This window comes from Leopardus geoffroyi, chromosome B1, assembly GCF_018350155.1.
Source record: "Leopardus geoffroyi isolate Oge1 chromosome B1, O.geoffroyi_Oge1_pat1.0, whole genome shotgun sequence".
Lineage (NCBI taxonomy): Eukaryota > Metazoa > Chordata > Mammalia > Carnivora > Felidae > Leopardus > Leopardus geoffroyi.
Window position 1 is genome coordinate 81659551 of NC_059327.1, and position 288358 is coordinate 81947908.

A 288358-nucleotide genomic window follows, 5' to 3' on the forward strand; every position below is an offset into this window, starting at 1 on the left:
TCGTTACTGTGATGCACTGTCACTGCTTTGCATTGTTATTGTGATTCTTGCTCTACTTTTCACCATAAGATTGGCAGAGGCCACCCCGGCTGCCTGGGAGTGTGGTGAGAGGTTTCTGTTAGCACTTACCTTCCTTTTGTGGACAGGATGCTTCATTGGTATTGGTTGCTTCTAATCTGGACCCCTTCTGTAGACCTAGATTCCTCATCATGTGACCCATGTATTTGCACAACCAGGTCAGGCCAGAAAGTCGCTTGGACTTTTCTATACCATACCCACTTCTCATGCCAGGGAAAGATCCTGGGGACCTGTAGACACAATAAGACCACCTATTCCATCTGCCAACGGGAGAGTCGATACACTTGCTTTGACCCACAGTACTCCCCAACAGAGGAATGGCTAGAGGTCCGGAGTCACCCAAGACAGCTGGTGTAGGCCAACTAACTAACAAAACTCAAATTACTAATCCAAACCAGCCGGTATCTATATTCTTTGATGTAAGTACAGCCCTCGGTGACACATTGCTATATGGTTTGCCATCTGGAGGTCAGACATGGGAACAAGAGTAGCGACTCAATGGTAAATACATGTGTGAGGGGCCTGGTACGTGTGATTTCTGGCCCCAGACAACTTAATTCTTCTGTCCTTTTTGGAGCTGTGTCACATGGGCCACCTGGCAGACTAAAGACAAAACGACACTCCTCCAAAAGGGTGTGGGTGAGTCAAACTGCCAATCGGGAACCTGTAACCCAGTTAATTTCACCATCCTTGACCCAGGAGACTCAAAATGGAAAATGGACTGCCAGATTGGTATACTTATCTATGGGGGGGCACAGACCCAGGAACCGTGTTGTATTTTAAGAGAGTTACCATCACACGCAAGGCCACAACCCACCAGGTCTTTCATTCCTTTTATGAAGAAATGGAGAAGGGTCTGCCTCCTGTCTCTGTCACAGTGAAAAATCTGTTTCTAGCCGTAGCAGAGACTATAGCCAGACTCTAAAGGTCTCTTCTTGCTATGTGTGCAGGGGAACCAACATGGGGGATCAATGGCCATGGGAGGCCAGAGAATTAGATCCCCACAAACCTTGTAATGGAACCCCAGCTCTACTACCGGGGTTTGGCTCCTCAAAACCTCATTTATTGGAAAAAACTGCCTTGCCCGTTGGGGAAGCAAGTTCACCATCTCTGATGGAAGCTTAACATGCCTAGGGCAAATATTTTATAACTTGACCACCTGGGAAACCCAGTGGTGGGGGTCCCCACATCACCTTGAGCCAGATCCCCACCCCTTGTCTAACTTCTCTCATCTCTGAGAAAACTGGGACTGTGTCGACACAGCCATTGAATTGCAGGCCCCAGGTGAACTATACTGGATATGTGGAAGGACAGCCTATACAGTACTTCCCTCAGGCTGGTCAGGGTCATGTGTGCTGGGAACTATTCGTCCATCTTTCTTCCTGCTCCCACTTGCCAGAGGGGAACATTTGGGGGCCCACTTGTATGAGGACAGGGAGACTCAAAGGAAATCATATGCCCTACAAATTGACAATTGGAAGAACGCTGAATGGCCTCCCAAACGTATATTCCAGTATTATGGCCCTGCCACCTGGGCAGAGGATGGGTCCTGGGACTACCACACTTCCATTTACATGCTAAACTGCATATTCAGACTGCAAGCAGTTGTAGAAGTTATAACCAATGAAACTGCCAGAGCTCTGAACTTACTAGCCAAGCAGCAAACCAAAATGCACAGTGCCCATCTGTCAAAATCACTTGACCTTAAATTACTTTCTTGCTTCTGAGGGAGGAGTTTGTGGAAAGTTTAACCTAAGCAACGGCTGCCTACAGATAGGTGATGAAGGAAAAGTCATAGAGGAGATCACAGATCGAAGGAAAAAGGTCGCTCATGTCCCACTCCAGACTTGGAAAGTTTGGGACCCCTGGGAGTTATTTGGAGGATGGTTTTCAACCCTTGGGGGATTCAAAACCCTAATGGGTATTATCCTCTTGATTTTGGGAGCTTGCTTAATCCTACCTTGCCTAGTTCCCCTTGTTATATACTCAGTCTCTAGCCTCATTAAGGTAATGGTCAAAAGGAAAATGGCCATGCATGTGATAATGTTATGGAAATATAAACCCCTAAACCAAGATGATGCTCTCTGACTCAAAATAGGGGGTCCGAGCATCAAAGAGGGGAATGTGGTAGAGCCCTACCCTAAGGAATGAAGCCTCCTCAGAACAAAGGAAGACAATGTGGCCCAATCAGCTCCTATACAGGTATGCATAGCTCTGACTCTGTAATTTGGACTGTGTCCAGACTATATGTCACCATATATGGGAGACAAAGAAGTGCAAATTGCATAAAAGGCTACACCCTGCTATGCTCCAGGCTCTGTTTTTCAGGTATGAACCCACTGAGTTCTTGTCAGCACAATGAATAAAGCCACTTCCTGGAAAGAAAGGCTTGGTGTCCTGTCTCTCTGTGCAAGAATCCTGCTATAGTCTCTCACCCAGAAACTCCGTGCAAGGGTCTTTCTGATCCCTCTCTCTCATGGGAGTTCCTTTCCCTCCCTCTCCCTCAGGGTGGTGGACCCCTGTGGGAAGCCTCTGAATGGTCTCCTGTTGGGAGAGTCTTCTACTCTAACGCAATCCTGTTCTAGTGACCACCCCCCCCCCCAATAAACCCTGTGTGTTACTGCCTCACTTGGTCATCTTTTTCCTTGATCCCTTGAACTCCTCCAAAGACTAATTACAAAGTTAGTGGAAAAATTATCAAATGTTGTAAAAAGAAAAAAAATGTGAAATACAGCTAAAATACATGGATTATAATCTGAGACTACTAAGGAAAGAAAAGGTATGGAATATTACAAAGATTCAAAAGATGTCCTTTTGGGATAGGTGATCAAATATGTCTCAAACTCAAATAAATTGTTCCAATTTCTACCTATATTCAATGGGAATGGACCATGATCTTGGTTCTGTCATTTACTAGTATAAACTTGAACAAGTTTTTTTTTTATTTCTCTGAACATCTTGTTCTGTACCAATAAAATGGAAAAAATTGTGTTTATTATGAAATTATTGTGGATTATTGTAAATATTATTTGAGATAACAAATGTAAGTCACCGGCACATAACAAGTTTTTAATATCTGTTAGCTCTTCACCCTATATAGGATGTGAAGTGTTTTGGTTTTTTTTCTTTAAAAGGGTTCAAAGTGTTGGGGCACCTGGGTGGCTCAGTCGGTTAAGCATCTGACTTCAGCTCAGGTCATGATCTCATGGTTCATGAGTCTGAGCCCTGCATCAGGCTCTATGCTGACAGCTGGGAGCCTGGAGCCTGCTAGGGATTCTATGTCTCCCTCTCTTTCTGCCCCTCCCCCACTTGCATTCTGTCTCTGTCTCTCAAAAATGAATAAACATTAAAAAAAATTAAAAGGGTTCAAAGTGTTATTACATATACAATATATATGTAATATCTATACAAACAGGTACAGTATCTCCAGCAATAATTTACTGAAGAAAAAGCGAATGTTTCAAAAGGTAGAGATGATCCAAATCACTCCCTTATGGAAAAGGCTATCCTTATTGTTCCCATCCTTGCCTTAAAAGAAGTCTTTGTGCAAATAATCAAGTGAGTTGAAGAGCTTCCTTCCGGCTTTCAGCAGCACTTTGGTTTCATTTGGAAGACAATGTGGTCTAGTGGCTAGACAGAACAAAATCTTGGAGCCAGCTGATTCCAGTGCACAGTAGGGAAGACTAGCCGCCAAGTCACCAACACTGAGACCCTGGGCAGATCCCTTGACCTCCCAAGCACTAGTCAAACCCACAACAACAAAGTGAAATGGACTAGAGTCAGGTTTCCTTTTCCTGAGAGTAAAGCGTCTTTTAAAGGGGTCAAAGCAGCTTGAGAATTAAAAAAAAAAAAAAAAAAAAAGTAGCTTTCTGCAATGTGAACTCTGAGTGCAGTAGCAAAAAAATAAGAATACAGACATCATTGCTTCACATCAAAATCCAAATATCAGAATCGTGAAGATGGCAATTTCCCACATCCTTCATTGCTAGGTATTTGGTTTAAGCATCCATTATGCCAAGCAGAACCTTAAATTCTAATGTCTGAAGTGTTGATACAGAAAAATGAGTGTAATGGATTCCTTATACTCATGAAAGAACCTCCTTTCAATCCAAACTTTTACCATGTGTGGGAGAGAAGATAGTCTCTATTTTGCTTAGGACCTCACAGTGAACTTCAAAACATTTTTAAGATTTTTGTTCTAAAACGATCTAATCCCAGGCAAAGACCTGGTGAATATTTGCTGTAGGAAAAAGTAGGAAGATAGAACTTAATTAGAATATAGCCTGCATACTGAAAGAGGTCTCAAGATGTCCAGCTTCTATATTGATTTATCCTGCATTCTAGGCCCCAAATAACATTTGGTAAGACTTTAAATCCATCAAGCTGTCAAAACATACACAGACACATGCAATATCCAAGAATCTCCACAACACATGCCCAAGGATCTAATGCCATCTAAAGGAAGCTGAGGCAAATTGCAAAAGAAACCAAAAACCAAAAAACAAAAACTATTAAAACTTTTCACTTTGGATACAAACATAAATGAGATGTTCTTAGCTTAATATATTCCTGTATTGATTCCATATAGTACCTACTGAAGTCAATGAAGCTTTTGCCCAAAAATCCAGTGTAAGCAAAATAAAAATACAAATAACTAATCAGGAACAAAAAAATGTGTCTGTGTTTATGTGTGTTCAGCATTATAATAAATTGAATAAATATAGTTAAAGATACATTGGCGGGATGCCTGAGTGGCTCAATTGGTTGAGCGTCCTATTTGGGCTCAGGTAATGATCTCACCATTGATGAATTCGAGCCCCGCATTGGGCTCTGTGCTGCTGGCTCAGAGCCTGGAGCCTGTTTTGGATTCTGTCTCCCTCGCTCTCTGCCCCTCCCCTGCTCATACTCTGTCTCTTTCTCTCTCTCTCTCTCTCTCTTAAAAATAAATGAAACATTAAAAAATTAAAAGATACATTGGAAAAATTTTATTTTTCATTCAATAATGGTCAACCAAAATGTGGAAGCTACCCAAGTGTCCAATGACAGATGAATGGGTAAACCGAATATGGTGGATACTTGCAACAGAACATTATTCTGTTTGAAAAAGAAGAAAATTTTGACACATGCCACAACACAGATGAACTTTGAAGACATTACGCTAAGTGAAATGAACCAGTTACAAAAGGACAAATCTTGTATTATCCCATTTGTATGAGGTACCTGGAGTCATTAAATTCATAAGAGTAGAATGGGGGTTGCCAGCAGTTTCAGAGAAGGGAAAGAGGGAGTTAGCAATATGAGTAGAGTTTTAGTTTGGGAAGATGGAAAAGTTCTGGAAATAGATGATGGTGATGGCTGCACAATAATGTGCATAAATATATTTAATGCCACAGAATTGTACACTTTAAAATGGATAAAATGATAAATTATATGGCATGTATATTTTACCACAATAAAAAAATTCAATGCTGGTATGAGAGGCATAATACACTGTTGATAGAAGTAAAAAATTGATGCACTGTTTCTGGAAAATAATGTGACAACAGGTAGCAAGAAATTCTAAAATGTTCATATCCTTTAATTTATTATATTAGTTCTATGTCCAAGACTCCATCCAAAATATATATGCCAGAGATACATTCAAAGAATGATATACAAGGATGATCATCAAAGCCTGATTTATAATAGAGAAAAATAGGAAACAACTTACAATCCTAGGACAAGGGAATAGATAAATTATAGACAATCCATATAGATGGATGTGTTGCAATTTAATCATATTTATGAAGAACACTTAATAAAATGCAGAATTAAATGGAAAAAGAGGGATTCTTGTTTGATTTATTTTTGTTTGGGTATTTTACAAACATCCTATCATAAATAAGCATATCTCACCCTTAACTAGGAAAAAATGTATGCGTGTGTAAACAATTTGTGACTTGATGAAGGAGTTGAATTCATCCCCTATTTGAAATACATTGTGTTTAAGAATTTTTAAGGCTTTTGTTGAGATATAATTAGCCCTTTTATTTCAAAGAAAAAAACTATTTGAATGTTCAAATTTATTAAAAATTCACATCAGATCTACCACTATGAGAAGCTACTTTGAGTGAAATTATAATAGGCATTTAACAGATTAAATAAATTGTACTTAAAACCACTCTCTCTGTGGTGCCTGGCTGGCTCAGTCAGTGGAGCATATGATTCTTTAGTCTGAGAGTCGTGAGTTCAAGCCCCACGTTGGGAATAGAGCTTAATAAATAAACAAACAAACAAACCATGATCTCTCTTGAGCCCCCATTAGATTTCACTTGAACTTAAAAGCCATGATATAACTTAGATTAACAGAATGCTTATACTATTACAATAAATAAAATAAGCACTTGGCTCTATGTCAAAGGTAATGTTTTAAAATATTGATTGCTTTATTCAATTCAGTAAGTATTTACTAAGTACTATCTGGGTATTAGAGATACAGCAGTGAACAAAACAGACAAAAATCTCTGCTACACCAGAACTTACAATCTAGTGAGGAAGGGAAAAAACAAAATAAGAAAGTAAACTATGGAGTATGTTAGATTGTGATAAGTGCTGTAGAGAAAAACACAACAGAAAAGGAGAACAGACAGTGTTGGAGAGGAGTAAGCTGGGTCATGAGGGAAGATGACCTTTGAGGAGATATGAAGGAACTGAGGGAGCAAGCCATTCAAATGGATATCTGGGTAAAGCTGAAGGACATTCCAGGTACATGCAAAGGCCCTATGGCAAGAGAATGTGTTTGAGGAAGAACAGTTAGGAAGCCAGTGTATCTGGAACAGAATGAACAGGAAGGCAAAAAGGAGATCTGAGAGGTGGAGGGAGAGGAGCTCATATACGGCCTTCTGTAGAAGGTCCTTACAATGGTAAGGAGTTTGGCTTTTGTTCTACAAAAATGCCAGTGAAACCTGGAAACATAAATGTTTCTATTATTTTATTGTTTACAGATTGGTGGTGTCCTTGATAGCATTTGGTTTATGTTTCAGACTTTCTGGACACCCAAAATGAGATACGAAGTCACTGGAGGGGCAAATGGAGGACACACCTCTGCTCCATATGTCCACAGGTTAGCCCCACAATGTTCCCATAGATAAAGGCAAAGAAACCAGACAGTGACTAGAATTGTGCACATACTTTTTCAAGCCTCTGTTTGAAAACATCCCATTGGTCAAATCAAGTCACATGGCCAAGGCCAGTATAAAGTCCTGAGGCAGAGGGGTGCCTGGGTGGCTCAGCTGGTTAAGTGTCCGACTCTTGGTTTCAGTTTAGGCCATGATCTCACGGTTCGGGAGTTCAAGCCCCACATTGAGCTCTGCACTGACAGCATAGAGCCTGCTTTGGATTCTCTGTCTCCCTCTTTCTCTGCCCCTCCCCTGCTCATGCCCACTCACTCATGCGCGTGCGTTCTCTCTCTCAAAAACGAACAAACAAACAAACAAACAAACAAACATTTAAAGTCCTGAGGCAGAAAGTCCCATTCATAATGGGAAGGTGCTTCAGAGTTACAAGGGCATGGATATAGGAAGCTGTGAAGAAATGGGACCAATAATGGTTGGGAGGGAGCTGCTGCTGGTCTCTCTCTCTCTTCTGAGCCAGATGAAAGCCTGAGGACCTGTGCTAGAAAATATCAATGTTAGCATCTGAAATCCATAGTTCCTGTGGAAAGCGTGGTTCTCAAAGATAGACAAACCCCTGAGAGGAAGGTTAGTATTCTGGGTCTAGCAGCCAGTGGGAGGATGAATAAAAAGAATACTCAGAACATTTCCTCATTAAGAGGCAGCCCCAGGAAGAGAATTAAAAATATAATGGAAACTTCAAAAAAGTTCTGTGAACAGCATAAATGGACTAGGTATTTAGTATACTAATTCAAAGAAAAGATGTTTAGGAGCACCTGGGTGGCTCAGCTGGTTAAGCGACTGACTCTTAATCTCAGCTCAAGTCATGGCCTCATGGTTTGTGAGATGGAGCCCCACATCAGGCTCCGTGCCCGTAGTGCAGAGCCTGCTTGAGGTTCTCTCTCTCCCTCTCTCTCTGCCCCTTCCCTGCTCGTGTGCTCTCTCTCTCTGTTCTCAAAATAAATAAATAAGTTTAAAACAACAACAACAACAAGAATAAAGAAAACATGTTTAAAGTTGAGGCTGAAATTTCTGGCCTGAAAATCAAGTGATCTTAGAATAAAAATACAGAGAGATGGAAATCATTAGGGAAATGATAAGAGATTTGAAGGATAGGTCCAGAAGACCCAACATATGAATAACAGTCATGCCATAGAGGAATAAAAAGAAATAATTTAAAAAGAAATAATTAAACATAGCAGAAAGATATGCAGGCTAAAAAGGCTCACTGAATTCCAGATGGTTTTAATAAGAAAAGATACATTCCTAGGCATATTCTGGTAAACTTGAGACTCCAAGGAGATTGAGAAATCATAAAAGCTTTCAGTCAGAAAACAAAATTCACTTACAGAGAAAGACAGACTGCCGTCTGACTTCAAATCTGTAATGTTAGAAGCTAGAGATTAGTAGGATAACATCTACACATTACTGTAACAAGAACTGAAACTCTATGATACTTTGCATACATTAAAAAAAAAAACAGAAAATGACTTGGCCAACTAGGAAGGAAAGTTATAATTAGAAATTCAAGGGATATATCACCCCTGTATTCAATCTGAAAAAAAAAATACTTGAGAAATAACTATAACCAAATGATATGTAAGTCAGAACAGAGGCCTCAAGTTGGGTATTGAGCAAACAAGGCAAAATGACCATGCAGCGCATACATGTAGCTGCATTTATATTAGAAGACTCGTGGAAACAGAAGTCCCATTGCCCATGCATTCTGGTAGCAGTGCAAAGACATCTGCATGAATCAGTCCGTACAGAGGACCCCCAGCCCTTGAGCTATGAGGCTTTTAAGCTGCATGTATGAGAGTAACATGAGCTCCTCCAAGCACACCACTAGGTGTGGTCACAGCTGGGACACAATAGCAATGTGACAGGGCAGGAACTTGATGCTAGCTCTATCCTACGAGTTCAGAACTGCCCCCTCATCTCCTGATATAAAATAGGGAGTGAAGTTCTTGAAGCTATTTGATGTGCTAAGCTGTTGCATGACAGGATGGTAACATTCACCTTTGGGGGAGCAGGATTCCTTTCCCTGCTACAGTCAAGGTTAAGGAGCATTGGTCCAACAATTGTATTGGCCAGTGGCTTTATGCACTGAGCTGTAATCAGTTTCCATGGAACTTTGCAGAAAGCCAACTCTTTTTCTGGAAGAGCATCCTGAAAGGGGGGTCAATCCTATACAAGTTAACCTTCACCTCTCAGTGCCACCCCCACTGATTCTTAGCCACAAATTTGACCTCTATAGTTCATACCTTCTCTGTCAATGCTCTGTTTCAACCACTGGGGCAGTGAGGCTGGTCCATTGACTGTAGGTGTCACTAGAGGTGATTAGAAATGACCCAGTGTGAACCCCAGAGTGCAGATAAGGTGTACTCAAAGTAGGCAGAGGAGGCCATTTGGGAGAACAGCCTGGGCCTGAGAGGCACACATTGTCCAGTCTAAGATGCGAAGCAAGTCCAGCATCTGGCTGCAGTTCTGCAATTCAGATTCAAGGCTAAGTAGGACCCAGGACCTTGTTATCAAGCCTTTTCTAGTGACAGGGTATCCCAGGTCTGCTGGAGGGAGGAAGAGCCATCTTGCATGGCTTGATTACCAATCTCTCCTATGTATTATCTATCATTGCTTCTAGGCCCATAACTGGAGTCAGATGCCAGCTTGCCCCAGGAGGAGAATTACAAAGTCTGATCCAGGAGAAGACAGCTCTGTGCTAATAAAAAAAATAACCCAACAAAAGCTGGACTGGGGCACCTGGCTAAAGTCAGAAAAGCTTGACACTCATGATCTTGGGGTCATGAGTTTGAGCCCCATGCAGGGTATGGTGATTACTAAAACAAGAAAAAAAAATTTTAAGCTGGATTATTATGGACTCAGGTGTTTCAGAATAAAGTTTGTAGTCACCTAGTCAGGTAAAAAAAATCACAACAAATCATGGTGCTAGATGAAGACAAAAGGATTCTAGAATGGGAGGTAAAGGAAGTAATAATTATCACCCTCACCCTTGCAATAGTTACAGAAATAAGTAACATGGCAGCTATGCTCTTTTTTTTTTTATTTCTCAAGTTTAAATTTTAACATGGTAAATATCAATAGATATAATACACATTAGCAAAACTCCTTGAGGAACACAATAATTCTAAAGAGTGTAAATAGATCCTGAGATAGGCTCTTTTAAAAAAAAAATACACACGCACACATGTGCGTGCGTGCGTGCGTGTATGTGTGTGTGTGTGTGTGCGTGTGTATCTACCGAATGGTTCTTTTTGTTTCAGATTTTTCCCTTTATCATTCCTACTATGTTGAAAGAGAACCAGTAGTGCTTAACTTCACAATTGAGTTCATAGATGACCAAGACCAGGGTGAGGAGCCACATCCAGGGACGATTGCTTATCATCTGGAAAACCTTGAGATGGACACAGTGGCTGATAGGGTTTGCATCCCCCCTCCCCTGCTCCCTTGCTGGGAGGAAGATGTCAGTATCTTTGTTTGCAGGATGGATTGTTGCCTCATGTTAGGCAGAATCACAAAGTTGCTCTAAGGGTAGGAATGGTTGCAAGCAGGCCAGACCTCAAATCCACCGTCTGCCTGCCCTTCCTGTGCTCTAATCTGTAACAGAGGGAATTCAATCTCCCAGTTACTCTTCCCCTGGCTTCCAGGTAGGTTCAGCCAATGAAAGGCACTGGCAGAAGATTGGCATAAAGGAGGAGAGAAGGTATTATTCATAACTCAGCTCAGGCAGCACCTGTGGAAGTGGTTGTATCACATTCTTGGTGTCAGTTTCTGCCAGGCAGGCCATCCTGTCCCTGCTCCATGTGAACAGGTGCCCGATGCTAGTCTGTGTCCTGGACTTTATAGTAAATTTGCCTCTTCTGGTTGTCTTTCTGCTCCTGAGACAGTGGGAGCATCCTCTGTTGCTAGTCCCTGTGTTGCCTCAATGCCCTATGCTTACCTTCTTGGTTTCTGTCACTTGTTTGTGAACCATTTAGTTCTCTGAATTAAATCCCCTCTTGTGAGAGACCTTGAGTAGTTTCTGTTTTCTTGCCTGGACTTTGATGGAAACAAGATGTATATTTCATTATAAACTACCTCAAACTCTTGGGGAAGTAAGGAGTTGTAAAAATTGAAAGATATTGAGGCTCATGGCTGGCTCAGTCAGTAGAGCATGCAACTCTTGAACTCGGGGTTGTGAGTTTGAGCCCCATGTTGGGTGTGGAGATTACTTAAAAAATGAAAACATTTAAAATTTGTTTAAAAATTAAAATTAAAAGATATTAAAATCATCTAAATGCTTGAAATACAATTGCAATCATCTTTTAAATTCAGTTATTAATTTTATAAAATATAAAAAAGCTTTGTCTTTTTGTAAACTATAAAGCACTTTTAATATAAGACAGTGTTATTATTTATATAAATATTGCTGAGTATTTTTCTTGTAATGGGACAAAGTAATGATCTTTTAAACTTTAGTCTCTTGATGTACACACTAGATGTGGGTAATCTTTTGATGGATGAAATCCCACAAACCTACCCAAAGAAGTCAATTTCCTAAATTTTATATTTGACCAAGGCCTAAATCTATTCTTCCAGGCATTTTATTTTTTCTCCTTAAAATTGCATGTGAAGTTGCAAATAATCCAGAAGTTACTGATGTGTTTATATTTAAGTAATCATCATTGTTTGGCATAAAACATTTAAAGGCTTATGATCCTTTCAAATACCTTTATCCTTTGCAAACCAAAGTTGGATACTGCCAATGCTAAGTGAAACTTGAGCTACAAAAGACTGAAGTCCAAGTCAACCAAGAAATTTTAAATTTGCACAAGCCCAAAGGTAACTGATGTTTTCACATCTGGCTCCTGATATTAAGCCACCAAGGAAGAGTTTGTTTTGTTTGCTTGTTTCTGTTTGTTTTGTTTTTGACAGTTAATTCTACTCTTGTCAAGGTTCCTATTCAATCACAAATGATATTTAATGAGTTAGGATTCTGACCAGATGGCCTCAAGAGTACGCTACATTTGCATGTAAGAGTGTAGCCAACATATCTGGCCTCTATTCTGGAACGTTTTTTTACTGATCAGATGAGTTAACCTGTTGCCAAATAATGCCTATACTTTTTTTTTTAACTTATCTATTTTAGTGAGCTGATGTATAGCCAAAGATCTTTGAAAAATTCTAGTATACTGAAAGAAGAAAAGACGAACAGTATGGCAGAGTGATTAAACTCAAACCTTTGAGTCAGTAAGACTTGGTGTGGAGCCTGGCTGTGTTACACCAATGTCCTGCTCTGTAACATGAAGGTAAGAATAGTAGCTGTCTCGTGGAGTTGTGAATATTAAGCGAGAAATTTGGGAGAGGTGATGGACAAGGAAAAAAAATTAACTGAGAAAACACATGTGAAGAGTTGAGTATACTGCCTGGCACATAGCCTATGTTTAATTAGCTATTACCATTTCAATACGTTTTCCAGAACACTCTTTTTCCATGTTAGAAAATCTTTTTATACAAGGTAAAAGACAGAGATGATAAGACATTACTAAATATGAGTACAACCAATGAAACTTTTGTGGGTCAGTGAATAGTTCTGTGTGTGTGTATATATATATATGTACGTATATATATATATACGTACATATATATATATACACACATACATATATATGTATATATATATAACTGTAATATTAAACTATATATTTGGTTTTTAAATAGTACATTTACATGGGTCAAAATTCAAAATGTACTAAAAACTACACAGTGAAAACACTCCCTGCTCCCCCCTCCACCATCCAGTACCCAGGTCCGTTTCTCACGAGGCAACTAGTGTTAGTGCTTTCTGGTGAATCCGTCCAAAGATACATTATGCACATACGAACAAATAAATATGAATATAATCCCACTTTTTTACACAAATAGTAGCATACTACATACTTTGCTTATTACTACACTTGTTCTGTTTTGCTTCACAGTGTATATTTTACATATCATGACATATCAATATGGCTGCTGAGTATTCCACACTTTAATCAGTGTCCTATGAATAGAAATTTAGGTTGTTTCCAGACATTTGCTATTGCAAATAATGTTACAACACATAACCTCATGTATTCATTAGTTAGTATATATGTATATGCTATATATATCTGCAGAATAAATTCTGTATATCTGTAGGATAAATGCTTCCCAGAAGACATGCTGGGTCAAAGAGTATGTGTAATTGTAATTTTGATGATTATGTGCAAATCGTTCCCCCTAGAGGTTTTAGCCCATGGAGGTTATATGCCAACTAATAATGTATCTGGACATTTAAAAATTCATTTTTAGGGCTAGTACAGACCAAAGCTTCAGTCCCTGTGTTGATCTGAATATACTTTGAGCTTCACATCCTTTTTTTAGTGATAAGCTCCAGGCAGAAGGATATCTCAGAGAGATTTCTTTTTGTCTCCATGGTGACACTTACCTACTTAGAAGCCTCAAGTTATTGTTCCTAGGTTACAACAGCAAAAACTCTGGATTAAAACATTCTGCCCACTCCATGTTTTAAATAGGAAAGCGATAAGAAAAATTTACATAGGCAAACAGTGGTATACACACTACATCATGTTCCCAGGACTGTTTGATTTAGACATTTTCTTACTGTGTATTTGGGGGTGTATCTGCTCTCTGAAACTGTCTTTAGTTTTTCCCTCTGGCTTTTAAGAAAGAGTCTCTAATTTGTTTTCTTTACTAGCAAAACATGGAGAGAGGGTAAGGTGGGAATGGGACAGTTATGGGTTTGCACTTAATTTTCAGCCCCTCTAAGCAAAGAATTTTGCTATTTTCTTGCATGGCCCTTGATGACTTAAATGCATTTGAATTTCCTTTTGGCTATTAAGAGTTAAGATTATAATAAGCAGTATTTTCCAAGGACAGAAATGTGTTTACTTATCTAATTTTCTTTTTCATTTCTGTAGTAATCAGAAAAAAAGAATTCAACTGAGCTATTGGAAAACAGGGCAGAAGTAAACATATACACAATCCTCAGTGTTACTCATCTCAGGAAAAAAAGCCTCTCTACCTTTCAAAAACATAGAAAAGGGGGGCACCTAGCTGGCTCAGTTGGTGGAGCCTGTGACTCTTGATCTCAGGGTTGTGAATTTTCACATTGGAGCCTCATGTTGGGTGTAGAGATTACTTAAAAACAAAACAAAACAAAAAAACATTGGAGAGGTATTTACGTGCGTTCTATCACTTGGGGTCCACATGTGAAAATATGTTCATTTGCCAAAAGGATTTGATTGGCCTTGAATGTATTTGTTTGCAACACTGAACAGTCCATTTGTGAATATGTGCCCCTCTGCAGATTAACAGTCTTCTGCATGTGGGCCAAACCACGAGAAGGGATTTAAAATAAAAATCTTCTCGGGGCGCCTAGGTGGCGCAGTCGGTTGAGCATCCGACTTCAGCCAGGTCACGATCTCGCGGTCCGTGAGTTCAAACCCCGCGTCAGGCTCTGGGCTGATGGCTCAGAGCCTGGAGCATGTTTCCGATTCTGTGTCTCCCTCTCTCTCTGCCCCTCCCCCGTTCATGCTCTGTCTCTCTCTGTCCCCCCCCCAAAAAAAAATCTTCTAGGGGTGCCTGGGTGACTCAGTCGGTTGAGCGTCCGACTTCAGCTCAGGTCATGATCTCACATTTGTGGGTTCGGCCCCGCATCAGGCTCTGTGCTGACCGCTTGCTCAGAGCCTGGAGCCTGCTTCAAATTCTGTGTCTCCTTCTCTCTCGGCCCCTCTCCTGCTCACATTTTGTCTCACTCTGTTTTTCAAAAGTAAATAAATGTAAAAAATCTTCTAGAGGGTTTAAGCTTTTACTAGAATCTCCTTCATAGTGTTGATTCTAAATTCAATTTCAACATTAAGTGAAACCTAACTTAATTGGTCCAACTTTATGAAGCTCTTCAGAGTGAAGATTTTTATTTATCCTTGCTGTTTCTTTATTGGTACAAAATTAACCTTTGAATTCTGGAAAACTTGTAATTTCTGTTAGAACAGAGAGAAAAATAAAAGCAAAACTTACTATATTGTATGATAATAATGCAGATCAGTTGTTTACAATACTTGAGAACAAAAACTTGACTGATATAACAAATGTTTTGCTTTTCTTTTATCTGTTTTGACATCATAAATACAGCTACTAAAACATTATCTGACTACAATTAGTCAATACAGCCCCACACATCTTTTCAAGCTTCTTTCTGAGAACAGATGTAGAGCTGAAATGTGAACTAAGCAAATGAATTGCAATTACTTTAATTACATCAATAACAGTCCTTTTTAAAAAACCAGCAATAGCGGGACCTGGGTGGCTTAGTTGGTTGAGCTTCCGACTTTGGCTCAGGTCATGATCTCACGGTCCATGAGTTTGAGTCCCGTGTCAGGCTCGGTGCTGACAGTTCAGAGCCTGGAACCTGCTTTGGCTTCTGTGTCTCCCTCTCCTTCTCTGCTCCTCCCCTGCCCACACTCTGTCTCTCTCTCTTTCTCAAAAATAAATAAACATTAAAAAAGAAACAACAATAAAAACTCCAGCCAGTATATTTTTATGGATAATTGCTCAAAGTATCTTAGGAATAAAGGGAATTAACTGGGTCAACTAACAATAGCAACAACAACAAAAAAAACCCTTTAAAATTAAAATTTTGACTTGTGACCTAAAATCTAATAATCCCACACTCCAAGATGGGGTGAGCGTTGAGAAAATGCTTCTCTATGTCTCTTCTTAATGTATAAGCCTCATTTGATATAAAAACTGAAATAATTTCCTTTTAATTTTTCCAAACAAAATGTGAACAAAAAGAAGACAATTTGGTCAGGGGATATTATTTTTATTTATTTTTTAATATAATTTATTTTCAGATAGGCTAATATACAGTGTGTAAAGTGTGCTCTTGGTTTTGGGGGTAGATTCCCGTGGTTCATCACTTACATACAACACCCAACAAGTGCCCTCCTCAATGCCCATCACCCATTTTCCCCTCTCCCCCACCCCCCCCATCCACCCTCAGTTTGTTCTCTGTATTTAAGAGTCTCTATGGTTTGCCTCCCTCCTTCTGTTTGTAACTATTTTTTCCCTTTCCCTTCCCCCATGGTCTTCTGTTAAGTTTCTCAAAATGCACATATGAGTGAAAATATATGATATCTGTCCTTCTATAACTGGCTTGTTTCACTCAGCATAATACCTTCCAGTTCCATCCACGTTGCTGCAAATGGCATGATTTCATTTTTTCTCATTGCGAAGTAGTGTTCTTTTTATCCATTCATCAGTTGATGGGCATTTAGGCTCTTTCCATAATTTGGCTATTGTTGAAAGTACTGCTATAAACATTGGGGTACATGTGCCCCTATGAATCAGCACTCTTGTATCCCTTGGATAAATTCCTAGCAGTGCTATTGCTGGGTTGTAGGGTAGTTCTATTTTTAATTTTTTGAGGAAGCTCCACACTGTTTTTCAGAGCAGCTGCACGAATTTGCATTCCAACAGTGCAAGAGGGTTCCCGTTTCTTCACATCCTCGCCAGCATCTGTAGTTTCCTGAGTTGCTCATTTTAGCCACTCTGACCGGTGTGAGGTGATATCTCAGTGTGGTTTTGATTTGTGTTTTCCTGAAGATGAGTGACATTGAGCATCTTTTCGTGTGTCTGTTGGCCATCTGGATGTCTTCTTTGGAAAAGTATCTATTCGTGTCTTCTGCCCATTTCTTCACTGGATTATTTGTTTTTCAGGTATTGGGTTTGGTAAGTTCTTTATAGATTTTGGATACTAACCCTTTATCCTTTATGTCATTTGCAAATATCTTTTCCCATTTCATCAGTTGCCTTTTGGTTTTGTTGATTGCTTCCTTTGCAGTGCAGAAGCTTTTTATCTTCATGAAGTCCCAATAGTTCATTTTTGTTTTTAATTCCCTTGCTTTTGGAGATGTGTCGAGCAAGAAATTGCTATTGCTGAAGTCAAAGGGGTTGTTGCTTGCTTTCTCCTCTAGGGTTTTGATGTTTTTGTGTCTCACATTTAGGTCTTTAATCCATTTTGAGTTAATTTTTGTGAATGGTGTGAGAAAGTGGTCTAGTTTCAATCTTCTGCATGTTGCTGTACAGTTATCCCAGCACCATTTGCTGAAAAGACTGTCTTTATTCCATTGGATATTCTTTTCTGCTTTGTCAAAGATTAGTTGACCATACGTTTGTGGGTCCAGTTCTGGGTTCTCTATTCTGTTCCATTGGTCTATGTATCTGTTTTGCCTTTATGATTACAGCTTTGTAGTAGAGGCTAAAGTCTGGGATAGTGATGCCTCCCGCTCTGGTTTTCTTCAATATTACTTTGGCTATTTGGGGTCTTTTGTGGTTCCATACAAATTTTAGGATTGTTTGTTCTAGCTCTGAGAAGAATGCCAGTGCAATTTTGATTGGGATTGCACTGAAAATGTAGATTGTTTTGGGTAGTATTGACATTTTAACAATATTTTTCCAATCCTTGAGCATGCAATGTTTTTCCATTTTTTTGTGTGTTCTTCAATTTCCTTCATAAGTTTTCTATAGTTTTCAGCATACAGATCTTTTACATCTTTGGTTAGGTTTTTGCCTAGGTATTTTATGGTTCTTGGTGCAACTGTAAATGGGATCGATTTCTTGAGTTCTCTTTCTGTTGCCTCATTATTGGTGTATAGAAATGCAACTGATTTCTGTACATTCATTTTGTACCCTGTGACTTTGCTGAATTCATGTATCAGTTCTAGCAGTCTTTTGGTGGAGTCTTTCGGGTTTTCTCTGTAGAACATCATGTCGTCTGAGAAAAGTGAAAGTTTGACTTCTTCTTTGCCAATTTTGATGCCTTTTATTTCATTTTGTTGTCAGATTGCTGATGCTAGGACTTCCAACACTATGTTAAACAACAGCAGTGAGAGCGGACATCCCTGTCGTGTTCCTGATCTCAAGGGGCAAGCTCTCAGTTTTTCCCCATTGAGTATGATATAGGCTTTTCATATATGGCTTTTATGATGTTTGAGTCTATTCCTTCTATCCCAACTTTCTTGATGGTTTTTATTAAGAAAGGATGCTGTATTTTGTCAAATGCTTTTTCTGCATCTATTGACAGGATCATATGGTTCATATCCTTTCTTTTATTAATGTGCTGCATCACATTGATTGATTTGCAAATATTGAACCAACCCTGCAGCCCAGGAATGAATCCCACTTGATCATAATTCTTTTTATATGCAGTTGAGTTCAATTTGCTAGTATCTTGTTGAGAATTTTTGCATCCGTGTTCATCAGGGATATTGGACTGTAATTCTCCTTTTTTTGTAGGGTCCCTGTCTGGTTTGGGAAACAAGGTAATTCTGGCTTCATAGAATGAGTTTGGAAGTTTTCCTTCAGTTTCTATTTTTTGGAACAGCTTGAGAAAGATAGGTATTAACTCTGCTTTAAATGTCTGGTAGAGGGGCGCCTGGGTGGCGCAGTCGGTTAAGCGTCCGACTTCAGCCAGGTCACGATCTCGCGGTCCGGGAGTTTGAGCCCCGCGTCGGGCTCTGGGCTGATGGCTCAGAGCCTGGAGTCTGTTTCTGATTCTGTGTCTCCCTCTCTCTCTGCCCCTCCCCCGTTCATGCTCTGTCTCTCTCTGTCCCAAAAATAAATAAACGTTGAAAAAAAATTTTTTTTTAAAAAATAAAAAATAAAAAAATAAATGTCTGGTAGAATTCCCAGGACTCTCATTTGTTGGGAGATTTTTGGTAACTGATTCAATTTCTTCACTAGTTGTGGGTCTGTTCAAATTTTCTATTTCTTCCTGTTTGAATTTTGGTAGTGTGTGGGTGTCGAGGAATTTGTCCATTTCTTCCAGGCTGTCCAGTTTGTTGACATATAATTTTTCATAGTATTCCCTGATAATTGCTTGCATTTATGAGGGATTGGTTGTGATAAATCCATTTTCATTCGTGATTTTATTTATTTGGGTCCTCTCTATTTTCTTTTTGAGAAGTCTGGCTAGGGGGTTATCAATTTTGTTTGTTTTTTCAAAAAACCAACTCTTAGTTTCAATGATCTTTTCTACTGTTTTTTTGAATTCTATATTGGTTATTTCTGCTCTGATCTTTATTATTTCCCTTCTTCTGCTGGCTTTGGATTTCTTTGTTGTTCTGCTTCTAGTTCCTTTAGGTGTGCTGTTAGATTTTGTATTTGGGATTTTTCTTGTTTCTTGAGATAGGCCTGGATTGCAATGTATTTTCCTCTTAAGACTGCCTTTGCTGCACCCCAAATGGTTTGGATTGTTCTGTTTTCATTTTCACTTGTTTCCGTATATTTTTAAATTTCTTCTTTAATTGCCTGGTTGACCCATTTGTTCTTTAGTATGAAGTTCTTTAATCTCCATGCATTTGAAGGTTTTCCAAAGTTTTTCTGGTGGTTGATTTCAAGTTTCATAGCATTGTGATCTGAAAGTGTGCAGGGTATGATCTCAATTCTTTTATATTTATTGAGGGCTGTTTTGTGACCCAGTATCTGATCTATCTTGGAGAATGTTCTATGTGCACTCGAGAAGAATGTGCATTCTGCAGCTTTAGGACTAAAAGTTCTAAATGTATGTGTCAAATCCATCTGGTCCAGTGTATCATCAAGGGCCATTGTTTCTTTATTGATTTTCTGTCTAGATGATCTGTCCATTGCTATAAGTGGAGTATTAAAGTCCCCTTCAATTACCACATTCTTACCAATAAGATTGCTTATGTTTGTGATTAATTGTTTTATATATTTGGGTGCTCTGGTCAGGGGATATTAAGACAAAACCAACTACCAAGCCTACTTGTGTGTATCTGTTTTAAATTTTTCTCAGAAAAATAAAACTAGCTTTAAATGGTCATTGGTTGTATTTTAAGACTGTGTCCAGGGCTTCTATTCACTGCAAAATAGAGCAACATCAAAGCAAGTCAGACTGATAGAGCCATTCCTACCACTGGCTGCATCCCACTGTATGTATATCATTAACCAGGCAGATAAAAAGATCTATCTCCAAATTGAGTAGATTCAGAACTTCTAAAGAAAAAAATGTATTTATGTGCCCAATTTTTAGTAATGATTATTTGGTACCCTTGGACTCCACCTAATTATTCTTCCTAAACCATCTCCTATAGCTAAAGAGAAAAGTATATACAATATACCTCCGGAGGTCTTCCTTTTATTTTTTTATACTAAAACTATTGTTAGAAGCTATCATTATTTTTTTTTAAGGTTTTATTTTTTAAGCAATCTCTCCAACCAACGATGAGCTCTAAACTACAATCTTGATGTCAAGAGTCACATGCTCCACTGACTGGGCAAGCCAGGAGCTCCCAGAGGTCCTCCTTTTAAAACATAATGTATAAACATTACAGGTGAAGCAGCATAGCTTGGTGGATGATCCTTGGTGTCAGTTAAACTTTGATTCAAATTCTGTCACATTAATTTAACTTCAGTATTCTTATATTTAAAATTGAAATAATATTTCATAGTGTAATAATTAAATAATGTATATAAATCATAGTTCTCTAAATATACCAGAGCCTTAGTAAGTAAAGGCTATTGTTATTACAATATGCTATTTGAGTATTTCTTAGGCACCATTTACTGGAAGAGATAAACAAGACATCAAAAGGGAAACAGATAACCACATTTGTAGCCTCATATGATTTCCATCTGTCAGTTGATCAGCAAATCATGTTCCTGGCCCTGTAACTGTAATAGATGTGAAGATTACCATCTAACTGGTTAGAATGCTCTAACTCCAACAATTTTTTTCCTCTTTCCTCCTATTGTTGCTTCTCTCCACCCATACCGCCCCCACCCCCACCATATTGACTTCATTTTCTTAGACTAATGTTTTCTACAAAGCTGGAACTATAGTTACCACCAGGTCCAAGTTCACATCTCCTCAGGCTGACCAGACAGGAAATGACTTGCTCCTTTAACTTCCAAATAAAAAACATCCTAAAGAAAGTGTTCAACTGGCTAGACTTGAGTCCTGTGTCCAATCCTGTAACAGTGTGTGTTACAGGCAACTTCTAATAAAATCGTACATTTAGAAGAGTGGAAGTGAGTGGGAGAGAAGCAGACCCCCTACAAAAGAATAGCTGCCTTTTCCAAAATTAGAGGACACAGTACAGGACAGACAAAACAATTGATGTGCAACACTAAAACTGAAGTTTTAAAAGTGAGGTAAGTCTCTAATTGTCTAATTGAAGGAGGAATAGGATAGGACAAAGGCTAAAAACCTACACCAACATGAATCAACCTTTTAAAAACTTGACTTGCCCGTCTAATATACGTTTATGCTGTGATTCATTATTGGTCATAGAAGATGCTTGATATTTGCTCAGTTTTGTACTGGTAACAGATGGCATGAAGCAAAATATAGCAAATGAGTGTGTATCATCAGGGTCTAATCAGGAGAGATAAACAACATAGTAATTTGAATAGGGAAAGTTCATTATAAAGAATTATTAACCAGAGGTGCCTGGGTGATTCAGTTAGGCGTATGATTCTTGGTTTCAGCTCAGGTCATGATCTCATGGTATCTCATGGGTTCAAGCCCCATGTCAGGCTCCATGCTGGTGGAACCTGCTTGGGATTCTCTCCCACTCTCTCTCTGCCCTTCCCTGCCTGTGCTCTCTCTCTCTCTCTCTTAAAAATAAACTTTAAAAAAAGAATTATTAACTATAACAGGGGATTAGAGTAATGAGAGATTAACTAGTAAGAGGTAGAGAGAATGCTGAAGGATACGTGAGTAGCAGGTTTGGGGAGCAGCCGCCACCCACAGGAGTATCAAGGAAGTGGGGGGCTCATCAGTAATGACATCAAAACTTCTCTGGATATAGCATGGCCTCATCCCACTGGACCACAAAGTTTGCTAAGGTGCCACACTGGTGAAAGTTGCTGAAAATCTACTTCCTGGAGTGCTGTAAGAAGCTATTCATGGAGAAATACCTTGCCACCAGCACTTAGCTGCAAAGTCACCCAAGAGGCGCCATGAAAAGCTGCTAATGGGAAGGTGCCATATGCTATTGGTTCTGAGGGCTGCTGACCACTGCTGGAGCCTGAGGAGGGTAAAGCAACCAGGAAGAGAAGCCCCTTTCTCCTCGAGCATGTTCATAAAGCCCTCTACTGACAATTCCAAAGGAGGAAGGAGAAAGTCATTTATTCTAGAACAGGCAATGAAAGGTAGGTTTGGACCTGAGAGGCAATAAATTAGTAACTGGTACAAAGTATTTGTGAGATGTTCTTAAACATTCGTCTTGAAGAATAGCTTCCACCAGCCTTATTCTGCTGTACTTAAATACAACTTAACCAGAGGAGGACTGGGTCATGTAGTGTCCAGGAGGCTCTGCAAATTCTACAGGTGAAAAGAGACTACTTAAAAATTTAAAAGGAAGGGTTGAAAATATTGCCACTATAAGAGTTTGTATGGCACAGAATAGATAACTGAAGATGGAAATTTGGTAGTCTCTTACTTTGATCTGGGGAGTGGCATGGGATTATATTACTAGGTGACCATTAGCTGTTCAGATGTAGTAGAAATTACCTCTAAAGTTGATTTGTGTTTTTATAAAAATGTGCTACATACCCTAAGAAAAAGGAATTCAAATCTTTATTTTATTTTTTAATGTTTATTTATTTTGAGAGAGACAGAGAGAAAGAGAGAGCATGCATAAGCAGAGGAGAGACAGAGAGAGAGGGAGAGAGAGAGAATCCCAAGCAGGCTTCACTCGGTCAGCACAAAGCCTGACTTGGGGCTTGATCTTACAAACTGTGAGGTCATGACTTGAGCCAAAATCAAGTCAGATGCTTGGTTGAGTGAGCCACCTAGGTGTCCTCAAATGTTTATTTTAGATGGAAATTCATCCACTGGTATAGGCGGCTTTATAGGTGGTATGTAGGCAGGTTGAAAAATAAGTATGTCACATTCAAATTGAGATGAATTAAAATTTTTAATTGGGAAGATGATAAAGGTTGAACCAAGGAGCAAAACTTACCAATTTTTCTTCCTTTTTTTGTTCAGTCTTCCCTTTATAAAGGAAAAGGTGGATATCCCTACACTTAATAGCCAGAATTATATCAGAGTCCAGTGAGGAAAATTAAAAAAAAAGAAAAAAGAAAAAGACAAAAGAAAAAGAAAAACACTAGGTATTTTAACAGGGAGATTTTACAGTAAAGACTGGTTGTAGAACTGAAAAAAAAAAAAAAAAAAAAGATTGGAGCAAGAAGGTAACCCAGAGCTAACAGCAGAAGCAACAGCTACATCTGGGTCTGGGGAAATGAAAGGGAAAATCTCAGGATTACCGTTCAGCTCCTTGGAGGAAGCGACTCTGGAGCAGGGTTCAAGCCCCTGAGAAATGCTTGCTGCCTGGTTACCTCTGATGAGGCGATGAAGCTGGGGCTGCTAAGAGAAGCTAGGCCAACACAGTCAGAAACAGCAAAAAAATCAGGAAAGAAATCTCCTCCTTCCTCCTCCCACTTCTAATCTTGCTCTAGAATTGGCAGAATTTAACACTAGCTGGCAAAGGAGTATGGGAAATGTAAACAGCAAAGTCCCAGTGGCAGCGTCACTAGAAAAGCTATGAAAGGGTCAATATGGGATTGAGAGATGACAGGGAAATAATCAGTCCAGTGAGCTAGCTAAGGGGTGACATTTAAGAATTTTTTTCTTCCACTGCACCTGGATGGCTCAGTTGGTTGAGCATCCGACTTTGGCTCAGGTCACAGTCTCGTGGTTCGTGAGGTCAAGCCCCACGTAGGGCTTGGTGCTGTCACCATAGAGCCTGCTTCAGATCCTCTGCCCCCACCCTCTCAAAAAAAAGAAAAAAAATTAAAACAAGAGAATTTTTTCCTTCCTTTTTGTTTTGTCTTTTCATATTTGTGTAAGAGGAAAAATGGACATTACTACATGTCATGGTGAAGGAGAGATTATGACTTTTTCTTAGTTCTGCACCCTCATTACTCGGCTAAGCATCTGAGTGCCTCCTCAGACCTTGAGAAGACTTAAGCCATTGAGTGAAACCTCTGAGCGTCAGTGTGTGTAAGAGTCTGGAGTTTATCTTTGTTAAGGCTGGGGGCTGGCTGGCCAGTAAAGGCCTCACAGTAACCCTCAGTCCATTGGTCTAGCCCTTCTTGGGCACTAGGATTCTTCTTCTATGACATTGTCCTATCTCACCTCTCCCCACATGCTAAAAGGAATTCTTTTTAAATACAGTCACATGTATCAATGTCCTATTCTTTAATTTCTTTCACAACAGATCTTAATGCCTGGTTAAAACCCATGCTTAGATCAGTATCCTTATAGGTTAGTGATCAGTCTTCACACAGTTAAGGGAAATATCTTGTTCATTTTCTTCTCAGGAGCGGCAGAGGAAGTAGCTTCTTCCCTAGAATGTGTTTACTGTAAGGAGGGGAAATGTGGAAAGAAAACACACTAATGTATAAAGACATAAAGGTAGAATGCTCATACCTTGCTACTGGTGTTGTGGTGTGTGTGTGTGTGTGTGTGTGTGTGTGTGTGTGTGTGTGTTTGTTCTATTTTCCAGTTTTACATCTTAGTGGATCAGGCTTTTATAAAAAACGGATCATTAGAGGACTGAATCTCTTATTAGTAAAACTACAGATATTTATCCTAGAAGACTAATACCAGACAAGCTTATACTACCAAACTAAATAGTCGAAATATTTTAATTGTTTTGCTAATTGAGGAAAATGAAACCAACACTAATCGAATTGACTCAAAAGAGTAGATTGGGCACAAGAAAATGATACTCATTTTATAAAATTGAACCTTGTAGAAGACCTGAAGGCAAACAATAATAAAATACATTCATTTTTGGCTTGTAAAGTTTATTTTACATACTTATACTCCGTTTGATTTATTTTTTTTATAAAAGCTCTATTGAAGTGTCATTCACATGCCATAGAATTCACCCTTTTAAAGTGCACAATATCAGAGTCATAGGTATGTGCGACACTGGCCTTATCTAATTTTAGAACATTTTCATCTTCCCTCCAAAATCATACCTACCAGCACTCACTCCCCATTCTTTCCATCCTGCAGTCAGTAGCAACCATAAATCTACTTTCTGTCTCTACGGATTTGCCTATTCTGGACATTTCAGATGAATGGAATTACACATGTGGACTTCTATGACAGGTTTCCTTCACTTAGCATCCTGTTTTTTTTGTTTGTTTGTTTTTTTTTTTGTTTTTTTTTTCAACGTTTATTTATTTTTGGGACAGAGAGAGACAGAGCATGAACGGGGGAGGGGCAGAGAGAGAGGGAGACACAGAATCGGAAACAGGCTCCAGGCTCTGAGCCATCAGCCCAGAGCCTGACGCAGGGCTCGAACTCACAGACGGCGAGATCGTGACCTGGCTGAAGTCGGACGCTTAACCGACTGCGCCACCCAGGCGCCCCAGCATCCTGTTTTTAAGGTTCATTCATTTAGTGATATACATCAGTACTTTCGTTTTTATTAGTACAGGATATCGCACAAAAGGGTAATGCCATATTTTATTTACTCATCCACCATTTAATGGACATTTGGGTTGTTTCTATTTTGGGCTGTTAGGAATTATGTCATTATGAACATTAGTGTGTAAGTTTTTGTGTGGACAGAGCTTTTTAATTTTATTGAATATATACCTCTAGTAGAATTGCTAGGTTGTGTGGTAATTTCTGTTTTCCAGTCTCTTCAGCAGTGCATGAAGTTTCTAATTTCTCCACATCCTCACCAAAACTTTTTACTGTCTGTCTTTTTGATTGTAACTAACTATCCTAGTGGATGTGAAACAGCATCTCTTTGTGGTTTTGATTTACATATCCATAATGAATAATGAGCATCTTTTCATGTGCTTATTGGTCATTTATATATCTTTTTTAAACATTTTTTTTTTAATTTTTTTTTTCAACGTTTATTTTTGGGACAGAGAGAGACAGAGCATGAACGGGGGAGGGGCAGAGAGAGAGGGAGACACAGAATCGGAAACAGGCTCCAGGCTCTGAGCCATCAGCCCAGAGCCTGATGCGGGGCTCGAACTCACGGACCGCGAGATCGTGACCTGGCTGAAGTCGGACGCTTAACCGACTGCGCCACCCAGGCGCCCCTATATATCTTTTTTGAGAAACAAATAGGATTGTGTTGAATCTGTAGATCGATTTGTAGAGTATTACCATCTTAACAATGTTAAGTTTTCTGGTCCATGATCACGTTATATCTTTCGTTGCATTTATGTTTTCTTTAATTTCTTTTTACAATTTCTTTAAAAAAAATTTTTTTAATGTTTATTTATTTTTGAGAGAGAGAGACAGAGCGTGAGTGGGGGAGGAGCAGAGAGAGAGGGAGACACAGAATCCAAAGCAGGGTCCAGGCTCTGAGCTGTTAGCACAGAGCATGAAGTGGGGCTTGAACCCACGAACAGTGAGATCATGACCTGAGCTGAAGTTGGGTGCTTCACCAATTGAGCCACCCAGGCGCCCCTACAATTTCTTTTATGTAGGCTTTATGCACAATGTAGGGCTTGAACTCACGGCCCTGAGATCAAGACTTGCATGCTCTACCTAATGAGCCAGGCAGGTGCCCTATTCTTTCATTTCTTTTTTTTAAAAATTGTTAAGGGGTGCCTTGGTCAGTTAAGTGTCCAATTCTCGATTTCAGCTCAGGACACGATCTCATGGGTTGCATGTTGGGTTCTGTGCTGACAGCATGGAGCCTGCTTGGGGTCCTCTCCCTGCCCCTCCTCTGCTTGTGCATGCACACACACACACTCTCTCTCTGTCAAAATAAATGAATAAATAAACATTAAAAAAATTTTAACAACCTACTGAGATAGAACTCACAATAATATTACATAGTTTACCAACTTAAATTGTACAATTTCATCATTTTTGGTGCATTTAGAGTTGTGACACCTTTGCCACAGTTAATTTGAGAACATATTCATCATCCTCAAAAGAAACCCTGCATGCATTAGTACTTACTTCCCACTTTTTCCTAACCTCTCACTTATAGTCTGAGGCAAATACTTATCTACTTTCTGTCCTTATAGATTTACCTATTCTGGAGATTTCCTATAAATCATACAATATATAGCCTTTTGTGACTGACTTCTTTCATTTAACACAATGTGTTTTGGCATGTATTGTTACCTGCCTGCTTTTTATTGCCAAGTAGTATTCCATTTTATAGATATGACACATTTTACTTATTCATCCATCAGTTGATGATGGACATTTGGATTTCTTTCACTTTTTGGTTATTACAAATACTGTTGCTTTGAATATTCATGTGTAAATTTTGATACGGACATCTGTACCTCCTTTAATTCCTTTTAACAATGTTTGTAGTTTTGCATAAGTCTTGAACTTCTTTTGTTAATTTCTTATCAGGATTTTATTCTTTTTGATGTTGTAAATAGAATTCGTGTTTTTTTTTTTAACTTTTAACGTTTATTTTATTTTTGAGAGAAAGAGACAGAGCGTGAGGGGGAGAGGGACAGAGAGAGACAGGGGGAGAGGGACAGAGAGAGACAGAGGGAGAGGGAACCGAATCGGAAGCAGGCTCCTGTCTCCAAGCCGTCAGCACAGAGCCTGATGTGGGGCCCGAACTCACGAACCGCGAGATCATGACCTGAGCTGAAGTCGGATGCTCAACAAACTGAGCCACCCAGGCGCCCCTAGAATTGTTTTCTTAACGTCAATTTTACATTGTTTATTGGTAGAGTGTAGAATAAAATTGATTTTTAGATTTGGGGTGCCTGGGTGGCTCAGTCGGTTAAGCATCTGACTTTGGCTCAGGTCATGATCTCACGATTTGTGAGTTGAAGCCCTGCATCGGACTCTGCTGACAGGTTAGAGCCTGGAGCCTGCTTTGGATTCTGTGTCTCCCTCTCTCTCTGCTCCTCCTCCACTCATACTCTGTGTGTGTGTGTCTCTCTCTCTCAAAAATAGATAAACATTAAAACTTTTTAAATTGATTTTTGCATTGATCTTGTATCCTACAACCTTGCTGAACTTCTTTATTAAATCTGAAAGTTTTCTGGAGGATTCCATTTTATTTTTTCAAAGTGAAAATGTGTCTTTGGTATGTATCCCGTATATATACTTCCTCCATTTTTAAAAAAATCTTTTCTTTCCATTTGCAACTCTATTGTCCACTTTTGTTTAAATTCTTGCTTCTCTTATACTACCACTATATTTGTATATCATGTGAATTAGGTCACTTCAAAGATTTCCTGAACAAATCTTCAAATAATAGTATATTCACATGAACTGATTAACAAACATGGATCAATATATGAAAGTAATGAGGCAAACAGTTTCTCAAACTTAGAATGTTTATGAAGAATGATCTTTGTATATATCAATTTGTGATTGTCCATTGACACATGGTGGAAAGAAAGTACAGGGCATTTCTAAAGGATATTTCTAAAGGATAGATTGGATGCCTCAAGAAGACATGACAGATAAAGATGCAGAGTTGATTGGTATCAGAGAGTCTTCAGTAGGAGCCAAGATAGTGCAGAACTACTGGAGTCAAAATCAGGGAAATCTGGACTTATTTTGTGACCCACACCAAAAAAATCTCTGAAAATAAAAATACTTATTGTGTTGTTCCAAATTTGTTTTCAAATTATTACTTCAGACTTCAGCTTAAAGACAAGATGGAATAACAGGAACTTTATTTACTTTTCCTCCTAAAATGACCAAAAATCTAGACAAAACATATGAAACAATGTTTTTTTTTTAATTTTTTTTTCAACGTTTATTTATTTTTGGGACAGAGAGAGACAGAGCATGAACGGGGGAGGGGCCGAGAGAGAGGGAGACACAGAATCGGAAACAGGCTCCAGGCTCTGAGCCATCAGCCCAGAGCCCGACGCGGGGCTCGAACTCACGGACCGCGAGATCGTGACCTGGCTGAAGTCGGACGCTTAACCGACTGCGCCACCCAGGCGCCCCAGAAACAATGGTTTTTTAAGACACTGGAGATTGGACAACAAAAGACAGTAATCACTGAGAGATGGGAAACAGATGATGTGAATTCTATGATTCTCCTAGGTTAACATCTTGAGAGAGGTTTCAGGCCATGGTATAAGGAGAGGGAACTCAGGCAAAGCCCAGGGATTCTCTGAGTTGAGAAGATGGGGCAGGGTCTGGAAAGACCAAGGCTGCTACAATTCACTGGACAGGTTACAAAAGAGGAGAGGGCTACCCAAAGAAATAACTGTGGTCGATTTGTGGAGTCTCATCTTAACAATGCATGGATAGGAGGAAACCATCCAAGATCAAGGAAAGAACTATCCGAGATGATTAGAGAGAACAATGCCCAGTGTATACACAGGGCCTGGAATAGTTCTGTATCCCACCAGTCAGACTGGAAATCTTATAATTCTTGGGACATTGGGTACAAAACTCAGAAAGGTCTTGCCTTGTAGTAGGGATATGAAGCTAAATGCTCCTCTGATCCCATCTAACAAACCTTAAAGGACCCCTGATATTTGAACAAATATTCAACCAAAGAAGATACACAGATAACACAAAAGCATACTTAATGTTGCTCAACATCATTAGTCATTAGGGAAATTCATATTAAAATCACAATGAAGGGCACCTGGCTGGCTCAGTCAAAAGAGCATGTGACTCTTGATTTGGGGATCATAAGTTCTAGCCCCATACTGGGTATAGAGGTTACTAAAAAAAAAAAAAATAAACTTAAAAAAAAATCACAGTGAGATGCTACCACTTACCTATTAGAATGGGTAACGTTAAAATGTCTGACCATACCAAGTGTTGGTGAGAATGTGGAGAAAAAGGAATTCTTACATACTGCTGGTAGGAATGTAAAATGAAACAACCCTCTTGGAAAACAGTTTGGCGGTCTGATTCTGGCACCAGTTCTGATGTGTGGGGTTTTTTTTTCACATCACCAAGTAATTTTCTGACACCAGCTGGGTGTCCTATAGTCAACTGAATTCCTACACTACCTACATGAAGATAGCATCAATCCCAAAGGTTAAGGGCTCAGTCCTACGAGACTGTCTCCCACCTACCCACCCCACTTCTGACACAATCACAAGACCAGGTGTCACTGGTACTTCTGACCAACTGCTACAGATTGGAGGTTCTAAGGACTCTTCTCCCTGGGTTTGAGTAATTTTCTAGAGCTGCTCACAAAATTCAGGAAACATTTTAATTACTAGATTGCCAGTTTATTACAAAAGGTTGACTGAGGAACAGCCAGATGGAAGAGATGTGTAAGGCAAGGTGTTGGAAAAGAGGCATGAAGCATCCATGCTCCAAGCACTCCACTCTCTCTTCCCAAATCTACATGTGTTCACCAACCCAGAAGCCCCCCAAACACTCTCCCATGGAGAGTGTGAATCATTACCTGTGATTGATTAAATCATTAGCCGTTGGTGATTGAACTCAATCTTCAGCCTGTCTCACTTCCCCAGAGGTTTGGGTGGGACTAAAAGTTCCAACCCTCCATTGTGGTTGGTCCCTTTAAAAAGGGCCTTCCACGGGGCACTTGGGTGGCTCAGTCAGTTAAGCATCTGACTTCTAATCAGGTCATGATCTCACAGTTCATGAGTTCAAGCCCCGCATCAGGCTCTGTGCTGACAGCTGAAAGCTTGGAGCCTGCTTTGGATTCTATGTCTCCCTCTCTCTCTGCCCCACTCCGCTTGCACTCTGTCTCTCAAAAATAAATAAATATTAGAATTAAATAAATAAAATAAAGAGGGTTTTCCAAAAGCCATCTCATTAATGAAGGCACATTTATCACTCTTTTCAGGAAATTCCAAGGGTTTTAGCTCTGTGCTAAGTACTGAGAGAGACAAAGACCAAATGTATATTTCTTATTACAAATCACAATATGTCAGGCAATATTTTAGAAAGTTTATACACACACTTAACATATGACCCAGCTATACTCCTGAGTAATTTGCCTTGGGGAAATGAAGAGTTCATAGTAGCTTTCTTTTTAATTGTCCAAACTAGAAATAACCCAGTGTCTAACAGGTAAATGGATAAGCAATGTGTAGCGGGTCCAGACTATGAAATATTTATTACTCAGGAATAAAAAGAAATGAACTACTTATACATGAATGGATCAATCTCAAAGTAATTATGCTGGGTGAATGAAATCAGGCAAAAAAGAGTTCATATTGAAAGAGTTCCACTAGTATAAACCTCTAGAAAATGCAAACTAATATACAGTGACTCTTATAAGCTGATTAAATACCCCCCAAATGCATTTGTTGAAGTTCTAACCCTTACAACCTCAGGATATACCTGTATTTGGAGATAGGGTCTTTACAGAGGTAATTAAGTTAAAATGAAGTCACCAGAATGGGCCCTAATTTCATGTAACTGGTGTCCTAGAAGGAAATTTCTACTCTGATGGGTAGAGGGGAAAGTTCACCTTGAGAAGTCACAGTGAGAAGACAACTGTCTACAAAACCACAGGAAAAGGCCTCAAAAGAAATGAACTCTAAGGATACTTTGATCTCAGACTTCTAGCCTCCAGAACCGTGATAAAATAAACTACTGTTCTAGCCACCAGTCCATGGTATTTTATTATAGTAGGACTAGCCAACGAATGCAGTGACAGAGAGCAGATCAGTAGTTACATGGAGAGTTGAGGGCTGAGGAGGGACGGGGGGAAAGTGTTACAAAGGACAATAGGGGACTTAGAGAAGTAAGGGATATGTTTGCTGTCTTGACTGTGGTGATGATTTCATGGCTATATAAATGCAGTACGCCAAGAGTTACCAAATTGCAAGCTTTAAATATGTACAGTGTATTGTGTGTCAATTGCACACCCCAATAACGCTATTAATATTTATTTTTGCTTAACTTTTATACCACTCTTAAGAGAAGCATGGTCCACATCTATTTTGGTTTTGGTTACTATGGTACATTTTTGTATTTTTCATTAATAATGCCTTATTGTATATACTTACTTTAATTTTATTTATCTTTATTATTATTTTTATTTATTTTTTTATACTTACTTTAATTTTAAAATATTGATATTGCATTTTGCAACCATCTTAAGAAACATAATTTCATCATTAGATGTCTTTGTCTGATGGTATTATATATAAAATAATGAGTACGATATTCAGAATGGAGTCTTTAAGGGGCACCTGGGTGGCTTAGTCAGTTAAGTGTTCGACTTTGGCTCAGGTCATGATCTCACCGTTCCTGGGTTTGAGCCCCGAGTAGGGCTTTGTGCTGACTGCTCAGACCCTGGAGCGTGCTTCAGATTCTGTCTCCTTCTCTGTCTCTCTCCTCCCACCCCATCCCCCTCAGCAACCCCCCACCATGCCGTGTGTGTGTGTGTGTGTGTGTGTGTGTGTCTCTCTCTCTCAAAAATAAACATTAAAAAATTATTTTAAAAAAGATTAAAAATTTTAAAAAAACATGGAATCTTTAAGAATTGTTCATGATGATCTATAACACGAATTATGAGCTTGGGAGTTTAATTCCTACTCTCATGTTAATTTAAAAATCCATGATTTCCTTTTCTTGGGTGGTGTACATCTGTTCCACTGCCACTATAGCAATATTCAAATGTTCCCAGATCTGTTGGCCAATCTTCGAAATCACCTAGGGAGGCTGATAAAACAGATTCCTGCATCCCGTCCCCTGTTACTCTGGTTCAAGAAACCTGGAGTGAAGTTCAAAAGCCTTGTTTTTAACTTTTTTTATTAGAGAAAATTTCAGACACGTGTAAAACAGAAGTAATAGTATAATTAACACCCATGTACTTATCACCTAACTGCAACAATAATCATCTCATGGCCCAATCTTTGTTTCATTTATACCCATCCTCTCCCTTTAATTTCAGTGATCTCTGGTTTTGAGAAGTTCTCTGGGTGATCATGATTATAAAGACACATGGACACACACACACACACACACACATCATTAAAACACCCAATACTGTTCTAATTGTATGGGCATATTAAAATGTAAGCAATTTTCTCTTGTTGAACATTTAGATTATCTTCAATTTTTTGTTTCTAAAGAAGGATATGATGTATAACCTAACACATAATTTTGAACAAATATTTAGGCCTTAACTACAGTTTGCATAATTATACATTTCATTCTAAATATTTTCCTAATTGAGAGATTTATCGGGAATACATGAAGACATTTAATGAATATTTGTTGAATTATTAATCTAAATATGTAAAAACATTTTTAGTTGGGAAATACAAAGTAATCTTAAATTCTATAAACCTACAAAAGATTTATAATCCCACTGGGGTTCTAAAGTAAATTCCCTGCGGGGTGCTTGGGTGGCTCAGTCAGTTAAGCTACTGACTCTTGATTTTGGCTCAGGTCATGATCTCACGGTTTGAGAGTTTGAGTCCCGCATCAGGCTCTGTGCTGACAGTGCAGAGCCTGCTTGGGATTCTCTCACCCTCTCTCTCTGCCCTTCTCCCCTTGTACTTTCTCTCTCTTTCTCTCTCTCTGTCTCTCTCAAAATAAATAAATATTACAAAAAATAAAGTAGGGCCGCCTGTGTGGCTTAGTTGGTTAAGCATCCAACTTTGGCCAGGTCATGATCTTGCAGTTCATAAGTTCGAGCTCCACATCGGGCTCTGTGCTGGCAGTGCAGAGCCTGGAGCCCACTTCGAGTTCTGTATCTCCCTCTTTCTCTGCCCCTCCCCTGCTCACTCTCTGTCTCTCCATCTCTCTCTCAAAAATAAATAAACATTAAACAAAAATTAAAAAAAAATTAAATTCCCTGCAATGTGATTTTGTGAGTTTGCTTTGGTGAAGGTGGGAATTGAGAGGTGGTAGTGTAAGGAGGGGTAAAAAAGACTGGAAATATGTGGGTGTTTATATATAGAGATGACAGATTCTGACTACCTGCTTGTATAAGAGCCTCAGTCTACCGTGAAGTCTTTCCAGCTTGGTCATGGCCATGTGTTCACCTTGCAAGGAAGTAACAGCTGTGATAAGAAACTAAACCATAATTGGACTTCTCCAATTATACTGATAATAAGATTTCAGGACTACAGTTCAAGTACTGTGGTTTGGAATTCAGTTTGTTTCCTGAAGTACAGGTGGGTGTTCCCTCTCCTCTCCATTAGGTATTCATTTATATTGGGGCTGGGCAAAGGTCTAACGACATACACTTGCTTTGGTCTTACCAAGCAGTCAGGCAGTGAAGCAGTGTTGCAATTAGCTAAAATGGCCAGTGTGAGATGTTCCCTCATACTGGAGCCTGGGGTTTGGGACAGAAAGGACTGAGCTACCCTAACTCTTGGGATCTCTAAACAAACTTCTTGCAATATCTCTGTGAAGAGTTTGTAAATGAAACACACAAACCATAACATAAAATCTTTTTTTTCTCATTTCACTCTTTTTTTTTTTTTTAATTTGAGAGAGAGAGAGAGAGCATGAGCTGGGGAGAGGGCTGGGATGGGGGGGAAGGGTGGTGAGGAGAGAGAGACAGAGAGAGAGAGAGAGAGAGAATATTTTTTTTTAATATATGAAATTTATTGCCAAATTGGTTTCCATACAACACCCAGTGCTCATCCCCAAAGGTGCCCTCCTCAATACGCATCACCCACCCTCCCCTCCCTCCCACCCCCCATCAACCCTCAGTTTGTTCTCAGTTTTTGAGAGAGAGAGAATCTTAAGTGGGCTTCATGCTTAGTGCAGAACCTGATGACCTGAGCCCAAATCAAGAGTTGGTTGCTCAACCAACCGAGCCACCCAGGCACCCTCTTTTCTCATTTCATTCTATTATTACATAATAAATAAGGTTCCTTTTCTGAGTGATGATTCCATAAAATATAAATTGGGAAAGTATCTCCATCATATAAACCTTTTCTTACTTTGCCTGAGCATTAAACTATTTCATTCTCAGGGTTCCTGGGTAGCTCAGTCAGTTGAGAGATCAGCTCTTGATTTCAGCTTAGGTCATGATCTCAGGGTTCATGGGATTGAGCCCCCAGTCATGCTCTGTGCTGGCAGTGTGGAGCCTGCTTGGGATTCTCTCTCTCCCTTTCTCTCTGCCCCTCCCCCTTCTCACACTCTAAGGCTCTCTCAAAATAAAGATTTAAAAAATAAATTATCTCATTGTCTAAAAATTGGTTTTCAATCTATTTTGACTATACTTCTTTATTTTTTCTCATCTACTCCAGAGAATGAATGATGATCAAGCAAAAATAAGACATCTACCACGGTGATTTATCATTAAGTCATTTGATAAATGTTTGTCATGTTTTTTTGAGTACCTATTATATAAACTCAAATGCTTGGTATTAGAGCACTTGAGGCAACTGGTTTTAGGAGGAAGATGAATTTACTTTTAGAAATGTTGTATTTTAGGTTGAAATGCTTAGTATAGATTGGAGATAGGAGGTTAAAGTTTGGAAAAGAGAATAGGATTAAATAAAGTTGAAGCTGGAGCATGGGGGAAACCTCCATATTTAGAAAATAGGGGAGAGGAGGACAAAGAAAAGAAATCAGCAAAGGAGAAGTAGCCTAAATATTAAGATAGTTATATTCATAAAGGTAAGAAAAGTTTCATAAGAGGAGGTTGTTGGGGTGCCTGGATTGCTCAGTCAAATATCTGACTTCATCTCGGGCCATGATCTCATGGTTTATGGGTTTGAGCCTCACATTGGGCTCTGTGATGACAGCTCAGAGCCTGGAGCCTGCCTCAGATTCTGTGTCTCTCTCTCTTTCTGCCCCTCCCCTGCTCACACTCTGTCTCTATCTCTTAAAAATTAATAAATGTTAAAAAAGGAGGTTGTCATGGCACCTGGGGGGCTCAGCCAGTTAGGTGTCTGACTCTTAATCTCTGCTCAGGTCATGATCTCATGGTTTGTATGTTTAAGCCCCACATCAGGCTCTTTGCTGACAGTGTAGACTCTGCTTAGGATTCTCTCTCTGTCCCTCCCTTACTCTCTCTCTCTCTCTCTCTCTCTCAAAATAAATAAATAAATAAATAAATAAATAAATAAATAGGAGGTTGTCACAGTGTCAAAGGTAGCAGCTGAAAGAGAATGGGGATTGGTGATGAAGAAAGTCATTTGTTGAAATAATCTCGGAAAACCATTGGGGAAGTTCTTTTAACATTTAGGTTTCCAAAATTTTCAGGAAAAAAAAAATTTCTGAACTTCTTAGAAAAAAAATATGTTCTGTTCAACTCAGGAAGTAACTTTCTTTTTAATGTTTATTATCTTATTTTTGAGAGACAGAGAGAGAGAGACAGAGAGAGAGAGAGAGAGAGAGAGAGAAAACTAGTGGGGGAGGGGCAGAGAGAGAGAGACAGGGTCTGAAGCAGCCTCTGCACTGACAGCAGAGAGCCCAATGTGGGGCTCAAACCCACAAACTATGAAATCATGACCAGAGCCCAAGTCAGACGCTTAACCAACTGAGCCACCCAGGCACCCAGGAAGTAACTCATAAATACGTTTTATTTGGTCTCAAATGTTACTAGCTATTTCATATTGGAAGAAAAATATGCTAGAATACATAAATTAAGTAGTTGTAACAAGAACAACAAAAAATGGTTAAATAAGTTTATTTTTATCTCACAGAATGGTCTTAAAGACCATGGAGCAATTAGAGACTCTGGTTCCTTCACCTCCTTGCTCTGTCATCTCTTAGGGATCAATGTTTAGTTTTAGTTTTTTTTTTTTACGTTTATTTATTTTTGAGACACAGAGAGAGACAGACCCCGAGCGGGGGAGGAGCAGAGTGAGAGGGAGACACAGAATCCGAAGCAGGCTCCAGGCTCTGAGCTGTCTGCATGGAGCCCGATGTGGGGCTCAAACCCATGAACTGTGAGATCATGACCTGATCCAAAGTTGGACACTTAACTGACTGAGCCACCAAGGTGCCCCAATGCTGGCTTAGTTTTGCCCATGTTTTCAAAACAGCTCCTGGGACATAGGAAAGGCAGTAGAGGGCAGAAGGATTCATCTTTAATGAGATGACCTGGAAGTTAAATGCATCAATTCTGCTCACATTCCATTAGCCTAAAACAGTCACGTGGTCACATTTAGTTCCAAGGTAGGTTGAGAAATGTGGTAGGGTGAGAAAAGCTGAGTAGTCATGCATTCAGCTAATATTCAGGAGAAATAAAATTGGAAGTGGAACAGAGTAGTCATTAGCACATAGGGTCTGAAAGAGGTCTTTCTTCATAAGGTAAGTTTTTGTAGAATTCAATTACTTTTGCCCAAAAGATTCTTACTCCATTAATTTTATAAATTAAAAAAAAAATTCCCCTTACTGGCTAGTTTACTAGAGAACTAGTAAAACCATGAAGGATATTAAATTATTGTGATTATTTTCATGAATAATTGAAATACATTCTATGTTTACCTAGTAAAGAAAAACAATGGAATATTAGATTTGTATTTCTTATTGTATTAGATTTGTATTACTTATTGATTTCTGGGTAACAAATTATTCCAAAATTTAGGAGCTTACTACAATAAACATTATCTCACAGTTTTTTTTTAATTTTTATTTTTTTAATTTGAAAGAGAGAGAGAGAGAGCACGAGTGGGGAAGAGTAGCAGAGGGAGAGAGGGAGAGGATCCCAAGCAGGTTTCATGCTATTGATGCAAAGCCTGATGAGGGGCTCAATTTCACAACTGTGAGATCATGACCCAAGTCGAAATCAAGAGTCAGATGTTTAACTGACTGGGCCACCCAGGCACGCCATCTCACATAGTTTCTGAAGTTAGGAATCTTAGAATCTCAGAATTAAGAATCTCAGAGCTTAGCTGGATGGTTTTGGTTCAGGGTTTCTCATGAGGTTGCAGTTAAGATTTCAGCCAAGGCTGCGGTTATCTGAAAGCTTGACTAGATTGGAGAATTCACTTCAAAACTAACTCAGTGTCTCTTGGCAGAAGTCTCTAGTTCCTTACCAAGAGACCTTCTCTTCTAAGCCTGTTCAGGACCCATGGCAAACAGCTTCCACCAGAGTCACCTACAAGAGGAGTGCAAGAGAGCAACAAAACACATCTTATGACCTCTTAGAAGTGACATACCATCATTTTTGCTCTATTCTATTGATCATGTAGACCAACTTTGATACAGGGTGGGGAGATTATACAAGACTGTGAATATCAAAAGGCAGGGATCACTGGGGCCCATCTTAGAGCTGGCTACCACAGTACCTACCTTTTATTGGGGGAAAAAAAACCTCCACAGAATCTATTGTTTTTTGGTTTTTGGTTTTTATTTTATTTTATTTTATTTTTTTTTAGAAAGAGGAATTGTGAGGAGGGAGAAAGGGAGAGAGAGGAGGGAGACAGAGAGACTCTTAAGCAGGCTCTATGCTCATCACAGAGCCCAATGTGGGGCTCTATCCTATGACCCTGGGATCTTGACCTGAGCCGAAATCAAGAGTCAGATGCTCAACTTACTGAGCCACCCAGGCACCCTGAATCTATTGTTTTCTAAAATAAAAAACTTCCATCCAAAAGTTTGTACAATTATTTGTTCCAGTTTGTCAGTGCAAACAAACGAACTTGAGGCATTTACTGTGCACAAGAAAAAAAAAGTTGGCACATGTGCATAAGATGATTTGATTAGTTTCATTAAGCTCTCAGGAACATTCAGTCTTTGAGGTTTTATTTGATTAAAATGTCTGTTTAAAGAATTCTTCACTTCAGGGGGTGCCTGGGTGGCTCAGTTGTCAGAGCATGCCACTCTTGTTCTAAGGGTTGTGAGTTCAAGCCACTGTTAGGCATAGAGATCACTTAAAAACTAAAGATGAAAAGAGAAGAGGTCTTCACTTTAGCTGTTCATAAATGGCTTCCTCAGACCAAACATCTTCAATCAGATGTGGTTTCTTGAAAAGTTTCAGAAGTTACTGTTAAGAAGGTCCTTTGAAAGTGAGTTTCTGTAATTTTGGATCCAGTTTAAAGTCATAGGATCCTTTAGCCTTGTCTGAACAGTGAGCTATATTTGGGGATTTGGCATACAGAGGGTCTGTCTTGGATTAGGTCTCAAAATACCTAAAGGATTTCCTTAAACAGGCCCCGGGTCAGATACAACAGGTGTTTCACTTCTAATTTTGGAAAGAGAAGCAGCCAGTTGAGAGTGAGGCTGTTCTGCACTCATTCAGCAGGACTGAGAACAATAAGTAATTTTGCCCCGACATAAAATGTAGAAAAGACTGGAAATGTGTTATTCTTCTAATACTTCTGATAACAAACCACAGTTTTAGAAGACAACATAGAATTTTGATGAGTTCTGATAAAGGCTTCTGTTTTCTTAGTACTTGATAAATTTGTTTAAAATTAATGAAAGTGCACATTAGTGTCAGGTTCTATACTAGAATGCTTATTTAAATGGTCACGTACATTCTTATTTGGATTACACCACTGTCAGTGCATTAAATTTTTGTAATGGAAAATAAAGACGTTGTAGAATAAATGATCTATCTGGTTTCCCCTACTTTTCAAAATATTTCAAAGGAATTTGGGGGCTTTAGAAGATGGTGATATTGGGGCGCCTGGGTGGCGCAGTCGGTTAAGCGTCCGACTTCAGCCAGGTCACGATCTCGCGGTCCGTGAGTTCGAGCCCCGCGTCGGGCTCTGGGCTGATGGCTCAGAGCCTGGAGCCTGTTTCCGATTCTGTGTCTCCCTCTCTCTCTGACCCTCCCCCGTTCATGCTCTGCCTCTCTCTGTCCCCAAAATAAATAAACGTTGAAAAAAAAAATTAAAAAAAAAATAAATAAATGTGCTTACATATATATTTTTTAATAAAGTAATATCACCATCTTTTTTCTTTTTCAACGTTTATTTATTTTTGGGATAGAGAGAGGCAGAGCATGAACGGGGGAGGGTCAGAGAGAGAGGGAGACACAGAATCGGAAACAGGCTCCAGGCTCTGAGCCATCAGCCCAGAGCCCGACGCGGGGCTCGAACTCACGGACCGCGAGATCGTGACCTGGCTGAAGTCGGACGCTTAACCGACTGCGCCACCCAGGCGCCCCTGTAAGCACATTTAAATAAGATTAAAATATGTCTAGGCTTTAAAATAAAAATATGCTTGGGGTGCCTGGGTGGCTCAGTCGGTTGAGTGTCCAACTTCGGCTCAGGTCATGATATCAGGGTTGTGAGTTCGAGCCCACGTCGGGCTCTGTGCTGACAGCTCAGAGCCTGGAGTCTGCTTCAGATTCTGTGTCTCCCTCTGTCTCTGCCCCTCCCCCACTCACACTCTGTCTCTCTCTGTCTCTCAAAAATAAATAGATGTTAAAAAATATTTTAAAAAGTATGCTTGAAACACACCACCCCAAATGTAATTATTGTGCATATAAAAATGAGCAAAACTAGGGGCGCCTGGGTGGGTCAGTTGGTTGAGTGTCCGAGCTCAGGTCATGATCTCAAGGCTTGTGAGTTCCAGCACCACGTGGGGCTTTGTGCTGAGCGCTCAGAGCCTGGAGCCTGCTTCTGCTTCTGTGTCTCCCTCTGTCTCTGCCCCTAACCCACTCGCATTCTGTCTCTGTCTCTCTCAAAAATAAACAAACATTAAAAAAAAATAAAAATGAGCAAAACTTTGGGGTACCTCGCTGGCTCAGTTGGCAGGGTGTGCTTTTCTTAAAGTCAGGGTAGTGAGTTCAAGCCCCATATTGAGTGTGGAGCCAAAAAAAAAAAAAAAAAAAAAAAACGGTAAAAAAGAAAAATGAGTAAAGCTTTGTATTTGATTGACTTTTAAAAAAAATTAAAGCAATGTAATCATGACCATTTCAACTACAAAAGAAGGGTTGATAAATTTTTAAATGTGAGGTCCCTGGAAATATAAGTTTCTAATATGGCCTCATGATATTCAGCAATGTAATCTTAACATGACATACACAGTAGATTCCTCATAAATACATATTGAACATGAGATTAGATTCAGAAATTCTTATTGAAGGAATACTAAAATAAATATTAGAAAAGGTATCGTTTTCTTTTGGTACATCAGAAAATCTGTTGCTTATAAAATTAATACTATAGAATCTATTCATTTTAAGAATTCAATACTTAAGCTTTACAGTTTAGATATTACTTTACTTTGAATTCCTCTATGGGTTTAAAAAGCAAGACATGTTAAAAAAAAAACTTGCACCATGTTGTAAGTAGTAGTAAACTTGGTAATTATTTTTGAGTGAAATGAGAAATATATGCTATGTAAATATTTTTAAAGATAGGTTTAACTTCAATAGGTTTGACTTGAACCTGCATTTTTCTAAAACATTGCATTCCAAAGTATTTCTCTACAAAATGTGTAAAATTTAATATTGGGACAAGAAAATTCATTTAGGTCACAATAACTTGTTATTATACAACTAGAGATAAAAATCTTCAAACATTAACAATTCAAAATTCTAGAAGCTCCGAGGAAACCGAATACAGGCGTCATTAATGCTTACACCGAAAGTACTGAAGACAAATTTCTGAAACAGAATTTTCAGTAATTTGCGTTGGACTCTCACCATCTGGCCTGCCCTGCCCGTATCCGAGTTTGACTACATGTCTAAATCTAGAGTAACCCTACACTTTTCTCTTCTTCTCTTCCTTGTCCCCATAAGGCCTCAAGACTGGAGTAGAGTTTATGATTAACTGTGTATTTTGATAATTAGAACACCAAATGCGGTAGTATATTAGCACCGTGAAATTCTGGTGTCACAAAAACATATTGGATAAATTCTGGGTTCCAAAGCATAACGTATCATTCAGCTTCTAAGATTAAAAAGTTGAGTTGGAAGCCTCAAACACTGCTGGAACCCACGGCAAATCCAGTATGTTATCAAGCAATTACAAGATAGATTTTTGAAGAAAAAATACTTTTTCTGACCAGTGACATCACTTTGTGCTGCGGTGTGCAGTTACAAAGGCAGGGTGAACACACTCTGTGGCAAAGACATCATCTTGCCATAGGGCAGGAGCTGTAATCCTAATTTCTAAAAGGAATCGGCAGTCTACGGTTGATGGACAGCCTGTGTCGTTCCGCACAGTGCCAGTTCCGGGAGACCTCGCCAATTAGCTCTCTTTTCTGCTTAAGCCGTTAAAGCCACCTCCATGGAAACGCCAGAAGAGGACGGGGGGAGGGGAGCAGACAGGTGCGCCCTCTGTTTGGGAATACACAAAGGGCCGACCTAGCCGCCGCGGTGTCCCTGGCAACTCCACGCAAGCAGGGCGCGCGCACTTCTCGCGGGCCCGCGGCGCAGTAGGCAGCTGGGCGGGCGGGGCTGCGCGCGCAGGTCGCCCCGCATCGGCTCGCGGACACTCTCGGCCTGCTCGCGGACGCGGTGCCCGGGAAGCGCGAAGCCGGCTCCCGGCAGCGACGGCGCCCGCGCTGTAGGGACTTGTAGTCCGCGTGCCTCCCAGGCACCTCCCCGGGTAGGACGGTCCGCGCGTCCCCACCCTCCGCAAGCCGACTTCCTGCCGCTGCCAAAACTACACCTCCCGGCGTCCTCTCCGCTGTGGGGCCGAAAGTGAAAACAAATTCTGGGCTGCGAGGGTGCTGCCCTCCGCCGGGTGCCCCCACCCGCTCTCCGCCCCTCCGGCGCCCTCCTGCGAGGTGGGGAAAGGAAAGGCCGCGTCTTTCTCTTTTGGCTTCCTCGGCTCCTAGGGTGGGGAGCGCGCGGGGGACGCAGGCCTCGCTTCCCCTGAGCCGGCCCCGCGCACGCTGGGTGCCGGGGGTTTCCTCGCCTCACCCCGGTCGGGACGAGGAAACTTGTGGGGGTGGCGACCCCCGGCTGTTCTCCTGAGCCGGGCAGCGACTTCTCACGTTCGGGGTTTCTTTAATTTGCCCCCGTTGCCGCCGGGCGCGTGGTCCCTCGGGAGGCGGCCGCGTGCGCACAGCCATGCATTAGGCAGGGCTCCCCTATGCGCGCGGGGAGCGCCGCCCGCTGCCTCGGGCCGCCGCCGCCTGCCGCCGCCCGCGGAGCCCGAGCCCGAGCCGCCGCCCCTCCTAGGCCGGGGCGTCGAGGAGCCGGCGGCGGGGCCATGTGGGGCTAGCCCGCGCCGCGCCTGGCCTGCAGTAGGACCGGCAACATGGAGGCGGCCGTCGGCGCTTCCGACGGCGTGGACCAGGGCGGCGCGGGGCCCCGCGAGGACGCGACGCCGATGGACGCCTATCTGCGGAAACTGGGCTTGTATCGGAAACTGGTCGCCAAGGACGGGTCGTGCCTGTTCCGAGCCGTGGCGGAGCAGGTAATGGGGTGGGGGACGGGGAAGGCTGGGTGGGAAAGAGGCGGCGGGCAGCTTTGCGGGCCGCCCACGTCCGGAGCAGCGCGTGGCCCGGCTGTCGTCACAGCGGTTCATTGTAACGCCGGAATGGGACACTTTCCTGGGTCTGGAAGCTGTAAATCGAAACTTAAAAACACATAAATTAACTGGGTGTTGTCCCTCTTGGTGTAGAGATAATGAGGACAACCTGTGAGGCCTGTTGAGCGCCTTGTTCGGTAGATTGATTGCCGGGGACTTGGCGAAATGATATTTTTCCATTCTGTTCCGCATTCACCTTCTCTCGGCTTTATAAGCACAGCGTTCACACCAGTACACCGGTGTTTACTAGAGGAGGTGGTGCACCCGGCATAACTCGCTGAGCATTGTTTTTTCTCTACTGGACTTTGGAATGTGGGGGAGTCTAGTTCGTCGATGTCCGCTTGACTTCAGAACGGAAAAATGTAGTTTGGGAAAGTCAGCCTTTTAAAAATATAACTGTTTTAAAACAATTGTCTTGGAGTAGATTCCACCCTCTGTTAGACTCTGCAAGGTTTACTAAAAATAATTTTCTTCTTAAAAGGCTGTTTTGGTGTTGGATGTTCTCTAGGCTCTTGACCGAATTTCCCCTGCTAATGGTCAAAATCATTTTCTAACAGGAAAATTTTTTTCTTTTATAAGAGAGTTTTTTCCATGTTACATAACAGTGTGTAGTTGGTATGCAGTCACCAAAACCCATCCTATATTGAAAAATAGCTGTCGAAATAGTTGGACAAAAGTTTCACATTACTGCCCTGGTGTGTATTTCATACCTTTCACAGTTTGCTTTCCTTCAGCTTAAGAGCTTTCCTTCCTCTCTTCCCTTCCTGTGGAGTTTTTATGTTTCTGTTTTTCTCACCTTTTCTGAATGCTGAATAGTTTCCCAAAATTTCTACTTATGAATAAATGTTTTACTTAACATCTGTAGACTATTCTCATTTTTTTCAACTTCTGAGGGCCAGCTATGTTCCAGAGGCCCTTGTTTTCGCATCTGTATCATAAAATTTTTTTTTTTCTAACATTGATTTAACTACATAAGCTTTGTATTATGTTGCTGGCGTTGTCATTCAGACATTCTTTGTACAGCTCCCTAAATCCAGCTCTTTTTCAGTTCATTAGATTTCTCTCATTTTTAGAAATTTAGGATGTTTCAGTGTTGTGGGATATGTTCACACACTCCCACCCCAGTCTTTACTGTTAGTAAACAGTCTGTCCCATTTGTGAATTTTCTGGATCTCCATCTGCCTTCCTTCTTCTTCCTCACCCTCCTGTGGACTCCTCAGCACCTCCGGAAGCAGGGAAAAGGGGTGGAAGTGAATTCATCAGCCCTTATTTATACATAGTGTTAGCTCTAGCAAGAGATTGGTAAGGAAGGAGGTAGAAATGAATTGAAATAAGGGAAGTATGGTGCTTATTTGGCATTGGATTATCCAGATCCTAGTTTATATTGAAGTAGAAAACTGTGTGTAATTTCTATATTGTATGCCACAATTGGCAAACATGATTATACAGAAACCTCTCTTACTGAAGTGAGATCTCTATGTTTAGGTAGAAAGGGGCAAAAGCTAGTGTCAAGAACTCATTACTCCTGTCATAGAACACATTTTATTGTATCTTGTAATAGGATTTAAATTAGATATAAGGAAATACCCCCCTTTGATTATGTGATTATGATTTTTAGTATACTGAGCTTAGAAAGCTTAATACCATGAATTTTGGGGGAAGCTCATTTCTTCACTACACGAGGATTAAGGGTGTAGCCTTCATGGCTAAAGGCAGAGTGCATGTGTGTTGGGGTGGGAAGGGAAGTAACACCAAAGTCAGGCTTAAAGGGTGTGCTCTTTAAAAGTATGTACAAAAGATTTACTTTTTGGCCAACAGTTTTCCCAATAATATAAAAATAATTTATCATTTTTAAGAAGGAGCCAGAGTAAGTAATCTAATTGGCAGTCTTTGGGGGATAGGGTGGGGGAGAGACTTCAATTAGGAGTAGTCTTTCCTTCCAAATTACCTGATTTAGATAGGTCCTTCCCTTTTTACACTTCTGGACTTGGGCCTGCAGGAGGCCTGACCTGAATCAGCTCTGTGGCCATGGAGCTAAAAATAGGGCGCTCTTAGAGGATTTGCTAAAGCAGTATGTCTCGGCCTTTCCCAGTGTTTATCACTGTCTTGTCTCAAGTGAAGATTGGAAAGTCTCCTATTTTCTAGGTTGTGTGTGTGTGTGTATAATAATTAGCGGAGATATTTGTCTTAATATTTGCATTCTTCCTGAGTGTCCTTGAGCTTGCAGTTACACTTTTTTTTTTTCTATTTTGTTTTCTTTTGTCATTGTCTTTATGGTGGGATATTCTTTTACCAACTTTTGCTTAAATAATAATGCCAAAATCATACTGGCTTACAGCAACACACATTCAGTTCTCATCCCCAGACTTGCATATCAGCTGCACAAGCTCTGCTCCAGGCTGCAGGTTTGATTCGGGTCTGTTCATACATCCTCATTTGCAGTTACACTTTTTAAATAGTTGTCATTTAACCTTGTTTCTCTTGCAGTGCTTGACTTTGTAAAAGCTCCAGCACCCTACACCTTATGGAAGTTGCTGAGAATTTTGTTTCTGAGTGACAGGTTCAGATTTCATGTGCTAATAAAATCTTTGTTGAAAGAGGGGAAAAGACAGATTTGCTTGCCATTGTCTTTGATGGAAAATAAGTTTTATTCAGTTAATGTCTACTACCTGTTGCTAGGTAAATGGCTTTAAGACTGTCTTCGCTTGGCTAATGGTAGGAAGCCCTATCAGAGGACACTGGTTTACTCAGAGTAATAATACCTTGATTCTTACTAGTGTCTAAAATAGCTTTTGTGGAAGAAGTGTTTGCTAAATATCATTTGTTGAATTGGAAAAAAAAAATTGTGTGGTGGTTACTTTTATACATAAACATTTCTTCCAGAGCTGGAAGTTTTGAATATATAAGGAGGCTTTTTAATAGTTCCCAAGATAGCAATGTTAGGTGTACTCTGTTAAGCTGAAAACCAGCTAGTATGCTGAAAACAAACTCATTGCTAACCTCAGCTAGTGCATCTTCAGTGTATCTTAATGTAAAGACATAACTAGCTGTCCAGAGAGTTGTGCCTCTGGTTCTGTGAGTGAGTACAAATGAACCTTGGCTGTTATCAAAGAGACTTGTAAAATGTGCAGCTAGAGCCTCCATTTTGCTGAATTATCTGCTCACTCTGAATGAGAGGAAATCACTTATTTGGACTTGTAACTTTTATTTATTTATTTATTTATTTAAATGTTTTTATTTATTTTTGAGACAGAGTATGAACACGGGAGGGGCAGAGAGAGAGAAGGAGACACAGAATCCAAAGCAGGCTCCAGGCTCTGAGCTGTCAGCACAGAGCCGGATGCGGGGCTCGAACTCATGGACTGTGAGATCATGACCTGAGCTGAAGTCGGACACGCAACTGACTGAGCCACCCAGGCGCCCCAACTTTTCTTTTATTTAAATCCAAGTTAACATATAGTGTAAATAATGGTTTCAGGAGTAGAATTTAGTGATTCATCACTTACATTTAGTGCTCATCTCAACAAATGCCCTTATTAATGCCCATCACCCATTTAGTCCATCCCCTGACCCAACACCCCTCTAGCAACTCTGTTTGTTCTCTATCTGTGAGAGTCTTTTGTGGTTTGCTTCCCTCTCTGTTTTTATCTTATTTTTTTTTTCTTCTCTTCCCCTATATTCATCTGTTATGTTAAATTCCACTGACTGACTTATTTTGCTTAGCATAATAACTCTAGCTCCATCCACGTTGTTGCAAATAGCAAGATTTCATTCTTTTTGATCATTGAGTAATATTCCATTTGTGTGTGCATGTGTGTGTACATATGTATATACACACACATATATATATACACACCACATCTTCTTAATCCATTCATCAGTCAGTGGACATTTGGGCTCTTCCCATAAGTTGGCTATTGTTGATAGTGTTGCTATAAACATTGGGGTGCATGTGCCTCTTCGAATCAACATTTTTGTATTTTTTGGATAATACCTAGTAATGCAGTGTGAATACCTGGGTTGCAGGGTAGCCCTAGTTTTAATTTTTTGAGGAACCTCCAGACTGTTCTCCAGAGTGGCTGCACCAGTTTGCATCCCCACCAACAGTGTAAAAGTCTGCATCCTTTCCAACATCTGTTGTTTGCTGAGTGGACCTGTAATGCCCCCCCCCCTTTTTTTTTTTTTTTTTGGTTTAATTTTGAGAGAGAGAATCCCAAGCAGGCTCTGTGTTGTCATTGCAGAGCCCCCAGAGTGGATGCGGGGCTGGATCTGTTAACTCTTAAAGCTACTTTACATTAATATAAATTCGAAGAGCCTTATTAGTAGTTTGACATGTGGTTAATTAATTTTTGATATGTGGTTATTTTCAATGTTTCAGGGTTTTTGTTTGTTTTCTGCCTTGACCCTTTAAGGTACCAGGAACACCTTCATTTGAGACACCCATTAATAGAAAATAGTTGTAATCTTTTAAGCATGATAGTTAAAGTATTTGAGGCTAGCCAAGAGTTCTAAGCACTTAATAATACTAGTTTTTTCACACCAGAGCTTTAGCATTTTAGTAAGAAACAAAATGCCAGTAAGTTATCTTTTTGTTGAACTAATTGTTTAGCATAAGAATACAGAGACTACTATGTGAGAGAGTTTGGGTCATCTTTGTAGTGTGGCTTATTTCAGTTGGTGCTTTAAGATTTTGGTTTGGGCTGGGGCTCCTGGTTGGCTTGGTTGTAGAGCATGTGACTCTTGGTCTTGGGGTCTTGAGTTGGAGCCCCATGTTGTACGTGGAGCCTAGTTTAAAAAAAAATAATGAGGGGCACCTGGATGGCTCAGTTCGGTCCCACTTCAGCTCAGGTCATGATCTCACAGTCCGTGAGTTCGAGCCCCGCGTCAGGCTCTGTGCTGTCAGTTCAGAGCCTGGAGCCTGCTTCAGATTCTGTTACTCCCTCTTTCTCTGCCCCTCCCCCACTCATGCTCTGTCTCTGTGTCTCAAAGAACGAATAAACATTAAAAAAAAATTAGGAATAAAACGAAATATTTTGAGACAAAGAGCAAGTTTCAAGGCTGTTGGGGTGACAGCACATAGCAGCATGTTTGCATCCCGTGTGCTGCCCACTTGGATGTTTTTTCAAGAGTTGTGTAAGCCTGACAAGTAAGGATTTAAGAATGAGTACCTTAGTTTTTCTGAAGCCACAGTGGAACTAAATTTCTACATAAGGCAAGTAATTCAAAATTATTGGGAAAAAAGAAATCTAATTCCTACAGACTTAAAGCCTTAAAGAGGATTCTTGTTGAAGCTGCCTGTTCTCTTTTCCAACAAGCATAGGATGAAGGTAACCACTACTTTGCAGGGATTCTGTTAGCCATGCTTTGTGAAGAGCAGAGGTAGAAGAGGGCTGGTGAAGAGAAGAAATTTTCTAAGTTTACAAAGATTTCCTCACAAAAGTGACCTAAAGGAGAAATGGTAATAAGTGCTTTATAGAATGACTTAAGGAGTAGTATCGATCTTATATGTCATGTCATCTGTGGCTAGAGGAAGAGGTGGGAATGAATAAAGATGTAGAAATTACAGAAAGGCAAATGGAGAGAGACTGATTTTTATCGGTTTTGAGGTTATTTTGGGTGTGAAAGAAAGTGCTAGGTTGTAACTTAAATCCTCGTTTAACAAAATGCTTAGTAACGTGTTGCTTTTTCTTTTCAGGTATTGCATTCTCAGTCTCGCCATGTGGAAGTCAGAATGGCCTGTATTCACTATCTTCGAGAGAACAGAGAGAAATTTGAAGCGGTAATTTGTAATTTTAAACATGAAATGGTGTCTTGATTTGCATTTACATCTTAGCCTGTAGAAGTGATCTGGTGGGAACTTCACAGGCTGGCTCTTAATGCAGGTTATGAAGATAAACCCCTTAAAAAACTGCTTTATTGGATTTAAATCCAATTATATTGTGATATTTTTAGGTTGTTTTGTGGTTTTCATTTATTTAGACATTTACAAAGCTTCTATGATAAAGACACTGAGCTGTGGAAGATGGAAGCATGACTTGGACAGAATCCTTGCATGTTAAGAGGGAGCTTTGTCATGGTCAGGGAATTGTTTGTCATGGTTAACTAATAGTTTTCTGTGATTGGTAATCCTCTGTGAATTTAAAAAATTTCAGACTTGGAGCAAAAAAAATATGCTGAACTTAGCTAATACTGAGTCTTTGATTTTATCAGAGGCAGTTACAGATTTTTACTTTTTGGGATTCATCATTATGAATCACACATCACAACACTAATTATGTAAATAATGATTAATAATTGCTATAATGTTGTATAACAACTTACTGTAATTTTCTCGGTAGTATATAGTAGGCTGTGAAATAAGATGCCACAGTGGCCTGTTTTCATTTTATATTGAAAGCCTTAGTAGGATTTACTAGTTCTGGGTTTTATGACCTGGAATGATGTCATCTGATGACTTTTTAATATTTTTCCCCTTTGACTGCCAAAAAAACATTGACACCTTGTAAATAACTCAATTCTAAAACTTAATAGGTAAATAGCTCTTAATTTGTGTGTGTGTGTGTGTGTGTGTGTGTGTGTGTGTGTGTGTTTCTTTCAGTGTCTTAATTTGGATGTGCTTTTGGATTAGTGTTCCTGTATTCAGGAAAAATGTTACTACTGGTGACATTCTGAGTGTATTCTGGGTACCGTGTTATAAGAAAGACAGTGATATATTCCGGAAAGGAGAGTTACCCACTTGATCAGATTTGAGAACTTGTCTTACAAAAAGAAACTGGTGATGTGTGGAGGCTAGATAAAAGTATTAGGGTGTGATAGAAAACGGGGAGAGGTGAGGAGAGTGGAATGGTCTTTAAGTATTTTAAAGAAATTACAAGTTAATCATTATTATTGGCCTCAGAGTATAAAACACTGTTGACCACAAGTAGTGGAAATTGCTGTCATTGGTTGAGCACTTTCTATGTGCCAGGCATTGTTTAAATGCTTTGCATATATTTATTTAGCCTTTACAGTCTTAAGAGGTATGATCAGAAGTTGGAAGTTCCAATGGGGAAAGTTTTAATTTCCTTTTATAATAAGTACCTTCAAACAATTTCTATTGGCCAAAATTGGAAAATGCTGTCATGGGAAGGACGGTGGGGGATGTGTGCCTTGTTTACTGAAAATGTTTAGTCAGAGTCTAGATGTATACTTTCTGATTAGAAAGGAGAATCTCAGATTGGATGCAGGCTTGTGTCAGAACACCACTTAGGTCTCTTCTAACTTTAAATGGTTTTGTGGGTTTAATTTTTTCCCCTAAAGTATAAATAATTACCTAATACAGAAGAGTAGCCTCTGGTTGGTGGGATATTTAAAATATGTGGCTATTTTATTATAAGTATGTGTTAAAACTTAAGATACTTTTGGGGCATTTGACAGCATATGAACAATAAAAGAATTAATATCAGTCTCAAAAAAGGAAATGGGTGTTTAGAAGATTTTTATAGACTGGAGAGTGTATGTTTCTAAGTGTATTACTTTGTTAAATTAACTGGGACTATAATTTAAATAAAATTGAGTTTGGTATTTCAGATGAATGTCTTTGGGAGATTTCTCAATTAGTGTGATGGCTAACAAAAAACATAACAGCTTAAATAAACTTTCTATGTTAAAACATGAAGCAAATGAAAAACCTAGTTGGTTCAACAAAATATGTAGCATTATTAGTTCTCATCTCTGTTTTTAGTATGACTGACCTAAGAGTTGTATGCATATCTATATTAGTAAACTAATATTCTTAGCTAGTATATTGTCCTTCTTTAATTCTCCTCTCTGCATTGGCCATTACCAGAATAATCGCTAAGTGCTTGCTTTGTATATTTCTCTGTTCATAATGTCACCAGCAGTGACCTTGAATTGCCTTCTCCCTCAGTCTGCAAGTCCTTCCTGGGCTCAAGTCCCTCTATAAACAGGTGTCCAGTTGAGTTCCTCTCTCAGTCTGTTGTCCCCACCAGGTTTTCCTGTTCCTCCTGGCTAGTTGACTCCTGTCTTCCCAACACAGTGCCTCTTCACACCACATTGTGTCTGTGCCTGGCTGTATCCTGTCCAGGAGATCTTTTCTGATAATGTTTACTTTTCTGAATTCTTTTGTATCTTTACGGTCTTTACTTAATGATTTTTACGTATTTTAATAATTAGGTTGAATGTATATACCTGTATTACTGTTATCATTACTAACGTATCCAAGGTTCATGTAAGAACTCAGGAATTCACAATGAAAAGGTTTTTGTTTCGATGTATTTCTAATAGACTTATTTATTTATTTATTTTTGCAGTTTATAGAAGGGTCATTTGAAGAGTATTTAAAACGTTTGGAAAATCCACAGGTATGCAGTGATTCTGTAATATATGTTATGTTTTTTATATATTCAAATAATGTATTCAGAATTCATTAAAATGTAATCTTGTGTATGGAGCAGTTATAGTTGAGTACTTTAATAAACATTTCTTAGTTGCACATTTTATGCAGCATTTATGTGGAAGCCAGTTGGAGCTGTATACTGGATGTTGCCTCACTAAGGACAGAGTCATGCTATCTTTACCTTTGTCATAATGACATCTGAATGTAGTATAAAAGACCTATAATAACACTGGTGATGATTTTCAGGATGCCATGTTGGTACGGGTATTGGGCATGATCGACAGGTGCAAGATTTGATTGCTTCTTTAGGCCACTGAGAAGACAGATTCTTTTATGTAGTTCCATTTCCCATGATCAGCTTAAGAAGAAGGAAGAGACTGTTGAGAGTAAAAGGATGGCACTTCCCCAAATCCTACTGTCATGCTTTCTCAGTCATGTTGAAGTTAAAAAGAATTTTTTTTTCTGCTTACAAAACTATTCTCCCTGTAAAAATCCAAATACCATGAAATGCCACATAGAATGCCCTGTAGAATATTCCATCATCCTCAGAGGTAATCTCTATTGAGTTTAAAATGATATTAGCAAAGGAAGAAGCTAAGAAGAGGATTTAGGTAGGGAGGAAAAGGGATAATATAGGAACAGGGTGTTTGATTAACAATTGGTATCTCCATTTGGTTCTCTGACACTAGTTTGAGTCCTTGTTGAGTGCCAAGAATTGCCAGGCACTCTGGGAATGCAGAAGTAACAGGTTTGGGTGCTGTTCTCAGAAATTTCCCTGTAATAGGGAAAAATACCTAATGCAAGTGAGAAAGCACATGTATCATATGTATAGATGTGGGGCATCTGGGTGGCTCAGTTGGTTGAGCATCTGACTTTGGCTCAAGTCATGATCTGGTGATTCATGAGTTTCTCTGCTGTCAGTGCAGAGTCTGCTTCAGATCCTCTTTCCCCCTCTTTCTCTGCCCTTCTTCCGCTTCCAGGTGCACATGCTCTCTCTCTCTCAAAAATAAACAAAACATTAAAAAGTACAGAAATGATGCTATAGGCATTCAAGTTTTTATTTTTACTGAAGTAGACAAAACAAGAGGTAGTGGGTTGGCATTTGAAGTCTGAATAGATTGCTGGATGCAAAATGCCTAAGGTTAAGGGCATTTCTGGGTAGGGAAAATTGTGAGCAAGGCAGCTTTCAGAAAGCAGTTCAGTTTGTATGGAGCATGTGAAGGTAGGAGGTAGTGAGAAGTCAGAGGGCCATCTGTGGGGCTGATCACAGAAGAGCATTCAGTGCTAGGCTCAGTAGTTAGAAGCTTATGCTTTAGGCTAGCATTTCAAGAGTGTCAACCATAGACCATCTGCATTTGGAATTACCCGAGGTGGTTGTAAAAATACAGATTGCCTAGCCACTATTCCAGACCTGAATCAAAGTCTACGCCTGGGGGCCTGAGAATCTGGTGTTGGGAAACCTTTTAAGTTTTTTGAGGCAGGAAGTGAGTATGTTTTGTTCACTGTTGAGAACCAAGAATAGTGCCTGGCATCTTTGTGGCTGTCTGAATGGATGGATAGAATACGTGCAGAGATGGTTTGGGGGTAGATGAGACCACAGAGGTGGGAAGACAAATTGCATGTTTTTTAAAAAAAAATGTTGAATACATGGAAAAATGTACACAGTACATGAAGTGTCAAAAAAGAAGTAAGTATAGTATTGTTCCAGTTTTGGAGACAGTTACCTTCTGAAGGCCTTTTCTCTAGATCTAACTTCATTTTTAATTCAGTGATTTCAGTATTGAGTTCTATAGTCACAAATAACCATTTTCCTGAAGTTTTCATTTTTTCTTTTATTTTAAAGCTGCTTCTTCAAAAAAAAGCTTCGAAAGGATTTATTTATTTATTTTTTAATGTTTATTATTTTTGAGAGAGAGAGAGAGAGAGACCAAACAGGGAAGGGGCAGTGAGAGAGAGAGGCACAGAATCAGAAGCAGGCTCCAGGCTCTGAGCTGTCAGCACAGAGCCCAATGCGGGACTCGAACTCACAGACCGCAAGATCATGACCTGAACTGTAGTCGGCCGCCCAACCAACTGAGCCACCCTGGCGCCCCATCCTCGAAAAGATTTGTATATTTTATCGCTTTTGGAATTTTTTTTCATCATTACTTTTAATTTGAGGTGCCAGACTGATGATTAGTTTGTATATGTTGAATGAATGTTAAATCCATATTGCATTATATATAACATCTTAGGAAAGATAAACAGAACGTTGTTATCTTTATAGTCCTGTTACTGGTCATTTTTACTCCAATTACAGAAAATAAAGGACATGACAGGACCATTTATTAACTTTTTCCCTCCTTTTTTTTAAACGTTTACTTTGAGAAAGCGAGAAAGAGAGCAAGTTCAAGAGAGAGCATGAGGGACAGAGAGAGAAGAGAGAATCCCAAGCAGGCTCCATGCTGTTAGCATGGAGCTTGACATGGGTCTCCATCTCACGAACTGTGAGATCAAGACCTGCTTCAAAATCAAGAGTCAGACGCTTAACTGACTGAGCCACCCAGGCACCCTGTTCCTTTTTTTTTTTTCTTTTCTTTTTAAAGTAAGTTCTACACCCAACATGAGACTTGAACTGATGACCTGGAGATTGGGAGTTGCACGCTCTACTGACTGAGCCATCCAAGTGTCATGCCTCCCCCCCCCCGCCCATTTATTAACTTTTTACTCAAGAAAAATCCCACAATGTAATGTTAGGATAATTTTTGTGTAGCAATTTAGGCTATCAAGCTAAGAGGTTCTGAGAAAGAATGGACCAGATGAGAATGGAGAGAGGGGATAAAGGGAGGAAATGAGGTAGTGTGAACTGAACTGAGACTGATTTAGGAGTCTGTGTGAGAGGAGGGAGGGAAGTCACTGTGCTTTTGAGCTCGTGGGACAAGTGCCTCTTTCCCAAGGTGCTGGCTGGCCAGCTTTTTTATTTTTATGACACTTTGCTCTCCCCAGTCTGCTCAGGTTTCTTCCCCAGATGTTTTACAGGTACCTTCTGAACAGATGTTTGTGCTTCTTTATTAGAAAAAGATATTTATGTCTTTGTTTTTCTTTTTCCCTGATACTTAGGATGTATGAAATGAAGAGAAATACAGTTGATAAACTGTTATGTTTCGTCCAGTTCTCAGAGAAGGCATCTTTATGCTTTTGCTTAATAAACAAGTGAAACATTTTGAAAAATGCCTCAAACTTTTTGCAAGAATATGTTTTTGTCAGTTTTATGGAGGTAAAATTGACATACAGTGAAATTCACCAATTTTAAGTAGTGTATAATTTGATGAGATTTCACAGGTGTTGTGTAGCCACCACTACAGACACATATGGGACATTTCTGTCACTTCACAAAGTTCCCTATGTCCTTTTGCACTTAATCCCTTTTCCCCCACCTTCTGGCTCTTGTCAACCACTGACCTGTTTTGTAAGTTTTGCTTTTTCTAGACTATATAAATGGAATGGTACAGTTTGTAGTATCTAGTTTCTGTATCTGGCTCCTGTTACATTATGGAAGACGCCTTGACGTTCATCTGTTCATCCATGTTGTTGGATCTATCAGTAGTTTGTTCCTTTTTATTGATGAGTGTGGTCATTTGTTATACGGAGTACTGCAATTTGCACATCCATGTATTTGTCAGTTGATGGGATATTTGGGTTCTTTCCAGTTTTAGGCTGTTTCATGATTAAAGCTGCTAAGAACATTTGCTTATAATAGAAGTCTTTGTGTGGACATATATTTTCTTTTCTCTTGGATTAACACACAGGAGTGGAATTGCTGGGTCATATGGTAAATGTATGTTTAACTTAATGAGAAACTGAAAAACCTTTTTCAAAGTGGCTCTGCCGTTTTGCTTCCTCATTGGCAGTATACGAAAATTCCAGCTGCTCTACATCTTTGAACATTCACTCTTGTCAGCCTTTGAAATTGTAGCTGTTCTAGTGGTTGTGTATTTCTCTGATGTCGAACATCTTTTCATGTGCTTATTTGCCATCCATTTATCTTGGTGAAATGTCTGTTCGTAGATTTTGACCATCTTTTGTTAACGTTGCTGGTTTTATCAAATTGTAAGAGTTCTTTAACCTGGATAGAGCTCTGTAATTGGAAATGTATCTTTCAAATATTTTCTTCCAATTTCTGACTTTATCTTTTCATCTTCTTAATGGCATCCTTAGGAACAAAAGTTTTTTTTTAATGTTTTTATGTTTTTGAATACGGTTCATTATGGTTAAAACAGATTTTGCAGAAATGCTTTACTGTCACCCACAATAAGGAAGTATATTAAATATCATAAGAAGTGCTGAGTAGGGGCGCCTGGGTGGCGCAGTTGGTTAAGCGTCCGACTTCAGCTCAGGTCACGATCTCGCGGTCCGTGAGTTCGAGCCTCGTGTCGGGCTCTGGGCTGATGGCTCAGAGCCTGGAGCCTGCTTCAGATTCTGTGTCTCCCTCTCTCTCTGCCCCTCCCCTGTTCATGCTCTGTCTCTCTCTGTCTCAAAAATAAATAAACGTTAAAAAAAAAAAAAAAAAAAAAAAAGAAGTGCTGAGTAAATAAAATTATAGCCTTAAGGTAGAATACAATGGTAGAACATAGATACATTTTATAATTTAAAGTTGACCCTGGTTAGAGAAGACAGAATATTATGATAGCCATTGTTTACTTAACCAGACTACAACAGAATTTATTCTGAAGATTAAGTACTTATGAAATGGTACATTATTTGAGAGGTAGTATTTTGTTGACACTAGAATGTTCCATTTTTAGAAGTGATGGTAACATCTTTTGCATGAAGTAGATGTAGCTTGTGTTTGTGATTTAAGCAAACTGGTCTGAGTGAAGGATCTCCTCTACACCAGAGAGTGTCACTTGTAGCCGCTTATGAGAAGCTCTGATTGTTAGTGAGAGGCCTATTTTAAGAAGTCTATTTTAATATATGGCACCCGTTTCATTTTGAAAACCAGAGCCAACTTTTAAGAACTATTAAAATGAAAAATCTCTGGGGGGGGGAAGATTATCTTTGTTTGAGAGGAAAACAGTGTTTAAAATCTTATGTCAGATTTCTTTAAAGGAAAACGTGGCTGCATTCACTTATTGTAGCTCAGCTCATTATCTTTAGTGAGTCCTGGTTTTAAGTCTTTGCTAATTTCATAAGTGGTATAGAAACACATTCTCATGGTAAAAGATTTAATACAGAATGAAGAGTGAAAGTCCTTCATTTTCCTTGATCTTGAATTCCCTGTCTCCATTGTCAGTTTAGGATGTACCCTTCCAGTTCTCATACACATACACACACATATACTAAACATAGCAGTTTCTTTCTTTTACACAATAGGTGTTTGTTTGTTTGTTTGTTTGTATTGTTTTTAACCGTGACTTAGTTTTTATACTTCATAGTATAAAGTCAGTTCATATGTGTATACCTGACTGCATGGTGTTCCATACATTGTGTGGATGAACCATAAATTATTCGATTTCTCCTTTCCTACTAGTGGAATATTGGGCTTTCTTTAAAAAAAAATTTTTTTTTAAACTATTACAAATAGCTACAGTGAACATCCTTCTTTATACTTTTGTGAACATATGAAATACCTGTTTAGGATAGGTTTACAGAATTTGAATTGCTGGGTCAAAGAGTATATGGATATTTAAAATTTTGATATATACTGTCCATTTCCTTCTAAAAGGTTTAAAGACTTAAAAAAAAATGGCTCATTTAGGGCTGTAGAATTTTAAATCATTTCAGAAAGATTGCTAGGACACTGTTCTCTTTGTATTTTCAGTCACCCTGAAAACCTTCTCCTTTTTATCCTTTCTGATTCTTGAGTTCTGTTTTTACTCAACATCTCATTTTCTGGGCCCATACACGTTCCAAGCTGTCTTGGGTGCTAGGTTAGAGGACATAGTTCTTGTCAGCAGGTGCTCCATGTAGAGATGCCATTTTACGGTCTTATTACACCAATACGAACTATCCTTTTACCCTGTGTTACTAAGGATTTTTACAACAGAGACTTGGGCTGTTTTCTTAAGTAACTTTTTAGTTACATATGTAAAGTTTGTTTTATATAAATGTGTTCATAGTATTCATAAGACTAATATTAATGAGCTTTTCCAGCTTATTAGATATATCGTATAAAGGTACATATTAAGGTATTACATAGAGGCATATGTATTGTAAAAAGTATGAGATACCTAAGTGCCAACTTTTTTTCTTCAATGTAGGAATGGGTTGGACAAGTGGAAATAAGTGCCCTTTCTCTTATGTACAGGTAAACCTTATAGTAACATAAGTAAACAAAAATAAAGTCAGTGGGAAATTGGTATATTCCGTTGTACTAAAATAGTTGAAATAGCAAAGCTTGGTTGTGAAGCATCTTTTCTAAAGTTTTTTAAATTGTCTCAATAAGATTTTGACATTAAATATGTCAGTGTTTAGAAATTTTAATTCTCAAAATATTTTTGGAAAGAAATACATTTTTCCAGGCCTGTAAACGATACCACTTATCAACTTTATAGAGGAATGATTTCCTACTTTCTCAGGGCCAGTAGCATCAAATGGCCGCTAGTACTGAGGCAAAAAATCATGTTACTATATTATTACTTCTGTCTAGTAGAGGAGCAGGTGAACGCTTTATTTTTTTTCTTTTTGAAATTTCTGTATAAAATTTTGTCTTCACAGTTTTTGTAATTTTGAAGACTCCTTTTAGAATTATATTTAAAGATAACATATATGCAAATTATATTTGAAGTTTTATTTTTTAAAAAGATACTTTTATATAGGTACCTTAAAACTTATTCTATTACTATCTTTTATTTATTGCTCCATCTCCAGTGCCTGGAGCACATATGTGCCTTAGCACATATTAGGCTCTTGAATGAATGAATGAATGAATGAATGAATGAATGAATGAATAAATGAATACTTAAATCTCAAATGATGAAATACATTCCCTCAGAAGTAATTGCTAAATTTTATTTTCAGGAAAGATTTTATAATTTATCGGGAACCAAATGTTTCTCCTTCACAAGTAACTGAAAATAATTTTCCTGAAAAGGTAAGAATTTTTCTAAGTGTTTCTAAAGGATTTAAGTAAAAGAATCACTTGCCACCTTGACCTTGTAAGCTAAAATTTTAAAGTGACTTCTTGAAATGTTTTTTATGAAGTTTATGATAATTTTTAAAAGTTCCTGTTAGTCATTACTGATTCATATTTTGTATTTGATTTACCCCAGAAATCACAGTGGACAACTGTGTCCTAACATTTCACTAGAGGAAAAAACATTGCAATACTAGTGTATATGATTAACTAGACTGTTTTGCATCAGTATAAACATTAAGTAGTAAAATAACTTGTGAAAGTAGGTTCTGCCATTGCATCCAGAAATACTTGGATAATAGTGATTTATTTTTGATTATAAAGATAATTTACTGGCCTACATGTTAATATCTAGTCACAGACTGGAAACAACTGAAAATTTACGTGAGCCTAGAAAGAAAAAAAACCTCAATTGATTCATTATTAAAAGAACTTTGTTTTAATTACCTGTTTTGGAATCATCCAAGCCAAGTTGAAGTGTTTTGTCATCATGCTAATGGTGGTAAGGGGGAGGAGAATTGAGCGAAATGCTGCCGTTTTAAAAAGGACTTTGGAGTTTCTTGGCTCTGGATTTGGCCTTTCCAATCCAAGTTTTGGATCATGACATAATCTAATCAAAATCAGTGTGTATTTCTCCTTGTGTAAATAGTTGACTAGAAAGCATTTAAAACTGTAAAGCATCAGGGTGCCTGGGTGGCTGTCAGTTAAGTGTCTGACTTTGGCTCAGGTCATGATCTCCTGGCTTGTGAGTTTGAGCCCTGCATCAGGCCTGCTGCTATCAGTGCAGAGTCTGCTTCAGATCCTCTGTTTTCCTCTCTGTCTGCCCCTCCCCTACTCTTGCTTGCTCTCTCTCTCAAAAATAAATAAACATTAAAAGAAAAAAACTAAAACATCAGAAAAATTGAACTTTTGATTGTGCCTCTTAGAGGTAAGCATTTTAATACGGTTTTGGAGTATTTAATATTTCTTACAGTCTTTTAATGGTCTTTTTAAATAGTTGAAATCATGTTGTTTTCATGTATTACGTCCAGTTTTTGTATCCTATAAGCATTTCCCCATCATTAAGAACTTTTTAATTTAATGGCTGTGTAACATTTCAGCATTGGATGTACCATAATTGACCAACTTGGAGCTTTAGGTTGCTTCTAAAATGATCATCTTCTATTTGGAAATTATTTACTAGTAAGAGAAATTGGAGGTATAAGTTGCTATGTAAGTGTAATATATGAAGGGCTAAAAGATGTCTTTAATTTTTCCCTTTCAGGTATTACTGTGTTTTTCAAATGGAAATCATTATGATATTGTCTATCCCATCAAGTATAAAGAGAACTCTGCAATGTGTCAATGTAAGTATTACCCTTGTGCTTGTATGGGAAGTTATATTTGTAGGCTATCTAGTCAATGCAGACAAGTCAAAGAAAATATACTCTGTTTTGTTGTATAAAAAGATACACGAAGAATTTCAGGTTAGCAAAAATGTTAATATTTTATTAAAAACTTGTTTGACTAGGAAAAAATGGAGCTAGTAGCTTGAGTTCAACCTGTAAATATGAAGTTCTTTCTTTCTTGCAGTCTTTCATTTCAGTAATAAGGATTTGTATGCATTTTTAAAGTTGTTGTGTAGACCTTGAAAATCTAAGTGAACAAATCAAGCATTTGATTGTTTTGGCTCTAGAGCAAGCAGGGTTTCTTAACCTTGGCACTGTTGACATTTTGGGTCAGATAACTCTGTCGGAGCTGTTGTGTGCATTATGAGATGTTTAGTAGTGTCCTTGGCATATGCTGTGTAGAGAGTTCTCTTTCCCATTGCGACAAGCAAAGAAATCTGTCCAGATTTTGCCAGGTATTTCCTAGGAGGATAAAATCCCCTCTCCTTCCCCAGTGGAGAGTCACCGTTTTAGTAGTTTCTTTCTTCTTCTTACCTTTATTTCCTTTATCCATCTGTCTGATGAAGTGCACCTCACTCACACAGAGCAGCAATGCTGGGCCTGTAGCAGCTCTTTCCTCTGTTCTTAAGCTAGTCGTGACCAGTAAAGATATGTGTAGTGCAGTTTTTAAAATTGATCTGTTTGGAGATACGAAAGTCTATTTGTATCTTGGGCTGTGTGCTTCTCTTCCAGCTGGTTAAAATTTAAACATTTCAGCTTTAGGAAGGATAGCTCCTGGAGCCTACCTTACCTGTACTTGTCAGTGCCTGTGGTTTGAATGATAATCAGGGGCAGAAGAAAGGTGATCTGTGAGAAGGTGGTCTTTTTGGGGACTCATTTAAAGGGTGGGCACCTGTTGATGAATTTTTAATTTCATAAAGATCACTGCGATATAACCAAATGAGAGTCCTAAATGCCATGTGTAATTTGTTTTTAAGTATTTGGTAATAAATATTTCAATGGTTCCTGGAGGGTTTTTTTAAAAGCAAAAAAGTTGTCTGAATATAGTTCTTTCCTTCAGTGACTGCTGAGAATACCTTTATTTTTTGAGTCCCTTGTGAAATGTTTTCTATCCAGTATCTGAGTCGCTTAAGGTTGGGCACGTTGTGTGACATCTCATATTCTCAAGTTTCCTCACCTGTACAGTTAGAATAATAACACTTGACTGCTGGGCTATTAGATATGACCATACATAGAGGCTTCACACAGTGCATGGAATGTAGCCGTTGCTCAGTATGCATGTTTAGCTTTTATTGTCATGTTTGTTTTATACTTATGATACCCTTTTGTGTTGTTTTAAAAATGGCAGTATCTTATGTAATGATTTTGAATTAATAGCACAGAAATTCTAGTTGCTCTCTAGATAACTTCCTGATTAAATTGTGTTATTAATCATAAAGTGTGACAGGTGCATAGTTAGGATTTTAGAGGCCTGGGCAATGGACATTGTCAATTTTATGTTAAAACATAAAATTAGTGTTGCATAATATTTCTCTTATTAATTGCAGCTCTCCTTTATGAATTGCTGTATGAAAAGGTGTTTAAAACCGATGTTAGTAAAATTTTGATGGGGCTAGACACCTCTGAAGTAGCTGATGAAAACAACAGTGAAGTATCAGATTCAGAGGATGACAGTTACAAGTAAGAATGAATTTAAGTCCTAAAATGTCTTTATAGTGCCATACAAAGAAACAGTTCAACGAATGTTTCTGCATGGATTTGCCTCACATATAGAGATATTATGAATGGTATTCCTGAAATACAGCAACCTGCAGTCCCAGTTTCTTTTTTCCTGACACTGATTTTATCTAATTTCTATTACAGGATTGTTTTTGAAGTTGATGTTTTGGCTGCTAGGCTTTATTTCTACATAATCTAGATGTATATGTGTAGAATAGATTTATAGTGTGTGTAATGTAAACTTTTAAGGTTAATCAGGTAATTGTTTACGTATCCAGTGATGCAAAAGAGCCATTTTTTATTTCCTTGACTTTCTTTAGCATATTTAAAAAATATATTTATTTATTTATTTATTTTGAGAGAGAGAGCAGGGGAGGAGCAAAGAGAGGGAGAGAGAGAATCCAAAGTAGGCTCTGTGCTGTCAGTGTGGAGCCTGACATGGGGCTCGAATTCACAAACTGTGAGGTCATCCAGGACCTTAACTGACTGAGCCACCCAAACTCCCCTCCTTGACTTTCTTTTATTGTTTTTTTAACTTAGATTCTAACGCCTTTCTTTTTCTTTTTTGGATAATAAAGGTCCCAAGTTAGGGTATGAGTATGTGAACAGCTCTGAATAATACCTCTGTTTAGGTTGTAAACAAGCATCTTTTTTTTTTTTTTTTTTTTTAACATTTATTTATTTTTGAGAAGAGAGAGCATGAGCCAGGGAGGAGAGAGAAAGAGGGAGACACAGAATTTGAAACAGGCTCCAGGCTCTGAGCTGTCAGCACAGAGCCCGACGCGGGGCTTGAACTCAAGGACCACGAGATCATGACCTGAGCCGGAGTTGAATGCTTAACCCACTGAGCCACCCAGTGCCCTCTCCTTTTTTTTTATTAAAAGAAATTTTTTTTTTAACGTTTATTTATTTTTAAGAGAGAGAGAGCATTAGGGGGAGGAGAGAGAAAGAGGGGTGAACAAGCATCTTTTAACTTGGAGTCTCTGAGGTGTTTTTTTTTCCATGCAGGATGATGGGATATATTAGGGTAGTGATTAAAAGCTTGGGGCTGTGGACAGCCAAACCTGGTTTCAGTCCTGGCTTCCTGCCAACTAACTAGACCTCGGGCAAGTTACTTAAATTCACTAGCAGGTCCTAATTCTATAGCTATAAACTTAGGATATATTAGTATTTCCTTGAAGGAGGGAATTTGTAAGAATTAAATGAGATAATGTGTAAAGTGTATAGTGTAATTGCTAGATACCGTGTTCAACATTCATTAGTTTTTATCGACAATATTAAGACATTTACTGTGTATTTTATAAGAACCTGTTGTATTCAATTCCTAGTAGAGCTAAAAATATATTATTCCTAGTATGCGAGAGTATGAAGGTATCCTACTGGAAAAAGAGAAAAAAAAGGCGGTGCCGGGGGAGTGCCTGGGTGGCTCAGTCGGTTAAGTGGCTGACTCTTGATTTTGGCTCAGGTCGTGATCTCATGGTTCATGAGTTTGGGCCCCATATTGGGCTTTGTGCTCACAGCCTAGAACCTGCTTTGGCTCTCTCTGCCCCTCTCTTGCTCATGCTCACTCTCTGTCTCTCAAGAATAAATAGATGTTAAAAAAAAAAATCCTATTTGGTGTTATATACTGTAAAACTAGAGAAATAAATGAAATTATGACTTAGGATATCTAATTCTTCATTAAATACTTCTATATATCTTTTTTTTTTTCTTTTACATTTATTTATTTTGAGAGAGAGTGAGTATGTGCATGAGCAGGGGAGGGGCAGAGAGAGAGGGAGAGAGAAAATCTCGAGCAGGCTCCATGCTGTCAGTGCAGAGCCTGATACGGGGCTTGATCTCACAAATCCTGAGATCATGACCTGAGCCGAAATTAAAGAGTCGATGCTTAACCGACTGAGCCACCCAGGCACCCCTTAAAATATATCCCCTTTTATCTGAAATTCCAGGCATTTGTTGAATTATGTTTTTCTGATTCTTGTCGGAAAACTTGATTGACTACCATTTCTTTGTAAGAGGGAAATGATGTTAGAATCTGTGTCTGCTATGGTAAATTTAATTTTAGAATAGGCTAATTAACTTGAACAGATGGAAGTTCTGCTCTGTCATTTAATGTGACAGCTGTCTGATTAGGATGTGTCATTGAACATAGGGGAAGTTGAGGGAGAGAATGACTAGCTTGTTATAACTTATTGTTTGTGGTTGGTGTGGAGGGACTTAGGGACTTCAGCACATGCCCTTTGGTTGCTGCTAATAGTTTCAGCAACAGTTGGGTCTGATATGGCAGATGAATTAGATGAAGTATGGAGTTAAGGGTAGTATGTTGGAGTTTACAAGAAAAGGTGTGATTATTGTAATGCACAATGTTTTTATACTGTGCTAGTGTAGCCCTTGGAACATGGAAGCCTTTTTTAAATTAACTTTTTGTTGCCTTGCTAATACTTTTTTATTTGTATTATGTCTGACTTAAGGGGGACAAGGCTTCAATTAAAGAAGAATGCCACATAATTGTGGCATAGATTGGATTGGCATAGCTTGGTAATAAGGAGGAAAGACCAAGGATGTCACTATACTCTTGTGCCTGGATTCTTTTCACATTCGTATTGGTTAGTCCTGAAGTAGTGGAAATTGTTGGTGATTTTTTTTTTTAGTCTAGACTGAAGATGCTTGAGGTCTCTTAAATATTGCTGAGGGCATACATTTGGAGATTGTTCTGAAGACTAGAGATTGATTTACTAAGGAGGAAATGTAGGACAGAAGACTGTAAGTAGTTTCTCGTCTCATCTCATGTTTGACCTGCTGTCACTATATTCCAGCTTTGCCAGTCTCTTGGCCACCTTAGGGTCTTGCCACTCACTTGCTGTTCTCCTGAAACAGCTTGGAATACTGCTTGGAATACTAAATAGCCATATGATTTGCTGTCTCATCACCTTTAATTCTTTATTCAAAAAGGCATCTCAGCAAGTCATTTTTTATTATTTTTATTTAATTTTTATTATTTGAGCCTGTGTCAGAACTATCACTTCTGCTACCTGGCCCCCACCCCACCCCATAGATAGCACTTATCAGCATTTAACACACTGATTACTAAATTTAGTTTGTGTCTGCTCTCATTAGATTGCTGTGGAGTATTTTGTTTAATGGAGCCTCATCTGTATATTAAAAGGACATTTTTACCTTGAATGTTTTTATAAACTGAACTTTTCTATGCACCTAAATTTAACAGTTTTTTGTTTGTTTCTGTTTTTTTGATTGAGCCATACAATAAGACTTACTGAGGAGCACCGTGGTGACTCAGTTGGTTAAGCATCTGACTTTGGCCTCAGGTCATAATCTCACAGTTCGCATGGGCACGTAGGGTTCTGTGCTGACAGCTCAGAGCTTACATCCTGTTTCAGATTTTGTCTCCCTGCCTGTCCCTTGCTCGCTTGTGTGCTGTCTCTGTCTCTCTCTCAAAAATAAATATTTAAAAAAAAGAATTACTGATAAAAAACTTTTTGACTTATATACATACACACATATGTATGTATGTGTATAAATACACCTTTATACTGAGACTTTTTAGGAGCTCACTGGAATATAGCTTTAACTTTTTGGAACATAACTGTGACTTTGGAGATGTTTATATGAGGTTAGGATATGTTAATTGCATAAACATACTTTTGTACTTTTAATTAAGGTTATATTTCTTTCTTTGTAGGAGTAAAACTACCACCGCTAATGATGTGAATGGAGTTAAACCTTTGTCAAGTGATCAGGTATTTTTCTTAATGGTTTTAACTAGTTTTTCCATATAAGTACATGAATTTAGTCTTAATTTTTTTTAACACTTTCAGTGGAGTCAGGATCATCTGTGAGAAAAATTTTGGTGGCTTCCTAGTTTATTTTTTATTTTTTAATTAAAAATCTTTTTAAATTTAAATTGAAGTTGACAAAGTGTAACAAGGCTTCCTAATTTTGTAAGTTTTCTTCTTTATTTGATTTTACTCTTGTACGTATCTCAAAAGTGTTTTAAAAGCATTTCTGTGTTGATTGGACTTCCTCACTTTGTTTAGCACCCGAAAAACAATGGGAACTCTCCTAGCCTTCCTTTGTCAAGAAAGGTTCTTAAGTCACTTAATCCAGCAGTCTATAGAAATGTGGAATATGAAATTTGGCTGAAGTCTAAGCAAGGTGAGTTAAAAAAATCTGTGTATTTTACATAAATTTGCTTTGTGGCATTTGAAAATAAGTCAACTTGATATTCTGATATTGTTTACAGCTCAACAAAAACGTGATTATTCCATTGCTGCTGGCTTACAGTATGAAGTTGGAGATAAATGCCAAGTAAGTGATTATGTAGAGGAAGAAAAGATTTTACTTGAAATCTTATTTTATTCTAATAGGATCTAAGAAAACAGCTCAAGTTTGATGTGTTGTTAATTGGAGATTTTAGAAGATATTTTATCACATACACATTTTAATAGTTGTAAATATTTAGCTTTTTGATCCATTAGAATATGTTATAAAAATTGTGTGTATGTCGATGGTGTCCCATCACATGATCTTTAAGAACAATGTCAGTCTTTGATATTACTTGTTTGAAAGAAGCAGCAATAGCACTTTAGATTTTCAGATAGTTTCATTACAGTTGGCAAATTACCAAAATTGATTTGAACTTGACATTACAGGTCAGTTTTATGGAAGTCATCTGGGAAGATTTTGATAGATACATAATGGTTTTATGTTAGACTGAGAAAAGAGTGCATAGTAAGGAAGTTTTGGCATTGACTTTTTTTTTTAAATATAATTTATTGTCAAATTGACTTCCATACAATACCCAGTGCTCATCCCAGCAAGTGCCCTCCTCAGTGCCCATCACCCACTTTCCCCTCTCCCCCACCCCTCCATTAACCCTCAGTTCTGTGTATTTAAGAGTCTCTTTATGGTTTGCTTCCCTCCCTCTGTAACTCCCCCCCCTCCCCCCTTCTTTTCCCCCATGGTCTTCTGTTAAGTTTCTCAAGATCCACATATGAGTGAAAACATGCCATTTACTTTGAATAAACTATTGCTCTGGATTTAAGTAGCGGATTGGAAAAGGGGAAATTTGGATTATATCAGTTCTTAGAGTGATTTTGCAATCCTCACTGTGCATTTGATAATGTTCGAAGACAATTTTTGTAGTCCCACAACTGGGGAGGTGCTACTGACATCTACTGGGTAGAGGCCAGGGATACTGCCAAACATCCTACAGTGCACAGGGCATCCCCCCAAGCCCCCAACAAACGCTTGTCCAGTCTAGTGTCAGTAATGCCAAGGCTGGAGAAACTCTGGGTAATTTCCAAGGTTCCTTTACTGTTTTTGTTTATGAAAAAATACTAATTCCAAGACAGAAATAACCTATATACTATTTGGTGATAGAAATAACCAAATACTATTTGAAGATAATGTTCGTAAAAATATGGTTTTCATTGAAAAGTGTTGCCTTTTACAAACTACTTTAAAATAGCCATTGACAAACATTTTTCCTTGTAGAGGTAACACTCATTTCCTGTGTGGTAAAGTAGTTTGTAAAAAGCCAGTTGACCAGGATTACCAGCATCAAAGACCATCTATCTTAAGAAGTTGTAAAAGTGCTCTGATTCTGAGGTATTTGAAAGTGGAAGAAGAAGATATGATTCATTTAGGTTCTTCCTTACGGAGTTGTCAGAAATGTGGTATAATCACAGAACAGAATTGTGGAATTTTTTGTTACAGTGATTTGGAAAAAACCAAAAGAGTAAATCTAGGGTTTAGGGCTCCTCCTTCCCTTCTCACTCCTCCTTAACAGAGAAGAATGCTTATCTTATGCTGCATCACTAAAACTGTTACTCATTGTTTTAAATCATGCATATTTCCTTTGAGGTTGCAGTTGGTTTTAGTAAAATACATGCTGTTTGTAAAGTAGATGCTAAGCAGATACTTGCTTTTTTTTTTTTTAAGAGTATTTTGTTTCTATATCTACTAGACTATTTCAGGTAAAATTTAATTGAAATCTGGAAACTGATTGTTTTGCTATGACTCAAAGGTGCATTTATACTCAAGCATATAAGATGTAGTTTAAGTTTTTGGTACAAATTAACTTCAGAAAGATATGTTTTATTGTTAGAATCTTGAAGAGAGGAAGGCAAAGGGTCCTTTTGTGCTTAATGAATAATGAAACCTCAGCTTTAGGATTTTGATCTAGTTAAAAAAAAAAAAAGTTAAGTTGAAGCTGCTGTACATTGGGCTTTAGTGCAGTGATCAGCCCTGTTCATTGAGTGTCGTTTGACTATAGGAGGAAACTGAAAGGCTTTCTCTGGTCACAGATTGCTATTGGGTAATACAGTTGTATATTAGATAACATGGGATGGATCTATTTTTAGAGGGCAAAAAGGTCTCAGTTATACATTGTCAATATTGGAAAAGTAAGACAGTAGTAATTAAAATAATGCTCTCATTCATAGAGTGGTTGCTGTGTGCAAAGTTGCAGTTAGTGTCCATTCTGTATATCCTATGTGCCTCATTCCATCTCCATGAGTGATGTAGGTACTATTATTAGCTCCATTTTGCATGGGAGGACACTGAAGCATAAGTATCTTGCCAAAGGTCATATTGCTGGTAAGTACAAAAAAGATGGGCCTAGAATCCTGGTGTGTGCAGTGCTATAGTCCTTTGTTCAGAACCAGGACATGCTGCCTCTTGTTTGGAGCCTTGAATTGTGTCTTGCTTCTCCCTGAATTACTTGCAAAAACAGTTCATAAAATTTTGGAAGTGTACACAAAGAAAAATCTTTATTTTAGCTAGAGCTACAGAGGCCTGGGAGGTCAGAGAAATATTATTTATGGTGTACCCTTTTGAACTTGGTTTTGTTTTTAACAGTGTATAGTCGTCGTCTCTCTAATTGAAAATGATAAAAATTTAAAAGGTGATCATTAACGCAAAGGAAGCAGGTGACTGATTTCTTCTTTCTGGAATTGTTCAACAGGTTAGGTTGGATCACAATGGAAAGTTTTCTAATGCAGACCTTCAAGGGGTTCACTCTGAGAATGGGCCAGTTTTGGTCGAAGAACTTGGAAAGAAGTATGTACTACTCTTCAACTAAGACATTTACGGTCTCTTCCATTTAGCTTAAGTCATGAGGAATTCTAAATGGCCCTGTGTGTTTATAAACACAGTAAAAAATACTGCCTCTTAGTAGGAAATGGATTTGTTTAGATCTTATGAAACAGCAGTTTGAATTTAAATTTTGTGTTTTGTGTGTTAACATTTTAAAAACTTGTTTTGCTTACAGTTTCAAATGTGCCATTTGTCACAAAGGCAGTTTGGGAAATTGGCTATAAATTGTAACTGTAAAGTGGGGAGCATTGGAGGACAGGGGCCAATGTTCATTTCTAATTTTCATTTAACACTGCATTGCATGTAGTTAGTTTTCAGTAAATGTCATATGGAGTAGTGAAATACTGTGGCTGACTTGCTGCCGCAGTCTCACTTTACAGCACCTTTCGTTTCAGTTGCTGCTGTCTTTATTAGAAAAAAGGGTAATAAATCACACCTAAACTTTACTATGGAAAATTTCAAATACACAAATGTAAAGACAGTACAGTGAACCCCAGGGTGTTCAGCCTGTTTTGGCAACTGACAGCATTTGGTAATCTTTTCTAATCTGTTCTCCCTAACCGCCCCCTTTTTAAAAGTGAGAATGGGATGGAATATTTTAAAGCAAATCCCCGTCACCACACCATTTCTTATAGACACTTAACATGCTTATGTGTTTCTCTCACACAGTAAGGACTCCTTCCTCCCTACCTTAACTATAGCACTATCATCACATCTAACAGAATAAACAATCATTCCTTTTTAATCTGATCTTTTGCTTAGATTGTGATTAAAGCTTTTTAGTCTTTAGTTTTTTAGGTTGGAAAATATGCTTTTGATTTATGTCATCTTAGTTGACTAGAATTTAGGATTGCTAAATGCTTTGTACGTTAATTTTTAATCTAAGAAACTATAAAACTAAATTCTTCCATAAATTGAAAATATTTATGCAGAATACTTAAAAATTGATCTTCTTTCTAGGAATATTTTGTTATTATAAGTCTTTCTGGAGCTCCCGGTGGCTCATTTGGTTAAGCATTCGACTCCTTGATTTTGGCTCAGGTCATGATCTCATGATTCATGAGATTAAGCCCTGTGTTGGGTTTGTGCTGAAGCGCAGAGCCTGCTTGGGATTCTCTCTTTCCCTTCCTCTATGTGCGTGCAACTCTCTCTCTCTCTTGCTCTCAAAGTAAATAAACATTAAAAGAAAATAATAAGTCTTTTTCTTTCTTTTGAAGACACTCCCCGAAGAACCTCAAACCACCTCCTTCAGAAAGCTGGAACACCGTATCAGGGAAGAAGATGAGAAAACCTACTTCTGGACAGAATTTCCACTCTGGTTAGGATTATGTCCAATTAATCTTTCTTTGGAGGAGGGGTGATGGTACTTGGGCTTTTTAAAAATTATTATTATAGGAAAATGATGAGGTATTTTTGGCTTCTTGTCACAGACATGGATTACAGAGGGCCAAAGAATCAAAGCAAGCCAATAAAAGCTCCATCAGCACTACCTCCTCGACTCCAGCATCCTTCAGGAATAAGACCACATGCATTCTCTAGTCATTCTGCAGGGTCACAGTCTCAGAAACCCTCCAGTGAGCACAAAAATCTTAATAGGACACCCTCACAGATCATAAGGTAACCTCCTGAATGCAAGAGAAATATAAATTGAGAGGCATTTCTTCTATGTGCTAAATTACGTGAGTTTAAACATTTGCAACTTTTTGTTCATTTACTTGTCTATAGTATATTAAAAGTATTGTTGATAAAATACCATGTGAAGATTTTAGTTCTTTTAGATTTTTATTCTAATTTATTAGAATTACCTAATTCTCTTTAGATAAGTCTAAGTAATTTGAAGGTAAGGCATCTTTATTTTTGAATAACTTTTTTCAAATGACTTGGGAGACCTTATTGTAGCCAAATCTTACTCTTGCACTTAGTTGTTTTCTGGTAGCTTGTAATATGTTAAATGTTGAATTTCAAATTGTATTCCTATTCCTTGGGCGGGGATGTTCCCTTTATATACTCTTTATATAGGAACTTAACCAAAATGGTTGGTTTAGTTCTGATAAGGTTGGGTTGTTTGTGGTAATGTGTCTCATATTGAATGGGGCTACAAGTTTTGTAAGTAAATGTAATCATGAATATTAGCAATCTGACTGAATATCCAGAGACAGATGAACTTCAGGATCATAATTTTCCTGTGCAGTGGATTTTATTTTTTCCCTAATCTGCCTTTTTGTGGAGTAGTTTATAGTCCTTTGGAGGAACTTTGAGAGATGTGTCTTAAGTTGAGGCTGTCCTTTTCATGCAAACGTGGCCGTGTGTCTTGTGGATGCTGGAGCCTTCCTAGGTTGCTGTGACCAATGCCTTACCCATTCCAAACCTCCTATCCCCAGTTGCCTGAACAGAGCATCAGCTTATGTATCTAGCTCTGGTTTGAAGTTCCTTTATTTTTAGCTTTTGGGCATTCCCTTTTCTTGGGAATATACTGAACTTTTTGTCATTAAAGACAGCTTATGTAACATCTTCTAGACAGTTGTAGGTTCCTAGGCTGACATTATAAATACACTCTTAGTTTTCTGGGGCTATTATAGCAAGGTACCACAAACTGGGTGGCTTTAAGGATCATAATTTTTTTTTTAAATGTTTATTTTTGAGAGAGAGAGGGAGGGACTGGGGAAGAGGCAGAGAGGGAGACAGAATCCCAAGTAGGCTCCTTGCTGTGCACACAGAGCCCCATGTGGGGCTTGAACTCACGAACTGTGAGATCATCAGCTGAGCCATAGTCAGATGCCCAACTGACTGAGCCACGCAGGTGTCCCAACAACAGAAGTTTATTTTCAGTCTTGGAGGCTAGAAGTCTGAAATCAAGTTGTCAGTAGGTGTATGTTCTTTCTGAAGGCCCGGGGGGGGGGGGGTGGGGGGGTGGGGAATCTCTTTCATGTTCCTCTCTGTGGTGTTGCCTACAGTCCTTGGTGTTCCCTGGTTTATGGATGCATCACTCCTCTGCCTTTATCATCACATGCAGTTCTCCCTCTGTGTCTGTCTCTCTTCTAATAAGGACACCAGTCATTTTGCATTTAGAGCCCACCCTACCCTAGTATGACCTCATCTTAACTTGATTACTTCTTCATTGACTCTATTTTTAAGTAAAGTCATAATGCACAGGTACCAAGGTTTAGGATTTGAATTACAAAAGCACAGTTTAATCATAAAAAAACGCCACTACTTCAAGTCTCTAACATTTTTCTTTTTAGTTTAACAAACTATTAGGGGTAGGAAATTACATTGTTCAAAGTCCAAAACATTCAAAAGTTTATTTATTTGATAATTCTTCCTATTCCTATTTTCCCAGTGATCTAGTTTCCTTCTGCAGAGGCCATCCTGTGTTAGCAGATTCTTGTGTATCCCTGCAGGGATACTTTATGTATTTGTAAAAAGTAGGTATATATTCATAATCAACTTTCCAAAAGTTCTAATGAGAACAAATGATTACAAATCATTCAGAAGAGGGGTGCCTGGGTGGCTCAGTCGGTTAGGTGTCTGACTTTTGATTTTGGCTCAGGTGTGCTCAGGTCATGATCCTCATGGTCATGAGATCGAGCCCTGCATCCAGCTGTCAGTGCGAAGCCTGCTTGGGATTCTCTCTCTTTCTGCCCCGGCTGTGCCTGCATGCGTGTGCTCTCTCTCAAAATAAATAAGCGTTAACAAAGAATAAAAAACTCATTTAAAAAAAATCCTTGAAGATGTTACTTCATCCCTTAAGGTTAGTCATACACACACAGTCCTCAGAATTGCCCTCGGCAAGGAGTAGTCAGGGCCTTGAATTCTTGGCAAACCCAGCAATAATGTGTCAGGACATTCAGGGCTCCTCGTGGGTTATTGCTCCCCACAGACAGAATTGGAGCCATTAATCAAGTAGTTGTGGCTGAAGTTTGTTGTTTGGACATTAGACTCCATTAACATCCAATAGCTTCTTATTCAAAGCAGGCAAAGTGTTTAAGAGGACTAACTTATTTTGAATATTAACTTTGGAAACCAAAAAATATGAAGTAAATATAGGAATGTCATAGGCGGAATTGAGATTTTCCTTTAATAAAATTCTCACTTTTTTAGTAGACTTGAGAAGGATCATTTTTTTCCCCTTGAACACAGATACTCTTTAGTGTTTTAAATATTAAAGAAAATACACATACACAACTAAATAACTAATTGTATGATTTTATTTACTACAGATTGAATTTTTGTCCGGTGTGTTTCTCGTGTTGTATCCAATCTCTTAGGAACTGGTAGAATAACCAATTGTGAAATGTCTTTGTCTTACTAGGATCTTTTTTTTTTTTTTTTTTAATGTGTTAGCTGTATATTATAACACTTCATAGGAGAAGGCAGTGGGTGATTTATAGATACAAAGCTTCAAAGAATTTTTAACATTTGACTGATGACAGGAGCCTGTTGTATTTGCAGTTAGTATACCTTCTCCACTGTGGTTGTGAGTGTGAATTTTACTAGTATACTAACACAAATGTAGAGACTGCTGATGATTGAATACTCAATAATAATAATGATAATTCTGTATAATTAAAAAATCTAAAGTATGGAATTTTATAACTAATAGTCCAATTGATTTAAGCCCATTGGTTTATCTTGACTTTCTTATATTTAACACATTCGTTTTGAATTCTTTTATAGAATAAAAGAAGTTATAATTGTAATGTTGGATGTGAGACCTCACTTTTTCATTTCTTACTGATATTGGTCTCTCCCTTTGGAGATAATAAAATATAATAAAAACCTAGGATTGACATAGATGCTTTCATTGTGCAAGTGCTGAAAAGGAATAATGTCATTGCCGGATATCTCTAGCAAAATGCAAATAAGAAGGATTTGATTTTTGCTGTGTGGTGGGTGAGGGTGAGATGGACAGTTTTGGGTGATGGGACACAGTGTAATAAGGGTAGTGTTAGCTTTCCAGAGATGTGTGTAGCATGTGCTGAATCCTCTCTGGGATATGAGAAAGACTGGTTTAACTAAGATTATGAAGGTCCACATTTGCTCCTCTGCCTCCCAATTGGGATTGACATCTGCCCTATTGGAATTAGGGTGTGATTTTAAGTGGGACTATCCGAAGACATGAAAAGGCTATTCGTAATTTTGGACATAAAAAAAATGAGATGGTATCATTGTGTCCTCACTCTTTAAAGGAAGTTATATGTTTTTGTATTGTGACGGTGTGTTTTTCCTGTAGGTTTTGGATTTTCATTTTCCACTATTGTGGAACTATTTGACATGGTAGAAATAGTATTCATACTGCTTATAATAGTTATAAGCCATATAAACACATTAGAGTTATGTATAGGCTATTAAACTACTTGTGTATTTTTTGTCATCCTTCTTGGACCAGACTTCCAAATGAGGTGATGGTAGTCTTATTTGCAGTTAGTATCTAGTTTGGTGTATTTTAATTTTTATTCTTTTCAGCTTTCTATTTCTCTTCAGTATCATCCAAAAAGCGGGAGATGGTCCTGGTGTCTGCTTTGAATGTTTCCCTTAGTACAGAAAATGAGAGTGCTCTTGAGTTTTAAACTAATAACTTTCTCTTTTAAAAGTAAATTCTATGAAAGTATTAGAATATGGCATAAAGAGTGTATATAAGTGTTTAAATTTCTGCCCTGATGAAAAGAGAAAAAAAAAATCTCAATTATTTCTGTATCATTTAGAAGTGAGTTATATTTTTCTTTTTTTTTCCCTGTTGTTAGTCTTCTTGACTGTCATGTAGCGTGAGCTACAGGAATTTCCATTTACTGAACATTTATTAGGCCATCAAAAGTTCTGTAATATCATAGTGTAGCTAAGTTAGTCAAATACTGTATTGCAAAAAAGGTTATTTTATTTTAGGTACTCAAACATTTTGTCTTTTTTTTTTTTTTATGACAATGTTTTATTTGACAGAAAACCTGATCGTGAGAGAGCTGAGGATTTTGATCACACGAGTCGAGAATCTAACTATTTTGGCCTCTCCCCAGAAGAGCGCAGAGAGAAGCAAGCTATAGAAGAATCTCGTTTACTCTACGAGATTCAGAACAGAGACGAACAGGCTTTCCCAGCCCTTTCCGTATGTATAAAAAGAGATTTTAAAAGTTGTTTAGAAGTCTGTCCTTAATACAGTTTTTATATGAAACCATAGTTTCTAATGGTAGACTAGTTATTTTTAAACTGAAAGGTACCTTAAAGATCATTTAGTTGCCCTTCCTTTTTACATTATTCATGAAGAAGATGAGGTCTGAAGATATTACTAGTTGTTGGCAGAGTTGATGCAAGTAAATTGGTTAGCTCACTTCTAGTTTAGTATTTTCTCCTGAACCAAAACAGAATATATTTATTCTGTTAGTTATGCAATAGATGTTCACATTCAGTAAAAAAGATACATCTATAAGATCAGGAAACTCTTCAGTGTCCTTTACTAAATACACCAGGACCTAATATATCCAAGAAGAGTTGTCAGAGTGTTTGTTGGCTGTTGGGAGGTGCTGCTATATGTAACCCTGTGGCTTTGCCCTTGCTCTGTGTGTCAGATGCTGGGCTATGATGAATACCCCTCTGACGAAAGAAATGTTCTCTTACCCTTGGGTTTCTTCATTCTTTTGGGTGAGTCAGAAGGAAAAATAGTTCTCCTGGAACTATTGTTCATTGGCAGCTCTGTGAGGAGGGTTCATTGGCAGCATAGAGAGAAAGGTAACCAATTCAGTTTGGAAGTAGTGGTAGCCCTGTGCCTGTGGTCTTTTAAATATTGGTAAGTAGTACCAAGTGCTGTGTGATTCAGAATGGTGGTTGGGCACTTTTTTCTTAACAATGGATTAAACAAATGAAATAGAACGTTACAGGAGGCTACCAGGTATACCAGTGTAAAATATTAAAGCATCATACACTCCATTCTCTGTCCTCTGACCTCTGTGGAATCCTTTAGAAGTATCAGATGCTCAGTTGAAAACCACTAATCTGGAATAGCAGTTCAGTCTGGCACAGGGGTTGGAGCTTAGTTATTGGAAGATGTGCCCAAATCTGTGTGTGCATTAGGCGTGGTCTATATCTAAGTATATTTGTCTCCAATGTGATAGATGTTATTTTCCCATAACATAACATTTAGATAATAAAAAAAGTACAAATCATTTAAACTTGTACTCCTAGCTTTTTCTTTTCTTTTCTTTTTTTTTTTGTTGCTGTTGTTGTTGTTGTTAGTGAATGATAAAAATACAACTACTGTAAATGCGATGGAATAAATTGAAACTTTTTGGTTATTAAAATGGGTTGTCATACTCAACATTTTAAGACCTGTTGACCTGTCTTGGATTTGATAGTGACTCAGGTTTGTCTTCTAGAAAACTCCTGCCACAGAGGGCTGAGATCCTATTCTCAGCTGTGTGCAACATTTATTCACAAAGAGCTAGAGGAGGAAAGGACTTCAGTGATAGGTTAGCTTGGAAACCTGACTTACTCCAGTCCCTTTGTTTCACCGGTTAGAAGGTTGGCTCGCATGCAGAGCTTAAGTAATTTGCTGATGGTCAGCATTTTCAGTGGTAAGAATCCTAGTGTACTGTATCTGCTAATTTGCACTTGGGTATTTTTCCTTTCCCTCACAAAGGACTGTGGCCCTACAATAGCTGCTTTTGAAGGTTGGTATGAGGAGTGCTGTTCTTGGTGCAAAGAATGTAAGTGTAGGTTGCAAGGTGAAGGTTTGGTAAGGGTGACTTCCTGAAGGGGGGTTTCACTCCTAATTTAGGCCGATGGTCTGATTGCCTGGTATTTTTGGTTTATTAATAAGTCTGTTGCTGTATTAATTAAACATGAACCCGTGTCCTATTTTTTGTAGTTTTGGAAGTATAAAGACATAGGGCTATGAATATTGAGATTTCTGATCAGCTGTATGAAGTTAAGATTAATTACAAGACTTTTGTTCATATATTTGTGAGTAAATCTTTAAAACAAAGTGTTGGGTTTTTGTTCATTTTAAGAGCTCATCAGTCAGTCAGTCAGCTTCTCAGAGTAGCAACCCATGTGTCCAGAGAAAATCGTCACATGTAAGTGATAGAAAAGGAAGCAGGCGGAGAATGGATACCGAAGAACGGAAAGATAAAGGTATGTTATTTCATCATTTGAAAGCAGATGCTAGAGCTCTGTGCCTGGCTTAAAGTCATACATTGGGAAAGAACCCTTTTTAAATCATTAAACAGTATAATGTCATGTATCTCACTATTGCAGAGACACATTGACTCAAGCTAAAGCATGTTAAATGTTATTCTGAAAACTGCATTTTTCACTGACTAAACGCAGTTCAGATAGTCCTTTAGGCTCTGTCTTCATATTTTATTCTGTCCTCAGACCAGACCTGTCTAGTGGTTGATACTGTTTTCTTTTTTATCTTGGTCTGTTATAGACTCTGTCCATGGACATTCACACTTGGATAAAAAACCTGAGCCAAGCACATTGGAGGTAAATGTTTTAAATACTAATTGCATCTTTTCTTTCTCTCTTTTCCTTCTTAAACATCGTGGGTAGTATAGCAGGAAGAAGTAAAAGGAGAAGTTGGAGGTGATTTCATCATTTCATAACTAAGTGTTACAGAAGTAGAAAAGCAGAGGAAGAAAATTGGGAAAAGATGATAGTGCTTGAGGAGAATTCACTCACAAATTATAACCATTTCTTCAAGGCTACATGATGATCACCTATCTGAATTGGTGGAGAGTAGCTTTACTTTCCATTACTGTATATAGATTGAGATATTTAGAGATTTTTGAAATCACGTTCCCAGTAAAAACTGTCTAATAGTTTGATAGGATCAAGATGTGCAGGCCAAGTTATCTACCTGTTTAAGACCAGGAATAATTGAAAAAATACTTAGTCGTGAGAGGGTTAAGTCAGGTGCAGGTAGGGTGAACTGTAGAGACAACCATGATTATCATAGAATTTGGGTTTTTGACATAAAGTTTCGCTTTTGTTTTGCTTCTAAAGAATGTTAGTGATGAGAAATGTACAAGAGTTTCATCACCATCAAAGTCAAAGAAATTAGAATGCCCACCTGCAGAGCAAGTAAGTACATTGTTGAATTTGACATTGAATGCTTCATTCTGTGGGGTTTTTCTTCTTTTTTTAATGTTTATTTGAGAGAGAAAGAGCAAGTGGGGGAAGGGCAGAGAGAGGGAGAGAAAGAACCCCAAGCAGGCTGTATGCTGTCAGCGCAGAGTCCAGTGTGGGACTCAGTCCCATGACCATGGGGCTCGATCCCACAACCCTGGGATCCTGATCTGAGCCAAAATCAAGAGTTGGACACTTAACCGACTGAGTTAACAGGTGCCCCTGTTTTTAAATGATCATACAAAGAAGAAAGAAACCCAGGGGTGCCTGGATGGCTTAGTTGAGGATATGACTCTTGAATTTATTTAGCTCAGGTCATGATCTCATGGTTAGTGGGATCAAGCCCAGCATCAGGGCCCCTCTATTAGTTTGGAGCCTGCTTAGCATTCTCTCTTTCTCTTGCCCCTCTCCCCCATTCTCCCTCTTTCCCTCTCTCTTTCTCTCTCTCTCTTAAATAAATAATAAATTGGGAGGATTTACTCTGGCGTCATAATTTGGTGGGTACAGTTATGATTCATCTGTAATTCTTTTGTTGCTTAGTCTAGAATGTTCTGTTTCTGTGGACTTTTTTTTTTTTTTTTTTTGAGAGAGAAACCGAGAATCCCAAGCAGGCTGCTTGCTGTCCGTGCAGAGTCTGAGGTGGGGTTCAGATCTCATGACAGTGAGATCATGACCTGGGCTGAAATCAGTCAGGCACTTACGGGACTGAGCCACCTATGTGCCCCTTTAAAGATTTTATTTTGAAGTAATCTCTGCACACAGTGTGGGGCTTGAACTCACAACCTGAAGAGCTACATACTCTACTGATTGAGCCAGCCAGACATTCCTCTGTAGAATGTTATTTATTAAAAAAAATTTTTTTTAACATTTATTTTTTTAGAGATAGAGCATAGGGGCAGGGGTCAGAGAGAGGGAGACACAGAATCTGAAGTAGGCCCCAGGCTCTGAGCTGTCCGCACAGAGTGCGGCACAGGACTTGAACCCACTAACTGTGAGATCATGACCTGAGCTGAAATCAGGAGTCGGGTGTTTAAGCGAGCCTCCCAGGTGCCACCTGGAATGTTATTTTTATAATCACCATATTTTGGACATAGAAGCCTTACTTGTGAATTGATTTTGAATAAACAATATTTGGTGTCTTGTGTTATTTTTATGGTGGGTTGGGTTGGCTTGAAAATTAGATTTTTGAAGGGAAATTACAAATTACTGCAGTATTTTAAAACTTCCTAAAGAGTTCTCTGAATCTTTAACACTTTATAGAAGGGAGGGTCTCAGTCTAATATAGGAATAAAGTTCTTAGTCCTTCCTTGCCTCTCAGTTAACATTCTGCATGTTCGTTAGAAAGCATACAGTTTATGGTATATCTGTGTGTGAAGAGCAGTTCTAAATAACTCGTGAATTTCAAAATGATTTCAGTGATTTTTCTTTCTTTCCTGAAAAGCATTATTTAAGATGCTTTAGAGTTTGTTTATGTCTCTGCCAGTGTCTTCTGTGACTTTTGGTAGGCAATCCTTGGTTAGGATTAAATTTGTGTGGAAATTTTATCTACTGTGTTTTTCATTTCTGAGATCAGAAAAATCTATATAGAAGCTGTAGTTATGTAAAAGGCAGCTCAGAGTACATTTGGTGTTAAAATTAGTGTTAAGCAAAATGAACTTTTGTCTTTTTCCACCCCCTCTCTTGAAGAAGCCAGCAGAACATGTGTCTTTGTCAAATCCAGCTCCCCTTCTAGTTTCTCCAGAGGTACATCTAACTCCTGCGGTGCCTTCTTTACCAGCCACTGTGCCAGCCTGGCCAAGTGAACCTACAACTTTCGGACCAACAGGTTAGATAAGAATTAAAAAGTTCCTTGAACCAGCCAACGAAAGCTTTCCAAGTCAGAGACTTTAAGTTCTTTATTTTTAAACTTTTAAAATTATTATTAAAAATATTTTCTCAAGTAATCTTTTTTCAACATGGGGCTCGAACTCAGTGACCCCAAGATCAAGAGTTGCACACTCTGCTGACTGAGCCAACCAGGCACCCCAGAGACTTCAAATTCTTTTTTTTTTTTTTTTTTTTTTAAATTTTTTTTTTCAACGTTTATTTATTTTTGGGACAGAGAGAGACAGAGCATGAACGGGGGAGGGGCAGAGAGAGAGGGAGACACAGAATCGGAAACAGGCTCCAGGCTCTGAGCCATCAGCCCAGAGCCCGACGCGGGGCTCGAACTCACGGACCGTGAGATCGTGACCTGGCTGAAGTCGGACGCTTAACCGACTGCGCCACCCAGGCGCCCCCAGAGACTTCAAATTCTTGATAGCTTGACCTCAGAGCAGGGTTAGGCATGTGGAGCCTCACAGAGCTTTTTGTGATCCTCTGTTTTGCCCTGCTTCTAGCATGGGAGGACCAGTTTAATTTGGTATTCGACATGTACCCTCAGGATCTCAGGAGCAAAATATTTGAGCTGGTTGTCCCCACTAGTTGCTTCGATTGCTCAGCACTGACAATCACAGTTTGCATTTCCCATTGACCAGCACTTGATACTCCCCCTGCCCCAGCCATTGAACCTTTTGCCAGGCTGTGTGTCTTGCTCATGTTTGTAAGAGCTACTATTAGAGGACATTGACTCAAGGCTTGTTTCCTGGCCTCATTTCCTCCTGTGTGTCTCGGAGGGTCCTTAGTTGGTATAAAAGGTGCTTAATAAAAAGTAAAAGGTTAATAATATAATCAATTTAAACGCCTCTTTTTATCAGTTATGTTAGTTGTACAGCATTCTTTACCTTTTAGCTTAATGTAGACTTGTATTTTAGGGAGAAATATTTTCACCTTTTTATAGCTTGTGCTTCCTTTTTCTCTTTTGTAGGTGTCCCTGCTCAAATTCCTGTTTTGTCAGTGACACAGACTCTGACTACTGGACCTGATTCTGCTGTGTCCCAGGCTCATTTAACACCCTCTCCAGTTCCTGTGTCAATACAGGCAGTTAACCAGCCCTTGATGCCTTTGCCTCAGACGTTGAGCCTTTACCAGGACCCACTCTACCCTGGGTTTCCTTATAATGAAAAGGGAGATCGAGCCATTGCACCACCTTATTCACTGTGTCACACTGGGGAGGACCTGCCTAAAGGTGAGATCCTTTTCCTAGTTCAGAATGATTTTATTTATCAAATACTGATATGGGTTCAGCAGGAAATGTGAACAGGGGTCAGAGGTTATGTTACTTAGGAGGAACCCGAAGGGCTGACTGTAGGGAGAGAAGGATTTGGCCATGAGGCATTCACTTTGTTTCAGCTTGTGTTTGATTGGAATATGGTTTTTGTATATTTAGTAACTATCCCTCCTGTATGTCATTTTTTTCAAAAACAGCCTAAAACCATTTTGAGTTAAATTTTAATAATGTCACCAACTAGGTAACTAAGCATTACTGAGTTTTCTCATCACTGGACTGGGTTTTGAGACCACTCCTATTTTTCCATGAAAAAAATGAGAGGAATGAATATAACTATGTATTTTTTAAGAATTTCTTTTAAGTTTGCCTTTTTTAAAAGGAATTTTAGTTTGCAGAATTTTCTATCTGTAGAAAAATTGAAAGAGTAATGCAGTGACTTTATGCTCTTTACCTGGATTTTGTGGACAATTTTGTTTTATTAGTGGTTTGATGTTTGAGTCTATGGATAACTGGTTAATGTCGAATGAATACTTTCTAATGTTAATAATGAGTTAGGTTTATGTTGATTTTATTCTTATCCCCCAACATTTTTATTTCATAATTTTTAAAACCCCACGGAGAAGTTGAGAAACAAATACACTGAACACCTGAATTTCCTTCACACAAAATTTTTAATCAGATAAAAATCTCAATTTAAGCCATTTTAGGACTTAGATGTTAGCACAGACAAAGCATATTGAACCTGGAATTACCTTACAGTAACAGAACTTGATTTGGGTTATTACAGTTTTTACCTATGTTACAGGTTAGAGGAAACAATTTGAGTAGGCAAAATTGTCTTCAGAGCTATATTGTTTGAGGATAATGGGAAAAAAAACCCTTTTTGAATGTATGATTTTAGTAATTATTGTTATTTATTTTTAGATAAGAACATTCTTCGATTCTTCTTTAATCTTGGTGTAAAGGTATTTACATTTTATCATTTAAAAGTTGGTTTTAAGTTAATGCTGTTTTAAATTATCAGTATTTAAATAATCTTAACTCCTACCCTGTCAGTAAATAACAACCTAAGGTTTACTTTTAAGAACTAGGATTTTAAGAACTAGGATTCTTATTTTAAGAACTAGGATTTTCAGCACTGTATTGTGTGTTTTTGGTAGTGGTTGAGGCTCTAGAACTTGCTTGTTTTTGTTTTAACTGGAAATGGTTTAACCCTGTGAATATATTCAGGAAATAGTCCTCATCCCTGGGGCAGCCTAGTGAAAATGCCCTCATTGGGGAATTCAGTGGAAGATCTGGGTTTGAAATTCTGCTTCGTCACTTTTTAGCTGCCTGTCTCTGGGCAAGTCATTTAGTGTATCTTAGCTTTTTTCATTTGTGTTATGTGGATAATACTCTTCCATCTACCTCATTTGTTGAAAGGAAGAAGGAAAAACCTTGTAAAACTTCTCCTATGGGAGGTGGTGTGTTCACGAGCATAGCAGAGGTATCCTTTGGGAAGTAGTCAACCTAGAAATAACTTGCCTCAGAAAGAGAGGCTGGAGAACACTGTGTCCTGATGTGTTAGCTCCTGTCTTAGATTAATTTCTGTGGGTTTTAGACTATTAAAATATGAAATGAATTGCTGTACTGTAATCTACCGGTGAGTTCATACAAGGAGACTTAATTAATTTTATCGTCTACTGTATTCACTGCCTTGTTTTATATTTACCTAGTTAATGTTGGCTTTAGCTAATTGGTTAATTTGCCAATTAGCTGGTACATTTTTCTTCATGTTTGGTGGTTAGCTGGCCCTTTGCAGAGGAAGGATTTGGATTATTTTCAGTATTACCTTCTCTGACTTAATCCTTGCAGTTGGAATGCCCTTGGGTCTGGCTCCTAGACCTGTGGAGTCTTAACACTGGGGATCATCTACTTCTATACCAATATTTTTCTGGTAGGACAGAAAGGTCCAGACCCATTAACTAGTTGGCATGGGGTCACACAGTGAGTTAGTGGTGGAGCCAGAATACAAATGCAGGTCAAGCTAAACAACCAGCGATTGAGCTATTCAAAGATGGCAGCTCAAGTGCTTAATGGTGGTTGTTTCTGGGATCTAGTTACAGATCTGGGATGTAGTTATATCCAAAGGATGGAATTAATGATTATGATAATCTGTGGGTGAGTTCATTACATTGTCTCCTGTCACCTCAGTACCAGGAGTTTGGGTTCATTTCTAGATAGGAATAAAGAACGGAATCTTAGAGCAGTGATTGAATTTTGTAATTCCTTTTCATGTTCCATATCACAGTGATTATATGGTCTTGGTAGGCACGAGACATTTGATGCACTCACTCTAAACTTCTTTTCCCCTTTTTGTTTATGTTACTGTTTTTGTCTCTTAGGCGTATAGTTGTCCTATGTGGGCCCCACATTCTTACCTGTACCCTCTGCACCAGGCCTACCTGGCAGCCTGCAGGATGTACCCAAAGGTCTCTGTCCCTGTGTATCCTCCAAATCCTTGGTTCCAGGAAGCTCCTTCTGCTCAGAATGAAAGTGATTGTACCTGTACCGATGCACACTTTCCTATGCAGACTGAGGCCAGTGTTAATGGTCAGATGCCACAGGCAGAGATTGGACCACCAACATTTTCTTCACCTCTGGTCATCCCTCCATCTCAGGTGTCTGAAGGTCACGGACAGTTGTCTTACCAGCCTGATCTTGAATCTGAAAACTCTGGGCAGCTTCTTCATGCTGAATATGAAGAGTCACTAAGTGGCAAGAATATGTTCCCACAACCGTCCTTTGGACCTAGTCCATTCTTAGGCCCAGTTCCTATTGCACCTCCTTTCTTTCCTCATGTTTGGTATGGATACCCTTTTCAGGGATTTATAGAAAATCCAGTAATGCGGCAGAATATTGTTCTGCCCTCTGATGAGAAAGAATTGGATCTCCCCCTGGAAAATCTGGATCTGTCTAAAGAATGTGGTTCAGTTTCAGCAGTGGATGAGTTTCGGGAGGCTAGAGGCGAAGGCACACATTCTCTCCCTGAAGCTAGTATGAGTAAGCGTGAGGGCCGAGCGGAGCAGTCATCCCAGACACCTAAGGCAGATCTGGCATCGGCTACCATCCCTCCTGTAGCAGAGGAAAAGGCTCATCTTCCCACTCAGATTCTAAACCGAGAGAGAGAGACTGTGCCTGTTGAGCTTGAGCCTAAGAGGACCATTCCAAGTCTGAAGGAGAAGTCAGAAAAAGTGAAAGATCCTAAGATTGCTGCTGATGTGGTCAGTGGGGCCAACTCTGTGGCTAGCAGAGTGCAAAGACCAAAAGAAGAGAGTTCAGAAGATGAAAACGAAGTATCTAATATTCTGAGAAGTGGTAGATCCAAGCAGTTTTATAATCAGACTTATGGAGGCAGGAAGTACAAAAGTGATTGGGGCTCTTCTGGTAGAGGAGGTTATCAACATGCACGAGGTGAGGAGTCCTGGAAGGGGCAGCCAAGCAGAAGCCGAGATGAAGGTTATCAGTACCATCGAAATGTCCGAGGACGGCCTTATCGGGGGGATAGGAGGAGGTCTGGGATGGGAGATGGCCATCGGGGACAAAACACTTGATGGTCGCTGCTGTGGTATTTTAGAGCAGAAACCTCTTCTTAGGTGGAATGTTTCTGAAGGCTTTAACAAAATCATTAAATAAAAACCCACATTGGAACTATCTCCTCCCCTCCCCCTTCACCCTCACTCCCATCCTGGACAAGAGATTTTGGATATGCGTTCAAGGGGCAGGTGAATTCCTGGCATTGCCATTTTTCTTTGTTCAAAATCTGTTTATCAGGTAGCTGCCCCCATAAAAAGTAGAAAATAAGTTTGTTAAAGTATTTTTTATAAACAGCTTAATATAAAACTTAGATTTAGTGTTTGGTTTTTTTCCTTACATAAGTTTAATTTCAGATGTTGGAAATGTGTGCTTTATAGTGTTTACTAAAGTGACAAGAAAAATATACCATTTGACACACTATAGATTCCAAAACATAACATTGCACCAAATAGAAATGTATATTTTATTATGCAATGCCTTAGTCATAAACTGGGCTCAAATGATTCTTAGCCTAAAACACTGTTGTCTTTTGAAATGCTTCCAACCCAAAGGCCTTTCATCTCAATATCTGTCAAACTTGAATAATGTCTTCTCTTTAATATTACACATAAGGCAGCCTATTAACCTGTGTCTTAGAAATGTTGTATATAGTTCTTTTAATATTCATAGGGTATATTTTTGAATTTTGGTGAGTATTTGTTGAACTTGAGATCGCATACAAGACAGATGTTTAAGAAATAATAGGAAATCTAATGAAATGGCTGTTTCCACCCAGAATTCCTAGCACTGGTGTAAATATCATGGTGCCTACTTGAAAGAAATGTAGATGCTATGCATTTTGAAAATAATCTGCATCTGTTAAAACTGCAGAAGTTTTTTAATGCCACTTTAACACTAATGCACTGACAGATTTAAATATTTTGTGAGAAGAAATGTTAAAAAATTTTTAGCTTGACAGGTTTCTATGGAGTTACTGTGTTTTGTTTTTCTCTTTGCACCATTGGTTATGTGTATCACTTTACATTTGCATGTTCTACTTGTCACATGCCTGGGACTATTGTACAAAAAAAGGGTGATTGTGATTTCTAGTTCTTTTCTAGAGGATGCTGCTAGAAAATGGTTGCTTTGCATTGTATAGCTTATTACCCCTTCTGTAACATCTCTCTTCTGATCCTGCTTCTTTTTGGTCTTTGCAGTATTTATGGAAATTTCCTTTGCATGTTGCACTCTCTTCTCAGTTGGAGATTTAACTCTGAATCAACACAGTATTCATGCATCTGTGTTTATGTTTTCTTTTGGTCAGGAAGTTTGAGTGCTATGCAAATGATGTAGTAATTTCCCTTTGCATGCCATGTGTAATATACCTAGCCAAAAATAGATTTTTTTTTGAAACGGCAAATTACTTTTAAAAGCAAATACAATTCACTTGAATTTGACAAACTGAAGCAGATGAGTTCTCTGGGTTCTTTGATTACCCACAGGAATGTTTGGATGCCAGCTAGGCTCAGTTGAATCTCCACTGTACTGTAATAATGGTTATTTACCTCTGTGTTGTTTTAATTACCTAATGTCTGTGTAACTGCTGATTTGAGTAGTGATTAGTATTTAGATGTTTTGTGACATAGGATTTTAGAGAGCACTTTGGAAGATAACATTTTATTATGATGGTGCTAGGTAGAAATTTGTAAAGATGGATGGTCTTGTGGAAAAGAAAAAAAATTTGAGAGAACTTGTTGAAAGGAATTTCTGTTGTCATCTTCTAAGCTAGAACAATTGGGGAAAGTACTGCTGAAGCCATTTTTATCTTAGTTAACAGAAACAGTTGTTAATGGAATCAGATTATAGGGTCCTCCAGTTTCAGCTCATTATTTTTTATATGTCATATTAGCTTACCTGATAATTGTTATGAAAACACATTTAGATTATAATGACTAGATTTTAATGTTCAAAGACGTTTGATCTCAGGAGTCCAAAAGAAATTGCTCTTCCCAGTGTCTTTGATCTTCTGACTGAGATTTGATCGATTTCTTCTGGACACGTCTCAAAATTGGATAGGAAAGAATATCATTCATGTTTTTACTGTCCCTGTGTCTTACCTCAGTTAACAGAATATAGTTCCTGGAGGAAACACTGATTTGCTTCCTGTTTCCCATATCTTACCTCTAGGACATGACGGAAACAGTGCTGAACGAGAACTTTAGTAGCAGATTGTACTTTACTCAGTGACCTCTGGACTAAAAGGATTCTGACTTTTGATAGTTTTAAAATTACTAGTCTTTGCATGAAGGTCAGTTTTTATTTTCCCTTTAGTTTTGTTTTAAATGTATTAGTGCAGGGGATTTTGCCTTATACTGCGCTCAAATTAGGGCCAAGCAAGCTTTTGTCCTCCTTCATTTTAACTGAGTCATAAGGTATGTTGCTATGAGATACAACGTTCCTGTATAAGAGAAAAACAAAAGCTTAGAAGTGAGAATCATTTGTATTTTGAGTTAGAAATTATGGAACTTCACCATATTACGATTATACACATTTTGAAGAACAGATGTTTAGAATGACCAAAGCTCACCTGTTCATTTTAGTTAGTTGCTTTTGCTGAACTTGATTCCTGTCCCTTTCCTTTTAGCGTCGTGTATATTTCTCTTCCAGTCGTTTCCTCGTTTCCTCTCAGATACATCTTCGGCTCTTGTTCCACGCAGTCGGTGGCAGCAGGATGCCAGCATCTGTGCAGTCCTTGTCTTGTTTCCTGGTAACCCATATGTTCATTTTCATGGCTGACCTAAGCTCAGAACCTGCCTTGACCTGGCAGGAGTAGGTCTTCCCAAACCACGATGCTGACAACAGCTTATTTGATGCAAACTATGTATATTCTTGCAGTGTGTTTCCTTTGTGACTCAAGGTTGAATTAAAATGCCTGTGAACTGCAAACTTGCTAATGATTGACTTGGTGCAATAAAGTTCCTTTCTGACCATTTCTGGTTTAGAAAACATTCAGCCATCCTAGAAACTAGCAATATTTATTTATGCCTCATTTATATTTTACCTTTGGTTTTAGATGAGGTAACCTTAGTCTTTCACTTATGGGTACTAAGCAAGGTCCATTTTAGTGTAGCTGAAGAGAATGCATATTTGGCTACACGATTTCTGTTTACTGTATTTTGCTTCCTATTTAATGTCTAAATACTATTATGTTTTTGTTTAAAATCTTAGTAATGGCTCAGTTCCAATATGTCATTTTCAAAGAACTAAGGTTTTGCTACTAGTGTCAGCCATTTACTCTCCCGCTAATTGGGATTTCCCACTAAATGGGAATTTTTTTTCCCCCCTGAAATACAAGTTTTAGAAAATCTTAGGAGAGGGGTGGGTGCATGTCTTAATGCTGGGAAACAGCAACTTTGGGGTTGAGTTTACTTGAATGGATTAAAAATTGCATTGTTACAGAGCTAGAAGAAAATTTATGTATGAAAAATGATAATAGCCTTACACTGAGTACAAATAATACTTAAAAGCATGTGAAGATGTGATCATTTGTGATGTTACTTGTAAAAAAAAAAAGTATATATACATATCTTTTGAAGTGTTGAAAGGAAAATAGTACTTTATATTCTTTATCATACCACTTTTTGTAAGTGTTGGATATATTCCTGTTTATTTTTCTATGTTCTGTTTTGTAGCCTTAAGAAGTGTTTCAAACATATCTGAATGTATAAAATAAGAGTAAATGCCCTACATGGTGTGATGCTGCATTATATATAAAACTGTGTGCATATATTAAATTTTGTCTCTTGATTGTGCTTGTGATTCTTTGGTTCCAGGGTAAACCAAGTAATATAGCGTATAAATCTTAAGAGGAATTTTAGTAAACATCTAAAAATAAGAGATGGTTTCCATGCTTTTTATCCAGAAGATAATTCTAGTATGTGAAACCAAAAACCACGTGGGATTTATAATCTGTGGGGTAGGTACTGTTGTTTTCCCTACTTAATATATATAATAAAACGGAAATTTTAAAAAATAGGCCAACTAATTTGACTAAAGTCATGCAGCTAATAAGTGGTAGAATTTCCATTTGTACCTAGCTCTGAGTGGTTTTAGAACTAGTGCTCTGTCATTTTTTCCAGCATTCATTAAATGAAATGAGATGTGTAGACTAAGATACTTTACAGATTAAATGGGTTATTTTAAAGTTAGTATTCAATACAGGCATACCTTGTTTTACTGCACTTCATTTTATTGTGCTTCGCAGATACTGTTTTTTATAGGTAAGAGGTTTGTGGCAACCTTGCATTGAGCAAGTCTGTTGGTGCTGTTTTTCTAACACTTGATCACTCTGTCACGTTTTGATAATTCTCAATATTTCAAACTTTTTCATTTTATTTGTCATAGTGGTCTGTGATCAGTGATTATGATTTGCTGTAAGCTCAGATGATGGTTAGCAACTTTTAGCAATAAAATGTTTTAAAGTTATGTACATGGTTTTTAGACATGATGCTATTGCATACTTTAATAGACTATGGTGTAAACAGTTACAGGTACTGGGAAACAAACAAAAAAAACAACCTCTTTCACTCACTTGGACCCACAGTATTACTGAGGTGTGCCTGTAATATTTGTCTAATGAAGAAAGATAAAACTGTTTGAAAGTTTTATTTGAAAACAGGGTACCTGGATGGCTCAGTTGGTTTTGCATCCAACTTGATTTCAGCTCAGGTCATGGTCTCACCGATTCATGGGTTCAAGCCTTGCATCAGGCTCTGCGCTGACAGTGTGGAGCCTGCTTGGGATTCTATCTCTCCCTCTCTCTCTCAAAAGTAAATAAAAACATGAAAAAAAAATTAAGACCCAGCGGGTGTACATAAACACTCTGAAACCCCAAATTTCTTAGTATTTGTTTAACCTACTCACTATATGGACTTTGTCTAAATAATGGCTTTCCCAGGAAGGAGAGCCTGAAACAAAAGCTTCTTTCAGTAACAGGTGTTTGGTGGAAAGGTGAGCTGGGAACAGGGGCAGCAAGCTGGGAAGGATAAGTTGGTTAGGCATGTAGGCCTGACCTTGGGATTGCCCAGGCAGGTGAGTGAAGTATCACAGAACGTTGGAATGGAGGGAGAGAAGGAGAAACAAAGGGAAGCATTTATCTGTTAGCCGAGTGAGTGCCGTAGACTTTCCTCATGCTGGAGCATGAGGAAAGCAAGAAGGGTGTTACTCGTTGTTGGGTGGGGCACTTTCTGAATTTGGTCACTTGAAGTGGATGGATAAAAAGGTGGCAGCAGGTGACCAGAAGTGTTCTATACAGTTTCTCTTATTAAGTTGTCTATAATTAAAAGGACTTTTCACTTTTGAGTATTTTGTTGTATTTTTGCTTAATTTGGCTATTGGGTCCATGTTTGGGGAATAGTATGAGAAAGTAAACTACAATAGAAGTAAACAGCTTCCTTTCCTAAGCCTTAAATTTATAAGCTCTTCAAGTGTAAAGCTACGCTGGTTGTAAACATGTTAAGAGGCTTTTAGATTGTTCATTAGAGAAGTTGGAGCTTCAAAGTCCATCCTTTTTATGTACATAATATTTCTGTAACTAGATTTTAGTTTTCACATTCAGAAAAAAAATCGAGATCAAAAGATGCAAATACAGAAGATGAACAGTGTGATTCTCATGGCCTCCTATCTCTGAATATTTTACTTAACTGTTCACAATAAAAATTCTGGGTACTAATTTTTTTCTTTTAAATGAAAACCTTGGCTTTAGGCTAACCAACTTCAGATGGAGTAGAAAACCAGACTAACTGCTGTATGTATGTACCTACCTGTGTATGTACCTGTTACAAAGACTATGTAGCTTGTTGAATGTTTCCTGTGTATTACTTCCTAGACCAGAAGTTAGTTAAAAGTATTTGAATTATGTATACTTTTATAGGGTATATAGAATTATATAGGGTATATTCACAAAGTAGGGGCCAAAAGTGGAGGCCAGAAACCCAAGGTATGGACATAAAGTGACACTAAGCCTGCATTCCATGAAAAGGGATGGATGGACGTGGCTGACAGTTTCATTAGCTGTGAACTGTGTAGATACGGGAGAGACTGGGGCACGTGCAGGGTTGGGAACTGGAACTAACATTTGCATTAAAGCCAGGAGCACCCCAGCAAAAAAGGCAATCCTAAAGTAAGATAAGCCTAAAAGCCCCAAACACTGAGAATGTGTTGGCAGGCTAAGATGAAAAGTAGTTTCTAGCTGGTAATATATGTGGGTCGCCTAGCCAGAAATGAATGCAGAGCCTTCCATGAGACAGACCTCAGCCAAGGAGGCAAAGTTACTTTAACAGGAAGGTTGTTTGGACTTAACTGCTTAAATAAAGTTTTATTTCCCTTTCATGAGAAATCTCGAGGGAAGTGGTAGGTGGCAGTTGTACAGTTTTAATGTGAAGACTAGCATCCTTGTGGCTTTCTTGGCATTTCCCTGTGCCACTTTATGGTAACAAATCCACAAGAAGTATTACCAGATATGTATCTCCTTTTCTCAAGAAGTCAAGAGGGCTTCCAGAAACACTCCAAGAGACTTCTACTTTGAACTTACTGGCTAGAACTGGGTCAACATGGCCATGCCTAGCTCTAAGAGAGACCAGGAAAATGAAGAAGGACTTGTCATGATTGTCTTTGCTCATTTATGACCCACTGTCCGGTGCTGGGTACATACTACCCTATGAAACTGCAAGGAAGGAGGTGCTGGTGAGTACAAGGTTGGGAAGGAAAAGGGGAGTGTTTAGCGCACTAAACCTTGGGATTTTCACAGATAAAATACCACAACATCAATTCATTAACCAAAAGGCAAGGAAATAATCCCATCAAGAGTAAGAGGTAGCAGAAACAGTTAAGTGGACAGGATCTAAGTGGTTCAAAAATACTGAAAGACGACAGAATAAAAACTAAAAGCTGTTGAAGAACTGCTATCTTGGTAATTCTAGCTGCTGCCTTAACTGGTATTTGCTTTATCTCCTCAATCCCTAACGAGCACGTAAAAACCTGTAATGAAGGCGATGAGAATCCACTAAACCTGCCTGTATTCATCCTTTCCTCTCATTGCTTCATGCCCATGCTGATTTCTGTCTCACCTGACATTTATTCTGCTTCGCATTAGATTATCATTTGTCATTGTAGATGTTACTTTTTCTGGGAGCTACCTCCTTCACTTAGCCCTGACTCTCCAACCCAGAATGGTTTCTCTTCTGAACCAGAGTGTGCATTCGCCAAACACTGGGTTGTGAGCTTGACATAAATGTATCTAAATGTTAATGGATATGGATGAAATTATAAACTGAGTTGTTTATCTCTGGCCACGATGTAGAAGGCAAACTACATGCCAGATGTCAAACTATGCAATTATAAGCAAGAGATTCAGGACTGGGCTTCAAGATGCTATGGTCTAATATCAGGTAAACCTAAATTGCATAAATACACTGCTTTTGTTAATACTGCTGTACACTGGTTGAACATAATACAGATTCTCTCTTTATTGAAGGTTTAAAAACTTAAATGGTCTCTAAACAGTTGATACAGTATATGAAGTTCAAAAGGTAATGGCCATATGTGTATATATCCCCTTTCCTTTGCCTGTTCTTTAGCCAAGTTCGCATTCCCAAAGGCTTACTGTCTTGAGTATCCTTTTGGTATTTTAATATTTTATATATTTTCAATAAATGGTGTATTTATGAACTGTTGCACCATTTAGAGAGATTTTCCAATCAATGTTTCCAAATTTAATAGCTAACATCTGCATTGGTAGTGTATTCGAGTTGGTTTTTATAGAAAAACTTTTGTTAGCAACTGTAAGATCTTTTCTATTGCTATATAAAAGTTTAACATCTAAATCCGTATTTTAAAAATTTAATTTACACAAACAATATTACAGTTAATACATATTCTGTCGTCAGCAATACGTAGAAAGAACTGTGCTTATTTTATCACAAGTGTTTTCTTTAGGACAGAATACGGAATCAGTAAGTAAAAACAGCTTTTGTCTTATTTTATTCAATATACTTGAAATAATCATTCACAAATTTAACCTAGCCTTAAAAATAGGCACTACTTATTTAGTATAATCTCATTTATGTACAAAACAAACCCTTTACATATTCACACTTAGCTAAGTGCACAGAAAAAGCATAAAAGGATATATATTATTAAATGCAAACACTGGTAACCTCTGGGAAGGTAATGTGAGGAGAGGACATTTTATTAACATGTATTTCAGTAGGTTTGAATTTTTCACAACAAACATGTATTTATGGATTACTCATAAATTTTTAAAAGGCCTAAAGGGGACCAGTTAAATCACATTCTCTATTCATTGTCTGCATGTTAATTAACGCTTCTATGGTTTTAAGGAGCTCTAAAAGTTTGTTCAGTAATTTCTAATTTTCCTATTTTACCTGCCCCATTAATTCATTTCAGTAAACTCTTTTCCTCACTTGTAGTATAAGTTCCAGTTCAGTGCACTAGAAGTGTAATTGAGAGTGGTTTCACACCACATCCCACTGTTCAAACTCAGGAACTTGAGATGCAGTAAGTTTTTAGAGCTCTTGCTACATACTATCCAAAACTCCAAAGTCAAACCGATGTAGATAATGTCCTCTAGATCCAAACGTGGAGATGAGTATATTTGGTACCAAGAGATATTTTACAATGCTATCTGGGGACTCATTTGCATTAATGTCGCCTGTAATGTTGTCCTTGGCTGCCCATCAGAGACCTGTGGAAGTTTAAAATTACACAGATGCTTAGGCATCAACTCTAAATATTTTGAAGGAAGCAAATATTCTTTAAAATGCTTTTCCTAAATTTTGATCAATGATTACACAAATGTCTAAAGAATGACATTACTTGGGAGAATTATAGAATCTTATGGAATGCTGAAACTGAGTAATTCAGAGGAAAGTTAGGATTTTTTTCTGGCAGATGGGGGTGGTGTGTGGAAATGACTTTTGATACTAAAACACACCGAAAACAACGTTGTAAAGAATGCTAAGTTGGGAACATGGCCATTTTCCAACAGTGGGGTTTTGTAGTAATTTTACTTTGAAAGTCTAAACACACTGATAACATAGTGCAAAGACTGAAAACAAGTAACAAATATAATCCTGATGTTTATTTATCAAATTACATTAGTGGAGTCTTCGACCAGCTTTTAAAATAAGGGCAGTTTCATTATACTGGCATATTTGGCAAACTAGAAGTACGGAAAGCTTTTTCAAGATTTTTAAAAGGGAGCAACACTGGTCAGCATTTGGTACACGAATATGATAACACCTACTGAAATCTTCCCATACATCATGAAAACTTGGGAGGTAATTTGTATAGCTTGAAATGTCATTTTAGAATGTTATATACAAAAAGGGCCTTATCAAGAACAGAAAAGTGGCATTTTCTGTGTTCGTACTAATTTACAACACAACTGGCTTTTGATGTTACATTAAGTAAATTATACTTCAAGCTCCAGAGTATGTGGGGCATTAAAAACCTGATTCAAGTTGTATATGACAAAATTCCCAATAAATGTTTCTTTTAAGAAATGGCTTCTCAACATTCTCAGATTCAGTCTAGTCATCCAAGAAAAAGTAGTTTCCACTCTTCTTTTGTTCTACATCCTAAAAAATGAAACAGAAGCAACAAAAATCAACACCATTCTCCTATACGTAGGGGTAGTCTTTCACCCAGTCTTGTTTAGCAGTGTTTACAAGTGTCTATACAACCTCCTCTGCATGCACTGTCTGCTTCTGGACATTTGTGGGTCCACTAAATCAAAGGCAGGATTACTACTTCTGCTAATCATCCCTACAACCAGAACACTTCCCTTGGTCCATCCTCAAGCAAAGCCTCTTCATAGAACATGCCTTACGTATGCATGTAAAATTCTGCTTTATAAAATACTATTTCCAGCTGAACTCTTGAATTCCACTTTTATCATTCTGACTTTAAACTCCCAGTCCAAAAGGTAACATTGTCTAGTTTGAGAACTGCCTATTACACAGAACTCCTATAGAACTATTTTTTTCCCAGTTCAGTTTACAGACTGGTTTAAAACTGTAATTGTAATTTCCTTATCTTGGCTAGAAAGTAAGATAAATCATACCAAACAAAATACACAGTGAAGCCTAAAGGCATCAAGACACTGTTAGGTTTTTAAGAATACAGAATGTATATGTTGGCTTTGTCTCTGCTTTCCAAGAGGTCATAAACTTTAGTGGAAAAGCTAGAGTACAAATATGAAAATAAAATCTAGTAAATGGTAGTATTAAAAACAAGGGCTAGAGGGCCATGAAGCATAAGCAGCATTTTAAGCAGGCACTGCAGGAGGTATTTAAAAACACAGAAACGCTTTTTTAGAGGTCATTTGCTTTTTTTCCCCAAGTGACCAAGTAATAATTATCTTCTAAAAAAAAAAAAAAAACACGTTTCATAGTCTACATCAACTATAAGGAGCATAATCAATTATTTTATGTACACCAATGAAAAACGCTGCCAATTAAACTGACAAAATGTTTTTCCATTGTGTAGAATTTTATGCTCATTGAAGACGTTTGCTTGGATTCTTAAAATATTTTAATCAGGTGTTGCTCTCGTGCTCTTGAAAAATAGATAAGAGAAACCGGTCATTTGTAAAAACTCTGTATTAACAGTGAATTAGTGTAATCTTTCTGAAGATGTTAAAAAGGCAAGTAAACTCAACACAGGCAGTACAACAGTGGGTACAACTCGAGATAACAGATCTGAGTCCATGTAGCAATAGCAACTATATCAGAATTACTGCCTACCAGACTATTAAATGAGAAAAATATGAATCAAAATTAATGAAATGACAAAATTTTTTCATGAAAGTCTTCCAATTTGAAACATGCCTTTCAATGATTCATAATGAGAAATTAACCACGATTTAAGATAGTTTTTCTACATACCTTAATTGAATTGAGTTTGTTTATTCTTGGCCTATAGTTGTTTGGATCTCTTCTGAATGTAATTTCAAGCTGAGACAAAAACTTATTCATGCCAGCCAAAAGAGTTTGAGGACTAGAGGAAAAATAAGATCAACTGTGATTAAAATTCATCCCACCAAAGTTAACTACTTTTTGGGATTGAAGAGTATTAATATTAAGCATCACTGTTTTAATTCCTTAATCATATCTGGATAATAGTATATAATTATAGCATATTATAAATTAATTTTATGTTCAGAAGTGTCTTTCCTTGGAGTACTTAGTTTGGCTATAATATTTTGTGAAAAAAGACCCAGTTTGACCTGTGTTTCTAATCTGGAAAAAGAAACATTTAAGATGGAAGTTACTACTATAGAAAAACAAAAGATCATTAATTAGGAGATTACAGAATTTCAAATCTGACATTTATAGGAGATAAGAGAATTTAACAGAAAAGGTAAAGTTCACATCAGAAATCTGGCACTGGAGGGAGTATGTACAGCACAAGGGATTTTACTTGTATCTCCTTTTTCCATTTCTGTGCATCATTCATCTTTTTTTACCCAAATTAGTTCTTAAATCACACTAAATTGCATCATACTTGTGAAACACTTTAATAAGCATTTTTTGTAAATACAGATGATGGTTATTTAAATAAGCTTTACAGAGTCTATGAAATTGCCCTGTCAAAGAAATATGGAATTCCCAATTGATGAACAAATTAAAATGAAAAGAAATTCTGGGAAGAAGCTCAGTAAAGTACTTTTATTTTTTGGATGAATTATTCAAATAGCAACTCCTTTCCTCCCTAAAATCAGAGAACATAATGGAATCACACGAAATTGCTCTTTTTATAGGTAAAAAATGGCTGAATGTCAGTAATTTCATACGGTTCAACTTAACAGAGGGTTTTAGCACTAAGACATTCCTCATAAACTGATTTCAATGTGAGACTTCTCTAAATTACAAGAGCTCTAAATCAAGCCAATAAGGAAAAATTAGAGAAAAAAAGGAGAAAAGGTAAAATCATTTTGACCCTGCTATAGATCAATACCAGATATTTGGGGTCCACTGTGAGCATTACCACTAGCAGTGTAAGTTGGGCAAATCATATAACCTTGTTTCCTTAACTGCTGTATGCAAAAACATCTATGGTTTTCAGGGAATTACCTGCAAAATCAAAATCCTAGTATGTTTTGAAAATCCAAATAATGAAGCAGACAAAAGTTAACTTTCAAGAAAAGCTGAGCAGCCCAGAGCTCTGCATGCTTATTCCCTAGGGTCAGGAGTTCTAAACTATATAGTCTGAACACTTCCATCCAGTATTCAATATGAATAATCCTGGGAGTTACAGAATCATTCTTAGAATTTCTGGCTACTTCTTTAAAAATTAAAATGGTATGATTAATGTTTATAAGCTTCTTGGAAAATTCTGAATAATACTTTTCTAACAGAACTTATAATTAGGCTTGAATATTTCAGAAAACAGTTGTACCTGTTTGCGACTGTGTTCTTAGATGGAATACCATCAAAGACGATGACTCGATCTGCTAGATAGGTGGCCATAATGAAGTCGTGTTCCACAACAAAGGCTGTCTTCTTAGCATGGAGTATGAAACTAAAATACATGATTTTGAACATGTTTCCAGTTTTACATGATCAAATATTCAAATGTGTATTAAGCACCGTTGTATGCCAGTGCACATTAACTAAAAGTAATACTCTTAGTGGCAGGACATTACCGTTTGACAACTCGAGCTGCCATCAATCTTTGCTCAGAATCCAAATATGCAGATGGTTCATCAATTAAATAGACATCAGCCGGTTTGCCCAAACAAAGAGCTAAAGCTACTCGCTGCAGTTCACCACCAGATAACGTCTGCACCTATTTGGAGAAAAAAAGTTTAGCAAACCAGCAGAGACACCCAAAGCTTAAAATAATAACATAACAAGAATCAAAATACATACTTCTTGATCGATGATGTTTTCAATTTGCAGAGGCTTCATCACATCAGTCACAAACTGTGGATGAGTGTATGCATCTCTTATTTTTTCATGTAGTAACTGTCGAACACTTCCCTGTTTTTAGTGAAAAAAGTATTGGAATTTTCAGTACAGAACTCCTCTACGTATCTTCATCAAGTTAAGCTCCAGAGCAAAAGTATATCAATTTACCACCCACAGATATGATAGTATTATGCTTCTCCATCGTCTATGGCATGTCCTAAAATTATTAGAAACCCATCATGTCCAACAAGTAAAAACAATCTTAAAATCTTAGAGTAGTAAACAATGACTGTTTCAAGAAAGAAATCATTTGATAGGGCGCCTGGGTGTCCCAGTCAGGTAAACGTCTGATTCTTGGTTTTCGGCTCAGGTTATGATCTCACGGTTCGAGGGTTTCAGCTAAACCGTGCTAAAAGCACGGAGCCTGCTTGGGATTCTCTGTCTCCCTCTTTGCCCCTCCCCTGCTTGCTCTTGATCTCTAAATAAATAAATAGTAAAAAAAAGAAAAAGTTTAAAAAGTTTAAGGAATCATTTGAGAATAGGAATAATGCTCAAGGTCAGTGTGGGTATCAAGTACCCTTAGGCAATCAGCAAGATAAGACAAAATGCATAATAGGGATGATTTCTAAAGATGTCATGTGCTTGTTATTTTAGGAGAGGGCCGAGTCTGAGAACTTAAAAGCTAAGCTTATACAAAGTACCAACGATAAAAATTTTTTGAAGTATTTATTTTTGAGAGCGCGAGTGTGAGCAGGGGAGAGGCAGAGAGAAAGGGAGAGAGAATCCCAAGCAGGCTCTGTATCGTCAGTGTGGAGCCCAACGTGGGGCTCAAATTCACAAACCGTGAGACATGACCTGAGCCAAAATCAAGAGTTGGACAAAGCTACCCAGGTGCCCCCAATGATAAAACTCTTAGTGTAAATCTAAGCAATCTCAAATAGGCCTAACAAAGTGAAGGCTGAGGTCCTGAGTGCAAATACCATAGTTAAGAAGTTCACTACAATACTTGCATAACCAAAGGTTAACTTTGTTTTCAAGGTTCATATTTTAAAATTTATCAGTATTTTTTTTTTTTATGACCAAATAACATTCAATTTCATGGATATAGCACATTGTGTTTATCCATTTACAATTGATGGACATTGTGGTTGTTTTCCACTTTTTGGCTATTATGAATACATTTGTGTGCAAATTTTTGTGTTGAGATAGGTCTTCATTTCTCCTGGGTATGTATTTAGGAGTGGAAATGTTGGTTCATATGTAACTATGTTTAATCGTAAGAACTAAAAACAAACAAACAAAAAAATCCTAAGAACTGCCAGGTGTTTTTTTTTTTTAAAGTGGCTCTACCATTTTACATTCCCATCAGCAATGTATGGGGTTCCAATTTCTCCACATCTTCACCAAAACGTGTTACTGTCTTTTTAAGTCATCCTAGTGGGTGTGCAATATCTCACTGTAGTTTTGATTTGCATTTCCCTAATGACTAATGGTACTGAGCATCTTTTCAGGTGCTTATTTGGCCATCTGAATATTTTCTTTGAAAAAATGTCTATTCAGGGGTGCCTGGGTGGCTCAGTCGGTTGACTTTTTTTTTTTTTTTTTTGAGAGAGAGAGGGACAGGAGGAGAGAGAGACAGAGAGAACAGTGCAGAGCTGACACGGGGCTCGATCCCACGACCCTGGGATAATGACTTGAGCTGAAATCAAGAGTTGGATGCTCAACCAACTGAGCCATCTGGGCGCCCCAAGCTTTTAACTCTTTTTTTTTTTTTTTAAATGTTTATTTACTTTTGAGACAGAGGGCGAGTGAGAGAGGGGCAGAGAGAGAGGGAGACACAGGATCCGAAACTGGCTCCAGGCTCTAAGCTGGCAGGACAGAACCTGATGCAGGGCTCGAACCCACGAAGCGTGAGATCATGACCTGAGCCGAAGTCGGACACTCATCCGACTGAGCCACCCAGATGCCCCACCAAGCATTTGACTCTTGATCTCAGCTCAGGGATTGATCTCAGCTCAGGGATTGATTTTAGGATTGACTGCACTGGCTTCATGCTGAACGTGGAGCCTACTTTAAAAAAAAAAAAAAAAAAAAAAAGTCTATTCAAATCCTTTGTCTGTTTTTAAACTGAGTTGTAACAGTTCTTTATGTATATTCTGGATATGAGTCTGGATATGAGTATTATTAGATAAATGATTTGCAAATGTATTCGCCCATCTTGTAGGTGGCCTTTTATTTTCTTGCTAGTGTTATGTGGAAATGAATCAACGACTTATGTCTTAATTCTTTCTTTAGCCACTTTTGGTAAAACACAGAAATTTGGAGAAGAATTTTGATACAGTGAAAGATTAAAGCTATAGGTGTGTGTGTGTGCATAAACTTTCCTTTAATAACCAAATAACAGAATAGTAACTCACAGTTGATTTGGGACTGATTTTCTGTGGCTTATAACTGACATTGAGAACTGGTACTTCTCCTGCAAAATAATGCAAATAAAGAAGACACTGAAAATTACCCATATCTTCAAAGTTTCCTATGTGGGAAAGAGTAAAAACACAACGATGCAACAGTACCTCCTTCATCAGGCTTAAGTCTTCCAGCAAGCATTCTGATAAATGTGGTTTTACCAGTACCTGCCAACACAATATACATAACAAACAGACTTGTAAGATGCTTCATGTTTAAAGTAAAACATTATGTACGCTACTGGATTTTGAGAAATTAGTTTTAAAGGTATACACTGACACTACTCAATTCTGAAGCCTAAACAAACATACTTGAAACTTTCATGATATGCTTCTGAAGTATCATTCGAAACTAATTAGAGGAATATAGACTAATAAATCTTATTAGTAACCATTACAAGTTTTGGGCTACTTTTTAAAAGACTTTTTTAGGGGCGCCTGGGTGGCGCAGTCGGTTAAGCGTCCGACTTCAGCCAGGTCACGATCTCGCGGTCCGTGAGTTCGAGCCCCGCGTCGGGCTCTGGGCTGATGGCTCAGAGCCTGGAGCCTGTTTCCGATTCTGTGTCTCCCTCTCTCTCTGCCCCTCCCCCGTTCATGCTCTGTCTCTCTCTGTCCCAAAAATAAATAAACGTTGAAAAAAAAAAAATAAAAAAATAAAAGACTTTTTTAGCTTAAATACCAATACAATTTATTGTTAAGGAATGTAATATTGTTATGATTGATACCATCATGTGAAAGTCCATTTGCATAAAACGCAACCTGGTTCAAAATTCTTCCATTACCTAAAGACTAAAATACATGGCAAAATCATCGTAGAAAACTTCTCTTCTATAGACTTATAAGCTATAAATATACAATTCAAATCTTTTTTTTTTCAATCTTGAAAGCAATACCAGACATTTGGTACTCGAATTCAACTCATAGCCCTATTTATGACAGTAATCTAAAATTGAAAATTCAGGTAATAACAACTATTTACAAAGGTAGACTAGCCTGAATTTAAAATAATAAAAGCTCAAATGGAGGAATTCAAGAAAAAATCTTAAACTAGATTCCTTCTGAATTACCTTATTATTTTATCCTTTCCTTCCTCATCTGTTTCTAAGATGAATAAATCCCCTAATAACTTATACACAGAAAAACTAGCTTGGAAAAGTATCTTATTTTCACTAAAAGTTATGGAACAAAATATATGAAATATAAACTTGACTGGGTGGCAATGACATTAAGTCATACAATGTTATAAAATGTGAACTACACTGAGAAATGTATGGATTCAGTCTAGCTCCCACTTACAACTGAGTCAAAATTTTTCATGGAGTAGCTGAAACAAAGTAACTGGATAAACAGAACAGACTTCCAAATATCACAAAATAAGGAAAACTTACCATTCTCCCCCAGCATCACCATGATTTCAGAATCTGTAAACTCTCCAGCTACAATTGCTAGCTCAAACTCTCCCATTTTCTTCTTCATTCCAGGATATTTATACATACACATCTTTTTAACTTCTTCTTCATTTGCTGTCTCAGCCACTTTAAAAACAAGTGATGCATCTCTGAATCTCAAGTTTTCTGTTGGAACGTAGCCATCCAAAAAAATGTTTATGCCTGTTGGAAAGTCATTGACAAAAGATTAGTGAAGGTCATTTAAAGACTAATCTTTTCCACAGCAAGAAATTATCATATAAAACCCCAAATCCTAGGCTCTCCTGGGAGCAATCTAAGCACAGATTTCAAATATCTGTGAATTTGTGGTAACATGCAGTGACAACAGGGTGTCTTATGTATTTGATACAAGTTTAAAAAACTTAAGCATATATATACAAAGAATATCTTTTCACTAATGATGTGAATTTTATATAAGATTTTCTTCCCCATCAGGTTTTGTGCAAAAGAATACGGTGCCGTTTCTGTTTTTTTTAAATCAAAACTTGTGATTTTTCTCAAAAAATGACAAGTAAAAAATGGGAGTATTTTCATAGACATAAAATAATAGTCTGGAGAATAATTTTTTAAATAAAGAAGTTATGAATATGCATTTTCACATGAGATCTAGATACCATAAGCTGAAGTTCTAAAATACTGCATGTTTTCAGATTAATTTTACAGGTTTGCAACACATTTATAATAATGAACTTCATTTAACATTTTTTTGGCTTCACTGTACAAAAATATACACCATTATCTAAACATTTTTTAGTGACTGAAAGAAAACTAACATATTGTGCACGAGAATCCCTCCATATTAAAACTGTGAAGATGTGCAATGGCAGACACAGAAATAAAAAAGTGGATTACATGGGAAAAATGCAAAGATCTATTTTCAGTGATTCCTATATTTAAGATAAAAGAAAGATAGTAGCTCAAGTCTGGAAGGTCTTGAAAGAAAGCTTGAGGATGTTATTCATCTCATCTGGAACTCAGAGCCCTACCTGGGGGACTACAGCCTCCGCCTAGAACACAGGTGTTCAATATTTGCTGAAAGAATAAATTCATCCTGCCAAAATTAGTATTTTTTGATCATAAAACTCTTTAAAAATTATAAATGTGAGGTTAAAAAAATTAAAACCAAAAGTTAGAAAGGAACATAGACTTGACGGAAACCTTAGTAGCCACTGATTCCAAATGCCTTAATTTATCAGGTAAGGAAATGAAGACGCAGAAAATTGTGTGCAAAGAGACATTAAAAAACTAGCCTTTCCACTTCTACTGTAAAACTTGTCAATCTAAAACTGAGTCTAAGCTATAACTGTCTTTAGAGCTCAAAGAGAGCTTTCACGTTATGTATGACATTAATTTCAGTATATTAAAAGAAAGCAGAAAGAAGGAAAGTTTACTAGAATTGTTTTAACAAACGAGGCACATTAAAAGCTTCAGCAGGAACCATTTCTTAAATGGAATAGCTTTTAGGGGCACCTGGGTGGCTCAGTCAGTTAAGCATCCGACTCTTGGTTTTGGCTCAGGTCATGATCTCATGGTTTGTGAGATCGAGCCCGGCATCTGGCTCTGTACTGACAGTGAGGAGCCTGCTTGGGATTCTGTCTCTCCCTCTCTCTCTGCCCCTCCCTGGCTCGCTCTCTCTGAAAACAAAACAAACAACTTAAAAAAAAAAAAAAAAAAAGGCATAGCTTTTAGACAAGGCATTTATAACTACAATTGTGAAGAGTGAATGCCAGGAACCTACCTCATTATCAATGCAATTCTGGACCTATTACAAGGTATAGAATAGATAATAAATATTTGCTAATTGAGGAGAATAAAAAATTAATAACTTTCTGATATCATCTCTTAAGACTATTGGAAAGAAAATTAAGCAATCTCACAAATTTTTTCCTGAACATATGCATCTGTTTATCTCAAAGGTACAAGCAGATAAGTACTTACGTATCTCAAAAATTATTCTTGAAGAGATTGTTTTAAAAAGGAGCCTGCCTAACCTAGGCATCTACATACAAGACTACATGAATAATTATTCTTATAAAATAGGAATTTTTTCAAACTATGAACTAGGTAGTCTTTTTGTCAGTTGAAGGCACAGCTGAAAAGATGAAATATAAAGAAAAGGGGAGAAAGAAATCAGTGGTAGGAAATGGCAAAGAAATTAAAAAGAAAAAGGCATACTAGGTGGAGAATGCACTGATATTTGTTTCAGGAGCCACTTAGTGGTAGGTTAGTTTTTAGTTTTGCCTAACTTGCTTAGGTGGAGAAGAGACACGGAAAAGAGACACCAGAGAGTCCCTCTTTCCTGATAGTAGAAGGAATAAATGAAAATAGGCTTACTAAGCTATTTTATTAGGCTTTTAGTTATTCATTAAACTATGACACTATCTTGTTTTAATTTAATATACTTACTATCTTATTAGACTTCTAGACAGTCTTAAGTTCTACAAACTTAAGACACAGATTATAGAAAAATTTGAAAAATGGGAACAAGATGAGCACTAATTAAGAGTTTCACTACTGGTTTTGGCCTTTCAAAGATAAAGCTGAAGATGATAAATACTAGAAGTTGTAGAAGCCAAAATATAATAAAAACTTTTAAGATAGCAAACAGTGAAACTGATACAGCATTTCTACCCATTGCAATAGAAAATTCTCCAAAAAGAAAGTTTTGAATAACAAACAATGTACATAACCTTATATATACATTGTTGAGTGATTAACTTCCATTAAGACTGGAGTTTTGGATAAATATTAGAGCAACATGTAACTGCTGAATATCAACGATACATTTTCTAAGCATTAGAGTGAAATAATACAGCATTGTGGAAATAGTTTTTCAAGTTACCTTCTCTTACACTAAAAGGCATAGTGACAACACCGTAAGCACTTGGTACGCCATATAAACAGCAGATGAAGTCAGAGAGATAGTCTAATACACTTAGATCATGCTCCACCACAATGATATATCTGCAAATCAATACAGATTTTTATTTTTAAATGTAACATAACATATAAAATAAAATTATATTTAATTACAATTTAAACTCTTACACAGAACAGTATAAATTCCAGGAAAACAGATATGTTAAAAAAATTAAATGTAAAGACCATACTAAACCAAAGCCGTAAGACATTAAATAAGACTCTATCAGTCTTCCTATTTCAAATTGTTTTCCTAAACTAAAAGAAAAGTTAGTATGAAACAGTCTATGGAGACATGAAATAAGTGTGTTTTGCCAAAAAACCCCCACATTTTTAAATAAACTTTACAAAGACACAATTACAATAGATTTAAATCTGATGTAGCTTAAACTGTTTATTATGCTATTCATCTTGCACGTTAATAAGCCCTTACAGTTGTCCTGTCCCATCTGTTAGCTGTGGTAGGGGAATACAGAGAATATGACAGAATGCTTAACCTGAGAACTTCCAAGTTAGCTGGGGAAGACAAGGAATAGACATGAAACATTACCAAAAAACCCCGAAAAAACAAAAAAAAACTACACAGCTACGCATGTTCTCTAGATATAAAATCCAGTGAAGGCCAAGGAAATAGGTTAGTGTGTACTGGAGCACTCTGTAAGTGGGACAGTATCTGACGTGACTTTTGAAGTGGTAAGAAAAAAGTATTGCCGGCATACAAACTATCAGGCAAATAATGATCATGACACTTTTATGCAGCACTTTATTCCTATTCAAGTTAGTTCAAAATGTTAAAAAAAGCGATGTCCTACAGACACTTCAAATTCCAACTTATGTTTCCTGTACAAATAAAAATTCTCCATATTTACATTAATGCAATCATCATTCTCATAAAATAGGACTAACCTTATTCCTAATATACTGTTTAAATTGTCAAGTCTGTCAACTCTTTCTCAACGATGTCTTGTGCATTTATTTCATCCTTTTCTTTTTTCTAAATTCTAGTTCAGGCTCTCACATTTCTTTCAACATTTCCATAAACTTTTAACAAACCTCACTCTTTTCAGGTTCCCAGATATGGCTCTCAGTTGCAAATAAAACAAATTAATGTCCTAAGACTTTGTTTCAAAACTCTCCAAAACTTCAGCTATTATTTTTCCCCATGTACATATAAGGCACACTGAAAAATGGATCTTTCATTGTTTCCTGAATAATCCACTTTTCCACTTCTGTGTGTCTAAGAGTTATTCCTTCTCCTGAATGTTCTCCTGTCTAAATCCTCACCTGCTGAAATCTTACTCAATCCTTTAAGGTCCATCACAAATCCTACCTTCTGTAGGGTCCCCTTGATATTACGCAAATGAGCTTTCTTTCCCCAACTCTTGACCCCCTGTAACTCTGAACTGATATTTGGATTTTTATTTTTTATTATTTTTATTTATTTCTTATTTTTATTTATTATTGAGGACCTCGGCAACTTGTCCCTAAATTGTGTGAAGTCAGACTATATAATACATTTTAGCACCTCTATGATTTTTACTCTTGTGCTATGTACCAAAGAGATGTTTAATAAAGTTGTTGGGTAATGAAGATTTTGGACTTATGCTAATTGGCAATGGGGCAAAATGGTTAGGTTCTTAAATAACATTGTCCAGTAAAACTTTCTATGGTTATGAAAATATTCTCTATGTGCAGCATGTGGAATGTGGGTAGACTGATTGAAGGAATGAATTTTTAATTTCAATTAAAACAGTAACATGACTAGAAGGTATAGCACAGTTCTAGAATAAGAGAACGGTAAGAAAAAACATTTCGGAAAGATTAATCTGTCAAGAAGAAAGAACCACTGGCTTTTTTTAAGGAAACTCCCATAGCAATCTAAGTATCAGATAGTAAGAGGAATGAAAAAGAATATGGGGGCATGTTTAATTATGAAAAGAAAATATTAAGAGCAAATGTTTACTACCACATTGGTAGTAAGAAGCATCAATAAAAATGGCAAATCACCCAAGTGAGCCAGTACTCATCCTGCCTTGGTGTTTTTTTGGCAATGTTCCATTATCTGGACTGTCTACTTCTTACCATTAAAGCCTTCTAGACACCATGTAAGGCATCATAGTGTTAACCTAGTGGCTTTAAAAAAAATTTTTTTTTAAGTTTATTTAGAGAGAGAGCACAGAGCCCGTTGTGGGGCTTGAACCCACGAAACCGAAACCTGAGAGATCTGAGCTGAAACCAAGAGTCAGATGCTTAACCGACTGAGCCACCCAGGCGCCCATCTAGTGGCTTTTAATTTGCTTTGAAAAGAAGGAAAAAAACCATGTCATACATTCTGCTATCCCTACTTTTAAATGGAGCTTATGAAGAAGTCCAAAATGTAAGAAAGAATTAAGTGAGCCAGCCACTCTATTTCCTAACGGTTTGGAAAGAAACAAATCTGTAGCCTAATGAGAAATTTATGCTGTGAACTCCTACAATTAATTTTGGATTACAGTTGGTTTTTTTTTTTTTTGTTTGTTTTTACACATGGTTTTTAATTTAACTGAAGACGTTCTTAGAGGACAAATTCTAAAAAAATCTCATGCATTTAGTGTCCTTTCTCCAATCCATCCTCTATTTCTTGGTTTTGTTTTGTTTTTTTTTTTAAGGAAAGGATAGCCAATCTTTTTATAGCATTACAGACTGAACGCTGCCTTGACACATCACAGATTTTCAGAATCCAAAGAATGTGAAAATGTCTAAATAATTTTCTTTACTTTGTCAATCTAATTTGTTTTGACATGTTATCCACATTATAATTACAGTTACTGCCCTCTCAAAATAGAAAACTATAATGATTTGCCTGAACATTCGTATATTAAGATACATGTCATCTGGTTGTAAATTACGTATCTTTTTAGTTCTCCTTTTTATTATGGTTAGGACATTATTTGATATTTTAAAAAATTATGTGTGAAAGTAGGTATGAGCTATGACTTTCATAATAAATAAATATAAAAATATTTCATAAAAGGGCTAAGGTTGAAAACTACTGACTTGACTACTTGTATGTTCTTTTCTTTACCAGATTGATAAATCCTTGAATACCGGGACTGTATCTTATATTCTTATATACCTCAAAGAGCCTATCATAATACCCAGGCCTATGTATGATGTGAAAATTATAGCTACTATTTGGCTCAATTTAGATTATCTCTTTATCACTGATTCTAAGTTTCACTTCAAAGTATGTACGTGGATCATTTGCTCCTTGAATCTAGAGAATCAAATTTTTCAATTCTGAAAAATTCTCAGCCACAATCTTTTTCATGGCTTCATTTTTCAAACTCCTATTCAGATATATGTAAACAGTCCTTTTCATTCCATTCTCTAACCCTCCTTTCTGAACTCAATCTGAGTTCAATCTCATTCTCTGTTGTATTCTGGTAATTTGCACAGATCAACTTTTTGGGTTTCTAACACTTTTTTCTGTTATCCCTAATCTGTCTAATCTATGCAGTGAGGTTTTTTTTTTTTGTATTTTTTTAAACATTTACTCATTTTTGAGAGAAAGCACATGAGTGGGGGGAGAGACAGAGAGCAGGAGAGGCAGAGAGAGAGGGGTCAGAGAGGATCCAAAGTGGGCTCTGCACTGACAGCAGTGAGCCTGATGCAAGGCTCAAACTCACAAACCACAAGATCGTGACCTCAGTTGAAGTCCAATGCTCAAATGACTGAGCCACCCAGGAGCCCCAGTGAGTTTTTTTTTTTTTTTTAAAGATTTTATTTTTGGGGCACCTGGGTGGCTCAGTGAGTTGAGCGTCTGACTTTGGCTCAGTTTACAATCTCACCATTTGTGGGTTTGAGCCCCGCACTGGGCTCTGCTGACAGCTCAGAGCCTGGAGCCTGCCTTGGAATCTGTTTCTCTCTCAAAAATAAATAAACATTCAAAAATTTTTTTAAAGATTTTCTTTTTAAGTAATCTCTACACCCAACATGGGGCTGTAACTTACAACCCTGAGATACAGTTGCATGCTCCACCGACTGAGCCAGCCAGGTGCCTCTGTCCATTGAGTTTTTTATGTCACAGCTATACTTTCAATTTCTAAATCTGGGTTTTTTGAACATTTACCTATTGCCTTTTTCTGGTACCATATTCTTAGGGTTTTGTATCCTTTTTTATGTTTGTATTTTATTATTTTTTTTAAAGTTTATTTGAGAGTGTGAGAGACAGCGTGCACGTGCAGGAGGAGGGTTAGAGGCAGAGACAGAAGGAGAGAGAATTCTAAGCAGGCTCCGTGCTGTCAATGCAAAGCCTGACGTGGGGCTCAAACTCACAAACTGTGAGATTATGACTCGAGCGGAGATCAAGATTCAGACACTTAACCGACTGAGCCACTCAGGGGCACCTGTGGGGTGTATTTTAGATACAACTATTTTATAGTTTGAGAATGTCACGTGACCTCCTTGAAGGTCTAATCCTGTTGTCTGTTGTGTCTACTGCCTCCTTTGCAGATGCTTTCCTCTTAATCATTTATAGCCCTGGATTTTAGCTCATGAGTCTTTACTTGTAGGAATCCTGTGACCAGGGTTGAGGGCATATCCCTGCAAAGTGATTTTATATTTGCTTCTGCTAGGTACCATAGGACAGGACTAAAGATTCTGAGACCCTCTTTTTATGTTACTTTCTTACTGTGAAGAAGATTATCCCGATTATCTAAATTTCAATTCCACATTCTAGCCATATTCCAGTCTCTTCTTTGTAATTTATAGTTCTTTCTTTGGTTTTTGATCCCTAGGGATTTCTCTTGCATTCTGTAATAGCTGGAGATTAAATTAGTCATTAATGAGAGGCACAAAAAATACTACACAGAAAAAAATCCCATAGTTTTGCCATGTAGTAAATTTGTAACCTAGAACAAATAACTACCTTATCTGACCTTAATCTTCCTCATCTACAAAATGGGAATACTACCAAAGAGTCTAACACACAAGATTGCTATGAGGCTCAAATGAGAGAATGGATTTAAAAACTGAAAATTACAAAAGTATCCCATAACTACAGGGTGCTGTGATTACTTAACAGGTTATTAAGAAACTATGGAGTTCAGTAAGACCCTAAATAACCAGAGTTACTGTGGTGATCCTTATAATGTTGTAAATTTTGTGTGTGTTTGAGTGACATATTCATTTGAGAATCTGGTAAAAGCTAAGAATCTGCCTCCCAGAAATCCATACACAGATGCCAGAACTTTCAAATCATTCCAAAGTATTCCTACGCTCTCTGGAGACAGGCATTAAATAGCAGGTAGTAAATAAGTCTTGCATAAAGAACATCTGTTCTAGATAGAGGAAGGTAAATACCAGTGGTGGCTCTAAATAACTGATAGAAAACATACATACATATGACATTGATGGCCCCAGTGTTTAATCTTTAGAAATCTGTATAACTCCCCAAACAAAAGAAGACAGACATACCAATCTATACTCACCTATCTGGATTTATGAGAGATCGTATAGTGATAGCAGCCTTTAAACGCTGCTTGACATCTAGGTAACTAGAAGGTTCATCAAACATGAAACTATGAGAAAGAAAAGCAAACACAATGATTTGTAAGACAAATAGGATATAATTCTATCTTACATGATATTTTAAAGCTCTGTAATATAGTTTCTGATTTAACAACAACCATACTCTCTTACACCAATGAGGAGTCCACTGTGTAAGAGTAAGAACTTCTGTATTCTGTTCAAAAGTAGAAAGAAAAAAAATTGCAAAAGCAGGGCTGCATTATCAAGCCTGGGGAGAGACTCTCTGATTAAGCTAATGTACAAAGTGTTATTACCTCATGAAAAAATATTCTGATAAAGTCTGAAGTAATTCAGACAGCTTTGCTCTTGATTAAAGTCCATTTGCATTAAAGCAAATGAGTTTTTGAAAAGGAGGGCACTGCACAGAATTATAGAACACTTTGTGGAAAAGGGCTAGCCTGCACTGGATGTCAGAGTAGGAATGTAGAAAAAGGTGGGAGCAATATATCTGGGAAAAGAGAGGCATTAGAAGGTAGGAAGGAAACTCCTTCCCTTTTCTCTCTCACATGACATGCCACCCTGATTTAGGGTAATCTAAAAGACCTGTTTTACTTGAGGTATTTAAAAACCTTGCTGGCCTGGTTGGAGAGCTTAAGTTTAAAAAAATATCCTTTTATGTACAGAGTTTATGTAATATGCAACTGATCATATTAAACAGCACTGTAACCCATAAATTGTGAAGTACTTATCTAAATAAATGAGTTACTCTCCCCCTTTGGGAATAACAGGGAATGGCAATGGATGCATAAATGTTTCAACATCTTAGCTCAAAAGCAGAACCTTAGATACTATTTCTGTTAACTTCTCTCAAAAGCAATGCCTTAATAGTATTACAAATAAAAACTCTAAAATAAAGATTAAGATGTACAAAATTTGCAAAGCAACCTACATATCAGCCTTCTGTATGCAAACGACAGCACAAGCAAATCTCTGCAACTCTCCTCCTGAAAGATCTTCAACATTTCGTTCTTTTAGATGGGTTAAATCTACAAAGAATATAGAGGCATTGTGTTCAATGTTGTTAAGTTTTCTTTTACCTCTTCTAGGCAAAATGTATGTATCGCACATCATTCTGGGTATGAATGATATTTCAGTTGAAAACTGTTAATGTAAAAAGTGAATACAACAATTCCTAGAGATTTTCCCCTGTATTTCAGTAATCCATATGATAAGTATCTATCTTTATGAGTTAAGTTCAGGGCCTGTTAAAGCATGAACACAAAACAAACTCTTACCAAGCTGTTGACATACAATTGCTTGTGTCTTTGTTTCATCCTTTCGGTCCAAAATAGATCCCACTGTCCCCTATCATAATATATCAGAAATAGTTACTACTATTTTCCTTCAATATTAAAAAGTTACAAAGCAAAATAAGTTTAGTTTGATACATATTTTATACCTCCACAGATATCTAAAATACATAAATTCCTCCTAAAGAGCAACTGACCTTTGCAGCCTTGGGAATCTGGTCTACATACTGAGGTTTAATAATGGCTTTTAGGTCATCTTCTAGAATCTTGGTAAAGTAATTCTGCAATTCGGATCCACGGAAGTAAGTCAAAATTTCTTGCCAATCAGGTGGATCCTAGAAATACAATTATCTGAATTTAATAATACATAATAATGCAAAAAAGAGGACTATTACACAGTTGACTCCTGAACAACATGGGTGAATTTTTTTTGATAACTATAATAAAGTACCATAAATCTATTTTCTCTTCCTTATGACTTACTTAATATTGATAACATCTTCTTTTCTCTAGCTTGCTTTATCTTAAGACTATAGTATATAATACATGTACAAGATAGGTAACTGTTTATGTTACTGGTGTAAGGCTTCTGGTCAACCAAAGGGTATTAACAGTTAAGTTTTGGGGAGTCAAAACTCATACACAGATTTTCGACTGTGTGTGGAGGGGGAGTCATGACCCCTAACCCTCGCATTGTTCAAGGGTCAACTGTACATCCAAATAGAAGCCTTCTGGCTTTTAAAACTTCATTAACAGTTTAAGGAAGTTCATATTTATCAGTAGCATTAACAGATCTTAATTAAAAAGGAGTTTCATCTATATATTATTTCTCAGCATTAATGAATGATACTGAAAATAAGAACATTAAAAAAATTACATCCTTTCCTTCAAAGTCTCACAAAACTGACCTAAGTATTCATTTTCATGAAGTAGTATACATACATCATACTTTCCAAGGTTTGGCTTTTGCTTTCCTGCTAAAATTTTTAGAGCAGTTGACTTTCCAATTCCATTAGTTCCAACTAATCCTAAAACTTCACCTGGACGAGGGATAGGCAACCTGTCATTAAGTATACAAAAATGGATAAATAAATAAAACTAGGATTTAGGTAGAAAAAGCTACATAATACCATAATCATGTATTTTAATGCACTTGCACTCCACACACATCCATTAATAAGCTAAGAGATATATGCCAGATATTATTGGCTATTAGAAAAAAAAAAACAGCCAAAAGTAACTTAAACTGTTAATTGTTAGAAATGCATCCATGACCAATATTACTTTAAATTTTATTTTCAATTTTCATTCATGTCCATTCTAAAGTAATTCTCCTTTACATATAAAGCTCAGTTTTAATGTATAACCAAATGCTCTGATACAAAATTAAATAGCAGGTGCAACCTCACACTGTCTTTTTTTTTTTTTTTTTTGTCCTGCCATTTACTTACAAGGAGAATAGTGCCACATCAACCAGAAATACTCCACTTCATTCTCCCTGCTGCAGTAGGCTCTTTAAAGCTGGCAGGTTGAGAAATACCTTTTTATTAGTTAAATCTAGACTCTCAGATTCAGAATAACAGTGTTTAGCAGATTAAAAACCTCAAAGCACTCCTGTGATTTAACAATATATGTTGAAGTTCAGAGTAATAGTCTCTGTAGAGGAGATTAGTAAATAATGAAAATAGAAAACAAGTTCCTTAAAGTTATTTTGGGGATATGAGTATTATTAATAATAGTAATTCTCAACCTCACTTGTATATCAGAATCACTTGGGAGCTTTTTCAACTTATTGAGGTCTGGATTCAATATCTAGAGATATAATGTAATTCAACTGGGCTGAAACCTAGGCATTAGTTTTTAAAAAAAAAAACCCAAGTAATTCTATTGTTAGCCAGAATGAAACACTGACATATACAGTACGATTCTATACATTATAATTTTGCATTTCTCTTTAGTGGATGGTTAATACTTCTTCCCATTTTCATCTTTCTCTGAAAATTTCAAATGTATTTTACTCTTGATCCAAGTAGAATGTTGACTTGAAAATATACCTGTGAAGTTTGAAGGCATTGGCACAATATCGATGTGTTGTTTCTTTTTCCAAATTGCTTGGTAAATTGACAATTGATAAGGCGCCAAAGGGACATTTCTGTTATTTAAAGTAAAGAATTTTATGTTAATTTCTAGAAATGTACATATGACTAAAACGGATAGATTAAGAATTTTTTATAAACAATCTTCAAAATGGGGGAATTACGGGGTACCTGATTAATTCAGTCAGAAGAGCATGTGGCTCTTGTTCTCAGGGTTAAGCTCAAGCCCCACACTGGGTGTAGAGATTACCAAAAAAAACAAACAAAAAACAAACAAAAAACCCCAAGTGTGGGACTTCCACAAGATGTAAAATACTGCTTCATTTTCTTATCTACTTAAAAAATGAAAGTTAAATTCCTTGAAGGCAAGAATCATTTTAACTAATTTTGTATCTCCGTTAGTGACTGGCATATTTCTAGATTTTAATACTTAATGAAAAACCTTACAAAAATTGAGGGCTATTTGTGTGTGTGTTTTAACATTAGATACGGCTAAGAGGCAAGATAAAACATGTTTATTGAGTATATCATTCCATATTCAGTTGACGGATGCTTTCTCACTACCTTCTTCTTCCTGTCTTTGTATGCTTTTTTTTGTACTTTGTAAAGTCCTTTAAGGTCTTTATGTTTAGTGTTTAGTCAGATTTAAGGTTAAGTCCTTTCCAGACGGTACTTATTTCGGTCTATTTACATCCCACCAACAGCTAGCATAATATCTGCACAGAGCAAAGATTAATGTCTTTCCATTGTGGTTTTTAACCGTCCCATATGAAACAGATGCTTTATATTGCAACTGAGTAAATTCACATTAAAAAAAAGTTTACTTATAGAAAAACTCGAAGAAAAGTTCATTATCAATCAAATAAAAATCCAAGGAATAAGAATGGCAAGAACTGGAAGATCATTTAAGGGCATCAATATGACTACAAACATTGCTCAGACAACTATAAAGATACATTCAAAGAATATAACCTCAGATTAGATATCTGTTTAGCAGAACTGTTCAGAGTTGAGGGGATCGATTTAAAAATCTTTGTATGTAACAATTTCAGTGAATTCTCAGTAAGTTTTAAGAACACAGAAAATTAAAAAACAAAAATTCTTATATTCTAACAAAGTAATTACCACCTTCTAACCAAAACCATTATGTCTTTTAAAAAATATACATATATATATTTATTTTAATTTAGAGACAGAGAGTGTATAAGCAAGAGAGAGGGGCATTGACAGAAGGAAAGAGAATCTTTTTTTTTTTTAAAGTTTATTTATTTTGAGAGTGAGTGGGGGAAAGGCAGAGAGAGAGGGAGAGAGAGAGAATCCCAAGCAGGCTCCATACTGCCAGCGCAGAACCCAATGTGGGGCCTGAACTCGAGAACCATGAGATCATGACCTGAGTTGAAACCAAGAGTTGAAAACGCTTAACCGACTGAGCCACCCAGGCACCCTAAGACAGAGAATCTTAAGCAGGCTCCATGTGGGGCTTGGCCCTGCGACCCTGCGATCGTGACCTGAACTGATATCAAGAGTCAGATGTTTAACCAAGTGAGCCACCCAGGCACCCCCAAACTACTAATTCTGTATACAATATAGTTTTCTGCCAAGAGTTACCTCCATTTACAGAATTTTGTTATTCCACAAATGTACATAAAATGGTTATAGGCTGTAAGTAATATAAACATCTGTTTAGAATACTATTTCATGTACGCCGTGCACTATAAGTACCTTAGTGTTCAGAGGGTATCTATTATCCCCACCACAGATTCCTCATATCAGTATCCTTTCAGCCACTGAAGTGTATACCCCAAAATTTGAGATCTCATTTTTTTATATCAGTGAAGAAGAAAATAGGGTAGAATATATTGTTCAAAATCAGATCTCCAGCACCCCCAACACTGACAGGTACATAAGAGATTAGTAAATGTTTTCTGGAAGGAATGTTTCCTCCTTATATTTTCAAAACGAGGGAAAACACTTTCATACCAATGAAATTCTTTTGGATACTTAATTAAGGATTCAGAAACCAATGTAAAATACACATAAACCTTATGAGAATCAGTAACAGGGTAGTATCCATACTCTGGTAAAAGCCCCTTTTTAAAATAATTATCTACAAATATCTAAATTAGAAACATAATGCACTGGTTCTTAAATATTATTTATGAACTAAGTTTGGAAATCTATCATTTTAAAGTTGAAAGCCTTAACGAAACCATTCAATGCAACAAAAACTAATTGAGGTATTTTGAAAAATTATTGCGTTAAATTAAAAAAATTTTGGCTGAGTGCATTTCTGTTTAAAAGATGTGATTTAAAATTAAATACAGACTTGAAAAGACTGCAGGTAACATGACTCATACTTTTTGTATTTACGTTTCCAAAAGTACTTGTAAAGACATGCTCTAGAATGTCCTTCTCATAAAAGGGGGAAATAAAAAAGGATGAAAAAAGAAATTAATTTTGGTTGGAAACGGCTTTCCAAAGTTGAGTGTGGCAAGGATAACTTTTACATAGGGTGGCTTAATTAATTAAAAAAGCAACAATATTAGATTTTTGCTAGAATACCATTCTCCTAAATTTATATTCTTTATTCGCTGCTTTATATTTTGCCTCTTTAAAAATAGTTATAATGGGGATGCCTGGGTGGCTCAGTCGGTTGAGTGTCGGACTCTTGATTTCGGCTCAGGTTATAATCCAGGGTCATAGGATTGAGCCCCATGTTGAGCTCCGTGCTGGGCGTGAAGCCTGCTTGAGAGTCTCAGTCTCTCTCTCTCTCTCTCTCTCTCTCCTCCCTTCCTCCCTTCCTTCCCTCTCTGCTTGTGCTTTCTCTCTAAAAAAAATAAAAAATTAGAAAAACCAGTTATAACATATTCAGAATTTTCTGACTTCTTTTTCAGCTTGCAAATGTGATCCGATAAATTAAATATCACTTACCTTAATACAAATACCACAACCAATACAAAGGGTTTCAGAAATCCATGCTATTTTGCTCTGGGGTGTAACCTCTATGCATAATTTTCCTGGCAAAAGAAAAGATAGAATTAAGTCATTTTCCCTGCCATTCTAATTTTCTGAACATTGTTATTTAGGTAATTCTGGTTCCAAATCTCCATACAGAAGCTGATTTTCAAAAACAAAGAACACAGGAAGAAATACATTTGAGATAATATCCTAAAAAAACAGTGCTATGTGGGAATTAATTATAATTAATATATATTAATTTACTACTGGGGAAGAAAATATGCTTCCTAAAACAGTTTTATTTGTTATTTTTTAAAAAGTTTATTTATTCATTTAAGTAATCTCTACCCTTAACATGGGGCTTGAACTCAGGACCCTGAGAGCAAGAGTCACATGCTTTCTTGACTGAACCAGTCAGGTGCCCCTAAAACAGTTTTATTTTTAAGCTGAATGGCCTGAATATTTAATTCACAAAATATACCTTGGAAATGGCAATGTACACCAGAAAAAGGAATGTAATACGTTAGCTAAATCAGTAAAGCTCCAAAAAGGTATGTAGTCATCCAATATACACAAGAAATTAAACCTGGCATTACAGATATTAATAACAGAATTTCTAAATAGCACGGCAGACTATAATAGATGACATCTAAAGTTTAAGATTCAAAAGTACACCTCACTAGTACAGTTAAAGTAACAATTATAACATAGCCCTCAAAGACTACCAATAATTCTGAATTGTTTTAAATTAATTTTGAAAATTAATTAATTTTGGAAATATATAGTAAAACCTCATGAATTAGTCATTCTTATTAAGCTATTTATTCTTGCTTTTTAAAATGAGAATACTATCAAAACCAAAATATACTGGTAGTCCTCTCTCCAAGACTTAAATAATTATAGAACTTTTGTAGAACAGTAAGAATCTTAGTAACAAACTCTGCTTTTATAGCCAATGAACTTTAAAATATATTGGTAATACATTATTCTACCATTAGCAAAAATAGGACCGTTTAGTCACAAAGCAATAAAAAATTTAGAACAAAATCTGGTCTTATTTTTACAGTTTAAAGAAACTAAGTATATGCCTAGAGAACTACGAAGTCAATTTTTTAAAAACTTTTTCTTATCTTTAAATGATCCAAAGAACTGCTTACCCATTCGAACCACAGGGCAACTCTTTTTGCACTCCTGCCGACATTTCTTAGGTTTACATTTGTCATGGTTGACAATAGCAATTCTTGTTAATTTATCTGCCATAATTCTAAGTAAGAATATCCAGCTTTTCTATTAAAAGAAAAGTTAACAAAATTATGGCACAGTCAACGCAATTAGTTAAGAGAAATGAATCATAGGCATAAAAGTTGGAGAGAATATAAATTATCACTATATTCAGATATGATTATCTAGAACTACTAAAAAAAAACCTAGTGAAATCAATGAAATGACTTAGTCACGTTGAGAAAACAAAATTTTACATATATACTACTAATCAGAAGATTTATATAAAGAAAGAAAAAGCACACTGGTCACAAAAAAGGAAAGATCTAGGAATCATCTTACAAAATATATACATGTGAGAAAACTTTCAACTTAAAAACATAAAAGACTTCATCAAATTACACCCTGTCTCAGTTTTTACAATACAGAATAGTCAATATCAGACATTTCAACCTTCGCCCAAATTATACATTTAATCCAATTTCAAGGAAAAAACATTAAACCAGACAAGCCAAACCAAAAGCTCTTATGCAAAAAGAATGGCTTAGGAAAAGGAAAAAGAGCAAATGGAAAGGGGGAACCTAGATTTAACAGATGGAAAAAAATGATATAATGTCTCAGTAATTAATACTGATACCAGTGTATGAGTACAGTCCAATAAAACAGAATAGAAAGAGTTGATGTGAAAAAGTAATACATATAATAAACATGTTTACTCCCTCTCTCAAATTAAGTATTACTTCATGTCTTATCTATTAAGGATGTTAATAACAGAAAGAGGAAATTATTAAGGTTGTGACCCTGATGTTGACTAAGGGGAAAAGTTAAAAATTGCCATTTAAGAATCTGTAATATGGCCAAGATGACATTTATGCTAATAGCATTAAAATGAAAAGACTTGGGGCGCCTGGGTGGCGCAGTCGGTTAAGCGTCCGACTTCAGCCAGGTCACGATCTCGTGGTCTGTGAGTTCGAGCCCCGCGTCAGGCTCTGGGCTGATGGCTCAGAGCCTGGAGCCTGTTTCCGAATCTGTGTCTCCCTCTCTCTCTGCCCCTCCCCCGTTCATGCTCTGTCTCTCTCTGTCCCAAAAATAAATAAACGTTGAAAAAAAAAAAAAAAATGAAAAGACCAAGGAACCATGCATGTAGATTGTGCTCACTTTTAAAGCTTCTGTAAGTCTTGATATTTAACAGTACCATCAATTATGCAGCTAAGCTCAAAGTGAACTTAAAAATCTTCTACCATGTTGGGCTTAGTGACAGACATCAATTTTCTCAGAATGGTGATTAAAGTAAATAATTCTGAAAACTATCCTAAAACTCCAGGTTATTCCAGTATGTAATGGCAGAACCTGAAGCCAAAAGAATACCCATCAAAAAAGACATTCTGTTGGCCTTTTCTATCAAGGATTGTGTTAATTCTGATTTTGTTTTGACTGACTGCTTTCCCTTGTACACCTCTTTCTCACTCCGCAATGCCTTTAGGTTTGGAGTGGGATAAGAGATTATGCTCCATGCTCCTCCCAGACTATCTTATCTCTCCCTCCTCATTATAGTCAGCTTTTGCCTCTCAGGTCATCCAACTGCTTCCATTTACTAACCATCAGATCACTCCCTCCCATCCTCATTTCAGCCCTAGGCTAAATTTTACTTTTTTACAAATCCTCTCAGAACTCTTGATTTCAATATGTTCATAGATGATCTTCCTATTAACAGCCTGTTCTCTTAGTTCAGTAACCTCTCTCCTCCAGTGATCTTGTCTTTCATCCTCATTCCTTTGGTGAAACCTTTGACCTTATTTTTAATTTTTTAAAAATGTTTTTATTTATTTTTGAGGCAGAGAGAGACAGAGCATGAGCAGGGGAGGGGCAGAAAGAGGGGGAGACACAGAATCCAAAGCAGGCTCCAGGCCCTGAGCTGTCAGCACAGAGCCTGATGTGGAGCTCGAACTTACGGACTGTGAGATCATGACCTTAGCCGAAGTGAGATGCTCAACCAACTGAGCCACCCAGGTGCCCCGCTTTGACCTTATTATTACCAATGACTGCAATCCTTCTATAACCTTCTTTTCAAATACCCCATTCTTCAATTACTACTCCTGTCTTTTCAGTTTACCCCTCTCGTACCCAACAATCCAACAACCCTTTGAACTCCCCATTCCCTAGACCTACTATCATTATCTCTTAATTCTACCATATTACCACTGTTCCTCAGTTTTTCTAACTTCATGTCCCTCTGTACCCAGCTAAAATTCCACTGTTAATCATTTATATCCTAAACTATAATCCTAGTTACATACAACTCTTCACCTGCACATGTAAAGCTGAAAATGGGTAGACAAAAGCAAAGCCTTGCTGGTTAGTGTCATCTCAAGTGAACCAGCCAACCAGCAATCCCATATAAATTTCTACAGTGAAGTACACTTGCACACTAAAAGACATCTACTAAGGGGAATTTTCTAACAATTCTCTCCTGTACTTCAGATCATCAATTATTCCACTGGCTCATTTTCATCAGCATTCAAATAATCTATTATCTTCCCCCATTGCTTTATTTCTCGTTCTACTTATTTTTAATATTTATTTTGAGAGAGAGTATCCCAAGCAGGTTCCGCGTTGTCAGAGCAGAGTTCAATGAAGGGCTGGATCCCATGAACTGTGAGATCATGACTTGAGCCAAAATCAAGAATAGGTAGGATGCTTAACCAACTTAGCCATCCAGGCGCCCCCTCCTTCCTTTTATAGCAAGACTATTTGGAAGAGCTGTATAGCTATAGTCAGTGTTCCAAATGTCTGTGTATTTTCTCTGGAATTCATTTCAGACTTTAGTGCTCATCATTCCACCAGAATAGCTTGTCAGGTCCACCACTGTTCTACACATGGGTAAAACAAATAGTTAACAGTTCCTAATTTACTCGAACAACCTATTGCGTCTAACACAAAATATGACTTTTTCCTGCTATGCAGAAACCCTTTCTTAACTAGGTTCTGGGACATAGTACTGATCCAGTTTCCCTCCTATTTTCCTGGTCACTTTTCCTCATCTTCTAGGCTTCTAAAAGTTGAAGAGTGCTCTAATACTGTCACATTTTTTAAATTTATATTCATTCTCTAAGGTGTTTTATTCTAATCTCATGGCTTTAAATCCTATTTATATGCTGCTAAGTCCCAAATTTCTAGCTCTAGTCATGACACCTCTCCTAACGGTAAACTTGTTTATCTACCTGACTACCCAACATCTCTTCCTGAAGGTCTAATATACCATCTCCCAAACTGAACACCAGAAGTCCCAACCAAAATGTGCTTCTCTAGCAGTCCTGCCCATTCTGTTAAATGACAACTCCAGTCTTCCATTTACTTAAGCCCAAATCCTTGAAGTTATCTTTTACATGCCACAGCAGCAAATTCTGTACAATTTACCTTCATGAATCTGGCCACTTCTCTTCACTCTGGTTTAGGCCATCATTATTTCTTACCTGCATTACTCTAATAGCTCCCTATCAGGTCTCTCTGCTCTACTTTTACCTATTTCTACTCCAACCCTTGACAGTTCCTTCTCATGACAGAAGTAAGGGTGATCCTTTTATTTTTTTAATGTTTATTCATTTTTTGAGAGACAGAATGTGAGTGGGGGAGAGGAAGAGAGAGGGAGACACAAAATCCAAAGCAGGCTCCAGGTTCTGAGCTGTCAGCACAGAGCCCGATGCCGGGTTCAAGAACCAAACTGCCTGAGCCACCCAGGTGCCCCAGGGTGATCCTTTTGAAGTGTAAGCCATATCATGTCACTCTTCTGCTTAAGGTCCTGCAATGGCTTCTCTACTCATTCTGAGTAAAAGCCAAAGTCCTTAAAATAACAAATGAGGTACTGATTAGCTTATACTACTTTCTCATCTCAACTCCAACTACTCCAGCTCTTGTTCATTTTGATCCAACCACCTTGGCTTCTTGTGGTTCTTAGAGCACAAGTCAGACAGTTTTTGCTTCAGGGCCTTGACCTTTTCTATTCTCTCTGCCTGTAATGCTATTCCCCCTAGTGAGTTACAAGGCTCACTACCTCAAGTCTTTAATGTTTATTTCTCAGTGAGCCTTCTCTAGCTTATACTACCAAAAAATACACCCACTGTTTTGGTTTTTTCTTTCCTGATTTGCTTTATTTTTCTCTTTAGCTCTTTCTACTATACTGCACAATATATATTTCATATGTATGTGTATATATGGTTTATGTATGTATTTATCGTGTGTATACATGTATTTATATATTCTTTCTCTCTACACACAGACAGTACTTTTTCCTCCCCAAGTAAAAAGTACTCCATCACGAGGGCAGAGATTTCTTGTCTGTTCAGCCCAGTGGCTAAACCAGTGTCCAGTATATCATAAAAGCTCAAGTATTTCTGTTGAATAAATGAGAAAATTAATTTAAAAATAGTAAATAAGTTTTCCTATAGGTTATAGTGACTTCAGAAATATTGCAAATTACCAATATTTCATAGCAACAGCTATCCACTAAAGTATGTAGTGAGAAAAAAAAAAATCAACCAAAAGGAGACTAAGTATTTATGTAATAAACAGAATGGTAATGGTAACTTCTAGACCCATTACCCCTTTAAAAGCTGGTCTAGTTTTCATAAAGACTAGAAGAGAAAGAAATCAAATAACTTTTGAATTGCTTCAAAAAAAGCTTTCATTGTAAGTGACAACTCCCTGAAAACTGAAGATTCGTTAGTTATTAAAATAAAGCTGGGCACCATACAAATTATCCGATGAATGAATGTCATGAAGTTCATTTTAGAGGATAAATCTTTCATCACAAAATTGTTTACGTTCAACTTTATTTCTGTCAAACTACTTAAGTGTTTCATCTGATATTTCAAAAAACCTTTTTAAAAACTAAGTGAATGTGAGATGACTTTTATAGAAAAATAAAAACATATCAGAGATGACTAATAAGCAGATTTATGTAAGAAAGTAATAAGTTATAATGCATTAAGAATAAGGAATACAGAATCTTTGTATAAATGTTACTTGTGTAAACACTACTGATTAAATTCGTATATTATTTTCAAGAATTGGCAGGGGGGGGGGGAATCCCTACTTTCTTTTTCAATGAGAATGATACAGGCTGTAAGGCTTGGGTGGGGGAAGGTAGAGTTTAGTAACAGACTTCTGGAAACAAAGAGAAATGTGAAGATATTTCAGATCTGAATACAAACTTTTCAAAATAGGTACTCAAACAATGACCCTCAGTGTTATTCTTCCAGCTGGCAAGAAAAAAGGAAGTGAGGCATTATGAAAAGCATTTGTAGTCTAAGACCAAAATTATTATAACACCATGTGAAAGCACTTAAGAGATTGCTCTTAACAAATGATGCTTGGTATCACATAAAATATCCCAACTTATGGTTATTGCAGGTTATTAGTCTTATAAAACATGTAAGTTGGGAGTGGTGCACAACTCTGATTTCAGAATCCTACACTGAAGACATTTAGAAGGGACAACAAAATAATACTTTTTTCCCCCAGAAACCATATTAAATGTTCTCCTGAAAAAAATTTTTTATGGGGCTAACAAGGTTTTTAACGTGAAAAAAAAAATACCCTTTTTGATACAAATACAGATAAGAGCCCTTGGCTAATATTGACAAAGCATTGTTGTTAGGTAGCTGATATAGGATGAATATTCTCAGTATAGGAGACAAACGTACTGAGAAATGCAACGCAAATGCCACTATCATAAATGCCTAACTAGTAGTCTCTGTGGAAGAGAGGGTAAAACAAAACCCCCCAAAAAACCCTCCCACATCCCTCCCCACTGTTTTGACAGTTATTTCTCACTGTTACCGACTACCATACACAAAATAAGAGAAAATACATTTATGTAGTTTACGAGATGTGAGAATAGGCTTTGGACTTCGCGTCTACAAGGTACGAACCAATGCGCCCCTGATCTCATGCAATTTAAGACATAAGGGGAAAACAAGTAAGTCACCAAGAAGAAAGTACCAAGTGCTATAAAAGCGCACCAAAAAAGCTAAAGGCATTCAACTGGGAGGTTACTTGGGATAATCGAATACACGTTGCTCTATGAGAAAAGTAGAGCTACAGCTGGCCATCATTTCTATAAAGACGGCAAAATGCCATGACTCATTCCATAATCACCAGAAAAGCCGAGGAAGAAAAGGCCACGACTTCCTATAATCAAATACGCACATGTGCCAATAAGTCCATTTTACTGTGTCAGGGTAAGGATGGGGGGTGGGGGGAGGGAAACGACGATGCTTTGAGTTCTGAAGTTGCCTTCTTCTCTGTAACAGGGCAAGAGGAGTAGTAAAGGGGGAGTGGAGACGGTGGAGATTACATCTCTGAGATGGCATGTAAATCCATTCTCGTAGCCCCTGTCGGGGGGTGGCTGGCAACAGTGGCCAAGAGCCAGGTCAGCTGGAGGGGATGCGCGACGCACCTCTAAGCCCTCCGCAGCGTCCGCGCTTCGGCGGTTCCAGCTGTCCCTCCCGAACCGGCTGCCACGCGCCGCTGCCTCCTTCACTGCTGACACCAGAGGCCTCACCAAAGGCTCTCAGACAACGTCCCTACTGTCTTTAAATCGTGGGAGACCACAGCTAACGGCCAAACCCTCCCGGGCCATTCAGGTACCTGGAGAAAACGACTCCCTTGCGGAGGAGAGCGCAGAAGCCAAGTCAGTTCTTCCTTTCACTTCTCTCTCACACAGCGTGTTCTTACGGCCACCGGCCAAAATGGCGGTGCTCAACCACCGCCTCGCGCATGCCTTAGGGACGCAGTGCGCGCGCGCGACAGAGAGCGACAGGCGGAGCCCTGGCGAGAACTGACGTCATTGTCCTGCGACTCCAAATTAACGTCTGTGGGAAAGCCGGGCTGTCCTGAGTGGGAGTGGCACCGAGCTGCAGGGTATCTTAAAAAGGTGGGTTGCGGCAAGCCGGGTCTGCAAGCTCTAAGGGCGTGAGCTTCTCTCCTCCGCCCTGTCCTGGAGAATGGTTCTCTCGTAAGCAGATGCGTTCGCATCCCTATTCTCAATCCCCTTTTCCGCTCGCGATCTCAAGGCCGCTGGAGAGCCATTGCCCATTCTAGTATTTCTAGCAGAGGTATCTAGCAGAATCGACAGAGTGTGGTCCAGGTACTGCTGGCCGTGGCCTTCTCTCCTTGGCTTCAGTTTCTTCTGAACGGAGTGGCCAGGAAGCCAGGTTTTTCCGAGCTCCGCGTTTTTTCCACTTGGTGGCGTCCAGTATCAAAGCAGGCAGTTGGATTCTGCTCCTATGTAGAGTTGGGCTTTTTTTTTTTTTTTGACAATTTGACATTTTTGCATATTTGACAATGACTGGACATTCAGCTTGTAGTGACAGTCACAGGTTTACTTGTCTCATCCTAGACCTTACTTAAATTGCAGAAGGCAAATACTTTAGCTTAGTACTGCACCTATTCGTTCATCCATTTATTCGTTAAGTAAATTGCTAACTGAGCATTTAAGTCTCAGGCCTTTCTGGATTTTACAGTCTAGTGGCTCTACTATTATTTAATGAGTATCAAGAGCTGTGTTGAGATTAGGAAACAACTGAAATCTAAAAGGTGTCAAGGAGATGGTATACTGAAATATTGGGCCAAGTTTTTTTTTTTTTTTAAGTTTATTTATTTATGAGAGAGAGAGAGAGAGAGAGAGAATCCCAAGCAGGCTCCCTGTTGTCAGTGCAGAGCCTGACTCTGAAATAGAGTCAGTTGCTTAACTGACTGAGGCCACCCAGGCTCCCTGGGCCAGGTTTATAATAGCATATATAACAATGTTCAGTATCTGTAACTTTGCACTACATAAGCTGTTTTACATGTTCACTATCAGATATTTTTTTAAAAATATTTTTTAAATGTTTGTTTGTTTATTTATTTTTGAGAGAAAGAGAGAGAGAGAGAGAGCGAGCAAGTAGGGGAGGGGCACAGAGAGAGGGAGACAGAATCCCAAGCAGGCTCCGTGCTGGAACCCGTGAACTGTGAGATCATGATCTGAGCTGAAGCCAAAAGTCAGACGCTTAACCAACTGAGCCACCCAGGGGCCCCAGAGATTTTTTTTTTTTTTCATGTTTGCATAGACTTACCAAGATTAACAAAAGATGAGAAAGTTCCAGTAAATTTTTGGGTTTAGAATGGGTCAGTTATTCACTTCTACGCCTTGAAACCTTTTTTCTGACGTTATCTTCTATGGCAAGAGCACACATAAGTTAAACTTTTGACAACTAGTGGGGAGAAGTGATATTTCTCTGTTTCACTTAATGGACTATTTAAAATGGAGACCAATATCTCATTGTGGTTTTGTTTGCATTTCTCTGATGATTAGTGATGTTGAGTATCTTTTCATGTATCTGTTGTGAGATATCACCTTATATCTGTCAGAATGGGTAGAATCAAAAAGATAAGAAATAAGAAGTGTTAGCAATGATGCTGGAGAAAAAGGAACGCTTGTGCATTGTTGGAGGGAATGTGAATTGGTACAAACACTGTGGGAAACAGTATGGAAGTTCTTCAAAAAGTTATAAATAGAATTACTATATAATCCAGTAATTCCACTACTAGGTAATTTACCCAAAGAAAATAAAAACACTAGTTTGAAAGGATATATGCACCCCAGTGTTCACTGCAGTATTATTTACCATAGCCAAGATGTGGAAGCAACACAAATGTCCATCAGTGGATGAATGGATAAGGAAGATGTGGTATACACACACACACAGAGAGAGATAGATAAATAGATAGGTAGATACACACATATTATGAAATACTAGCCATAAAAAAAGAATGTGGTCTTGCCATTTGCAACCACATGGATGGACCTAGGGGGTATATGGCTAAATTAAATAAGTCTGAAATAAGAAAGAAATAAGAGAAATAAGAAATAAGAGAAAGACAAATATCATATGATTTCACTCGTGTGGAATTTAAGAAACAAAACAAGCAGAAAAAAATAAACAGATTGTTAAATTCAGAGAACAGGTTTCTAGAGGGGAGGTGGATGGGAGGATGGGTGAGACACATAAAGGGGATTAAGAGTAAACCTACAGTGATGAGCACAGAGAAATGTATAGAATTGTTGAATCATATGTTGTACACCTGGAACTAATATAACACTGTTTATTATATTTTAATAAAAAGTTATCAAAAACAAATTTACATTTGCTAAATAAAAAATGGAAACGAATATTTACATATTCCTGGAATAAGAATATTTCTAGATTTTTTTAAAAGTTTGTTTTTGACAGAGAGAGAGAGAGAGAGAGAGAGAGAGAGAGAGAAACAGACAGACAGATCGTGAACAGGGGAGGGGCAGAGAGAAAGGGAGACACAGAATGCAAAGCAGGCTCCAGACTCTGAGCTGTTACCATAGAGCCTGACGTAGGGCTCCAACTCACGGACTGCGAGTTCATGACCTGAGCCAAAGTCGGATGCCCAACCGACTGAGCCATCCAGGCGCCCCTGGAATACGAATATTTCAGTTTAACTTCTCTAAAGAAAAAAATTCATTTGAATTAAGAATTTTTACTCAGAGGGGTACCTGGCTGGCTTAGTCGGTGAAGCATGCGACTCTTGATCTTGGGGTTGTGAGTTTGAGCCCAGCGTTGGGTGTAGAGGTTACTTAAAAATAAAATCGTTTTTTTTGTTTTGTTTTGTTTTGTTTTTTTAATTTTTTTTTTTTCAACGTTTATTTATTTTTGGGACAGAGAGAGACAGAGCATGAACGGGGGAGGGGCAGAGAGAGAGGGAGACACAGAATCGGAAACAGGCTCCAGGCTCCGAGCCATCAGCCCAGAGCCTGACGCGGGGCTCGAACTCACGGACCGCAAGATCGTGACCTGGCTGAAGTCGGACGCTCAACCGACTGCGCCACCCAGGTGCCCCAAAAATAAAATCGTTTTAAAAAAAAAGAATTTTTATTCAGAGAGGTATAGAATTGTATAGCATTATGGAATTATAGATCAAGTCAACCCCTTTTAGAGGTAAGAAATAAAGCCCAGACCTGCCCGAAGTCTAAGCTAGTTAAAGGAGAGGCTGAAGTTGAAACTCTGATCCCATGCTCTTTTGACTATTATACTCTACTGTTTGCACATCTTGTAAATCATAATATATTTTAGAAACAAAAATTGAATTCCTAAGAAATTTTAATTATAGTGGTTGAGTTATGTTAACTTCATTTGAGAAATAGATGGTTAATATCAAGGGTAGTGATCCATTTTGCTACTAAATTTTAATTTTTACCTTTTGTAGAAAGAAGCTCAGGTCCTGGTATAATGTGGATATTCTTGTTTTCTTCGTAGAATATTTTAAAAATGACCACACCAAACAAGACACCTCCTGGTGCTGACCCTAAGCAGTTGGAAAGGACTGGAACAGTACGGGAAATTGGGTCACAAGCTGTTTGGTCACTCTCATCGTGCAAACCAGGTAAACAAAACAAAAGAAAAAACCAAAAAAGTTGTTTGTGATAACTATTTACAGTTTCCTTGTACACAGGACTGACTTTAATACTCTTTTTTGTTTAGATGGTTTATTTTAATTTTAAACTAAATTAAGTTTTCATTTGTTATATATTTCTTCCCATTTGTTTTACTAATTCCACTTTAAGTTAACGCAGGTTTCATAAGGTCTCTTCTTTATCCTCCTCTATCTCTGCAATGATTTAATTATTTGGTGAGCATTTTTTGTTGGTTATCTCTCTAGATGGGATAGGTGGGTGATACGTTTTTTGAGTCATTGCATGTTCCTAGATAACTTTATTTTACTCTTTTTTTTTAAAGAGTTTATATTTTATTGTTTTAAGTTTATTTATTTATTTTTGAGAGAGAGCACATGAGTGGGGTGGGCAGAGAGAAAAAATCCAAAGCAGGCTCTGCCCTGTCAGCACAGAGCCTGATGAAGAGCTCAAACTCACAAACTGTTGAGATCATGACCTGAGCTGAAATCAAGAGTCAGATGTTCAACTGAGTGAGCCATCCAGGCACCCCTTTTTCTTTTAAAAAAGTTTTATTTTTTGATTTTTTATTTTACTCTTGATTGGGGTAGAATTTTTGGGTCGTGGTCCTCTTCTCAAAAATTTGAGGTACTATATCATTATTTCCTTTTTGTTGCAAATAAGAAAGCTTATGCTTGTCTCTCTTTTTTTCTAAGTAACTTGTTCTTTCTTTCTGGAAGCATTTAAACTTTTTTTTTTTTTTAACATTCATTTATTTTTGAGAGAGAGCAAGCGCATGAGTGAAGGTGGGGGAGGGGCAGAGAGAGAGGGAGACACGGAATCTGAAGCAGGCTCCAGGCTCCAATCTGTCAGCACAGAGCCTGATGCATGGCCCAAACCCACAAACCATGAGATCATCACCTGAGCCAAAGTCAGATCCTCAACCAACTGAACCTCCCAGGTGCCCCTAAACTTTTCTATTCTTAAAGTTCACGACTTTTGCCAGGATATGCCAGGATACATGTGTATCTTTTCTCTCATCTGTCTAACTTGTAATTTGATGGGCATTTTCAATCTGTAGACTTAAGCTCAGAGAAAGTTTTTTAGCTTGAGTAACGTTAATTATAATTTTATTGGTTTAATAACATTTTCCAAAGTTTCCTTTGGAAACTTGTTATTTACACATTAAGACTGCTATAGCAATATTTCCAACCAAGCCTCTTGTTTCCTCTTAGGATTCCTTTCTCTCTCTTTTTATAAGTAATTTTTGAGGTATAATTGATTTACAATAAAACTCACCTTTTTTAGGTGTTATAGTTGTGTGAATTTTAACAAACTCCAAGCACCATCACAATCAAATATAGAGTATTTCCATTATCTAAAGAAATTCCCTCATGCCCTTTTGTAGTCACTCTACTGCCCCCTTCCTAGCTCCTGACAACCTTTGATCTGTTTTGTATCCCTCTGGTTATACGTTTCCGAGAATGTGTGTACGTGTAATCACTGTATGTAGCTTTCTAGGTCTGGCTCTTTTCACTTAGCATTTGTGATTTTTTCCATGCTGTTACATATATCAGTAGTTTGTTCCTTTTTAATGCTGATTACTGTGCCACTGTATGGTTATACCATAATTTGTTTACCTATTCACCAGTTAGTGGAAATCTAGGTTTGTGGTAGCCAGCTTCCAAAATGGTCCCAGTGATCTTTGTCTCCTGGTATTCATGCCTTAATGTTGACTTCTCCTGCAGTGTGTCAGGATTGGTCTCTGGAACTGGTAGAATATGGCAGAGGTGATAGTATGTGACTTCTGAGATTAGATTGAAAAAAGACATTGTGATTATGCCTTGTTCTCATTTTGATCACTCACTAGAAGTCAGCTGCCATTTTGTGAGGAAACAAGGGACCTGGTGAAGAGGTTTGTGTGGCAAGGAGCTCTGGCCTCCTGACGGTAGCCAATGAAGAACTGAGGCTTCTTGTCAACAGCCAGATGATTAAGCCATCTTAGAATGGATCCCCCAGCCCCAGTGAAGAGTTCAGATAATTAATTGGTTTAGATAACTTGACTGCAAATTTCTGAACATTCCTGAACCAAAGTGCTCAATCAAGTTCCTCCCAAATTTCTGTCTCATAGAAATTGTGAAATAACGCATGTTTGGTGTTTTAAGCTGGTAAGGTTTGGGGTAATTGTTACGCAGCAATAGTTAAAATTACTTCTCATATTTGGTGATTATGGATAAGCTGCTATAAGCATTCATTACACGTTTTTGTGTGGACATATGTTTTCATTTGGGGGGGGTAAATTCTTAGGAGCAAAATTCTGTAGAATTTGTAGGAGTAGAATTTGTTTTTATTTCTTCCTTCCCAATCTGTACCTTTTATTTCCTTTTCCTGTCTTACTGTGTTAGCCAAGGCTTCCAATATGACGTTGCATGGGGATGGTGAGAAGGGACATCCTTGTCTTATTCTTGATCTCAGTGAGGAAACTTTTTAGTTTCTCACTATTAAGTATGGTGTTAGCTGTTGGTTTTTTCATAGATACATAAAGTTGAGGAAGTTACCTTGGATTCTTAGTTTGTTGGTAGATTTCATGTTGAATGGGTGTTAGATTTTGTCAGATTCTTTCTGTATATTTGTTGATATGATCATATGTTTTTTTTTTTTCCCTTAGCTTGTTGATATGATGGATTACATTAATTGATTTTGGAATGTTGAGCCAGCTTTGCATGCATGGAATAAATCCCACTTAGTTGTGGTTTATAATTCTTTTTATACATGGTTTCCTTTTGCTAATATTTTCTTGAGGATTTTTGCATCTGTGTTTGTGACAGATACTGTTCTTTAACTTTCCTTAAATCTCTTTTTCTGGTTTTTGTATTAGGGTAATGCTGCCCTCATACAATGAGTTAGGAAATATTTTCTATGCTTCTGTTTTCTGGAAGAAATTGTAGAGAGTTGGTATTATTTCTTCTTTACATATTTGATAGAAGTCACCAGTGAAACCACCTAGCCCTGGTGATTTCTTTTGGAACGTTATTAATTTTTTATTCAATTTCTATAGTAGATATAGACCTATTCAGATGATCTGTTTCTCCATGTGTGACTTTTGTTAGATTTTGTCTTTCAAGGAAATGGTCCATTTTATTTAAGATATTAAATTTGTGAGCGTAGAATTGTTTATAATACTCTTTTAGTTTCCTTTTTATTATCCATGTGATTAGTAGGCATGACCCCTCTTTTGTCAATGATACCAGTAATTTGTGTCCTCTCTCTTTTTTTCTTGGTTAGCCTGGCTGGAGGTTTATTGATTTTATTGACCTTTCAAAGAACCAGCTTGTGGTTTAAGTGACTTTTTCTCTATTAATTTACCCGTTTTCAGTTTCATTGGTTTCTGCTCTAATTTATATTATTTCTTCTGCTTATTTGGGTTTAATTTGCTTTTCTTTTTCTTGGTTTTTAAGGTAAAAGCTTAGATTACTGATTCTAAATCTCTCTTCTTTTCTAACATACATACTACATGCTATAAATTTCTCTGTAAGCAGTGCTCTTACTGCATTCTATAATATTTTGGTAACTTTTATTTTCATTTTAATTCAGTTTCAGGTATTTCAGTTTCTTTTGATACTTCTTCCTTGATTCATATGTTGCTCAGTCTGCAAATATTTTGGGATTTTCCAGTTATCTGTTAGTGATTTCTAGTTTAATTCTGTTGTGGTTTGAGAGCCTGTTTTGTATGATTTCTATTCTTTTACATTTTTGTGTATAATTTATAGGCCAGAATGTGGTCCATCTTTGTGAATGCTATTTATATATGAGCATGACAAAAATTGTGTATTCTTGAGAAGCTTGCATATTCTGTTGACACCTGATAAACTAATCAATAAGTGTCAATTTGATCAAGTTGATTGATGGTGCTATTCAGTTCAACTATATCCTTATTGATTTTCTGCCTGATGGGTAAAGGCTAAGATTCAGAATTTAAAATTCTTTAGGTGTCCTTGTTTTTGTTTTCCTTCTTATTTTTGGATTTCCCTAGAGGCTCATTAAATGGAGTCTAAGCTTACAGTTCTTTGAATTGTAACCTTCTGATATTATATAGGAGCCCTGCTGATATGATGGTCAGTTGTAGGGGGAACAGAAGCGCTCTATAATCCTGTGACTAGATCATAGAATTTTAGTAGGTCTATTTCCATGGCTGTGACCTTTACAAGTGCTTCTCAACTTTCACTACATCCCACTTATATGGGAGACAGGAAGGCTAGAGGAGTCTGGAGTTGGGTATTTTTCTTCCATGTCAGCTAGGCTCTAGTAAAACTCACGTTGGTTAGATTTGAAAACAGTTTTCCTAGAAGACAGATCTTTGTTAAGGACAGCAGGATGCTCTGGGTGTATTTCACAGTGATTACTTTTCTGCTATCTCTGCAGGAAGCACTGGAGAATTTTCTTTGATCTTTACTTTGAAGGGGACCTGGTGGGGCTCCTAGAAGTAAAATTCTTGAAAAGGTGCAGCTCTTCCGAAGGTTGGGCTTCTAGGAGTTTTTATCTCTCAACCTAGTCTACACTTAGTTGCCAGCAATTAGTCAATTACTCTTAAAGTTTTCCTACCAGTTGCTGACTCCAGCAGCATTTGCTACTTCCGGTAAGCTGTGATTCTGTGTTTTGTTTTGTTTTGTTTTGTTTTTTTTCAGTTTCCTGGGTGGTGGTTTGCCCTGTGACCTGAATTCTCTTTAAGACCTAAGATGTATTATTGATTTTTCAGTAGGTTTGGCTTCTTTTCATTGTTATTGTGAGGATGAAAATGACATTTTCCAAGCTTTTTATGTGTCAGACTGGAAGCTGGATGTTTTTCCTTTTCCTTTTAAACTATATATATCTTTATATTTGAAGTGGATTTCTCATAGACAGCACTGGGTCTTGGTTTTTAATTTATTTAAGCCTGTGCACTGTCAGTGTAGAGCCTGATGAGGAGTTTGATCTCATGAACCATGAGATCATGACTTGAGCTAAAATCAAGAGTTAGATGCTTAACTGACTGAGCCACCCAAACACCCCTTGGTTTTTAATTTAATCTGTTATTCTTCATCTTTTAATTGAGAGGCATTTGTTGGTTATTATTTATTTATAATTATTCATTATTTTTGATGTCATTAGATTTAAAACTACTATCTTGGAATTTTCCTTATTTTTTTCCTGTTGATGTTTTTTTCTCTTTTTTTTTTCCTGTTTTTGGGTAAATTCAGTATTTTTTTATGATTCTGTGTTATCTCCACTATTAATGTTATTGGTTATACATCCTTTTTGATATTTTTGAGTGGTTGCCCTGAGGATTCCTTTTTTTTTTTTTAATTTTTTTTTAATCTTTATGTTTAAGAGAGAAAGAGAGAGAGAGAGAGACAGAGAGACAGAGCGTGAGCAGGGGAGGGGCAGAGAGAGAGGGAGACACAGAATCCGAAGCAGGCTCCAGGCTCTGAGCTGTCAGCGAACATGATGCGGGGCTCGGACTCACGGACCGTGAGATCAGTCCCTGAGCTGAAGTCAGACGTTAACCCACTGAGCCACCCAGGCGCCCCTGCCCTAAGGATTTCAATATATATATCTCTAATCATCACTTCATAGTAGTATACCACCATAGGTATGGTATATGAATCCTTCAAAAGGATACTTCCAATTTTTACCTCTAATCCTTTATGCCATTTTTGTCATACATTTGACTTTTGCATATTTTTTTTTCAACGTTTTATTTATTTTTGGGACAGAGAGAGACAGAGCATGAACGGGGGAGGGGCAGAGAGAGAGGGAGACACAGAATCGGAAACAGGCTCCAGGCTCTGAGCCATCAGCCCAGAGCCCCATGCGGGGCTCGAACTCACGGACTGCGAGATCGTGACCTGGCTGAAGTCGGACGCTTGACCGACTGCGCCACCCAGGCGCGCCTGACTTTTGCATATTAAACTGCTGAATATATTGGTGCTATTTTTGTTTTAAAAGGTAAATTATAGTTTGAAGCAATTAAGAAATAAAAACTACTTTTTATTAATTTTTTCAGTTTTTGGAACTTAATTTCTTTTAATAGATTAAAGTCTTCTATCTGGTATCATATTCCTCTTACCTGAAGAACTTTCTTTAACATATTTATGTATTGTAGGTCTGCCAGCAATGTTTGGTTGAAAATTTTTTCATTTGGATTTTAGTACTGTGGTATATTTTCCCTGCATGGACTTCTAGGTTGGTAGATTTTTTATTTTACTACTTTAAAGATGTCATTCCATTATTTTCTGGCTTGCATAGTTTCTGAAGAGAAATCTGCTGTAGTTAATGTAGCTTTTTTCCTAGTTGCCTTTAAGATCTTTGCTTTTCAGTAGAATGATTATGATGTGTCAGAGTGTATGTGTGTGTGTGTGTTTAATTCTGTTTGAGATTCACTGAGATTCTTGCATCTTCTGGTTTGATGTCTTGCATTATTTTACAAAAATTCATGGTCATTTTTTTAAGTATTTCTTTTGCTCCGTGTCTTCTCTGTTGTCCTTCTATGAATCCAGTTATACATATGCTAGACTATTTGATTTTTCTAGACTGTTATTGTCTCATAGCTTTTAGGTGCTTTTTTTTTTCCACTTTTTTTTTTTCTTCTCATTTTGTTTTCCTCTGGATATTTTTTTATTGATCTAGCTTCAAGTCCACTACTTCTTTCTTTGGCTTTGTTGAGCTTCATCTCTGATATGGTGGTTTTTTATTTATAGCTTTTCCATTTGACCCTTTAAAATTTTTTTTTGGAAATATTTTATTTTTAAGTTATCTCCAGCCAACGTGGGACTTGAACTCAGAACTCTGAGATCAAGAGTCACATGCTCCACTGACTGAGCCAGCCAGCTGATCCTCCATTTGACTCCTGAGAAGTTTTTAATCTCTGTTGAAATTTCCTGTTTGTTCAAACATTTCATCTATCTTTTCCCCTAGATTCCTGAATATGTTAATCATAGTTATTTGAAGTCTCTGTCCAGTAGTTCCAACATCTGGGTCATCTCTGAGTGTATTTCTATTGATTGTTTCGCCTTTTGGTAATATTTGTTTTTCTTGCATGTTTGAGTGTCCTAATCTTTTATTGAATGCTAAATATCATGTTAGTGGATACTGAGAGAAATGGTGGTTACACTTTGAAATGGATACTTCTTTTCTACTGTCAGTCCTTTATTGTGGGTGTTGAGTTAGTTAGGAATTGACCTGGTTTTTTGTTTGTTTTGTTTTGTGTGGTTACTTTCAGTACCTCACAGGGTTCAAATTCCTCTAAATATGCCCAGTGCTTAATGGTGGTGGGGTTGCCAGAAGAGACTTTTTGTCTTTTTTTAATTTAAATTCCCATTGGTTAACATACAGTATAATATTAGTTTTAGGTGTACAATATAGTGATTCCATACTTCCATGTATCACCTAGCTCATCACAACAAGTGCACTCCTTAATCCCTATCACCTATTTAACCCATCTTCCCACACACCTCCCCTCTGGTAACCATCAGTTTGTTCTTTATAGTTAAGAGTCTGTTTCTTGGTTTGCCTCTCTCTTTTTTCCCCCTTGGCCCATTTGTATTGTTTCTTAAATTCCACATATGAGTGAAATCATATGGTATTTGTCTTTTTCTGACTGATTTATTTTGCTTAGCATAATTCTCTTTAGCTCCATCCATGTCATTGCAAATGGCAAGATTTCATTCTTTTTTATGACTAATATTCTAGTGTGTGTGTGTGTGTGTGTGTGTGTGTGTGTGTATGTATGTATATATGTATGCCACATCTTTTTTCATTTGTCAGTTGATGGGCACTTGGGCTGTTTTCATAATTTGGCTATTGTATATATAATGCTGCTATAAACATCAGTGTGCGTGTATTACTCTAAATTAGTATTTTTGTATTTTGGGGCTAAATACCTAGTAATGCAATTGCTAGATCAAAGAGTAGTTCCACTTTTAACTTTTTGAGGAACCTCCATACTGTTTTCCAGAATAGCTGCACCAGTTTGCATTCCCACCAACAGTGCCAAAGGGTTCCCCTTTCTCCACATCCTCACCAACATCTGTCATTTCTTCTGTTGTTGATTTTAGCCATTTTGACAGGTGTAAGGTGATATCTCATTATAGTTTTGATTTATATTTCCCTGATGATCAGTGATGCTGAGCATCTTTTCATGTGTCTGTTGGCCATCTGTATGTCTTCTGCTCATTTTTAATTGGATTATTCATTTTTGGAGTGTTGAGATTTACAAGTTCTTTTTTTTTTTTTTTAAGTTTTTATTTATTTATTTTGAGGGAGAGAGAGAGAATCACAAGCAGGCTCTGCACTGCCAGCGCAGAGCCCAGCGTGGGGCTTGAACCCATGAACCGTGGAATCATGACCTGAGCTGAAACCAAGAGTCAGATGCTTAACCAAATGAGCCACCCTAGCCCCCCCTACAAGTTCTTTATATATTTTGGATATTAACCCTTTACCCGATATGTCAATTGCAAATATATTCCTTCATTCCATCAGTTGCCTTTTAGTTTTGTTGATGGTTTCCTTCACTGTGCAGTAGCTTTTTATTTTGATGAAGTCACAATAATTTATTTATGTTTTTGTTTCCCTTGCCTCAGAAGACATATGTAGAAAGAAGTTGCTATGGGGCGCCTGGGTGGCGCAGTCGGTTAAGCGTCCGACTTCAGCCAGGTCACGATCTCGTGGTCTGTGAGTTCGAGCCCCGCGTCAGGCTCTGGGCTGATGGCTCAGAGCCTGGAGCCTGTTTCCGATTCTGTGTCTCCCTCTCTCTCTGACCCTCCCCCGTTCATGCTCTGTCTCTCTCTGTCCCCAAAAAAATAAACGTTGAAAAAAAAAAAATTAAAAAAAAAAAGAAAGAAGTTGCTATGGCTGATGTCAAAGAGGTTACTGCCTGTGTTTTCCAACCAGAGGAGTTATTTTTTTATTTGTTTTCTTTTCTGAGTAGGTTCCATGCTCACTGTGGGGCTCGAACTCAGGACCCTGAGATTAAGAGTCACACATTCTACTAACTGGGCTAGCCAGGCACCCCATTTTTAAAAATATATTTTACCCAACATGGGGCTTGGACTCACAATTCTGGGATCAAGAGTTGCAAGCTCTACTAACTGTGCCCACCCCCTCTCCCCCCACAAGAGGAGTTTTTTAATGTTCCCCCTCCACTTTCAGTTTTCAGCTATCTCTGTACCTCTGTGCTTCAGAGGGTGTCTCTCCATGCTCTTTCCCTGCCTTCAGCCGTAGAATGCTATACCTTGTTACTCAGTGTAGGGAATGAGAGGTAGGGCTTCTCTGATTTCCTGGTCCAGCTTCAATCTTAGACATCTCTTGTGTGCCTGGCCTCCAAGGTAGGGCTTTCTCAGCATTTTGGTCCTTCCTACGTGTGATAGCCAAACTCTGCCTTGTATCTGTAGCTAGTCTTTTGTGGGAAAGTTTTCTGCCCTACCCCCAGAGGAAGGACTGTTTCTTGCCTCTACCCCAGGCATAGAGGATTTTTTCTTTTAATCTTCTCCCTGCAAGGATGGGTCTTATCTGTCCTGGAGTCAGTAGGTTTGATGCTCATTCCTTAGCAGCTTAAGTCCTCTGTTCTGTTGGAGAGAAGGGTTTGGCAGGGAGGGTGGGGCTTTTTGCTTTTCCTGCAGTGGTGGTCACTTCCCTTCTTCAGGCAACCATTGAAGTAGCCTTTCTAGTCTCCTGCTCTCTTATATATGTGGTGAAGGCCCTTGGAAAAAGAGTCTGAGGGTCAATGTGAGTTCACTTTATATTTGGAACTACCAAGATTGCTGTACTTTTATGCTAGCCCACACTTGGCCTTTAGCAATTTGTTAAAGTTCTGCCTTATGTCTCATGTGTTTATTTGGTCGTTGTTCCTTCCTCCCATGCTCTACCACAGTTGGGAAAAGCTATATATCCTTTCTCTCCTGAGGCTGAGAGTTGCCCCTTCTTGGGTTTTAGGCTTTTGGGTTGCTGTGTTGTTTCAAGCTCTCATGTTTTTGAGGAAAATTATGAGTTTGTAATTTAGCTTCTTCTTGTTTGAATGGGAGTGATGCCTTTTTCCACCTTCCTATATCCTGGACTGCTTCAGAAGTTTCTAATATTCTTCATAGTATCAAATAGTTCTGTGAATTTGCTCAAATCGAACCCTTCCCATTGCTTGACCTAGTAGCATAATTCAAACTGGTGGCTTACTGTGTCAATAATGGGGTATAAATCAATGTCCATTCACATCCTTTTTTATGCTATGAATTTTGCGGAGGGCAACACATACCTGGCTCCCTGAAGATGCCCTACTGCTCTGACATCTTGGAGGTACAGAAGAGAACAATAGCTAACACTGCCAGGAGAGTGGTGGGATTGCTACAAAATGTGTTAGGTACAAAAGTGATGCAGTTCATCAGTTTTGTGTCATACATTTTACTTCCATCACCTTTGGGCCCATCAGTGAAATACCATTGTATGATTATACATAAAGAATGACTGGGTGGCTCAGTCGGTTGCGTGTCTGACTTCAGCTCAGGTCATGATCTCATGGTTCGTGGGTTCACACCCCGCATCAGGCTCTGTGCTGACAGCTCAGAGCCTGCAGCCAGCTTCAGATTCTGTCTCTGACTCTCTCTGCCCCTCCCCCACTTGTGCTCTGTCTCTCTGTCTCTAAAATAAACATTAAAAAAAAAAAAGAGGGGCGCCTGGGTGGCGCAGTCGGTTAAGCGTCCGACTTCAGCCAGGTCACGATCTCGCGGTCCGTGAGTTCGAGCCCCGCGTCGGGCTCTGGGCTGATGGCTCGGAGCCTGGAGCCTGTTTCCGATTCTGTGTCTCCCTCTCTCTCTGCCCCTCCCCCGTTCATGCTCTGTCTCTCTCTGTCCCAAAAATAAATAAACGTTGAAAAAAAAAGTTTAAAAAAAAAAAAAAAAAAAAAGAATGACTACTCTTTATTAATGAGAAATAGCAATTAATGAGAAGGTTAATAGTTTAGCCTTTGCTTTGCTATGGTCAGGTATTTTTCATTTTTAGGCAGCAGACAATTGCTGAAATCTATAACACTGTTAGAGAGTAAAAGATAAAAAGCATAGAATCCTGGCTATCAAGGAGTTTACAATCTAATGGAGGAATTATAGCTTTAAACTAGGCATTATTTTACAGTGTAATAATTTATAACTTTTATTTAGCATTTACTAAATGTTTTAAGTACTTTATGTGTATATGCAGTATCTGCTGTTATTTTTATCATTTTCCAAATGAGGAAACGGTAGTACAGAAAGATTAAGTAATATGATAGCGATCATGTGATTAGTGGGAATCCAGCGATTCAAGGCAGTCAGGTTCTGTGGTATCGTATTTCTTTCTACTAAGCATGGGCTCAGTGTAGTAGTGGCTGAGAAGGGAAGTGATTGATTCTGCCTAACAGATCAGGGAAGGCTTCATGGAGATGCTTATCTTACATGATGGAGCAAGAATAGGGTTTCACCGAATAAGGACATAAAGGCAAGAGAAATAGTATGCACAAAGATGTACAGCTGAGACAAAACATAGCTCATTCAAAAATTTTAGGTAAAACTAGAACAGAGGGAAGTGGCATAGGCAAAGCTAGTTAGGTAGAGGCCTGATCATTGTTAAACAGTTGACACTTTACTGTATACAGCCATTGAAAAACTTTTAAGTAGCAGAGTAAAACAGTATTTGTTCATATTTGAGAAGTGTAGAGGATGTATTGAAGTGAAGCAAGGTTAGCGGCAAAGAAGTCATTTAAAAGACCTGTAAGAATTCAGGTGAGAGGTGACATATGGAAGAATTTTAATAAACTTTCAAAATGTTAATAACGGTTTGTTGGAGGTACAAATTTACTTGCCTGCTATAGTGTGGTAGTAGTATAGAGCTTTGAAAAGTTATTTTTCTGTCTCTGGAAATACTGGTTCAATATTTCACTCAGATTAAAATTGGAATGTATTTAGTAGATTCAGCTTAATTGAAGACACGTCACAAAACAATTCCACAATTCAGCACAATTGTCAGTCTCTGCCCAAGAGACTGGAAAAACTAAAGGTCAGATTTGTGTGGCTGCTAGCATTATAAGAGAGTCTTATTAGAGTAACTTAATCATTTAATTCCATAAGCACTAAATTCATACCAGGTTGGGAAACAAAATTAAGGGGAAAAATAGGTACATCCTCTATGTTTGACTCTATATTTGATACTTTACAAGCCAACAAAAATAAGGATTTAGTGAGGCTGTATTTTGTGAACATCTTCCAGGATATATTTTCCACTTGATTTACATCTTTTACCAAGACATTGCTTTTATTAATTAATTTTAGAGGCGTAATTCAATGGTGTAAGTTCTGTTTTTCTTTAAAAAAGTTACTAAATTTAAATCTTTTTAAGTTCACGCTATAACTGACAATTGTGATCATTGAGTGAATTTCTCATTGAATAGCAGTATGTGCATTGGTGAGAATAAAACAGCAGGATAAGAAATAGATCAAGAAAGGCCTTTCTTGGAAAATGAAATTTGTGCTGAGATATAAATGTTAGGAAGAATCCATTGTGCAAAGATTTCAGACAAGAATCTCTCTGACACAGGAAACAGGTAATTCAGAGGCTCTAAGCTAAATGGTTTGGCATGTTTGAGGTTCAGAAAGAAGTCTAGTGTGACTAGTGGATAGTGGGTAAGGAGGACATGAGGTTGGAGACATAATTAGACATGGTCAGATTATGAATTTCTGGTAGAATTTGGATTTGAAGTACAATTTAGATTTGAAATACAAAGAGATACCACTGGAGATGTAAAGCAGGAAAGTGAGATGATCCGATACAGAGTTTAAAAAAATAAAATCACCATGGCCACTGAGAATAATGGTTGGTGGTAGAGTAATGGTGAAGACCAGGGAAAGAAAGGCTAGTATAGTAATTTATGTCAGATGATGATGTTTTTGACTAGGCTGATGGTTGAAAATGGAGAGAAATGATGGCTTGGGATGTATTTTTAGAGGTGGGAAAAATTATGACTTACTAAGGGAAAGGAAAGATTCAAGAGTGACTCTTAGGTGTCTGGCAGAATAATTCAGTATTTCCTAAGTTGATAGTGTGTGTGGGGAAATAAATACTTTTTTTTTGGTCAAAACAAAGTTATGAGTCAAATACATTAGTTTTTAGATCAGCATTCTAGTGAGGTGTTTATTAGGCAATTGACTACAGAAGCTTGGAGCTCTTGGGGAAAGGTTTAGATTGGAGATACAAATTTTGAGGGTTATCAATATACTGATGATATTCTAAGCCTATGGACTGGATTGACTCACCTAAGGACAGATTGTATTTAGAAAAAAAGAGTAAAGCCTCAGGGCTCTTCAAGATGTTGAGGCCTGGCAGAATAGCAGGAATAAGAATGCACAAAGGGCGATAAAGGAGAAGTGGTCGCTGAACTAGTTGGAAAACTAGGAGAGTAGGAGATAATGGATAGAAGCCAAGAGAAGACAGTATATAAAGAAATTAGTTAATTCATCTCTTTTTTTTTTTTCTTAAATCGAAGTATAGTTGACACACAATGTTATATTAATTTCAGGTATACACCATAGTGATTAGATTGTTCTGTACATTACATGATGCTTGCCACAATAAGTGTAGTTACCATCTGTCACCATACAACATTATTACAATATTATTGACTATATTCCCTATGCTTTACTTTAATCCCCATGGTTTATTTTATGACTAGATATTTGTGTATCTTAATCCCCTCCACCTATTTTGCCCACCCCTCAGCAGCCCCTTCCCTCCTTCTGGCAACCACCAGTTTGTTCTGTTTTTATGAGTCTGTTTCTGTTGTTTGTTTGTTTGTTCACTTATTTTGTTTTTAGATTCATAGGTGAAGTCATATGGTATTTGTCTTTCTCTGTCTCATTTCACTTAGCATAATACCCTCCAGGTCTATCTGTGTGGTCGTGAATGGCAAAATCTAATTCTTTTTTTTATGGCTAAGTAACTCATTGTACTTACATAGCACAACTTGTTCATTCATCTATTGATGGACACTTAGGTTCTTTCCATATTTTGTTGTAAGTAATGGTGCAATAAACACAGGGGTACATACATCATTTCAAATTAGTGTTTTAATTTTCTTTGGGTAAATACCCAGTAGTGGAATAGCTGGATCATATGGTATTTCTATTTTTAATTTATTGAGGAACTTTTGTAATGTTCTTTGGAAAAATGTCTATTCAGGCCCTCTGCCCACTTTTTAGTCAGATTGTTTTGGGGGGTGTTGAGTTGTGTGAGTTCTCTATATATTTTGGATATTAACTTCTTATTGGCTATATCATTTACAAATAATTTCTCCCATTCAGTAGATTGCCTTTTTGTTTTGTTGATGGTTTCCTTTGCTGTGCAAAAAGCTTTTTATTTTGATGTAGTCCTAATATTTTATTTTTTGTTTTATTTCCCTTGCCTGAACAGGTATATCTAGAAAAGTGTTGCTGAGGCTTGATGTCTGAGAGATCACTGCCTATGTTTTCTTTCAGGATATTCATGGTTCTAGGTCTCATATTTAAGTATTTAATCCATTTTGAGTTTATTTTTGAGTATGGTGTAAGCAAGTAGTCCAGATTTATTCTTATTCATGTAGCTGTCCAGTTTTCTGAATACCCTGTATTGAAGAGATTGTCTTTTCCCCGCTGTATATTCTTGCCTCCTTTGTCATAGTTTAGTTGACCATATGAATGTGGGTTTATTTCTAGGCTCTCTGTCCTGTTCCATTGATCTATGTGTCTATTTCTGTGCCAGTACCATACTGTTTTGATTATTATAGCTTTGTAGTATAGCTTGAAATCTGGGATTGAGATACATCCAACTTTGTTTTTTCTCAAGATTGCTTTGGCTATTCAGGGCCTTTTTGTGATTTTATACAAATTTTAGGATTATTTGTTCTAGTTCAATGAAAAATACTATTAGTATTTTGATAGGAGTTGCACTGAATGTGTAGACTGCTTTGGGAGGTATGGCTATTTTAACAATATCAATTTTTTTCTGTCTGTGAACATGGTATATCCTTCCATTTGTATCGTTTTCAGTTTCTTTCATCAATGTCTTATAGTTTTCAGAGTACAGGTCTTTCCCTCTTTGGTTAAATTCACTTCTAGATATTTTATTCTTTTTGATGTAATTGTAAATTAGATGGTTTTCTTAATTTCTCTTTCTGCTACTTTTTGATTAGTGTACAGTAATGCAACAAATTTCTGTTTACTAATTTTGTGTATTGCAACTTTATTGACTCCATTATTAGTTCTAATAGTTTTTGGCCGTCTTTAAGGTTTTCTATGTACAGCATCTTGTCATTTGCAAATAGTGGCAGTTTTACTTCTTCCTCACCAATTTGGGTGCCTTTTATTTCTTTTTTCTTATTTGGTTGCTGTGGCTAGGACTTCCAGTATTTTGTTGAATAAAAGTGAGTGTGGATATCTTTGTCTTGTTCCTGATCTTGGAGGAAAAGTTGTTTTTCACCATTGAGTATGATGTAAGCCATGGATTTTTCATATATAGCTTTTATTATGTTGAAGTGTGTTCCCTTTAAACCCACTCCGTTGGGAGTTTTTATCATGAATGGATGTTATACTTTGTTAAATGCTTTTTATGCGTCTATTGAGATGATATGTTTTTTTATCCTTTTTTTTTTTTTTTTTTTTTTTTTTTAGTTTTTTTAACGTTTATTTATTTTTGAGAGACAGAGACCAAATATGAGTGAAGGAGAGGGGCAGAGAGAGGGACTCACAGAATCCAAAGCAGACTTTAGGCTCCGAGCTGGCAGCACAGAGCCTGACACAGGGCTTAAACTCACGGACTAGGAAATCATGACCTGAACTGAAGTCAGACACTCAACCGACTAAGCCACCGAGGATCCCCTGTTCCTTCATTTTTAAAATGTGGTATATCATGTTGATTGATTTGTGGATATTAAATAATCCTTGCATCCCTAGAATAAATCTCAGTTGATTGTGGTCAATGATTCTTTTAATATATTGTTGAATTTCATTTGCTAGTATTTTGTTGAGAATTTTTGCATCTATATTCATCAGGGATATTGGCCTATATTTTTTTTTTTTTTCTTTTTTGGCAGCATCTTTGTCTGATTTTGGAGTAATGCTGGCTTTGTAGAATGGATTTGGAAGTTTTCTTTCCTCTCCTATATTTTGGAATAGTTTGAGAAGAATAGGTATTAACTCTTCTTTAAAAGGTGGTACTTGTCTGTGAAGCCATCTGGTCCTGGACTTTCATTTGTTGGGAGTTTTTTGATTACCATTTGAATTTCATTACAAGTAACTAGTCTGTTCAGATTTTCTATTTCTTCCTGATTTAGTCTTAGAAGAATATGTTTTTAGAAAATTTATCCATTTCTTCTAGGTTGTCCAATTTGTTGGCATATAATTTTTCATAGTAGTTTCTTACAATCCTCTATATTTCTGTGATGTCCATTGTTACATGTTTCATTTCTGGTTTTATTTATTTGAGCCCTTTCCCTCTCTTTCTTTTTCCTTTTTGATGAGTCTGAAGGGTTGTCAATTTTGCTTATCTTTTTAGAGAACTAGCTCTTGGTTTTATTGATCTTTTCTGTTGTGTTTTTAGTCTATTTCATTTATTTCTGCTCTGCTCTTTATTATTTCTCTCCTTCTACTAACTTTGGGCTTTATTTGTGTTCTTTTTTAGCTCCTTTAAGTGTAAGGTTAGATTGTTTATTTGAGACTTTTCTTGTTTCTGGAGGTAGGCCTTTATCTCCGTAAACTTCCCTTTTAGAATTGGTTTTGCTGCGTCCCAAATATTTGAACTGTTGCACTTCCATTTTCCTTTGTCTCCTGGTATTTTTAAATTTCCTCTTTGATTTCTTTGTTGACCTATTGGTGGTTTAGTAGCGTGTTGTTTAGCCACCCCTTTTTGTGTTTTTTTTTTCTTCATCTCTTTATTATAGTACTTAACTCTTTATATTGTAATTTATCTGCTTCTGTTCCTCAGTGCTGGCCAATGGAACATATTGGACTGTACAGGGAGGTAGCTGCTAGTTATGTGTAGCTATTGAGTACTTTATTTTTTATTTATTATTCTATTTGAGAGAGAGGGAGAGAGCGAGTGGGAGCATGAGCAGGGGGGAGGGGCAGAGAGAGACAAAGAGAGAGAGAGAGAGAGAGAGAGAGAGAGAGATAGTTATCTCATGCAGGCTCCATGCTCAACAAGGAGACTGATGTGGGGCTCGATCCCACAACCTTGGGATCACGGCCTAAGCCACATCAAGAGTCGGACACTCAACTGATTGAGCCGCTCAGGCACCTCTCTGTTGAATACTTTAAATGAGACTAGTGTTATTGAAAAATCATTTTAAATTTTATTTGTTTTTAATTAGTTTACATGTAAATAGTCACAGCGTAGATAGTGCATTAGATAAATGAATTCCACAGAGACCACGTGTTATCTATCTTTGTGTCTTCAGAGTCAACACATATGCCCCAGTTATAATAGCACCCTGGCAAACGTGGAAGGATTTGTGTTAAAAGATATGCTTGAGGTGACAATGGCTGTTTTACTCCTAGAGGCAATCTAAACTGGGCTACTCAAATGTATCTCATCTATTGATGTTGTGTTAGTCAGCTCTTGCTGCACTAATGGTCTGTGACAAACAAGCCTAATCTCTCAGTGGCATATTATAACAAAATTTATTTTTTGCTTGGCTATGGCTTGGCTGTAGGCTGTGACTTGGGTCTAGGCCTGCTCCATGTGTTCAGGCACAATGTCTTAGTGGGGTGCCAACATTTAGAAGGGTGCCAAGTTAGACCTTGCCAGCACATTTAAAACCTCTGCTTGTGTCACATTCATTTACATTGTGTTGACCAAAACAAGTCATGATTAAGCTCCACTATGACTGGAGTGCAGAATCATTTTGTTCTCCTGGAGGATGGGTAGAGAAGAGTAGATATTTACTAAACAATAACAGTAACCACAGGTGAATGCTAGTTTTCTTTTCCTTAGAGCAGTGGTTCTCACCTGGGGATGATTTTACCCCCTAGGGATACATTTGGTAATATCTGCAGATGTTTTTGATTGATACAACTGCTGGTTTGGGGGGAAGATTATGACTGACAAATAGTAGAGGCCAGAGATGCTGCTAAATATTTTATAATGCACAGGATAGCCCCTGCTCCTGAAAGAATTATCCAGTGCACACTATCAGTAGTGTCCAAGTTGAGTAGACCTGCCATAAAAGTTCTAAAATTTTAGCATGCATAGTAATCACTTACAGGATTTATTAAAATACGGACTCTTAAACAGGTTAATGCTGAAAGTTTCTGATGCAGTAGGTTTAGATTTCCTAATAAGTTCCCAGATAGCAGTGATGCTGCTGGTCCAGGGACCATACTGTGAACCACCGACTTATGAATCACTACATCATATGAAAGTTTTTTTTCTGGATAATATTGTTTGAGTGCATTATCATGATACCTATCAAAGCAGTTATCACAGGTCTGTCTTTGGTTCTTTTGTTTGGACTAAAAAGAATCCAGATACAACGCTGAATGGGAAGCTTTGGAAAAGAAGCTTACTCTATGAGCTATGGCACTGGCACATAAACAGATGCTTGTAAGAGGTTCTGTTTGTGAGACATAGTTTGAAGAACTAGAAGCTGATAATCATACTTAGTATTCCAGAGGTAAAGATTTAGACTGATTAATTCTTGATGAGAGTGTACCTACTTAGTTATACTGTTAGAGTTTCATAAGCAATATCAATTAGACACTTAAAATGACTAGTCTTGAGTTACAGGACATCCTCTTATTCTGGATAAGTTATTCAGGTTTTTTGTTTAATGTTTATTTTACTTGTTAAGAAAAAACACCATTTTGTGAAATTCTTTGAGCACACACTTGTAAAATTGTGAAATGAAAGAGAAAGAAAACCTATCCAAATAGCTAAAATAAAATATGTGACAAAAGGTCTTTTAATCAATAGAATATTTAACGGTGGAGCTCTTAAGGAAGAGTCCTGTAATTGAGTTATCCTCTTTTAGGGAACTCATAACTGACAAGAAGAAAAAGGGATTTAGAACTTAAGAACTCTTTATGTTAGTACCAAAACAACTTTTTATCTTATAATTTGCAGAACTGAATATTCTGAATTAGGCTTAGAAATAACATATAAAGAAAGAAGCATGGTCTAAGGCAGCATGGTCCAAAAGACATATAATGCAAGTTGCATGTGTAACTTAAATTTTCTAGTACCTACATTAAAAAGGATAAAGAAATGGGTGCAACTAATTGTAATAATATGGTTTTTGTTTTTTTTTTTAATGTTTAATGTTTATTCATTTTTGAGAGAGAGAGAGACAGACCACGAGTGGGGGAGGGGCAGAGAGAGAGGGAGATACAGAACCTGAAGCAGGCTGCAGGCTCCGAGCCATCAGCACAGAGTCCAATGCGGGGCTCAAACCCACAAACTGCAAGATTGTGACCTGAGCCGAAGTTGGATGTTTAACTGACTGAGCCACCCAGGCACCCCAATGTAATAATATGTTTTTAGTTCAAGATAACTAGACTTATTATTAGTGAGATGGTTTGCATTTCATACTAGTCTTCAACCAATATATATTTTGCACTTATAGCAAATCTCGAGTTGAACTAGCCATATTTCTTCAATAGTCTCATGCAGCTAGTCGCCACCATATTGCACAGCACAGATCTAAGAGTTACAGAGTGAGTAATGGAGAACCCAGTTTTTATATTTTAAGATTTTCTTTGGTGCAATAGGAAGCTATTTTTTAACATTTATCTTGGTCACTGTCTGAATTCAGACCATCATCACTTGGAGTTTTGATTACTTAGGATGGGTTTCTCCCTCCCTGGCAATGAAGAGTCTATCTGAAGATTCTGATCTGATTATTTCCTGATCATATAACTTACCTATTAAAAATTCTTATGTAGGTTGGCATATTTTTCAAGATAATTTATACTTCATATCTTAGTACATAAGAATCTGTATGATCTGACTCCTTTCATATGTCTCTGGTTCATTTCCTGATGCAACCCAATGTGTAGCCTTAGCTACCAAAAGCTACCTTTGTTTCCTATAGATTCCACTTTTCCTTTTCTGTGCCATTATGTGTTTTTCTCTTTATTGAATGGTTTTTAACCTTGCCCTTCTACCTGTTTACCTAGTTAACTCTTACTAGTACTTCAGAATTTAATGCAAAAATTATTTTCTCTGGAAGAACCTTTCTTTTTTTATTTAAAAAAAAATTTTTTTTTTAACGTTTATTTATTTTTGAGACAGAGAGAGACAGAGCATGAGCAGGGGAGGGGCAGAGAGAGAGGGAGACACAGAATCTGAAACAGGCTCCAGGCTCTGAGCTTTCAACACAGAGCCCGATGCGGGGCTCGAACTCACGGACCGTGAGATCATGACCTGAGCCGAAGTCGGACGCTTAACCGACCAAGCCACCCAACCGACCAAGCCACCCAGAAAGGAAGAACCTTTCTTATTCACTAGTATATACTGTAAATGCAGCATATGAAGATTTAAGATATAAATCTCAGACTGCGGAGAGCATATTTGGATCACATGGAACAGACATAGGGTTAATATCCGTAATAGTAAAAGAGTTATAAATCAATAAAGGGACCAAAGTGCAATGAAAATATAGGAGGTTATGAATAGGTGTTTTCTATAAGAAGAAATATAAATGATCAACGAAAGTTTGAAATAATAAGTTTTTACCTATCAGGTTAGCAAATACTTAAAAGAATGATTTCATTTTAGCATGAGTACAGAGAAGTGCTATCCAAGAGAAATCTAGCAAACCACGTATACTATCCAGTACCCCTATTAAAATTTAAAAAGATACAATTTTCATAATTTATTTCATCTCCATATATCCAAAATTATTTCAATATATAATCAATATATAATAAATTATTAAATAGAGATATTTAATGTTTTTATACTAAGTCTTCAAAATCTAGTATAAAGATTTCAGAATATCACAAGTTTTACTGGTTACATAAAGGAATATATGTTCTCGTACATTATTGGTGAGGATGCATTTTGGAGGAGAAATTGGCAATATTTATCAAATTAAAAATTCAAATGACCCAGGGTTCTATTCCTAGAAGTCTATCCTCCAGAAATACTGATATGCATTTGAAGATTTTAGATAGGTAGATGTTTACTGCAGTGTTGTTTGTAATAGGAAAACATTGGAAACAGTCTAAGTATCTTATAGGGGTTTGGTTAAATAATTATTACATTTCCAGACAGTGAGATATTGTATAACCTTTAAAAAATGTGGGAGCTGCTTAGGTTAACTGAGTTACTATATGAGTTAAATAAACATTACATGATATAATCATATAAAATGCTTAGAATGTACCTGGCACATAGTGAATGTGATATCGGTATTTGCTGCTGCTGTTGTTATTATTATTATTATTATTATTAATTATTATTATTGATATGGAAGAATCTTTCAGATAATTTAAGTGAAAAAGAAAAGCAAAGTGCAGAGCTATTTATCATATGCCATTATTTGTGTAGAGGGGAAAAAAGAATTATGCATTTGCTTATATATGTGTATAGTATGTGTGAAAGAGTATGTAAAAAATTGATAACATTGATTATATTTGAGGAGGGAAACTGGATGGTGGGGGTGGGGGAGATAGAGACTTTCCACCATGTTCTTTTTTGTACCTTTTGAATTTGATCTATAATGAATATACTACTTACTCAAAAAACTAAAATGTAAATTAGATCAATTTCTCTTAAATACTTTTGAAACATCCACACCTTACCATTAAATTATTTCTATAATTAGTATGCATTATTATGATTTTAATCAAAAAGCAATACAGGTTATTTTTACTTCAGTTATCTAGAATAGCTAGATATGCAATTCTGGGCAAATTTAATTTTTGACTAATCAGAATTTGATCAGAAACACTTGGCTTCAAAATGTATGTGATTTTTGAAAATATTTTAAGGTATCCTTTTTCTTGTCACAAGAAAGATGTATGGCATCTTGAACTTAATAAAACCTGATTTTGTAGGACATGAGGATCAGTCTTATTACCACCTTGTAGAAAGTATAAACTGGATTTGAAGACATGCTGTGTTTAGAGTTTATTTAGGAGATACTCTTTAAAAATTAAAGCCAACAACCAAGAACAGTTGGCCCTAATGTAACATTTTGTGTGTGCAAATGATATTCTAAGAGTTGAGATCTTCTTAAGAAGATGGAAGAATTCTAATTTAAAGTTTAGAGTATTGACCATCCTCTTTATCAAACTTTCTGGACAAATGTGTATGGTAATTTTATATTTCGAATATATAGCTCTTTCTTTTTCATGAGAACTTACCGTCACTTGTGTTTTAGGATTTGGAGTGGATCAGTTACGAGATGACAATCTTGAAACTTACTGGCAATCAGATGGCTCCCAGCCTCATTTAGTAAACATCCAATTCAGGTAATACATTTTTGGATTTTTCTATTTGTGTAGGTTAAGTGGACAAAGTAATCTATTTTATTTACAAAAAATTTAAAGAAATATAGAAATTATGGTGAAATGCACTTAACTGGTTTTTATACGCCTTGAGATTATTTTTCTGCTTATTTAGATTGTGTTTTAAGTTTACCCTGTCTTGTCTTTTGTGAATTCTTTATGGTACTTTACACAGGTCCTTTTACATGGAGATTTAGTAAATATACTTTTCATGTGTGATTTATTTCGGAAAAATATGCTTTGCTTATGACCTAATGCAATGCCTTAATGCATCACAGTGAATACACCTGGAGTGATAATAGTAAGTTGTTTAGGTATAGACTATTCATTTAATTCTCAGATTTGTATTTCCATGTGGAAAAAAAAAATGTTTTAATTTAGAACCTCGAAGGACATTTTCAGTTTTGAAATGCTTACTTTTTTGGGGAAAGGAAAATAACCATATGTTTTTCAGTTGCTTTGAATTTATTGAGACACATGGAAACCAGTAACTTGGTTATCTTTCTCCACTTATATCATCTGTTTTAACATTTTATGGTATTGTATTTTTAGTGTGTTTTTCTCACCGAGGGTATAGATCAGCAAATTTCTTATGAAAAATCCAGATAATAAGTATTTTAGGCCTTGTGGGCTATCAGGTCTGTGTTGCAACTACTCAGGCCATTATAGCATGAAAACAGCCACAGGCAATACATACTGGCTGAGTTTAGCTTTTCTAATAAACTTGATCTTACAAAAGTAGGAGGCGGGCAGAGTTCACCCACTTGGGTGTAGTATGCCAACTATTGCCCTTGTGTATTACATATGTACATGCCAGAAATAAAAACAGCACCTGATATTTTTTTAAAGACTAAAAATATCAGATACTTTGCTAAAAAGCCTTATGCATTCATTTCATTTAACCTCTACAGCAATTTTTTTCTTTTTTTAAATATAATTTATTGTCAAGTTAGGTAACATGCACTGTATACAGTGTGCTCTTGGCTTCAGGAGTAGGTTCCCATGATTCATCACTTACATACAACACCCAGTGCTCATCCTAACAAGTGCCCTCCTCAATGCCCATCACCCATTACCCCTCCCCCCGCCATCAACCCTCAATTTGTTCTCTGTATTTAAGAGTCTCTTATGGTTTGCCTCCCTCTTTGTTTGTAACTATTTTTTTTTTCCCTTCCCTTCCCCCCTGGTCTTCTGTTAAGTTTCTCAAATTATACATATGAGTGAAAACATGTGATATCTGTCTTTCTCTGACTTATTTCACTTAGCATGATACTCTTCAGTTCCATCCATATTGTTGCAAATGGCAAGATTTCATTCATTTTCATTGCTGAGTAGTATTCTATTATATATATGTACCACATCTTCTTTATCCATTCATCAGTTAATGGATATTTGGGCTCTTTCCATAATTTGGCTATTGTTGATAGCGCTGCTATAAACATTGGGGTGCATGTGACCCTATGAATCAGCACTCCTGGATCCTTTGGATAAATTCTTAGTAGAGTTATTGCTCTACAGCTATTTTTATCCTTAGATAAATTAACTTGCCAAGATCACACAGCAAATGAGTGGCAGAATTGCAACTGAAGGCAAGTGCTCTGACCTGAGAACTTGTGCTTTTAACCATTATACTGTATAGCCTAGAGCAAATTTTTTCCATGACAACAAAGTTTATCACTTAAAACTGATATAATGAGTGTCCTAATTTAATTGTATTATATTAGAATAGCAGGCTTTTTTTTTTTTTTTACAAATACAATTTTATATGGAAGGCTAGCATATTGAACAAATAATTTTAAAAAATCTGTGAAATTTATCAGGCGTTAAATAGTTGTTGATATATATCATTTTTAAGTGGTCCTCCAAATATCTTTGTAAGCTGTAGGCACTATCATTTTTCTTATTTTACAGATGAAGAAACTAAAACTTAGAAAAATTAAGTAATTTGTTCAGGCCACACCCTATGCAGTTACAGAGGGTGGATGTGATCTAGCAGTCTAGACTTAAAAAACATTTTGTAATTAGTATTTAGCTGTTTCCCAAGCTTATTAAAACACTCAGGAACTTAAGGCCCTCCCTGCTTAAGTCAGCCCTTGATGTCACTAGGGAAACCCAAGGTTTTGAGGAACACTTTTTCTTCTTCTTTTTTTATTTTATTAAAAATTTTTAAAATTATTTATTTATTTATTATTTTTTATTTTGAGAGAGAGAGAAAATGCAAGCAAGGGAAGGGCAGAGAGAGAGGGAGAGAGAGAATCCCAAGCAGGCTCTGCACTGCCAGTGTGGTGCCAGATGCCGGACTTGAAGTCATGAACTGTGAGGTCATGACCTGAGCTAAAATTAAGAATTGGACGCTTAACCGACTGAGCAACCCAAGTGCCTGAAGGAACACATTTTTAAACAAGTGTTTTACAAAAAGGGAAGTTGATTAAGAATTTTGAAACAATCTCCTACTTAGAGAAAAGTTGCAAGTATCGTACAAGTTTTTTCCTTTAAATCATTTCAGAGTAAGTTACCAATATATATTTCAGCTCTTCAGAATGTTTTTGTATGTCATTCCTATAAACAAAGGCATTCTCCTACATAACCATGATACATCCTTAGGAAATTAACATTGATACATTTAATTCTACAGCCCCATTCCTGTTCTACCAATTGTGCCAGTAGAGTTGAATCACAGGTTCAATTTGGATGTCACGTCTCTTTAGTCTCTTTTAATCTGGAACATTTCTTCACTCTTAACTTTCATGATCTTGGCACTTTTAAAGATAATAGGCCAGTTATTTAGTTTTATTTATTTTTAATACATTTCTTAAAAAGTTTATTTATTTATTTTGAGAGACAGAATGTGGGGGAGAGGCAGAGAGACAGGGAAAGAGAGAATTCCAGGCAAGCTCCTTACTGCAGAGACTGATCCAGGACTCAAACTCATGAACTATGAGATCGTGACCTGGGTGGAAGTTGGAGGCTTAACTGACTGAGCCACACAGGTGCCCCTAGACCAGTTATGTTAACGAATGTCCCTCAATTTGCGTTTTATAATGTCTATACTTTCTGCTCAGTCATCTCTGTTGATTAGTTTTAGGTTTTTAAAAAGTACTAGTTAACAGATGAACACTAGGACCTATCTTGTGGCAGCACTGTGGTTTCAGCACTCAGACATCTTTGTAAAAAGGCAGTTGTGCAATTAGTCAATAGTTTATTGCATTTCTCCCTTATTTTCTTTTTTTTTTAATATATGAAATTTATTGTCAAATTGGTTTCCATACAACACCCAGTGCTCATCCCAAAAGATGCCCTCCTCAATGCCCATCATCCCCCTCCCCTCCCTCCCACCCCCCATCAACCCTCAGTTTTGTTCAGTTTTTAAGAGTCTCTTATGTTTTGGCTCCCTCCCTCTCTTTTTTTTTTTTTTTTTTTCCTTTTTTTTCCCCTTCCCCTCCCCCATGAGAAATTTTGGTAAGTTTGTCAGGATCCACATAAGAGTGAAAACATGTGGTATCTGTCTTTCTCTGTATGGCTTATTTCACTTAGCATAACACTCTCCAGTTCCATCCACTTTGCTACAAAGAGCCATATTTCATTCTTTCTCATTGCCACGTAGTACTCCATTGTGTATATAAACCACAATTTCTTTATCCATTCGTCAGTTGATGGACATTTAGGCTCTTTCCACAATTTGGCTATTGTTGAGAGTGCTGCTATAAACATTGGGGTACAGTGCCTCTATGAGTCAGCACTCCTGTATCCTGTGGATAAATTCCTAACAGTGCTACTGCTGGGTCATAGGGTAGATCTATTTTTAATTTTTTGAGGAACCTCCACACTGTTTTCCTGAGTGGCTGCACCAGTTTGCATTGCCACCAACAGTGCAAAAGGGTTCCGTTTCTCCACATCCTCTCCAGCATCTATAGTCTCCTGATTTGTTCATTTTGGCCACTCTGACTGGCGTGAGGTGATATCTGAGTGTGGTTTTGATTTGTATTTCCCTGATGAGGAGCGATGTTGAGCATCTTTTCATGTGCCTGTTGGCCATCTGGATGTCTTCTTTAGAGAAGTGTCTATTCATGTTTTCTGCCCATTTCTTCACTGGATTATTTGTTTTTCGGGTGTGGAGTTTGGTGAGCTCTTTATAGATTTTGGATACTAGCCCTTTGTCCGATATGTCATTTGCAAATATCTTTTCCCATTCCGTTGGTTGCCTTTTAGTTTGTTGATTGTTTCCTTTCCTGTGCAGAAGCTTTTTATCTTCATAAGGTCCCAGTAGTTCATTTTTGTGTTTAATTCCCTTGCCTTTGGGGATGTGTCAAGTAAGAAATTGCTGCGGCTGAGATCAGAGAGGTCCTTTCCTGCTTTCTCCTCTAGGGTTTTGATGGTTTCCTGTCTCACATTCAGGTCCTTTATCCATTTTGAGTTTATTTTTGTGAATGGTGTAAGAAAGTGGTCTAGTTTCATTCTTCTGCATGTTGCTGTCCAGTTCTCCCAGCACCATTTGTTAAAGAGACTGTCTTTTTTCCATTGGATGTTCTTTCCTGCTTTGTCAAAGATGAGTTGGCCATACGTTTGTGGGTCTAGTTCTGGGGTTTCTATTCTATTCCATTGGTCTATGTGTCTGTTTTTGTGCCAATACCATGCTGTCTTGATGATTACAGCTTTGTAGTAGAGGCTAAAGTCTGGGATTGTGATGCCTCCTGCTTTGGTCTTCTTCTTCAAAATTACTTTGGCTGTTTCGGGCCTTTTGTGGTTCCATATGAATTTTAGGATTGCTTGTTCTAGCTTCAAGAAGAATGCTGGTGCAATTTTGATTGGGATTGCACTGAATGTGTAGATAGCTTTGGGTAGTATTGACATTTTAACAATATTTATTCTTCCAATCCATGAGCACGGAATGTCTTTCCATTTCTTTATATCCTCTTCAATTTCCTTCATAAGCTTTCGATAGTTTTCAGCATACAGATCTTGTACATCTTTGGTTAGATTTATTCCTAGGTATTTTGTGCTTCTTGGTGCAATTGTGAATGGGATCAGTTTCTTTATTTGTCTTACTGTTGCTTCATTATCAGTGTATAAGAATGCAACTGATTTCTGTACATTGATTTTGTATCCTGCAATGTTGCTGAATTCATGTATCAGTTCTAGTAGACTTTTAGTGGAGTCTATCGGATTTTCCATGTATAATATCATGTCATCTGCAAAAAGTGAAAGCTTGACTTCATCTTTGCCAATTTTGATGCCTTTGATTTCCTTTTGTTGTCTGATTGCTGATGCTAGCACTTCCAACACTATGTTAAACAACAGCAGTGAGAGTGGACATCCCTGTCGTGTTCCTGATCTCAGGGGGAAAGCTCTCAGTTTTTCCCCATTGAGGATGATATTAGCTGTGGGCTTTTCATAAATGGCTTTTATGATGTTTACGTATGTTCCTTCTATCCTGACTTTCTCGAGGGTTTTTATTAAGAAAGGATGCTGAATTTTGTCAAATGCTTTTTCTGCATCAATTGGCAGGATCACATGGTTCTTTTCTTTTTATTAATGTGATGTATCATATTGATTGATTTGCGAATGTTGAACCAGCCCTGCATCCCAGGAATGAATCCCACTTGATCGTGGTGAATAATTCTTTTTATAAGCTGTTGAGTTCGATTTGCTAGTATCTTATTGAGAATTTTTGCATCCATATTCATCAGGGATATTGGCCTGTAGTTTTCTTTTTTTACTGGGTCTCTGTCTGGTTTAGAAATCAAAGTAATACTGGCTTCATAGAATGAGTCTGGAAGTTTTCCTTCCCTTTCTATTTTTTGGAATAGCTTTAGAAGGATAGGTATTATCTCTGCTTTAAATGTCTGGTAGAATTCCCCAGGGAAGCCATCTGGTCCTGGACTCTTATTTGTTGGGAGATTTTTGATAACTGATTCAATTTCTTTGCTGGTTATGGGTCTGTTCAAGCTTTCTGTTTCCTCCTGTTTGAGTTTTGGAAGCGTGTGGGTGTTGAGGAAATTGTCCATTTCTTCCAGGTTGTCCAGTTTGTTGGCATATAATTTTTCATAGTATTCCCTGACAGTTGCTTGTATTTCTAAGGGATTGGTTGTAATAGTTCCATTATCATTCATGATTTTATCTATTTGGGTCATCTCCCTTTTCTTTTTGAGAAGCCTGGCTAGAGGTTTATCAATTTTGTTTATTTTTTCAAAAAACAACTCTTGGTTTCATTGATCTGCTCTACAGTTGTTTTAGGTTCTATGTTGTTTATTTCTGCTCTGATCTTTATTATTTCTCTTTTTCTGCTGGGTTTGGGGGTCTTTGCTGCTCTGCTTCTATTTCCTTTAGGTGTGCTGTTAGATTTTGTATTTAGGATTTTTCTTGTTTCTTGAGATAGGCCTGGATTGCAATGTATTTTCCTCTCAGGACTGCCTTCGCTGCATCCCAAAGCGTTTGGATTGTTGTATTTTCATTTTTGTTTGTTTCCATATATTTTTAAATTTCTTCTCTAATTGCCTGGTTGACCCACTCATTCTTTAGTAGGGTGTTCTTTAACCTCCATGCTTTTGGAGGTTTTCCAGACTTTTTCCTGTGGTTGATTTCAAGCTTCATAGCATTGTTGTCCGAAAGTATGCATGGTATGATCTCAATTCTTGTATACTTATGAAGGGCTGTTTTGTGACCCAGTATGTGATCTATCTTGGAGAATGTTCCATGTGCACTCGAGAAGAAAGTATATTCTGTTGCTTTGGGATGCAGAGTTCTAAATATATCTGTCAAGTCTATCTGATCTAATGTATCATTCAGGGCCCTTGTTTCTTTATTGACCGTGTGTCTAGATGATCTATCCATTTCTGTAAGTGGAGTGTTAAAGTCCCCTGCAATTACCACATTCTTATCAATAAGGTTGCTTATGTTTATGAGTAATTGTTTTATATATTTGGGGGCTCCCGTATTTGGTGCATAGACATTTATAATTGTTAGGTCTTCTTGATGGATAGACCCTGTAATTATTATATAATTTTCTTCGTCTCTTGTTACACCCTTTAATTTAAAGTCTGGTTTGTCTGATATAAGTATGGCTACTCCAGCTTTCTTTTGACTTCTAGTAGCATGATAAATAGTTCTCCATCCCCTCACTTTCAATCTAAAGGTGTCCTCAGGTCTAAAATGAGTCTCTTGTAGACAGCAAATAGATGGGTCTTGTTTTTTTATCCATTCTGATACCCTATGTCTTTTGGTTGGAGCATTTAGTCCATTTACATTCAGTGTTATTATAGAAAGATACGGGTTTAGCGTCATTGTGATGTCTGTATGTTTCATGCTTGTAGCGATGTCTCTGGTACTTTGTCTCACAGGATCCCCCTTAGGATCTCTTGTAGGGCTGGTTTAGTGGTGACGAATTCCTTCAGTTTTTGTTTGTTTGGGAAGACCTTTATCTCTCCTTCTATTCTAAATGACAGACTTGCTGGATAAAGGATTCTCGGCTGCATATTTTTTTCTGTTCATCACATTGAAGATCTCCTGCCATTCCTTTCTGGCCTGCCAAGTTTCAGTAGAGAGATCAGTCACGAGTCTTATAAGTCTCCCTTTATATGTTAGGGCACGTTTATCCCTCGCTGCTTTCAGAATTTTCTCTTTATCCTTGTATTTTGCCAGTTTCACTATGATATGTTGTGCAGAAGATCGATTCAAGTTACGTCTGAAGGGAGTTCTCTGTGCCTCTTGGATTTCAATGCCTTTTTCCTTCCCCAGATCAGGGAAGTTCTCAGCTGTTATTTCTTCAAGTACACCTTCAGCACCTTTCCTTCTCTCTTCCTTCTCTGGAATACCAATTATGCGTAGATTATTTCTCTTTAGTGCATCACTTAGTTCTCTAATTTTCCCCTCATACTCCTGGATTTTTTTTATCTCTCTTTTTCTCAGCTTCCTCTTTTTCCATAATTTTATCTTCTAGTTCATCTATTCTCTCCTGTGCCTCTTCAGTCCAAGCTGTGGTCGTCTCCATTTTATTTTGCAGCGCATTAATAGCATTTTTTAGCTCCTCCTGGCTGTTCCTTAGTCCCTTGATCTCTGTAGCAATAGATTCTCTGCTGTCCTTTATACTGTTTTCAAGCCCAGCGATTAATTTTATGACTATTATTCTATATTCACTTTCTGTTATATTGTTTAAATCGTTTTTGATCAGTTAGTTAGCTGTCGTTATTTCCTGGAGATTCTTTTGAGGGGAATTCTTCCGTTTCATCATTTTGGATAGTCTCTGGAGTGGTGAGGAACTGCAGGGCACTTCCCCTGTGCTGTCTTGAATAACTTGGTGGGCGGGGCCGCAGTCAGACCTGTTGTCTGCCCCCAGCCCACCGCTGGGGCTACAGTCAGACTGGTGTATATTTTCTCTTCCCCTCTTTTAGGGGTAGGATTCACTGTGGGGTGGCATGGCCCATCTGGGCTACTTGCACACTGCCAGGCTTGTGGTGCTGGGGATCTGGTGTATTAGCTGGGGTGGATCGGCAGGGTGCACAGGGGCGGGAGGGGTAGGCTCAGCTCACTTTTCCTTCAGAGATCCGCTTCGGGCAGGGCCCTGCGGCACCGGGCGGGAGTCAGACCTGCCGCTGGAGGGATGGATCCACAGAAGCACAGCCCTGGGTGTTTGCGCGGTGCAGGCAAGTTCCCTGGCAGGAACTGGTTCCCTTTGGGATTTTGGCTGGGGGGTGGGCGAGGGAGATGGTGCTGGCGAGCACCTTTGTTCCCCGCCACGCTGCGCTGTGTTGTCCGGGGCTCAACAACTCTCCCTCCCGTTGTCCTCCAGCCCTCCTGTTCTCCGAGCAGAGCTGTTAACTTATAACCTTCCAGATGTTAAGTCCCGCTTGCTGTCAGAACACACTCCGTCTGGCCCCTCTGCTTTTGCAAGCCAGACTTGGGGCCTCTGCTTGGCCGGCGGGCCGCCCCTCCGCCCGGCTCCCTCCCGCCAGTCCGTGGAGTGCGCATCGCCTCTCCACCCTTCCTACCCTCTTCCATGGGCTTCTCGTCTATGCTTGCCTCCAGAGAATCTGTTCTGCTAGTCTTCTGGAGATTTTCTGTGTTATTTAGGCAGGTGTGGGTGGAATCTAAGTGATCCACAGGACGTGGTGAGCCCAGTGTCCCTCTCCCTTATTTTCAAAAAGCAGAGCAAATGGAAAAATCAAAGTGCTGATGCCGTTAAAAAAATAATAGGTAGTAGGGGGTGCCTGGATGGCTTAGTTAGTTAGATGTCTGACTCTTGGTTTCAGCTCAGGTCACGATCTCATGGTTTATGAGATTGAGCTCCGCATTGGGCTCTGCACCGACAACAAGGAGCATGTTTGGGATTCTCTGCCTGCCTCTCCCCACTTGTGCTCTATCTCTCTCAAAATAAATAAATTAATTGTAAAAAATAGGTACTAAGCTAAAGACAATTGCAACTACATTAGAAATTGTCAACCTCAACTGGATATTTATTGGACTTTACCAGTCAACTACACTTTGAGTTATGAATGAAAAAAAATTAAAGGAAATGTTAGAAATTTACTGTCAAGGATTATGACTAAAACGTGATATAATTTAGGATGGGGTAACTTTTTTTAGTTCTTAGGAGCCAACTTTCATACCTCCATTATGTAAGTCCCATGCTCAACTTTCTTCCATTTGATTTCCATATTGTGTTTGTGAGTATATTATGCACTAATTTAATAGTTCCTGTGTTGAAAAAATTAAATTACAAATAAGCTTGAAAGAGGTTCAATTGGGAATTTATACAGTTGACCCTTGAACAGCACAGGGGTTGGGGACTCTCCTGCGCGGTTGAAAATTTGCGTGTAACTTCTGAATCCCCAAAAACTTAACTAGTAATAGCTTATTGTTGACTGGAATCCTTATCAATAACATAGTTGATTAACACATATCATGTATGTTATGTGTATTATACACTATATCCTTACAGTAAAGCTAGAAAAAATGTTATTAAGAAAATCATAAGGAAAATACATTTGCAGTCCTATACTGTGTTTGTTGAAAAAAATCTGAGTATGAGTGGACCATGCAGTTCAAACTCATGTTCTTCACGGGTCAACTGTATTCTGTTAGGTTGAAACAGAATTTTTGACTCCTTAGATATTCTTTCCTTCACAGAAAATAAACAACTTTTAATTCTTGTAGCAGTCCCTTGGCTAGTTGAGCATGTAGATTTTAGTAATAATTGGTATGTATTATTGATGTGTCAAGATGGACTTGAAGTGCATAATCACAAGGTAGCATTTACTTTTATACTTCATTGTCCTTTTAAATTAGGGGCACATTCTTTCCTTGCCCTGGATGAGAATTCTCCTGGCTGTTAGTATGACATTTTGGGGGTAGTATAAACATTTCTTTCTTCATTTTAAATAGAAAAACAGAGAAATTAAAAATGTCTTCAAATAGCAAAATTTAGAAATTAAAACATTTCATCCTAGCTATAGTGATAAGCTAGCCATCCTGACTAATAGTGAAAGCCTCAGACTTGCTTTAAAGTTTCTTTTAAGGTTTCTTTCTCTCCTTAAGCTTCAATCTGTTGTAATTGGAAGAAGGTGTGGTTTGCTTTTCTTTCCCTACCTAGCTTTTATTTGTCTTCTTCTGAATTCTTAATTTCTGAACTCCCCAAGCCTGCTAGTATGGGAGTGGAGGAGGAAAACTTACAATTGCCAGTTCTATCTTGATGATCTAGCATTGGTGCTCTCCTTACTTGACTGTATGTTTTAAAGCTAACTCTATCTTATGGATGCTTTTGTGGGTTGAATCTAGTTCCACAATCACTTAATGCTATGGATAATTCACCTGCAATTCTTTTGATGAAGGTGCATTTATCATTTACTCCTTCCTCAAATCCTAGGCCTCTGGTGATACCTCTAGCTTCCTGCAGAGGACTGTTCTTTCTTACTAGACAGAAACTAATAAAACCTGCCAGGTTATCAGGTTGATGAAGTTCTATTCAGGCTGATGAAGTTTCTAGTATGCTGAGGCTTTTTTTAGTGAATAGGTGTTGGAATTTCTCAAATGCCATTTCTGCATCTATTTATGTGATCATATGGTTTTTCTTCTTTAGTCTGTTGAGATGGTGATTTCATTGATTTTTAAATTATAAAATATACATAAGATATACCGTTTTTAAGTGTATAGTTTAGTGGCATAAATTGCATTCACATTGTGGTACTGTCACCACTATCCATCTCTAGAACTTTTTATCATCCCAAACCCAAATTCTGCACTCATTGAACTGTAACTCTCCACCCCCTCCTTTCCCCAGTTCATGATCAACACTGTTTTACTTATCTTTCTCTGTATTTAACTGTTTTTCTTTTTCTGTATTAATCTGTATTTGATCTATGTATTTAACTGTTCCAGGCATCTCATGTAAATGCAATCATATAATATTTGTCCTTTGGTATCTAGCTTAACTTAGCATATGTGTTCAAGGTCCATCCATGTAGCATGTGTCAGAATTTCATTCCCTTTTAAGTCTGAATAATATTCTCTTGTATGAATATACCACATTTTGTTAATCCCTTCATTTACCGATGGACGTTTGGATTATTTTCACCCTATGACTATTGTTAATAACGCTGCTGTGAACATGAATGTACAAGTTATTTTTGTGTGTATACTCAGAAGTGGAATTGCCTGATCAATGGTAATTCTGTGTTTGGTTTTTTGGGTACCGCCATACTGATTTCCACAGCAGCTGCACCATTTTACAACCCACCTGCCTCACACCACCAGCACTATACAAGCCATCCAGTTTCTCTAAATCCATGCCAACACTTATTTCCTTCCTTATTTCTTTTCTTCCTTCCTTTCTCTTTTTTTAAAAAAGTTTATTTTGAGGTAGATATAGAGTGCAGGAGAGGCAGAGAAAGAGGGAGAGAGAGAACCCCAAGCAGACTTCCATGCTGTCAGCACAGAGCCTGATGCAGGGCTCAAATTCACAACTTCGAGATCATGACCTGAGTCGAAATCAAGAATTGGAAGAAGCTTAACCAACTGAGCCACCCACGTGCCCCTATCTTTTCTTTTATACCTGGTGTTGATATTTTTTATCATTTCTCTTTTTGGTTTCCCTGGTCAGACTAGCTAGAGATTTATCAATTTTATTGATCTTTACTATTAGCTTATGAAGTGTATGTCTTTCTTTATCTAATGTTAAGTTTTAGAATGTTAGTAGTAGTTCTGAGATTTACAATACGCATCTTCAACTTATCACAGTCTACCTTCAAATAATATAACATTTCACATAAAATACAAGAATCTTACTACTCTTTACTCCTGTTTTCACATTTTCCTTTATGCTGCTGTTGTCATTTACTTTATTTCTACATTTGTTACAAAGCCCAAAACATATTGCTTTAAAGTATCTTTAGAAAACTTTTTAAATGTGAAAAATGTTTTGTGTTTGCTCACATATTTATCATTTACAGTGCTCTTTATTCTTTTTCATAGATTTACATTTCTGTCTGGTATTTTCTTTCCTTCTAAAGAACTTTCTTTAACATTACTCATAATGCAAATTTATTGGTGATCAATTCTCACAGCTTTTGTTTGAAAATGTTTTGTCTTTTAAAAAATGTCTTTCACTGGGTATTGAATTCTAGGTTGTTTCTTTCCTTTAACACTTTAAAGATGCTGTTCATCATTATTTCTGATATGAAATTTGTTGTCTTATCTTTGTTTCTCTGTATTTAATGTGTCTCCCCATGTCCCCACCACAGCTTTTAAGATTTTTTTATCACTATTTTTTTTAAGCAGTGTGATTATGACTTATCATTATATGGATTTCTTTATGTTTATCCTTTTATAGTTCATCGACCTTCTTGAATCTGTGGGTAGTTTTTATCAAATTTGGAAAAATTTTGGCTATAATTTTTTCAAATGCTTTCTATTTACCCCATTTTTTTCCCCTGGGACTCATACATGTTAGTCTGCCTTATACTATTATTCTATTTATTTATTTTACTTATTTTCTTTGTAATGTTTGTTTATTTTTGAGACAGAGGGTGACAGAGTGCAAGTGGGGGAGGGTCAGAGAAGGAGGTCTGAGCTGTCAGCATAGAACCTGATGTGGGGCACGAATGCATGAACCACGAGATCATGACCTGAGCCGAAATCAGTTGCTCAACAGACCAAGCCACCCAGGCGCCTCTATTATTCTATTTATTTTAATGAGGGAGGAGAGCTCTTTGTTTTCTATGGTTTATTTTGGAGAGTTTCTAGAGTTATATCATTATGTTCATGATCTTCTGCAGTGTTTAAAATGCTGTTAATCCCATCCAGTGAATTTCTTGTGTCAGATTGTTTTTCATGTCCACAAATTCCATTTAAAAAAGTATTTTTCATCTTTCCACATTATGCTCATGTTTTCTTTTAATTCTTTGAACATCTTTAAGGCAGGCTATATTTTCCAGTATGCTCACAATATTACTTTCTAATACACATGCGCTTCTACAACTTTGCTGCTGCCTAATCAAAACATGGCATCTGTGTCTCGTCAATTGAAATGGGTCAGACCCTTGTGGATCTCTTGCTTGATGGTAAAGATATTATGACACTGTCATTTCTAATGCTAAGTCATAAAATGTCTATAACTTCTGCCTTGTTTTCTCTCTTTTATGTGATAACCATTTGCCTTGCTGTGAGAAAACCCACATCAAGTGGAGAAGCCCATGAAAAAATGAATCGAAGGTCAAAGCCTTAGCTAAGCTCTCATCTAACAACCAGTACCAGCTTTCTTTCCATATTAGTGAATCATCTTGGAAGCAGATCCTTTAGATCTCAAGTCAAGTTGTCACACCTGATGCTGTGTAGAACTTCCCTTCTGAGCCTTGCCCAAATTCCAGATTCATAAAATAATGATTATTTTTTAAGCCAGAAAGTTTTTTTTAATGTTTATTTATTTTTGAAAGACAGAGACAGACACAGAGCATGAGTGGGGGAGGGGCAGAGAGAGACAGAAACACAGAATCCAAAGCAGGCTCCAGGCTCTGAGCTGTCAGCATAGAGCCTGACACAGGTCTTGAACCCACGAGCTGAGAGGTCATAACCTAAACCGAAGTCCGATGCTTAACTGACAGAGCCATTCAGGTGCCCCTAAGCCACAAAGTTTTGAATGGTTTGCTATATACATGTAGGTATTTATATTTTCTCTTTTAATTCTATCATCTCAGGACACTTCTTCAGAACAGTGGTGTATAACTGGGGGAAAGTTCTGACTCCTTTGAGAATATGATGGAAGCTATAAAGCATCTTCCGTGAAAATTAATACATACCTGTTCATGTGGGTTTTCTTTCTGAGCTGTCCATGGACATCTGGCAATCATCCCTATGGAGGGCTCGGGGCCCTCTCAAATCTTCTGTTATGTTAGCTGATTATTTTTTAAATTTTTACTTAAATTATAGTTAGTTAACATACAGTACAATATTGGTTTCAGGAATAGAATTCGATGATTCATCACTTATGTCCCACTCCCAGTGCTCATCTTAACAACTGTCCTCCTTATTACCCATCACCCATCTAGCCCACACCCCGCCCATCTCTCTCCATCAACCCTCAGTTTGTTCTCTATCATTAAGAGTCCCTCATGGTGACTTTCCCTCTCTCTCTTGTTTCCCCCCCACTTTATGTTCATCTGTTTTGCTTTTTTGAATTCCACAGTGAGTGAAATCATATGGTATTTGCCTTTCCCTGACTGACTTATTTCACCTAGCATGTATCATGCTCTATCCACGCCATTGCAAATGTAAAGATTTCATTCTTTTTGCTGGCTGAGTAATATTCCAATGTCTATATGTAGCACATCTTCCTTACCCATTCATCAGTTGATGGACATTTGAGCTCTTTCTATAGTTTAGCTATTGTTGATAATGCTGCTATATACATTGAGGTGTATGTACCTGTTTCAATCTGTATTTTTGTATCCTTTGAGTAAATACCTAGTAGTTCAATTACTGTATCATAGGATGGTTCTATTTTTTACTTTTTGAGAAACCTTCATATAGTTTTCCAGAGTGGCTGCCCCAGTTTGCATTCCTACCAATAGTGCAAGAGGGGTCCCATTTTCCACATCCTTGCCAACCAACATCTGTTGTTTCCTGAGTTGTTAGTTTTAGATACTCTGACTGGTGTGAAGTATATCTCAGTGTGGTTTTGATTTGTATTTCCCTGATGATGAGTGATGTTGAGCATCTTTTCATGTGTCTGTTAGTTATCTGGATGTCTTCTTTGGAAAGTGTCTATTCATGTCTTCTATCCATTTCTTAACTGGATTATCTTTCTTTGATAAGTTCTTTATAGATTTTAGATACTAACCCTTTATCAGACAGGTCATTTGCAAATATCTTTTCCCATTCTGTAGGTTACCTTTTAGTTTTGTTGATTGTTTCCTTTGCTATGCAGAAGTTTTTTTATCTTGATGAGGTCCGAGAATAGTTCATGTTTGCTTTTGTCTCTTTTGCCTCTGGCGACGTGTCCGTAAAAAATTGCTCCAGCTGAGGTTGGAAAGACTGCTGCTTGTGTTGTCCTCTAGAATTTTGATGGATTCCCGCATCACATTTAGGTCTTTCATCCATTTTGAATTTATTTTTGTGTATGGTGTAAGAAAGTGGTCCAGTTTCATTCTTCTGCATGTTGATGTTGAGTTTTCCCAGCACCATTTGTTGAAGACACCATCTTTTTTCCATTGTATATTCTTTCCTGCTCTGTTGAAGATTAGTTGACCTTATGGTTGTGGGTCCATTTCTGGGTTTTCTATTCTGTTCCATTGATCTATGTGTCTGTTTTTGTGCCAGTACCATACTGCCTTAATGACTACAGATTTGTAATACAGCTTGAAGTTAGGAATTATGATGCTTCCAGCTTTGGTTTTCTTTTTCAGGATTGCTTTGGGGTCTTTCAGGACTATATGGGGTCTTTCCTGGTTCCACACAGATTTTAGAATTGTTTGTTCTAGCTCTGTGAAGAATGCTGGTGGTATTTTTATAGGGATTGCATTGAATGTGTAAGTTGCTTTTGGTAATATAGACATTTTAACAATGTTTGTTCTTGTAATCCATGCGCATGGAATGTTTTTCCATTTCTTTGCATCCTCCTTAATTTCTTTCGTAAGCATTCTATAGTTTTCAGATTACAGATCTCTAACTCTTTGGTTAGGTTTATTCCTAGGTATCTTATGGTTTTTGGTGCAATTATAAATGGGATTGATTCCTTGATTTCTTTTTCTGCTGCTTCGTTATTGGTGTATACAAATGCAGTGGATTTCTGTATGTTGATTTTATAACCTGTGGCTTTGCTGAATACATATATTAGTTCTAGCAATTTTTTGGTGGGGTCTTTCAGGTTTTCTGCAGAGAATATCATGTTATCTGCAAACAGTGTAAGTGTGACTTCTTCCTTACCAATTTAGATGCCTTTTATTTCATTTTGTTGTCTGATTGCTGAGGCTAAGACTTCCAGCACTATGTTAAATAGTAATGGTGAGAGTGGACATCCTTGTTTTGTTCCTGACTATATAGGAAAAGCTCTCAAGTTTTTCCCCATTGAGGATGGTATTAGCTGTGGGTCTTTCATATATGGCTTTTATGATGTTGAGGTATGTCCCATCTATCCCTACTTTGTTGAGGGTTTTTATCAAGAATGGATGCTAGTTTTTCAAATGGGTTTTCTGCATCTCCTGAGAGGAGTATATGGTTCTTACCCTTTCTTGTATTAATGTGGTGTATCATGTTGATTGATGTGCAAACATTGAGCTGATAGTGAACCATGATCAAGTGGAATTTCTTTCTACTGTCCTACAAATCCCACTTGATCGTGGTGAATAATTCTTTTAATGTACTGTTGAATTTGACTTGCTAGTATCTTGTTGAGAATTTTTGTATCCAGGTTCATCAGGGATATTGGCCTGTAATTCTCCCTTTTAGTGGTGTCTTTGTCTTGTCTGGTATCAAGGTAATGCTGGCGTCGTGGAATGAGTTTGGAAGTTTTCCTTCCATGTCTCTTTTTTGGAACACTTTGAGAAGAATTGGTATTAACTCTTCTATAAATACCAGGTAGAATTCACTTGTAAATCCATCTGGTCCTAGACTTTATTTTTTGGTAGTTTTTTGATTACCAATTCAATTTCATTACTTGTAATCATTCTATTCTGATATTCTATTTCCATTTCTTCCAGATTGCCCAGTTCGTTGGCATATAATTTTTTATAATATTCTCTTATAATTGTATTTCTGTGATATTGGTTGTTATCTCTATTTCATTGTGATTTTATTTATTTGGGTCCTTTCTCTTACTTTTGAGAAGTCTGGCTAGGGGTTTATTAATTTTATTAATTCTTTCTAAGAGCCAGCTGTTAATTTTGTTGATCTGTTTTTTTGTTTGCTTCTATATTGTTTTTTTCTGCTCTAATCTTTATTATTTCCCTTCTCCTACTGGCTTTAGGCTTTATTTGCTGTTCCTTTTCTAGGTCTTTTAGGTTTAAGGTTAGGTTGTATATTTGAGACTTTTCTTCCTTCTTGAGGTAGACCTGTATTGCAATATACTTTTCTCTTAGGACTGCCTTTGCTGCATCCCAAAGGATTTGGACTGTCGTGTTTTCATTTGCTTCCATCTATTTTTTATTTCTTCTCTAATTTCCTGGTTAGCCCATTCATTATTTAGTAGAATATTATTTAGCCTCCATGTATTTGTGATCTTTCCAATTTTTTTCTTGTGGTTGACTGCAAGTTTCATAGCGTTGTGGTCTGAAAATATGCATGGTATAATCTCAGTCTTTTTGTATTTGTTGAGGGCTGATCTTTGACTCAGTATGTGATCTCTTCTAGAGAGTGTCCCATGTGCACTTCAAAAGAATGTGTATTCTCTTGTTTTAGGATAAACTGTTCCAAATATATCTGTTAAGTCCATTCGTCCAGTGTGTCATTCAAAGCCATAGTTTCCTTGTTGATTTTCTTCTGGATAATCTGTCCATTGTTGTAAATAGGGTGTTAAAGTCCCCTACTATTATTGTATTATTACCAATGAGTTTCTTCATGTTTGTTATTAATTGACTTGTATATTTGGGTGCTCTCAAGTTGGGGGCATCAATATTTATAATTTTTAGATCTTTTAAATATATAGACCCCTTAATTATGATATAATGCTCTTCTTCATCCCTTGTTACGGTCTTTGGTTTAAAATCTAGTTTGTCTGATATAAATATGGCTACTCCAGCTTTCTCTTGATGTCCATGAACATGATAGATGGTTCTCCATCCCTTCACTTTCAATCTAGAGGTGTCTTTAGGTTTAAATTGAGTCTCTTGTAGGCAGCATGTAGATGGGTCTTGTTTTTTGTTTTTTTTTTAATCCATTTTGATACACAGTATCTTTTGATTAGAGTATTTAGTGCATTTACATTCAATGATTTTTGAAAGATAGGAATTTATTGCCATTATGTTACCTATAAAGTTGGTGTTTCTGGTGATGTTCTCTGTTCCTTTCTAGTCTTTGTTTCTTTGGTCTTTTGTTCCCCACTCAGAGAGTCCCCTTTAATATATCCTGCTGGGCTGGTTTAGTGGTCATGAACTTCTTTAGTTTTTGTTTGTCTGGGAAACTCTTTATCTCTCCTTCTATTCTGAATGACAGCCCTGCTGGATAAAGTATTCTTGGGTGCATATTTTTCCCATTCAGCATGTTGAATGTATCCTGCCATTCCCTCTCAATTACCAAGTTTCTGTGAACATATCTGCTGTGAATCTGATCTGTTTTCCCTTGTAGGTTAAGGGCTTTTTTTCCTTTGCTGCTTTCAGGATTCTTTCCTTGTCTGTGTATTTTGTGAATTTGACTATGATATGTCTAGGTCATCACCCAGTTTTGGTTGAATTTAATGGGAGTTCTCTGTGCTTCTTGGATTTCGATGTCTGTGTCTTTACTCAGATTAGGGACATTTTCAGCTATAATTTTCTCAAGCCTTTGCCCCTTTTTTGTCTCTCTTCATCTTCTGGGACTCGTGTGATGTAAATGTTACTATGTCTTAAGAAGTCTCTGAGTTCCCTAAGTCTACCTTTGTGATTGAAACTTTTCTTTCCCTCTTCTTTTCAGCTTCATTATTTTCCATAATTTTATCTTCTGTATCACTGATTTGTTTCTCTCCTTCATCCATCCATCTTTGTTATGGCATCCATTCAGGCTTGCATCTAAGTTATAGTATTTTTAACTTAGGTCTGACTAGATTTTAGTTCCTTTACTTCTGCAGTAAGGGATTCTCTAGTGTCTTCCCTGCTTTTTTCAAGCCCAGCTAGTATTCTTACAGTTGTTGTTTTAAATTCTAGTTTAGACATCTTCTCTGTTTTTATTAAATCCCTGGTCATCACTTCTTCCTGTTCTTTCCTTTGAGGTGAATTCCTCTGTCTTGTCATTTTGGAGATGAAAGAAAAAAAAAAAAGGGGGAGATAGATCCTGGGCGTGTTTTTTGTCTGCTTGTTAAGTGAAGCTTGATCCAAAATAATAATAATAACAATAACAATTATAGTAATAGTAAAATTTTAAAAATTGCTGTTTCTGTATCAAAAAAAAAAAAACAAAACCAAAACCCAAAACCCCGAAAGGAAGTTAAATCCTGTTTCCCTTAGAGTTGAAGCTTTGCACCACTCTGTGATCAGTAGACTTGGTATGTGCAAGGGGTTTATGCTGGTCTTCTGGGGGTGTGGCCTATTGAGCTGATTCTCAGGTGTACTTGCCCTAGTAGAGATGTACCTGCAGGGCAGTCAGGGCTTGGTGTATGTGGCTCCAGCCTCCACTTGGTGGCACTGTTTAGCTCACTGAGCTGATGAGTGGGGTGAAAATGGCAATCTCCCCCTATTTCATCCCGGATGGGGGAGTTTGTGCCTTTCACTCTTCAGGAAGCACTCACAGAAGAGCAAACAATCATTCCTCCTCTGTCCCCAGCTTCTGCCATATCTCCACCTTTACCCTGCCTACCTCTGAGCTGTCCATGTGGCTATTTCATCTTTTAGACATCTGCAAGGCAGACTCACTGACCCCCTGGGGTGGGGGGAGGATCTCACTGCACTGTAGCCCAGGGCTGGTTTGTCCCAGAAAATAGTCACGTGACCTCACAGTGGTTAGGAATTTTTGGGAAAGTGCAGCACAAGGCCGGTGCCAAAGTTTGCTGCCCTTAGCTAGTGTCCTCATTCCTATGTTAGTGAACAGGGCAGTTCAATGACGCTGCCATGTCTTTTGCCCCCAGAGAGGCTGGGCCACCTCTCCCAAGTGCACTGCAAGCAGGGGAATTGTTTTGCCCCTTGCAACCCAGAGGATCCTCAGACCAGTCTGCTGGCTCCTGGGTCTCCGCCCTCCTTCCCCACTGGAGCATATCGCTAAGTCCACCAGGCATGAACTAGATTCAGATTCTGGCTCTGCATAGCTAGTTGTGTGACTGAGACTGTTTGCTTAACCCGAATCTGAGCTCAGTTTCCTCATCTGTAGTGTGGACGTGATAATGTATTAAATAGGCATGAGAACTGGTAACAGAGCTTCTAATAACAGTGCTTTAAACAGAGTGGAGGGGCGACTGGGTGGCTCAGTTGGTTGAGCGTCGGTCAGGTCATGATCTCACTAATTGTGAGATTGTGCCCCTCCCCCCCAATAAACAAGGTGGGAATTTATTTTCTCTCCCTCTTCATATAAGTGGAACGTGGTAATTCAGGAATAGTATGGTAGCCCTACAGTGTTTTGTAGACCCAGATTCCTTCTCTTTCCATTCTTAGTTCATGAGTTCTGTCCTCAAGGTTACCTCATGATTCAAGATGCCTATTGGAATTCTACCCATTATGTCCATATCCCAGGTAGCAGGAAGGAGTAGGTGGAGAAGGTAAAGGGGGATGTCTTCCTTTAAAAAAAACCTTTCTTGGGGCATCTGGGTGGCTCAGTCGGTTAAGTGTCCGACTTCAGCTCAGGTCATGATCTCATGGCTCGTGGGTTTGAGCCCTGTGTTGGACTCTGTGCTGACAGCTTGGAGCCTGGAGCCTGCTTCGGTTTCTGTGTCTCCTTCTCTCTCTGCCCTCTCTCTCTCTCTCTTGCAAATAAAAAAAATAAACATTAAAAACTTGATTTATAGGGGCGCCTGGGTGGCTCAGTTGGTTAAGTGTCCAACTGCAACTTAGGTCATAATCTCACAGTTCGTGGGTTCAAGCCTTGCATTGGGTTCTGTGCTGACAGCTCAGAGCCTGGAGCCTGCTTCGGATTCTGTGTCTCCCTCTCTCCTTTCCCCTCCCCTGCTCACGCTCAAAAAATAAACATTAAGAAATTTTTTAAAAATTTAAAAAAACCTTTCTTTATAAAATACAGTCATTTGGTGTAAATCTAATTGGCCATAACTTAGTCATGTCGTCATATCTAGCTTTAAGGGAAGCTAGGGAATATAGTCTTTTAGTAGAATGCCATAAAGAAAGAAGGGAACAGGGGCTGTTAGGTTGTCAACCTGGAGTGTCTGTCTCTAATGTCTTCTCTTACAATTTCATGGGTTCCCAATGAATTGAAAAATTATTCAGGAGTCAGCAGGTGGAGACCAAAGTATCACCCTTGTAAAACTGACAACGCTGATGTTTGAGAAAGGGGCTTACATCTACAGTTAAGTGTATTTGCTAATATTGAACCCTAGAATTAAACAGACTTGCCCATCCAGTTATGAAGGTGCTAGATCAGGTAGAGCCTGCCTCTATTAAATTTGTGGCATGAAGGAACAAAGTCAATGTGTACCTCCTGCCAGCAGCTCTTTCTCAGCAGAAAGGGAGTCATGGGTGAGGAATAGAGAGGCTGGGAATGTTACTTATGTCATCAGAAATGGGGACATGTTACTCCCTCCCTCTTTCCTTCCTATAGTACTTTACCCTAAATGTTTAGCACAATGCTTGGCTTACAGAGTATGGTGATTATTATTATAATGATGATTTGAGCAATTTAAGTAGCTGCCATGATGTCTCATAATCTATGCATTTAATCTTCCCACATGCATTGCTATTTGACACATAGCATGGTTTTCTGTGCAGTGTTAGTTTTCACATTCACCACGAGATAAAATTGATAAATAATTTTAAAAGGCTTTATGGGTACATTTTAGAGTAATAGTTTTTAAATTTTCGTGAGGTCACAGTTTCTTTTGCAAATGTAATGAAATTATATAATTATGTAATCAGATTATCATATTAAATATGATTTCTGGGAATACATGGATCCCAACTTACGGCAGATAAAATTTAAAGAACTACAGACACGTACATATTCCTGCAAATTGGTACCAATGATTGTTGAGTAAGTTAAGTATAATTAATTAACAGCAAGGTGATATGTGTTAAGGTCATGTGAAGCAGATAGACACATCTTTCAGCTTCAGCTGTGCCTGCCTGCATACTAGCTTTTTTACCTTCAGTCAGTTAATATTAACCTGAGTGTTACTGGTTGCTTTTTTTTTAAATCAGTAAAATGAAGGTGGTAATGGCTTCTGTATCCAAGGTTGAGAAGTGAATTAAATAATACATAAAAAGCTTTGCTTCTGGGCCAAAGTTCATTTGCTATTTTGTACTTGTTGCTGTTGTCTTTATAATCATTTGTGTTGTTGTTATTCTTTGCTTTTCTAACCTCATCCTGATTATCTTTTATGTTCCAGTGACTAAGTTATCTTAAATTTCATAACTTGGAGATAAAATTATTCTGAACAGCAGAAAGCTTGGCTCTTTAGATCTGCTTTTGTTAAAAAAGAAAAGCAAAAGTCTTCAAGAGTAATCTTCATGATCTTTGATCTCTCCGTAATAAGAAAGACCTTTTACTGCCTGCTTCTGGCTCATCAGGAAAAGATCTTTTGTATGCCCTTCAAAATTTCCCCTCTTCCCTTGCTTCCCCTCATGTCTCCTTCCTGGCCCAACAGAAAGAGAAAGATGTCAGTTTGATACCTCTGGCCTCTTCTGAAAACCTGGTAATGGTATTTATCCTGTCAGCGATTCCTGGGTACTTAGTGTTTTACATCTTGATCTGTCTTTATTATTTGAAGAAAAGTCCTTAACTTTCCCCATTTGTTTTTGATGAATAGCTTGGGCTATAGAAGTTTGGTCCCCACACTAAGAGCTACAGATCCCCTGCTGTTTTTATTGGTTGACTTTTGACACAGACTACTTCTGTTCAAGGAGCTCATTGTTAATAAGTTAGTGCCAGTTTATACCAGAACTTAACTTTTAAAGCATGTTTAAATAGACTTCTTAATGGGTTTTTTTGGTTGATGTTTAAAATTGTCTAGTGTTTTTTTTTCCCCTAATGACCCAAATAGCACATGCTTAATGTAAAAAAAAATTATTCCAAAAATATATAAATCATAAAAAAAAATAAAGCTCTCTCATAGATCTGTTCCACCAAAATAGTCCCTTTTAGTGTTTTTGTATGATTCTATCTACATCTTTATATATATATATATATATGTAATGTATACCTGTACATATATGTAGGTGTATATGCCTTTAAAATTTTTTTTGTTTTCCCCAAAATGCAATCCTTCTGTATATACTGTTTTGTAATCTGCCTTTTTACCTAACCTGTATATGTGTGTGATTATTTGAAATAGTTATATAGGATTTCATTGAATAGATATAACTAATTACCTATTGAGGTGGATATTTGAGTTTATAATTTTTTAGTAATTTAACCCCAGGATGGTAAACATTTTTTCTGCATCCATTTTTAAGTATTTGTGTTATTTTTGTTTTTTAATGTATTCTCGAGGTTGAATTCATGGGTCAAAGGCTGTGTGCCTTACCAGCTCATTATGACAGTAACTTTTTCTAATCAAATTTGGATATTATCAGTCATTTTAATATTTTTTAATATGATAAGAAAACGAATGTCTATGTATTTTAATTTATATTTCTTTGATTATTAGAGATTAAAACATTTTCATGTTTTTTGGCTACTTGCTTTTTTTTCTGAGATTAATTTTGTGTTATATAGTCGTTGCTTCTCTTCCTAAGATATATATATATATTTTAAAAACAGAATTTTATTTCTTGCATTACATAATATATTTTCCTTTAAAACTACACTATTATTGTACAATATGTGCTGTAATATATGTTTATATATTATAAAGTTATATTATAAATGATTTTGGTTTTGTTGGACTTAATTTCTTACTTAGCTAGTTATTTTCAAATATTGATATAGGAAATTAAGTAATTAACTAGTAAAAAAAAAAAACAAGTTTTTTAGAGTAACTTTTTTGTGTAAAACATAAATGAAGAGGACTGAAGTTCTTAATGCTGTTTGCATGTTAAGGTACCTATTTTAGCTCAACTGTTTTTAATTTACTCACATCTGGTTCTTGACCATGTTCTAGATAAGAGATGCCTGTATGAATGTGTATCTGTATTTTTACTTGTTCTTCATTTTCATCATTGTTGAAATGAAATGGAAATTGTTGATTGAAGTACTCATTTGAGTGAACTGCGATCAGAAGATGTTTTGGATATAATCTTCCCACGTGATAAAGAACATGTTTTTATTTTATTGCTTTTAGAAGAAAAACAACAGTGAAGACATTATGTATTTATGCAGACTACAAATCTGATGAAAGCTATACTCCAAGCAAGATCTCGGTCAGAGTAGGAAATAATTTTCACAATCTTCAAGAAATTCGGGTATGTCTTTCACATTTTTAAAAATATGTTTTCCTGTAACTCTTGCTCTTTAGAGAATGGTTGCATTTGACTTTAGACAGATTAAAATGTTAATATATAAATGGAAAATTATTAATGTATAAGAAAACATTTTAAATTTTTTATATTTAAATTTTTTTTTAATTCTGATTGTCATTTTAATTTTTTCCCAGTGTTTTATTATGGAAATTTTTAGACATACAGGAAAATTTAAAGAATTATATAGTGAATCCCAGTATACTCATCTCTTAAATTCTATCTATAATTGTTAATGTTCTGCTGTATTTGCATTATTATAATCTGTCCATCAATTCATCTAATTTTTATATGCAATTCAAAATAAGTTACAGATATTTGTACATATCACTCCAAATACTTCAGCATGATATATGATAACTAGAGTTATGAATATTTGCTTCAGGTTCTTATTTTAAGGTACAATGTATATATGTTTTGCACAATCTTAATTATGTATTATTTGGTGAGTTTTGACAAATGCAAACATACATATAACCCCAACTTCTATTAAGATATAGAATATTTTCTTTACCCCATAAAATTCCCTCATATTCCTTCCCAGTCAATCTCCATCTCTATCCTACTCTCAGAGGTAAGTGTTGCTCTAATTTCATTCGTTCATTCATTCATTTTATAGATCAGTTTTGCCTGTTATATAGCATGTCATATAAATGAAATCACAAAAGGTGTAACTTTTTGTAAGGCTTCTTTCATTCAGCCTAATTTTTTGACATTTCATCTTTGTTTTTGCATGTATCAGTACTTCATTCTTTTATATTCTGGAGTTATAGTCCATTGTTTGAATATATCCCAATTTATTTATGTACTATATAACTTTTTGAAGCTATTAAGGTAATGCTTTTGTGACTTGAATGTTACTAGTCCCAACATGTTTACATTTCATGTACTTTGAATGAGTTTGAACTTTGTATTTATAAAGTTCTGGCCCTTTGCATTTTTTCCTTGTCAGGAAATCTTTGGGCTCAAATAATCATTAAAATCTTTTAAATTAGGTAGTTCTGAGAGATCTGGAAGCACCTGTGATGTTTGAAAGACTTCTGGCTAATTTGTGGCCTGGACTCTTATTTGACTTAGTGTTTATAAGATCTGCCTCTACATTTATATTTCTTCCCTGAGTTAGTAATAAAATACTTAATAAAAATCACATATATTTTCATTATTTACTCAATGAATGTGGTGTTGTTCTCTTGTGAAATTTGTTTATGTATTGACAAATAAGAATAAGTGAGAACATTTTCATCCACAGGTATTTTGGTTTTTTGTTTTGTTTTGTTTTGTTTTTTCATCCTTTTGAGTTAAGTTTGTTGCTTTTTGAGATGACCACCTGGTCTTATTAATGTTCATTTACTTTTTTTTTTTTTAATGTTTTTATTTATTTTTGAGAGAGAAAGAGAATGCAAGCAGGGGAGGGGCAGAGAGAGAGGGAGACACAGAACCCAAAGCAGGCTCCATCCAGACTCCAAGCTGTCAACACAGAGCCTGACACGGGGCTCAATCTCATAAACTGTGAGATCATGACCTGAGCCGAAGTTAGACACTTAACCAACTGAGCCACCCAATAGCCCCTAAACCAAAAGTATAAACCAGTATAAACAAAGTATAAACTTTGTTAGTTTCTTCATTCACCCCAGTGCTTTTTCATTCAGAATATTTTAAATTCTTTTTATTATCGTAATTACATTGGACCTTTTGCTAGCCCTTCTTTTAGTCATATATGATATGTTTAATCAGTGTTTAAAGTACTTTAAAGATGCGAGATATATACTTCTTATACTTAAACATTTTGTATTTATCACATGATTGGGTCACTCATATTTATAAGCCTTTTTGGATCATAGCTGGCTTGTTTTGTTTTAAAATTAAAGATTTGTCCCATAAGTCCTCAGGCAGGTTGAAATATGTGACACACAAAATGTTTTGATCCAAAATGTGTGTGGCCTATATTTGAAATGTCCACTAGATGTCACTGTTGTCCTTTAATTGATGGATTCCGTCTAGTTGTTAAGCCCTTAAGTAGTCTTAGTTGTAACTTATTTTTCTTTGAGTATATTTATTCAAAAATTCTTTCATGCATTTTGGGAAATGTACATCCTCATACATGATTTCTAGCTTTATGTATTAAATATATATATTGTATTCTGTTGTAAATTAGAGAAACTTGAAATGATATTTGGACCATTGCAGATACTTTTAATCTAGTTTTGCTTCTATTCTATCATTTAAGTACTGAAACATTAGCCATATAGAATAAGGGCTCTTTTAGGTAGTCTCTTAATTTTATTCCAAGTGTGTTTATATTTCTGTGTAGTGACCACACAGCCTCATGAGGCCAGTAATACTAAATATTACCAGGTGATAATGTAAGTTGTTTTCCTGAAAAACTTAATGAACATACTGCTTTTCTGCCACAGTTCTCACTAAGGAACCATAATTTTTGTATTTTGCTTTAAAATATTAGTACCACCTTTGCAGCTCATGATATAAAGTATACTTTATCTTTTAATTATATATCTTTACATGTGATTTACTTTATTTACCTGTTTTTCTAAGTTAAAGAAATAATCTGTTATCACTTTGTTTTTTAAGGGAAGATAAGCAGATTATGATTTTATTTCCTACTCTATAGGATCTAAATTGTTATTTCTAAAAAACTCTTTCTTCTAACTCAGATGCTAAGACAAGTGATTAAAATAGTGTTAACTTTTATGAGGTTTTTAGAGCCATCGTTTCATTAGTTATAGGACTGATTTAACTGAGTGGAAAACCCAACTAAATCTTTTTATATTTTTCCATGGAGGCTTGCCCACAGGAGGGTGTAGTGTGTATTGGAGTGTTTAATAGGTTTTCCTTTTTTACTAGAAATTATGGATTTGTTTACTTGAAACACTCTAAAAACCTATTTTCTGTCATTTTTTTATTGATTTGAAGTAGTAACTTTTACAAAAATGTAGTTCAGGGTAAGAAAAGCTAATGGCTACTCTATCAAAAAATTATTCTTTTGCTATCATATGTTTTCCTTCATTTTAGTTACAAAGCATGCTGTTGTATCCTGATCTTTGTAACCTCTGTTGAAAAACCTCTACAAAGAGATCAGGCCTTTCCTTTACTAATCTTGAATGCATATTTCAATCTCTATACCTGAGGAGGGACTTAAAATGGAAATAAGGTTTAAACTTTCTGCTTAATGGTTACAAGATACTAAAACTAAGTTTGGCCAAATAGAACATTTTTGATGCCAAAGTTGAATTCATTTGTGCTGCTCATTCTACTTTTGTGTTTTTAAAATTGTCCATCATTCAGAAATTGGGAACCAAAGACATAAGAACACTTATGAGATGTTTGTGATTTATTGCTTCCCCACAAGACTACTTCTGTAAAGGAGTGAGGACTTAGCATTTCAGAGTCTTTATGGCATTATCTTCTCAAAACACTTCATCTCAGTTGTGTTAACTTTTATTTAGGAAGTCATGTTCATCATGTTATTAAGGAAGTTATTCAAGAGAAGTTTTCAAATAAAGATACAGTTGCTTTTAAAATTTTTAAATCATTTGCATTTTAGCATTATGTTTTGGTTTAATGCTGTTTTTTTTCCTTTGCTCTCAGAAGGAAAAATAAATAGCTGGAAATTTTTTGTCATTTAGAGCGAGAAACCAAAGAGCACTATGTCTTACATGTGACCATTTTAACTTTGTAGAAAGCATCTCCAGCTAAAATTCAAGAAAAATTAAAGTCTTTTTCAATTTGCTAACGAGTTATTTCTCTTTCTAAAAACTATTATGGAAATTTTTTTCTTAGGGGCGCTTGGGTGGCTCAGTCGGTTAAGCATCTGACTTTGGCTCATGTCATGATCTCACGGTTCATGAGTTTGAGCCCTGTGTCAGGCTCTGTGCTGACAGCTCAGAGCCTGGAGCCTGCTTCTGATTCTGTGTCTCCCTCTCTCTCTGCTCCTCCCTTGCTTGGGCTCTGTCTCTCTCTCTCTCTCAAAAATAAATAAACATTAAAAAAATTAAAAAAAAATTTTTGTACTTAAATATGATACTAAACTGATTTATTAGACATAGAATGACAGCTTTCAAAATTATTTATTTTTTTAAATGAGTTACTCTGTGGTATTTATTTATTTAAATGTAATTTATTATCAAGTTAGCTAACATACAGTATATACAGTGTGCTCTTGGTTTCGGGAGTAGATTCCCATGACTCATCAGTTACATACAACACCCAGTGCTCATCCCAACAAGTGCCCTCCTCAATGCCCATCACCCATTTTCCCCTCCTCTCCGGCCCCCCACTGACCCTCAGTTTGCTCTCTGTATTTAAGAGTCTCTTGTGGTTTGCCTCCTCTCTGTTTGAAACTGTTTTCAAAATTATTTCTATACAGTTTTGTAAAAAAACAACTTGTTAACTGAAGCAGATATTTTCAGCAGATGTGAAAGTTGTCCTTTGATTCATTGTTAGCGTTTTGCTTCTAAAATTTGTGACCACAAAAAGATAGAATATTAATGGAGTACAAGATTGAGCACTTAAGTGAATTTTAAGCCCTGTTTTTGTCTTCAGATAATAAAGCTGTTACCAAATGATTTTTTTTTTTTTTTTAAAGAAGAAGCTTGAAACAAGTCTTCGATGTTAAGAGAGCTGTAATGATATTTTTCTTTTCTTCCTTGTGGATGAGCCTTTTGGCTCTCTTCCTTGGGTCTTGAATCAGTAGCATGGCTATGGGAGTCCATATTTGGTACTTTGACAAAAGTGGTTAAAAAGTCAACTCTTCTGTTAACATAACATTTATGATTATAATTTGAGTTTTGTTAATGTGTGTGGTGGAGTAAGAAGATGCAGACAGAGTCTCTGGCTCTATCCATCGATCTTAAAATCTACTTATATTTACTTTCTGATGAGGGGCCTGTTTTAAACAACTTGATATAAAATGGAATGATTTAGGCAGTACTTATAAACATAAATTTGTTTGATAGGACAGTGTTTAATTTATTGAGCCTTTGGAAAAATATTTTTACTGAAATTTAGCTAATTTAAAAGAAAATATTTTTAAAAATTAGTTTTTATAACTGACACTGGGACATCTTTGAAATGAGTATGGAATATTTTGTTGTGATACACATAATTTTTAGGCCAGAAATGTTATCCTTTTTTTTCCCTCTCTAAAAGTAACACACAATTTAAAGAGAGTTATTCATGATTATATACATTACTTATTTCCAAAATGGAGTTGAGATGACTATGCATTTGGGATGTATTTCCTTTTGAATATAAAATGTTACATAGTGGAATATTATATATATATATTTTTTTTTTTTAATTTTTTTTTTTTCAACGTTTATTTATTTTTGGGACAGAGAGAGACAGAGCATGAACGGGGGAGGGGCAGAGAGAGAGGGAGACACAGAATCGGAAACAGGCTCCAGGCTCTGAGCCATCAGCCCAGAGCCCGACGCGGGGCTCGAACTCCCGGACCGCGAGATCGTGACCTGGCTGAAGTCGGACGCTTAACCGACTGCGCCACCCAGGCGCCCCTATTTTTTTTTTTAAGAGAGAAATATTCTTGTATCTCTTGTTTTTTGTTTGATCACAAACCTAGACTGTGTCAATGTAGAGATGTAATCTGGGATTCCTATTACAAGACAAATTCATACTGTATTTATTAGATATTTATTTAGGGCCTGCTAAGTGCCAGGAACTGTATTAGGTACTGGGAATACAGTAGAGATAGTCACTGTTTCTGTCCGTATGTACCTCATAGTTTGGTGGAAAAGACAGGCAAGTAAATCTACAATTACAATATAGTCTAGTAAAGACATATGGTGCTGTGGAAACACAATGGAATATTAGGAGCAACCGTTTAAAAAGTTTTTCTAGGGTGCCTGGGTGGCTCTGTCAGTCAGACGTCCCGGCTCTGGATCTCAGTTCTGGTCATGATCTCACAGGTTCATGAGATTGAGCCCCTCATCAGTGCAGAGCCTGCTTGGGCTTCTCTTTCTCCTCTCTCTGTCCCTCCTCTGTTCGTGTGCTCTCTTTCTCTCTCCCTTTCACTCTCTCTGTCTCTCTCTCTCTCTCAGAATAAATAAACTTCAAAAAATTAAGAAAAAAGTTTTTCTAAAAGTGGTGATACTTCAACTGAATCTTAAGGATCAACATAAAGCCCACTCAAGTGAGAATAAAGTGAGGCATTTTGAAAGGGGCACAGTGTACCTAAAAGTACAGAAGCAGGAAGGCATGGCATAATGGCAGAACTGCAAGTAATTTAGTACTTCTGGAAGCTGGGTAGGTATGAAGCAATGGCAAGAAAGACTGGAGAAGTACTTGTCATTCAACACATTTATTGTGATGGTAATGGTAATATGGCCTCTGTACATAAGGAGTGAATGTTCATGCGGGGAGTGATGTGTAGTTGTTACAGTGAGAATACGTAGGCAAAAATCAGGTTATGCTTACTTTCATAGACTTCTAGGGAGTTTGGACTTTAAATGAGGAGATATTGATAAAGTTTAATCGTGGGATGGCTGGGGCTGGAGCAACGTGAAGACCGGCTAGGTGGTATCCAGGTGAAAGTTAGGAGGATTTAACCAAGGCCATGACAATTGGGTTCAAAAGAAAGGGGTGCATTTGAAGTAGATTCAGAAAGGCTTGTGACTGATTGTTACCTAAGGTGTACAGGGAGTATGTATGGGTAGGGGCTTCAAGTAGGTAGAAGAGGGCAACTAGAATTCTTCTCATGTTTGGCAACTGGTGGATTTTTATCATTAATCAGCAATGGAATGCAGAGTTAAGGAACATCGAGGATGGTGAGAAAGGTTAAGCTAATGAGATTAGTTTTTGTCACTGACTTCTGGTATTTTTTCTGACAGAGGGCTTTTCAAGGGGTAGCCAGATACATGGATCCGAACCTGAAGAAAGAAGTCTAGGTTAGAGGTGTAGACTTGAAAATTACCAACATGCAAGTAAGAAGCTTCGGTGCAAGTTCTGATTCATTCAGGGAGTGTGTGCAGTGGAAAAGAAGAGTGCCAGGGCTGGAACTGTGGAAATGCCAACACTCAAGGACTGGGGAGAAAAAAGATTATTCAGTGAGAAAAAGCTGAAAGGAATTGCCAGTGATGAGAAGAAAATGGAGAGACAATGTCACAGAAGCTGAGAATGGGCAGGAGTACCCACTTAGATAGGGAATGAAACCCTTCCTGCCTAAGCCTGTGTTGCATGTTTTCATAGGCAATTTATTTAATGCAATTCTGTAGTAAGCAGCTTCTGCAAGTAGTTTAGTTTAATCACTCTTTGGAGTAATAGTTTCTACATTTATAGATTTGAGACCAATGAAATTATTTAATACCAGGGATTCCAACTTTTCCTACTCTCATATTTGGACCAAGTAAGAAGATTCTGAAGGGGATTCTTGTTTTGTTTCGTAATGCTTTGAATTGGAAGGTTTTGTAGTGCTGATGCGTACTTAACTTTGAAGTTGGTGAGGTTTCTTTTAAGGGCATTGTGCCCTAGAGTCGCCTTTTTCAAGTGCTCTTTTGCAGCACTTAGGGAAGAACTGCACTTTCTTTTAGGCAGAGTGACAGTAGGAACAGCCAGGGACAAAGAAAACAAAAAACAAAATTAAAAAACCCTTTATTTAACTATATAGCAGGGTACAATGCAATAAAAATATGCACTTTACTTACAAAAGTGAAAATGCCCATGGTTTTAGAGATACCGATTATCAACGCTTTTTATTTAAATAAGGAAAGCCTACTGAGTACGGCCAGCTGAACAGGGAAGGGGTAGGCACCTGGCTGAGAACTTAGCACAGTGTCGGAAACAGTAGGCGTTTAATAAAAAGTTGTCAAATGAGTATACCAGCAGTCAGTCCCTAGGCTTGCCACTGATCCCTGCTTGTGTAGTTTTCTTAAAAGAAGATTATCTGGGCAGATCTGATTCTTTCTCTCAAAAATTCAAATATTTTTTATAATTGTGATAAAAAACATGTAACTTAAAATTTACCATCTTAACACTTTTAAGTGTACAGTTCAATAGTGTTAAGTAGATTCACATTGTTGCACAACACATATTCGGAATCACTTCATCTTGCAACACTGAAAATCTATATCCATGAAACAACTCCTCCTCATTTTCCCTCACCTCAACCCCTGATAACCACCATTCTACTTTCTTTTCCAATGAATTTGGTTACTCTTTTAATACCTCATATAAGTGGGCTCATAGTATTTATCCTTTTGTGACTGCCTTGTTTCACTGAGCACAGTGTCCTCAAGGTTCATCTGTGTCGTAGCATGCGACAGGATATCTTCCCTTTTTAAGGCTAAATAACATTCCACATTATGTTTATCGATTCATCTGTTGATGGACCTTCCACAAGAGGTGTGAATAATGCTGTTATGAATATGAATGTGCAAACATAAATATCTCTTTGAGACCCTGCTTCAGTTCTTTTGGGTGTATACCCAGAAGTGGGATTGTAGGATTGAATGGTAGTTTTATTTATTTTTTATTTAAAAAAGTTAGTTTTAAATGTTTATTTATTTTTGAGAGAGAGAGGGAAACCTAGAATCCAAAACAGGCTCCAGGCTCCGAGCTGTCAGCACAGAGCCCGACCTGGGGCTCAAACACACGGACCACGAGATCGTGACCTGAGCTGAAGTCAGACGCTTAACCCACTGAGCCACCCAGGCATCCCTGGTAGTTTTATTTTATTTTTTTTTTTTTGGCCTTTCTCAGAAATATGACTCACAAGAAACAGGCAAGTTAGCCAGACTTGATACAGTGAGATAGCAATATGGAGAGGGTGGTAAGGTAAAGGGCCATGTGCGTTTCAAGTTTCAAAGTTAGAAGGCTATAGACTCTAAGATAATGGGAGGAGGTAGGATGGTGTAGAACAAATAGAGCGGATGCAGGCACAGAATCAGACTGACCAGGAGAGAGAAAAATAGAGCTGAACGAATGGCTGGTGCTCCCAGTGTTCTTCATTTACTGACCTCTCTGGTGCCTAGTTGTTTACTTTTTCCTAGATTCCTGGGCTAACTTTTTAGTAAGCCCCCTTTCCCTGTAGAAACTTTTGAATGCATCTTTCTTTATTCTTGGCAACTAAGAATGGTCGTGATTAGAACAGAAAGATCTACAGCAGATTTTGCTGAAAACTGCATGCTGAAAAGTTTTATCATAACTTTAAAGTATATCTTGAGGTCAGCCCATTCAGGACCTTCATTTTTTTTCTCAGCCTCTTATTTTATACATAGTGAATGAAGACTTAATCTCTAAAAATTAGAGGCAAGTAGCAGAATTTTAATGGGATCAGTGTTAGGAAGAGAAGAATCAGCATGTCAGTTTTGATGTAGATTGGATTGACCATCATAGTACTGTTTTTGAGTCCTCTCGTTCACTGTTACTTGGGTTTGTAACCTCTACTATTTATGAAAGCACTCTCAACATTTATGTCACTGGGCTAAGCAGTCACTACTCACTGTTTCATTTTGTCACCAAAGTGGTGATCAGATGTTATTATCCCTATATTCAAGTAAAGTTGAGACTTAGGTTAAAAGGACCTTTTGCTCTGTGGCTCATTCTACATGTTAGAGCTGAAAGAAACTTCAGAGGTAATGTATTTCATCAAAAGCGTAGATGCTACACAGTCAGGCAGGTAATGTAACAGCAAGGTTCCATGCCTTTATGCCAGGGGGACAGTTTCTATTCAGTTTCAGCCTTTATTGCCCCATGGGATTGTATGCCTGGTGTTGTCAGTCCTAAAATTTTTTAAGAGAAATCTAGATTTGAATGTGAAATTTCCCAATTTTTAAAATGTGGAAATTTCCCAATTTTTAAAATACGCTGGGCAAACAAGGTATGTCCACAGTCTGGATGTGGTGAAAGGACCATGAGTTAACAACTTCTAATAAAGTGCAATCCCACTGTTTTACAAACGAGATGCAGAGTGAACTGCCTGATGTTATACGGCAAGGCAGTGGTATAGCTGGGAATCAACATGCAATACATATTCCTTCCATCTTTGCTTAACATCACATTAGATTGTAAGTTACCAAAATATGTCTTTACATTTTTTTCAGAAAAATTGAAGTGTGGAGCCAAGGAAATGAGTTTGTGAGTGATGGGATAGATTGACTATAGAATTCTGAAATGTATTTACTTTCTTGATATATTCTATTGAAAATTGGTTGATTCTGTAATGCTAATGCTTTTGGCATAAGCGGTTACAAATACTTGCTTTTCTTTTTGCTGGTTGCTTTGCTTAATGATTTTATAAAAAGCTTTAAACAGTGTAATTTGGAGGATAAGATTTCTAAGGAAAAAAGAAAAAAAAAAAAAAAAAACATCTCCAAGCCTCTGAATAAGAGTGAGAGAGAATATTGGAGTGGAAACTATTGGAATATAAGCCAATTGATTCTTTCTTCTCTGGCCATTTTATCTTCATAAGGCAGTTAAGAAAAATCATCATTCAAGGGTCTGTAGGCTTGAAGGGTGGGGGGGATCGTCTTTCCTCCTGTGTTTGCAATTTTTGGTGGTAGAAAACAGAAACAGTGGTTCAGTAATCTCAGCACCATTTTCAGAACAAATTGTCTCGTTTGTAAATTAGCTTAGAAGGATAATTTTCTAATTGAATAGTCCACAGCTAGCCTTGATCTTTGGTGCTTGACTAAGTAGGACAGAGGCACTAGGCAGAGGAGACCCTCCAGGAACTCTGATGAGAACAAGATCTAGAGTCAGACTAAGTGGTACCATAACTTTGAGGCAGTAGTAGGGAAATTGTCCAGATAATATGTTAGCTCAATTTTTATTGAGCCTCAGGTCTTTTTTTTCAATGTTTATTTATTTTTGGGAGACAGAGAGACAGAGTACAAGCAGGGGAGGGGCAGAGAGAGAGAGGGAGACACAGAATCCAAAACAGGCTCCAGACTCTGAGCTGTCAGCACAGAGCCCAATGTGGGGCTTGAACCCACAAAGCATGGGATCGTGACCTGGGCCGAAATCGGACACTTTACCGACTGAGCCATCCAGATGCCCTGAGCCTGAGGTCTTTTATCTCATTCCAAGTTAATATGTTTTCACTAAGTAGCTGTGTAAATTTTCTGTTACTTTTATTTGATAATGAAGAGTAAAAGTTCTTACTCTGGGTCTTATATATTCCATAGATTCCCATTCTTTGCCACCAAAAAAATTTCACATGACAACAGATATTTTCGGGTTGAAAATACCTGGTATCAGCAGAATGAAAAGACAAGCTACAGGCTGGGAGAAAGTATTTGCAAAAGACATCTGATAAAGAACTGTTATCCAAAATATACAAGATACTTTTAAAACTCAACAATAAGAAAGCAAACTGTAGGCCAAAGACTTTAACAGACACCTCACCAAAGAAGATGTGCAGATGGCAAATAAGCATATTTTTGCATATGAAAATATGCTTCCCATCATGTCTTCAGGAAAATGCAAATTAAGTAAAACAACATACCACTACACACCTATTAGAATAGCCAAAATCTGGAACACTTACACTGTCCAGTGCTGGCAAGGATACGGAGCAACATGGGTTCTCATTCATTGCTGGTGAAGATACAAAATGGCACAGTCACTTTGGAAGACAGTTTGGTGGTTTCTTACGTAAGTAAACATACTCTCAACCAACCATATGACTAGGTAGTAGTGCTCCTTGGTATTTACTTAAAGGAGCTGAAAACTTATATCCATATAGAACTCTGCACATGGATGTTTATGGAGCTTTATTAATTATTGTGAAAACTTGGAGGCAACCAGGGCATCCTTCACTAGGTGAATAGATTAATAAACTGTGGTACATCCAGAATGTTACTCAGTGCTAAAAAGAAATGATCCATCAAGCCATGAAAAGACGTGGAGGAGCCTGACGTGCATATTATTAACTGAAAGAAGCCAATCTGAAAAGGCTGTTTGTAAAATTCCAACAATGTGGAATTATTTGTACAATTTCAACTGTGACATTCTCAAAAAGGCAAAACTATGGAGATAGTGAGAGGCTTAGAGGTTGCTAGGGGTTGGGAGTGGTGGGAGAGATGGATAGGCAGAGCACAGAGGATTTTTAGGACAGTGAAAATACTCTGTAAGATACTATAATGATGGATACATTTCATTACACATTTGTCCAAACCTGTAGAATGTACAACACCAAGAGTGAACCCTAATGTTGGTAATGAGGGAGGCTCTGCATGTGGTGGTAGGGGCAGGAGATGTATGAGAAATCTCGTACATTCCTCTCAGTTTTGCTGTGAATCAAAACTGCACTAAAAGTTGTCTCGTTCTAAAAAAGAAAATATATAATATACTATCTATCTTTTTCCCCACCACTCAGGGTAACAAATTTTCATAGGATTTGACTGGCATGTGAGCTCATATGAGACAATTATAAAATGCTGGCAACTTTTGTTTCCCCTGCTTCTCTAAGACTGTGTACTTGCTGCAAAACAAATGAGATTTCATAATAATGAGTACCTTAATATTTTTTACATAGGAACACATTTCCAATTTTATAACAGAAATCAATAAAATAATTATAACAGAAGCTTCTAACCGATAACAATTTTCGTATCTTATGTATCCATTTTATCTGTATGTAGAAAGCAACTTTGAAAATACAGATTCTAATCCTGTAAAATGTTTAGACTAAAAAGTATTATTTTACTCTAATTTAAAAAAAAAAGAATCCCTGTTAAAATAATCTTATATTCTTTAACTTAACTGAATTTCAGTTTTGTATGAGGTAACCTAAGTATTTAGATTCAGTAAACTCCTCTGAAGTTGAGGAAAAGGTACTCTGATTATTTAGTAGTAGTGTGTTTAGAGTAAATCAAGTTTTTCAGGCAGAGTATATTATCCTTCAAGGTCCTATTTTTGCTTTTTCCCTCATCTCACTTAATTGTAGTGAATCTAGCCAATATATGTTGTTTACATAGTGTGTCTCTTTTTACACATGCCCTATACAATAATAACTGTGGCCTTTGACTTATTCCTCTAATTGCAGTTTCTTTGAGATTCATGAGAAAAATAAATAGCCCCTTTCAAAAGAATTGTATCTGTTTTCATCGTCCACTAACTACTATACTTATTTTAGATATAATTACTAAAACCTCAAAACTTAATCTGAAAGCTTTATTTCCCTATTTTATGAATTACAGTAAAGTGGTGTTACACACAAAACTTGTGTAAGCAATGAGTGTGATGCCAATGGTCTTAAAAGCTCATTCTTAGATCTTTAGACTGTTCCTGCAAGAGTTGAATTTCCTCTTTTCTTTCCTTTTCTTTTCTCTTTCTTCTTTCTTTCTTTCTTTCTAATTAGGAACCACTTGAAAGACATGCATTTCTTTAGCTATTATAAATATTATATTTTGGCTACATTATTTTATAAAATTGCTTTTATAGAAGTTCTCTTTAGTGGTAATCCATAGGCCTACATTGAGACATCTAGGAAATAAGACAAGTTATTCTTGTAATTCTGTTAGGAACATTGTCAAGGATGTAGTCCACTATATCTCAAAGTGGCCTTTTAATACAGATCCAGAGTAAAAATTTCCTTCAGATCTGAATTCAGGAAGGCATTTGGGTTGTTACTATACACATATACACAGGTTCTTCTGCTCAAGACCCTTCAGCATAGGGACTTCGGTAGATATGAAAAACCTACCAGTTGTGAGGGAGCAGTGATTGGGGGACAAAGTATGGCAACTCTGTTAGTCACCAGTAGATGATATTAGCAGTTGCTTTTGTAGTTAAAAATTTGCATATGTGATTAAATGGACTTATGATAGCTCTTTGGAAACTAATCTGTTTATAAGTAGAAGAGCCTCTATACCATGTCACAACCAGTAATGATACCCACTTTGCTTTGGCTGCCAGGAACCATGGAGCCAAATTTGTAACCTACTTAATAATTGTATATATATTTTTATGCACTAAACTTACCCTTCTGCCATTTATTTAGTAATTTTATGGAATATATTTTTTTTAGTTTTTATTTAAATTCCAGTTAGTTAATGTACAGTGTAATGTTAATTTAAGCTGTACAATGAAGTGATTCAACACTTCCATACATCACCTGGTGCTCATCACAACGAGTGCACTCCTTGTTCCTTATCACCTATTTAACCCATCCCTCACCTACCTCCCTCTGGTAACCATCAGTTTGTTCTCTGTAGTTAAGAGTATAGTTAAGAGTCTGTTTCTTTGCCTCTCTCTCTCTCTCTCTCTCTCTCTGTCTGTCTCTCCCCCCCACTTTGCTCATTTGTTTTGTTTCTTAAGTTCCACATACGAGTGAAATCATACTGTGTTTGTCTTTCTCTGCCTACCTTTATTTCACTTAGCATAATACCCTCTACGTCCATCCATGGTAGTTGCAGATGGCAAGATTTCATTCTTTTTTATGGCTGAGTAATATTCCTGTGTGTGTGTGTGTGTGTACACATACATATACATATAATGTATATGCACACACACATACACACCATATCTTCTTTATCCATTCATCAGTCAGTGGACATTTGGGCTATTTCCATAATTTGGCTATAGATAATGCTGCTATAAATATCAGAATGTATATATCCCTTTGATTAGTATTTTTGTATTCTTTGGGGAATTACCTAATAGTATTTCTTGGATACTAATAGTATAGCTGGATTGTAAGTTAGTTCTATTTTTAACTTTTTTTCCTTCTGACAAGTAACATCTTCTTTCAATTAAAAAAAAAAAAATTGGGGCGCCTGGGTGGCGCAGTCGGTTAAGCGTCCGACTTCAGCCAGGTCACGATCTCGCGGTCCGTGAGTTCGAGCCCCGCGTCAGGCTCTGGGCTGATGGCTCAGAGCCTGGAGCCTATTTCCGATTCTGTGTCTCCCTTTCTCTCTGCCCCTTCCCCGTTCATGCTCTGTCTCTCTCTGTCCCAAAAATAAACGTTGAAAAAAAAAAAATTTTTTTTTTTTTGAGACAGAGACAGACAGAGCATGAGCAGGGGAGGGGCAGACACAGAATCCGAAGCAGGCTTCAGGCTCTGAGCTGTCAGCACAGAGCCCAACGCGGGGCTCGAACTCGCAGAGCATGAGATCATGCCCTGAGCCAAAGTCGGACGCTCAACCGACTAAGCAACCCAGGCGTCCCAATTTTTTTAAAGTGTTCATTTAAATTCCAGTTAGTTAACATACAGATATTAGTTTCAGGTGTACAATTCAGTGATTCAACACTTCCATACAACATCTGGTGCTCATCACATATTTTTAACTTTTTATTGAGGAAAACTCCATACTCTTTTGTGGAGTGGCTGCATCAGTTTGCTTTCCCACCAACAGTGCAAGAGGGCTCCTCTTTCTCCACATCCTTGCCAACACCTGTTGTTTCTTGTGTTGTTGATTTTAGTATGGCATATTTCTTATGAGCTGCCATAAATCTTTGATAGCTTCCACTAGCACAAGGATAGTATCTGTCTTGATACCCCTCAAGCCTAAGTACTTGGCACATAGGTGTTTAGTTAACATTTGTGTAATTTGTTGTTGTTTATGCAGTGGCCCTTGTATTTACTTTAAAGATAGTATGTGTGTGGGGGGGGGGAGGGATTTAAGGAAATGTAATTTACTAGGGAGAATCCAGGAGACTCATAACTTACCTCTTATCATGGCCCAAAGGTGATAAGCTCAAGTTAAGTATGATAAGGAAGGTACTTCAAGGAATGAGAACAAACTGAGTAATGAAAAGAAATCTGTCTTCACTCATCTACCTTAGCATTTTAGGTAGCTGCTTCACATTTAAGATAATAAAAGGATTAGCTTTATCTATTTAAAAATTTTACTATTTCTCTGTAGAAAATTAGTGAAAGGCACTGAGAGGTGTTGCCTGCTTTAAAATACTTACCTTGTATGAAGAGTTACCTTGTGTTGAAAGAGAATTGTCTAAGGCAAGTATGGAATTCAAATTTGAAAATTCCCTTGACTAACATCAGGATTATCAGTGGCATGGAATTATCATGACTCACTGAACTCCATTTAACCTGAATTTGTAGTTATTTGAAACTTGCTGCTATTCCCCCAGAGTCATATTGTACTCGCCATTGAACGCAGAGTTCTCTAACCTTGGCTTTTGGGGGGGGGGTGCAAAAACCCAGGCTGTTTCATAATCTGCAATCTGGGTTTTAAATATTGTACTCAAAATGGGACAGAAGGATGAGGCCTACGCCAAAGGAAGGAATATGTTTCTAGATTGCCTTTGCCACATGCTGCTTTAATCATAGGTTTTGTAGTCAGATCAGAGTTGCAATCTTGGTACTATTACTTCTCTATTTTGTGATATAGGGTACTTTCTCTGTTCTTTCTCTGTTTACTTTAAAAAATAAGAATCACAATACCTATTTTGTTTGCGTGGTTGTTAAGATTAAATGAGATTTAGCTGTGTAAAAACATCTGCAACATACCAAATACACTGTTTTTTCAGTCAATGTAAATTTATATCCTTCTATATATCTTTTTTTCAGTTTATTTATTTTGTGAGAGAGAGAGAGAGAGAGAGAGAGGAAATATGAGTAGGGGAGGGGTGGAGAGACAGGGAGAGAGAGAATCCCAAGCAGGCTCCACCCTGTCAGCACAGAGCCCAATGTGGTGCTCAAACTCAAAAACTGCGAGATTATGACCTGAGCCCAAATCAAGAGTTGGATACTTAACCGACTGAGCTACCCAGGGGCCCCTCCATATATCTTTTTCACTTCAGTTTTATAATGGCCGCTTTATCCTTACTCATACATGATTGCACAAGGTTGGAAAATGCTAGATAAATGTCTTCTCTTTTTTAAGGCATGCTCTAATAACAGAGAGTAGGTAAGTCGTCTTGGATTCAGTTCTTTACTGTGTGAGCTGGTTTTTTTTTTTTTTTAATTAAGGTTGATATTTTGCATTTCAAAATCAGTTGTCCAGAATTGGATAGAGCATATGTCCCATGCAGGTTTTCTAGTTTTTGTTTTTTATTTTAATGAGATTTCCATTACAGATTCAGTTCTTTGAAACTATAGCATCAGTGGCATTGGTATTATGTGCCTTTTAAAAGGGAATAAATGGTTTAGCAATTTTAATTTTCCTGATATGATCTAGTTAATAGTATAAGATCTGTTGGATCACATGTTGATCCACTGCGTCAATATATTAGATCTTTCTTTACTAATTAAGGCAACAGTTTACTAACTTGGATACATCCTTTGATTTTGCACTCTGTTATTGAAAATTTTTTGTGTTTGTAGAACACAATTTATTTTTATTTGATTTATTTAAAAAGTAAGCAAAGCTGACTTAATATCGAGGACTCTGAATTCTACTTCTCAGCCCTTCTACTTTCTTTGCAGAATATATTCTTTCAAGCTGATGCAACATTTATCATAATAAACTTATAGAGTAGGGGGGAATAAATGGACATTTAAAAATGCCATTTATGCACATCTTAACTGTCATTACTTTTAGCTAAGCCAGTATTTTCATAAAAGCTCTGTTTATCCTAATTGCACAAATATTTTTACAAATATTTCCACTAAGCAGTGAGTGAAGCCCTGAGAGTCAACTCTGGCCAATCTGAAAGCTCCCATAGGGAAGTTGGGAATAGTGATTGAGTTTTGGGAATGCACACAGGCTGTGCTGCTGTTAATAGGCATTTGCTTTTAGGACAGTTTGGCCTAATGATTGAACAAGTTATTTCTGTTTGAAATTGGTAAAGCAAAAACAGAGGTAATCACAGTACGATTTTTGCTAGAATATATGTTAAGTAGCCTTACTAGACCAAATAGTTTTAAAAAACATTACTGTATGAAAAAGTTATTCAGCTTATTTTAAAAATCCTTCTTTGAAAAGAAATCTGATATCTTGATACCTGCAGTATTAAGGCAGCTTTTCACTTCGTTGTGACCTGGCATAACAGAAAATACTTTTGGCTTAGAAATCGGAGTATTAGGTGTGACAGTTTGGATGACTTTGTGTGTTGCATGTATGTGGGCAGGTAGTTATACTGGTCTGTGTGTGGAAGATCGCATGTCCATTCATATATGTGAGAGTGCATTTGGATTGGAAGTGATATGAAAAAAAAATACTGTCTTGCCTTTAGTAAAACTTTAGTGTTGATATGATTATATGGATATCAAAACACCCTTATTCATTCATTCATTCATTCATTCATTCATCCATCCATTCATTCATTCATTCATTTCTTTCTGGTTGTTACTCAGTTATAATTAGATATCATTCTTTTATATGGTGGTTTTGAAGATTGGCAATACAGGTGATCCTGGGAGATGACTCAGTGTTATCTCATAATTTTTAGGGCAAGTGATGTTGAAAGACTACAATTTGGCAAACTAGACTGATCTGGTTTTACATCTCTTATTTTTGCAACTTATTAGCTGTGTGAAACTTGGGAACATATTTAGCACCTCTGAAGCTTCAGGTTCCTCATACATAGAATAGGGAGGGAAATGCCTTTTTCATTGGATTTCTGAGATGATTAAGATAGTTTGCAAAGTATGGATTCATATTTCATGCCACATAGTAAGCACTCAAATAATGCAAACTCTCTTTTGTTGTTTTAAAAATTAAATAATATTTGACAACTAAAGACTTTTTGAATATTTGAAGTATAATGCAAATTAATTTCCACATAGCTTCTGAGAGAGTAGTAGTGTTTTTTGCATCTTGGGAGAAATCTTGATAGGAGCAGTGGATATTGCACAATAAAAGATTCTTGGGGTGCCTGGGTGGCTCAGTCAGTTAAGTGAACGATTCTTGATTTTGGTTCAGGTCATGATCTCATAGCTGGTGTGTTTGGGCACTGGTGTGCCCTTCAGTAGGCTCTGTGCTGTCAGCAGATCTAAGTGTGAAGTGGTATTCTCTCTCCCCCTTCTCTTCCCCTCCCCTGCTCATCCTCTCTCTTTCCCTCTCAAAATAAACATTTAGAAAAATAAAGGATTCTCCTATTCTTTATTTAGTTATATAAATTTAGTTGTATGAACCATATAAGCAAATATAGGCATAATGGAGGATTATTATTTTTTATTTTGATTATTTTTTAAAAGCTTCAACATCTTTATGGTGAACTTTCTTGTAACAGAAATTATGTAATTTGGCAAACCACAAGACACTCATTTTTTTAAAAATTCTTTTTAATATTATTTATTTTTGAGAGAGAGAAACAAAGCACGAGCAGGGGAGGGGCAGAGAGAGAGGAAGACGCAGAATCTGAAACAGGCTCCAGACTCTGAGCTGTCAGCACAGAGCCCGACGTGGAGCTCGAGCTCATGGTTCGTGAGATCATGACCCGAGCCAAAGCTGAACCCTCAGCCGACAGAGCCACCCAGGCGCCCCAAACCATAAGAGACTGTTAACTATAGAGAACAAACTGAGGGTTGGTGGAGGGAAATGGGTGAGGGATGGGCTAGATGGGTGGTGGGTACTAAGGAGGGCACTTGTTAAGATGAGTATTGGGTGTTGCATGTAAGTGATGAATCACTGAATTCTACTCCTGAAACCAATATTATACTATATGTAAACTAACTAGAATTTAAATAAAAACTTGAAACAAACAAACAAAAGATTTGTGGTGATAGATGCACATTGGATTGTACACTTTAAATGGGTGAATTGTGGGATGCCTGGGTGGCTCAGTTGGTTGAGCATGAGTCCACCTCTTGATTTTGGCTCAGGTCATGGTCTCATAGTTCATCGGTTCGAGCTCTCTGTTGGGCTCCATGCTGACAGCATGGGGCCTGCTTGGGATTCTCTCTCTGCATCCTCTCTGCCCCTCCCTAGCTCATGGGTGTGCGCTGCCTATCTGTCTCTCTCTCAAAATAAATAAATAAACTTAAATGGGTGAATTGTATGGTATGTGAATTATATAGCAATAAAGCTGTTTAAACTTTTTTTAATTACTCTATATAATTTGTATATTGTAACTTACAAATTAATTCAATTTGGGGAGAATGTAGAGTTTCCATCAAATAATATTCCACCAATGTGGGAAAAATGACGTTACTGTGGTATGTTGTTAAGATAAGCTTAAAATCCCATTAGATACTAGTATTGTTATGTTTCTGAGGTTAATTGGCTGCATTCAGTTATGGGTTATGAACAGTCCCACTTGAATAATCCACCAAGCTATCAGGCAGAAAGACCAGGAGTTCACAGGACTAATTGACCTTGCTAGTATAATAGAACACTTACAAATAGGTTCTCTTTGCCAACAACATTGCAAATGAAAAACCCAGAAGAAACTGTTATGTCCTGTCCTGGAATGCTGTGATTCAGTTGGCAGACTGTGGCTGGAGGTAGGTCATGGTGGGCAGGAATTGGGGGGAATGAAATGTAAAGGATAGGAGGGAGAATTTTGGAAAGAAATTAAACAGGCCAGTTGTTAGACACACATAGTTTTAGAAACGATTTAGCTATCTTGAGTCTCTACAAAGTAGTAGTGTCTTTGAATCTCTGTAAAAGTAGCGTCTAAGTTTTGTTTTGTTTTTCACCCTTCCCAGTCTGTAAATCAAGCCCTTTTGTACAGATTTGATAGCCATTATTGCAGTGAGCTCTTTTCTGGAAGGTAAGAACACATCTTTGACAAAGCAGTGCTGTAATGAGGATGAAACATGTTTGTCATCCTGCAGTCTTGCTTCATTTACATGTTATACCAATGTAAGACACATATTGTCAGGGCACCATTATATCTTTGACTCTAAAATGGATTTGTTTGTTTGTTTGTTTTTTGGTATAGGTTTGGATTTGCGCCAGGGTGGGGGAAGGAGGAATGTTGGGAAGAGACAGAGAAAACATTCACTCCATGACAAATTTTGACTATTTGTTTTTAATTCTCTCTCTCCCTCTCTTTTTTAGTAATGACAAAAATCATGTATTTTATTAAAGAACCCCAAAGCAATAGATCAGTTTTCCTTAAAGCAAATATTTTCAAATGCTCTAAGAAACTTAGTGAACCAGTATCAATAGGCTTGGTCTTTAAAGGAAATACAAAAAGAACATTAGCTTAAAATGCATTTTAGGTAAATGGATCCCCAGAATAAGCTATGAGAAATTGAGCAGCAGATATCAGCCTTCATTGAAATATTGTAGTAGGGTGATGACATTCCTGTTGCATTTTACTTTTTACAAAGGCATCTTTTACATTGTAAGAAAAAGACAGTCAGATTGTTAAATGGGCTTCAAAAAATAGTAATAAAAAAAGATTTATAATGGAAAGAATTGATGGTATATTTCACCTAGAGTATGAAACAATGTGTAATAAGGGATTTTGTGGTTTTACAGCTCAGTGCATGTGTTTGAAAGCTGTTCTCTCAGCAACGTGGGTGGCAGGTTATGCTACCATATAATGTATTGTAGTTGGCTCTCCACACTTGTCAGGGTTAGTGTTCAACCATTCGGAAAATTTTCCCATTGTTCTATCATGTGAACCAAGACTAGTGTTGAATTCCCAATAACTTACAGAGAAAAGGTTTAATTAGAAAGTTTGAAATTTGATTACATCTTTTTGTTGTAATAAAGTGCTATATGTTTTAGTATTTTATCTATGACCACAGTTATTTTTTAGTCAAAAAGATACCAAAATCAAAACTTCATCTTATTCTTTTTTTAAATAGGTTTTACAGAAATTTGTATACGGAATCTTGCTCTTTTTTCTGTATTAACACTCTGTTTCCATCTTAAGCATTTTGCTTTAGATGGACCATGGCTCTTGGCAGCTAGTGCATTTTTAGCAAATAATACTGTTTCTAGTAAGAGTTGCAGAGAAGAGAAAAAAAAAAAAAACTTAGTGTGAGGTCCTTGTAAACTGAACCTTTGGAACATTACTTTATTTCTTTTTTCCCCCCTTTTGTGCTTCTTCTCTATTTGTGTAATGGTTATAAATTACATCCTTTGAAAAGAAGAATTAAAAACATTTTTTGTTTTGTTATTTTTGTAGTTGATTTTTTTTCTTTACCTGTTATTTTAAAGATACACAGAGAAATAAGCAATTATGGTATTGAAATTCCATTGTGCCAGCACCTCCAGAGCATAATCCAAAAAAAACAGAAAACCGCCTGCTGGGTTGTCTGTAGTATGCTTGTGTGAACATCAGTGTCTGCTGTTCACACATCATTTTTTTAGTAAAGTTCCTCTTGGAATAAAGACTCTGTGTTTTCTGAGTGTAGTGAAACATTAGTTGGTCTTTACATTTTAAATTTGTAAGGATTTCTGTTTATAGAATAAGTTGTTATAGATGTGTATTACATGATCGTCACAGGCACATCAAGAAGTAGAGAAAAGCCTTGTATGTTTATGTACTACAAAATAATGAAAAACTTTAAATGAAATTATAAAATATTAAAGGTGAGGAATAATGAGCCTTTGATATAAAGAAGGATTAATTTGAATGTTGACTTTTGCCCTTTAAAATCTATTTTATTTATAAAGTGAAGTGTGTCTTGGCTTGATGACTGTAAAAGTATCGTAAATTTGTCCTGTATCCTACTTGAAATTCAGATACTCAAATATGGTGGCTTTTTGACAATATTAGTAAAAGTTTTCAAATGACCCTACATAATTATTGTAACCAAGAAATATATTAGAAAGTATACTTATGGATCCTTACATTGATTGTTTTCATTTATAATCGCATTCACTTCATTCATTTTTATTCTTACTATGCTTCTGGGTGTCATATTAGGCACAGACCGCAAACTTACAAAATGGGGTCCAGTGTATTCGCAGTCTCTGCCTTTCATTCAGACTCATAAAACATCAAAAAGAAAAAGCATTTACCAGATAATGGGGAACTTTGGCTTTGATTTAGTTAGATGGTGGGGCACCTGGGTGGCTCAGTCGGTTAAGTTCCAACTTCGGCTCAGGTCATGATCTCACGGTTCGTGGGTTTGAGCCCTACATTAGGCTCTGTGCTGACGTCTCAGAGTCTGGAGCCTGTTTCGGATTCTGTGTCTCCCTCTCTCTCTTTGCCCTTCCCCCACTTGCTCTCTGTCTCTCTCTCCCTCAAAAATAAATAAGCCTTAAAAAAAATTTTTTTTTAAGTTTCATTAGATGGAAGTTGATGCCCACAATCTCCTGTAAGGTATATCTGAATCGTTCGTTTTTTTTCTTCTTTGAAACTTTCCATGTACAGGTTAATAAGAGTAAATACACACATCTCTGCTGATATTGGGTTTTTACCCATTTCAACTCTTTTTCATAGATAATTTCAGTTTGTTTGCCTGTGAATTCCATTCTGAATTTCTTGACCAATTAAAATGCACTTATAACTGCATTTCATAACAATCCCAAGAATCTTTTAGTTATCATTACTTCTGATTATTAGGATGAATTTACTGTCTACCTGGGACCAGTTATTACATTTAGTCATAAGGTCCAGTAGGCAATGATTCTGACTAATCTCTCAAATGTTTTCCCCAATTTGCTTCTTATTAGTTGTCTTAACCTTTCAGTCCTGAAGATGGAAGAAATTGTCCTCTACACAAGATATATCTCACATACGTTTCTCAGAAAGCGAAGTGAAAGCACCACGTCCTTAACATACTAGTTTTTTAAGGGCCTAAGACTCCTGAGTCTCCTGATTGCCACGAAGCCTAATTGCTCACAAGGCAACCTGGCACACTGCCATTTCCCCACTGGGCTGTTTGTTGGTGCATGTGAATAGAACAAAAATGGCTTTGCTTTTTCAACTCAGTTGTCACTGATTGCAGTTTTAGGAAACAACTTAACATTTTTCTTAAAATTGTAGTAATTCACATCAAGATGAAGTCAAATTTCATAGTATTTAAGAAATGTTATATAGTTACTTCAGAGCTTTTAAAATCTATATAAAATAAAATTCATTACTTCTTGCTCCAAAATATTCATTTTGTATAACTCCACCTGAACTATTCTAGACAGATATTCCAGATTTGGATAAACACTTCTGAAAATAAATTATAAGGTGAGTTTTTGAGTTTTTAAAATACTTCCGTAAACAAAATCTATTATATATATGTGAATTATGGAATCAATGGAAATCACAGACCTGGCAGACAGAATTTATATGTGTGGGTGAGCTACTTCAGCTGTTTTGCAACCTGTTATTGAGAATACTAGAGATGTTTACATTTTAATTTTTAATGTAACCGGGGATGTATCATGGGTTTTGACCTTTGCCTAGACCTGTAACCAGAATTTCATTTGTTCCCATTGTCGTGCTTTACTTCTAGGTACTATCACTAATAGAAAACAGTGAATATTGTGGGACTTTTCACATAGTTGAGGTATTTTCCTATTTTCTCCCCAGTATAGTTCCACATCTCTTTAAAGAATATACAGTATTGTAGCTTTCTGAATTGCCAATATTTATTCACTTGTACTCATCTCAGAATATATTCTTGTTTTATTTTTATTCCAGACAGACATATTTTAAGACTATTTTATTACTTTGATGTTCACAGTTTTGGCAGGGAAATTGCTTTCAAATCCTGGCTTCCTCCTTCACCAGCGAGGTGACCCTCAGCAAACTATATAACCTCTCTGTGAACTCTAGGTCCCTCAGCTGTAAATTAGGGATGTGGTGTCGGAAGGATTAAAATAAATGTATGTTAAGTGCCTGGCACATGGTAGCAGCTCAATAAATGGTAGTTGAAATGAGCAAAGCCTTGAAAACTGGTAATGTTTTTATAGGCTGTAAAAGCATCCACCACTATGCTTTTCCATATAATCTTTTGAAATTGGGTTTAACTACACATAACTATTGGCTATACATTTATGTCTTTGGATTGATAAAGATCCAAGAGCAATGGGCTTGGGAGTCATCTGCTGGGGTTTGAGTTCCTGCACTGCCACTTCACTATGAACCTTGGGAAGTTTGCCTTCTCTGTGCCTCAGATTTCTTGTGTATAAAATGAAGATGAAAATAGTGTACGTCCTAGGACTGTTGCCTGTATTACTAGAATAAAGCAGTACGTGTAAAACTCCTAAAACAATGCCTGGCAAAGAGTAAGTGTTCCAAACATGTTAGTTGTTATGAACTATTATTATCTCATGGAAAAAGAAAAGTCATAAGGCCAGAAAACTTGGAATCAGCCCTAATTAATGAATGTCTCTTTCATCCACTTCTAAATACTTCCCGTTACCTTTCTAGTTGCTTCAGAGCCCCACATCTCCTGAAAGTATATTTATGATTATATAGAAGTTAGAATTCTGTTTTTTATTCATTGCTATCATATAGTTGTGATGCCCTTACAGTGAAAATTTTAGATGTCTCTTAATTAAATGTAACTTGAGTTTGTCACCTGCTTCTTATAGGCCTTGCCCTAGTTAGCTTTTTAATAGTCCTTTTGAAGGCAGCTTGATTGTGAAAAGACTTTTTAAAGATTCATTACCAAATTGAATGTTTTTTTTAATTAAAAAAATTTTTTTAGAATTAAACTTTTTTTATTTTGAGAGAGAGAGAGAGCGAGCAAGCAAGAGTGGGGGAGAGTGGCAGCACAGAGCCTGATGAAGGGCTTGATATTGCTGCTCTGGGATCATGACCTAAGCCGAAATCAGGAGTCTGACGCTCAACTGACTGAGCCACTCAGATGCCCCTGAAAGTTCTTTTTAAAAAATAATTGGGTCTCCATGTATCCTTCTTCAACTGGAATTTTTTTAAACAAGCAACTTTTTACTTGGCGGTTAAATGATTATTATAAAAAGCATTTTATAGTGATTTTTTAGGATCTTAAATTCCTGTTTTTCCCGTTGTTTTTCAATGCTTTACAATAAAATGGTAGGCCATTAAACAGCCTGTTTGCTTAGATGCATTACTGACGTGTGCTTAAAGCTATCTCTAGCCTTTCCTTGTTGTAAGATTTAGGGGATAGAATTAATGTACTTTTTAATTTACTTAAAAATTACTCATGTATGTGAAAAGTCCAAAATTGTATATATTTGCATAACGTTTTCTCAGATCTGCTGTACATACAAATTACTTCATTTTTGTTCTGAGATAAAAGATCAATGTTATCCTTGTAGATAAATTTACCTTGTAAATGCAATAAACATTCATTTATTTTAGAGCTCATTTAACAGCATATTATAATTCATTTGGAATAACAAGGACTAGGAAAAAGCTAACCTTTCTATGTAGTATGAGAAGTTCTACAACTGTGTGCTGGAGTTTCATTCGTGTGCTTAATGCTCCCTCCTCCCCAAAGTTTACAAAACACTCATACAGTTTATATGTGTATATAACCTATCTAGTGTAAGAAATAGAACCTTATGAGCATCCCAGAAGTTGGGAGTATACCTCTTTCCTTCACTATCACAATCCTTTCTCTGCTCTTTAGAGGTAATCAGTATTGCTAACTTTTTTATAGTAATTTCTTAGCTTTCTTTATAGTTTTACCACCTATATGCATCCTTAGTAGTAGGTTAGTGCTGCATGGGTTTTTTTGTTTGTTTATTTTTGAGAGAGGAAGAGAAAGAGACAGAGCATGAGCAGGGGAGGGACAGAGAGAGAGGGAGTCACGGAATCCAAAGCAGGATTGAGGCTCTGTCAGCACAGAGCCCGATGTGGGACTTTAACTCATGAGCCGTGAGATCATGACCTGAGCTGAAGTTGATGCTAAACCAACGCAGCCACCCAGGCACCCCTGTTTTTGTTTTTCGTGTTTTTTTTTTTTGTTTGTTTTTTTAATGTTTATTTTAGAGAGAGGGGTGGGAAGGGGCAGAGAGAGAGGGAGACCAAGCATGTGAAGCCAACTCTGTGCTGACAGCAGAGAACCTGACTCGGGACTCAAATCCACAAACCACAAGATCATGATCTGAGCTGAAGTCGGGTGCTTAACCTACTGAGCCTCCCAGTCGCCCCGGTTAGTGCATGATTTGGAACTCTAAGTGGGTTAGACTTGATATTGTCAAATTTTGCCTCTATTTTTTTTTTGTTTTTACCAGCTTTATGAGTCTTAGTCTTTAATTTTCAGTTACCTTAACATTGAATTTTTTACGCTTCCCTTTTTGAGTTTAATTTTGAAGTTTAAGTGTATTTTTACTATATTGAAACATGTACATAGGTTAAAAGTCTGAAAGGATTGTGACAGCATTTATAGTAGTAGCACCTATTTCCCTATCCCACACTCCTATCCCACTCCTTAGGAGCAATCCTCTTAGTTATTTTAGCCTTTTTTCATGTATCTGCTTTCATATTTCTAAATAATATGTGTACATAGATCTCTATACTACATACATACAACTCTGAATGTATGGGTACCTATCTGTATTTAAAGACATGATCCAATGGTGTCTTAACTATGAAATATTGGATTTAGCCCTATAATCCCATTTCTTCTCTCATAGACTTCCCTTCTCTTCATCTTCCTGGTGTGACTTTTCATGGTATTTGCTGATTATGCACATTTTCATTATTATGACCACATGAGTATTGTTCATACCTGATTCATGTCATGTCCTATGCTTAAATTTCCTTTATATGTATAATTTCATTTTTCTGGAATTAATAGTTGCCTCCTTTTTTTCTTAATGTTTAAAATGTTATCAGTATCAGTATATCCCTGAGTTTTCTTGCCGACCTATAAAATACCTTTTTTTATTTTATTTTATTTTTTATTTTTTATTTTTTAAAATTTACATCCAAATTAGTTAGCATGTAGTGCAACAATCATTTCAGGAGTAGATTCCTTAGGGCCCCTTACCCATTTAGCCCATCCCCTCTCCCACACTCCCTCCAGTAACCCTCTGTTTGTTCTCCATATTTATGAGTCTCTTATGCTTTGTCCCCCTCCCTGTTTTTATATTCTTTTTGTTTCCCTTCCCTTATGTTCATCTGTTTTGTCTCTTAAAGTCCTCATATGAGTGAAGTCATAGATATTTGTCTTTCTCTGACTGACTAATTTCACTTACCATAATACCTTCCAGTTCCATCCACGTAGTTGCAAATGGCAAGATTTCATTCTTTTGGATTGCCGAGTAATACTCCATAGTATATATATACCACATCTTCTTTACCCATTCATCCATTGATGGACATTTGGGCTCTTTAATACTTTGGCTATTGTTGATAGTGCTGCTACAAACATGGGGGTGCATGTGTCCCTTTGAAACAGCACACTTGTATTCCGTGGATAAATGCCTAGTAGTGCAATTGCTGGGTCGTAGGGTAGTTCTATTTTTAGTTTTGTGAGGAACCTCCATACTGTTTTCCAGAGTGGCTGCACCAGCTTGCATTCCCACCAGCAATGCAAAAGAGATCTCTTTCTCTACATCCTCGCCAACATCTGTTGTTGCCTGAGTTGTTAATGTTAGCCATTCTGACAGGTGTAAGGTGGTATCTCATTGTGGTTTTGTTTTGCATTTCCCTCATGATGAGTGATGTGGAGCATTTTTTCATGTGTCAGTTGGCCATCTGGATGTCTTCTTTGGAGAAGTGTCTATTCATGTCTTTTGCCCATTTCTTCACTGGATTATTTGTTTTTTTTGGGTGTTGAGTTTGATAAGTTCTTTATAGATTTTGGATACTAACCCTTTATCTGATATGTCGTTTGCAAATATTCTCCCATTATGTTGGTTTGCCTTTTAGTTTTGCTGATGGTTTCCTTCGTTGTGCAGAAGCTTTTTATTTTGATGAGGTCCCAGTAGTTCATTTTTGCTTTTGTTTCACTTGCCTCCGGAGACGTGTTGAGTAAGAAGTTGCTGTAGCCAAGATCAAAGAGGTTTTTGCCTGCTTTCTCCTCAAGGATTTTGATGGCTTCCTGTCTTACATGGAGGTCTTTCATCCATTTTGAGTTTATTTTTGTGTATGGTGTAAGAAAGTGGTCCAGGTTCATTCTTCTGCATGTTGCTGTCCAGTTTTCCTAGCACCACTTGCTGAAGAGACTGTCTTTATTCCATTGGATATTCTTTCCTGCTTTGTCAAAGATTAGTTGGCCATACGTTTGTGGGTCCATTTTTGGGTTCTCTATTCTATTCCATTGATCTGAGTGTCTGTTCTTGTGCCAGTACCATACTGTCTTGATGATTACAGCATTGTAGTATAGCTTGAAGTCTGGGATTGTGATGCCTCCTGCTTTGGTTTTCTTTTTCAAGATTGCTTTGGCTATTCGGGGTCTTTTCTGGTTCCATATGAATTTTAGGATTGTTTGTTCTAGCTCCGTGGAGAATGCTGGTGTTACCTTGATATGGATTGCATTGAATATGTAGATTGCTTTGGGTAGTATCGACATGTTCACAATATTTGTTCTTCCTATCCAGGAACATGGAATATTTTTCCATTTTTTGGTGTCTTCTTCAATTTCTTTCATAAGCTTTCTATAGTTTTCAGTGTATAGATTTTCCACCTCTTTGGTTAGATCTATTCCTAGGTATTTTATGGTTAAAATACCTTTTGAAATAGTCATGTGTCCTCTCTCAGTTCCACGTTTTTCTTGAAGACATCCCTCCTGGATCTCCAGCTCAGCCAGTGTGTCAGTGTAAATTCAGTCAGAGAAGCAGAGCACTAGAGTGTGTGTATGTGTGTGTGTACGTGTGCATGCAGCATATATACACACACACACACACACACACATATACGTATGTGTATATGTGTGTGGAGAGGGTGGGTGGAGGTATGTAATAGGGTGTTTATACAGGGAGTTTACCTTACACAGTGGAAGATGGGTAAATTCTAAGGCTGTTGCTTTCATGTCTGATGCTGGAGCTTGAAATTCATAGCATAGGAAGTCAAAAGTGAACATGAATGTAGAGTGGTGGAGAGCAAAGAGAAGCTGGAACCCATCAGCACAAACTAGATGAATTAGAATCCACCTCAGTTCTCACTGCCTCCAACCTTGTGATGTGAGTGTCCTGCAGAAGACGCGGATGCCCTTCATTATGGAGTAAACACACCTGTCCTAGGAGTCCAAGAACTGCAGGAGGAAGGTGGAGCAGTTACATGCCTGGCTGCATGCCGATGACAGGGGGACCAGCAGATAGTGACAGCACGTGTGATCTACAAGAGCACCTACCTCAACTAGAGTTTTTGTAAAAAACCAAATGGCTGCTGCTTCACTTCTGCCCTCCAAATCTTGTGCATGAAAATATTCCTTGTGTCTCACATAACCAGAAACATGTGAGGAAGGGAATCCTGGGAAATGTAGTTTAGGCTAGCCACCGTGGCACATTGTAGAGTCATCACAGGTGGCCATGAGAATATTCTTCTCAGATCTCTGACTGTGGGGAGTAACTGATTGATGGCCCCAGCTGCTGCTCTCTGAAATCCATCTCCACGTTTGCGCAGAGCCCATGTGCTCCTGCAGTCTGCCCCCAGCCAGTGACCGAAACAGCAGGGGTACGAAAGCAGCTCATTCCTGGGGACTCTGGAGTCCTCTGACAGGCAACCTTGGCTGAACCCTGATGGCCTTGCTGAACGTTCCCTAGAACTGCACTGCAGTCTAACACATGTCCACCCAGCTTTCCAACCTTCCCTCCCTGTCTCCTTCCCCTGGGGTCAGACCTGCATCACTATCTGACAGTTCTTCCAGCCTCCCCAGCTCCCTCCCCATGTTCTCTCACAGATGTTTCCCCTAATAAATTTCTGGCATTTCTAATTTCTAAGTTCTATGCATGTCTTGGTATCTGTTTCTCAGACGACCCGGTCTGACAGCTATCTGCTTAAGACATCCCTTCAACATCATCCTGGGAATTTCCTTCATCTTCTCTTTTGGTAGATCCCTTGTTTCCTGCATCCCAGGTCTTCATCTTTTTGATTTACTTCTTTTTCGGTGGAATGCATCCTCCACATGGGAGGTAAAATTGTTGAAACCTTGCATGACTGAAAAGTTTATTTTAATCTCACCCTTGAGGGATGATTTGGCTGGGTATGGAATTCTAGTTTGGAAATAATTTTTCATCAGAATTTTAAGCACATTCTCCATTGCCTCATAGTTTTCAGTGTAAAGGTTGAGAAATACAACACCACTTTTGATTCCTGATGCTTTGCATGTGATTGGTTCTTCTCTATAGAAGCTTTTATAATCTCCTTACCCTTCATGTTCAGAAATTTCATGCTGCTATGCCATGATTGTGTGTGTGTGTGTGTGTGTGTGTGTGTGTGTGTGTGTGTGTTTGGTGTGTGTGTTTTCTTTATTGTGCTGGGGGTTCAGTGGATTCCATCAGTAAGGAGGCACCTGTCCTTTAGTTCTGGGAGGTGCTTTTATATTCTTTCATATTTTTGCTCTCTGTTTTGCTCTGTTCTTTCTGAATTCACACTTGTTAGCTCTTAGACCTCCTGCATTGAGCCACTGATTTTCTATCTCTTTTGTTTTCTCGTTTTCCAAGCAAATCATTAAAATTTAAAAAAATTTTTGCTCCCATATATAACCCTAAGATATTCATGACCATATATATCCATGAGAGTTGACCCATTTTCATTGACATACAATTAATACTTCTGTCATCTCTTGATCTTTGGAGTATGCTCAGAACCAGTTTCCTGTACAATGTAAATTTGTTTTTGCATTATTGCAGGTTATATGACTAAAATATAGGTGAGAGACCATGCAGGATAAGGCTGAAGAGGTAAGCAGAGACCAGATCATGCAGGATTGTGGATTTATTCCTATTAAAATGAGAAGCTAATGAAAGGTTTTTCAACTTTACATTTTTATCTAGTGACTCTGCTGCTAATCCAAGCTTAGATTGGAAGAAGACAAGTAGCTATGGCAAGATTAGTTAAGAGGCCACTAATAATAATCCTGGGTAGCAGATAGTGTTGATTACCTTATGTAGCATTCTTCCTCCATCTTTCTTCCCTGCCAACAGAGACCACTTTCCACAATAAAAATAGAAAATGCCCGAGTCTCCATTTCCAACTTCCCTTTCAGTTAATGCATAGACATGTGACGCAGACCTGGCCAATGGGAAATCTGATAGCTTCTGGAAAATATTTTTCTTCATAATTAAAAGAGGAGAAAGCCTTTTTGGATATTGTTGTGTGAGAGCGTGATGCTTGCAGCTGCTGCAGACAACATAGACACACAGCATGACAGAGCAGAAAGGTCTGGGTCTTTTTTTTTTTAATTTAAAATTTTTATATTGAAATAATAAAGTCCATATATCATAAGTGAAAAGCTCACTGAATTTTCCCAAACTAAACAGACCTATATAACCAGCAACCAAATAAAAATCCCAAAACCCTCTTTATGTTTCCTTATGCTTCCTCAAAGCTAATCATTATTCTGACTTGTAACAATATGGATTACTCTCACTTGCGTTTTTAAAATCTTTTTGTTTTTATTTTGTGATGTTTTACTTTATAAAGATGGAATCATATTGTGCCTATACTTTTTTTTTTTTTTTTGAAGTAAGCTCTACTCCCAACATGGGGCTTGAACCCACAACCCTGAGATCAAGAGTGGCCTGCTCTTCAGACTGAGCCAGCCAGGTGCCCTGTGCCTGTACTTTTTTGCATCTGGCTCCTTTTACTCAACATATTTGTGAGAGTTATCTATGTAATTGGGTAGTTGTAGATTGTTCATTCTCGTTGACTGTAGAATATTCCATTTTGTGATTTATTCCAATTTTTTAATCTATTTGTCAATATGTATTTGGATACTCTGGCTATTATAACTAGTACTCTTGTGAACATTTGAGTATACACTGTTGAACATGTGTTGGATATATACTCTTTGTATATTGTGTGTATATCTCTATCTCTATCTCTATCTCTATCTCTATCTCTATCTCTATCTCTATATCTATATATTATATGTGTGTATATTGTATTCTCAAGATAGGTGTCCTTTGCTGGAGATAGGCATATTTTCCAGTCTGTGGCTTGTTTTTTCCACTTTCTTAATTGTGTCTTTTAATGAACAGAAGTTCTTAGTTTTAAGATAGCTGATCAATATTTACCGATGAGTACTTTTTGTGTCCTAAAAATTTTATCTACTCCAAGGTTACAAACATGTTTTATTTTCTTCTAAAAAAAGCTTCTGACATTTTACCTTTGACATTTAGCTCTAAATCCAACTGGAGCTCATTTTTGTTTATGGTGGGAATTGTGGGAGTCAAAATTATGTTTTTTCTCCCAAATGGAAGACCAGAATATCCAGCATCATTATTTGAAGAGACCATCTTTCCTCTACTGCACCAGAGTGTCATCTCTGACATTAATCAAATGGCTGTAAATGTGTGGGTCTGCTTCTGAAGTCTCTTAGCTGTTCCATTAGTCTACTATATCTTTCCACTAATTACCTGCTCTTTTAGTTATACCTTTATGTTGACCTTGTATGCAGTGACCTTGTTAAATTTTCTTATTAATTCTAATAGTTAATAGATTCTTTTGTGTCTTCTAGATCTGCAGTCATATAATTTACAAATAATGTTATTTTTTTCTTCGTTTGGCATCCTTTTTATCCTGTCTCCTTCCTTCTACTTCTCTCTCCTCCATTTCTTTCCATTTTCCTTGCAATATTTCACTGCTTAAAACCTTCAGTACAATGTTAAATAGAAGTGGTGGTAATCTGGTTTTGTTTATAATCTCACTGAGAAAGTTTTCAAGATTTCACCATTGTATATGAATGCTGTAGGTTCTTTGTTTGAAAGATGCTGTTTTTCATATTAAGGAAATTGCATTCTGTTCCTATTTGCTAAGGGTTTTTAAATTATAAATGGGTATTGAATTTTGGAAATGCTGTTTTTGCATCACCAAGATGATTGTATTATTTTTCTCCCTTCTTCTATTGGTGAAGTCAATTACATTAATTTTCAAATGATATTCTAACCTCGTATACCTGGAATAAACCCCATTTGCCTGTGATATATTATCCTTTATCTTTATCGTTTGATTTGATTTACTAATATTTTGTTCTAAAATGTTTTATTTGTTGTCATGAGAAAGATTAGTCTGTAATTTTCTTTCTTAATGTCCTTACCAAGTTTTGGAACTAATCTTGTGGTGCCTTCATAGAAACAGTTAAAAGCGTTCTTCCTCTTTTTATTCTCTAAGGCTTTGTGCAAAATTGATACACTTTTCTCTTTGAATTTTTGGAAGAATTGACTGGCAAAATCATCTGGAACTGGAGTGTTGTGATAGATTTTAAATTATGAGGCAGTTTCCTTAACAGGCACAGTTCTAATCATATTTTCTATTTCTTCTTTTTTAGCTTTGATAATTTTTTTGAAGAATATGTCCATTTTATCTTTTCCTATAGATAACTTACTAATCAGTCTGATGAATTCTTTTTTTTTTTTTTTTTTTTTTTTTTCAACGTTTATTTATTTTTGGGACAGAGAGAGACAGAGCATGAATGGGGGAGGGGCAGAGAGAGAGGGAGACACAGAATCGGAAACAGGCTCCAGGCTCTGAGCCATCAGCCCAGAGCCCGACGCGGGGCTCGAACTCACGGACCGCGAGATCGTGACCTGGCTGAAGTCGGACGCCTAACCGACTGTGCCACCCAGGCGCCCCAGTCTGATGAATTCTTGATTGCAAATATTTTATTTTCAGCTCTATAATTTACATTTAAAAATATATTCCAATACTCACATGAAATTATCTTTTCATTTTCTATTTTCTGTCTTTTTTCTTCATGTTGGCCTCTTAATTTCTTAGGCATATTAGTAGCAATTTTTCATTGATTGCTGGACATTGGGAGAAAATGTTTTTGCAGGTCTAGATTTATGCTATTCATACAGTCCCACTAGCTGCATGTGACTTTTAATTTTAAGCATTTGAAATGTGACTAATCCTAATTGAAGTATGCCGTAATTGTAAAATGCTGAATTTTTTGGTACAACAAAAAATAATGTAAAGTATTCCATTAACAACTTTTTATATTGATCACATGGTGAAGTGTTATTTTGTATATACTAAATATAAAATTAATTTGACCTGTTTCTTTTGACTTTTGAAAATGTAATTATTAGGAAATTTTAAATTGTGTACATGGGTCACATTTGTGGCTGCACTATTTTTCTGCTGGACAGTGCTGCTCTCTATTTTCTCTCTTCAGGGAGAGTTCGCTTTTTCCTGGGCTAGAGCAGTAGACTGGGTAGCTTCACTCCTGTCAATCTCCAAGTTGAGTTGGGTAGTTTTGGTAACGTTCTGTCTACCTCTATTCTTTAATATTCCTACATCACAGCTGTTCAGGGCTTTCTTTGAGGGGCCTGATGTATTCACTGGGTTCGTTCCCCTCGGCACGTTCTAGACTCTAGTACTTGTTTCCTTGGCCCTGAGAGATTACCAGAAACTCAGTTCTGCTCTCAGAGACCACTTGCTTATCCCTTCAGCCTCCCATTTCAGGCAGTTTCACAGTGTGGCAAATATTTTGAGGGGAAAGACACATCTTCTTGTCTTGAAGCTTGTGCTTGAAGCTCTTGAAGTCTCTAATTTTGTCTTTTCTGAAACACTTCTAGTAATAACCCCACATGTTTCTCTGGCTTCAAGAAGCAACTCTCTGCCTGGGCAAGACCACAATTCTCAGCATCTTGTCTCATCCCAGAATCAGTAAATGCCCCACCCCCTGCCCATGATTGAAGTAGGTGAAGACCGGTAACCTCTCTGAGATTCTCTCTTCCCCAACATCCTGGCCCCCTCTAGTTCTTCTTGCTTAGCAGCTCTCTGATAACTCTATAATGATGGTTGTATTTTACCTGCAGTTATTTTCAGCAGGAACATTGGTCTGCCACAAACTACTCCATTCTCTTCTGTTTAAAGGAGACACGTTTAAAGTCTAGACCTTTCTTATGTGGCTTTTGTGGTGGAATCTTTCTATCTTGCCTTGCCTTCCTAGGTCCCTTGCTCGTCCCTTCAGAAGTTGTCTCTTACAAAGGAGATAAAAAATTTTAAGTCATTAGCATACGGCCACTTGAGGTATCTGAAGTCATGGGTCTGGACAAGATTATGTAAGACAATTGTGTAAATTAAACTCTGTTGTGACACTAGTTTTAGGACAGCACTCTGAGGAATACAACGCTTAAGGAACAGCCAAGGAGTTTCCAGAAAGACAAAGAAAAGAAGAGAAAGGTAGGAAGAATATCTGAAGAAGGTGAAATCACAGAGGCCATGAGAACCTTTCAATTAAGATTTTGCCTCTGGTTATGTAGAAAGGATAAGAAGTTTCAAACTAAAGTGTCCCATGGATTGAGCAATAATGACACTTCTATTGTTATATTACAACATTCCTATGAGGAAAGCTTAAAAAGTATACAGAAGTAAAATTATCCTCCTTTTATTTTTGATCTACAAAAATAACAATTCCGGGGTGCCTGGGTGGCTCAGTTGGTTAAGCATCCGACTCTTGATTTTGGCTCAGGTCATGATCTCACGATTCATGAGATTGAGCAGCACAGTGCCTGCTTGGCATTCTCTCTCTCCCCCTCTTTCTCTGCCCCTCCCCACACTCTGTCTCTCTCTCTCTCTCTGTCTCTCTCTCTCTCTCTCAAAAATAAACATTTTTTAAAATGACAATTTCACATGATTCAACACTTGGGGAAGTAAACATTTAGCACAGATAAGTAATTTGCTTAAAATCAAGATTAGAAGTGAAATTCAGATCTTGGTCTTATTTTGACATCTTGTCTGATGTTGTTTCCACTATACTACATATGTTTATCTATTCCTATCATTTCCTGATTATTCATTAGCTAAGACTTTTAGCCCTCCTTTACAACTAAAACATAAACTAAAACTAAAGCATGATTTTCGTGTATGTGCATGTATTTATATTTACGAGATTTCTTTTTAAATGATAGTTAAGTCTGGTTAACTTGGCTTTCCAAGTTTTGTTGTTGTCAAAAGTTTTTCTGCAGTTTCTTCTTAACATTTCTTTCCCACTTTAGGTTTCTGATGAAATTATTGTTTTTAATTGACATTAATTTCAAATTTATTCAAAATTGTGTAGATTAGTAGGACACTCTACTAGTTCTTTTGTTTTTGTTAGACCTTTTTAAAAAAAAAAAAAAAACTAGGACACTTTAAGACCATTTAAGCTATGTAATCGTAACTTCCTAGGAGCAATTTTTGGAATAAATTTTTCTGTATAGAAACTTTTTCTGACTTACTATCCGAAATGAATGTCTTGACCATCTGCGGCAAGTTGACTGGTTTTGACCTCAAAGTCACCTTCTTACGTAGTTGCCTTCTTCACTAGGGCAAAAGAGCTTGCTTTCCATACTGAGCTATTTGAGTCGGATTCCCTCTAACTTGTTAAGCTGCTTTTGTGGTATTCTTAACTTTTAGCACATTTGGAACTTCTGAAGTTTCTTTTGGATCATATTAGACTCTTTTTTTTCTCTACAAGTAGGTCATCATTGCTGTAAACTGGTTCTATTCCTTCTTAAGTGAAAGGATAGTTAAAATTCCAGAATCTGTTGCTTTGTGTTGACAGTTCTCATTGAGATTCTATAGAATTTTATCAAGTCACAGCTATGGTTAATGAAGGAGGAAAAGATAGAGTGGAGAGTAGAGGACAATTTTATTGAAACAACTATTAAGTAGTTATTCCTTATTCATTAATTTTTCCAGGGATATGTGATTAGCAACAGCAAAAGACATATAAGCAACTTTGTACTTAATATTTTGCATGGTTTTTATTGATGAATCACTTCTGTTTTTTTTTTTTTCATGTAAGTTTTGTTTATGGTGGAGTTAATCAGTGTATCCTTGGAGGGGTACACCTGCTCTTAAATCATAGCCAGAGTAGAGGTAATGACTAAGAGGCTGGTGTAGGAAGCAGAATCCCAGAGCCAGGCTGAAAGATAATTTCATAGAGAAACTCTAATGGATTCTATTTACCTGTAGTTTTTACCATTGTAGTCTTTGCAGCACAGCAGCTGATATTAAAGAAGGAATATTAAGGAAATGTGGTAGCTCCTATTCAGAAGTGACTTAATAGGCTTTGGTCTGGCAGTGGTGCTGATGTTGTGGTCCATTACATTGCTTCTCCTGCCACTAGGTGGAATACCTACTATGTAGGTTGCCTCTAAAACACATATTTTATAAGAAGCTGATTAAATTGGCCAAACAAGATTATGGTCAAATAACAAAATATTGAAGAAATGTTTATTCCAAATTAACACTGGGAATTGTCTCAGTTTGTTATATCTTTTTGGGTTAGTTACAAATATTTGTAAAACCCTCGACCTTTTTAAACATGGAATTTTCACTAGTCTCATATACACTTTTCAGTATTCATTATTCATCTGATGCCCTTATGTATTACTTTTCTACTTCTGTGTAACATATTACCACAAATGTAGTGGTTTAAAACAACACATGTTTATTATCTCACAGTTTCTGTGAGTCAAGAGTCTTAGCTGCATCCTCCGCCCAGGATCTTAGAAGGCTGCAGTCAAGATGTTCCAGATGTGGTCTCATCACGGGCTTGTCTTGGAAAGGATCTAAGTACAAGTTCACTCAGGTAGATGTGTTTTTAAGCACATAATTTCAAGTCTTTTATTTAGCTTAACATTAATAAATCTTGACTTTATTCATCTTTAAATTTATGTATCTTTACCAAGTTACCACTCATTTTCTCTGTAATATATTAACATTCTCTTAGTATCTTTATAAACCATGTTCCATATTTTGTGTACAAAACTATTTTTAAACTACAATACTATTATAAAGCTTTAACATTAACCTTAAAACTTTAAATACAAATAGATCTTGTGGTTGGGATCATTAAGTAAAGTCATTAGATAATATCCAAAATACAGCAATAAACTATATCAAAGAACTCTTCTGAGAGGGTCCCTGGCTACTTTGACCAGATTGATCAAAGATTGGTTTCAGTGGAACCACTGAAATGATTCCAATGATTCCAGTCATTCAGATTGGAATGCGATAAAGATAACTAGCAGGTAAAACAAAAACAAAAACAGAACTTTAAAGGGATTTTGCAGTAAAAGGGAATTAGGGCAGCAAGTGGAGGAAGATAGGATTAAGAAAGGTCTGTTTTATTTTTAATTTTTAAAATGACAAATACTGTGGCATGTTCGAATGCTGGTGACAGTGATCCAGTGGAGAAGAGAAAATGATTTGGAGAGACAATGTTTATGATGGGAGCAGAGTCTTTGGTTGGGAAAGAAGAAATGGGATCTGTTGACAGACAGAAGAACTAGCCTCAGAAAAGTGCAGGAGCAGTTTTTTTACTGTATAACAGCTGATGGAAAGAAAGGTTGTTGTTTTCTCTTCTGATTGCCTCTGTCTTCTTAGTGAAATAAGATATTAGCTCAGAGAGAGAAGATTAGAGTAGGTGTTAGGATTTGAGGAGAAGCCTAGAAACAGCTATCCCAGAGACAGTGAAAGCAAATTTCCTAAAGGGATATAGTAGGAATTATGCATGGTGCTAAATATACACTTGAATATATACTTGTCATCTTGAATTTAAAGTGAGAACTGGGGCACCTGGGTGGCTCAAGCCCCACAGTGGGAACTGTGCTGACAGCTCAGAGCCTGGAGCCTGCTTCAGATTCTGTGCTCCCTCACTCGCCCTCTGTCTCTCTCAAAAATAAACAAATATTAATAAATTAAAAATAAAGTGAGAACCAGTTAGCATGGTTTGTTTGTTTTTCTTCAAATTGGCGTAGAATAAGCAGAGAGTTGGGTTTAACCAGGATTATTGTTATTTTCCTTAAAAAAAAAAAAAAACAACAATGAGAGAGGGGCATTGAATCTTAAGTGTGTAAAGAGATTGATTATCATAATGAACTATGGGATGTCACTGAGGTAAAGTAGGAACTAAGATTGAATGATTAATGAATAGTAAAAAAATAGATAGCATCAATAGTCTAGCTCTTTCACTAGGGTTAATACTATTGCCATGGAGTCATTAGAGAAAGCCAGTATCTTAGGAGCCTGTAGAGATGGGGATATTTTAAGTCAACATTCAGCTATATTGCAGCTACTACTCATGATCAAGTACAGAATATGACTGTGGGAGGCACAACTAAGGTAGATATTAAAATTATTGCAAGTGAACAAATTCAGGAAAGAAGAATCCAAATTGTTAAATGGATTGTCTCTATGGATGTTGAAATCAGCAAGAAGGATGAGTCTATTAGTGGAGGAAAAGAGTACTGTCAATGAGATATTAAGATCAGGTGTTGAAACTTTCAGAAATTTTTCCTCGTTACCATCAAATGAAAAATAGCTTTTTAAATAAGATAAATACATGTTTATTGAGAAAAACATGCATAATACATAAAGTTAGAATAAAATGAAAATGATCCATATTCTCACCATTACAGATATTGTCTATATTTTGGTGAATATCCTTAGACTTTTCTCTATCCATACAAAAATAATCTTAAAAAAAATATATATATATATAAAAATGCAACCGATTTCTGTGCATTGATTTTATATCCTGCAACTTTGCTGAACTCATGAATCAGTTCTAGCAGTTTTTTGGTGGAATCTTTTGGGGTTTCCACATAGATTGTCATGTCATCTGTGAAGAGTAGAAGTTTGACCTCCTGGCCAATTTGGATGCCTTTTATTTCTTTGTGTTGTCTGGTTGCAGAGGCTAAGACTTCCAATGCTATGTTGAATAACAGTGGCGAGAGTGGACATCCCTGTTTTGTTCCTGACCTTTGGGGGAAAGCTCTCATTTTTTCCCCAGTGAGGATGATATTAGTGTTGGGGTGTTCATATATGGCTTTTATGATCTCGAGGTATGATCCTTCTATCCCTACTTTCTTGAGGGTTTTTATCAAGAAAGGTTGCTATATTTTGTCAAATGCTTTCTCTGCATCTGTTTAGTGGATCATATGGTTCTTGTCCTTTCTTTTTTTTTTTTTCTTTTTTTAACTTTATTTTTTATTTTTTAAAATTTACATCCAAATTAGCATGTAGTGAAGCAATGATTTCAGGAGTAGATTCCTAATGCCCCTTACCCATTTAGCCCATTCCCCCTCCCACAACCCCTCCAGCAACCCTCAGTTTGTTCTCCATATTTATGAGGCTCTTCTGTTTTGTCCCCCTCCCTGTTTTTATATTCTTTTTGTTTCCCTTCCCTTATGTTCATCTGTTTTGTCTCTTAAAGTCCTCATATGAGTGAAGTCATACGATATTTGTCTTCTCTGACTGACTAATTTCACTTAGCATAATACCCTCCAGTTCCATCCACTAGGTGCAAATGGCAAGATTTCATTCTTTTTTATTGCTGAGTAATACTCCATCGTGTGTGTGTGTGTGTGTGTGTGTGTATGTATGTATGTATGTGTGTGTATATATATATGTGTATATATATATATATATATATATATACACACACCCACCTTCTTTATCCATTCATCCATTGATGGACATTTGGGCTCTTTCCATGCTTTGGCTATTGTAGCCTTGATTTCTCTTTCTGTTGCTTCATTGTTGGTGTATAGGAATGCAGCCGATTTCTGTGCATTGATTTTATATCCTGCAACTTTGCTGAACTCATGAATCAGTTCTAGCAGTTTTTTGGTGGAATCTTTTGGGGTTTCCACATACAGTATCATGTCATCTGCAAAGAGTGAAAGTTTGACCTCCTCCTGGCCTTTTATTTCTTTGTGTTGTCTGGTTGCAGAGGCTAAGACTTCCAATATTATGTTGAATAACAGTGGCGAGAGTGGACATCCCTGTCTTGTTCCTGACCTTAGGGGGAAAGCTCTCAGTTTTTCCCCATTAAGGATAATATTAGCGTTGGGTTGTTCATCTATGGCTTTTATGATCTCAAGGTATAATCCTTCTATCCCTACTTTCTTGAGGGTTTTTATCAAGAAAGGTTGCTGTATTTTGTCAAATACTTTCTCTGCATCTATTGAGAGGATCATATGGTTCTTGTCCTTTCTTTTATTGATGTGATGAATCACGTTAATTGTTGTGCGGATATTGAACCAGCCCTGCATCCCAGGTATAAATCCCACTTGGTCATGGTGAATAATTTTTTTAATGTATAGTTGGATCTGGTTGGCTAATATCTTGTTGAGGATTTTTGCATCCATGTTCATCAGGGAAATTGGTCTATAGTTCTCCTTTTTAGTGGGGTCTCTGTCTGGTTTTGGAATCACGGTAATGCTGGCTTCATAGAAACAGTTTGGAAGTTTTCCTTCCGTTTATATTTTTTGGAACTGGTTTTAAGAGGATAGGTGTTAACTCTTCCTTAAATGTTTGGTAGAATTCCCCTGGAAAGCCATCTGGCCCCGGACTCTTGTTTTTGTGGGAGATTTTTGATTCCTAATTTGATTTCCTTGCTGGTTATTGGTCTGTTCAAATTTTCTATTTCTTCCTGTTTCAGTTTTGGTAGTGTATATGTTTCTAGGAATTTGTCCATTTCTTCCAGATTGCCCATTTTATTGGCATATAATTGCTCATAATATTCTCCTATTATTGTTTTTATTTCTGTTGTGTTGGTTGTGATCTCTCCTCTTTCATTCTTGATTTTACTTATTTGGGTCCTTTCCTTTTTCTTCTTGATCAAACTGGCTAGTGGTTTATCAATTTTGGTTAATTCTTCCAAAGAACCACCTTCTGGTTTCATTGATCTGTTCTACTGTTTTTTTGGTTTCTATAGCATTAGTTTCTGCTCTAATCTTTATTATTTCCTGTCTTCTGCTGGTTTTGGGTTTTGTTTGCTGTTCTTTTTCCAGCTCTTTACGGCGTAAGGTTAGGTTTTATATCTGAGGTCTTTCTTCCTTCTTTAGGAAGGCCTGGATTGCTATATACTCTTATGTATATATGCTATATACTCTTATGACCACCTTTGCTGCGTCCCAGAGGTTTTGGGTTGTGGTGCTATCATTTTCATTGACTTCCATATGCTTTTTAATTTCCTCTTTAACTGCTTGGTTAGCGCATTCATTCCTTAGTAGGATGTTCGTCAGTCTCCAAGTATTTGTTACCTTTCCGAATTTTTTCTTGTGGTTGATTTCGAGTTTCATAGCATTGTGGTCTGAAAATATGCACCGTATGATCTCGATCTTTTTGTACGTACTTAGGGTTGATTTGTGTCCCAGTATATGGTCTATTCTGGAGAACGTTCCATGTGCACTGGAGAAGAATGTATATTCTGCTGCTTTAGGATGAAATGTTCTGAATATATCTGTTAAGTCCATCTGGTCCAATGTGTCATTCAAAGCCATTGTTTCCTTGTTGAGTTTTTGATTAGATGATCTGTCCATTGCTGTGAGCGGGGTGTTGAAGTCTCCTACTATTATGGTATTACTGTCGATGAGTTTCTTTATGTTTGTTATTAATTGATTTATATATTTGGGTGCTCTCACATTTGACACATAAATGTTTACAATTGTTAGTCTTCTTGGTCTATAGACCCCTTGATTATGATATAATGTCCTTCTGCATCTCTTAATACAGTCTTTATTTTAAAGTCTAGATTGTCTGATGTAAGTATGGCTACTCCGGCTTTCTTTTGTTGACCATTAGCATGATAGATGCTTATTTTCAATCTGTAGGTGTCTTTAGGTCTAAAATGAGTCTCTTGTAAACAACCTATAGATGGATCTTGTTTTCTTTTTTTTATTTTTTCAACGTTTATTTATTTTTGGGACAGAGAGAGACAGAGCATGAACGGGGGAGGGGCAGAGAGAGAGGGAGACACAGAATCGGAAACAGGCTCCAGGCTCTGAGCCATCAGCCCAGAGCCTGACGCGGGGCTCGAACTCACGGACCGCGAGATCGTGACCTGGCTGAAGTCGGATGCTTAACCGACTGCGCCACCCAGGCGCCCCTGGATCTTGTTTTCTTATCCATTCTGTTACCCTATGTCTTTTGATTGGAGCATTGAGTCCATTGACGTTTAGTGTGAGTACTGAAAGATATGAATTTATTGCCATTATGAGCTTGTAGAGTTGGAGTTTCTGGTGGTGTTCCCTGGTCCTTTCTAATCTTTTGTTGCTTTTGGTGTGTGTGTGTGTATATATAATTTTTTTTTCCATCTTTTCTTCCCTCAGAGAGTCTCCCTTAAAATGTCTTGCAGGGCTGGTTTAGTGGTCACAAACTCCTTTAATTTTTGTTTGTCTGGGAAACTTTTTATCTCTCCTTCTATTTTGAATTACAGCCTTGCTGGATAAAGAATTCTTAGCTGCATATTTTTCTGATTCAGCACATTGAATATATCCTGCCACTCCTTTCTGGCCTGCCAAGTTTCTGTGGATAGGTCTGATGCAAACCTGATCTGTCTTCCCTTGTAGGTTAGGGACTTTTTTTTCCCTTGCTGCTTTCATGATTGTTTTCTTCCCTGAGTATTTTGTGAATTTGACCATGATATGCCTTGTTGATGGTTGGTTTTTGTTGAATCTAATGGGAGTCCTCTGTGCTTCCTGGATTTTGATGTCTGTGTCTTTCCCCAGGTTAGGAAACTTTTCTGCTCTGATTTGCTCACATAACCCTTCTACCCCTATTTCTCTCTTTTCCTCCTCTGGGAGCCCTATGATTCTGAAGTTGTTCCTTTTTAATGAGTCACTGATTTCTCTAATTCTTAAATCGTGCTCTTTTGCCTTAATCTCCCTCTTTTTTTCTGCTTCATTATTCTCTATAAGTTAGTCCTCTATATCGCTGATTCTCTGTTCTGCCTCGTCCATCCTTGCCGCCACTGCATCCATCCGTGATTGCAGCTCAGTTATAGCATTTTTAATTTCATTCTCGCTATTTTTTACTTTTTTTATCTCTGCAGAAAAGGATTCTAATCTATTTTTGACTCCAGCTAGTATTCTTATTATCATGATTCTAAATTCTTGTTCAGACATCTTGCTTGTATCTGTGTTGATTACGTCCCTGACTGTTGTTTGTTCCTCCTGTCTCTTTTGAGGTGAATTCCTTCATTTTGTCATTTTGAAGGGAGAAAATGAATTAATGAAGTAGAAAAATTGAAATTAAAAAAATTAAAATTAAAAAAATATTAAGATTAAAACTTACACACACAAACAAATTGAATAGATGATGCTAGATCCTAGGTGTGTTTTGGTTGGGTGTTGAAAGTAGTTTGACAGATCAGAGAAATGAAAAAAAAAAAAAGGAAATGGTTTGAGAATTTCAAAAAATGAATACACTAAAGTAGACTAAAATGAGATGATGTGGGTAAAATAGAATTGGATAAAATATACACAAAAGTAGAGAATATAGTAGAAAAAAATTAAAGAAAAATATTTTTAAAAAAATTAAAAAGAATTATGAATTTTTTCATTTTCTGTATTTAAGAAAAAAGTAAAGAAACGAAAAAGAGAAAACAGATAAAAAAAGAAAAAAAAAGTTTGAAAATTTGAAAAAATGAATACATTGTAGTAGACTGAAATAAAATGATGGGAGTAAGATAGAATTTGAAAAAATTTACATGAAAGCAAAAATATAGTAATAAAAATTAAATAAAAATATTTTTAAGAGAAATTGAAAGTAAAAATGAACTTTTTCTCTTTCTACATTCAAGAAAAAGAGAAAAAAGAAAAAGAAAAAAAAGGAAATTGAAAATTTGAAAAGGTGAGTACACTGAAGTAGACTAAAATAAAATGATGGAAGTAAAGTAGAATTTGAAAAAATTTACACAAAAGTAAAAAATATAAAATAAAAATTAAAGACATTTTTAATAAAAATTGAAAATAAAATGAGTTTTTCTCTTTCTGTATTGAAGAAAAAGAATTGTAAAACAGAAAAAGGAAAAAGAGAAAAAAAAAAGAGTTGAATACATGAACCTGCTAACAGATTGAAGTAGGACTGAAATTGCTTCGTTTTCCCCTAGAGGTCAGTCCATATACCTCTTTATAGTCCATAAATTAAGCCAGTGGTAAGGTTTGTGTCCTTGAAGAGAGAAGTTGGCCCAGTTGGGCGGGGCGCAGTGTAGCAGCTCCGCTCTCCACTAGATGGCGCTGCTAGCTTACTGGGGTAGATTGTTGCAGTGCTCGTAGATGCGTGTGCACATGCGCGGGAGCGGTGAAAATGTCACTACCCAGCTACCCAGTCTGTTCTCCCAGATCAGCAGTTGCGCACAGGTCCTCTGTCTTCAGCTCTCATCCACTCCCTACTTTTCCACTCTCAGTGACCAGGCCCCAGGCAGTACCTCTCTCCCAAGTTTTGTCTCAGATGTGGCTGTTTCCCTGGCCCCTTACTCCAAAAGACTGTGGCTTTGACCCGTTCCGCCCCTCTGTGGGAGGGTCTTGCTGAGCAATGGCTGAATGAGCAATGGCCTAATGTCAGCAGCACCCTGGAAAGTTCACTGGACCCTGCTGTTGCTGGTGCCCCGAGACTGTGGCCAGGTGCCAGCCCGCCCCTAAAAAAAGGTTGCGAGACAGTGTAGCATCAGCGTTTCAGGGATTATAGAAAATCGCAACACACATCTGGCAACAGGCTTCACCCTCAATGACCATGCCCCAGCACCAGCGAATGTGGCTGCCATCAGGTGTCTGCTAGGACCAGGTGGCTTTAACAGTCTCTACCAGTTGTCCTTCCAGCAGTGGAACCACTTTTCTCCGTGTGGCCCGAGAACCTCCTGAACCCCACTCTGCTCCTGGGGATTTGTCCTTCCCACCAGAGCATCGCCAGGTATCGAGCTGCATAGTTGCAGACTTTGTGCTCCCCTTGTTTACAGTCTCAATGGAATTTAAACCCTCTCCTTTCTCCTTTCACCCTTTTTAGTTTAGTCCCTGTGGCTGTTCCCAATTTTCCACTTTCTCTCCAGCTACTTTTGGGGAGGGGTGCTTTTCCCATATGCTCCTCCCTCCCCAGTCTCCATCCTCTCTCCGCCTGCAAAAGGGGTTCCTTACCTTTCACGGCTTCTTGCTCCCCAAGTTCAGCTCTTCGTGTCGTGTACCTGCTGAATTCTGTGGTTCAGGTTGTGCATATTGTTGTGTTAATCTTCCAATCAGTTTTCTAGGTGTGTAGGATGGTTGGTCTGGCTGTATTTCATGGACGCAGGACACACAAAAAGCTTCCATGCTGTTCCGCCATCTTGGCTCCTCCCTTGTCCTTTCTTTTATTGATGTGATGAAACACATTGATTGTTTTGCAGATATTGAACCAGCCCTGCATCCCAGGTATAAATCCTACTTGGTCGTGGTGAATAATTTTTTTAATATATTGTTGGATCTGGTTGGCTAATATCTTGTTGAGGATTTTTGCATCCATGTTCATTAGGGAAATTGGTCTATAGTTCTCCTTTTTAGTGGGGTCTCTGTCTGGTTTTGGAATCACGGTAATGCTGGCTTCATAGAAACAGTTTGGAAGTTTTCCTTCCGTTTATATTTTTTGGAACTGGTTTTAAGAGGATAGGTGTTAACTCTTCCTTAAATGTTTGGTAGAATTCCCCTGGAAAGCCATCTGGCCCCGGACTCTTGTTTTTGTGGGAGATTTTTGATTCCTAATTTGATTTCCTTACTGGTTATTGGTCTGTTCAAATTTTCTATTTCTTCCTGTTTCAGTTTTGGTAGTGTATATGTTTCTAGGAATTTGTCCATTTCTTCCAGATTGCCCATTTTATTGGCATATAATTGCTCATAATATTCTCCTATTATTGTTTTTATTTCTGTTGTGTTGGTTGTGATCTCTCCTCTTTCATTCTTGATTATATACACCAATGAAGCAACAGAAAGAAAAATCAAGGAATTTATCCCATTTACAATTGCACCAAAACCCGTAAAATACCTAGGAATAAATCTAACCAAAGAGGTGAAAAATCTATACACTGAGAACTATAGAAAGTTTATGAAAGAAATTGAAGAAGACATCAAAAAATGGAAAAAGATTCCATGCTCCTGGTTAGGAAGAACAAATATTGTTAAAATGTCGATACTACTCAAAGCAATCTACATACTCGATGCAACCCCTATCAAAATAACACCAGCATTCTTCACAGAGCTAGAACAAATAATCCTAAAATTTGTATGGAACCAGAAAAGACCCTGAATAGCCAAAGCAATCTTAAAAAAGAAAACCAAAGCAGGAGGCATCACAATCCCGGACTTCAACTTTATTACAAAGCTGTAATCATCAAGACAGTATGGTACTGGCACAAGAACAGACACTCAGATCGATAGAATAGAATAGAGAACCCAAAATGGACCACAAACATATAGCCAACTAATCTTTGACAAAGCAGGACAGAATATCGAATAGAATAAAGACAGTCTCTTCAGCAAGTGGTGCTGGGAAAACTGGACAGTGACATGCAGAAGAATGAACCTGGACCACTTTCTTACACCATACACAAAAATAAACTCAAAATGGATGAAAGACCTCCATGTAAGACAGGAAGCCATCAAAATCCTTGAGGAGAAAGCAGGCAAAAACCTCTTTGATCTTGGCCGCAGCAACTTCTTACTCAACACGTCTCCGGAGGCAAGTGAAACAAAAGCAAAAATGAACTACTGGGACCTCATCAAAATAAAAAGCTTCTGCACAACGAAGGAAACCATCAGCAAAACTAAAAGGCAACCGACAGAATGGGAGAATATTTGCAAACGACATATCAGATAAAGGGTTAGTATCCAAAATCTATAAAAAATTTATCAAACTCAACACCCAAAAAACAAATAATCCAGTGAAGAAATGGGCAAAAGACATGAATAGACACTTCTCCAAAGAAGACATCCAGATGGCCAACTGACACATGAAAAAATGCTCAACATCACTCATTATCAGGGAAATATGACTTCACTCATGAGGACTTGAAGACACAGAACAGATGAACATAAGGGAAGGGAAGCAAAAATAATATAAAAACAGGGAGGGGGACAACACATAAGAGACTCTTAAATCTGGAGAACAAACTGAGGGTTGCTGGAGGGATTGTGGGATGGGGGATTGGGTAAGTGGGTAGGGGGCATTAGGGAATCTACTCCTGAAATTATTGTTGCACTATATGCTAATTTGGATGTAAATTAAAAAAAATAAAATAAAATAAATATGTATATATCTATGTATATATATGTGTATATATAATCATATAATCCATTGTTTAGTATTTTGCTTTTTAAAATTAACCAGAGATGGCTTCAAATTACTGCGAATATGTAAAGAGATACATCATTTTTACTTGCTGTAGGATATTCCAGGATATGGATGGACCATTATTTATTTAACCACTCTGTGCTTTCCTATTGCTGTGTAACAAATTACCCAAAACAAGAGTAATCATTTATTATCTCTCATGATTTCTGTTCAGGAGTTTGGAAAAAGCTTGGTTGGCCATTTCTGTCTTGGAGTCTCTCATGCAGTTACAGTCCTATGTCAGGTAGGCTGACTGAGACTGGAGAATCCACTTCTAAGGTGTTTCACTCATGGCTAGCAGGGTGGTGCTAATTGGTGGCTGGGGGCCTAGGTTTCTCTCCACAAGGACCTCTTTGTGGGGTTCTTGAGTGTCGTCATGTCATGGTAGCTGATTTCTCCCAGAAGGAGTGATACAAAAGATCCAGGAAGAAGCTACAATGCCTTTTATGATTTATCTGCAAAGTCACACATTGTCACTTGTAACATACTCTGTTGGTTACACAAAACCAACCCTAAGCCATTGTAGGAGGAGGTTATTTAAGAGTGTGACTCACCAGGGTCTTCTTGGGGGCTGGATACCACCGCCACTCTTCTATTGGTAGTCATTTAACTTATTTTCAGTTATGAATATTACTATATATATGTATAATCCTGTGCCCTTTTCTTTAGTATTTCTCTATAGTTCAGAAGTGAAGTTGTTCTGTTAAAGAATAGTTACATTTAAAATTTTGATAGGTATTGCCATATTACTCTTCAGAAAGGTTATACCTATATAATTTCCATATCAGTCCATGAGAGTACATTTCCCTTATTCTCATCAATAATTCGTGTTCTTAATTATTTGAATCTCTGCCAATGTGATAGATGCTTTATATATATGCATATACACATATGTGTATTTATATGTATATACATATATGTTTTATATGTATATATGCACATATATGTATTTATATGTATATATACATATATGTATATGTTTATTAGTGAGATTGAACAATTTCCTGTGTTTGTTGGCCCATTGCATTTGTGTGTGTGTGTGTGTGTGTGTGTGTGTGTGTGTGTTTAGTCTGTACAGGTGTATGTCCATTTTTTAAATTTGTGTTGATTTTTTTCCTTAAGATTACTTTTTTTAAAAATGTTTATTTATTTTTGAGCAAGAGAGAGAGATTGCGAGCAGCGGAGGGGAATGGAGAGGGAGACAGAATTCCAAGCAGGCTCTGCTCTGTCAACACAGAGCCCAACACGGGGCTCGATCCCACAAACTGTGAGACCATGGCCTGAGCTGAAATCAAGAGTCAGACGCTTAACTGACTGAGCCACCCAGGCACCCCAGAAATTCTGTTTTTAATTCTATTATTGTTACCTTTTATAATTCCCTTTAGGTCATATGTGTATATGTTTATGTGTAGGATGTAAAGGAAATTGCATTATGATAAGGAGATTAGTGGCGAATTTTCTCCTGCCATATTTCATTTCATTTAATTCATGTTTTATTTATATAATATAGGATTTCAGATAAAAAAATTACTACCAGATTATTATCTTTACATCATGTAAAACACATTATGTATTTAAAAGCACGATTTTTGGAATCACACTGCCTGTTTCATTCACCGCTTTGCCACTTACCAGCTATGTGACCTCATCAAAACTAGTTAACACTTTCTGTGACTCAGTTGTTTTATTTGTGAAATCAGAATAATAATAATATCTGCCACATTGCTAGCATTAAATAAATTAATATACTTAATGTACTTAGGGTATTACCTGGCACATAATATGTGCTAGGTAAGAAGTTGCTGCTGTTACTATCATGAGCATTCTTTTTGAGGAATTATTGTTGACATCTACATTTTATTTTATGAGCATTTGATTTATTCTTTTTGACTTTTTTGTCTGTTTCTTCTTCACTACTAGCATTTTTATTATGACTTCTTGAAGTCTTATGTTTAAATCCTATCTCTTTTGTATTTCTCTGAGTAGTTTTTTTTCAGGTGTGATCTGTCTTATTTGCCACTGTTTTGTTTTGTTTTTTCAGTCCCTAGAACATTGCTTGCCATGTAATATTTGCTCAGTAACATTCGATGAGTGTGGAGCCCTGGCATATTTGTTAAGCTCCGGTGAGAGGGTGCACTAGAGGGAGACTGCATGGCAGGAAGAGGAAAAAGAGACTTGCTCCCTTTTGTGTCCTGTTTGTTTTCCATCATCCTAGTAGCGTTTCTTCACAGCAGCATTTCTTCCCCATAGCTATACCTGATTCCAGTTTGCAGTTTTTCTGACACTCACAGCACCAGCCCAATGAACCCCATGTCAGAAATGTCAGTACCACAAGGCAGTCAGCTCCCACTCCTCAAGAGTTCCCTACGCCAGCCCCATAGGGCTCTTCCTCCAGGGGCACAAACACCAGCCAAACAGCTCCCTCCTCAGGGATCTGAGTTTCAAATCCACAGGACTCCTTTTCTGAACTTCCCCGTTTTGATAATCTCAGTCTCTTTTCTTTTCTTCCCCCAACCTTAGAATTTCACTTCTTGTACTTGTTTCCCTCCATGATACCTTAGTTCTCTTGGCCTCTTCTCTAGTTAACAACTTGATTCCTACTTAGTGAATTCTCTCTTAAAATAACTTGTATGCCCCCTGACTCCAGGCTGAGTCAGGGGGCATACAAGTTATTTTCTATTTTATGAAGTTATATTACCTTTCTGAGGGTAAATTCCATCAGTAACTACTCCCTATGTCAGGAGTCAGCAAACTGTAATCCAGGGCCAACTCTGGCCAGTGGCTTGTTTTTGTAAATAAAGTTCTGTTGGAACATAGGCACACTCATTCACTTTCATAATACCTGTAACTGTTTTCACTCTGCAAAGATAGACTGACCAGTCATGATATGGCCACACTTAAAATGTTTACTTTTGGGTCCTTTACAGAAAAAATTTGCCAGCCCCTACCCTACATGTACAGCTAATGGTATTTTTGGTGTGTAATAGGCCAATAAAAAAATGTTAAGTGAATGAATATATAGAGAAAAGAGTCAAAAAGGGAGATGGTAGGAAGAAAGAACAGGGAGAAATATAGAAAAAATTTGTATAGTAATGGTGATGAAATTTTCATTTATTGAGGTAAACCAGAAATGGAGAAAAAAGAAAGCTAAATTGGCAAATTTTTACCTTTCATTGATTTTCTGATTATAAAAATATTATAATTTTTGCTTAAAGTATATTCATCTGTTAACCAAACATTTATAAAAACATAAGAATTATATATACTATATATTGTTACGGGTTTTAAAAAAGTTTTTATTTAAATGCCAATTAGTTAATGTACTTGAGTTTTTTGCATCTATGAAGTAATCTAAGGTATGACAATATCAGAATAAGAACTTTCTAGAGATGACTCAGAATTCTAAACTGCCCACAGTAGAACTGCAGTAGACACATGAATTGAAATTTATGACTTCTGGGCAATATAGTTGATTATGAAACCATTTGAAAGATGTTAACATCTGTATGACTTTGTAATGTAGTTTTAGTAATAGAGATCAGTAAGCCTTATGATATGTTCTGAAGCGATGTTAGTAGTATTTATTGAATAACTTATTACATTTATAATGCTGTGCATATCATGCCAAAAAGCATTTATGCTATAAAATCTTAATATAACTTTCAGCACACCGAAGCATTTAAGATATGCTAAGAAAATAATATTGAGTCTATCAGAAATAATGGTTAAATTTGTCAAAAACATTCTATCAGTAAGGAGTTGAATTTAGAATCTTAGTTTTACATTTTGTTCATTGTTGAGGTTCATTATAGTACATTTACCTTGAGAATGGATTCTTCTACCAGATATGCTTTCTCCCTTCTCTGTACTCCCACAAATATCTGTTATAATAGTTTCCTTTACCTACTATAACAAATCATCACACATGTAGTAGTTTAAAGCAACACAAATTGGTTATTTTACAGTTCTAGAGGACATAAGTCCAAAATGGGTCTTACAGATTAAAATCAGGGTGTCAGCAAGAGGCCTACTTTCCTAGGGATTTCTAGGAAGAACCATTCCTTGCCTTTTCCAGCTTCTAGAGGCTACCTACTTTCCTTGGTTTATGGTCCCATCACTCTAACCTTTGCTTCTACCATCACATCTCCTTCTCTGGCTGTACTGTCTTCCTCTTACAAGGAATCTTGTGATTACATTAGGCCCACCCAAGAAATCCAGGATAATTTTGTCATCTCAGAATCTTTAACTTAATCACATCTACAAAGCCCTGTTTTCCATGTAAGTTAAAATAACCCCAGGTTTTGAAGAAGGACATGGATATCTTTGGGAGCCCATTGTTCTGCCTCCATATCTTTCTTCTTTTATTTAGAATTATTAAATGTCAGACCTGGAAGGGACACTGGAGATGATAACTTGTCCAATCCTTTTATTTTATACTTGAAGAAACTGGGGCGCCTGGGTGACTCAGTCAGTTGAGCGTCTAGCTTTGGCTCAGGTCATAATCTCGCATTTGTGGGTTTGAGCCCTGTGTCAGGCTCTGTGCTAACAGTGTGGAGCCTGGAGCCTGCTTCAAAAATAAATAAAAATATATATACTTGAAGAAACTGATTGAAGTCAGAGAGGTTGTTTGTCTGCCTCAGAGCTTTTTTTTTTTGTTTTTTTTTTTTAATTTATGTTTTTGAGAGAGGGAGAGACAGAGCACAAGCAGGGGAGAAGGGCAGGGAGAGGAGAGAGAGAGAGAGAGAGAGAGAGAGAGAGAGAGAGAGAATCCCAAGCAGGCTCCACACTGAGCAGGGCGCCCAACATGGAGCTCAGTCCTATGACCTTGAGATCATTATCTGAGCTGAACTCAAGAATTGGACATTCAGCCAACTTAGCCACCCAGGCGCCTCTGGCTCTGAGCTTTTTTTAAGGTTAGGAACAAGGCCTTATTCATGTTATACTTAACTTTACTTAGAAAAATACCTTGAACATTTTAACTACTCAGTAACTATTTTGTTACCTGAATGAATAAAAGGTTAGTGATGGAAACCAGATATATCTGGTCTCTGATTCTTTCATTTTAAGTTAGTGCTAATGGAAGTTTATAAAAAACAAAACAAAACACTGAAAATACCACAAGGAGTAGAGATTTATTCATTCGTATGTTCTATGGTTAAAAAGAGGAAATTATTCAGTCTTAAAAATAGCTACTTTTTAAAGATTCCTGTTCTCTTTCTCTTGTCCCATCTTTACTTTTTTCTACCCACCCTTCTCCTCCATAAAAAAAATGAATGAAAGAAGGAAGGAGGGAAAGAGGGAAGGAAGGAAAGGGCTGGAGGGAGGAAGGGAGAGGAAGAAGAGAAAAATGAGAACAAATGAAAGAAAGAAGGGAAGAAGGGAAAAGGGAAGGAAAGAAGATACAGTGGTGTGTTCACTTAATTGTTTTGCTAGAGTCACTCATGGAATCCACGTTTAGATTCTCTGACACCTCTATTTGGCTGCGTTGATAAGATAAGCCTGTATTCTCTGTGATATATGTAGTTTATATGTGTTCAATAATTAAGATAATTTAGAAATCAGTATTTATGTTTTAAAAACTATTTTATAACTTTAGCAAAAATTTTAGAAATTTAGGTTTATCATTTGACTTAGGATTTTCTTTCCCTTGTTAAGGAAGGATAGTTTGGACTCTTGATTAAAATAAAATTAAGAATTAAAAACAAACTTGCCTCGCATTTCTTATTAAGAATTAAAAATTTTTATCTAGCATTTTATATTAAAAATCTAGATTTTAGGTTTAGAATATCATCCAGGCTACATAAATCACTTACTATTTTTCAAGGAAAAAAAACTTTGTCTGATGGCTCTTTAAGGATTGATTTTCTTTTGTTATTCTTGTAATTTATGTAGAATCTGAATGTGTTTGTGTATATTAGGTATGGTCCTTGAAATAAAATATACTTGAAGCATAATGTTAGATTCTTTTCCTACTTATATCAACATGGTCTTCCATTGGCTGTATACGTTTGTACATGTCTAATTCTAAACTTGTATGTTATACAGATTTCTATAAACCCTAAGACTGCATATGTCTGTTTTTATTTTGTCTACTAAGATGGTACATGTAGAGTGCTTATTAGCAAGTGTAAAAATGGACCATGGTGTAAAAGTGCCAAATAACTAGTAATGGTTGTTATCATACTGTCATTCTCTCAGTGAGCAAAATGTTAATTATAAGTCAACTTTAGAATGTGTTCATTGTAATAAATTATGTTCATCGGGTGAAAACATAATCCCACTTTTGTTTTCTTGGCAGCAACTTGAATTGGTGGAACCAAGTGGCTGGATTCACGTTCCCTTAACTGATAATCATAAGAAGCCCACTCGCACATTCATGATACAGATTGCTGTTCTAGCCAATCACCAAAATGGAAGAGACACCCACATGAGACAAATTAAAATATACACACCAGTGGAAGAGAGCTCCATTGGCAAATTTCCTAGATGTACAACTATTGATTTCATGATGTATCGTTCAATAAGGTGACCTTAACACAGAACAAAAGTCATTAAATGTACCTTTGTTTTATCTTGTCAGTAAATATTATATCTGGAATCTTTATTGAAAAAAACATCAGTTATTTTGCAATTTTGTATGCATTGAAGAGTATTTTATTGTAACTTTAACAAATAAATTTTGGGTCATACTATTTTTATTTTCTTTAACATATAATAAAGCTCACATATTTTACATTATTAAAAAAGTATTTGAAGCCCCTCATTAAATTTTTCATTATATCAAAAGAAAAACAATTGAACTGAGTATTTTAAGAGATACGCCATTTTTAATAACCAAGTTATTATTTCATATAGTGGTCATGTGTTAGAGTAATGATTTATTGCATGTTTGGGAACAGTACTATGTTCTATCAATTAATAGGCCAAAATTATTCTTTTTTTCCCCCTCTCTCTAGAGGAAGCTTATTCTTTTAATACTGGGCCTTTTAAAAAATAGTGTCAAAATAGGCTTAGCATTAGATATCTGATGAGAACCATTCTGATTTGGGGAATATAGTTAATTGTGTCATAATTACTTCCATGAAATACTTTTAATCCCAGGGTTCTCTATATCCCGATATTGTGTCAGAGATTGCCAGTATCATCTGCTATTTATTCTAATGCTAGTGCTGCTTATAGTAGACTTTTTTTTTTTTTAATTTGTGTCTGACACAGAAGCATTCTCTGAGGGATGATAATATGTCTCATAAAAATTTTTAAAATGTATAAAATTGTTCTTTGTATATGAAAATATTTTAAAGGAGCTTAAACATGTTTTCTTTCCATGGTTTAAAATGAATAGATTTGATTCTGTATGGTTTTTCTTTTTTTCCCCCTATATCTACTACTTTTTAGGAGGATGGTTATTTAGCCACAGAACTTACCCAGATTGGCTCTTATGTTTAGGAAAGATTCCTGGGTGGTTCTTGCATTGCTTGGTAGACTGAAGTCTTGAATAGTAAAGTTTTAGATCTTTTTTTTTTTTTTTTTTTTTTTTTTTTTTACTTGAAGTATACTTAACATATAGTGTTCTATTTGTTTCAGGGTGTATAACAGTAATTTGACAATTCTATACGTTATACAATGCTCACCACAATAAGTATAGTTACCATCTGTCACTATACAAAGTTGTTGCAGTATTATTGATTATATTTTCTATGCTGTACCTTTCATCTCCATGACTTATTTATTTTAGAACTGAAAGTCTGTGCTTCTTAATCCCCTTCACCTATTTTACCCATCCTCCTTATCCCCTCCCCCATAGCAAGCACCAATTTTCTATATCTAAGAGTTTGTTTTATTTTTTAGACTACACATATAAGTGAAATCAGATGGTATTTGCCTTTCTCTATTTGACTTCCTTCACTTAGCATTATAGCCTCTAAGTCCCTCCATGTTGTAAATGGCAAGATCTCATTCTTTTTTGTGGCTGAGTAATATTCCATTGTGTATGTATTTATATAGTACATCTTCTTTACCTATTCATCTACTGATGGACACTTGGGTTGCTCCCATATCTTGACTATTGTAAATAATGCAGCAATAAACATAGAGGTGCATATATCTTTGAATTAGTGTTTTTGTTTTCTTTGGGTAAATACCCAACAGTGGAGTTGCTGAATCATATGATATTTTTATTTTGAATTTTTTGAGGATCCTCCATATTGTTTTCTACAGTGGTTGCATCAATTTACATTCCCACCAACAATCTATAAGGTTCTCTTTTGTCCACATCCTCACCAACACTTGTTATTTCTTGTCTTTTTGATAATAGCCATTCTGATAATAGTGTGAAGTGATAGGTCATTGTGATTTTGACCAACGTTTCCCAGATGATTAGTGACCATCTTTTCATGTATCTCTTTTGCCTATTTTTTAATCAGATTTTTTTTCTGTTGAATTGTGGAAGTTCTTTTATATATTCTGGATATTAACCCCTTATTGGATGTATCATTTGCAAATACCTTCTATTCAGTAGATTGCCTTTTTGTTTTATTGATGGTTTCTTTTTCTATGCAAAAGCTTTTTATTTTGTTGTACTCCCAATATTTTATTTTTGCTTTTGTTTCCCTTGCCTGAGGAAACAAATCCATAAATATGTTGCTAAGGCCTATGCCCCACAGATTACTGCCTGTGTTTTCTTTTAAGAGTTTTATGGTTTCAGGTCTCATGTTTAGGTCTTTAATCCATTAAATAGTAAAGTTTAAAAAATAATTATGTGTATGCTTTATTCTGGCAAGGAGTACTAATTTGCATGACTACTATAAAAAAAAAAGGTGTCACTTTTTCACTCAGGAGAATATCTGATGTTCTTTCAGTGAGTTCCACAAAGAGTTTTATTGTCATTTTCATTTTGTTTCTTTGAAGTAAGAAGCATGGTAGGTGATCTATAGGGTCACCAAAAAATCTATAACCACGACTCATTTGGGATCAGCAAATTAATCTGAGTATAGTTGGGGGATGCTGGAAATGGAAGGAGAGGAAAACACATGGATAGGAATTAAAAGAAAAGGAGGGAATCAAAGAAATAATAACAATATTTACTAGGTACTGTATTGAATCTTGTGCTTTAATCTGATAAGGAAAACATTCATATAAACAACAGGGTCTTAGTATAAGAGATAAAGACATTTAATAAAAAATACAGGAGGGCTTATTAATAATAATGTTATTACTTGCTAAATGCTTATTAAAATTTTGCTTAAAAGAAAAAGGAAGAAGACTAATTATCATTTACATGATCCCCTCTGTTATCTCTTACTACTGTTTGCTATAAGGCTCCTAAAATCAGGAGGGATTAAGAAGAATGTTGAGAAAATCCGTATGTTTTCTATTTCTACTCTTATTCTCTTTTTTATATGCCAGCTGGGTGACCACCTTTCTTAGGCATGGGGAATCTTGGTAGCTGAGGATAATGGAAATAATACTTCCCTTTTTATATGGGTTATTTAAAATACAGACAGACCATGTATTATATTGACAAAGCATAATTATCTAAAGTAGTTGCATTTCTTTTTTAAAAATGCATATTATATACTTGACAAAGGATTTGTATTTAGAATATGTAAAGAATTTTTACAACTCAACAGTAAGAACACAAACAATCCAATAAAGTAAGCAAAAAATTTGAATAGTCACTTTACCAAGGAGGGCATAGGATTGGCCAATGAGCATGTGAAAAGATGCTCAGCTTCACTCAACATCAGTGAAATGCAAAGTAAAGGCACGATGAGATATCATTTCACAGCTGCTAGAATGGCTACAATTAAAAAGATGATTGCAAGGGTTGACAAAGATGTGGAGGAACCAAACCTCACACTGATGGTGAAGATGAAATTGATGTATAACCACTTTGGAAAACAGTGTAGTGATTTTTTTAACAAGTTAAACATACACCTATTGTGTGACCCAGTTATTTCCTCCCTGATATTTACCCAACAGAAAAGAAAGCATATATCTATTCAAGGAATATTCATAGCTTAATTTTCATACCTGAAAACTGGAAACAACCCAAATGTTGGTCAGTAGCAGAATATATGAACAAATAGTGGTATATCCATATAATAGAACACTGCTCAGTAATACAAATGAGCAATACATGCAACAACATGGATAAATTTTGGTCATAGTTATGCAAAGAGAAAGAAGCCATACAAAAGAGAGTACATACTGTTTGATGCCTTTTTTTTTTTTTTTTTTTAATTCTAGAAAATAACAAATCAACAGAAAACAGATCCCTGGTTGTGTGGGATGGGGAGAGGGGAGAAGTAAGGAGGGATGAACTGTTTGGGGGAAATGATACAGATATTCATTAGTCTGTGACTGATTTCACAGGTATATACATATACCAACATTTATCAAATTATATACTTCAAATATGTGCAGTTTATTGCATGTCAATTATACCTCAATAAAGCTGATTTTAAAATAGCTTACTCTACCTGTTTCACACAGTAATCACTCAAAGATGCTAGGTTTGAAGTAGTTCTATGTCCTACTATATAGGATTTGAGAATAAAAAACTAAGATTGAAGAACTATTTTAACAGTTAATAAAACAGTGACAGCAAATGAATTCACTGATTCATTCATAATCAGTGTATGTTTTTGAGTGTTGGACAAACTGTTCAGTTAATAAGATTTAAATTTTTAATAAACACACTCTACCCCCAACATGGGGCTTGAACTCAATGACCCTGAGATCAGAAATTGCATGCTCTGTTGACTGAACCAGCCAGGTGCCCCTAAGATTTACATTTTTAAATTTCACATGTGATCTGTGGTCGTGCCTGGGTGGCTCAGTCGGTTAAGCATTTGACTCTTGATCTCGGCTCAGATCATGATGTCAATGGTTTGTGAGTTCAAGCCCTGCACTGGGCTGTGCACTGATAGTGTGGAGCCTGCTTGGGATTCTCTGTTTCCTCCTCCCTCTGTTTCTCTCTCTCTCTTTCTCTCTAAAATAAATAAACAAACAAACAAACATCTTAAAGAATTCACATGTAATCCAAATGTAATGTAACTTCAAAATCAGTTTATTAACTGGGGAAATATTGTCATAAGAAATTTTCTCTGTATCAAACTATGGAATTTTAAAATACAGCAGTTCATTGAACACTAATAAATATACAACTCAAAAAAGACTAATAGATATTGGTTGTTGACTTAGATGTGATAAGAAAACCAAGATAAATCTGGTACAGACCTTGCTTTCCAGTTGCTTATAGTCTATTAGGGGGGAAATAATAGGCCTCTAATTAGCAAAATCAGAAATTAAAGTGATAAGATCTCTAATTGGTGGAGAGTAGTGTAAAGGAGAGGAAAGTTGACTTTCCATTCAGAAAGAGGTGAAGGAAAGAAGACATTTGTTAGAGAAGTGGGATTTTAAAAGAAAGACTGTAATATCATCTAGTTATTTACTTCTCAAGTCTGTTCTTGTATCCAGACTGTCATTGTTTTTATGAGTAACGATTAATTTGAAACAGATGATTTGTGTATTCAGAATCAAGTGATGTTTTGTACATTTCCTCTTGTTTGAAAGTTTCCAGCAATTAAAATACTGACAATCTTGGAAAGTAATTTTAGTTACCATGCCTTCTGTTCTTTTAGCCATTATGACTACTAATTTAGTACATTACTTAATATAATACACTAGATTAAACAGCACAGTATAAATTTTTATGAATATAAAATTTCTAGTGTTTTAGAAAATTGTTATTGCTCTAAAATTCTCCATAAAATATTGGCTTATCGTATTTTTAATTAAATTGTTGGTTACTGGTTTGTTTTGTCAATTACCTTTTAAAACTGATAAAACATAAAATATGTTACATTAAAGCATTAGAGAAAATACTTTAGTTGTAATTATATGTGGACACACTTATGTTGTGCATCTTTTAAAAATTTTTTTAATGTTTATTTTTTTGAGAGAGAGAGACAGCGCCTGAGCAGGGGAGGCGCAGAGAGGAAGACACAAAATCCAAAGCAGGCTCCAGGGTCTGGGCTGTCAGCACAGAGCCCAATGTAGGGCTTGAACCCACAAACCGTGACATCATGACCTGAGCCGAAGTCGGATGCTTAACCAACTGAGTCACCCAGGCACCCCAGTTGTGCATCTTTTAAACCAAGATTATCTTCTTTTGCCCACATTGTTGTGCTTTCCTCACTTCTACTGTGACTCCTTAGGTGAAAATACCCTCTCTTTATTCTGTGGCTAATTCCGTTCCCACTGCTCGTCTTCTCTTGTCCTTTCTGGTGAATAGAACCAATTTACTACTTTGTGCACGTAGACAAGATTATAATTAGACCAATTTAGAAGTGTTTTACTTACAAAACGTTTTTCTGTGTGAATTTATCAGGGAGTGGTTTTTCACCTCGTGTATTGTTGAAGCTCTAGCATTTACCATCTCAATTGTTTTAATTACTGTGTTTGTGGCTATAAGCTTTCCACTGATGCAGTTCAGTGATCATCATAAGATATTCTTCTACTTTGCATTTGCTTTTCCGAAGTTAAGAGTAAATTATGATTCTCTCCCTGTGGTCCTAGAAATAATTTCCCAAACTGTTTTTATAGACTTTATTCTCAGACTACTTCTCCTCTTTACCCTGGCATTCATCTATAGCTGGAGATCCAGATTTTAACAGATCATTTCCTGTTATTACTACAGCAGTATCAAAATACTGATCACTTACCAAGAAGCAAAGTATCCAAAACACTGAAGCAGAGAGTTCAGCCAGCTGTTTGTTTTTCAACTGTTAAAATTTGTAAGAATCACATGTTAAATGGATATGGCAACAAAATGAAATAGAGGGTAGCCTCGGTAAAAGAATGGTAACAAGCTACCTATCTAGCTCTTAAGTTATAACACACTCAGGTGTTTACTGAAGACAAAGAAGGAATTTCACTATTTTAAAACAGTGCTTATTTTTTTAGGTAGCATTCAGTAATTATTAGGAGATGCAAGTAACCTGGTCTTCAGAAATTTTATTTTTTTCTTAGTCACTAGGGCTGTTTAGAATAAAATTCATCATTTTTTTATTCAAATTTTCAATGTTAAACTGTCATTCGGGTGTAATTTTAATTCCTCTCCTTCATCTTCCCATACTCAGTAATGCCAAGTCCTGCAGATTCTTTCTCCACATTATCACTTTTTAGTTTCACTCCATTTACATCATTCTAGGCCAATTGCAGGAAGCTCCCAGCTGGGCCATTGGTCTTTAGTTTATGCTAAGATAAAATTATCCAAACAATTTTCCATCATATGGCTTTCTGTAAAATCTATACTAATTCCACATTACCTATATACATTTACCTATATAAATAAACCCAAAGTCATCTGGCATCCCTTCAAGGTCATACATCTTCCCTGCCTCTTTTATAATCTTCTTTTCATTATTCTTAGACTTTTTGCTCTAGCCCAGCAAATATGCTTATCTGTTTTATGCATACAACTCCCTTATTCTCATTTTTACTATTTTATATGTCACATCTAATGGCCTTGAATGCTGTCACTGCTCTTCCAATTGATACCACTTTCCTAAGCAAACTGGCTCAAAAATCACTCCCTTGAATGCCTTTACTTAATCTGATTTTAATTCTGTGTATTTTGATCATTCTTTTATTCTAAATCCTCTTACCATTTATGTATTCTGCCAGTACTATATTAACATATGAATGTTATATTGTGTATATGGCTAACTCTCAAAGAATCAGGCAAGGAATGCAGTGATTTGCATTATTACAGTTGTCAACATATAGTAGGCATGAAGTTATAAATATACATTGTTTTCATAAGATCTTGCATCAACATATTTTTACCTCTTATATCTCATTTTCACAAAATCACTGTGTCAGGATTACATTGAATAACAGAAATCCCTGCAACAGTGACTTAAATAAGTTTTTGTATTTCTTGTATATTAAAAAGTCTGGAGATCTATGTTTGCTTTACTGGTCCAGCAGCTTAATAACAGTGGCTTTCTGAGAATTTTTAGGTCATCCTCATGGCCAAAAGATAGTTGCTATAGTTCTAGCTATCACACTGGCACTTGAGAGAGGAGGGAGAAGAGTAGCACTGGCTGTATCAGTCCTCCTTTATCCCCAGATATCTCCAGTGGGCTTCTTATGTTTTGTTGGTCAGAACTGGGTCACATGGCTGTCTCTACCTGAAAGAGAAGCAAGCTTGTCTGAGAAGGCAGGGAGTGGGATTGTCATTGTTGCCTTAGGCAAACTACTATTTCTGGGACAAAACATATCATCTCCCTGAAAAACACAAAAATACAAATAGCATTCTCTACACAAGGAAGAAGGGAGAATAGATATGAGGTAGACAGTAAATGATACCTGTCACACATAATCTTTCAAAGCCTCGACACCCTCATCGGCAAACTGTAAATAATAGCAGTATGCATCAGAGGATTAAGAGATAATAAATGTAAGCACTTAGCACAATGTGTGGCAAATAGCAGTATTCAACAAAAAGTGGTTGGTTTGATTATTATTTGTCTTCAGTTCATATGGTTTGATCTGAGAAACCTATGGGGAAGAAATGGCTGTTTTTCCCTCTTCCCTCCTAAGTTCTGCTGGACTTGGGAAGACACCTACTGGTTCTGCAACACTACCTGTGTGGTAACCCTAAAACCCCTTTTTAGCATCCGCATTTTATCATTTACCATATACTAACACCTTGCTATGATAGCAATTATATAGAATTTTCCCACACATATCAGTGGGACCTTCTAAATTCTGTTACAAGTGGAGGCTAAGACAACCCTTCTAGTTATATCAACTACATTGTCCTTTTGAGCCCATGCAAGATATCAAAACTCTTATTTCTGGCATTTTTCAGCCTTACCAAAAAAGAAGATACTTGAAAAAACCTTCCAATGTTGCAAGCTGGGATAGATGAACAATGCTGTAAGTTCTTTAAGACACACATTCATTCCCAGAAGCAGGAAATGAGTATCATGCTAGAAGAGAAGTCCCAGCATGCTTACCATGTGTGACTAGTTCTAAGCCCGTCTTCTAGACCCATTGTTACTCCTGATCTGGGTCTGAATCCCTTAGTTGCCCATAGCTAATTCTTGTTGCTGTCCTGGCTTGCCTCTTTAGAATATTATGATAAGCACTATTTTGCTAGCTCCAAACTTGTCTCTTTTCAGTGTTGTTCTCTCAGGCCACTTTGGGTAAGCTTTCTCTATTTTGATCAACTGAATAGAAGTTCCTGTTCTAGACTATCTCTAATAACCTAATTGGTCAAGTTAGTAACATGGTGTCAATGAAGAAAGGTGAGTAGTTTGGCTTATGATGTATACTAAGGCTGGAAAGCATGCATTTCATAAAGATTTACTTAGACCGGAATAATCCACAGTGTCATTTTTTAATTATTACGGATACTTGATTGCTCATTCCTATCAAATAAAAACAAAAGATACTTACAATGCTGTGATCAATTGTATTAGTTATAGTTACCAGGAGAAAAATATTACATCTTTTTTCAAGCAATCAAGATGTACTATTGAATACAGTGTAGAATACAAATAAGAAAATATGTTGCTTATTCAGAAAGAATTTACGGTCTAGCTGATGATGACTGGGGACACACAGAGACATTCATACCTACTCAGTGTAAAGTAGTATTGAGTGAAACATAATAAATGTTATTTTAACAAGGGCAAATATCACCAATGCCTCGTGTAGTTAGTAAGGGGTCTTATGGAAGACATAGATACTCGTGTATGCAGGGTTATCTGAAGAGGCCCCCTTCCTAGGTTCTGTACAAGTAGAGAAACACATTAGTGAAGATGAAAGCCAAAATAATTACCTTTTTTCCTGAAAGGCAGATGGATATATTTTCAAGTTGTAGCTAATTTGGATTTCTAATAATGAATCCCTAAGATTCATGTCATTGCTGGTTGCACATTGAAGGGGCAGAAAGCTCCCTCGAAGACAGAGGATGGAACAGAGCCATGTATTCTCAATATATATTTACAAATCAGATGTTTACCTCCTCAGGGATGGTGTGACAGGGTGGAGAGAGGCTCAGAGTAAAGACATTGAGCTTCCTTCCAGTTAGGAATCATTGGGGGTAGAAAGAAGTGTTCCTAAATTTACATGCTAGTTCTAAAGCAATATGCAAATTTAAGTAGAGGTGAAATGGGAGGGCACGTTAGGCATGGAAAACTACACATTTGTGGAGTGAGGAGGTTATATTTACATGTGGTACCGTGGGGTGCTAACCTGAGTAATCTGTAACATCTTTAAGCTATCGGATGGAAAATAGATAGGGTAGGGTGCAGTAAAAGTTTAATCTTACCCTGTTATAACTATAGTTTTATATCCATACCCTTACCTAATTCTTATATTTAATGCTATATTAAAACTTTGGAGGAAAATAGAGGCATTATAGGTAGCCTAACACCTACTACCATTTTACATTGTAAAGGAGACTGTGGAATAGATACTCTACTTTTTGAAACAATTTCATGTAAATTAAAATATTTAATATTTTTCATATATAATTATCAAATTATAATCATTGGACCACGGAGGAGGTTATCAGAAGTTTGCCTGGGGTAAAAATTTGGGTGAAAATCTGCACTTTTCCCAAAGGATGTTCCTTAGATGCTTGTGGAATCCTAGAAATGTCTGCCCAATTTGGATCCATTGTTCCAGGCTCCCTCCTTCCATTCCAGAGATTTAGATAAATGGAATTCTTAGAAAAATACACTTGTAAGCAAGACCATCAGAAATCATACACAGCTCCAAATAAGGCTCTCAAGTGGCTATTACAAAAATATTTGAGTTCTTGGACTGTGGCATGTTGTGTGTTTAAAGACAATCATCATTAGTAGGAACACAACTTGATTCCTTTGGGTCCAATTTGTGCTTGTCTTATGTCTAATTACTTTTGGATTCAAAATAAGAAAGCCTTGTTTTAAAACCAAACAAGTCTTTGAAACAGTATTATTCATACTATGATTCTTTTTAAAGATATGTCAAATTAAGCATGAGATACACCAGTGATATGAAGAAAATATGGTGTAAGTTGTTTCTCGTTTTCAATAATAGTAACCATTTTGCATATACTCTGTAGCTATTGAATACAATAACAGGAAATACTATTTTAATGGAAATGTTCTGTATGTGAAAATTTTTATTATTTGTGTGCTAGAAGAAAGCAACTTGGTTTTACAGGAATTAGATGAGCACCAGGATCATCATATCTACAATAATCTTTGGCATATTGTATCAGCCTTTTTTCTTGTTTTTTTTTTTTTTTTTAGTCTTTTTCCTTTGTGTGTGTGTGTGTGTGTGTGTGTGTGTGTGTGTGTGTGAAGCATAATGTACATATAGTGAGGTGCACCAAACACCAGCTCAATGAATTAGGTTACAGTGGACACCCATGTACATGCCAAACATTAGGACACCTTTGTACCCTGAAAGTTCTCTTTGTGTTTGCTCTCAACCACTTTTTTCTCCTCCTCTCCAAGATTAGCCTCTACCCTGAGTTAAATGGTGCAGCTGAGTTTCACCTATGTTTAATGTAATGTACATTATGTACATATGTATATACAAAGGTAAAATATATTGTCTTTTGTGTTGGTGTTCTTTTACTCAGCATGATATTTGTAATACATATCCATGTTGCTGCTTGTAGGTATTGTTTGTTCATTTTTGCTGCTATATATGTAGTATTTTATTGTAGAAATATGCCTTTATTTATCCATTCTACTGTTGGGTATTGAAGTTTTCAGTTTCAGGCTATTACAGTAATGCTGGTGTGAAATTCTGGTGCTTGTCTTTTGACTCCTTTTGCATGTGCATTTTTTGTTTTTAGATACGTGTGTAGGAGTCACATAGCTGGCTCAAAGGGAATATATATGCTCACTTTTTGTACATAATTCCAAATCCATTTCCAAAGTAGATGTTTCCATTCACATTTCAATAGCAGGGTATAGAAATTGCTGTTATTTTGGGGGCGCCTGGGTGGCGCAGTTGGTTAAGCGTCCGACTTCAGCCAGGTCACGATCTCGCGGTCCGTGAGTTCGAGCCCCGCGTCGGGCTCTGGGCTGATGGCTCAGAGCCTGGAGCCTGTTTCCGATTCTGTGTCTCCCTCTCTCTCTGCCCCTCCCCCGTTCATGCTCTGTCTCTCTCTGTCCCAAAAATAAATAAACGTTGAAATTGCTGTTATTTTGAATGTAAACCAATTTATTATCTTTTCCATGATGTTTACTGGTTTTTTTGCTAAGAAATGTTTTCTGATTTGAACATCATGAAGATTCATAATCTTATATTATCTTCTAAAAGCTTTAGTTGCTTTGTTGTGCAGATTTAGATCTGTAATCCACCTCAAATATAGGAATTAAATTTTGTTTTTTCTTTCCCTACATAGATAGGGAATTTTTTGTTGAAGACTATCTTTTCCCATCGTTCTGCAGTGGCACCTTTGTGTTAAATTGAGTATCCATATGTGTGTGGTGTGTTTTTGAGCTGCCTCTTCTATTCAATTTGTCTATTCTTATATCAAGACAACACAGTCTTTATTACTGCTGATTTGTAATACGTTTGACATCAAATAGATCAAGTTCTTCCAGCTTGTCCTTTTTTAACTGTTTCAACTATTCTTGGCCTTTTTCATTACTATATTAATTTTATATTCACCTTATCAGGTTACACACACACACACACACACACACAATCTGTATAGAATTTTTATTGGGATTGCTTTGAATCTATAGATCAATTTGAGAACATTTTTATAATATTGAGTCTTCTAATTTATAGAAGATTCTGTATGTTTGAGACTTTATGAGATTCTGTATGTTTAATGTCTTACAAAAGTGTTTTATAGTTTTCTTGAGAGACATATTTTTTTATAGATTTATTCCTAGGAATTTGATATTTTTGAGGCCATTATAAATGATACTTAAAAAGAAGTTTTTTTGGTAAATTGAAATAAAATTGATTTTTGTAAATTTACTTTATAACTAGCAACTTTCTAACTTCACTTTTTTTAATGTTTGTTTTATTTTGGGAGACACAGAGAGAGAGAGAGAGCATGAGCAGGGGAGGGGCAAAGAGAGAGGGAGAGAAAGAATCCCAAGCAGGCTCCTCTCTGTCAGCATGGAACCCTATGCTGGGCTCAAGCCCACAACTGCGAGATCATGACCTGAGCAGATATCAAGAGTCGGATGCTTAACTGACTGAGCCACCCAGGCACACCTAACTTCTCTCTTAATTAAAATAACTTTTCTGTAGATTCTTTTAATTTTTTTACATCTTTAAGTCATGCCTATTTTTTCCTTTCCTTATATTTTTTACTTATTTTTCTTCCTTATTAAACTAGTTATGTCCTCCAGTAATGTATTAAATAGAAGTCTGAGATATTAAATTGAACATTGAGAGCAGCCACTCTTACCTTGTTTCTGATCCCAGTGGGAAAGCTTTAAGATTTCATCACTTTGTATGATGTTTTCTTGGATTTTTTTTTTTTTTTGAGAATGCTTAGGTTTTTTCAAGAAACCCTTAACAAAATTAATGCTAGTCCCTTCTATTTCTAGTTTACCAAAATCTTTTGTTTGTTTTAAAATTATGAATGAATACTGAGTGTATAAAATGCTTTTCTTGTATCTATTGAAACAACCCTATGATTTTATTCTTTTTTATTATTATGTTGAATTACACTGGTTGAATTTTACATGTTGAATAACCTTCTTTCTGGAATAAATTCAACTTGGCTATAGGCATTATCTTTTGTTATGAATCACTGAACTTGATTTGGTAAAAATTAGTTTAGAAATTTTTCATTCATGTGCATCAGGGAATTTTGCATCATAAGTGAGATTAGCCTGTAATATTCCTTTTTGTGCTGTCCTTGTCATGTTTTGGCTTCATAAAATAAATAAGAAAGTTTTTGTTTGTTTGTTTTCTGAAAGAGTTTGTGTGAGCTTAGAATAATTCCTTAAATGAATTATAACATTCATTGTGAAGACATAATTATGGTTTGACTTCTAATTCTAAATAGATGGAGAACTATTCAGATCTTTGTACTTCCTCTTGTGTAAGTTTTCGTAATTTATATTCTTCTGGGAGTTTATCCATTTTATCTACATTTTCAAATTTATTGGCATGAAGTTATTCATATCATTTGGTTATCTCTATAATGTCTAGGATTTGTATTGTTAGGTCCCTCATCATTCCTGATATTGGTTATTTGTGATATGTTTTTTCTTTTTCATTAGTCTCAGCAAAAATTTATCAATTCTGTTAGTATTTTCTATGAACAACTTTTGGCTTTATTTATCCTTTCTAATGCACATATTCTATCTCATTACTTTCTGTTCTTTATTATTTTCTTCTGTTTTATTTGGGCTTAATTTCCCTTATTTTTCTAAGTTTTTGAGATGAATACTTAGATTAATGATTTTCAGCATTCTTCTTGTCTAAAATATGTACTTCAAGCTGTGAATTACTCTCCAAGTACAGCTCTGGTTGATCTTACATGTTTTAATACATAATTATCTACTGTCATTCAGTTAGAATATGTTCTAATATCTATTAGAAAGTTTCTCTTTGAGCCATGGGTTATTTAGAAGTACATTTCATAATTTTCTTTCCAGATAAATGGGAATTTTCAGTGTATCTTTTATCACTAATTTCTAGCATAATTGCTCTTTGGTCAAAGAACATATTTTGAAATTTGTTGCAACTTGCTTTAATAGCCCAGCATATGTGTAATTTTTATTAGTGTTTCATAAAAAAATTGTATGTGTTCTATAGTTTTTGGTTGCAGTGCTCCATATATGTTAATTAGATCAGGTTTATTAATTATTTTATATAATTATATAATATTTTATATTCAACTGAATTTTTTGTCTGTTCTTTCTATCAGTTAATAAGAAAGTTGTATGGCGGTGCCTGGGTGGCTCAGTCAGTTAAACGTCCTACTTCAGCTCAGGTCATGATCTCACAGTTTGTGGGTTCAAGCCCTGTGTCAGGCTCAGTGCTAATAGCTCAGAGCCTAGAGCCTGCCTTGGATTCTGTGTCTCCCTCTCTCTCGAGTGCTCTTCCCCCACTCACGCTCTGTCTCTCTGTCTCTCTCTCTCAAAAATAAATAAAACATTTAAAATAATAACAATAATAATAAAAAGAAAGATTGTATGAAAATCTTCCACATGATTATGGATATCTACTTTTCATTACAATTCTGTCATTTTTCTCTTTATATATATTGAAACTATGTTATTAAGTACATACACATTTAGAATTGTTATATCTTTCTGATGAATCAAATCATTTATGATGAAGTGTACTTCTTTGTCTCTAGCAATATTTTTTTGCCATAGAATCTACTCTTCTGATTTAATAAAGCTATACCAGTTTTCCTTTGATTAGTGTTGAATGTTATATCTTTTTCCCTTCTTTTACTTTCAACATTTCATATATTTATATCCCTTATCTGTTTTTTGTAAATAGAATAAAAATGGGTTTTGTTTTTTACTCAGTTTGGATTTCTGGAAGGAAGAAATCTATATGGCTTATTTGAAAGATACTGCTTCTTGGGGATCCTGGCTGGTTCAGTTGGAAAAGCATGTGACTCCTGATCTCAGGGTTCTGAGTTTGAGCCCTATGTTGGGTGTAGAGATTACTTAAATAATTATAACTTAAAAAACAATAACAAGATATTGCTTCTCAAACCAATGCAAGTAAATATCTAGGGGAGCAGTGAGAGAAAACTTTAAGTAAAGGTGGTTTGGGGCCAGATTTTGGAGGCCTTTTAATGTCAAAGTATAACATTTGGCCTGTATCTTCTTTCAGGAAACCCTTGAAGGTTTTGAGCAGGTAGGTGAGTGATATGTGTTTTAAGAAGGTTAAATCATTAAGATTCAACTGGAGTAGGAAGCACTGGAGGCAATGAAGATAGGTTCTGAAAACGTCTTAGTTTTCTACATCTTAGTTTTACTACAACATTACCTGAAACAACAGGAACAACATCTGGAACAGCAGTACCTGATACATAGTAAGCTTGCAATGAAATATTTTTTTTTTTTTTTAATTTTTTTTTCAACGTTTTTATTTATTTTTTTTTTGGGACAGAGAGAGACAGAGCATGAACGGGGGAGAGGCAGAGAGAGAGGGAGACACAGAATCGGAAACAGGCTCCAGGCTCTGAGCCATCAGCCCAGAGCCCGACGCAGGGCTCGAACTCAGGGACCGCGAGATCCTGACCTGGCTGAAGTTGGACGCTTAACCAGGCGCCCCTGCAATGAAATATTTGATGACTAAATGAAAAACCCAGGTGAGGGGCGCCTGGGTGGCGCAGTCGGTTAAGCGTCCGACTTCAGCCAGGTCAGGATCTCGCGGTCCCTGAGTTCGAGCCCTGCGTCGGGCTCTGGGCTGATGGCTCAGAGCCTGGAGCCTGTTTCCGATTCTGTGTCTCCCTCTCTCTCTGCCTCTCCCCCGTTCATGCTCTGTCTCTCTCTGTCCCAAAAAAAAAATAAATAAAAACGTTGAAAAAAAAATTAAAAAAAAAAAAAAAAAACAACCCAGGTGAGATGTGATGAGGGGCCAGATAGGAATATGGCAGTGGAAATCACTAGAAATATAAAATAGACAAAATTCATTGTCTATGAATTCATGTGTCTGGGAGGAGGTTTAGGTAAAAGGGAACCAACAAACAGATACAGATAACATTCTAGGATGTTTATATAGGTGTCTATTAGATGGGTCCTCAATAATAAATCAGATAAAGAGACAATGATGAATATGTTGATTATTAATTTATAAAGCATTACAAGTAGTTAAATATAAGAGAAAATTTAAATTTTTTTAATGTTTATTTATTTTTGAGAGAGAGACAGTGAGAGCCAGGGAGGGGCAGAGAGAGAGAGGGGGAGACACAGAATCCAAAACAGACTCCAGGCCCCAAGCTGTCAGCACACAGCCCGATGCAGGGCTTGAACTCACGAACTGTGAGATCATGACCTGAGCCAAAGTCGGATGCTTAACTGACTGAGCCACCCAGGTGCCCCAAAGAGAAAATTTAAAGATGAGTACAACATTTTTCTTCACCACTACCTCTTCCAACTTTCAAACTACTGTGTTTGCTTTGATGTATAGACGAAGATCCTCTAGATCCTATATAGGTAGGTGTTTGCTTCATGCCGATGCTTTTGCAGGTACTTTTGATGAAAAAGCCTCAATTTACACATTTCCAAGGGGAAGCCATATTACCTTACAGTAACTACCTATTAAGTGCATTTACAACTTTATATTCTTACATGGTGCCAAAGTAATTCAGTGGCAAATAATTCAATATTTCCTATTTCTTGTTTTGCCCTGATCTTCCCCCCAATATAATTATTAATCTTTCCTTGAGTGACTACTCATCCATTTTTCATTTGTGTATGTTAAGAAATGCAGCTTTGTATTAGTAATTAGAATTTTAGGGAGTTTTAGACTAATTAGTTAAAATATATGATAATTCTTTTAGTCATGATTATTTAGTAGTCTTGATCAGATTTTTTTTTTAATTTATTGTGAGAGAAAGAGAGCATGAGTGGGGGAGGGGCAGAGAGAGAGAGAGAGAGAGAGAGAATGAGAATCCCAAGCAGGCTCCACACTGTCAGCACAGATTCCGATGTGGGGCTCGAACTCATGAACTGTGAGATCATGATCTGAGCCAAAACCAAGAGTTCGACACCTGACAGAGCCACCCAGGTGCCCCTCTGTCAGACATTTCTATTGTGTTCATTTCTTGGGTGTTTTAATCCACTGTTTTTTGTTTTCTTTTTTGTCTTAAATCTTGGATTATGAATTTATCTATAAAATTCTTGTGCAGCTTAAGGTAGAGTGTTCTTCCAGCATAGTTTTGGGTTTACTTCTGTGTATACTCATTGGAGATCTCTGGCTTAGGACTTAGTTCTTTGTAATTTTTTGACTTGTGGCTTTCTAGACCACATGTGACATAAATTCAGTTCTCTGTGTTGGGCAGGCCCAGATTTTATACATTCTCAAGGGATTTATATAAAACAACTCACTTAGAGCCCAAGCACAGATAAACCAGTTTCCCTATTGTCTATGGTGTTCTTTTACTGGTTGGGAGATTTTTTTTTTTTTTTTTTTTTCCTCTGACTGAGACTTTAAGCCCTTCTAGTTTTATGCAGGGATTTTAACTTCAATTCTCCTCCTTACAATAGCCAAGTTCCCATCTCCTGTCCTTTGCATTCCCTTAAAAGCCAAATTCCTAGCTTGTGACTGCTACTCACCACCCATCATCAAGGCAAAGGCAAGGTAGCCTACTCATTTGCCAGTCCCGGTTTCAGTTGCTTCATTATTCCTGACACCTGGATATTTTTCTTTTATATCGGTTTAGCTGTGCATTTTTTTAAAGCTGGTGTAATTCTTCTCAGCATCCCTAACTAATCTAGCAGGAGGAATTTTTAATGTATAATCTGCCATATTTCTGAAACTCAATTCTTGAATTCTTTCCACATCTGTAGAGATTTTTCTCCACATATCTCCAAATATGCTTGACTTTATTTTTTTTTTTTTAAGGGCATTGCGTTTCACAGTTGGATGGGGCTGACAATGGGATATTTTCCCTCTTTTGATTTAATTTAAAAAATAATTCTGATGTTACTAGACCTTGCCACATTGTAAATTCTACTCAGAGGCACAAAGAGAGTAATTAACTCTAAATATTGATAGAAGACTAGCCCTTTTATCTTAGTCTGAGAAAATAATCTTGAAAATGTATCCCATGTGAGTAAATAACACCAAATTCAGTGGGCTACCTTGGGGCGCAGGGGAAAGAGGAATTAGAAATGAGATCATTAGGGGAGGCTTCAAATACTTTTGTAAGATTTTATTTCTTAAGCTGAGTAGTGTATACGCAAGGGCTATCTTCTCTACATTTTACAAATATATGAAATGTTTCATAGTAAAAATGACTGTAAAGGGAATTATCACCATAATGAAATTATGCCATAGCTTTAATTTCATGTAACAGAAGATACACAGGGCATTGGCCACTGTCCTGTGCATTTGTCAAGTGAAAAGATAATTTTCCACGTTAAAGAAGTAAAGTAACGCTATTTCAACTACACTAACATTTAGTTATTTCCTTATTAGATTTTATTTCCCCATGCCTGTTAAAAATATTATATGACTGACCACAAACTCCGGCCTATCCAGTGATCATGCTATTTACAACTTGGGGAGTAATTCTAGCATTATTCAGAATAGCGACAGGTTAAATCCGAGTCATCTTGGCTAAAAAAGTCCCTTTTAAAAGTGTTTTTGCTCATTGCAAGTGTTGCTGTTCAGTACTCTTGTTCACTCACACCTTTTAACACTGAAATATGAAAGGTAGGCAGGGCTGGGATGTGGAGGCACCCAGGTTCTTACAGGTGTGTACCTAGGCCTGGTGTTCTAATCCCTGCATAGACTGCCTCTTGTCCTCATAACAACATTAAAAATAGTTAACATTGAGTGCTTTCTTTGTGCTAGTCTTTATGAAGCATTCTTTATGTATTATCATAGTTAATCCCTATAATAATCTTATAATTATTATACGCTCTTTGTAGAATGAAGGAAACAAACATTAATTTGACAAAATTACACAGCTACTAAATGACTAAATTGAATATTTACTGTTAAGTAACTCTGAAGTAATTTTCCTCTCTCTGTCTCTGTCTACAAAATGCCATCGTGTATTGGGGTGCCTGGGTGGCCAATTGGTTAAGCGTCCAACTTCAGCTCAGGTCATGATCTCATGGTTCGTGAGTTCAAGCTGCGCGTCAGGCTTTGTGCTGATAGCTCAGAGCCTAGAGCCTGCTTCAGATTCTGTGTCTCCCTCTCTCTTTGCCCCTCCCCTGTTAATGTTCTTTCTCTCCAAAAATGAATAAACATTAAAAAAAAAATTAATGCCATCTTGTATTGATACTGCGTTGCAATAATCATTTAATATTACTTAAGCATCAGAAATATTCATGTAGCTGTTATGAAATGTAAGATTTAGCTGATTTCTGTTTACAAACCATAGACAAGAGGAAAATACAAGGAATGGGTGAGCAGTCAAAAGCAAGCTGGGTCACCAGGATACAGGGGTGGTTGGAGGGCAGAATGCTTGTTAGAATAAACTGCCTGAGGTTGTAGTGAGGTACCTATTGATGTTGATGGTATGTGTGGATAAGATAGGTATGTGGCCTCTGGTTTTATGTTTTCTGTCATACCAAAGACTATTAAAAAGACAATGTTGTCTGGGATTCTCACCTTTGACCTTATCAAATGAAACCTTCCCTCAGGTTTACAGTGTTAAACCTGTTACAGTGTTAAACCTGTAAACGTGTTACAGGATGGGGACACAAGGATAAAGAAATATGGAAAGGTGACCAGGCTATATTCCTTCCTACTTTTTTATAGACTAATCCTGTTGCTTTTTTAAAAAAAGAAAAAGAAGGAAGAATGGAGGGGAGGGATGGAGAGACAGAGAGATAGAAAGCAGGAACAATTAATTGAATACAGACAAAAGTATTCACTTATATTTATTTCTCTCTGTAACTTCTTAGAGAATAAGGGGCTTGCATGACTATTTTGTGACTTTACAACTTTGTTTGAAAATAAATCAATGTGATTTACTTTAAACAGAGCCTTATAAAGAACAAGGAATTTCTTTCCCCTACTCTTTCTTAGAGAACCTCACATATCTCCAAACTTCGTCTTGAACTATTGTTTCTACTTCATACTGAGGCTTGAGTTTAATTATTTTGGCCTTGTTTAAGTAATTCTGGACCTGAGGCATTTAGACCTTTAGGGCCCTCCATTGGATTCACAATAAATCATAAATGTATTAGTATAATCTCAATTAAAATAATACTTCGTCTATCCAGTTTACCATTGTCATCTAAGTGTCTAATCTAAATCCTGCTATGAAGGTAACATAATTATTAATAAATTAATAGCTACTAACAAATTAATAATAATGTTGGGTTATAGAACCTACAGGCATGAGTAGGGGTGTGAGCAGACATTTTCTTTTACCTTCAGAATTTCACAGGTGTCCAAAAACATTGTAAAGATGTGAGAAGGGGCCAATCTAAGGACAAGTGCCCTGGGGTGGCCAATAAATAGCTCTGCTTGCGTGAATATTTTGCTGCTTTGTAGTTAAAAATCAGTAATTAAATTGAAATTAGGTCTTGTGGAAAACATTGAATCTCTTTTTCTTCAAACTTTCTTAGAAATGTTCAAGTATTTTCAGTGTTTTCCCTGATGCTGGATTTTGAGCTCTCTGCTCTCTGGTTCCTTGGGCAGCTGCTACCTTGCTATCCAGTAGAAAAGTTGATTGGGTATCTTTTGCAGTCCTTTTGAAACTTTGTAATAAAATGTTCTTTTATATATTAAAAAATTATTTTTTCATGTTTATTTATTTTTGAGAGAAAGATGGGGGAGCAGGAGGGGCAGAGAGAGAGAGGGAGACACAGAATCTGAAGCAGCCTCCAGACTCTGTCAGAGCAGAGCCCGACTTGGGGCTCAAGCTCACAAACCTCGAAATCATGACCCGTGCCAAAGTCGGAAACAACCGACTGAACTATACAGACATCCCATAAAAAGTTCTTTTAAAAATGTATTTCATTTTCTGTACACATAAGAGGAAAGTGAATTATTAAAATATTTTGTAAAGCACATTCTTGTTTACAAGGAACATTCATGCCCACTGCTTTAGATGCTTAAAGCAACCTTGTCAGGCAGGTAAGGCAGGTGTCGGCCCCGTAAAACAGATGAAACGGAAACCATAAGCAATACATGACCCAGGTCTTCTGACTCTTAATCTAGTGTTTTTTTTCCTTATTTCAACTCATTCATAACCAAACGCCAATGAAAGCATTCTATTTTAATGTGGGTTCTTGCGTTTTCATATTATTAATATTAAATTTTTTGAAACTTTTTGAAACTTCATGGAATCATTAGGACTATCACTGTTAATCAGAGGGACAACTAATAGTTAATCAATTCTCAGTCTACTTCTGTTAACTAACTTTGCTTTCTCTTCCTGTTATGTTCTGGGTCTCAGAAGTGCAGGATCAAGGGTGAATGGAGTAGGTGGAGGCCTTATCACTAAACAAACATTTAACTTATTGCCGCTGGATGGTAACCGTGTAATAAATGCCAGCTTCAAAGAACATTTCAACATGATACAGTAGGAGATTCCTAAAACAGTATTATAAGATTTAAACACCTTCCTCATCTGGTGGGAATTATGTGGGGCTGCACATAATTCAAGTTCTTCCTAGAACTTGGGTGCTCTGTATTTCTTGTGTCATTCCCACAAGAGCAGTGTTAGCCCCAAGAGAGCAGCTGTGATGCCCAAAGGTTGTGAACTCTAACATCACAGTGTTTATTTTTATGAGAATTAGGTCAAGATTAGCCTAAGTGGAGCCACTAAATAACTTAGGATCACAAGCAAAATGGGAAATAAAATGTGTTTTACACTGAATCTTTACAGAAAGATTTTGCAAAGAACAGTTAATTAACTGTGGGACCAATTGGGGATACAATTTTAATGATTTTCAGGTAGTCTAGAGAAAAGCTAACTAAAAAATTTCCAGACCCCAACTGCTCCTCTAAAATGGGCTAAGAACTATAGCAGTGAATTAAAATAACCTGTGAATTTTTCTAGCCAAAATAAAAATACCAGCTATGACATATTTCTTTTACTCTTTGCCAATTCTTTAATAGTCCATTAGGTATTTCTAGGAGGTGGAGTAGTTGAGATGAAAATCTGAGCTCAGAAACCTGAAAGGCCAGAATCTTGAATAAACTGCTTGAGGCGAGATGGAACTGCATGTGACAGAAGGCTTTCTCTGTGGCAGGTGTGCCTCAGACCAGGCATGGGTTTCATTTGGATGAGTCTTTGAAAGTTCCAAGAATTAGGGGCACTTGGGTGGCTCAGTCGGTTGAGTGTTGGACTTCAGCTCAGGTCATGATCTCACGGTTCGAGGTTCAAGCCCCACGTTGGGCTTTGTGCTGACAGCATGGAGCCAATTTAGGACTCTTTCTCTTCCTCTCTCTCAGCCCCTTCCCTGCTCGCTCTCTCTCTCTCTCTCTAAAAATAAATAAGCATTTAAAAAAAGTAAAAAATTTCCAGGAATCAGTGAAAAAAGGGACTTGAAGAAACTTAGAAATAACTGGTCTAATCCCACTATAGCCTAAGAGCAGGCCACTTCCTGGAGAAGGAATTCAATTCCTTCTGTAGGACTTAGCTAAACTGTTCCATGCGGTTCAGACCAAGAGGTGAGTCACTCAGCTCGATTCAAGAATCTGTTCTTTCAACCCCACTCCGTCTCCCTATTGGACCCTTGTTGTAAAACCCATTTCTTGCATAGTACCTCTCCTTTCCCTGATGTATACATTATTGATTACATGTGTTGTTTTTCGTTAAAAACTCTTTAATCTTTGGGGCGCCTGGGTGGCTCAGTTGGTTAAGTGTCCGACTTCGGCTCAGGTCATGATCTCACGGTTTGTGAATTTCAGCCCTGCGTCGGGCTGTGTACTAATAGCTCAGAGCCTGGAGCCTGCTTCTGATTCTGTGTCTCCTCCTCTCTCTGCCCCTCCCATGCTCATGCTCTGTCTCTCAATAATAAATAAATGTTAGAAAAAAAAAAAAACCCAAAAAACACTTTAATCTTCTTTCTTTTGCTTGGACTGGAAATGCTGGGAATTACACAGTTAGTAATTATATGATTAGCAATTATGTGTCCAACAGTGAAGCTGAATATAGTTTTACTCATATATATTTTTCCTTAGGTAGTATATTGGCATGATTTTCAATTCCAAGGTCCTTTTCACAACTAGCCTTTTTTTTTTTAGACCCCTTAATTACAATAAAAATAATTCATTTACAGGGTCCCTTTTGTGAGCTGGTTTATAACACAGAGATGCTGGCATAGTATTTATACCTACATAGATAGGTTTAAAAAGAAGATACAGTCAAATGGGAAGTTATTTCATTGAAGGCAATTTTATTATAATCATAAGTTTTATCTTCTTTTTTTTTTTTTTTTTTTTTTTTTTTTTGTGACTGCTTCTTTAAATAGCAGCCATTCCTGGTTTTATTCTTTAAATACTTCCCTAAACGAGTAAAGCTGAAATAGGTGCCTTCAGCTTTTCTTGAACCATAGAGATTTTATTTTATAAAAAAAAAAAAAGAAAAAAATCAAATTTCCTTGAGGCAAAAATTGGAAATTTGACTTTACTCAGGGTTCTTCAAACTACTAGTTACTGAAAGAAAAAGTGAGATAGAATTATGGAATGTTAGCTCTCAAAACCACTTAGTTTCATCTCTTTATTTAACAGACAAATAAACCAAAGCCCTATGGGCCAGCCAATTCTCTGGTAGGTTACACAGTTGAGTGGTGGGGAAGTCTATGGGGATTTCTCTCAACTCTGAGTGATTCTGTTTAACCCTGAGTATTTGGTGGGATCTGGCTTGGGAAGCAGTGAAAGAACAGAAGCTAGGTAAAAACAACCCATGACAGGTTTATGGCCAGCTCATTAAGTGAAATCCTTTGCTTGACACTGTATCGCTTTCTTTGCTGGGTGTGGATTGACAGGTATTGATGAAATGTCTTAGGTTCTCATTCAAAATGCCTGGTGACAAATTAGAACTTTGACAAGTCGAGGTTATCAACAAAACCACAGGGTGAGTCTGTGGACTCTAGCCTGTAATAGTCATTATACAGTCTCTAACAAGCTTCTGTGCTTCAACAGAGATGCACTTGATCTCTTCACCCCCCAAGAGTAGATTAAGTGCTTCAATAAATATGCCATTAAGATACTTCATTGTACTAAGCCATTAGTACACACCTAAAATACACTGGAAGCAGAGGGCTGTCAGCCACCCAAGAAGATTATGAATGACCTAGAGAAATGCCTAATGCTGTGTTTGCTTTGACATTGCATTATTAAATACAATTTTCCTATTGGTTTCAATAAAACTAGAGTGAAGAAAATAGCAAATTCCTTTCCAGTCTACTGTAAACGAGTCCCTCTGCCACCATGTCTACTTGGTTGTGGTTCTGTCTACATTAATTCCTTGACTTTGTGCCTGAGTCAGAGTATAGGTTTCAGAGTACCCTTTACCACCAGCTAAACCTCTTTGGGATTTCACTTTCTTATTGGAGAAGCTAAACTGGAAGAGTTTTAGATATGTTTACCATGGATATACCATTTATGTTGCTTGTCTGCTATTTTCTTTCTTACCTTTCTGGACATAATATTCATGATAATAGAAACAATATGGTAATAGAATTTTACCACCACATGAAACCCAGGAGATCATTTAACTAAACCCTTCATTTTAGGGGTGAATAAATTATAGATCAGAGATGTGAAGAAACAGTTATTTGTGATGCCTTTGCTGTCTTAAAGGGATTCAGTATCTGTAGCTTATTTTTTTCCTAAAATTTAAACTTAATTATCCTCTTAAATCCTTACTTGTGATTTGGCTTTCATCACTTTCTAGTGGTTAGTGTGATTTGGGTGAGAAAACTTAGGTGCAGAGAGACGACTTGACCAAAGTCAGAGATTGAGGTAAACTAGAGAAAAACCTGGTGTTGAATTTTAGGGTGCTAATCCAGGGAAAAAATCCCTTTAAAAAAAAATCTGCACTCACTTCTTTTAATATTGGAAAAAAAGATAATAAGAATCTTCATTTTTCACATGTTTTTTGCATAGATTAAAAACTTTTTTATCTTAATTTTTTTGCTTAAGTATAGTTGACACATAATATTACACTAGTTCCAGGTGTACAACATAGTGATTCAACAAGCTTATATATTATACTATGCTCACCACAAGTGTAGTTACCTTGTGTCACCATTCAAGGCTGTTCTAATATCACTGACTATATTCCTCATACTGAGCCTTTTATTCCTGTGATTTATTCATTTCATAACTGCAAGCCTGTATTTCCCATGTCCCTTCACCCATTTTGCCCATCCTTCCACCTTCCTCCCCTCTGGCAACCATCAGTTTGTTCTCTGTGTTTACAGGTCTGATTTGGCTTTTTGTTTATTCATTTTTTAAAAATTCCACTTATGAGTGAAATCATATTGTATTTGTCTTTCTTCGTCTGACTTATTTCACTTAGCTAATACCCTCTAGGTCTATTTGTGTTGTTGCAAATGGCAAGATCTCATCCTTTTTTATGGCTGCATAGTATTTTACGCAGCACCTCCCTTATCCATTCATCTATTGATGGACTCTTAGATTGCTTCCATATCTTGGCTATTGTAAATAATGCTGCAATAAACATAGGGATACATATATCCTTTCAAATTAGGGTTTTCATTTTTATTTGGGTAAATACCTAATAGTGAAATTATTGGATGATATCATATTTCTATTTTTTATTTTTTTGAGGAACCTCCATAGTATTCTCCACAGTAGCCACACCAGTTTACATTCCCACCAACAGGGATTCCCATGGGCAGATTCCTTTTCTCCACACCTTCATCAACACTTGTTATTTTTTGTCTTTTTGATTTTAGCCATTCTGACAGGTATAAGGTGATATCTCCTTGTGGTTTTTATTTGCATTTCCCTGATGATGAATGATGTTGGGCATCTTTTTATGTGTCTGTTGGCCATCTGGATGTCTCCTTTGGAAAAATGTCTATTCACGTCCTCTGCCCATTTTTTAATCAGGTTGGCTATTTTTCTGGTGGTGCGTTGTAGAAGTTCTTTATATGTTCTTAGATATTAGCTCCTTATCAGGTATATCATTTGCAAATATCTTCAGTAGACTGCCTTTTTTGTTTTATTCATGGTTGTGCAAAAGCTTTTGGCTTTGATATAGTCCCAATAGTTTATTTTTGCTTTTATTTCTCTTGTCTCAGGAGACGTACCTAGAAAAATGTTACTACAGCCATCGTCAGAGAAATTACAGCCTATGTTCTCTTCTAAATATTTTTTTATGGTTTCAGGTCATACACTTCAGTATTTAATCCATTTGAGTTTATTTTTTGTGTGTGGTATAAGAAAGTGGACCGGTTTCACTCTTTTACACATAGCTGTCTTGCTCCTAGCACCATTTATTGAAGAGACTGTCTTTTCCCCATTGTATATTCATCATCCTTTGTCATAGATTAATTGACCATATAATCATGGGTTTATCTATGGGCTCTCTGTTCTGTTCTGTTGATCTATGTGTCTGTTTTTGTGCTAGTGCCATACTATTTTAATTATTACAGCTTTGTGGTATATGTTGAGATCGGGAATTGTGATACCTCCAGCTTTGTTTTTTTCTCAAGGTTGCTCTGGCTATTTCAGGTCTTTAGTGGTTTCACACAAACTTTAGTATTATTTGTTCTAGTTTTGTAAAAAATATTGCTGGTATTTTTATAGGGATTGCATTGTATCTGTAGATTGCTTTGGGTAATATGGACATTTTAACAATATTAATTGTTCCAATCCAATTCCAGCATGGAATAACTTTACATTTGTTTGTATCGTCTTCAGTTTCTTTCATCAGTGTTTTATACTTTTCAGTGTACAGGTCTTTCACCTCTTCGGTTAGGTTTATTCCTAAGTATTTTATTCTTTTTGGTGCAATTGTAAATGAGATTGTTTTCTTAATTTCTCTTTCAGCTACTTCATTATTGGTGTATAGAAACACTACTGATTTCTGGGTATTGATTTTGTGTCCTAAAACTTTACTGAATTTACTTATTCTTGCAGTTTTTTGGTAGAATCTTTAGGGTTTTCTATGTATAGATCATGTCTTCTGCAAATAGTGATAGTTTAACTTTTTCTTCACCAATATGGATGCCTCTAATTTATTTTTCTTCTCTGATTGCTGTGGCTATCAGATTTCTGGCTCTAATTTCCAGTATTATGTTGAATAACACTGGTGAGAGTGCACATCCTTGTCTTTTTCCTGATTTTAGAGGAAAAGCTCTCAATTTCTCTTCATTGAGTGTTAGCTGTGGGTTTTTCATACGTGGCTTTTATTATGTTGAAGTATGTTCCCTCTAAACCTACTTTTTATCATGAATGGGTGAGTTGAGAGTTTTTATCATCAATGCATGTTGAATTTTTTCAAATGCTTTTTCTTCATCTCTTGAGATAATCATGTGATTTTTTTATCCTTAATTTTGTTGATGTGGTATATCATGTTGATTGACTTACAAATACTGAACTGCCCTTGCATCCACAGAATAAATCCCACTTGATCATGGTGAGTGATCATTTTAATATATTTTTGAATGTAGTTTACTCGTATTTTGCTGAGGATTTTTGCATCTGTGTTCATCAGGTATATTGGGCAGTACTTTTCTTTTTTTGTGGTTTCCTTATCTGTCTTTGGTATCAGGGTAATGCTGGGGTTGTAAAATGTTTTTGGGAGCTTTCCTTCCTCTTCTATTTTTTTGAATAGTTTGCACAGAATAGATATTAATTCTCCTTTAAATGTTTGATAGAATTCACTTGTGTAAGCCATCAGTTTTGGACTTTTGTTGTTTGGTAATTATTAATTACCAATTCAATTTTGTTGCTGGTAATTTGTTCAGATTTCATATAGATCTTTAATATTTCATCTGGTCCAAGAAAGACTCTGAAAAGTCAAATATATCCTGCAAATTTTGTAAAACAACTTTTCAAATGGCTTACCTGGAATGACATGTTGACTTATTAAGTTCAGATAATTTTTTAACTTGTTTGTCTTTTAGGGGAAAGGGGTGGTTATGATTGATTTCAGTGAAAGACTTCAAGTTGGATTGATGCAACCAATGATGTATATGAATGTAGAAAAAGTTTTGTTTATGGAAGACTTCTTTGAACCATAGTGGTACTGATCTCCAATAGTGTAAGAATTTGTATATCTCAGCTCTAGATCTCTTTGTATAGCTGGTCCTTGAACAACATGGGGGTTAGGTGTGCTGACCTCCTGCATAATTGAAAATCTGTGTATAACTTTTGACTTCTTCAAACTTAATTGGTAATAGCTATTGTTGACCAGAAGATTTACCAATAACATGAACAGTTGATTAATACATATTTTGTATGTTACAGGTATTATATGCTATCTTACAATATGGTAAGTTAGAAGAAAGAAAATGTTATTAAGAAAATCATAAGAGAAAATACATTTACTGTATTGTATATATATATATATATATATATGTAAAATCTGTGTGTTAGTGAACCCTTGCAGTTCAAACCCATGTTGCTCAAGGGTCGAGTATATTCTAAAGAATTCAGTTATTTACTAAATTGGGATCTAGTAACTGTTTTTATTATCATCTAAAGCTTTAAAAAAATTGAAATGAAGGGCAGCTGGGTGGCTCAGTTGGTTAAGCACCTGACTGTTGATTTCAGTTCAGGTCATGGTCTCGCAGTTGGTGAGATCGAGTCCATACTGGGCTCTTCACTGACAGTGAAGAGCCTGCTTGGATTCTCTCTCTCCCTCTCTCTCTGCCTGTCCTCCACTCATGTGCTCTTTCTCTCTCTCAAAATAAATAAACATTTTTTAAAAAACTGAAATGAAACAAAGGCCATTGTTCTTAAGCAAACCCTTTTTTCTGAATTAGCTCATTATCTTACATGAAGAATGAACAAGTTTTAAAAGTAATCTACTACTGACCAGTATTATTCCCTTTATTCCAATAAAAACATAGTTAAGAATAATGAAGTGATGGGATTGTGTAGGACTTTTTACAATAAGCATGTGTTACTTTTATTGTTTTATTAAAAAATATATCAGAATTAAAATAATGTGGGTTTATGGTGATTTTATTTTCTCTTTTTATTTTTTTTTTTTAATTTTTTTTTTTTTCTTTCTTTTTTTTTTTTCAACGTTTATTTATTTTTAAAGGGACAGAGAGAGACAGGGCATGAGCGGGGGAGGGGCAGAGAGAGAGGGAGACACAGAATTGGAAACAGGCTCCAGGCTCTGAGCCATCAGCCCAGAGCCCGACGCGGGGCTCGAACTCACGGACCGCGAGATCGTGACCTGGCTGAAGTCGGACGCTTAACCGACTGCGCCACCCAGGCGCCCCTGGTGATTTTATTTTCTGATCAGGTCATTTATTAGTGCTCCCATAAGACCATGTATCATACATAACAGCACCACTGAATTTCATTTCTATTTAAATTAATAAAGTTTCGGGAATCCTTGATACCAGAGTACAATGACTGACAGTCATATCCTAACCTTGTGAAAATGCGGTAATACTCATTTGCACTGTCTTCTCCACAGAGACCATGTCTTATTTATTTTGTATCTCCGGTTCATAGAACAATAATGCACTCAATGAGTATCTTTTGAATGAATCTATTTATCTATCAAATTCTATAATCCTGGTGTACATTCTGAGTTCCTATGGGTAGGGCAAAATTCCAATTCTAAATGTATATAAAACAGAGTAGTGTCCTAATTTGGCATTATAGATCCATCATATATAACTTGATACAGCTGTTAAAAGAGAGGAGGCTGCAAGGCATAGTAAATAGTAGAGAATGCACCCTTCTCAATGCTGATGACATGGTTTTATTAATACAGACCACGATTTTCCTTTAGAGCTGCTGAACCTATTGCCTACTTACTGTCAGAACAGTTTAACATCAACTGTGCTACAGCGAAAACCATTGTATTTGACAGACATTCTCCAGTATTTAAATGAACAATACTAAGTAACCCCATACAACAGGTCAACTCATTCAGCTATTGGAATGTATATTTTGCTGTTAACTTACACTGGTGGGTCCATGAGGATACAATTCTACTGAAAAAAAAAAAAAAAAAAAAAAGACATTCACCAAAGGCCAGGCTGAACTGCTTTTATGGTCAAAGCAGCCCGTTGGTAGTTTACAGAGTGCCTGGCTCTCTAGGAACCACCCTCCTCCCTGCTTAGAGAAGGGGATCCTAATCCCTCCTGCCAGCCGCCTTTGCCTCGCTCAAGATTACATGAGTCTTTAGATTCTGAAGAAAGCTGCCAGCTGCCTTGACTGGAAAAAAAAGATAAGAGAAACCTTGCTGAGGAGAGGGAGGGGCCAAGACTAGGAGGGAGTAGAGTGGAGCTCCTGGAGGGAGCTGAGGGGATGAAACCCAAAGAAGAGATATGCCCACAAAACAAGTTGGAATAGTGAACAAAGGCTCTTCAGTGCCTGGGCTGAGGTAGAATAACAAGGGGAGAACCCCATGGTGGTGCAGGAGGAAGATGGCGAAGGGGTGAGGTTACTGATTGCCAGGGGAAGGAGACAAAGGGAAGAAGAGCTCAGCTTCCTCATCTGTTCCTCCCTTTGCATCTAAGGTCTACCTTGCAGGGCTGTACCTTTGTTTCTACCAGTTGGGCAACTGACATAAAAGAGAAAGCACAGACACCACTGAGAGCAGTTCTTTTTTTATTTTTAAAAACAATTAAAAAAAATTTTTTTTTCAATGTTTATTTACTTTTGAGACACAGAGAGACAGAGTATGAACGGGGGAGGGTCAGAGAGGGAGACACAGAATCTGAAGCAGACTCCAGGCTCCGAGCTGTCAGCACAGTCCCTGACGCAGGGCTCAAACTCACAAACTGTGAGATCATGACCTGAGCCAAAGTCGGATGCTTAACTGACTGAGCCACCCAGGTGCCCCTTTTTAAAAAAATTTTTAATGTTTATTTATTTCTGAGAGAGAGAGAGAGTGAGAGAGAGAGGGAGAGGGAGAATATGAGTGGGGGAGGGGCAGAGAGAGAGGGAGACACAGAATCTGAAACAAGCTCCAGGCTCCGAGCTGTCAGCACAGAGACTGACACGGGGCTCAAACTCACGACCATGAGATCATGACCTGAGCCAAAGTTGGATGCTTAACCTACTGAGCCACCCAGGCACCCCAGGAGCAGTTCTAAAGCAACAGAAATACTGTGGGCCCATCAGGGAGATGCTGTTCCTGAAGCAGTTATTGGAAGTGTGAGCAAAGCCTGGTGATAGTTAATACCAGCCTTCAAACCTTCTCAGGCCCAAATTGTCTTCCACCATTTATGGCACAAGACCCTAGGGTCTCAAGTGAATACTCATCTGAGGATTTGAGCAGAGTCAGTATTACTTTTTGAGAAAATAATTTGGCCTTGTTTATTAGGAAAACCCTGTGTCCTGATTCTTCACAGAGGTAGAGAATATCTACTAGAGAATGTCAGGCTGCTAAGGAACTTTAAAAAATAAGGGTTTTTTTTTCTGCCATGTGTGGCATTTTAAAAGGCAGTATGAAATATTGGCATCTCAGATCCCGGTAGAGGATTCAATTATGACATGACAGTTATTTGCTTGCCAAAGCGTGGCCGCAACATCTGTTATGTTAAAGAAAGCTGTTAGGGCAGCTGGGTCAAGTAAATTCTGTAGAAAAAATTTTGTTTCAATGGAAAACCGGCCTTGTGCATAGCAATCCCTTCCAGATGATAAGATAGATTCTAGCCCAGTGCAATGTCTTTGAGCTATTCTGCCACAGTGGTAGGCAACTGATAGATACGTATATTATGTCTGATCCAGCAGTGATTTTAATTTACTTCCTCCGCCACATGAAAAAAGTAGTTTGGCCCTATTTACAACGTTCCTTTAATCCTTGTGAATTTGTGCTGCTTTGACTTTTCCTTTGAACTGGTTTATAACATCTCTCTGGTTCCCTCATGTCATATGATTAAAAAAAAAAACAACCTCTATAACCCATGTTCATTTTAATGGCTGTATGGGAGCCATGATTTTACCATTTTCTGAAAATTATTTTTTAACAGCTCTCTTCTCTGCTAGGCTCTCAAAGCACTTTTTCTCTACTAGAGGTAAGAAGAGAAACTAATATTTACATATTTTACCAAATGTTCTTCAAGTGACCCAAGGAATCTTTGAAGTCAGTTCATCAGGGAGAAAATTATTGCAGCCCAGCTCAAGCTCCACCAGGAGGCTGACACTTTTATTGTAAGCCTTGATGTTCTGGTGCTTTTTCAGGTGCCTGTGTTCTTATCATACGAATTCTTGCGAGCTGATTTCGCCCTGCTCTCTGGGGAGATAGCTTCAGGGCTTCTGAGCACCAGTAAGGTGAAGTTTGCCAGTTGCCCCCTCTTTTTGCTTATTCTGGGGCACTGTGACCTGCCCTAAATTGTTTTTGAGGAAGGTAGACTCTATTAATTCATAAAATAATTGCCATGCCCCTCCCTTTTCCTATCAGATAGCCAAAATTCTTAAGGTTGCTCTGATGTTCAAAATGACAAATTTTATCTGAAAATGACATTTTCAGGATGCAAGGAACTGTTAAGAACTATAAAGAAAACTTATTTTGCAAATTTTGTTCAAGTGTGGAGTGGAGTATTTTTGTGTTGTTTTGCACTCAGCTGCAAGGACCAAGCAAGACAAAACCCCTGTCTGCAAGGAAGTCATAGGGGAAAAAACAACAACAACAACAAACAAACAACTCACACATACAACTAACTATAAAATAGTGGGAGAGATCATCCAGTAGCAGTGGCCGGCAAGGAGACAAGGGCACGACAGAGGGACACCGTGCCCTTCTTTGAGGTGCAGAAGCGCTGGGTCTTAACTTAGATCATTGGATGTCAATCCGAAGTGTTGAGCAGCCTCACAAGATTCCAGGTCAATGTCATGCTTTTGAAAAAGAGTAGATAGAATGTATACATGGAATCAGTGGTATCCATGCAGAGAGAGAGTGCAAGATAGAATTTGATGATTTTGTAGAAGGTCTGCTTCAGCAGAAAACGATGAAACGTCTGAGTGGCATCAGGACACAGCAGGATAAGCTAATAAAGGTAGGGGAGTATACACCCTTGCCTCACCACCTGGGCAAGGAGGACCTTAGACCTTGAGCTGAGCTACTGCTCCTGGTGGCTCCAGGCTCATTTTCATGTTATCTTTTCTCCACTGAAAAGCTCATTTACTGAAAACCTTTTTGTGAAGAGTAAGATTGTCCTATCCTATTAAAAAAATAATAATAACGTGAGATCAGGGCTATACTTAGCAGTATGAATGCAATGGGAGAAACAGGATGGGGCCAAAAAGTGAATATAATTGCTTGGTAAAGAAATTTATCTAGAATTTTAATTGAACAGACTTGAGAGTTGTCCAGTCAGTTTACAGATGAGGAAACCAAGTCCCAAAGATGTTATATGATCACAATTTTTCCAATGATGTAAGGGTAGAGACATAAAAGTGTGTGCTCACACCATGATTGAATATCACATACATTTTTACCTCTGAAGCTACAGCTGCTTTTTTTGGTCAATACAGTGAATTAGCCTGGAAACGTGTTGCTGTATCTCTAGTCAGTCTACTTGTGAATGTAAAGAAGTCATTTGTAAAGGCTTTTGGCAGGCTAATGTGTTAGGCCTGGGGGAGAATTTCTCAGGTTTTGCTGGATATCCCATTATCTGAGCTGTTATCTAAGCTTCAGTTCTGGGAGGTCTCCTGGGCTAAAGCAGACAATCTAGTAACTGGGGAAGCTGAGATGGGTAGTGGTTGTGGTACCGCTAGCAGGATTTATCTCCTGGATTGGCCAGAATTAAGTGGAGCAAGAGCTACAGCTTTTTTGGCCAGGGTTCAGGGCTGGGCTCCTATCCCAACAGGGAGCTAGGGTGAAAACCAGAAGCTGGGCAGGAGGCCAGTCAGATGAAATGGTAACTGAATTCCTGGGGGTCTCCATTTCCCTCCAGGAACACTGGACAAACGAATTCCGGATTCTGTTCACTCATGAGAAGGAAGCTTCAAATGTATTGATAGACTGAGCCATCCCCAACTCAGAGCTCAGGTGGGGAGCAGTTGGGTAGGGTTAGGACAGTCAGGGATTGACAAGGATGGGCACTATCTTTTATAGATTTGGGGTTTCTAGGGCCACCTGGGTGGCTCAGTCAGTAAAGCATCTGACTTCAGCTCAGGTCATGATCTCACAGTTCGTGAGTTCGAGCCCTGCATCGGGCTCTGTGCTGACAGCTCAGAGCCTGGAGCTGGCTTTGGATTCTGCGTCTCCCTCTCTCTCTGTCCCTCCCCTACTTGCACTCTGTCTCTCTCTCCCTCAAAATAAATAAACATTAAAAAAAATTATAGATTTGGGGTTTCTTATAAAAATATTACCTATAATAGTAGGAAATCCAGAAAAAGATAAAAAGGAAAAGTTAGAATTAACCATGAATTCGTAAGACAATATTATAGATATTGTTAGTTAAACTGATTTTCCACTCAATATATTGTGCACATTTGTGAGATCATTAAGTGTATATTTTTATTAGAAATAACTTATCTTGGAGCACCTGGGGGGTTCAGTTGGTTAAGCCTTGACTTTGGCTCAGGTTATGATCTTGCAGTTTGTGGGGTCGAGCCCCATGTCAGGCTCTGTGCTGACAGCTTGGAGCCTGCTTCAGATTCTGTATCTCCCTCTCTCTCTGCCCCTCCCCCACTCGCTCTCTGTCTCTCTCTTTCTCTCTCAGAAATAAATAAACATTAAAAAAAAGAAATAGCTTTTCTTATTATACACATATAATGGATAATTGTCTAAGCTGGCATTAATTACCCCTGTTTGTGTAATTAATCTTAATTCTAATCACAGATTGAATTTAACAGTTGAGAAGGATGTGATAGTCATCTTGTCACTCTCCCTTTACAGATACAGAAACTGAGGTCCAGTTTGATTCAGTGATTTGCAAGTTTGAACATTGTAGGTTTTTTTTAATGTTAATTTTTGAGAGAGAGTGTGGGGTAGGGGCAGAGAGGGAAACAGGATTGGAAGTGGGCTCTGTGCTTACAGCAGAGAACCCAATGCAGAGCTCAAATTCATGAATCGTGAGATCATGACCTGAGCCAAAGTTGAACGCTTAACCAACTGAGCCTTCCATGTGCTTCTGAACACTGTAGGATTAAACAGAGCCAAGGCTAAAATCACTCCAGTGTACTTTCTGTGATACCTTGAATTATTTATTTATTTCACAGGCATGTGGCTTGTCTGCATTGCCAGACTATGAGTTCCTTGAGGGAAGAGCTAGTGTTATGTGGTGCCTTGCTACTTCAAGTGTGTCTTCAGATCAGCAGTAATGGCATCATCTGGAAGCTGGTTAGAAATACAGAATCCCAGACTCCACCCCAGGCCCAATAAATCAGAATCTACATTTAACAAGATGCCTAGGTGATTCATATCCACACTAAAGTTGGAGTAGCGCTGAAGGAATGGTCATTAAATATTTGTCGTTGTTATAGTGTTTGGTCCCCATCTTCACCTCCCATGGGGCAAATTCATGTGTTGAAACCTAATTTTCACTGTGATGATGTTCAGAGGAGGGTCTTTGAGAGGTTATTAGGTCATGAGGGCTGAACCCTTTGTCCGTGAACCAGGAAGTGGGTTCTCACCAGACACCAAATCTGCCAGGGCCTCTATCCTAGACTTCCCAGCCTCCAGATGTGAGAGAAATAAATTGCTGTTGTTTATAAGCTACCCAGTCTCTGGTATTTTGTTATAGCAGCCTGGATGGACTAAGACAATGAGTGGTATTAATTGTTTTGCTCATAGCAATGGAAACTGATTTCAAGTGCTTGAAAGCAAAAAGGAGAGGGATGGCATTTGTTGGAAGAGACTGATGTGTTATGGAGAATTGAAAAACAGACCTTGAGGGGCGCCTGGGTGGCGCAGTCGGTTAAGCGTCCGACTTCAGCCAGGTCACGATCTCGCGGTCCGTGAGTTCGAGCCCCGCGTCGGGCTCTGGGCTGATGGCTCAGAGCCTGGAGCCTGTTTCTGATTCTGTGTCTCCCTCTCTCTCTGCCCCTCCCCCATTCATGCTCTGTCTCTCTCTGTCCCCCAAAAAATAAATAAACGTTGAAAAAAAAAATTTAAAAAAAAAAAAAAAAAAGAAAAACAGACCTTGGGGATTAAGCTTCAGAGACCTTAGAGATAGGATTTGGTTGACTTTTTCTACGGGGCTTTAGCATAAATGTGACTCCTGGTAGCAAAGTCTTTCCATTCTGAGTTGTAAATGCCAGAGAGAGAGAGAGAGAGAGAGAGAGAGAGAGAGAGAGAGAAAGAGAATACCTTCCCTTGAACCAGGTTTATATTCTCTTCATCGGTGCCCAAGATGCAAGGTCATGAAGCAGCATGGCCATTGGACCCCACCCCTGCAGCCATAAGCCATTCCTGGAGATGGAGGGTCGTTGCAAGATAGGCACCATTATAAAAGTTGCTGGCTGTAATTTTAAAAGAAAGTGGTGACGTTTTCTGCTAATAATTGAGCACAGAAGTATGAGAAGAACCTATTTTTAGTCTTTTCCCTTCTGCAGCCCCTGTTTCTCTGATTTTCTTTGTTGCTGTTTTTCCATCAAAGAGATCATACATTCTAATGATTTCAGCAATTAACATTTTGCTAGTGACACCCAAATGTACTTCCAGCTTGAATCTCTTTTCTGAGTTCCAGCCTCATATCTCCAAATGTTCTGTCACTACTTAAAGTTCAACATGGCCAAAATTGGGTTCATCATATGTCCCTCCCAATCTCTTTATTTCTATCAAGATGCTACTGTTTTCCATGATAACTAGCATCTGTGGCTCCTTCCTTGTTTTTCAGATTTCAAATCCTGAACTTTAAAATGTAGATTTCTTTAATATCTTCCTTCTATCCTGACTGCTAACCAGAGTTCAAATCTTCATCCACTCTGATTTAGATCATAGTCTGTTACCTGGCCATGCCCCTCCTTCTTTCAAATCTTTCTTTCTTACCATTGCCATGTAGATTTTTCTTAGATTCCACTTGCATCATACTACTGCCCACCTCAAAAAATACTGAATCCTAATTCAGGGTATTTTATTTTATTTTATTTTTCAGGATACTTTATATATAGACATAAAATATAAATATATAGATATAAAATATAAAATATATAGATATAAAATATAAATATATAGATATAAAAGATCTAATTTGGTCTAATCGTTCAGGATCCAATCCAAAAATATAAAATTGATATATTTTATATAAAATATAAAATATAAATATAGAGATATAAAATATAAAATAGATTTTATATATAGATATAAAAAATATATATATCTTATGGTTGTCACCATAACATTGGTAACTCGGAGATCCCCACTGTTAATGATCTACTTAAAAATTATTTGAAAAGAAATTTTTCTAGAAATATTCTATGAGATAGATAGCCAACTCTATTAGACATGAATAACATTAGACATTCTTTATGTTGACATAAAGAATAATGCGTTAGCATAACCATCAACCTGTTAGAGGAAAAACTATTTCTTCTACTCACACCAGCATTTCTGACACCCAGCCTGTGGGTTTTGTACACCAAGAAATTCTCCAACTCTCTGGACACCAACTGGATGTCCTATAATTCAGTTAGGACATTAACTACCTGGAGCTAGTGTAAACTCCACACGTTAAGGGCGCTGGCCCATAAGACTGCACCCCACTTGGGATGCCAATTGCACCTCTAGGCTGTCACCTGTGCTTCTGACTGAATGGCTATGCATCAGAGGTTCCCATGATCCCTTCCCCAGGTTTGATAATTTACCAGAATGGCTCAATAGAACTCAGGAAAAGTGCTTAATTTATTAGATTACTGATTTATTATAAAAGGATACAACTCAAGAGCAGCCAGTTGGAAAAGATGCATAAGACAAGGCGTGCAGTGCCTCCATGTCCTCTGGGCAGGCCACCCTCCCAGCCCACCTAGATATAGACATGTTCAGGAACCTGGAAGCTCTTGAAACCCTATAGTTAGGGTTTTTAGTGTAGGTTTTATTAAGTAGGCACCATTGATTAAATCATTAGCCATTAGTGCTTAACTCCAGCTCCTCCTTCTCCCCTCCCCAGAGATCTGGCTGAAAGTTCCAACCCTCTAATCACCTGGTTGGTTTCTCTGGCAACCAGCCCCCAACCTAAGCTATTCAAGAGCCCCAGCCACCAGTTATTTTGTTAGCATACGAAAAGACACATCATTTTAGAGATTCCAAGGGATTTAGGAGCTGTAAACCAGAAAACAGGGACAAAGACCAAAATATATATTTCTTTTAATATCTCGGTGTCACACCTATTTGTTTTTTTTAACTTTTTATTTTGAAATACTTTCAGAGTTTCAAAAAAAGTTACAAAAATAGAGAGTTTCCATATGCTCTTTATTCAGGTTCCCCAAATATTAATATGTTCTAACTGTGGTATAATAATCAAAACCAGCAAGTTAACATTGAAACAATATTAACTAATGTACAGACTTCATTCACATTTTGCCATTTATCCCACTAAAGTTCTTTTTATGGCCCAGGATCCAATCCAAGATTCTGCACTGCATTTAATTGGCATGTCATTTTAGTTTCCTCTAATCTAGGACAGTTCTGCAGGTTTCATTTGTTGCTCGTGACTTTGACACTTTTGAAAAGTTCTGGCCAGTTATTTTTGTGGAATGTCTTTTGATTTAGATATGTCTGATACTTCCTCATGTTGAAACATGCATGTTGAATTATGCCTCCATGCAAGAATACCACCAAAGTGATGTAATATCCTTTTCAGGCCTATCAGGAGATACATGACATTGGTTTGTTTCACTGTAGGTGATAATTTTGATCACTTGGTTAAGAAGGTGTCTGCAAGATTTCTGCATATACAATTACTATTTTGCCTTTATGATTAATAAGTATTTTGTGGGAAGATATGTTGAGACCATGTAATATCCTGTTTTTTACCATCCTTTTGCTTACTAATTTTTTAATTCATCAATTATCCTAGCCTACAATAATTACTAAGTCAGGTATTGCCAAATGGTAATTTTCTTATTTCCATCATTCAGTCTACATTTATTAGTTGGAATTCTGCTGTAATAAAGAGCTGTTTCTTTTTCCACATGTACTTATTTATTCAATTATTTTTGAATTTATTCAAATATTTATTCAATTCACAAGTCAGTATGGACTTGTGAATGTTTATTCTATGAGTTATAATCTATTATATTACTACTTATTTTCTTGTTCAAATTGTCCATATTTAGCTATTAGATTCCGTTCAGAAGTTGGCTCCTGTGACCTTTCAACATGCCTACATCATTTTGTTGTTGCTGTTGTTGTTGTTGCTTACTTTTCGGCCAGAAAGTTCCAGCTCATCTTGTATTTCTCCTGCCCTAGTCCTGGAATTAGCCATTTCTCTCCACATCCCTGGTTATTTCTATTGCCATGAGGAGAATGACATTAGTAAACCAAGATCTGGGTTCCTGGTGTGTTCATTCCTACTGTAGTGTCATTGCTTCTAGGCCTCTCAGTGGACAGAGCTGGGAAGTGTATGCATATATATATATGTACATATATATGTATGCATATACATATGCATATATGTCTACTTCTATAACATTAACTTTTAATGTGCTTTCTGTGGGGTCATAGATAGGTGACTTGGAGCTGTCTTTTAAAATTTTTTTTTCAATGTTTTATTTATTCTTGAGAGAGATGTTTTATTTATTCTTGAGAGAGAGAGAGAGAGGGAGAGCATGAGCGAGGGAGGCACAGAGTGAGAGAGGGACACAGAATCTGAAGCAGACTCCAGACTCTGAGCTGTCAGCACAGAGCCCGAGGTGGGGCTCAATGAGGAGCTGTGAGTTCACGACCCAAGCCGAAGTCGGATGCTCAACCAACTGATCCACCCAGGCGCCTGACTTGTAGCTATCTTTGTGGATATCTTTTACTGGTTCACTTTGTATTTAAAAAGAAAATATGAAATAATAGTTAGAACTGGTTTAGCTGCATAAAATAAACAATGTTTGAAATATTTCCAAACAGTATTTGAAACAAGATAAAAGGTCGATTTTTCCATTTTTCTATTTTGTAAAAGAAGTTTGGAAGTAGACAGGGTGGAATGGAAGTGTCACAGTCATTAAGGACCTAGACACCATCCATGTTTGTGTTCTACCAATCCTAATGTGTGGCTTCTGTTTTCAAAGTCATGTCACAACTTCAGATAATGGTCCAATATGTCTGTTAGAGTTCCAGCCATCACGTCCACATTTCAGGCTGGAAAAAAGTAGAAAGGAATAAGGGCAAAAGGAGTCTCTGTCCCAAGTGACTCAATCCTTTCTAGAAGTCACCTGACAACTCTGCAGACATTTCACTGGCTACCCCATCAACATATAAGGCCAAGAAGTGATAACTTTTAATTGGGACATTGTGGCTAGAATGAAAAGTTTCATGATCATGCATTGCTGGGCCCACATTTGAGGTGGCCCCTGTCAGCTGAAGTGGCCTTCTTTGGATATAATGTAACTTTCCCATAGAGTAGAAATTAGTCACCAATTGTTTCCATGGTTTCCATTGTTTCAATGGTTGTTTCTATCCCATTCCTCCCATTGAAGACTTAATGGCCTGGTGTGGGACTAGACCTATAGCAATTGACTGTAATATGATATATTAAATGCTATTATAGAAATAAGTACAAGGTGCTATGAAGGAATGAATAAGTAGCTATAGAAGTCTGGTAAGTCTTTACAGGAGTGACATTTGAGCATGTTTCAAAGGAAAGGGCAAAGAATGAACATAGGTCATTTTAGACAGACGTGGAAACAAGAGAAAGATTTTATATTCATTAAATACAGGGTCTTTAAGTGTGATTGAGAAGAGGCCTGGATTGGAGATAAATTGTGGAGAATAGGTGATGCAACAAATATTTATTAATTCAACAAATATATATGGCAGACCCTGTACTGGGCAATGGGGATACAGTGGTGAATCAGACAGACATAGTTGTTACCTTCTGGAGTTCATAATGTAGCAGGGAGGACAGAAATTGAGCACATGGTGAAATGTGGGCATATAGTAGGGATAATAGAATAATATCTATTCAATATCTAAATAATAGAATGACATCTACTCTGAGAGGGAGGGAGCAGGTATGCAAGGATGGTAGTAACATTTAAGCTGAGCCCTGAAAGATATATAGGGACTGGAAAGAGGAGGTGGGAAGAGATGGGGAAGAGGCTAGGAGAAAATTCTGTTATAGTGCTGGACATCTGGATATCCACATAGAAAAGAATCAAGTTGGACCTTTATCTCACATCATACATTAAAAACTAACCCCAAATGGATCAATGCTCATATGAATATAGGAGCTAAAACCATAAAACTCTTAGAAATAAATGTAGGAGCAAATATTCATGACCATGAATTTGGCAATTAATTCTTAGATATGACACCAAAAGCATAAACAATAAAAGAAAAAATAAATTAGATTTCATTAAAATCAAAAGCTTTTGTGCATCAAAGCACAATATCAAGAAAGTGAAAAGAGAGCTACACAATGGGAGAAAATACTTGCAAACATGTATCTGACAAGGGTTTAGCATCCAGTATATATAACCTACTCTTACAAATTAACAAGACAAACACCCCAGTTAAAATATGGGCAAACGACTTGAACAGACATTTCTCCAAAGCAGATATACAAACAGGCAATAAGCTCTATATGTTCTCTCTCTCTCCGTGTATATGTATTATACTCAAAATCATTAGTCATTGAGAAATGTAAATCAAAACCACATGAGATACATCTCATACCTATTAGGATGGTTATATCTAAATATCAGATAATAACAAGTGGTGAGGATGTGGAGAAATTTGAACCCTCATACATTGCTGATGGAATGTAAAATGGTTCAGCTGCTATGGAAAACAGTTTAGTGGTTCTTCAAAGTTTAGTTAAGCTACAGAGTTACCATATGACTCACAATTTCATGCTTAGATATTTACTCCAAAAGAACTGAAAACAGGTATTCAAAGAAATACATGTACCAGCATGTTTTTAACAGCACTATTCACAATAACCAAAAGATGGAGACAGCTGAAAGGTCCATCAACAGATGAAAGGGTAAACAAACAGTGGTGTATATGCACAATGGAATATTATTCAGCCATAAAAAGTGATGAGGAACGGATACATTCCACAACATGAATAAATTCCCCAAATGTTATGCTAAAATGAGAGAAGCCAGACACAAAGAACTACATATTATATGGTTGCATTTATATGAAGTATCTAGAATATGCAAGTCCATGGGGACAAAAAGCAGTTTATGGGTGCCAGAAGATAAGGAGAGGTGGGAATGGGGAGAAACTGCTTAACGACTAAAAGGTTTTACTCTGTAGTGATGGAAATGTTCTGCAACAATATAGAAGTGAAGGTTGAACAATATTGTGAATTTACTAAATTCCACTGAATTGTTCACTTTAAGATGATTAAATTTCTTTTATGTGAATTTCACTTCAATAAAGTACAAATTCTGTTATCAGTGGTCTATAAAGTCCAGGGCAATGGAAACAGTATGTGGGAAGGCAGAAAGGCCCAAAAGGAATTTGAAGAATTGAAATAAGATAATTGTAGTCAAACATAGTAAACTAAATTGAATCACGAAAATATAGGATGGAGAAGTAGGCAGAAGCCAGCATTAAGGTGATAATAGTAAGAGATGTGTTGATGGGAAGTAAGAGGATGAATGTCATAATGTAATTCATGTTTGTTTGCTTTTAAAGATCACTCTGGGGGTGCCTGGATGGCTCAGTCAGTTAAGCGTCTGACTCTTGATTTCAGTTCAGGTCATGATCTCACAGTTCATGAAATTGAGCACCATGTCAGGCTCTGCACTGAGCTTGGAGCCTACTTGGGATTCTCTCTCTCCCTCTCCCTCTCCCTCTCCCTCTCCCTCTCCCTCTCCCTCTCCCTCCCTCTGTCCCCTACTCCCCACTCTCTCTTTCTCTCTCTCTCTCACAATAAATAAATAAACTTTAAAAAAGAGATCACTCTGTTTGCTGTGTAGGAAATGGATTTTAGGGGGTCATGGAGCATTCAAGGAGTCTGATTGGAAGGCTATTTTAGAGATCTAAGCAATAGACAATGGTGGTTAGGTCTAGGAGGGAGGCAATGGGAAATAAAAGGACTTGAAGAGATTAAGAGCTTGATGTTTGATTAGATGTAGAGGTAGGATTGCCACATAAAATATAACGTGCTCAGTTAAATTTCAGTATTTGGGAAATATTAACTCTGAAAAATTATTCATTGTTTACTTGAAATTAAGATTCAATTGAAGGCCCTGTATTTTTAATTTCTAAATCTGGTAACCCTACATGAAAGGTGAAGGACATCTAGGTTTCTGGCACCAGCATCAGGCAGGTGATATCTCTCTTTTCAGAATTGGGAACATGGAGGAAGGAATCTGTTTTTCTTGGAGGACGGCACATCACACATTCAATTTGTATTGTAACCATATAGATTGATAGAATCACTCAAGGAATGTTTGCAGAGTGCAAAGAGAAGAATGTACAGGATGATATAGGGTTATCTATAATTAAAAGATGTTCAGAGAAAAAGAAGCCAGTGCAGGAGACTGAGAAGGTTTTCTAAGACTGGAGGATGGAAACCATGATGGTGGTGGTGTGGAAGCCCAAGTCAGAGAGAGTTTTATGGAGGAAGTACTCTATAAGGTAGCAGTTACAGAGAAGTCAAATCAAATGAAGACTAAAAAAAGACCAGCAATGTTGGCAGTTAGGAGATTTGGGGAGACTTAAACAAGAATTCCTTTGGTGCACCTGGGTGGCTCAGTAAGTTGAGCTTCCAACTTTGGCCCAGGTCATGATCTCATGGCTCACAAGTTTGAGCCCCATGTTAGGCTCTGTGCTGATGGCTCAGAGCCTGGAGCCTGCTTCCAATTCTGTGTCTCCCACTCTCTCTACCCCTCTCCAGCTAGCACTCTGTCTCTCTTTCAAAAATAAATAAGTAAAAAAAAAACATTAAAAAAAATTAAAAAACAAAACAAGAACTCTTTTAGTGTGATGTTGTAGGGGGAGGGTTGTGCAGATCTAAATTTCATGGGTTATGGAATGACTAGGTAAGGAAATAGAAGGAACTACACCTTTGGTAATTAAGGGAATGGTGCTAGAATAGCTAGTCAGTCATGGCAGTAAAGAACATCAATTCTAAATGCTATATGTTGTCCTCATCTGTTAATTTTTTTCTGAAGAGCACTGAAGCAAAAAAATTAAGAATCCATCTTTAAGACCATAGACAAATACAAAATGAAGGAGTGTGGTTTTTCAAGATATTTCCTTTTGTTTTGCAGAGGAAGACCACAACTCCTTATATCTGATTCAACTATGATATAACTAGTAGCACTTTAGCTAGAATCTAGACAAACACAAAATGAGTTTTCTTTTTCCTTTCTTTTCAAGATTTATTTGCTTTTCAGTTCCAGTGATCTAATATAGTTATTCTCTTGAATATCTGGAGGGTTGATTAACTGTACTTATCACTTTATAATATGTAGGGCAGGTGTGTTTGTGGATGTATGAGCCAGAGATAGAAGAGTGCATCTAACTGCTAAGTCAATTAACGTTGATTTGGTATATAGTGAAGCATACTATGTTATAAGAAAAATAAATATAACTTAAAGGCGAAGAAACACTAAACACCCAGTTAATTTATGGTGAAGCATACTTAGTTTATGATTTGGGTACATACTTTAACTAGAACAGTGTTCTGTGCTCATTTTTATTAAATACTGTAGGTGTTTGCTGGGGCATGAGGTAATAACCCAAATACAATTAAAATGACCATAAAATTAGGGTCTCCACATAGGCTCCCAAGGATGGGTCTGTTTGAGGCTTCTAGTCATCAGCATTGGGTGGTCTGCTATTGGTGCATGATACTTAAATAGAGCTTTTTCCCCCTTAGGTCTGTAAGGTGTTAAGGTGTTTTTATAAAACCCCATAAACCCTTGTTAAACACTTTTTTTTTTCATAAAGAAAACTTAAATCTTTATTTCACATGTTTTCTGTGGCACTATTTTGGCATTTTAACAAGTCCTTTAAAGAATCACTCTAATAATTGCATACACCTCTGGGATAGGGGTGGAGGGGTATTTATTCAGGGTTTTTTTTTTTTTTTTTTTTTTTATGTCAAACTGCCTGACACACTAAGCAACGAGCACAGCATTTTGGTACATTTTAATTTAATAAGGAAAAAGATCAAAAGATTCTCCAGGTGGAGAAAGTTAGGCTAATTTGGGTATTGTATATTAACTGATTTAAAGGAAGGTTTAACTACTGACTGAATTGACTATGGTTCAAATATTGTAAATTATTTACTACAATGAGGGCTTCCCTAACACTAAACACTAGAGAAGAAATAGCAGCACTTTTACCTACCCTGACACTCCTCATTCCCTTTTCCCACTTTATATTTTCTCCATAGCATTTACTACCTTTGAACATAATGCATAATTTATTTGTTGTATCTACTATTTTTAGTCTGTCTGAATGTAAACTCCATGAGAAAGAGACTTTGTCTTTTTGTTCACTGTTTTATATCCAGTGTCTAAGACAGTGCTTGTGATATGATGGTATACAATAATTTTGTTTAGTGATGGAGGGAGGGAGGGAGGGAGGGAAGGAAGGAAGGAAGGAAGGAAGGAAGGAAGGAAGAAGGAAGGGAGGGAGGAAGAGAGGGAGAGAGGGAAGGAGGGAGGAAAGGAGGGAGAAAAGGAGAGAGGGAAGAAAGAGAGGGAAGAAAGGGAGGGAGAAAGGAAGGAAGAAAGAGAGGAATGAAGAAAGGAAGGAAGGAGTGAATGAATATATTACATTTCATTTGTGTTCCAGGATACAGCATGAATTCAGCTCTCTGAGTCCAGATTTCACATGAATGTAAGTTTCTTTTACTTAAGGATCTCATTTCTCTTTCCTTTAACTCCACATCTTGAGTCACAAAATCTTGGCATCATTAAGAATAATATTTAAAAAAAAGAATAATATTTGTATGTTATAGGAATCATGTGATGTCAGACCATGGTTTTTTTATGATGTCATGAGGCAGTATTCTCTATAAATGCATTTGCACTCTAGAATTTCTTCCAAGTAGAAACAGGTGGTTATATTGACTTTCTTTTTTTTCTTTCTTTTTTTACTTTAAAAGAAAGAAAACACTTCAATTCATAGCAATGTTGATATTTGCAGACTCTGTATTTATTGAAAATATTTAGCTGGGGAGAAGGATTCTGGGAAGATGGAGTAGGAAGCATCAGAAATCTTTCTTCTCACCTAGACAATAATCACACTGCAGAATCTCTTCTGTAACTATTTTGGAACCCTGGAGTCTATTGAAGGCTTGCAGATTCTAAAGGAAGGCTTGGAAGTTAATTTCAATCAATTTCAACTCTTAGCACAGTAGTAGCCCCCCTATCTTCCACTCCCAGGTCAAGGCAGGCAGCTATGCAGATAATCTTTGAGCAGCTTACATGCAACTTGCAGAAGCCAGGGTGAACATTAAAGACCCTGTCATTTGTTTATTTATTTTTAATGTGTATTATTGAGAGAGAGAGAGAGAATGTGTGCATGTGTGTGTGTGTGTGTGTGTGTGTACATGTGTGTACGTGTGTGTGTGTGTATGTGTGTGTGTGCAAGCGAAGGAGGGGCAGAGAGAGAGGGAGACAGAGAATCTGAGGTAGGCTCCATGCTGTCAGTGGAGAGCCTGATGTGGGGCTCGAACCCACTTTAGATCATGACCTGAGCTGAAGTCAGCCACTCAACTAATTGAACCACCCAGGCACACCAGGACCCTGTCCTTTAAATATTGAATATCTGATATTGAGTTCTGATTGCTGCTTCTAGTCATGTAAGTGCAGACACAGAAGTGGCCACCCATGGTTGCACCCCATCCCCCACTCCATTGCTGTAAGCCTTTCCCTCTCTGGCACAAATGAATGCCAGAGGATTTGATGAGCTGGCACTTTGTTTCATTTATTACCCATAATTTTTATCTTTCTGCCCTCATGAGAGCCACACATTAAAGACTAGGACATTCAAAAGCAGCTGCATAATAAAAGGAAATTAGAAAGTCATTTCACATGCCAAGGGAAAGGTACAGGCTCAGAAAAGGCCTACAAAGACCTTGTTTATATTTCAGACTGATCCTCAGCAAGGAGATAGCCTACAAGGATCAAAACAAAAATAAAAAATAGCAAACCCTTGAAGGAGAAGAATTTGATTTTGAGAGATACCACATTATTAGATTCAAATGTCCATTTTCAACAAAAATATCTCAAAGCATATAAAGAAACTAAGCAGAAAAAAAAAAAACCTTTACCCAAGAAACTAAGCAGTATTGCCCATTCAAAGGAAAGAAAGACTTTTATGCACTTCAAAAAGAAGAAGAAGAAGAAGAAGAAGAAGAAGAAGAAGAAGAAGATTAAAAGAAAAGAAAAGAAATATACAAACAGAAGCTATTCTTGAGGAAGACCAAAAGGCAGATCTACTGGACAAAATAACTATCGTAATGATGCTCAAAGAATTAAAGGAAGACGTGGGAAAAGTCCAGAAAAAAAAATGTATGTTCAAAATGGAATATTACCAAAGACAGAAAATTTAAAAAGAAGCCAAAAAGAAATTCGGTAGTTGCAAAGTATAATAAGTGAAGTAGAAATTTCACTAGAGGCATTCAAAGGCAGATTTGAATCATAGGAGAAAGATTCAGCAAATTTGAAGATAGGACAATTGAAATTATTGAGTGTGAAGAACAGAAAAAAAAAAAAATAAGAGAGCCTAAGGAACCTGTGGGACACCATCTAGTGGACCAACTTACGCATTGTGGGAGTCCTAGAAAGAAAAGAGAGAAAGGAAGGGAAGGAGAGATCATTTGAAGAAATAATGGCTGAAAACGTCAAAAAATTTGATGGAAGACATGAAGACAAACATCCAAGAAGCTCAATGAATTCCAAGTAGGGTGATCAAAGAGATACACACCAAGACACGTTATAATCAAACTGTCAAAAAGTAAAACAGAATATTGAATGCAGCAAGAGGAAAGCAAATGGTTACACACAAGAGATCCTCAGTAAGATTTTTTGCAGATTTATCATCAGAAACATTGGAAGTCAGAAGGCAGTGGGCTGATATATTCAAAGTATTAGAAAGAATCTGTCAACCAACAATCTTATATCCAGCAAAACTTTTCTCAGAAGTGAGGGAGAAATTAATACATTCCTAAATAAACAAAATCTGAGGGAGTTCTTTATCACTAGATCTGCCCTGCAAGAAATATTAAAGGGAGTCCTGAAGATTGAAATAAAAGGATGTTAGATAATAACTTGAAGCTGTATGAAGAAATAAAGATTTCAACAGTGTATAACTCCACTTTTTATTTTCCACATGACTTAAAAGACTAATACATTTTTAAAATTTATTGGTCTAAAAGCTAGTGTTATTGAGAATTTTACTTGTAACCACACATTTTGTTTCCTACATAATTTTAAGAGACTAGTGCATTTTTAAAAATAATTATTGATTTAAGTTCTTGGACACATAATGTACAAAGACATAATTTTGTGACATTTACCGAAGGGGTGAGGATAGAACTATAAAAAGCAGAACTTTTGTATCTTTTTGGAATTAATCTGATATAAATTCAAATTACAGTGTTATAACTTTATGATGTTAAATGTAATCTCCGTGGTAACCACAAGGAAAATTGTTATAGGATATACATAAAAGAAAATTAGATGATAATTAAAACATTTCACTCCCCCCAAATCAACTAAATACAAAAAAGATCAAATGCAGGAAATGAAGGATAAGAAAGTTATAAAGCATACAGAAAATAAATAGCTAAGTGACAGAAGTAAATACCTAGTTATCAACAATTACTTATTAGACTCTCTAGTCAAAAGACAGATATTGGCAGACTGGATTAAAACACAGATCCAGGGGCACCTGAGTAGCTCAGTCAGTTATGCATCTGACTCTTGATTTCAACTCAGGTCATGATCTCACAGTCATGGGATCGAGCCCTCATCCCATGAGCCCGCTGAACATTGGATTCTCTGCTTGGGATTCTCTCTCTCTCTCTCTCAAAATAAGTACATAAACTTAAAAAAAAAAAAACAGATCCAACTATATGCTGTCTATAAGAGACTAACTTTAGATCCAGATACTCAAATTGGTTGAAAGTGAAAAGGTAGAAAAAGTTATTCTGTGCAAATGTAACCAAAAGAGAGCAGAGGTAGCTAGCTATATTCTTATCAGACAAAATAGACTTTAAATTTAAAAAGGTCACAAGAGACAAAGGGAGACATTATATATTAATAAAACATTTTATACGATAAAGATAAAACCATTATAAATATTTATGCTTTCAATAACAGACTATCAAAATATATAAAGCAAAAATTGACAAAATTGAAGGGAGAGAGAGACATTTCTACAGTAACAGTTGGAGACTTCAATACTCAACTCTCAATAATGGATGGAACAACTACACAGAAGATAAATAAAGAAATAGAGGACTTGAACAGCATAATGAATCAATTAGATCTAATATATGTATATATATGTGTGTATATATATATATATATATATATATATAATACTCAATAACAACATAATACACATTCTTCTCAAGTAAACATGGAAAGGTCTCTGGGATAGACATATGTTAGGTAATGAATTTTAAATTTAAAACAGATTTTAAAATATAGGTATCACACAAAGTATCTTCTTTGACCACAACACGATGATGTTAGAAATCAATAACAGAAGGAAAAGTGGAAAATTCCACATTTGTGAAAATTAAACAGCCAGCGAGTCAAGAAGAAATTACAAGGGAGTTGGAAAATAGTTAGAGACTGTTAGAGACTGAATGTTTGTGTCCTCCTAAAATTCAGGTTGAAAACCTATCCCCCAGTATGGGTTTATTTGGAGATAGAGGAGCCCTAAGGAAGTAATTAAGGTTAAATGGGGTAAAAAAGTGTGTGGCCCTAATCCACCAGGATTAGTCTCCTTATAAGAAAAAACAACAGAGAGGTGCCGCCTCCCCCTGCCCCCTGTCTCTCTCTCCTCCCACATTCACCAAGGAATGATCATGTGAAGACACACTGAGAAGGTAACCATCTGTAAGCCAAGAAGAGAACTGAAAGTAGGAAACTGAACCCTGCTGGACCTTGATCTTTCTAGCCTCCAAAACTGTGAGAAAATAAATTTCTGTTGTTTGAGCCACACGGTATGGTATTTTGTCATAATGGCCTGAGCGGATATATTTGGTGTCATGAAGTAGGCATGCTGATTGTAACAAATACCTAAAGTTGTGGAAGTAGATTTGGAAATGGGTAATGGGTGAAGGCTGGAGGATTTTGGAGATATGTGCCTTTTGTATTGTTTTGTTTTGTTTTTGAGAGAGAGAGAGAGAGAGAGAGAGAGAGCACAAGCAGGAGGGGGCAGAGAGAGAGGGAGGCGCAAAATCTGAAGCAGGCTCCAGGTTCTGAGCTGTTGGCATAGAGCCTGTCATGGGGCTTGAACTGGTGAACTGTGAGATCATGACCTGAGCCGAAGTTGGACACTTAACCAACTGAACTACCCAGGTGCCCCAGAGATATGTGCTTTAAAAAGCCTAGATTTCCATGAAGATGCTGTTGGTAGAAAAATGGATGTCAATGGTGATTCTACTGGGGTCTCTTAAGGAAAAGAGGAGAGCTGGAGAGAAAACCTCCATTTTCTTATAATCATGAATAGAATATTGGTAGAAATATGGATTTTAAAGATCACTCTGGTGAAGTCTCAGATGGAAGTGAAGAATAGGTTATTGGAAACTAGAAGAAAGGTGATCCTTGTTACAAACTGGCAAAGAAGTTGGCTGAATTGTGTTCTAGTATTTTGTGGAAGATAGAACTTGTAAACAATGAAATTGGATATTTAGCTGAAGAGATTTCTAAGCAAAATGTTGAAGGCATAAACTGGGCCAGGAGCTGAATGTTATGGACCGAATGTTTGTGTCTCCCCAAATTCATATGTTGAAGCCCTAACCCCCAGTGTGGCCACATTTGGTGATGGGACCTTTAAGGAAGCAGTTAAGGTTAAATGAGGTAATAAGGGTGTGACCCTGATCCAATAGGATTAATGTCTTTGTTAGAAGATACACCAGAGAGCTCTGTCTGCCACCACCATCCCCTCCCCCACATGCACAAGAAGAGTTTACATAAGCACACAGTGAGACAGTGGCAGTCTACAACTCAAGGGAAGAGTTCTTACCAGACACCAACTCTTCTGGTACTTTGATCTTTGACTCCCAGTCTCCAGAACTGTGACCAAAATAAATTGCTGTTGTTTAAGCCACCCAATCTATGATATTTTGTTATGGCATCCCAAGCAGACCAAGACAGAGACAAATGAAAATGACAATATGCCAAAACTTATGTGATGCAGTGAAAGCAGTGCTAAGGGAGAATTTATGGTTGTAAATACTTACACTAAAAAACAAAGAAGATTTCAAATCAACAACCTTTACTAGAAAAAGAGCAGACTAAACTGAAAGTTAGTAGAAGAAAGGACATAACAAAAATTAGAGCAGAGATAAGTGAAATAGAGAATAGAAAAGCAATAGAGAAAAATCAATGAAACCAAAAATTGTTCCTCAAAATGATCAACAAAATGGATAAATTTTTAGCTAAAAAGACTAAGAAAATAAGAATGAGAAGACTCAAATTACTAAAATAAAAAATGAAAGTAGGGACATTACTGCTGATTTTATAGAATTAAAAGGATATGAGCGTACTATGAATGTATGCCAACAAACTGGATAATTTAGATGGAATGAACAAATTCTTAGAAACACAAAACTATCAAGACTGAATAGTGAAGAATTAGAAAAATCTGAATAAATCTGCAGCTAGTAATGAAATTGAATCAGTGATCAAAGATATCCTAAGAAAAGCTATGGACCTGGTGGTTTCTCTGGTGAATTCTACCAAATATTTAAAGAAGAATTAACACGAGTTCTTCTCAAACTTTTTCCAAATATTAAAGAGGAAGAAATATTTCCTAATTCATTCTGTAAGGTCAACTTTACCCTGATAAAGGTAAAATAAAAGAAACAAAAGCAAAATAAAGAAACTACAGGAAACACACACACACAACACAACATGAAAAAAATGTCTGTAATGAACATTGATGCAAAAATTGTCAGCAAAATACTAGAAAACTGAATTCAAACAGTGTATTAGAAGGATTATACATCATGACCAAGTGGGATTTATTCCTGGAATGAATCATCAATGATCTAAGGATGATTTAACATGAAAATCAGCCAATGTAACATACCACATTGACAGAATGAAGGGAGAAAAATGTATGAACATCTCAATTGAGGCAGAAGAAACATTTGACAAAATTCAATAACGTTTCATGATAAAAACTCTCAGCAAACTAGGAGCAGAAGGAAACCACCTCAACGTAATAAAAACAATATATGAAAACCCACAGAGAACATTATTCTCAGTAGTGAAAGGCTGAGCCATTTTTCTTCTAAGATCAGGAACAAAGCCAGCATGCCTGCTTTTACCACTGCTATTCAACATAGTAATAGAAGTCCCAGGTAGAGCAACTAAGCAAGAAAAAGAAATGAAAGGCATCAAAATTTGAAAGGAAGAAGTAAAATGACCTCTGTTCATAGATGGTAAGATCTTATATGTAGACTTTCTGCCCAAGGCTCTAGGGAGATACACTTTTATTTCTCTAGCTCAGTAAGTAGAATTTCTCTAGTCTCTTTTTATTTACAAAGACGCCCTCCTAGATTCTTGGCCTTACTCAGGTAGCTCAGTTTTACCTTCCTGTGGCACAAGATTTATCCATGAGTTTCCATCATTTCCCAGGCTTAAGACCCTATCTCCTAGCTGGTAAGGCTCCTCACTGGCCCTCTGATTCCCCCAAGGAGCCCCGTATCTCCGGTGTCAGCTGACCCCTGGTGTTAGTTTTCTGGGGCTCCTGTAGCAAAGCACAACAGACTGAGTGGCTTACACAACAAAAATTTATTATCTCACTGTTTTGGAGATTAGAAATGTGAGATCAAGGTGTCAGCAGGGTTGATTCCTTCCGAGGCCTGTGAGGAAGAATCTGTTTCATGCCTCTCACCTAGTTTTTGGTGTTTTGCTGACAACCTTTGGTGTTCCTTGCTGCATGGGATATCCCCCCAATCTCTGCCTTCATTTTCACATGGTGTTCTCCTGCATGTGCGTGTCTGTGTCCAAACTTCCCCTTCTGATAAAGATCCCAGTCATGTTGGATTAGGGGCCCATCCTCCTCCAGCTGACTTTAATCCTAACTTAACTAATTGCATCTGCAATGAACCTGTTTCCAAATGAGACTGTATTCTGAGGTCCTGGGGGTTAGACTCCAATATATAAATTTTTATTTTCTGCATTCTTGTTATGTTCTTAGCTCTCTTTCAGTTGTGCCTAGTAATAAAGAAAAGGTAAATTTTAAAAATAACTGAAAAGAACTTTTAGAAATGAAAAGTATAGTCATGCTGACATAACCGTTGTTAGGCACAATTGAAGAAAGAGTAGTAAACTGAAAGAAAGCTGAGAACATAACGAGAATGCAAAAAAAATTTTTAAATGAAAAAAAAATGAGAAAAAAGGGGGTTTAAAAGCACAGATTTTAATTTAAAATTAATCTGATTTCTTAAAAGTTTATTTATTTATTTTTGAAGGAGAGAGAGAGTGCAAGTGAGGGAGGGGCAGAGAAAGAGAGAGAGAGTCCCAAGCAGGCTCTGCACTATCCGTGCAGAGCCCAATGCAGGGCTTGAACTCACGAACTATGAGATTATGACCTGAGCTGAAATCAAGAGACAGATACTTACCCATCTGAGCCACCCAAGCACCCCAAAATTAATCTGATTTTAATTTGAAACTTAAAATGAGGAGATGTACTATTTGCTTTCTGAGAAGTTGTAGAAGAGGAGATGGGAGGGACAGAAAGAACTGGTGATTCCTGTAAATGAAGGGAAAAGGGGAGAGAAATTTTCAGAAATGAGAAAGGCATTGATTTAAAAAAAGATGCTCAGTGTGGTTAATTCCTAATTCTTCAGGAGTTAACACAAAAGAGTCTTGCTTCTTCCTACTGTCTGGGAGGGAAACTCTAAGAAAGATCCTTAATTCTGTGTTGGTATTTCTGGGAAAAAGAGTTGCTGGCCAAGAGGTTGAAACTACTGGCTAGGAGGTAAAAAGACTTGTCTGAAGACTTCTCACATTTTTCTCCACTTCCAAATCACATTATGTTACAATAATACAAACTATGTCCTTTTAGTTGTTGGATGATATATTATCCAAGTAAAATTTAGTGTATTTGTCATACTGAGCAGTTTAATGAATTAAATAGTATTATAAATTCAACTACTCATCAAAGAACATTTAGAAAATGTTTAGACTAAAGCTATGGCCATACATATGTAGGGTGTGTTTTATAATGCTTAACTAGTAGGTGGTTCTTATTCTGAATGTAATACTTGTTTTGAAATTTAAATAATAAACAATATTTATACATATTTTTGCTTAAAAGTCACATTTTGTCATATTTGGCTGCAAAGCATATGGTGGAATCAGCACAGTGCCCATCCAATGGAAATATGAACAGGACCACACAAAATGGTTCCACTGTGTCATTTTGTTCAGTGTGGCTTCACGAAAATAAACTCTTCTCACCACAAAAACTTGCTTGTCATTTCCCACTTTTTAAAATGATCTCTTCTAACTTCATTTCCAGCACCTTATCCCTTTTCTAACCGTTGTCTACTCCAAAGTGACTTGAAGATTTGTTTATTTTGATTTGGAATCCCTCATTCTTCATTTTTTTTTTTACCACATTTCTAGCTATAAAATGCATATTATTAAAACATGTTGAGCCTTTGGGATAGTTTGATGTTGGTAATGTAAGATTTTTGGCTCATTCATTTAGAGTTCTGTGGTATTTATATTTTTGGTGTATTTTATATTTTTTCTATGTGTTTTAACTCTTAGATATTTTCTTTTAGCACACAATTGAGAACTGACTGAATTCTCCAAAACATTGAGCTTATATTTTATTCACATTTCTTTTTTATCCTGTTTATCAGACAGTACATTTGTCAGCATATTTTCTATCCAGGAGTCTTAGCTGTTCTTGATGCTAACCTAAGACACAGAAGTCAACTTCCAAACAGGCATGCATTATTTCCGCATCTTCTAAATAGGTGGGAGACAGAGTAATAACATAATGTTTCTTACATAAGCAGAACAATTTTAGCAGAGTCTATTTTTAATCATTCACAACCTAGGTTTTCTAAAGGGTAATACCCTAAATAGGATACAATATTCTAATAAGGTTTTGGTACAGAATATTGTTGAGGGGAAACTTTAAATGCCTATTATCATTTATTTTAATACCTTCCTGTATCACATAATTTTTAAAATTTATTAGTTTTTCAACTTCAACAGGATTGAAAATTGGGCCAGATAATTTTTGGTTGTGGTGAACTTTTGTTGTGTACAGGATGTGTACTATATCCCTGGCTTCCATCCACTAGGAGCTAGTAGCACCCTTCACTGTGATGGTGAAATATGTCTCCAGCTGTTGCCAAATGTGTCCAGTGGGGCAAAATCATCCCTGGTTGAGAATGACTGACTTAGGACATTAGGTTACCCATTCTACTCATGGTTAAATCTAGCCCCTTATCTTCCAACCTTATCTTCTTTTCTACTTAAGGTTCACCTGTCAAATGTACTTTATTCTGGTGTTAAAATATACACATTTTTGTGTCTTCATTTTTAATCTCATTTTGTAGGAAATTCACCCATTTCATCAGAGTCATTTAAATTAATTTTGAACAGAGCACAAACCACTACATATTTTTAATTCCTTTATTCTGAATATTAATAATGATAAGAAATGTAGGGCTTAAACCTATAAAACACAGCTTGGAAGATTTCTCCAAATTGATAATATATCACTGGTGGTTGCCTTCTGAACGTAACTCCCATGTGGATCACTCACTTGTTTAATATACACATGACTCAAAACCTATTTTTCTAAATGTCTTTGTTTTGTAAACAATCAAAATGCCTTAACAAAATCAGGAGAGGTTACACCTCTCTTTGGTAGAAGCATATTAAGTCTCTCAAGGTTTCTTTTTCACACAGTCACATTGGTGGCTTGTAGTGATTGAGTGGAATCATGCTTGAATATATACAGCAGAGCACTGTATAGTCTATGCTGTTCTGTGAAAATGGAGTATGCTGAGAATGGCCAGGTCTGTCAATAAATGCCCTTTTTATAAATCATGGATGGTGGGAAGTGGCACTTCTCTTAACAGGTGTAGAAAACCTTTATGGTTGGGCTGTGAATAAGCATTATTATGCATCTTTCCTCCCATATTCCTTCCATACCTTTCTTTCTTTCTTTCTTTCTTTCTTTCTTTCTTTCTTTCTTTCTTTCTTTCTTTCTTTCTTTCTTTTCATTCATTATGTGTCAGGCATTGAGAGTACAATGATGGAAACAATAGGGACTTTGCCTGCAGTAGCAGGAAGACTGATTTGGGGAGTAAAGGAAGATAAATGAACACGTATTTTATACTAGAATGTGCCAAATGTAGTGATAAAAGGAGCACACCATATTCCTAGGAATATCTAGGAAAGGTGATGCCAGAGAGTGCTTCTCAAAGTGATGTCTAAAGTCAGGATTAAAGGTGGAGTAGGAATTATTCTGGGGAAAAATGGGAAGGATGTTTTAGGTGA

At 37.1% G+C, this 288358-nt stretch overlaps 3 protein-coding genes and 1 pseudogene across 8 annotated transcripts; 3 read left to right on the plus strand and 1 right to left on the minus strand.

The window, feature by feature from the left end:
* The first annotated feature begins 42740 nt into the window (after positions 1 to 42740).
* On the plus strand, positions 42741 to 88942 carry OTUD4 (OTU deubiquitinase 4). 2 transcript variants are annotated; one of them, XM_045466520.1, is made up of 21 exons: positions 42741 to 43466; positions 49276 to 49359; positions 51893 to 51943; positions 58218 to 58264; positions 58978 to 59050; positions 60357 to 60438; positions 62028 to 62160; positions 65900 to 65957; positions 66255 to 66372; positions 66461 to 66525; positions 69185 to 69279; positions 70533 to 70633; positions 70746 to 70932; positions 75253 to 75415; positions 77313 to 77436; positions 77735 to 77790; positions 78310 to 78387; positions 80119 to 80257; positions 81278 to 81538; positions 82505 to 82545; positions 83965 to 88942. In XM_045466520.1, exons 1-21 carry the CDS (start codon positions 43308 to 43310, stop codon positions 85171 to 85173), a joined length of 3324 nt encoding a protein of 1107 aa, XP_045322476.1. In that variant the 5' UTR covers positions 42741 to 43307; the 3' UTR covers positions 85174 to 88942. The 2 variants fall into 2 exon arrangements, with proteins under 2 accessions (XP_045322476.1, XP_045322484.1); XM_045466528.1 differs by lacking the exon at positions 42741 to 43466 and adding an exon at positions 48757 to 48907.
* Positions 88943 to 93152: 4210 nt separating this feature from the next.
* ABCE1 (ATP binding cassette subfamily E member 1) lies at positions 93153 to 124817 on the minus strand. Its single transcript, XM_045466542.1, has 18 exons — positions 124704 to 124817; positions 117992 to 118121; positions 116808 to 116893; positions 113835 to 113932; positions 112723 to 112840; positions 111978 to 112115; positions 111766 to 111835; positions 111420 to 111516; positions 110431 to 110520; positions 104883 to 105004; positions 101981 to 102202; positions 100701 to 100760; positions 100545 to 100603; positions 98089 to 98199; positions 97863 to 98005; positions 97616 to 97738; positions 96103 to 96214; positions 93153 to 94794 (listed from the first exon to the last, which is right to left on the minus strand). The coding sequence occupies exons 2-18, from the start codon at positions 118092 to 118094 to the stop codon at positions 94747 to 94749; spliced, it is 1800 nt and encodes a 599-aa protein (XP_045322498.1). The 5' UTR covers positions 118095 to 118121; positions 124704 to 124817; the 3' UTR covers positions 93153 to 94746.
* Positions 124818 to 124871: 54 nt separating this feature from the next.
* Positions 124872 to 234983, plus strand: ANAPC10 (anaphase promoting complex subunit 10). Of its 5 annotated transcripts, none has more exons than XM_045466581.1 (6): positions 124872 to 124989; positions 128381 to 128507; positions 150920 to 151010; positions 175594 to 175714; positions 224907 to 224975; positions 231030 to 234983. In XM_045466581.1, the coding sequence occupies exons 2-6, from the start codon at positions 128393 to 128395 to the stop codon at positions 231258 to 231260; spliced, it is 627 nt and encodes a 208-aa protein (XP_045322537.1). In that variant the 5' UTR covers positions 124872 to 124989; positions 128381 to 128392; the 3' UTR covers positions 231261 to 234983. The 5 variants fall into 5 exon arrangements, with proteins under 5 accessions (XP_045322537.1, XP_045322547.1, XP_045322523.1 ...); XM_045466567.1 differs by lacking the exon at positions 224907 to 224975 and adding an exon at positions 176313 to 176342 and having other exon boundaries at positions 124889 to 124989; XM_045466574.1 differs by lacking the exon at positions 224907 to 224975 and adding an exon at positions 199689 to 199735 and having other exon boundaries at positions 124889 to 124989; positions 231030 to 231151.
* A 26985-nt stretch (positions 234984 to 261968) lies between these two features.
* LOC123596392 lies at positions 261969 to 264621 on the plus strand (annotated as a pseudogene).
* The last annotated feature ends 23737 nt before the right edge of the window (positions 264622 to 288358 follow it).

What these genes read in the sequence shown, in the direction of transcription:
- ANAPC10 (XM_045466581.1), top strand. Translation starts at nt 128,393, where the DNA reads ATGACCACACCAAACAAGACACCTCCTGGTGCTGACCCTAAGCAGTTG. An exon ending in TTAGTAAACATCCAATTCAG is followed by an intron (nt 151,011 to 175,593) that starts GTAATACATTTT and finishes TATTGCTTTTAG; the next exon opens with AAGAAAAACAACAGTGAAGA. An exon ending in ACAATCTTCAAGAAATTCGG is followed by an intron (nt 175,715 to 224,906) that starts GTATGTCTTTCA and finishes ATTTCTGTTCAG; the next exon opens with GAGTTTGGAAAAAGCTTGGT.
- OTUD4 (XM_045466520.1), top strand. Translation starts at nt 43,308, where the DNA reads ATGGAGGCGGCCGTCGGCGCTTCCGACGGCGTGGACCAGGGCGGCGCG. An exon ending in AAGTTGGAGATAAATGCCAA is followed by an intron (nt 66,526 to 69,184) that starts GTAAGTGATTAT and finishes ATTGTTCAACAG; the next exon opens with GTTAGGTTGGATCACAATGG. An exon ending in TGGGGAGGACCTGCCTAAAG is followed by an intron (nt 81,539 to 82,504) that starts GTGAGATCCTTT and finishes ATTTATTTTTAG; the next exon opens with ATAAGAACATTCTTCGATTC.
- ABCE1 (XM_045466542.1), bottom strand. Translation starts at nt 118,094, where the DNA reads ATGGCAGATAAATTAACAAGAATTGCTATTGTCAACCATGACAAATGT. An exon ending in CAAACCTTGGAAAGTATGAT is followed by an intron (nt 112,116 to 112,722) that starts GTATGTATACTA and finishes TTGTATTTCTAG; the next exon opens with GATCCACCTGATTGGCAAGA. An exon ending in GCAGCTCGAGTTGTCAAACG is followed by an intron (nt 97,739 to 97,862) that starts GTAATGTCCTGC and finishes CATGTATTTTAG; the next exon opens with TTTCATACTCCATGCTAAGA.